The sequence below is a fragment of the Cnephaeus nilssonii genome (genome assembly GCF_951640355.1).
Source record: "Cnephaeus nilssonii genome assembly, chromosome: 4".
NCBI lineage: Eukaryota > Metazoa > Chordata > Mammalia > Chiroptera > Vespertilionidae > Cnephaeus > Cnephaeus nilssonii.
The window spans coordinates 36,460,324-36,738,461 of NC_137075.1; the positions used below are offsets into that span (position 1 = coordinate 36,460,324).

The following is a 278,138-nucleotide window of genomic DNA, read 5'->3' on the forward strand; positions in this document are numbered from 1 at the left end:
ACAAGAAAAATTAAACAAAAAAAAACAAAAAAACAAAAAAAAAAAGAAAAATTAAACAAAAGAATAAGAAATAGAGAAAGACAAATTAATGAAAAGAATTAAGTAGGCCCTGGCCAGTGTGGCTCAGTTGGTTGGAGCATCGTCCCCATACACTAGAAGGTGGTGGGTTCAATTCCCAGTCAGGGTACATACCCAGGTTGTGGGTTTGATCCCCAATCAGGGCATGTCTGGGAGGCAACCAATGTTTCTCACTCTCTAAATCAATAACGAAAAGAATTTTCTAAAGAATCAAGTAGAAGAGAAAGGGAAAAGAAAAAAGAATGATAATAAAAACCTTCCTCAAGTTCTGAGGCTAGAGACTAAAACATGCCCAAATGGAAAATAATGTAGAAAAGGGATTAAAAACCAGCTTCCATCTTTAGAGCTCCAAAGAGCCCTAGCCACACAGCCAGTGAAAGGCTTTAGAAGAACAAGTTAAACTCATGACAATAGGATCTGAGTTTTCCTTCTCAGTTTTCCTTCTCAGAGAGCCTTGTGGATAGAGAATGGCAAATCCTTAATGTGAAACCAAAGTTTCCCCCATTCTTTCCACTTCTTTTCTAATGAGACAGTTTCTAAAGAATATCCTTCCTTACTTCACCTTCCCACCTCTCAGCTGTTCCTGCTCTAGGTGCAAAGTGCTGCCATGTAATTGTCTGCTTCCATCTCCAACCCCAGACTCCGAGCTCATGAAGGGAAGAAAGTGTGTCTTTTTCTCTGTATTCCCAGAATTCTGGACAATGTTAGAAACATAACAGAAGCTGAAGAAGTGTTTTTGTTGAATAAAAAAAAAAAATGGATATACCAATAACCAGATATCAAGGTTCTCTGAATATTTCAGGAAGAATGGGGTACAATTAAATAAGTTAGATAGAATCTTTTACCTCAGCAATCACTTCAGATTTTTTTCTCCTCATTCATTAAAGCTGATTAAATAATCAGTAGAGGAGGGGAAACATGATTTCTTGCTTCTTTGGAAGACACTGCTTAAATTGCACACTTCTGTATGCTTGGTCCACCTATAAGTTGTCCTCCACAATCAGACCAAATACTATTACCAACTCTGGAGTGAGTGCTTACCACCAAACTAAGCTGAATTGGGAACTAAATCTAAACATTTCTCTGTATCCTAATGTTATTTCCACTACTGTGTGCCTACTGGATCAGGCCTGACTCTCCTACATCATGGTCCTTATCATTGAATGCTTGAGACCCTTTCTGTCCCTGTTAAAAGGTCAAAATTGATTGTGGTGATGGTTGCACAACATGGTGAATATACTGAAAACCATTGAATTGTATACTTTTAAAAGGTAAGTTGTGTGATATGTGAATTATATCTCAATAAATCTCCTATTTTTAAAAAAATGACCAAATTAGGCTCCCTGCAGAGTATCTTTCAATCTCTGCCCATTGACTCAGCCACTGTTCTCAACTCTTTCTCCTTGAGGTGCCCTCTTCTCCTATACCCAGTGGTGATTTCAAAATGTGAATTAATTACCAGAAAATACCTTTGTCCACAAAACACAACAATATGATTGAATCATATTGTTGTGTTTTGTTCTTGCCATCCTTCTCACTCACCTGTTTTTGAGCAGATCTGAACTAGCAGCATCTTCAGGAAAATCACAGTGGCATATGGACTTATTTGAAATTCCCCCATAGTAGAAAAGAGATAGCTAATTAGCAATACTGAGGGTAGTAAAAAGTGGTACCAAATAGAACAGGGAACACCAATATTGCTTCAATTTGTGCTGGAAATGGTCTCATAGACTGCAGCTGACTTTCCCAGAGCTACATAGGAGGAGGCAGTTAATGGGTCACCTAGGGGAAAGGATCCCTCATGAATAAATAAGATTTATGAGATTATTTTCCTACCTGAGGGCTTGAGGAAAATATGAAGCCCTGATATTTATAAAATATCTTTTCATTACTTTTTAATAATCATCTTTATTGTCCTATATACATACATATAAGATAGATGCAAACACACATAGCTAGATATTTATTTCCTAGATACATGCACTTGAGCAGGTGGGGGGGGGGGAACACAAATGTATTCTGGGGCTTAGCAAGAATTAAAGCTACCAAAATTATAAAGAAAACTTGTCCTTGAAGCTATCCTGAATTCATCTGTTAATCTAAATATTTTCATCAATATTCTTATCTCTAAATGTCTATTGCTTTGCCAAATATGTATTTATGAGTTTTATGAGTTGGGGTATATTTCCTGTTTCAGTTATGGTCTTTGCAGTGTATATTTAGTGCTCTTGAAAAAATATTTTTCTTTTACTGTTCATAGACCATTGATCAAAATGGCAGAGAAGTTCTGGCCAGTGTTTCTAAGTGGTTAGAACATCAGCCCTGTGCATGGAAGGGTCGTGGGTTCAATTCCCAGTCAAGGGCACATACCTGGGTTTCAAATCTATTCCCAGCCCCTGTTGGGGTTCATTTTAGAGACAACCAACTGATCTCTCTCTCTCTCTCTCTTCCTCCTTCCCTCCCTCCCTTCCACTCTCTCTAAATCAATGGAAAAAATATCCTTGAGTGAAGATTAATTTTTTTTAAAAAAAAGGAAAATAGATGGTAGAGAAAAGGATGAGAGGACCATGGAGTTCAAGTCAATTTCCAATAACACTAATTGAGATTATAACATACCAAGTTCTGAACATTTGTCAAGTTATCAATAACCAAAGGATACCACTTGCAATAATTTGCCTTGTTTTTTGTTTGTTTGTTTGTTTGTTTGTTTAATTTCTTTATTGGTTAAAGTATCACATATTTGTCCTCATCCCCCCATTCCCATCCCACACCCCTCCCCACACATGCCCCCACCCCCCTGTTGTCCTTAACTGCTGGTTAGGCTCATATGCTTGCACACAAGTCCTTTGGTTGATCTCTCCCCTTTACCCCCACCCTCCCCTACCCTCCCTCTGAGGCCCGACAGTCTGATCCATGCCTGCTTGTTTCTGGGTCTGTTCTTGTTCATCCATCTGTGTTGTTCATTATTTCCCCTAGATGAGTGAGATCATGTGCTATTAGAAATACACTTATAAGAACTGAAAATAAGACAAGCAATAATGGTTATGGTGACAGGCAAATGAATCAGTCTGTAGTGAGTTTCTTTCTGGGCCAACAGTTCTTTTGAGACCCAATTTCAATGTCCAACAGTTCCTTATGTATACATGTCAGCACTGACATTACAGTTCTGGATGGTGGACAAATGGTGGTAATGCAGGTCCGACTCTCTCTGGTTTGGTCCTGGGCAACCTGCAGTGATGCTCAGCTGCTAACTGCTAGTATCAGAAGGCCACGTCAGCGTCTTCCATCTCTGGACTGCTTCTCTTCTGTCTTCATGGCTGGAGTAGTCCTGTCGATTCCTCTCTGTTGCTGGAATCCACATGGTCTCAGAGTTATTTTCTGAAAATATACAAACATATTCTCGACCAAAAGTTAATAAAGGAATATTTTCTATAAATTTGACTTGGGATCCTTTTTCATTTTTTGCCCAAATGATTTTCCTCTGGCTTGTTTTGACACCTTGTGTGTTTTTCATGGGTGTCTTGCTTTTAGCCTTACAATTAATTTTCTAAAGTATTAATTTTCTAGATGTAATTTACTTACAGGATATTTTTCCTTACATGATATTCTTCTACTATCCCCTCCTTTTTTGATTTAAATGTTAGGGGGCTTTTGAAAATTTTATAATGTAGTCTTGATGGCTTTTAAATTTTAATTTTTTGCACTATAATATTACTGTTTTAGGTTCATTACATGGTGCACAATTTTATCATGAGATGAATTACCAATAAAAATTTTAGTTAACACTTTAGGAACACCTTTTTGTCCAGTACAATTAATTTTTCTAGCATATTCGCTTGTTTCAACTAGCCAATTTAAATTTGCCTGAAAACTTGACTACTATTTTACTGTCAAATTTATTACTCTAACAACAATCTTATTTTACCCTGTAAATATTAGTGGAAGGGATTATTTGCCTTCTTGAGTAGGTCCTGAGCATTCCTGGTGTTAGGCTGGATTTAGATATCGTAAACCCACTTCCCCACACCATGGGTACAAGACAACTCAAACAATTCTTGTTGGAGTGAGAGGGCTGCTGCTGTCAGCCAAGTCTCTGTCGGTGCCTTGTTTTTTAATTGGCTATTGATGTTGCTCAAATGTCCCCAACTCTGCGAGTAACTATTCTCAGAACTATTAGTAAAAGACTAATAATCTTAAACAAGTTTATTTTATCTAGACATATTTCTTTGGCTGCCACAATCAAACATGACTTAACTCAACATTGGTAAATGGATTTTCTTGCTTGGTTAACAAATAAACTACTTGAAAATTTACTTTGGTTGAAATCTCATTTTCATTAAAAATCCACTTTTATTTTGTCATAATGGGTATTTATTCATATATTAGTCAGAGTTAAACCAGGGGACAGGAACCAATTATTTAAAAAAAAAACAAAAAAAAAGAACCAGTTATAGCTAGATTAGATAGATAGATAGATAGATAGATAGATAGATAGATAGTGTATTTATTACAAGGAATTGGCTTATGTGATTTGTCATAGTATTTCTTTGCGGGGTTTTTATTGGTTACCACAAGGTTTTGCAATATACATTTTTAACTGATCAGTATCAAATAATTTTATACTACTTCACATATAGTATAAGAAATTTTCATTTCCTCTCTCCTGTCCTTTCTGCTATTGTCATACAATGTATTTCTACATTTGTTATTATCCCCATAATACACTGTTATTATTTTCTCTTTAAACAATCCTTTAAAGAAATTTAAAAATCAGGGGGGGGAAGTCATATATTTACATACATGTTTAACATTTCTATGGCTCTTCATTCCTTTATGTACATCTGAATTTTTACCCTGTACCATTTTCCTTTCACCTGAAGTGCTTTAACATTGCTTGTAATGTAGGTCTGCATTAGATCAAATATCCAAGTTTTTGTTGGTCTAAAAAAATATTTCACTTTGATTTTTGAAATATATTTTAACTGAATGAAGAATTCTAGATAACTGTTTGTTTGTTTGTTCTAAACTTTAACAATATTTCTCCATTGAATGATTGCAAAGCATAACCAAGGAAGAAGGAAAATAAATCAAGTATTTCTTGGTTGATTCAGTCCAATCTAGCACTATTATTTTATAAGAAATGTAGAAAACTGAAGTAACTTTTGGGTTGTTCTTAAATTACTTGGAGGAAAAGAGTTACTTTGTTCACTACTTTCTTTAAATAAATGACTGATTCTATTTCCTGAAACACTAAAGATTTCTCTATAACCTAAAATAATAAACATACCTCTTTTTTCCTTGTTTTAGAATTGTGTTCTACATAGTCCCCCTCAAAATATATTTCAGCCACAAAAAGAGATGAAAATCCCCCAAGCTTCAAAGTTTCCTGATGGTCATATAGACAGCTTTTCCTTTCAAAAAAGTAAGCCCCCTATACATTGAATTCAATTAGCTATACAAAATGTCTTTAAAATCATATCAAGAAAACATCTTCATATACTATATAATTAGCTCTCCATTTATGTAATACTTATTGTCTAATTTATGTTATAGAGAGAGAGAACAATTGATCAAAGTTATATTTAAATGTTTCTTGATTCACTCTTTAGCCTTTAACCCTTCCATTGAAGTAATTAAAGTATTTTAAACCTGTTTTATCTCTTCCATTATTGCATTGTTCTTCTCCACTTACTCTCTATATCATTTCTAAACCACATTTTAAAAAACAACTAATAAAAAAAACAAAAACAATGCACCAGTCTAAAAGCAAAAGCTAGGGCTGAATAAAATGGTTCCCCCTGATTCTTATAAGTAATGTACTATTAAGACATCAAAATTTCATACCAGCACTATTATGCTAACTCGTCATTTCCATATAAGAATAAGGAGAACCATTTTAATAGCAGTGCCCCTGGCTACTAGACTAATTCTTCCTGCTCAGGATGGTTTTTTCAAACGCCTAGTTCTTCATCTGGGTGTAGTTTTCTCTGTCTGAGAAGGTTGTATTGCCTTAGGAAGGCTCATGTGTTGTTAAGGGAAGAGAAGATTTCTTCTTGCTGGCCAGATCAACCTCAGAAACTGTGGGATTATGAATTCCATATCAGGTCATTCTAGCATCCCAGGCGCTGTGCTTGTCCTCTCCCTCCCTTCCATCCTAACAGTGTGGCTCTAAGGAAAGCTTCAACTTCAAGGCTGATGCTTTATGTGTGCCTGGCCCACGAATGTTGGATAATAAAAATTTTATTCCTTAACTGTTTCCTATTATTTAAAACTATTTTTAAATTATCCCCAAATAAGACTGTGAAAACTTAAGATAACTTGTATTGAACTACCATTTGTACCGGTTAATAATGCAGATTTTTTTTCAATAGATGGAGTTACACATATGTTGATATATATGCGATTTGATATGTATGCTATTTTGTTGTATTGACAACAAGCTTCAAAACTTCATATGTCAAATTTTCTGTGTTAGGTGTTAACATCATAGATATTTTTACGCTTAAAAATGTCAAATTTCGTGCCAAAAAAAGAGCATTTGCTGGAAGTTTTAATTCATTACTTTATTTTGAAGAAAAGTGCTGCTGAAAGTTATCGTATACTTTGGGAAGCTTATGGTGAACATTCTCCAACTCAAGATACTTGTGAACGCTGGTTTAAACACTTTAAAAGTGATGATTTCGATGTGAAAGACAAAGAACATCCAGGTCAACCGAAAAAGTTTGAAGACCAACAATTACAAGCATTATTGGATAAAGATGTGTGTCAAACTCAAAAACAACTTGCAAAAAGATTAAATGTTGCTCAGCAAACAATTTCCAACCATTTACAAGCAATGGGAAAGATTTTAAAGGAGAAAATGGGTGCCACATCAACTGAACAAGAGATAAATGGAAAACCGAAAAGTAATCAGTAAAATGTTGCTTCAAGGGCACGAAAATAAGTCTTTTTTGCATTAAATTGTGACTGGTGATGAAAAATGGATTTATTTTGAGAATCCCAAATGCACAAAATCATGGGTTGATCCAGGTCAACCATCAACATCGACTACAAGGCCAAATCACTTCAGAAAGAAGACAATGCTCTGCGTTTGGTGGGATCAGGAAGGTGTGGTGTATTACGAGTTTCTAAGACCAGGTGAAACCATTAATACTGATCGCTACTGACAACAAATAATCAATTTGAACCACTCTTTGATTGTGAAACTACCAGAATGTGCCAGAAGACACAGCAAAGTAATTTTGCTTCAAGATGACGCACCATCACACACTTCAAAACCAGTTAAAGACACGTTAAAAGATCTTGCCTGTGAAGTATTAACCTACCTGCCATATTCACCAGACCTTGCTCCTTCAGATTACCACTTGTTCTGATCTATGGCACATGCACTTTCTGAGCAGCACTTCAAAACATAGGAAGAAGTGGAAAATTGGTTCTCTGAATTGTTTGCCTCAAAACAAGAAAAATTCTATTGGGATGGTATCCACAAATTACCTGAAAGATGGGGGAAATGTGTAGTTGGTGGTGGACAATACTTTGAATGAAGCACTTTTGAAGTTTCTCTTGAAATTATGGTGTTATCTTTTATTACAAAATCCGCATTATAAACCGGTACACCTGGTAAGTAGAAGAGAAATATATCTGTCCCATTATCCCGGACAGATTTTTTTCCTTACTTATTAGATACTTGAATTGACAAAAAGGGAAATAAGGAGGAAAGACCAGTGTAACATAGGGTAAGGAGAATTGGTCTGAGAGTCCTAGCTCTGTCATCTGTACTCCTTGTAGCCCTGTGTAGGTCACTTCACCTATCTGGACCTTAGTTCTCCCATATTTTTAAAATTAATTTTAGAGAGAGAGGAAGGAAAAGGAAAAGAGAGAGAGAAACATTGATCAATTGTCTCCCATATGTGCTCCAACTGGGGACCAAACCTGAAACCTAGGTATGTGCCCTGACCAGGAACCAAACTGGAGACCCTTCAGTGCACGGATGATGCTCAACCAACTGAGCTGCACCAGCCAGGGCTCTCTCATATTTAAATTAAAAGGAAAGGATAGAAGATTGGACTAGATAATCATTGACAGTCCCTTCCAGGTTTAATATCTTATATTAAACATAAATATAATAAATGGTGTTGAAAAATTGGACAGATACATGCAAAAAAATGAAACTAGACCACCATACACAAAAATAAACTCAAAATGGATAAAGGACTTAAACTAAGATGGGAAACTATAAAAATCTTAAAAGAATCCATAGGCAGCAAAATATCAGACATATGTCATAGTAATATCTTTACAAATACAGCTCCTAGGGCCGTGGTCGGCAAACTGCGGCTCGCAAGCCACATGCGGCTCTTTGGCCCCTTGAGTGTGGTTCTTCCACAAAATACCACGGCCTGGGCGAGTCTATTTTGAAGAAGTGGCGTTAGAAGAAGTTTAAGTTTAAAAAATTTGGCTCTCAAAAGAAATTTCAATCGTTGTACTGTTGATATTTGGCTCTGTTGACTAATGAGTTTGCCGACCACTGTCCTAGGGCAATGGAAACTAAGGAGAAAATAAACAAATGGGACTACATCAAAATAAAAAGCCCACTGAATGGGAGAACTTATTTGCCAATGTTATAGCTGATAAGGGCCTAATCTCCAAAATTTATAGGGAACTCATACATCTTAAAAAAAGGAAGATAAACAATCCAATCAAAAAATGGGCAAAGGACTAAATAGACACTTTTTGAAAGTAGACATACAGAAGGCCAAGAGACATATGAAAACATGCTCAAAGTCACTAATTATCTGAGAGATGCAAATCAAAATGACAATGAGATACCATCTCACACCTGTCAGAATGACTATCATCAGCAAATCAACAAACGACAAGTGCTGGAGAGGATGCGGAGAAAAAGGAACCCTCTTGCACTGCTGGTGGGAATGCAAACTAGTACAACCACTGTGGAAAACAGTATGGAGTTTCCTCAAAAAATTTAAAATGGAGCTCCCATTTGACCCAGTAATCCCACTTCTATGAATATATCCCAAGAAACTAGAAACAACAATCAGAAAGGATATATGCACCCCTATGTTCATAGCAGCACAATTTACAATAGCTAAGATTTGGAAATGGCCTAAGTGCCCATCAGCAGATGAGTGGATTAGAAAACTTTGGTACATCTATACAATGGAATACTACACTGCTGTAAAAAAAAAAAAAAAAAGAAGGAACTCTTACCATTTGCAACAGCATGGATGGACCTAGAGAGCATTACGCTAAGCAAAATAAGCCAGTCGGAGAAAGATAAATATCACATGATCTCACTCATTTGTGGAATATAATGAACAACATAAACTGATGAACAGAAATAGAGCCAGAGGGGAAAAAAATATTTTAAAATGTAATAAAAGTAATCCTGTTATTTGCAGATTTTTACTATTTCCTACAACTTTTGTGATATTATACTATGTTAGTACAGTTTGGATAATATCATTATATTTTAAATCTTTTTTCTTGAAATATTAATGTTTATTACATGTAATCTATACATATATAAAGCTAAGCAATCATCCAACCTTCTGACCAGACACTATGACGTGCAATGACCACCGGGGGGCAGACACTCAATGCAGAAGCTGCCGAGCTGCGGTGACTGGGCAGTGGCAGTTCTCGGGTGACACACCCCAGAACCAGAGAGGAGGGAGCCCGATTCTGGGGTCCGTCACCCGAGAACCACCCTCTCACAATCCAGGACTCTTTGGGGGATGTCAGAGAGCCAGTTTCGGCCCGATCCCTGCAGGCCAGGCCAAGGGACCCCACCTGCCGGAGGGATCCCCACTCAGCCCACAGACGCCCTTCGAGCTGAGGCGCCCCTGGTGTGGCCAGCTGGGGAGGTACCTCGGGAAATTGGCTCCAGGGCATCTGGACCATTTCACCCAGTCTTGCCCCACCTGCCACCTTATAATTAATTTCCTTTCAATGTGCACAAATCTGTGCACCAGGACACTAGTATTATATTTAAAACCATTTTTCTTGAAATATTAATGTTTATTGCATGTAACATTATTATATTTAAAATCATTTTTCTTGAAAAAATAATAAAATTATTTTGCTGGAAAGTTTTTGTATTTATATCCTACAAAATATTATCTGAAGCAAGGTATTTCAAAGAGTCTGGCTATGCACTTGGATTGGAGGAGCAGAAATAAATACATGGCAAAATACAAAGCAATACATACTTCCAAAAATTATCCTGCCACACATCAAAAACCCAATTTAATGGCTTTTCTTATTTGAAAGACTTGGCTCTGAATAACTTTTGACTATTTCAAAAAATAAAACCTACTCTTAATCAATCCCTTTGACATCTTTTATGGACATTCAAAAGACTCTGCCGACCCTGCAATAGAACCAGCAGGATTCATTCTTAAATGACAAGTAGTAATGTTGACTTGGAACTATGAAAACACACTTTTTATTTTATAAGTGACTATCTTAGTTCGGGCTGCTATAACTAATTACCACGGACTGGGTTGCTTAAACAACAAACATTTCTCACGGTTCTGGTGGCTATACTGGTTAAGTCCAAGATTAAGCAGATGTGCCTGGTTCATAGATGGCCATCTTGCTGCATACTCATATGGGAAGAAGAACCAGAAAGCTCTTTTATAAGGGCACTAATCTTACTCAAGAGCAGGAGTCCTCAAACTTTTTAAGCAGGGGGCCAGTTCACTGTCCCTCAGACCGTTGGAGGGCCGGACTATAGTTTAAAAAAAACTATGAACAAATTCCTATGCACACTGCACATATCTTATTTTGAAGTAAAGAAACAAAACGGCAAAAACACCTGCATGTGGCCCGCGGGCCGTAGTTTGAGGACGCCTGCTCAAGAGGATTCCACCTTCATGACTTAACCACCTCCACGGTGTACCACCTCCTAATGCCATCACATCAACATATGAATGTGGGGGAACACAAAATATTCGGTCTATAACAGTGATAAATTAAAGCAAAAAATAATAGCTCATGTTTACTAGATACTTAGTAGAGGCTACTTCGATCAACTTATAACATTCTCACAACTTCATGAGATAAATCCCATAATTACCCCTATTTGCAGATGAGGAAGCTGAGTCACAACCAAGTTAAGCCATTTGTCCAAAGACACACGTCTGGTGAGTGTCTAGGTGCCAAGTCTGTCCCATCAGCCCCACCTAGTGGTGCCGCTCCAGTTCACAGTTTGGAACATAGCAGAGCCAAGATGGAAACCCAAATTGAACATCAGTGCCAGGCAATCGGGATGCTTTTTTTCTTCTTTATGTTAGACTGAGAATTTAACAAAGCAATAAAAAGAGATAGAATCTTTCTCCAAGCACATAAGCTCACTGTTTCACCAACTGCACCATTCTACCTCTCCTCTAAACCTTCCTCATGATGAGGTATAATCTACCTCTGTGGGGGAACTGCCTACCCACTGGCTTGGGTTCTACTCTCCAGAGCTGCACAGAGTTAGTCTGCTTTCACATGGAAGCCCCTCAGACCCTTAAATACAGTTTCACATCTCCCTTGAGTCTTGCTTTCATCATTTGGTTCTTTTAATTCCACCAAATTAGTGCCCACTGAGGCAATTGAGTTCAACAGTTTCCGTGCATGTGTCTGAGAAACCTCCACCTACTAGCGGGCACATTTGAACACTTTTCCTAAACTCTCTAGGCCTCAGATCTTTGCAAAGCAAAGATAATAATAATTTCTACATCACAGGACTGTTGTATTAATATAGATAACACATGTAAAGTGCTTAGCACCTGCCTGGAAATCATTAAGTGCTTAATAACTATTTCTTGTTTTTTATTATGACTGTTGCTCTTAACACCCCAAGTTCAGCATTGCAAATTGACCTAACAATATGACTTCTGGCGCCAGCATGAGGCAATGTCACAGGAAGCTTCCTAACCTAGATACTTTGCCTAATCATTGGATCTGTGTTATTTACAGGTTGTGTCTCCCAAAAACGTAGATATTGAAACCCTAATCCCAATGAGATGGTATTGGAGGTTATGGAGCCTTTGAAAGATAATCAGGTCATGAAAGTGGAGCCCTCATGAACAGAACTAGTGCCTTTATAAGAAGGGGCCAGCAGAAACCGGTTTGGCTCAGTGGATAGAGCATCGGCCTGCGGACTCAAGGGTCCCGGGTTTGATTCCGGTCAAGGGCATGTACCTTGGTTGTGGGCACATCCCCGGTAAGGGGGTGTGCAGGAGGCAGCTGATCGATGTTTCTCTCTCATCGATGTTTCTAACTCACTATCACTCTCTCTTCCTCTCTGTAAAAAATCAATAAAATATATTTAAAAAAAAAAAAAAAAGAAGGGGCCCGCGAGCTCTCTCACCCTCTTTCCACCACATGAGGATACAGGTCAGCAGACTGCAACCCAGAAGAGGGCGCTCCCCAGAATTCAAACCTGGTCTTGGACTTCCAGCTCCCAGAACCATGAGAAGTCAATTTCTGTTGTTTAAAAGGCACCTAGACTATGCTCCTTTGTTAGGTCAGCTTGAACAAAGACGATCTGGTTTCTAAATGGGACACTGCAAAATGGACTTGTTGCTTAGAACCGCTATGAAGGTTGATTTTGATAGAGTGTGCCTGCCACCTACTGTAATTCTTGTGAATTAGCAGCCAACAAGATTCTTTTACCGAAGGAAAACTTGGACTAAAACCTCACCGACACTGTTCTAAGAACTAAGGGAAGTGCTGCAAAAAATACTGCTAGGGTTTGATATGACCCCAAAATTACACCCCTTTTCTACCTTATGACAAATACATCAGGTGGCTGGAGGCCAAACACTACTTTTGTTATTGATAAAGCTGATGTTGTATAGAACATCAGAGCTACATAAATTTTCAGCGCTAAACCCCAAATTAGGCCAAACCAGTCAAGCAGTGCTGAATCACCACAGGCCTTCCCACGTGGAAGCCTGTCCTTACAAATTAGTGCCTGGAGAAATAGAGAAGAGCAAATGCTGCCTGGGAGCAGGAAGGAGAGAGAAATGTCCATTTTTGCCCTCTAAACTTCCCCATCAGGTATCATACAACACCCTCCACCCCATAGTATTGAGTGAATGTATGTCCATCCACAAGGAAGGAAATGTCAGGCAGGAAGGAAGAATAACCCTCCCACCTTTCATCCTACCACAATACTCCTAAAAAAGGTCAGGAATCCAGCCAGTGTGGCTCAGTGGTTGACCATCAACCTATGGACCAGAGGGTCATGGTTTGATTCCCAATCAGGGCACATGCCCAGGTTGCAGGCTCGATCCTCAATAGGGGGTGTGCAGGAGGCAGCCAATCAATGATTTTATCTCATCATTGAATTTTTTTCTCTCTCCCTTTTCCTTCCTGTCTGAAATCAATAAAAACATATTTTTTAAAATATCAGGAAATTAGTGCAGCCACTGTGGATAACAGTATGGAGTTTCCTCAAAAAACTGAAAATGGAACTCTCATTTGACCCAGTAATCCCACTCCTAGGAATATATCCGAAGAAATAGGAACACCAATAAGAAAGGATATATGCACCCCTATGTTCATAGCAGCACAATTTACAACAGCTAAGATCTGGAAACAGCCTAGGTGCCCATCAGCAGATGACTGGATCAGAAAACTATGGTACATCTACACAATGGAATACTATGCTGCCATAAAAAAGAAGGAATTCTTACCATTTGCAGCAACCTGGATGGAATTGGAGAACATTATGCTGAGTGAAATAAGCCAGTCAATGAAAAAAAAATACCACATGATCTCACTCATTTATGGATAATAAAGAACATTATAAACTGTTGAACAAAAAGATAGATACAGAGGCAGTAAAGCATCAAACAGTCTGTCAAATTACAGCAGGAAGGTTAGGGAGAGGTGGGGAAGATAAGAGATCAACCGAAGGACTTGTATGCATGCATATAAGCATAACCAATGGACGCAAAACACTGGGGGGTGAGGGCATGTATGGGAGTGCGGTGGGGGGGGGGGGGCAATGGTAAGATATGTACACATATAATACCTTAATAAAAATTTTTTGAAAAAAAAGAAAATAAAATATCAGGAAATTATAAATGGTTGCTAATGAATAACTTATACAAATAGTAGTAGCAACAGGGACGAAGAACTGAACAAACTTTTTTTTTTAATTTTTCATCTACTCAGACAACCAGTAGGTAATATAATGTTAGAGCTCTTTGTTGTTAGAATTAAATTAGCTAACACTTACAGGGTGTCCCCAAAAAATGTGTGCACACAATGTCTTCAGATTCTTGTCTTTTAATATATTGACCTCCTGGTGTTATATCGTAAATCAGCGACCTGGACAAAGACACTTTAATGAGCCAATTAGTTAGGAGTCATCTTTATTACTCCCAGGTTCAGAGCAGATTACCTCTGTCAAATTCTGAACCCCCAAAGGAGGAAGCATTCTCTTTTTATATATTTTTAGGTCCTTGTGTAAGTTATTTTTACAGAAAATTTGTAACCTTGAGTACATATCATATCTAACAAACACCTGTAACCTTGAGTATATATCATATTTATACAGACACCTGTAACCTTGAGTATATATCCTATTTATACAGATACCTGTAACCTTGAGTACATATCATATCTAACAAACACCTGTAACCTTGAGTATCATATCTATACAGGCACTTGGCATCAATATCAGCATATCAGTCAGATGGCTAGCTTGCAAGGTCAGACAGTTAAGTTTATCTTTTCTATTCAAGCAAAAACAAAGTTACTTTACAGTCTAAAAATAACAGAGTTGACCTACAGAATAAGAGACTGTCTAAGAATAACAGAGTAGTTCAAACAGCAGTTTTCCAAAGGAGGGATTACTATGCTTCATTGGTTCATAGGTCCATGCTCAACCACTGAGCCACACTGACCAGGCTGCAGATTCTACCTCATTTTGAAAATGAAATGTGTTTTAATAAATACTGCCTTTATAATTATTCAAAGTGCATATACATTCTTCTGGGACACCCTGTATAAAGCACTTAGCACACACCTGTTTCCACTCTTTGTGAAGAGAATCTTTTAAAGAGAAGAACAGACTGTATGTCTCCTCTCCACTCATAAACCTTCATTGGCTTCTGGCTCTGCTCAGAGTAAAACTAAAGGCTATAAAATGACTAAGAAAGCCCCAGGTGATCTGGCTTCTCAGGTCTTCCCCACATTTCCTATTATTCTCCCACACTCCACTGTTTGCCCATCCTCCAGCATGCCCGGCAGGCTCCCTTCTCAGAGCCTTTTGCACTCACTCTCCCCTCTGTTTGGAATGCTGTTCTCCCAGATGGCTTCATGTTCACACCCTCTCTCCTCACATGTCCCCATCTCAATGGATCTTATCTGATTAGAACTCCAATTACCACCAAACCAACCTGCTCAGCACTCATTATGCCCCATCTTTACTTCAATTTTCCCTTTAGCACTTAGCACCATCTGACCCTGTAGATATATTTGCTATGGGTTTTTTGTCTGTGTCTCCCATCACCACCCATGCGCGCGCGCGCACGCACACACACACACACACACACACACACACACACACACACACACCACACACAACTTTTGAATGAAGCTCCAGAATAACACAGATTGGTTTATTGTGTTCATGGCTGTATCCTGATACTCGAATACATAACAGAACCCACGCGCAATAAAAATTTGTGGGATGATTAACATAACAAATGAACAACTTACCCAGTTTTCTAAAAGTCTACGGATTGTTTGTAAATCACCTGGTGTGCTTTTGGGGAAATGCAGATTCTGAGGCCCACCACAGACCTGATTAAAATCTGTCAGGTTGAACCAGGACATTTTTATCTACCTGGAAGCGCACAAATGTTTGAGAACTACTGATCCAACCCAACCCAGTCATTTTACAGGAAGGGTATGATGGCCAAGGCTACAGAGCTAGTTTGTAGAAAACAGGGACTATATCTGCCATTCCATGATATTCCCAATGCAAATTGTCTTCATTTGTATCATCTAAAATAGTGTTACGTTCTCTGGAAGAACTTGAAAAATGACACTGGTCTTTGGGGTTCCCACAGAGACGTGAAGCAACAATAATTAAAATATTTATTTCAGACAAATAGTTGCAAAATGAAAAAATATAACCAAAAAGATATGAGCAAGTCTAAAGATATATACAATTTTCAGGAAAATATAAGTTTTCATAATGGAATTTTATTTTTTCTTTTGACCCACGTTTTCCACTACTACATTTCTCCCCTATACTAAAGTGTAAGAATTGATGTAAGTGATTTTAATTAAATGACCCTAGATGCTCTGTTCTAGAGCAGCAGTAACAAAAGAGACAAAGTCCCTGTGCTCATGGAGTGGACATCAGGGGAACAGCCCTTAAACAAAAAGATATGTGTGTTATCCAGAGAGTCATTAGTGCTGTAAAAGAAACATAAAACAAGTTACTGAGATGGAAGGCAACTGGAGCAGGACAGGAAGGGAGGAGGAGTGCTATTTTATACCAGGGGTTGAGGAAGGGCTGTTGGAGGCATTTACAGAGGCTGGGATGAAGGAAGGAATAAAGCCAAAGCAAGGTCAAGTGCCCTGAGTCAGAAGTAAGCTTGTTGTGGGTCTTAGGTCAGGTGCCCCAGCAGCAGACTGAGAGGAAGATCTGTTTGGGGTAATTTATTAAGAAAATTCTCCCCAAGTGTTGGAGAGGATGTGGAGACAAGGAAATATGGGTGCTGGTGAGAACATAATGTATAACCACCCTGGAAAACAGTATAGAGGTTCCTCAGAAAATTAAAAATAGAACTATGATATGATTCAGCAATTCCACTTCTGGGTATTTATGTGAAGGTAATACAATCACTACCTCAAAAAGATATCTGCACCCCATGTTTATAGCAGCATTATTTACCAAATCCAAGACATGGAAACCACCTAACTGTCCATCAACAGGTGAATGGATAAAGAAAATGTAGTAAGTATGTATACAGTAGACTATTATACAGCCATAAAAAAGAAAGAAATCTTGTCATTTGCACAGCATGAAGGATCTTGAGGGCATTTTGCTAAGTGAAATAAGTCAGAGAAAGACAAATCTATATGATCTCACTTATATGTGAAATCTAAAAAAATAATTGAACACAGAGATACAGAAAAACTGATTGGTGTTTGCCAGTCTTTTGGTGGGGGTGGGAAAATGTATAAGGTTGGTCAAAAGGTACACACTTCCAGTTATGAAATAAATAAGTCATGAGGATGTAATGTATAGCATGATAATAATATTGTATTGTGTATTTAAAAGTTGCTAAGAGGAATTCAACATGGTGGCCAGCAGGACAGGAGTGAGGGAGGGAGTATGAGTAAGGGATGCAGATGTGGTGTGTGTGTGTGTGTGTGTGTGTGTGTGTGTGTGTGTGTGTGTGTGAGGGACAGTTAGATCTCACAAGAGTCTCAGGGGCTGGTGGATCAGGCTCTCCTGAACAAGAAAAAGAGCCCCTGCTACCACCACAGGCACTCCCCAGGCGGATAAAGCTCTGGCAAGGAAACCAGCCATCTTGAAGGGGAGAGCAGCAATGACTAGGAGCACAGCCTCACCACCACCCAGAATAACCTTGGACACCACCCTGGACCCGTGCGGTGAGCCACTCGCCAGCGGGACCTCACAAGGCACTCCTGTTGCGGGAGCTAGGACCCCAAGGTGAGTCTCACACCAGTGGAACCTTGCGAGCGACCCCATGGCTGCAGCTCAGGGACTTCACAAGGAGTCGCATGCCCGAGGGACTATGCTCCTACCCCCGCAATCCCAAGCACCTGCAGCTGACACATGTGGGACCAGATCCATGGGGGAAGGGAGTACAACTCAGAACAGAGACAACCGAGGTGTGAAACTCAAGGCAGACCCAGCCTTTGGGCTAAGGAATCCCTGACTACTGGACTAATAATCGCTTCATCCTCTCAGACCTCGATCAGATTGCCCAGGGCCAGAAAGGGACAGTGACTCACATTCACCGGCACTAGAGCAGCTTCCAGGAGACCCAGAATAGATATACCAAGGGACCAGATTCAACAACAGCAGAGCAAAATCCAGTGAGCCCCAACCTCACTGGCAGCAAGTCGGAGGGGCGATCCTTGCTACGAACAGGACATCAACAATCAAAACCCGATTACAACAGGAGAGCCCAAATAATGTACACAAGGGGCACACCTAGAGCATCTACCACAGGTGAACAAAGATACTGCACCACTGGACCCCATAAGACACTTTCTACATTAGGCCAGCCCACAAAGACTAAGAGGCACAACAGTTCTATCTAGTACACAGAAGCACTACAAAGAGATAGCTAACATGGGGAGACAAAGAAGCAACCCCAAATGAGATAAATGAAGGAATCTCCAGAAAAAGAACTAAATGAAATGGAGTTTAAAGCAATGGGTATAAAGATGCTTAAGGAACTTAGTGCAAATTACAATAGTATTAAAAGGGAAATAGAGGCCATGAACAAGAACCAGACAGAAATGAAGAATAATATATCTGACATCAAGAAAACACTAGAAGGTATATAAGGAACTCATACAACTTAACAAAAGGAAGACAAACAATCCAATTAAAAATGGGTAAAGGACCGAAATAGACCCTTCTCCAAAATGGACATATAGATGGCCAAGCGACATGAAAAAATGCTCAAAATCACTGATCATCATAGAGATGCAAATTAAAACGACAATGAGGTATCACCTTAGACCTGTCAGAATGGCTACCATCAACAAATCAACACATGACAAGTGCTGGCGAGGATACAGAGAAAAAGGAACTCTAGTGGGAATACAGACTGGTGAAGCCATTATGAAAAACAGTATGGATTTTCCTCAAAAAATTAAATATGAAACTTCCATTTGACCCAGTAATCCCACTTCTAGGAATATATCCTAAGAAACCCAAAACACCAATCAGAAAGAATGTGTGCACCCCTATGTTCATAGCAGCACACTTTACGATAGCTAAGATCTGGAAACAGCCCAAGTGCCCATCAGTAGATGAGTGGATAGAAAATCTGTGGTACATTTATACCACGGAATATTATGCAGCAGTACAAAAGAAGAATCTCTTACCCTTTGAGACAGCATGGAGGGACCTGGAGAGCATTATGCTAAGCAAAGTAAGCCAGTCAGAGAAAGATAAGTATTACATGATCTCACTTATTTGTGGAATATAATGAACAACATAAACTGATGAACAAAAATATATCAAGAGACAAAGAAGCATCGAACAGACCATCAAACCTCAGAGGGAAAGCAGGGGAGGATGGGAGTGGGGAAGGTAAGAGATCAACCAAAAGACTTGTATACATGCATATAAGCATAACCAATGAACACAGACAATAGTGGGCTGAGAGCCTATGCTGGAAGACAGGAGTGGGCAGGGAGAGGTCAATGGGGGGGTAAAGAGACATATGTAATACTTTCAACAATAAAGAATTTTTTTAAAAGAAACAAAAAAATTTATATGGAATCATAAAAGACCCCGAATAGCTGCAGCAATCTTGAGAAAAAATAATGAAGTAGGAGGGATCACAATACTAGATATCACACTATACTACAAAGCCATTGTAGTTACAGCCAAATTATAACCAAAATAGCCTGGTACTGGCGCAAGAACAGGCATATAGACCAATGGATCAAAACAGAGACCCCAGAAATTGACCCACACCATTATGGTCAATTAATATTTGACAAAGGAGACAAGAACATACAATGGAAAAAGACAGTCTTTTCAACAAATGGTATTGGGAAAACTGGACAGACACAAAAAGATGAAACTAGACCACCAACTTACACCATACACAAGAATAAACTCAAAATGGATAAAAGACTTAAATGTAAGGCATGAAACCATAAAAATCTTAGAGGAGAACATAGGCAATAAAATCTCAGACATCTCATGTAGCAATATATTATGGATACAGCTCCTAGGGTCGTGGTCGGCAAACTGCGGCTGGCAAGCCACATGCGGTTCTTTGGCCCCTTGAGTGTGGCTCTTCCACAAAATACCACGGCCTGGGCGAGTCTATTTTGAAGAAGTGGCATTAGAAGAAGTTTAAGTTTTAAAAATTTGTCTCTCAAAAGAAATTTCAATCGTTGTACTGTTGATATTTGGCTCTGTTGACTAATGAGTTTGCCGACCACTGTCCTAGGGCAAAGAAAGCTAAGGAGAAAATAAACATATGGGACTACATCAAAATAAAAAGCTTTTGGACAGCAAAAGAAAACACCACCAAAATGAAAAGGTAACCCACTGTACGAGAGAACATATTTTCTAATGATACATCTGACAAGGGGTTTATATCCAATAGATATAAAGTACTCATACAACTCAACAAAAGGAAGACAAACAAACCAATAAAAAAAATGGGCAGATGACCTGAATAGACATTTCTTCACAGAGGACATACAAATGGACAAGAGGCATATGAAAACATGCTCGAAGTCACTAATCATCAGAGAAATGCAAATTAAAACCACAAGGAGACATCACCTCACACCTGTCAGAATGACTATCATCAAAAAATCAACAAACAAATGCTAGTGAGGGTGTGGAGAAAGGGAACACCAGTTCACTGCTGGTGGGAATGCAGACCGGTGCAGCCACTGATGCATCCGTGGAAAACAGTATGGAGTTTCCTCAAAAAATTAAAAATGGAACTTTTGTTTGACCCAGTGATCCCACTTCTGGGAATATATCCTAAAAACCCCAAAACTCCAATCAGAAAGACTACTACACCTCTATGTTCATAGCAGAATTATTTACAATACCTAAGATTTGGGAACAGCCCAAATGCCCATCAGTAGATGAGTGGATAAAAAAGCTGTGCAACATTTACACAATGAAATAGTATGCAGCTGTAAAAAAAGAGGGATCTCTTACCCTGTGGGACAGCATGGATGGACCTGGAAAATATTATGCTAAGTGAAATAAGCCAAACTGAGAAAGACTAATATCACGTGATCTCACTTATTTGTGGAATCTAATTAACAAAATGAATTGACCGACAAAATAAGACACAAAGCATGGAGGCATGGGACAGGCTGACATACCTCGATGTGGTGTTGGGCAGATGAAAAGAGATAAACCAAAGAACTTATATACTTACTAATGGCCCAGTGCACAAAATTCGTGCACAGGGGACAGGGGGGTGTCCCTCAGCCCAGCCTGCACCCTCTCCAATCTGGGACCCCTCGGGAGATGTCCAACTGCTGGTTTAGACCTGATCCCTAAACTGACAGTTGGACATCCCTCTCGCAATCCGGGACCCCTGGCTCCTAACTGCTCACCTGCCTGCCTGCCTGATCGCCCCTAACCACTCTGCCTGCAGGCCTGCTCGCCCCCAACTGCCCCCTCCCCCGCTGGCCTGATTGCCCCCAACTGCCTCTCCTACCGACCTGCTCGCGCCCAACTGACCCCCCTGCCGGCCTGTACACCCCCTACTGCCCCCCCCCCCCGCTGGCCTGATCACCCCCAACTGCCCTCCCCTCCTGGCCTGATCGCCCCTAACCACCTCTGCCTCAGCCCCGCCACCATGGCTTTGTCCAGAAGGATGTCTGGAAGGTCTCCCAGAAGGTCTCCAGTCTAATTAGCATATTACCCTTTTATTATTATAGACTAGAGGCCGCATGGATTCAGGCACCAGTAGGGTCCCTCGTCCTGGCCTGCAGGGATCAGGCCAAAACCAGCTCTCCAGCATCCCTGAGGGGTCCCGGATTGCGAGAGGGTGGTTCTCAGGTGACACACCCAGGAATCGGGCTTTCTCCTCTCTGGTTCCAGGTGCATCACACGAGAACTGCAGCTGCCAAGTCACTGCAGCTCAACAGCTCCTGCGTTGAGCACCTGCCCCCTGGTGGTCATTGCATATCATAGCTACCGGTTGGATGGTCAAACAGTTAAAAGGGCGCTTAGGCTTTTATATATATACTAGAAGCCCGGTGCACGAAATTCGTGCACAGCGGGGGGTTGTCCCTCAGCCCAGCCTGTACCCTCTCCAATCTGGGACTCCTGGAGGGATGTCCGACTGCCCATTTAGGCCCGATCCTGGTGGGATCGGGCCTAAACGGGCAGTCGGACATCCCTCTCACAATCCAGGACTGCTGGATCCCAACTGCTTGCCTGCCTGCCTTACTGATTGCCCCTAACCGCTTCTGCCTGCCAGCCTGATCACCCCCTAACCACTCTGCTGCCAGCCTGGTTGATGCTTTACTGCTCCCCTGCCAGCCTGTTTGCCCCCAACTTCCCTCCTCTGCCAGCCTGGTCACCCCTAACTGCCCTCTCCTGCAGGGTTGATCACCTCCAACTGCCCTCCCTTGCAAGCCTGGTCCCTCTCAACTGCCTTCCCTTGCAGGCCGGGTGCCTCCCAACTGCCCTCCCCTGCTGGCCATCTTGTAGTGGCCATCTTGTGTCCACATGGGGGCAGGATCTTTGACCACATGGGGGCAGCTATATTGTGTGTTGCAGTGATGATCAATCTGTATATTACTCTTTTATTAAATAGGATAGAGGCCTGGTGCACGGGTGGGGGCCAGCTGGTTTGCCCTGAAGGGTGTCACAGATAAGGGTGGGGGTTCCCTTGGGGTGTGGGGCGGCCTGAGCGAGGGGCCTGTGGTGGTTTGCAGGCCGGCCACCCCCCCTGGCAACCCAAGGGGAGGCCCTGGTATCTGGAATTTATTTTCCTTCTACAATTGAAACTTTGTAGCCTGGAGCGGAGCCAAGCCTGGGGCTCTGGCAGCCATTTCTGTGGCAGTTAATTCACCTTCTACAATTGAAACTTTGTAGCCTTAAGCGGGTGAGCCCGGCCAGGGTGTGCGGAAAGCTTTGCTTCCCCTGTTGCCGCTGGCAACCCTGGCCTGCTCTCTCAAGCTCCATTCTGCCGCCATTTGTTTGAATTTGTTTACCTTCTATAATTGAAACTTTGTAGCTTGAGTGGAGGCTTAGGCCTGCAATGGCTATGGAAAGCTTGGCTTCCTCTGTTACCTAGGAAACATTGTTCTCTGTGGCTGTAGCCATCTTGGATTGGGGTTAATTTGCATACTCACCCTGATTGGCTGGTGGGCGTGGCTTGGCTGGTGGGCGTGGCTTATGTAGCAGAGTGATGGTTAATTTGCATATTACCATTTTATTAGAGAGGATAGGCAGGCATAGCCCAGGGACACAGGCATAGGGTAGTGAAGACATGGGGGGCAGGAGCTAGGGGTACAAGGGGAAAGAGGGGGAAAGAGGGAGATATCTATAATACTATCAACAATAAAAGGTTTATTTTTTTTAAGTTGCTAAGAGAGTAGATCTTCAAAGTTCTCATCACAAGAAAAAACATTTGTAACTATGTGTGGTGATACATACTAAGTATACTCATTATGGTGATCATTTTGCAATATATACAAATATCAAATCATTATATTGTACTAGAGGCCCGGTGCACGAATTTGTGTACCAGTGGGGTCCTTTGGCCTGGCCTGGGGATCAGACCGAAATAGGCTCTCTGACATCCCCCCAAGGGGTCCTGGATTGTGAAAGGGTGCAGGCCAAGCCAAGGGACTCCATTGGTGCATGATCGGTGCCAGGGAGGGCCACGGGGGGTTGGCCAGCTGAGGAGGGACCACAGGAGGGTTCCAGGGCGTGTCTGGCCTGTCTTGCTCAGTCCTTATCTGCCAGATCCCAGCAGCAAGCGAACCTACCAGTCAGAGTGTCTGCCCCCTTATAGTCAGTGCACATCATAGCGAGTGGTTGAATGGCCTTAGCATATCATTAGCATATTACACTTTGATAGGTTGAATGGATGACCGGACACTTAGCATATTAGGCTTTTATTATATAGGATACCTGAAACCTATATAACGTTATGTCAATTATACCTCAATTTAAAAAATCACTATGTTGCCCTGGCTGGTGTTCTCAGTGGTTAGATCATCAGCCTGCTCACTGAAGGGTTGTGGCTTCAATTCCCAGTCAAGGTTTGATCCGTGACCCTAGTCAGGGCGCATGCAGGGTGCATCTCTCACATCAATGTTTCTCTCTCCCACTCCTTCCCTTCCACTCTCTTTAAAAAGTAATGGAAAAAATATCCTCGGGTGAGGAATTTTTTTTCTTTATTGATTTTTTTTTATTGATTACATATGTGTCCTTATCCCCCCATTACCCTCCACTCATGCCCCGACCCCCCTGGTGTCTGTGTCCATTGGTTAGGCTTCTATACATGCATACAAGTTCTTTGGTTGATCTCTCCTCCTTAACCCCACCTTCCCCTACCTTTCCTCTGAGGTTTGACAGTCTGATCAATACTTCTCTGTCTCTGGATCTGTTTTTGTTCTTCAGTTTATATTGTTCATTATATTCCACAAATGAGTGAGATCATGTGATATTTATCTTTCTCTGACTGGCTTATTTCGCTTAGCATAATGCTCTCCAGTTCCATCCATGCTGTTGCAAATGGCAAGAATTCCTTATTTTTTACAGCAGCGTACTATTCCATTATGTAGTTATACCACAGGTTTTTTTAATATATTTTATTGATTTTTTTACAGAGAGGAAGGGTGAGGGATAGAGAGTTAGAAACAGCAATGAGAGAGAAACATCAATCAGCTGTCTCCTGCACACTCCCTACTGGGTATGTGCCAACAACCAAGGTACATGCGCTTGACCGGAATCGAACCTGGGACCCTTGAGTCCGCAGGCCGACGCTCTATCCACTGAGCCAAACCGGTTAGGGCTGCACCACAGTTTTTTAATCCACTCATCTGCTAATGGGCACTTAGGCTGTTTCCAAATCTTAGCTATGGTAAATTGTGCTGCTATGAACATAGGGGTGCATATATTCTTTCTGATTGATGTTTCTAGTTTCTTGGGATATAGTCCTAGAAGTGGGATCACTGGATCAAATGGGAGTTCCATTTTTAGTTTTTTGAGGAAACTCCACACTGTTCTCCACAGTGGCTGCACCAGTCTGCATTCCCACCAGCAGTGCACGAGGGTTCCTTTTTCTCCGTATCCTCGCCAGCACTTGTCATTTGTTGATTTTTTGATGATAGCCATTCTGACAGCTATGAGATGGTACCTCATTGTCGTTTTGATTTGCATCTCTTGGATGATTAGTGACTTTGAGCATGTTTTCATATGTCTCTTAGCCTTCCTTACTCTTTCGAAAAGTATCTATTTAGGTCTGTTCCCATTTTTTTATTGGTTTGTTTATCTTCCTTTTGTTAAGTTGTATGAGTTCCCTGTAAATGTTGGAGATTAAGCCCTTATCGGAGATAACATTGGCAAATATGTTCTCCCATGCAGTGGGCTTTCTTGTTGTTTTGTTGATGGTTTCTTCTGCTGTACAGAAGCTTTTTATTTTGATGTAGTCTCATTTGTTTATTTTCTCTTTAGTTTCCATTGCCCTAGGTTTAGGAGCTGTATCGGTGAAGATATTGCTTCAGCATATGTCTGAGATTTTGCTGCCTGTGGATTCCTCTAGTATTTTTATGGTTTCCTGACTTACGTTTAAGTCCTCTATCCATTTTGAGTTTATTTCGGGTGAGGGTTTTTAAAAAATCATTATGTGGTACATCTAAAACTAGTACCACATTTCTCAATTAAAACATTAATTTTTTTTTAAGTATCTCATGGGAGCAATATTTCCTGAGTCCTTATATAAAAAATAATTTGCTCCCAAAAGAAACTAGTAAGGAAGTTGGGAAAGCAGGACATGGTGGGGAGAAAGCCAAGAAAGGACCTCATACAAAGTCCAGGCCTCGGCTGTATCCTGCAGGGGACCTCTGGAATGTAGATTATTGCTCAGAGTTTAGAATTTATCCCGACTGGAGTCAAGTTCATGCTTCTGCAGTGGCTAAGGACTGGGAGGGTTGGTGCAGGAGGAATGTAAACTCCAGGTCACTCCCTTCGTCTTCGCCTGAGCAAAGCAGCTTCAATACTGATTTTGTTTCCTTTGGCTAATAACCCAGAAGTTACATGAAATAAGCCAGACACAGAAAGCAAATATTATATTATCTCACTTATATGTGTAATCTTTAAAAGTTGAACTCAGAACTAGAGAATAAAACAGTGATTGCTAGAGGTTAGGGGCTAGAGGAGATGGGGAGATGCTGGTAAAAGGGTACAAACTTTCACTGATAAGATGAATAAGTTCTTGGGATAGAATGTACAGCATGGTGACTATAGTTAACAGTGCTGTATTGTATACTTGAAATTTGCTAAGAAAGTAAAAAGTGTTCTTACCAAAGGAAGAAAGAAAGAAAGAAAGAAAGAAAGAAAGAAAGAAAGAAAGAAAGAAAGAAAGAAGAAAAGCTAACTTTATGAGTTGGTGAATGGGTTGATTAACTTGATTGGGGTAATCTTTCCCAATGTATACGTATATAAAATCATTACACAAAAAAAATAAAATAAAATAATATCATTACATTGTACACCCTAAATACATAGGATTTTTATTTGCCAATTATATCTTAATAAGGCTTTGGGGGGGGGGAGCAGTTCTAGTAGCCCAAGGACTATCCTCCTCAGAGAGTTGCAGGTGCTGGCCATTAAGAAGCACAGAAATGTTTTACTACGAGAACCAATAGGATCTAGGCAGAGCATTGATAAGGTTCACTATAGTGGGTTCAGGAACTGAAAGTCTAGGAAGAGGAGAAATGGTTGGGAGAAAAAAAAGGGTGTGATAATAGTTTCCAGTATTCCAGAACACCATTCTATTTTTTTCCATTTGATAGACATTTATTGAGCACCTATGATGTGGCAAATACTATGCCAGCCCTGAGGATACAATGATGGACAACAGAGACACCATTACTGTGCCTTCTTGGCACCTATAGATAGTCTGAAAATAAATAGAAACACTAAATTATTTCAGGCACCAGAGGACCCAAAACAGGGGACAATTACCAGTTTAGGAGTCAGAGAAGGACCCCCATGAGGAAACAGTATCTAAGCCAGGAAGGAAGAATAGGATGTACTGAAGCATAGGCTGGGTTAGGGGGAAGGCAAGGAGGGAGAGTTTCAGAAGAAGGAACCTCATGATCAAAGGCCAGGCAGCATGAAAAGTGTGGTGAGTTCATGGAACTGAAGGAAATCTGACATGACTGAGGCAGAAAGAGTAAGTGGCAGGAGGTGAAGTTGAGGATGATGGGAGTGAGCAGATTAGCTAGTGATTCGAATTGAGAATGATATACTGCAATCCAAGGATAATAACAAGATTTGAATAGAACTTGGTAGCTAATTAGATGTGAATGTGGTGCTTGGTGATGCTGGGTTTACAATATATATTTCTAAGAAAAATTAAGAATGTAAGAACAAGTTTGGGAGAAAGCATTTTGCCACTTCATTCTGTTTTTAAATACTTGTATTTTTATTAATGTAAGAGCTGTATTTTGATATTTCAAAACCTCTGAAATCTGAGTGTTGTGTAAAAATCCCATTTTTGTTTCACATGTATATAAACCTTGTATTTTTATAGATAAGAGAATATGTACAAAATTGTAACAATGGGTCCGTCTAAGAAAGTAGGACTGCTGAAGGTTTTTGCTTCCTATTTCACATATATCTGTATTGCTTGAATGTTATGAGCATTTATTTTCTATATAATTATTAAAATGTTGCCCATAATAATACTAAAAAAGAGAGGAAAGAAAAATAAAGGAAGGCCCTCTTTACAGATAAATGTTACTAGAAAATATAGAAATTACTGAATTAAGAAATCATCCTTTTGTGCCCTGGCTCAGTTGGTTGGGCATCATCCAGTGCACCAAAAGGTTGCCGGTTCAATTCCTGGTCAGGGCACATGGCCAGTTGTGGGCTCCATCCCTAGTCTGGGGCATGCAGAAGGCAGCCGGTTGATGTATGGTTTTTTTTCCTCTCTCTCTCCCTCTCCTTGCATCTCTCTCAGAAAAAATCAATAAAATTTTTAAATATTTTTATATTTAAAAAACACAGGCTAGCCTGCCTAGGAGATTCAAGGTGCCACAGGCAATAGAGTCAACATCCAGGAGCAGAGCCACCTAACCAATCCACAGCTGACCACGGATGCATGAGGAAGTCCAGCTGAAGCCAGGAGAACCACCCTCTGAACTCAAGTGAAAATGCCAACCCTCTGAATCATGAGCTAAATATATCATTGTTTTAAGCAACTCAGATTTCAGATGGTTTGTTATGCAGTGTATTCCTGGATCATAGATGGACAGCTCGTTGTGTCCTCACAGGTTGGAAGGCGCAGGGGAGCTCTCCAGGGTCTCTTTTACTAGTATAACAGCACTAATCGAATTCATGAGGGCTCAACCCTCATTACCTAATCACCTCCCAAAAGCCCTACCTCCTACTACTATCACATTGTGAGGTAGGTTTCAACATGTGAGTTTTGGGAAGAATACAAACATAGTACCAGTCAACCTACAGAATTATGAGGTATTATTATCCAAGAATATGATTTTCATTTATTTGAGAGAGAAAAGGAAAAACATCAATATGAGAGAGAAACATCAATCGGTTGCCTCCTGTATGCACCCCAACTGGGGATTGAACCCCCAACGTGGGTATCAAACCCCCAACCTGGGTATTGAAACCATCACCTTTTCATGTATGGACAACGCTCCAAACAACTGAGCCATACCTGCCAGGGTTCATGTGGAATAATTCTTGTTTGAAGCCACTAAGTTTCAGGATGACATGTAACCCAGCAATAGATAACTGAAACACAGATGATTTTCTCAAAAACCCTATAAGGCAACTGTCATTATTATCCTCATCTTGTATATGAGAAAACTAATACTTACAGAGTTTAAATGACTCGTCCAAGTGTTACTGGACAGGGTCTGGGCCCTGCGCAGGTCTGCCTAGGGCCCGCTGGTTAGGTGTGGGTTCTTGACATAATGTAGGAAAAATTTCGTGAGTCCAGGTGATTTTGAGAGTATAATTATTAAAGCTGGGGACAGTGAAACAAAGGAAGGGCTTAAGGTAGAAGAAGCAACAGGAGGGAGAAAGTAGGAGAAAAAAGGGGGCCTTGGAGTTCAGGGAGTAACCCCAGGACAAGCTGCCACTGCCCATTGCTCCCCTGGTTGCAAATCTCATGGGGTTCCTTAGAGTTTAGGAGAAAAACAGCAGAGATACAAGGCATGGACATACTCTAGCAAAAGTGTGCCATGGACCCCTTGTCTTGAGGCTTTTTATCTTCCTTTGGCTGGCCAGAATCCTAGGGGAGGTCTCTGGGGAGGGTCTCAACAGAATATTCATTAGCTTTTCAGGTATGTCCTTCAATATGTTGACTCATCAAAATGTGTGTATAGAGGGGTCAGGGTTATTTCCTGGTAGTTTTATTTTTAAAGAATTATTTAAGAGACACTGTGACCGAGGTCAGTCTGCCCGGGACAGTCTGGAATGTGTAAACCATATTTTTCTAAATGTCCTTGTTAAGGGAAGATAAAACCTTGTTATTTATTAGCTGGCTGTAAATTGTTGAAATTGTTTGGCCTTGCACGGTCAGCGTGGCTCACTGGTTGAGCGTCAACCTATGAACCATGAAGTCAAAGTTGGATATCCGGTCAGGGCACATTCCTAGGTTGCAGATTCGATCCCCAGTGTGGGGCATACAGGAGGTAGCCGATCAATGATTCTCTCCCATCATTGATGTTTCTATCTCCCTCTCCCTCTCCCTTCCTCTTTGAAATTATATATATACTAGAGGCCTGGTGCACAAAACTCATGCACGGGGGGGGGGGGTGGCTGGGGGTCCCTCAGCCCAGCCTGCACCCTCTCCAATCTGGGATCCCTCTCACAATTCAGGACCGCTGGCTCCTAATCGCTCACCTGCCTGCCTGCCTGCCTGCCTGCCTCCTAACTGCTCTCCTGCTGGTTTGATCACTCCCTAGCTGCTCCCCCACTGGCCTGATCACCCTGTAACTTTCCTCCCCTGCCAGCCTGATCGCCCCTAACTGCTCTCCCCTGCTGGCCTGATTGCCTCTAACTGCCTCTGCCTCAGCCCTCGCCACTGTGGCTTTGTTTGGAAGAACGTCCAGAAGATGGCCCATCAAATTAGCATATTACCCTTTTATTAGTATACTAGAGGCCCGATACACAAAGATTCATGCAAGAACAGGCCTTCCTTCCCCTGGCTGCCGGCACCGGCTTCCCTCTGGCACCCGGGACCCGGGCCTTCGCTCTGGCCCTGCTGCCCTCCTGTAGCTCACTCCACCCCCGGCCCTCCCCCCAATAGCAGGTGTCCCGCCCCACCCCAGCTGCTCCGCACCTGCGCGTGTGCGCTGCCCAAAGGCCTGGAGCAGCCAGGGCAGGCAGGACGCCTGTGTTACGGCCCGGCCGCCGCCATCTTTGTCACATCAATTTACATATTCCCCCCTTATTGGCTGTGGGTGCCACCATCTTTGTTGCGGAGTGACGGTTAATTTGCATATTCCTCTTTATTAGATAAGTTGTTGTTGTTTTTTTAAAGAAACTGTTTGGCCTTATCTAATTATTTTGTCTCAGTTTTCCTTATTCCACTTGTCAAGGAATTTCCCTAGCTTCTTACTATCCTGCCTCACAAGGTCACAGTTCAGAAGTGTTAAAACCAGGAATTAAAATCCATATTGATCTGATACTAGAGTCTAACTGCTAAGTATTACATTACAGAGCTCCTGACTGAGGCTAATCTGTGCCCTAAAGTGTAAAATAAAGTATGAAATCCAGTTTAGAGTAAAAAAGATCTAGAGATAATGTATTCAGAACTTGAAGGAACAAACAGCTTCACTATAACATTTTTGTGACCTGGAGGCAGGGACTCCAAACACAGGGCTTCTATTCAGAAAATACTGTCATAAACAGCCTTATCAGTGTTCACTCCAGGCAATGCTAGAGCACCAGGGAACACAGAGACTTTCACACACACAAAAAACCACCCTCCCACAGAGAGGAAAGGGAGGAAAGATATTAATTAGGACCAAGCATGATCACTAACATGTGGACTCAGTTGGCTATCACGGTTCAGGAGAAAAAAAGTCTTTGAAGAAAGATTAAAAACCAATGACAGAAAAAATGTGCAACATCACTAGCCATTAGAGAAGTGCAAATTAAGATTAAAATGAGAGCTCTAGCTGGTTTGGCTCAGTGGATAGAGCGTCAGCCCACGGACTGAAGGGTCCCAGGTTCAATTCCAGTAAAAGGGCACATACCTCGGTAGCAGGCTCCATGCCTGGCCCCAGTCGGGACTTGTGTGGAAGGCTACCAATCAATGTGTCTCTCGCACATCCATATTTCTCTCCTGTCTCTCTCTCTAAAAATCAATGAAAAAAATATCCTTGGATAAGGATTAACAACAAAAAAGATTAAATTAAAAATTAAAGCTAAAATTAAAAATAGTGACAATGATTGAGTGTCCTCCCATATACCAAAAGGTTGCAGGTTCCTGGTCAGGGCACATACCTAGGTTTCAAGTTTGATTCTCAGGTCTGGGCATGTACAGGAGGATAACAATTGATGTTTCTCTCTCACTTCGGTGTTTCTCTCCCTCTTTCTCTCTCTCTCTCTCTCTATCTATCTCTCTCTCAACTCCTCCCATTTTCTCTCAATTAAACTCAATTTAAAAAAAAACACATCTGAGACTCTCACCTGGCCCAGTAGCTCAGCTGGTTAGAGCATCATCACAATACACCACAGTTGTGGGTTTGATCCCCAGTTAGGGCACATATACGAATCAACCAACAGGAGTCTAAGGGGGGGGGGGGGGAATTAGGGGACATCTATAGTACTGTCAAGTATTAAAAAAAATGAAAGAAAAAAAAGAATCAACTAATGAATGCATAAATAAGTGGAACAACAAATCGATGTTTCTCTCTCTTCTTTCCTCTCTCTCTAAAATCAATCAATAAAGTTTTTTAAAAGATCTGAGATTCTAAGCACCCGAAAACATTTATTAAACATAGATACATTCAGCACTGTGGTACACTCAGAACCACAGAGATGGAATCACCCCTTCTCCCTTGCTCACACATGCCTTTATGCAGTGAGCTCCCTTCCTAAAACTTTTTTTTTTCTCATTTCAAGCCTGTCTTGAATATGTTAAAGTTTGTGATTTTTTTCCCCCCAAGTTCATCTCTCTCCCAAGACATTCTTGGTGAACCCAGAATGAAGACATCCCGCGTGTGCTTTCTGTACTGAAGAGCAGTCCAACCTGTTAGCTCCTGAAAAAAGAATCTGGTGAAAAGAGGAAACCAGGAACTCCCTACCAAGGGTTGAGTCAGGGGCACAGCACAGTGCAGGAGGCTGACAGCATAGCTTGTGACCTCTGAAATGCAGAGTACGTGAGAGGCGTCAGTTAGCAACAGCCATAGACCCCCGTTATGAATTTGGGCCCAGTTAAACCACACTCTTTGGCAAATATATTTCTTCTCAGGGTTCACATCAATAAAGCTGTTTAAAAACAAACAAAAAAAAAACAAACAGGGTGGTGGAGAGAAACACAGAGGCCTCATGTGATATTGTAAATTTCCAGGGTTTGCCACCATCAGACAAGGTGGGGCTGGTGTTCTTGTGCAAGTCACTTGGAATTCTCAGATGTAGAAATAATATTGCTCTCCCAGGGTTTAAAAAATAGTGGAAACGTTGGTAAAGCATATGGCACTTGGCCAGGCATTCAATTTGGTGATGGGCAAGATGGAAGGGAAGTGGGCAGCCTGCAATCAACTTCAAGCTCTAGTGCATTTTGGATCTGTGACTTTAAGCAAGTTCCTTGCCTTCTCTGTGTCACTGTCTCAGTTGCAGGGGGGATTAAATGACACAATCTATGTAACTATCTTATGCCAGGTACATGAGGAAAGGAGCTATCAGTGGCATTTCTCGGAAAGAACAGAGGGTGGTAGACTGACCCCACTGCCAGGGGTGTCCAGAGCTGAGAGCTGGGGAGGCTGGGAGGCTTAGGAGCAGCAGCAAAACCAACATCCAGAAACTCCACCGAACACCAGAACAGGTCAGCCACCAACCACCATGTCACTGCTACCACCACAGCCACCTCCCAACCTGCCCCTGATTAGATAATTCTTGATGGATTGGTTTAAGATTCCATTTGGGGAGAACCAAAACTATAATTAAGTCTTGGTTTGGTGACAGGGATCATAGTGCAACTCTCTCCATTTTGAGCCTATTGTCTTGTTTTTAGGAGCACACACACAATTTAGCTATGCCTTTCAGGGATCTTCTATTATTAAAAAAATTAATAAATAAAAAATATATTAAAAAAAACAAAGCTAAATTAAATAAATTAGAAACAAACATGCACCCTTTGCAGAGTTCTTGAAATGTTTTCTTGTTGCTGTTATTTAACAATGTAGCTTTCCATTACTTTTTAAAAATATATATATATATATATTTTTTATTGATTTCAGAGAGGAAGGGAGAGGTAGAGATAGAAACATCAATGATGAGAATCATTTATCAGCTACCTCTTGCACGCCTCACACTGGGGATCGAGCCCACAACCCAGGCATATGCCCTGACGGGGAATCCAATGCTGACCTCTTGGTTCATAGGTGGACACTCAACCACTGGGCGGGGCAGTGAAGGCTGTTTTGAGCTGTTAATTGTATGGCAATTTATTACTCAACAGTGGAAAACTAATACAGTGGATTTTTGCACACAGGAAAATCTCTGACTCAAACTGGCTTAACAAGCAAGAAATTTTATTTTCTCATACAACAGGAAATCCAGAAGTACTTCAGACTTCAAATTGGTTTGATCAGAGGCTCCTTTTTGTCATCAAAGATCCAGACTCTTTGCATCTCACCACTTGGCTACCCTCAGGGTAATTGCAAAACGGCTCCAGCAGTCCTAGGTGTCACATTCAGAAACACCCTGAGGATATAGAGAGTGTTAATTTGTAAGGCATTCTCATGAAGAATGAGGCACCCAATGACCCCGCTGCCCATTGATCTGCCATTGTCCTGTTAACGGAAAAAAAACCATTGAAACATGTAAAGAATTTTAGTGAGTTTATTTGAGCCAAACTGTCGACATATGCCGGGAAGCAGAACCTCAATGAGTTGAGCTAATGCTCCGAAGAATGGCGGGTTACATCTGTATTTATACATTGCCATCAAAGGAGGGACATAGGTGGGCTACATGAAATTCATTGGTGACGGATTAAGGAGGTGGGATAAAGTCAAATGGTGGGAAACCCCTGGGATTGGACAAAAAGTAAAATGATGGACACATACTTAGGTGGGTACAGGAACAATTAACATGATAATGAAGGAATTTGAGGCATCTGTCCTGGCCCCCACCACATTTGGTTGTGCCCCAGGGGCTCCAGCAAAAAAAGGAAGTTACAAGTTACCCAGACATCTCACAGATATGTTATCTTAGAGGCAAAAAGGCAAATGGGCTCAGGAAAGATCTAAGTTGATCGCTGTCAGGGAAAATATCGGCCTAGGACATGACTGCCCACTATAACCTGTTTGTAGTTAAATATTTAATTTTCAGACCATCTTTTGTGGTTATTCTAGGTCTCTGAGTTTTCAAGACTGCCACACAGGCCTCCCCTGAGCTTGTCAGGTTAGCAGGTGGCTTCTTTCGTTCACAGTCCTCACCACCCTCAGGAAGTGGTGATTGACAGGGTTGCAGAAGAAACAAGGTGAACGGAAGGCTGCTTCTTTCCACACGCAGTGAAGGTTATTCCTTTTTGTCAAGGTATTATTATCTTTCTGATTGTGTTATTGGCTATGGGTCTCCAAGTTCACCCAATTCCCTGATCTCACTCACCATCACCTGACAAACAGCGGCTGACCCGTTTATGAGTTTTCTAGGATAGTTTGTAGTTTGGGGGTGGAGGGTATGTGTCCTCTTACACAGTGGAGAGAGGGAGACAGCAATAGAAAAGAGACACTAGAAGGAAAAACTGTTGCCTCTGGAGCCATCCCAGCTTTCCCGGGACCCCCTGGCCTCCTCCTCCTGGCTTGTGGGCTCCGGGGAAGCACGTGGGCCAGCGTCTTGAGGGTAGCTGGCTGCTCGCGGATGCCAGGAGCCCTCACACCAGAACAGGTGAGCATCTTGCGCTGCCAGGAAGTGCGTGCGGAGAGGGATGAGGATGAGGACGTGTGAGGCGCACCGCGGCCGCCGGAGGGCGAGAGCGCCTCCGGTCCTCGCCCGGCCCAGGAAGGGAAGGTGGTGGGCTTCCGAGGGGAAGCAGCGGCCGGGGGCGGGAGACCTGGACCCCGCCTCGCCCGGAGCTGCCGGCCTCCGCGCACAGCGCCCCCGCCCCCCCATCCCCACCCGCCGGAGGTCCCCACCCCAGCCTGCGCCCGCAGGGCGACCTCGACCCGCAAGCCCAGTCGGAGCGCGATCTCGGCTCCACGCCCACCTCGAAATCCCAAACCCGCTCGCAGCGGGAGGCCCGCGGGGAGGCGGCGGCCGGACAGTCGGAGAGGAAGGCCCGGAGAACCGGCCCCGCGGGCATCCGCAGGCGGGAGCCGCGCCCCAGCATCCGGCCTCCGCGGAACAATGGCCGGAGGGGCTGCGGGAGCCGCGGCGGGCGCGGGGGAGCCGGGGCGCTCGGGCGCTGGAAGCCCCGCCCCTCGGCCGGCGCCCTGACAACGCGGGCCGGGCCACGCCGCCCGCTCCCCGCCCCTCAGCGCCCCGCACCAGGCGGGGCCCGGGCCAGAGCGCTGCCGCCGCGCCGCTGCACCGCAGCTGCGAGATCTGCAGAGCGGGGCCGGGGGCCGCGGCCGGGCGCCCTCCCTCCCGCCTTCTGCCGCCGCTATGAGCCAGGGACGCCCGGGGGGCTGCGTCCCCCTCGAGCCCACCTCCGGACCCTCAACGCCCCCCAACCCGTTCGTGCACGAGTTACATCTCTCCCGCCTCCAGAGGATTAAGGTAAGGTGTGGGTGTGGGACGTCGGGAAGACGCTTGGGGGTTGGAAAAGAAAGCCCTTTGGAGACCTGGCAAAAATAGGGATGGGGATCCGGAAAGGACGGGGTGGAGAGGCTTGCGGGGCGGCAGTCGGGGGTGCGCACGTGGGGGTGGCGGGGGGATGAGCTAGGAGCCCTGGAGAGGACGCGGTCTTGAGCGACAGACACGCTCCAAGGTGTGGAAGAATTGGCTGGGTGAGGATGGAGGGCTGCAGGGGAGCAAGGGGTAGGGGAGATGGAGGGCGCGGGGAATGCGGATTACCTCCTGCGGAGGCCGAGGGGCTAGGAAGGAGTTGCAGGGCTACGGAAAGCCGGGGGTGGGGGCAGGGGCGTGCTGAGTGCATCTCCGAGGCTCTGAATTAGAGGAAACGGGTTTCTGGGCCGGGAGTCTGCGCCCTGGTGCCCTTCCAACGCCCCCTCTTCTCACTCCTCCCCCCACCCCCACCCCGTACTGCAGCACCTCCGGGGTAGGGAGGGCTGAGAACGGGGTTGGCTACAGGAAGTGCGGGGTCGCACCAGCCTAGCGGAACTGAGGAGTGGTGTGGGGAGTGTCCTAGGTTTCTGCTGCCATCGCCTCCCCTGAGGCGAGCTCCTGGGGCTCGTTTTGTTTACCTGCACTCTCCCTTGGGCAGCCCTTGGAGTCACCCTGCCTCCTGGCAACCCCTTATCCTTCGGAGTAGGGCCGAGCTCTTCTCTTCCCCACCCCACCCCCGTACTAGGGGAGTGCTGGTGGGCAGACTAGAGACTGGCCTGCGGCCTGAAGAGGGGATCTCTGTGCGTTCCATCCCTCTATCTCCCAGGCCCAACATGGAAAGAAACATCCTCTCCTGGTTTCTGTTGGACCTAGGAGCTATTTATGGAACGGGACGTGGGTGAGGAGGAACTATCTCCAGCCTACTGCACGTCAAGCACTGTGCTGGGTGTGTTCCCGTAGGTTATCATTAAAGACTCCCAACAGCCTCTCCAAGTTCTAGATGCATTCGATTTTCTAGGTGGGATGGAGACCAACTGAAGGGTAGGAAAAGGAGGCCCCTCGTCCCGTTAATCTTTTATTCACTTGTTCTCGTTGGTATCGTCATCCCACCTTGGATGCCAGCTCGGTCTCCTGTTTCTACACTCCTTATCTCCTGGTCCAGAGTGGGTAGTGGCTCTCTGCTCCTGGGTCTATCCGTTATGGGGAAAGGAAGCTTTGGGGGAGCATCTCCCAGGCCTGAAGTGGCATTCTCTCCCACCCTCTGCAGTTCTGCCTGCTAGGGGCACTGCTGGCCCCCATCCGAGTGCTTCTGGCCTTTATCGTCCTCTTTCTCCTCTGGCCCTTTGCCTGGCTGCAAGTAGCTGGTCTTTCTGAGGAGCAGCTGCAGGAGCCACTTACAGGATGGAGGAAGTAAGTGGGGGATTAGCTCCCGGACACCCTACTTTTCCTCACTAGTTTCCTGCTGTTTATTCTGCTCCCTCTTAGAGGAGAGCAGGAGGGAGGGTTCTGAAGCTCTGGTGCCCAGCCTGGCAAGGTGAGACGAGTCAGCCAGGCTCAGCCCTGGTACCCAGGACCTCATCACTAAGTGATGTGCCCTGCTGTGTCCCAGAGTAACTAGAGACTTGCACCCCTTGGCCAGAGTAATAGAGGGCAAAAGAAGGGCACCTGCTTTCCCAGGCGCCTACACCTGGGTGAGTGAGGGTCACACTCCCTGCCTCCACTGACGCCCCACCTTGCCCTGCAGGACTGTGTGCCACAACGGGGTGCTGGGCCTCAGCCGCCTGCTCTTTTTCCTCCTGGGCTTCCTCCGGATTCGTGTTCGGGGCCAGCGGGCCTCTCGCCTCCAAGCCCCTGTCCTTGTTGCCGCCCCCCACTCTACTTTCTTTGACCCCATTGTTCTTCTGCCCTGTGACCTGCCCAAGGTTGTGTCCCGAGCTGAGAACCTTTCTGTGCCGGTCATTGGAGGTGAGAGAGTTTAAGGGGTAAATGGGAGAGATGACAACTATGGGCAAAAAAAAAAAAAAAAAAAAAAGACAGGAATCAGATGGACATGCTCTGGAGAGAAGAACTGACCTCAAGGTTGCAGGGGAGAAGTTAGAAGAGATCGGCTGATGTGGGCAAATGAAATGCAAATTAGCACCATTTGTGAAGCCACATCTTAGACTCTGAGGGCTGGGGCTTAGAGAAGGTGTTGGAGGGAACTCTGGTCAGTTCCCTAAAAGGGCAACATACACTCAAAGGAGGATCCCCAGGACAAAGGGATAACTGAGAAGCATCTCCTACTGTTGAAGGCGGGGAGGTTGTGGGTGTTATTGTCCCCTGGTAGGAACCAAGTGACTCCTAGTATCCTCTCTGGACCTCAGCCCTTCTTCGCTTCAACCAAGCCATCCTCGTATCCCGCCACGATCCGGCTTCTCGGCGCAGAGTGGTAGAGGAAGTCCGAAGGCGGGCTACCTCAGGAGGCAAGTGGCCCCAGGTGGGTAAGGGTCTTAAGACTCTCTCCTCACCTTTAATGTGCTCCTATAGAGGCTTCTCTTTCCTCTCTCCTCTCCCTCAGCCTACCCCACCTCATTCTGGTGCCCCCTGGGTTTTTTCTCCAGGTACTATTCTTTCCTGAGGGCACCTGTTCCAACAAGAAGGCTTTGCTTAAATTCAAACCAGGTGAATAAAATGACAGTGGGTGGCAGGGCTATAGGCAAAAGGAGCCTCCGTTTTGAAGAGGGATTCTGGAATAACCCAAGAAGTGGAGGCGGGGGGGGGGGGGGGGGGGAGGAATGGGAGACAGGAAACCGCCTAGCTGACCCTGAAAAGTCTCCAGAAGTCAGAGAGAAAAATTATAAATGAAATGGAACAAAGCCAGATCTCATTTGAGAACTGTCCCAGACCCCTGTCCTCATGCCCTCTGGCTGCCTCTGTGGACTAACCTCTGCCTGGGGGGGTGGGGGTGGAAATGGGACTTAGGAGCTTTCATCGCAGGGGTCCCTGTGCAGCCCGTCCTCATCCGCTACCCCAACAGTCTGGTGAGTCTCGGTCTAAGAGAGGGGCATGAGGGAGCATGAATTCACCCTAATGGGTGAAAACTCTTAGTACCATGATGGGTTGTGCACGTGGCGGGGGGGTGGGGCCAGGGGGGGTCCCGGCCTCTGCTCAAAGAGGATTGGCCAGTTCCAAGGAAGAAAATAACGCCTTTCTCCCCTCACCTCTGTTTCTCCCATAGGACACCACCAGCTGGGCATGGAGGGGCCCTGGAGTGTGAGTTCTGGTGGTCCTGGGGTGAGGGTGGAGAGCAGGGTCTGTCAGAGAACTCCTGGCCCATCTTCCAATCTCCAGACAAGGCCAGTGGCCCTTCATTCTTGGCTGAGAGCATTCTAGGGAAGATGCGTGTTTCCCGCCGTTTTGTCCCGCTCTCCCAGTGTGATCTGAAAGTGCTTTGAGCTATCCCACCTCATCATCCGTGCTGTGGTTGAAGCTCCTTTTCACTTACTTCCCTGTTCCTAAGTGATTTTCTCCTTCACTCTTTCCTTCCTGAGAAACCACCACCATCAGGCTTGCCTCTTGCCCTTTTCCCAGTTACTCAAACCTCTTCTCGCCCGCAAGTTCTTCCTCTGGCACATCCCTGAAAAGCCTCTCACTTTCCCTCCCGCTTTTCTGGCCCTTCCCTGTCTCCCAGCACATTTGCATAGCTGACTTTATGGCTAGGAGTCCATTTTTATATCAGTGGGCAGACATTTCCCACTCCGCTGTTCCTGGTGGGAGGAGCGCGTAGTGAGAAATTAGTGAGCATCTGAAATCTCTCTCGTCTTAGACTCAAAGTCCTCTGGCTCACAGCCTCTCAGCCCTGCAGCATCGTAGATGTGGAGGTATGACCCCCATGGTGGGGTGGGAGAGTGGGCATCCACTGACCCCTGAAGCTTTTGGAAAAGAGATGGAGTGGTCACCTGGCTTTGCGATCCTGATGGGAAGTATGTGTGTTTCAGTTCCTCCCTGTGTACCATCCCAGCCCAGAGGAGAGCAGGGACCCCACCCGCTATGCCAACAATGTCCAGAGGGTTATGGCACAGTGAGTGTTCTACAAAGTATTTCCTGGAGCAGATATACAGGGCAAAGGGACCACAGGAGGGGGTGGAGGGCTGAGGTTTTGAGTCAAAAATGGGGGAAAGGGCTGAGACAGGGTGGATGAGGGTAAAAGGAGCCCAAGTCCTCTCCCTAGTCATTAGGTCACTCAGTAATGAACCCTCAAAAAATTCTTCTGCCTCATTCCCCCCCTCCCCTCCCCATTCCATCCCTCTTCATCCTATAGGGCCCTGGGCATTCCAGCCACCGAGTGCGAGTTTGTAGGGAGCTTGCCTGTGATTGTGGTGGGCCGGCTGAAGGTAGCATTTGAGCCACAGCTCTGGGAACTGGGAAAGGTTCTGCGAAAGGCTGGGTAAGTGACCTTGATGATGATGAATGGTCAGTGTCATGTATACTAGTAGACAGAAAAAGAGTAAGAAGAAATGGGAAGGAGGAAGGAAAGTCTTAAAAAAAAAAAAAGTGGCCCTGACCAGTTTGGCTCAGTGGATAGAGCCTCGGCCTGCGGACTGAAGGGTTCCAGGTTTGATTCCAGTCAAGGGCATATACCTTGGTTGCGGGCACATCCCCAGTAGGAGGTGTGCAGGAGGCAGTTGATCGATGTTTCTCTCTCATCGATGTGTCTAACTCTGTCCCTCTCCCTTCCTCTCTGTAAAAAATCAATAAAATATATTTTATTTTTTTTTTAAAGTGGTAAGATAGAAGAATTTTTTAAAAGATAATGGAGGAAAAAGAAAGGGGAAGATACGTAAAATTACCCGAGAAAAAAAAAAGTAAGAATGGCTCTCAAGGGACTTTGAGTCAGCGTTTATCTTAGAAAAACACCAGGTGTACCAACACTGGAAAACTCTTGGGGCTGGACCCAAGGTCCTGCTGGGTGGTGTGCCAGAAAGAAACTGAGTCAGCTCTCTGCCTTCAACAATTCCATTGCAGGCTGACCCCTGGCTATGTGGACACTGGGGCAGAGCCAGGCCGGAGTCGAATGATCAACCAGGATGAGTTTGCCAGGCAGCTCCAGCTCTCTGACCCTCAGACCGTGGCTGGTGCCTTTAGCTACTTCCAGAAGGTAAAGGAGCTGGGATGGATGAAGGGCGCAGAGCTCAGCATTTAAGGATGTCATCTGAGTGGCCACGTCAGTCGCATTAGATGGCCAATTCGGAGTCAGTGCTGGATGTTCTAACCGCTGTTGTCAGATGGCCAACTTCTGAGGTCCTCTGGGGAATTCATTTTTTTTATGGAGTATCCAGTGCATCGCAGAGCAATGTTTTAATCCTTGTGGGGTGGAACAATGCAGAAATTATTGGTCAGTGAGATCCATACATTCCCAAAGCCACTTTTAGAGATTGGCAAAGGCAAGGGATCATATGACCTTGAAAGTCACTGCATGAGGGTTTCAGAGAAGAGGCATGAAGGTTGGGTGGGAAGGTGACATGGAGGAGACAGCACTGGACAGGTTAGACGGTTAAGAGTTTGAAACCCAGGAGTATTTGCTATATTTGAGCAGATTTTTAAAAACATCCCACAGCTTCTCCGGAGAATTTCTGAATTTTCTTGGGAATTTTGACAAACCAGATTATTTCCTGGGACTTGACCAGGTTTTTCTGTTGAATTATAATAAGGTTGTCCCAGAAGATTCTTAATGTTTATGCACAACCACCAGTGGTCCCAAGGAGCTCTTTCTTTACCAAAGATGCAGACTGTGGCTCTCAGTGTCCTCTGAAGGGACAGAGTGTGACCAGGTGTGTTGGTATCTAAGATTGGACAGACTGTCCCTGGAAAGAGCCTCACCGCTTGGCCTGTGGCAGAACAGAACCAAAGCCCGAATGCCATGGCTCCCCCTAGAGTCGGCCGGCATCCTTCTTGGTCTTTTTGTAAGGAATTAGGCCAGTGGCCCCCTTTAAGTCTGTTGGACCAGTTCTCCCACACAGAATGAGTCAGGAGAGAATCAGTTTTTCCAGCTTGGGGGCCAGGAATGCCCTCAAAGATAAGTCAGAACTTAATGGTAATGTCAGCATTCCTGAGGGATTCCCCTCACATTCCTAGAAGATCCTTTGGTAGAGAGCTGTGTCACCAGGTGACTTGGGGTAGACCTTGAGCAAACCCATGGCCTGAGAGAACTATCAGGGATCCTGGAGAGTTTAGGACTCTGGGTTCTCAGGGAAGTGGACACAGGAGTCACCCCTGTGCCTGCTGAGAAGAGGGAGGATGCAGGGTTGGTCCCCCACGTCGCCCTCGTTTCTCTTTCACACTCCAGGATGCCAACGGTTTGGTGGACTTCCGAGACGTGGCCCTTGCATTGGCAGCTCTGGATAGGGGCACAGGCCTAGAGGAGCTGACTCGCCTGGCCTTTGAGGTACGGGGGGGGGGAGGGGAGTGGACATGGCAGCTGTGCTCACCCCACCCAGAAGCCTGTGTGGTATACTATTACCAGTAGCTTCTAGATAGCTGGTGCTTGGTATCCAGCCCTGTGCCACACTGTAAACCGCAGAGCTCCGGTGTCTGTATATTGAGGCTTAGCTGGGAACAGGAGGAGGACAGCAGCTGTGAGGTTAAATTCTCCTGCAGAAAGGACCCAGGGGGCAGGGAGGGCCTATATTTTGCATTCTTGGAAGAGGAGGAGCCTGTCAGGCAGACCTTCGGGAGAGTATGGGGTGATGGCATGAGGAGAGGGCTTGACCTGTGTCCCCTTCTCTCCCAGCTGTTTGCCGAGGAGCAAGCAGAGGGGCCCAGCCGCCTGCTGTGCAGAGACGGCTTCAGCACCATCCTGCACCTTTTGCTGGGGTCACCCCGCCCTGCTGCCGAGACTTTGCATGCCGAGCTGTGCCAGGCGGGACCCCACCAAGGCCTCTCCCTCTGTGAGTCACACTCTTCTCAGCCCATGTGGACATTCAGGGCGCCTTCAGCACTGGGCCGGAGGGAATGGGGCACCTTCAGCACTGGGCCGGAGGGAACGGGGCACCTTCAGCACTGGGCCGGGAGGGAATGGGGGCACCTTCAGCACTGGGCCAGAGGGAACGGGGCACCTTCAGCACTGGGCCGGAGGGAACGGGGCACCTTCAGCACTGGGCCAGAGGGAACGGGGGCACCTTCAGCACTGGGCCGGGAGGGAACGGGGCACCTTCAGCACTGGGCCGGAGGGAACAGGGCACCTTCAGCACTGGGCCGGAGGGAACGGGGCACCTTCAGCACTGGGCCGGAGGGAACGGGGGCACCTTCAGCACTGGGCCGGGAGGGAACGGGGGCACCTTCAGCACTGGGCCGGGAGGGAACAGGGCACCTTCAGCACTGGGCCGGGAGGGAACAGGGGCACCTTCAGCACTGGGCCGGAGGGAACAGGGGCACCTTCAGCACTGGGCCGGAGGGAACGGGGGCACCTTCAGCACTGGGCCGGGAGGGAACGGGGCACCTTCAGCACTGGGCCGGAGGGAACGGGGGCACCTTCAGCACTGGGCCGGGAGGGAACGGGGCACCTTCAGCACTGGGCCGGAGGGAACGGGGGCACCTTCAGCACTGGGCCGGGAGGGAACGGGGCACCTTCAGCATTGGGCCGGAGGGAACGGGGCACCTTCAGCACTGGGCCGGAGGGAACGGGGGCACCTTCAGCACTGGGCCAGAGGGAACGGGGCACCTTCAGCACTGGGCCGGGAGGGAACGGGGCACCTTCAGCACTGGGCCGGAGGGAACGGGGCACCTTCAGCACTGGGCCGGAGGGAACGGGGCACCTTCAGCATTGGACCGGAGGGAACGGGGCACCTTCAGCACTGGGCCGGAGGGAACGGGGGCACCTTCAGCACTGGGCCGGAGGGAACGGGGCACCTTCAGCACTGGGCCGGAGGGAACAGGGCACCTTCAGCACTGGGCCGGGAGGGAACAAGGGCTGGTGGCCAGTGCCAGGGAGCAGACATCTGAGAGGTGAGAATGGGAGGGATTGGCTAGAAGGCTGAAAGGACATAAACTTGGATTTGAGAAGTGAAGCAGAAATGAGAGTGACAAAACATACTGAGAAAAGAGCAGGGCACCCACATCCTCTCCTTCTTAGATAATTTTACTTTTCCCATCTCACCATTATCTATCCAGGTCAGTTCCAGGACTTCTCCCTCCGTGACCCACTCCACGGGAAGCTCTTCAGCACCTACCTGCGCCCTTCCCAGACACCGAATGCCTCATCCCCAGGCAGCTGCACTGCTCTGGCCAATGGGACTGTGCACTCACCCAAGCAGAAGGGCGACTGAGCCCCTCCACCTCCCCAGCTCGCATCTGGCCCACAGACTCTAGACAGCGCCAGGGGCCGACCCTGGGCCTCAAGCCCTCTCTGCTCCTGCTTGATTTTTTGTTATTGTTTGTTTGTTTTTTTAAGTTGATTTTCATTTTTTTGTTTGTTTGGGGTTTTTTGTAAGAAACTATTTTATATATAAATATAAATATATATCTATATCTATTTAAAAAATATGAAGCTCGGTCATATTGATGGTATCATTAGCTGGGAAGGAAAGGGATTAATAGCTGCCGGCTTGCCATCGGACAATCCCGAAGGTTCCCCAGGTTAGTCCTATTGGCCAGAGCTGGGTGAATCCTCACTTGCAATTGAACAAGGTGCTTTTCTGCACAGAAATCCTGCAATTCTCATGTCCTTTCCTCCTGTTGTCATGCCTGTGTATGCACATTTTAACAGGCTTACTCATGAACCGGTTTTCAGCCTATTCCCTCTTGTTCTGTCCTCATTAGAGATTAAAAAATAGCTAACCGCCATTCCATATTTAATAATCCTACTGAGATTGATGCCTCCTCTCTGTAGCTCAGACCAACCACACAAGAGGGATTTTCTGCCATGGGATTGAATTGAGGACACTTAAGTCCCTTCTGTCCAGCCTCTTTTCAAGGAAGAAGAAAATAAGGCCCTCCTATAGAGAGGTGCATTCTAGACACAGTTATGGGAAATTAGATTTTAAAACTTTATATATATATATATATATATATATATATATATATATATATATATATATAATGTTTTTATTGATTTCAGGGAGAGAGAGAGAAACATCAATGATGAAAGAGAATCATCAATTAGCTGCCTCTTGCACGCCCCCTACTGGTGATTCAGCCCATAACCCAGGCATGTGCCCTGACCAGGAATTGAACCATGACCTGGTTCATGGGTAGATGTTCAACCACTGAGCCACACCAGCAGCATCTTTCCATATAGACTTCTGTGGGGGGTTTTTGGTAATCTCTTTTTTTTAATCCTTACCTTTACCTGAGGATATTTTTTCCATTGATTTTTAGAGAGTAAAGGAGAGGAGGGTAGAGAGAAACATCAATGTGGGACACATCTATTGATTGCCACCTATGTGCGCCCTGACCACTGGGCCGGGGATGGAACCTGCAACCCAGGTACATGCCCTTGACTGGGAATTGAACACGAAACCCTTCGGTGTGTGAGCCGACATTCTAACCACTGAGCGCACCAGCCAGGGCTCCATGTAGACTTTTAAAGGGAAACAATGACAGGCTGTCCAGAGAAACCCTCCAAACACCCACATCCTGGCCTATGATGGGGAAGGATGAAGTCTCACAGGGACTTGTCAATGCTGGGCCTTATCAGAGAGCCTGAATAAGGCTAACGGCGGGAAAGGTCAATCTGTAGAATCCAGGGCCGTCCCACCTTTCTTTACAGCATCTTACCCCATCTGGGAGCCAAGAAGTGAATATAAATGAGCACATTGAGAGTACTTTCTAACAAAAACAAATCTTTATTCATTTTGTTCCCATACAACTCCTTCGAAGGTACTTCGCCCTCACCTCCCACCAGGGCACCTCCTCCAATCTAGCTGGTGTGACCTCCCTCCCCACACTAACCACTTTTTCAGAACTACAAAACAAAGGACTGAGAACAAGTCTCTGGTTTGTGTGCAACTGGGGTGAAATCTATTCAAGGGGCCCTGGCTTCAGGGACTGGCAGGAGGGATAGGAAGGTCCTGCTGCTCCCTACTGGCAACGGCGTCGTTTCTTCCTTCTGCCTGAGCCCAAACTGTCACGCCTTCTTTTACGAGGCTGCGAGGGTTTCTCCCCAGAGACCGCAAGTTCAGCTCCCAGGTACCTCTTTCCAGCAGGTACTGGACCTGCAACTAGAGCTCGCTTCCTAGACTTAGCAACAGGATATGGAGGCTGGCCAGGGCCTCTTGCCTCAGCAGAGAGGGAGCGGGATGCTCTCTGGAGCCCCTGACCTCCCGTGGAGGACAGGCCTGGGGCAGGGTGAGGACCAAGAGGAGGCCGCCTTGGCGACAGGCTTAGTTTAGAGGCCAAGAGGTAGGCAAAGTCAGAGAGTTCCTCATCTTCCTCCTCCTCCTCCTCTTCCTCCTCCTCCTCCTCCTCCAGTCCTTTGGCTCCACCTGCTGTACTGCATGCTCCTCTAACAGGAGAGGCTTCTTTCAGAACTGAGGCATCCCTGGCTCCCCATCGAGGGGAAGTTCTTGCAAGACCCCGGGAAGATGTTGGCTTGGGAGTCCCATGATTTCCTAGTAAGGGAGCAAGGTCTTTTGAATTCAACAAGTCAGTGTCCTCCCTGCCCTCTCCTTGGGGGTAATAACTAAAATGTAGTGGGCAGGTATCCTCACTGACCCCTAACGGGAGGCCACAGCCATCTCTAACATCTAGTATATGGCTGTCAACTGTGGTTTCCAGCAGAGAAATGGAACTGCCTCTGTTTCCTGCCTCTTGGCTGGCCTCAGGGAAGGTGGAGGCATCCTGGGTCCCCAGGATAATGACACTGCCTTGACAAGCAGGCAGGAGGGTTTCTTTGGAAACCAGTGTGGAGGCATCAATACTGCCTTCCAGCAAGGGGGAGCAATCTTGAGCCCACAGATCACTGGGATCCTGTATGGTCTCAGGACTCTGTTCTCTATTTTCTTTAGGCCTCAAGGCGAGGCTATAGTTCCTCTTTCCTAGGGCAGCTGTGGCCCCTGTGCCTCCATAGGGAATTGGACTGCTCCCCAGACCCCCAGGTGCTGTGGTTTCTCTTGGACCCAGTGCCTGGCAGCCTCCCTGGTGCTCAGGCACATATTCCCCATCATCCTGGAAGTTCTCTGCGACCTCGATTGGTAAGGGCAACTCTAAGCCTACTTCATCCATCTCACTGCTGAGCCAAAGTCCTGGACTGAAAGAGGCCCCCTCCTCGTCCTTGTCCTCAGCTGCTCTAGGGGAAGGGCTCTGGCCAAAACTCTGAAGCACAGGAGGACTTCTGTCACCTCCCCACATGACTCCGGAGCAGCCTTCCTGGGGCTCTGCTAGCAGCTCCTTCCCTTGATGCATCACTCCAACACCCCCTGTCTGCTGTCCTGTCTGCAGCCCCGGTTCTTGCAGAGGAGCCAACTCTGGCTCTGCGAGCACAGCATCCAAACTGGGAACTAATTCGAGCTGGGGATCTTCCTGCCAGCAAAGGGACAGAGCCTCGGAAGTCCCGTCAGCCACCAGGGAGTGCCCAGGGGACCCAGCACCTCCCACGAGGTCACCTTGCTGTGGGGATATTTGGTTTGTAACCTTTCCAGGTCCTCTTCTCTGTGTACCTAAGGACCCTCGAGTTCCCTGTGGAGATGCAAGTTCTATGGGCAAGTCCCAGCTGCTGGGAGAGGCCAGGGTGTTCCCATCCCTGCACATGCCCCTTGGGCCATCGAGGGCCCGTTCCTGCCCACTATGCACTTCTCTTGCTCGCTTTCCTGGAGAAGCAGATTTCCCAAGGCAAACCGTGCCCCCAGCCACCCGATGCCCAGGTGAAGGCCGAAGCCGCCCACCCCCATCTTCATCCTCATCAGAAACAGAAGCACTTGAGTCCAATTGAGCCCCAGTGCAACTTGGAGCTGCCTCTGCATCCTCTTCCTCCTCCAGGGCCAGGAGCCGCTTCTGAACCAGCTGGAAGGAGAATGGACACATAGCATGCTGCACATGGTTGTGGGAAGGGTGGCTGAGTGGATGGGCAGGGCAGAGGATGCAAGCAAGTGGCTTAAGTGACGGTATTAAAGACAGATACCATAGCTCTTTTCTGCCTTCTTGGGCCTTATTCCCACACTTCCCTTTTCCTGCATGTCCACAGTCCCTTACCTACTACTGTTCAGTACCCATAGCCCAATCCTGAAGCTGTTCATCTCCAGAAGTCATACCATCCAGGACAGTGCAGGGTTAGCTAACAACACGCGAGCTTCCTGTTCTGATACCCGCAACCCCTCAGGTTTGTTTACCTGGACAAGACTGAGTCCTTCTTCTTGCTCCAGCTCCTCCATTAAAGCCAAGGGGTCCCTCTGTTGTTCTGGGGACAGTAAATCTGCCAGAAATTGAGGGTGAATGACGGCCTCCACCTGGGCAACAGAAGGAAAAGGGATATGAGTCTGACAGGAGGTAACTTGTGAGCCAAGAGGCTCTAGAGAAGCTGTAAGTGCCCTCCCCACCCCAGGGTTGTTATCAGCCACGGCCACCAACCACCAGCTATACACATTCGCACGCGTGCATACATGCATATGCATTGCTCAGTACAGAACAGAGCCTAGGGCAGAACCCTAGATCTTCAGTTCCCTGGAATTCCCACCCCAGGATCTGCTAGAAGGCAGACATCCAGGCCCGGCCCCCACCTTGGAGACAAAGACCTCCTGAGAACACAGCTCATCGATGTAGCTCAGGAGATCTGGGTCTGGATACATCCTGTCCTCCTCCTGCTGCTGCTCATCCTCTTCCAGTCTTCCATCTGACTCCCCCGGGGCCAAGTGGCTCCCCACCAGCCCTTCCATGATGTCAGCATACTCTCTCACAGCTTCGGGTGGGATTTCCTTGGGTGCCTCAGGAACTGGAGGCCTCTGGGTTTTGCGCTGCCGCCGGCGGGGGGTCCGTGCCTTGGAGGCTGCCTTCTTGGGAATATACACTAAGGGGAGAGATGCAAAGGGGGAGTGGACAGTGGCACAGAGACTACAGCTTCTGCCTCCCACCCCCATGGGAGAGCACAAATGGCTCCAGGCTGGATAGGGCCACCCCGAAAAGTACCAGCCATGGGAAAAGATTGAGGAGCTGCAAGGTCTGAGAGAGAGCCACTGTATGAAGAATCTTGGAACCCCTGAAATTCCAAGAAGTCCCCTACTCCAGGCCCCATTTCTTAGGCAGATGAGGTATTATGGGCTGCACTTACAGCCTCGGTGAGAGAGTAGGTGGTTTACTTGGCCAAGATCAATACCTAGATCGGGACCCAGGGAACCTGAGAACCCAGTCTCCTATATTTGCCCTGTTGGGAACATCAAATGCCACCCCCTGGAGGAAAAGAGGCAGAAGCAAGGGCAATGCCTTCCCCAACCCATGCTTGCTTTCTGTATGCTTTCCTTTGAGCCCCTGGTGTAAGGCTTCTGTGAGAACTGGGCAGCCTTACCTGGCTGCTGGCAAACCTCGGGGGCCCGGAGCAGTGGAGGATCGACTTTCAGAGGGGCTGCAGGAGGCAAACCCTGGGGCCCATTCACCAGCTGTGTGTTCTTCGTCTGCATCTCCTCCTCCGCCTCAAACTCCATGAACCTGCAGAGCGGGAAGAAGGCCCAGGCAGTGCTAAGGCCAGACCCATCAGGAACCCGGACGCCCGGAGGCAGCTGCTCACAGGTGACCAAGTAACAGCTCTGAGGAAACCTCACAAGATCACGACATAGACCCTTCACCTACAGTCGTCACCTAGGAAGCTCGTTAAGAAAATGAACACTGTAGCCGAAACCGGTTTGGCTCAGTGGATAGAGCGTCGGCCTGCGGACTCAAGGGTCCCGGGTTCGATTCCAGTCAAGGCATGTACCTTGGTTGCGGGCACATCCCCAGTAGGGGGTGTGCAAGAGGCAGCTGATCGATGTTTCTGGCTCTCTATCCCTCTCTCTTCCTCTCTGTAAAAAATCAATAAAATATATTTTTAAAAAAATAAAAAAGAAAATGAACACTGTAGAGCAGGCGTCCTCAAACTACGGCCCGCGGGCCACATGTGGGTGTTTTTGCCGTTTTGTTTTTTTACCTCAAAATACGATATGTTCAGTGTGCATAGGAATTTGTTCATAGTTTTTTTTTAAACTATAGTCTGGTCCTCCAACGGTCTGAGGGACAGTGAGCTGGCCCCCTGTTTAAAAAGTTTGAGGACCCCTGCTGTAGAGCTTGTAAGCTTCTCCAGGACAGAGCCATGGCTTTCGCTTCTTTTTCATGCCTTATCTCACGCAGCATCACCAAGGGTATAGAGCAGCAATGAACACAGACGTGTTGCATTCAATCAGGCCGATGCCACAGCCTGGTGGGATCCCACAAGCGGGCCCCTCCTCAAGGCCTCGTCTGTCCCTGCCTACAACCATAAAAAATAGCTGAAACCCTGCAGGGCCTGGGGTTGCCATTCAAGGCAGTTCCCACCAGGAGACAGCGCTGAGATCCAGGAGTCCTAAGGCGGGGACTGGGAAGGGTAAATATAGGAGGTATGGGTCCAGAAGATTTGGGGGAGAAAGTGGGAACTAAGTATGGAGGAAAGGGATCATTTTCCTCAGAATTATTGAACCAATGATTAAATCATGAATAAATGGGGGAAGGTAGGATAAGACCACTCTTGGCATCCAGGACCCCGGCTGGCCCTGACCAGCCTCTTCAAGAACCAGCCCCTCCCTGTGATGACAGGGGTAACCAATTTCTGTGCCACGATTTCCAGAGGAGGGGTGGTCCTAAGGTCGGCATCAATAGGCACTTTGCTACCTGGCCAGTGAGATAGTAAGGAATCTGTCTAGTAGTGCTTACCTGCTCCTTGCTAGATCGCTTCAGCATGGAATTTTTACACTGACTGAGCTCCAATCGCATCCTCAGAGCTTCATTACCAAGGCCCTTATACAACTCAAGGTCTGGAAAAGGGAGAGCCTCCAAGAGGAGATGCGACAGAAAAACTCAAGAGTGAAGGTGGTGGAAGGAGCAACAAGGATCCAGGAGATCATATCCTAGTCCGCACCCCTCTTCCTAGCATCCCTTTTAATAATCACCCCCACACCCAGACTCCAGCCTCTCTTACCTGACCCTACCCTTCCAGCCACACAGCCCCCCATGAGGAGAAGGAGGGTTCCTCAGACTCACTTTTCTGCCATCTCATAAAAGATCATCCGGTCAAAGTTGCTGGTGCGATCCCACTCCTGCACGGCCCTTGGCAGTCCCTCTTCCAGGGTCATAGTGGGCTTCAGCCGGGCCAGGGAACGAAGCACGGGGCTAAAACCCCCCTTGGGTCAGTCACAGTTACAAGTGTTCCCGCCCCATCCACCTGTCCTGACACCGTCTTAATACACACACCCAACCCCTCATCAGATCTAATGTGCCCCCCACTCCCCGACAGGTCCCACTTGATTGGGCTTCCAAAACCTCCCCGCTCCCATCCATTCATTGGCCATCCTGGCCTTTCTTCCCGTTGAAATTTACAAATCTCACACAAAATCAAACATGATTCTTCTCTCCATCTTTTGAAATCAACCACCCTTAATTCTCACAGTGCTTTCCTTAACCAGACTTTCAGAAGAAAGGACTCATGTTATTAAATTAATACGTTTCATTGTAAGGTAGGCTTAACCCTGCCCAAAAGGCTCTTGCATTAAAAAAAAATAATAATAAGGCACTCACTAACTCAAATGAATCTAAGTGAAGGTGATGTGGTGTTTGTATTTGTTGGTTTTTACTAGTAAGTGTGTTTTTGCCTCTGGGATACCCCTCGCAGACTGTCAAATATCAATACTCTATAAGCTGTCTGTGATTCATTTTTGCTTCCCTGAAACAAGTCCTCAAGCATTACTGTGCCTAGGACCCCCTGGTGGAGCTTGTTATTAATTCCAGCACCCAGGAGTCCAGAACTGAGGGCATGTCACCAACTTCCCAGGTGACCATTGCAGAGGGTCTAGGCTGCACTTTGGGGGTGACCCTGCCTAGAGGCCTGGAGTATGGACAGCAGGATTAGTCCAGGGCCAAAAGCAGTACTCGCTCAAGAGTTCGAAATTCAGCCTGCCAGGCTCTAAGAGAGACTCAGAATTGTGTGAGGAGAGCAGGGAGTAGGTAAGATGATCTATACTTAATTATTTGGGAGAGCCTCTTGATTTAATCACTCTAGAGTCAAAGTGGAAAGGGAGATTCCTTTAAGAGTCAGCCACGGGAGGAACATCATGTACGTTTTTAAAATCCAGTAAAAGGCAGCATGTGTTACTGAGTGGTTTACACAAAACATTGAGTGTACTGTGCAGTGCAGAGAGGCAGCAGGTCTATGTAGGAAAAAGAAAAATTGCCCAGATGGCCAATGATGCTGTTTTATAAACCCAAGAGACAGCCTATGACGCTGGGCTCTTTGGCTAAGCATCCACTCATACTCTTAAGCAAAAGAGTTTGACCTTTTGTGAGTTCTTTTTCTCTTCTAGATTGCCTTTTTATAACAACAACAGCAGCTACCATTTAGTGAAGCATTCTCTGTGCCTGGCACTCTGCTAAGCACTTCACATACATTAACTCCTTTCACTTCTCAGCAACCCTCTGAGGTAGTAGGTATAATTACCCCCTTTTCTAAAGGAGAAAAATGAGGGCAAAGATACGAAGTGTTGAGCCCAGGATTGCAAATCTAGGGAGCGGTGGAACTTGGACCCTCAACCACTAAGCAAGCTCTACCACCTTCCCATTTCAACTTGAATTCTCCTGAACAAAATAGGGGTGGGGTGGGAGGACCCTCGAAGGGTCTTTGCCTGGCCCCTCCCTGTCCTCCCCTCCCACAGGAATGGGTCAGGGCCCAGCACTCCTCATCCTGGCAGGTCTGGATGGCTCAACTCAATGTCTAAAGGTATTAAAATAGGACCCGAGGACCCTGGCACTTGGTGTCAGAGACCTACGTTCCGATCACCTCTCCACACTTTATGACAGGAAACCTCGCTGAGCTTCAGTCTCCTCATCCCTAAGTGAGGATTACCATAAAAACGCTTGCCTGAACTCAGCGTTGTGAGCATCACTGGAGAGAAGGCACCTGAAGGCTGCTCTATTACTGTTATCATAACCATTGTGCTTTTTGTACTCTTAGCATCTCCATCGCCCTCATGACCTGCCTCAAGTATTCCTACATAGCCTAACCTCTTTTGTCCATCCCAAAGCCCTCCTTAGTGAAACGCTCTAGGTAAATTAATCCCAGGTCTCCCCACTTACATAAGAAAGCAAGAAAGAGCTTCTGCATCAGGACTCTGGGATAAGTGCTTCCGGGCCAAGGCTTTGTAGCGCTGCCAGCGTCGGAAGTTCTCATAAACACCCTTGGAGGTATAGGAGAGGTCAGCCAGTGATGGCTTGGATTGGGCCACTGCCAGACCTCCTTCTCCAGTTGCCCCATGTGGCCCTGGCCAAGCCTTTTCGGGGGGCACAATGGGAGCCAGTTGGGTGGCTGGTGCTGCAACCTGAGCCGGAAGGCCTGGGAGGCCCTCCTGGCTCACCCCAACAGCCTCGGTGGGCAGAAGGGTCTTCATGTTAGAGGCTATCACAAATTGAGGTGGAGGGCCTTCGGAGGCCCCACAGGGAGCACCCGAGGCAATCCAACTGTGGGCAGTCTGAGTAAGGATAAAGTTCTGAGCTTGAGAGGGCTCAGCTGCCCCCGCTTCTGTCTTGACTTTGACAATGACCTTGCCAGCTTCAGCCCCACTGTGGCCAGGGACCCCATCCCCGGTCACCAACAATGGGTTGGGGAAAGCAGAGAGCATCAGAGGGTTGCCTGGAGAGAAAGCTGAAGGCATGGGGGGCTGTGGAGGCAGCTCCCAGGGTGGCTGCTCTGGTGGGCCAGGAGCAGATGGGGGGATGGGAAGTGCAGTGAAAGGAGACAGGGCAGTGCCAGGTTTCATGGTCATATCTGGTCCAGGCAATGGAGATGCTGTTGAGACAAAGAAAAACAGGGAATGGAATAGGAGAAAAGCAGACCACAAAGACGGTTATCAGAGTTCTACTTTCGTCTTTGAGGAACCAGAGCTCTGATTCTCAGCAGGTGAGGAAGGGTGATGGAGGGGAAACTTGTGTAGTCTGCAAATGTCCCCCAAGTGATTGTGATGTCCCTTACTCCCCATTGAAAATTACTACACTAGAGAGGTTGCAATGGTCCTTGGCCCCAAGAGCTCATGCTCCAAAATTCTAGATCAAGCTCACATCCCACCCAGCATACAGGAACATCTCTTATGCCAACATATTCCAAAGCCATTCAAACCACCCGAACGCTGCTTTCAGCTGCTCTGTGGTCCTGGCCACCACTCACAGAAACACTGTTCCCAGGAGAGGGGGTGTGGAGTGAATGTTTGGTTCTCAGAAATTTTGTTATATAATAGCAGGAATGACTCGAGATAAGGACCAGGAAATGGGGTGGTGTGGGAAGGGAGTTTTCCAGAGCATGGAGTAGCTGCTGCACATGTTAAAATTTGGCAATGCAGACTATCTGTGGTTCTGCTTGGAGCTGCTATCAGAAATTTAGGGTCCACCAAGAACAAGGGACTGACACTGAAGTCTGAAAGAGGGCCTGCTAAGAAAGAGTTATGTGGGCTCTAAGAGACCAAGGATAAATACATGAAAACATTACTTAATGAATCAGGACGTGTGTCTCCTAGGACTTTTTATAATAATAATAGATCATCTGCCTAATTTCATGCCACTCTCCTCCCCTTTTATAAAGAATATTTACTGGCATGCCCTGGCTGGTTTGGCTTGATGGATGGAGCGTCAGCCTGCGGACCGAAGGGTCCCGGGTTCAATTCCGGCCAGGGGCACATGCCTGGGTTTCGGGCTTGGTCCCCCAGTGGGGGGCGTGCAGGAGGCAGCCGATCAATGATTTTCTCTCATCATTGATGCTTCTATCACTCTCTCCCTCTTCCTTCCTCTCTGGAATCAATAAAATATATTGAAAAAAAAAAAAGAATATTCACTGGCAAACGAACAACACTCAGCGTCTACTTCCTGACCATGAAGGAGACAGGGGATATGAGCAAACTCGTCATCTCAACCATAGAGCAGAGGGCCAGGGGTTTAGACACAATGAAATGGGTCTGCAGGCCTGAGTTCCACAAAAAGTAGAAAAATTAGAGCGTCTCAGGGAAGCCCCGGTTCTCGTCCTGGCCCTGGGGGAATCAAGGAAAACTGCTCCCTGACCTGAAACAGAAGCATCTGTGGGGCTGGAAGGAGCCCTGAGACTCTGAGCAGGGGTTATAGTACCTTCCAGTCTAGCTTTCAGGAGGGCATTTCTCTATTGACTTGGCAACAGATAACTCCACTGAATAGCTTTCTAGGGGGGCCTCCATCCCACTCCACCGCCCCCGCCCCCAACACATTGAGAATGACCCCAGCTCAATTCTCTCATGGCAAAATTCTAAATCAAGCGCCAATTACCTAAGGAAGACACAGGAACTTGGGTCTTCCCCTTGAACCATCTCTGTGCCACACATACACACATACCCCCTGTCCCTGCCACACCAACCCATGTTGAAGGGGTCCCTCTTCCAGAGTAGCAAGTTGCTAACTGCCATCCCTTCTCTAGACATCAGCACTCTCCTCCGAGCTGCTTTGACCTACCTCCCAAAAGGGCCTCTTCCTTCCCCAACCCCCTGTCTTAATGGCACCAACTCCTTCCCTAGCTTCCCCAAGTGTGATGCCTTTGGCGGGGTCTAGTGCTCTCACATACCTCTTGGTCAATCCAAGTGCTCATCCCCAGGTAAAGTGTCAAATTTAAATCTCCAAGGAAACACCCCCCCTCCCCCAACACGCACACCTGCACACTTACCTCCATCTGAAGTCATCCTCTCAGGTTTGGGCACTACCCCTGGCTGACTAGAAGAAGCCTCCAGAATGAGAAAGTCAGGTCCAGGCCCCAGAGAGTAACCTAGCTCCAGTAGATACACAGGGATCCAAGGAGGGAAGGGTAAAGATAAAATCAAAACAGAACCAGAATCTAGGATTCAAGGCATTCTATAGTGGGGGAAGGGAGAGAGGGATGTGGGGGAGGGGGAGGGAGATACTCCACAAGGGGCTCTGGTAAATTGGCAGTAACTAGGAATTCCCTCCGACCCAGAGTTTGGCAACACAATTGTGTGCCTCTTTAGGGCAAATTGTAACTTTTTCTCAGATTCCCAACGTTATATTTTACATCTGCATTCCCTATACAATTGTTCATCCATATATTTAGTTTTGTGCCCTTCAATCCCACCCAGTTCTGTAACTGACTTCCTATTAATAGCAGGTTGTGCCAGACCCTTGATTTAATTCAGTGTTGGCTATATTTTCTGAACCAACTCAGAATACATTCCATAGGGAATGGGATATCTGAAATTAGGATTGTCTGGAAAGATCCAGAGTGTTTGGCTGCTGTGTGCATATCATTTCCTTGGGAAGCTGTCATGCAGTTCCCAAACAATCCACTACCATCAGCTCTATAGTCCACAGAAGGCTCAACCTTAACCCTTGGCAAAAAAGCCACACAGTATTAAAAAAAACTGGCATTCAGCCTAAAATATCAAGACCAAAAAGTTCTTTTGTCTGTTAAATTATTTTTTTAAGTATTCTGTTAAGTAATTTTTTAAAAATATGTTTTTATTGATTTCAGAGGGAAAGCCGCGCGCGCGCGCGCGCGAGAGAGAGAGAGAGAGAGAGAGAGAGAGAGAGAGAGAGAGAGAGAGAATCATTGATTGGCTGTCTCCTGCACCCTTCCCCTCCCCCCACCACCACTGAGGAGGAAGCTAGCAATGCAACCGCGGCACGTGTCCTGACGAATCGAATTGGGACCTCCATAGGTGGACGCTCAACCACTGAGGCACGCTGGCTGGGCTGTTAAATAATTTTCAAAATGTTTTTCTTATTTAAATATTTTTGTTGACACTATTGCAGATGCCCCCATTTCTCCCCTCCCCCCTTTGCCCTTTGCCCACCTTCACCCCGTTCCCGCCCTCCCGTTCCTCCCCCCGCCCCCGCCTCTTCCCCCAGCCCCTGCCTCCCCCCCCCCCCCCCCCGCTCCCGCCCCCGCCTTGGTCCTCACCACACTATTTATTGTCTGTGTTCATGGGCTATGCACATATGTGTAGGGTTTTGTTTTGTTTTGTCATTATTGCTGACAGTATTATAGATGTCCCCTATTTTCAGGCCTCTTTCTCCTGCACCCAGCCCCTGCCCCACTCCAGGCCTTCACCATGCTATTGGTTCTAAAGTAAAAGTATGCAAAACAGCAATCTCCCTCCCACTCCTTTCTTCTGGAACCCCAAGTACTTTGTCTTAAAGGAAACCAATATTATGTTTATTGTGAACCCTTGCAGAGGTATTTTATGCACTACAAGTAAATGTGTCTGTATCATTACATTTATATTCTTTTTTTTTTTTTTTTACATGACAACGCAAGTCAGATATTTTAATGTAAAGCTTTTCAGGAACGCATATGTCAGGTGTTGAATTAAATTGATCATCATTGAAAGAATATTTTAGAAAAAAAAAGTTAAAACAGAAACAGGATGTTACATAGATTGCTGCTTCTTTTCCAAACACCTCTCAATATCATCAGGAACTTGAACAGCAGCAACCTTTGAAATTCATGTCCCAGGACCAAATACTTTGGAAACACTAACTTCAAACAGAAATTCATTACCCTGTGGTGGTATCACCCTTTCACACATGACTATATTCCTTTTTTAAAAAGAGCTTTCAGGTTTTTCTGGTTATAAAAGTAATATATATTCCAATGTTCTTGCGATTATAAATAATACTGCAACGATCATCTTTATAATGTTATCTGAGTTCCAATTTTCATTTCTTTAAGCTAGAGCCCTAAAAGAGAATTTCTACGTTCTTTAAAATATTCAAAATACCCCTAGGAAGTAGATCTTATTATGTTATTATTAGTTACTCACCACTATAAGAAAGAGCGCTGAATTCGTGGTAGAGACCTGAGTTTGAATCTTGGTTCGACCACTATAACATACTTCACCAGTTTCATAAAATAACTGCACGCTCTCTTTGCGGTACATTGAATACCCATCATGCACTCTTACCGCCAGTACTTTAAGATAGGGCCGGGGAACCGGATGTAAAAGAGGGGAGGAAAGAAATCTTTCTTTCTTCTCTAAGGTAAAGGGGCTCTGAATCCTGGGGCCATTTGTTTTTCCAGTCACTAGAAACCCCAATGCCCATGAAATGGGTGCGCATCTTGTGATAAAGACAGGATTCTATTCACTAATTTTCATCCTATATTCATCCTTTTCCCCCTGTTACGCCTAGCAATGTCTGGCACACAGTGGGCACATTTCACGTGTCTCAAAAAGCCTACAAGGTTGCAACTGAGCACCAATGGCTGCAAGGTTGCAACTTGGTTGCCACTGGGCCACGTCCTGCACTAGTGCGCCGCCTTCTGCCCAGCTGGAGAGAGGCGCGCAATTGACTACATTTCCCGGCATGCCTTGAGAGCTAGTTCCGGCTATGCCGGAAGAAAGTCGACGACCACGTGAGGCCCTCCGCAGAGAAGTGCAGACGGAGCTGGGACCTCCTGCTTCAGCGAGATCATGTTTCTCCAGTATTACCTCAATGAACAGGGCGACCGGGTCTATACCCTGAAGGTGAGAAGCGGGAACAGATGTCCGTGGGCTTGGCGAGAATTGTCGCGGGGAGGAGAGGTTGAGACTAGCCCCCGAGTTGCCTAGCTGGGTGAGGGGAACTAGAAAGTCCAGAAGCCCGGCATGGTGGAAGCTGGAGTGTGTGACTGCTTGTTGTGGCCGTCGCGCGTCCTGCCTTCCTGTTTACTCTTTTTCGCGGGTCCCTTTCCCTATCCCAGCCTCCGTGCCTCTTACGATGCCGGTGATGGAGTTTTCTCATCACTCCTGTACTGAGATTATGTCCTCTCTTTCTTCCTCGAGCAGAAGTTTGATCCTATCGGACAACAGACCTGCTCGGCCCATCCTGCTCGGTTCTCCCCAGACGACAAATACTCACGACACCGAGTCACCATCAAGAAACGTTTCAAGGTGCTGATGACCCAGCAACCGCGCCCTGTCCTGTGAAGGTCCCTAAAATTTCATGTCTGTCCTGCCACCGGCGACCCCTCTGAGACTTTTCCGAAACCAAGCTTTCCAGTCTGTGAGCCTTGAAGCCTTCTTACTGCCCTTGCTCTTTGGAATCGGTGTCATCGTTACCTTAGAATGATCATGCTTGTGTGAAGCAATCATGGTAGCATCCCGACCCCCCCCCCCCCCCACTTAAAGAAAACAAATTTGAGTCTGCTTTTCATATTTTGACTGCCACGTTATTAAAATGATTTGAAAGAGCTCTTATTTTCCATGTGTGGGGAAAAAAGGAGTGGTTTAAAAAATAAAAATAAAAACACGAGGGAGATGAGAGGGAAGAGTAACCCAGGGGTACACTTTGAAGAAAATCTTAAAAACTGCTGTCCCTGGAGTAGTGCTGTACTGTTAGTGATAGGAGGGTGTTGGGGAAGGGAAGGATGAGAAAGACTCACATAAATGTCGGCCTTCACTGAACAGTACCCCTGGGGTCATGTAACTAATTTCTTGCCCCTTGAAATGACGTTTTGACTCAAAATGGAAGAGTTGCTTGACAGGTAATAACTGTATTGTAGAGCAGTGGTCGGCAAACTGCGGCTCGAGAGCCACATGCGGCTCTTTGGCCCCTTGAGTTTTTAGCAAAGGCCAGCTTAGGAGTACCCTAATTAAGTTAATAACAATGTACCTACCTATATAGTTTAAGTTTAAAAAATTTGGCTCTCAAAAGAAATTTCAATCGTTGTACTGTTGATATTTGGCTCTGTTGACTAATGAGTTTGCCGACCACTGTTGTAGAAGGAAGGCAGTGAATTGGAAGTCAGGAAACCAGGATTTTCCCCGCTTTGTATAACTTTAAGATTAAAGTCACTTTATCTGTTTAGTCCCATTTTTCTCATCATTTCTAAGTTCTCTTCCAACTCTAAAATGATTTGGATCAGTGGTGGATCTTAATTTACCTACAGTGTTGTCTAACCGTTGTGAATATTTATGCATATTTACTGCCCCTCTGGTAATATTCCCAGGCTTTTAGTTCTCTTCAAGGAATTGCCCTCTTACAGTAGACACCTAATTTTATAGTCTCTGGCAGCTAGCTGCTATGTAGAACTACATAGATCTTAATTTAAAAGATGGCCTACAAGAGATTCAAGCAGAGATTTTGTTTCTCAAGCTACTGTTCAGGGTTAATAACAAAAATACTGGGAGATTTTTGAGTTTTGGAGCAGCTGTCATGGAGCAACCATGAAATTTTAATCCAATTACTTTATATTAAAGGGAAGATAAGGCAAAATATTGTGTATAAGGGCATTAAAAAAATGCTAGCTTGCTTTTTTGTCTCTCTTTGTCAAGTTAATCCTCTCATTTCCCAGTCTTCTCATTTGTGGCTTTTGACATTGGATTTGAATGTTTGCTTAATGCTACAGATTTTAAAATTGCTTTGTGGAGATTGTGTGCTAATTACACAGTATTTTTTTTATTGCATCAAAATTTTAGACTCCAGAAGCAGATGTAACTTAAATCAGTGCAAATTTAATTTATTTAAAATTGATCCTAAAATGGGTTAGATATGTTTCTCTTGAAATCTGAAGTCTGAGCATCCCAGCAGAAAAGTTCAGGATAATTGTTGACTGATGAGAAAAAAAAAAAATCTAAACTTGGATCAAAGTTAATGGAAGATATAATTTTCAAATCAATTATTTTAACTTATAGGAATAATGAAATGAAATACTTGTTTCCTGCTTAACATTTTTTTCTTAGTCTATTCACTTACAGGGTTCTTAGCTATAGATCTGACAGATTTTAAAGAGTTATCCGGTCCTATTAAGGAGATAATGATTGAAGAAATGTTTAAAATTATGCAAATGGCTAGGAAAAAGTTCTGCTATGGAAGTTTCTTAAGCACCTGTCAGTTAGTGAAATCTCCCATTTTTTTAATGTTGACTGTAATTCTATCTTTATAATTTACACCCCCCCTTTCCCCCCCCCCCCCAATCTATATTCTGTGTAGACAACTGAAAAGACTTTGACCTGGAAATATTTGGAATTGAAGTAGAATAGAAAGGCAAACTGGTTTGAATATACCAAGGACTTTTTCCTTAAGACATCTTCTAGGTATTAACATCTGAGATGTGCTCAGAAATATAAGAGCCTTAAGAGGTTTAGTATGTTGTTATTAGGCAGTGTTTACATATATAAGTGAGTGAAAATACTCTGGTATAAAACAAAATTTGATGTTGCAGAACTCCAGCATCCTCCTATATAATAAAGAGGTAATATGCAAATTAACCCTCATGTCATCACAAGATGGCTGCCTATGACCAGGCCAGCAGGGGGGTTAGTCAGGAACAACCAAACGACTGAAAAAGCAGGCTGCATGGGGCAACCAGGCCGGCAGGGGCCTTAGTGAGGGACGACCAAACGACTGAACAAACAGGCTGCGTGGGGTGACCAGGCTGGTGTGGGGGCCATGAGGGGTGACCAGGCTGGCTGGGGGGGCAGTTAGGGGCAACCAGACCAGTAGAGGGGGGCGGTTGGGGGCAACCAGGTCAGCAGGGAGAGCAGTAAGGGGTGACCAGGCCAGCAGGGAGGGGGCAATTGGGGGTGACCAGGCCAGCAGGGGGGGGGCATTTAGGGGTGACCGGGCAGGCAGGCAGGTGAGCGATTAGGAGCCAGCGGTCCAGGATTGTGAGAGGGATGTCTGACTGCTGGTTTAGGCCGAATCCCCAGTATTGGGCCTAAACCGGCAGTTGGACATCCCCCAAGGGGTCCTGGATGGGAGAGGGTGCAGACCGGGCTGAGGGGGACCCCCCACACACACACCCTGTGCACGAATTTCATGCAGCAGGCCTCTAGTTTCTTTATAAAGGGAAAGTCTCTGAGATTTGAATGAACAGCAGACCTGCCTGAGAAAAAAACTAATCCTTCAGGGAGGTCAATTTCTTGCTTCTTTAAGTTAAAATCAATAGGCACAAGCTTTATAAAAGCATCCAGCTTTGAGGAGATTTACATTTTAAATGGAAATTGTTTCTCATTTTGTTACCTGGATCTTTTTAGTTAGACTTTGGACTTCGTCATTTGATAAAGGAGAATTTCCTGGCTCAGGTCTTACAGTTCTGATCTATTGCTAAGGATGATGCTTAAACATTTCCACGTGTGTAGAGCAAGGGCACAGGCAAAGCCAGGGCCCAGATTATTAAATTTAAATGTCTTGATCAAAGCTACAAGAAATAACTTTCAAACAAAACATTGATGAGCCAAAATATATTGGACACCTCTATTCATGCATTAACTAAATAAGCTAAGAACAACATTCTGGTGGCAGGAGTAGGGAAACCCTGGGAATGGGATCAAGAGAAAGTATCTTGTTCAGGTCTCAAATAAAGATGTTTTCATTAATGGAATGTTCAGTATGACTAGAAAGTGAATATAGCATTTTTTCAACTTTATTGAGGTATAGTTGACAAACTACGTATTTAATATGTACAACATGAGTTAATAGCTGTACACATTGTGAAAGACAGCATAAAGTACAGGAAAAGGTGGGAATATGTAGCTGCATAAATTTGAGCATACAATGCAGTGATTTTCAACCTTTTTTAAAAAATATTTTTTTTATTGATTTCAGAGGAATGGAAAAGGAGAGAGATAGAAACATCAATGATGAGAGAGAATCATTGTTCGGCTGCCTCCTGCATGCCCGACACTGGAGATCAAACCCGAAAGCCAGGAATGTGCCCTGACTGGGAATCGAACTGTGACCTTCTGGTACATAGGTCGATGCTCAACCACTGAGGCACACCGGTTGGGCTCAACCTTTTTAATCTCATGGCACACATGTAAAATAATTACTAAAATTCTGTGGCACACCAAAAAAAAAATATTTTTTTTTGCCAATCTGACCAATAAAAAAGGGGGGGGGGGTAATTTTGATACATTGACACCTGATAGCTGTAATTTTTTTATTTGACAATCTAAGGGAAAAGAGGTCAGTGCCCCTGACTAAATAGTAAGGTATTGCAGGTTTTTAAAATTCTTGCAGCACGCCAGTTGAAAATCACTGACACAATGCTTTCGAATATACTTCTACATAAAAATTCCATTAAGGGAAGGGTCATACCTGCATATATGGTATTGGGAGGTTTGTGATTTAAAATAATTTAAAAAATCATGGCCCAAGCTGGTTTGGCTCAGTGAATAGAACATGGGCTCCAGTCAAGGACACTTGCCTCAGTTGCAGTCAGGGTTCTGTGGCCTCTGTGGAAGGCAACCAATCCATGTGTCTCTCACATCAATGATTCTCTCCCCTCCCTTACACGCTAAAAATCAATGGAAAAATGTCCTCGGGTTAGGAGTAACCAAAAAACCATGAATTTTCAGGGGCCCTCTAATTAAAGAGGGGGTGTTTGAAGTCCTGAGGACAAGGGGCAGGGCCTACTCCCTGAGATTCCTCCAGAGTGGGTAGGGGCAAGAAAGCAGGACTAAGAAGGAAGAGGACTTGTTTTCTGAAGTGCAGGTAGCTCAGGTCCAGACGTCCAATTACAATTCCCGTCGTGCCCAGGGCCTCCGACGTGGCCCCGCCCCTCAACCGGGTCCCGCTGTAACTCGGGCGAGCGAGCGCATGCGCGCACGCAGCACTGTCCCGGGGGGCCGCAGAGGCTGGGCGGGGCTCCCGGCACTTGCGGGGACGGTTCCACCCGGTGACCGCTCCCGGCTTCTCTTAGGACAGCTAACCTCGAATGAGGAACAAGCCGGGAGGGAAGGGAGGGCCTGCGGCGGCGCGAGCACAGCCCGCCGAACCGGGGGCCGGGAGCGGCGAGGTCACGTAACTGCTGTCCTGGCGTCCGGCCGGCCCTCCTTGCAGCCCGAGCCCTCCCGGGCGCGCGGCGGCTCCGAAACAGTTACCGGCTCGTAAACAACAGCTGCGCGCGCACCCCGCATCAGCTGGCGCCGGGATCCCACACCTGCGACCTCCGCGCGTCATCGCCGCCCCCTCCTGCACAGCCAGCCAGGACCAGCCTGCGAGGCTGTCTCCTCTTTTGCTAGGACTCGACCTGCGCCGGGGACCTGGTAGGGGAGAAAGCGGCTCCCAGCGAAGGGTTGGCTTGTCCTGTCTGTCCCACGCAGGGGGAAACCTAGCGAGCGGACCTTGGGCTCGATGGACTAGCGACGACTTGCCACGACCCTGAGCCGCAGTCCGAGGTGTCCGCTAGCCGCGCTTCCCAGATCCCAGGGACCTTTCTGCCAGAAGAGCGGGTGGGCCACCCCCGCAGACCTCTCAGAGGCAGGAATCCGCTCTGCCCCTGCATCCTCCTCCTCTGCTCACCCTTCTCTCCTCCTTCTCCGTCCTCGTGTGGGATATTTTTCCCGTTATGCATGCGCACCTCTCCCACCAGACACAACTGGATTATCGGCCTCAAAAACCTCGGGTGGCTCTACTACACACACCTCCTCCCAGCCAGACCTGTGGGGTATTCACCTGATATACAACAGGTGGCCGGTACCGTTTTGTTTTTTTTTTTTTCCAATCTCTCTGCTGTATTTGCATCGTAAGGGTAGGCCTGTGTGCACTTGGCTCAACTAAAACCGTGAGACATTTACCAGATAAAGAACGAACTACCTCGGCCGACACCTGGGGGTCGAAGGAAGAAAGGCTTCATTCACCTGCTTCTCTCAGATCATGGCACTGAGCCCGCAGCCCTGGATCAGGAGACATAGCTAGCTAGCTCTTCATTCTGAAGGAACGAAGTTACACGAGATTGACATCGTTTTGTCTTTTTTTGTTTTTTCCCCCCTGTTAAATATTTTTCAGCTACTGGTAGTGCACTTTCTAGTACAGTCTGCTTGAATTCTGAGTATAAAGATTCTTATCTGGGGCTCTGTGTGGTGTAAATCAAGGTAATTGGTGGTTTTTGAAGTTATCTTTTCTACTTTTGCGATCGAAAGCAGCTAGCGTTGGAAGAAGGATTTTGCGGGGATTTCCTTGGTGCCCTCTTAAAGGAAAGGAAAAAAAGAAAAATGCATCCTCCAGAAACCACCACCAAGATGGCTTCAGTTCGGTTCATGGTGACACCAACAAAGATTGATGATATTCCAGGTTTGTCAGACACCAGCCCAGACCTCAGCTCCAGATCCAGTTCCCGAGTAAGATTTAGCTCCCGGGAGAGTATGCCTGAAACGAGCCGTAGTGAGCCTATGAGTGAGATGTCTGGGGCCACCACTTCACTGGCAACTTTGGCCCTGGATCCAGCCAGTGACCGGACTTCTAACCCCCAGGATGTTACTGAGGGTAAGTAGAAACCCAGATGACAGGATTCTTCCTTTATTGGTTTATTTACCAAGGATGACTCTTCTGAGAGATCGTTTTTCTGTTATCATACAGTAATCAGGAACCTAGGTACCTCTTTTTGAGGTGCTGAGGAGCCCTTTGAAATAATGGGTAGCATAGTGGTTCTATTGCAGTAGCAGTTTGGCATGTGGAAGGTGTATGGCAAGAAGTAATGTATATTTTGACTTCCTCATTTTTGTCTCCTTAGCATTGAAATGGGTATCTTGGTTAAGGGTGAAGAGCAAAGAATTGAATAGTTTTTCAGCACAGAGAATCCTAAATTCTAGCTTTGGGGCTCTAACTTTTACAGTCTGCTTTTAAGGCCATTTACAAGGAGTAGTTATTGATCATATATTAATTATTGGTTTTTCTGCAATGACTTGAGATATTGTATCACAAAATTCTTTTTTTTTTATTATAATTTACAGAAACAGTAGTTCAAGTAGCTAAGCTTACTCAGCTGCGGCTGAGTAGACCTAGTGTGCTATCCGTTTGAAGAGAGAAATTCTGAAGAGGTTTGTAGGGGCTGATTCCAACTTAATGTTTTCACTTTGAACTTTAAAGGGAATGTATTGAGTATTGAACCTTTGTAGTCAGGAAGTAGCACACAAGCCACTTCTAACTTAGATTGACCACTGAAGACTTTTAGCTTCCTGAACCAATCAATTTGTGTTGGCTAGCTTGGACCTTTTCATTGGATTTAGTGAGAAGAGGTGATGAGGAGAGAAGTGAATTAAGAGATCATAACATTTTTTGAGAACTGCCGTACTGCTTCATATATTTAGTTTTATGTTCTTTATATATTTAGTTCTGTATTCTAACTGTAGATAAGTCTGTTAGTGGAAATTTCTAGTAAGAATCTTAGACTCTGAAAATGATATTCTACCCAAATTTGAAAACCATAGCTTCAACCACTGACTTTTGAGAGTGAGGCTGACTTACCGTTTTCTAGTGTCAGGAAATACTGTCCTTCTAACCCAAGGGGTGAGGAAACCAGAATAATTTTAGTTCCTTATTTCTGTTTGTATTTTTCAATGTCTGTAGAGAAGGTAGATTTGGTAGTTTATAGTCCTAGAATTCACTTATCTTCAACTAATCACTTATTTAATGGAGATATTACAGGTTGGTTTTTGGACTTAACTATTTTCAACTTGACAAACTTTACACTGTTTACACAGCATTTAAATTGCATTATAAAATAAAAAATAATTCCCTTTCTTCCAAATTAACTCTAAATTATAGTTGTTTACATACTGTATTGAGGTTGTAAAAATACCAGATAAAGGCTATATCGGTGTTAATTTTTTTTATTGCTGTAATTGTCATTAGGTAATTTATAGTTAAATGTTTTTAGATTTGTGGCTTATATGTTATGGAATTGCATTTGTATTTTGTTTTAAAAAGTTGGTTTGTTTCTGAAATGTGTTAGCTTTTGAGAACAGGATTCTTGTCCAGGCCATTACCTTACCTGTAAGCATTCTTTACAGTCCAGAGTGGTATCATTTTATACTATAAGAGGAAAACTTGGATTTCACCTATGTGTAGGTGAAATCTATGTTGTTTACGTGGATACAGAAGTTAAAGCTTGGCTCTATATATAGCATATTTCTTAATGTTTAAATATTCTCTGGTACCAGATGGAAGGGAAATTAACTGTCCAGCCATTGGATCACACATTCCCCCATATTCTGAAGAAACTAGTTTCCTACTTTCCCCATGACCTACTTTTTCTCTTTTTTTAAATTTTTATTCTTATGAAGACTATCATCCTTTGATATATTTTTCTCATTGTTAGAGGGAACTGGTTAGAAATATAATTATTTCACCTTTGGCTTTCTAATCCCTTGTTAGACATAGGTCTTCAAAGAATGTTGTTGTCAAGAAAATCAAGGACATATATAAACTACATTTGTCTCTGGGCTGGAGTTAGTATAGGAAAGCTACTTCCTTTTCTACAATTAACTCTATTTTTAATTAATTTCAGAGAGTAAGGGAGTGGGAGAGAGAGATAGAAACATCAATGATGAGAGGAAATCATTGATTGGCTGTCTCCTGCACGCCCCCTACTGGGAATCGAGCCCGAATTGTGCCTGCCCTTGTGGGAATCGAACCTGGGACCCTTCAGTCCACAGGCTGATGCTCTATCCACTGAGCAAAACCGGCTAGGGCCAATTAACTCTATTGTTAAGCTCATAGTGTATTTCAAAATTGTGTTTGCTATTTTAATATTTAGAATTCTGTTGTGTGTGTACATATATATATATACATATATATATATGTATATATATATACTTCCCTTTCCACACATCCTTCTATGGTTGTAATATTGTTATGATTCTCAATCCTTTCCCCACAATCCTCAGGCCTCCCATGTTTCTTACTGTAGAGAAGTTTGCCACGCTAACTAAGTTTGTTTTTTATTACATACCTTTTACTCACATTACATTGCACAACCAAGGCAGGGGTGATGCATGAAGTTTTAAATACTTAGATCTGTATTTTAATTTTTTCTACTGTTGGCCTTTTGCTATCAAAGTATTTATTGTTCTCTTTTCATTGTGTCAGGGTTCATTAGAAGTTATGGGACTGTCCAGCTGGTAAATAAAAGCAAGACTCTTAGCACTGTATTTGCTTATGCCTAAAGAATGTCTTAAAGATACAGAAGGAACTGTTGAGAATGGATATCTCAACAGACGCTAACAGACTAAAGGAATTTGAAAATAGAGTGGAGAGTGGGAATTTTTCTTTCAATTTAGAAGGACATGTACAATTTTTTATATTACTAGTGTATCACTTTTATAATAAAAATTTTAAAGAGGCATAGCATGTTAGGTAATCTCAGGTAATCAAGAATTGAATTTGGGTCAGACCTCATTTTAATGAATGAGGAAACTAAGGCTTACAGAAACAGTTATATTGTAGACCACAGAGTGGCAAAACCAAAGCTGACATGCAGGCCTTCTGGCTTCTATCCAGTGCTTTCCATTTATATCATTTTGCTTCTGCTAGGATGAACATTTTATTACATTTGCTTCATGAGTATTTGATTATCTTAATTGATGGTCAAAAGAATAATACCAAAAGAGAGCAAGGAACATATTTTTATATGCCTCATACAGACTGTAATACATTTCAACCTTTTATAATCAATAAAGGTTCTGATATGTGTGAGGCACTCTGGTAGGAATTATAGGAAATATTCAGGTAATATATTGTTTCTGCCTTTGGAGAGCTCATCCGTAGTGGTGAAAATAACGAGAACACTATCCATTCCTTCATCAAATATCTACTGAGCACTTATGGGTCAGGCCCTGTTCTGGGTATTTAAGGATACAGGACTGATAAAAAGAATTTAATAACTATTCTAAGTAAAACTATGATCTAATAGAGAAAGGAAACACATTTTCATATAAATTATAATGCTGTATGATAAATGCATCAATAGAAATACACATCAAAACACAAAAAATAGAAAAATACAGCAAATTTTAGAATAATACACAGTAAAAAAATACAGCAAAGGAAAGTGATGAACTGAGGTGAAATGGAGACCTAACAGACTGGAGGAATTAATGAGGTAAAGTGGTTGTGAAAGATGTGGAAGGATCAGACTGTGGTCAGACAGTTGAATGCTGGAGTTAATGGTTTCAGAGGAGGGGCAGTTCCAGTGTTAACAGGATATATTGTACAGCCTTGGAAGTAGGTTTCTGAAGTGGAGTAGACTTAAAAGCCAGTTGAGTCAAAGAGCTCCATGTATTCCAACTGAGACTGGCTGTTACCAAGTTTTTATGGAGCAGCATTAGGTGGTAGAGATGCAAAAATAATTAAGGTAAGTCCCTCCCTCAAGAGTCACCCTCTCTGAAACCTTTTTAGATTCATCCCTACACCCAGATAGAACTAATCTATTTCTTTAAGTCCCTATGTCCCTTATACTTATTATTACTATTATACTAGAGGCCCAGTGCACGAACTTGTGCATGGGAAGGGGAGTGGTCCCTCAGCCTGGCCTACACCCTCTCGCAATCCGGGACCCCTCAGGGGATGTAGCAGTGCGCCAAGCAGCAGGCAGTCAGGGAGGAGCCCAAGCTGGCGCTGCACCGCTCAGCCTGCTGCGCCTGCCGCCGGTGCTTAGTAGTGCTGCGTGGAGTCAGGAGAGGCTTCTGCTGCCGCAGCTGTGCTCACCAGCCGTGAGCCCGGCTTCTGGCTAAGCGGCACTCCCCCTGTGGGAGTGCACTGACCACCAGGGGGCAGCTCCTGCATTGAGCGCCTGCCCCCTGGTGGTCAGTGCACATCATAGCGACTGGTCGACCAGTCGTTCTGGTCATTCGGTCATAACGGTCGCTTAAGCTTTTATATATATAGATAACAGCACCTATTTCACTTAATTTTGTTTTGTTTACATGTTATCTTTCTCAATTAGGCTGACGGTTCTCTTAAGGACAGAGACAAAAGTTGTTTTGGTATCTTCAGCACCTAGAATAATGGTGATGCCACATAACTTGTACTCAATAAATATATACTAAGTTGAAGATATAGAGTTAAAAAACAGGGATGCATTTTACTGTTTTCTGTGGTGTATGTATATTTGAAAACATCCTATATAATAAAAGCGTAGGTGGCGTCACGCCCTCATGTGACATCGTCACAAGATGGCCACCACAAGATGGCCGCGCGCACAGTAGAGGCAGGGCCTGGCGGCCGCTCCACATGGTAAGGCCTGGAGGTCCCGCAGCTCTGCATGGTGCGGAGGAGGCTGGTCCCGTCATCTCCATTGCCTCGCACAGAGGAGGCAGGTCCTGGCAGAGGAGGTGGGTTGTGGCAGGGGAGGGCAGTTGGGGGCGATGAGGCTGTCAGGGGAGGGAAGTTGGGGGTGATCAGGCTGGTAGGGGAGCAGTTAGGCTTCAATCAGGCCGGCAGGGGAGCAGTTAGAGGGCAATCAGGCTGGCAGACAGAAGCGGTTAGGAGCCAGCAGTCCCGGATTGTGAGAGGGATGTCTGACTGCTGGTTGGGATCGGGCCTAAACCGGTAGTCAGACATCCCCCGAGGGGTCCCAGATTGGAGAGGGTGCAGGCCGGGTTGAGGAACAGCACCCCCCTACCCCTGCACAAATTTCGTGCACCGAGCCTCTAGTCTATAATAAAAACTTTAAAATTGTTGAGCTGCAATTAGGTGCTTTAATAGAAAAGGCTTTCTTTTATAGAAGTTTATCATAGAATGCTCTAGATCAGCGGTTCTCAACCTGTGGGTCATGACCCCTTTGGGGGTCGAACAACCCTTTCACAGGGGTTGCCTAAGACCATCGGAAAACACAGATATTTACATTACGATTCATAACAGTAGCAAAATTACAGTTATGAAGTAGAAACGAAAATGATTTTATGGTTGGGGGTCACCACAACATGAGGAACTGTATTAAAGGGTTGCGGCATTAGGAAGGTTGAGAACCACTGCTCTAGATATTTTGATTAAATGCCAGCGATTGGTAAAGTGGTGCTTCAACTTCTTCTCTTTTATCTTTAATGGTCTCTTCTTTGTCCTCACTAATTCGTCCCATCAAGGATTTCATTATTTTCCTCTCAGTGGCATGTTCTTAATTCCAGATTCTCATAAGCTTTGCTTTGATATTACCTACTGGAATAGAAAAGAAAGAAGATACGCTTGGGGACCTGGGGACCTCATAAAAGTCATACTTTCCCATTTTAAATAAGGCTGTTAGAAAAAGGGGAATGTTTCTCATACTGACTTTTAAGGCAATTTGTAATGACCTATGAGTATGACATGCTGTAAACTTTTGGATAGTGGACTCTGTTTGCCTAATAAATACTTGTGGACTAGCAAGACCCTTGTGCAAATTCTAAAAAGGCACCCCTTCCAAACTTCATTGGAGAAGGGCAAATTGGATTTCAGCCCACAGCCTCCAGCCCCCTTTCCTTTTGGCCTGACACAATCTGCACAGCTACACGTGGTGGCCTTGTTGACTCAGAATAATGTAAATTATATGTGTTTTAAGTTCTTGGTGATGTGTTTCTTAACAGTAGTTATGAAAGTTTGGAGAACTATATTGTAGGAATTATGAAATTATTTTATTTTTTGAATGGGTAAAACAAATGCAATATTTTAATGAAGTGTTATAAGTAAATGGAAAAACAAGGTATTTCCATTAAAACCCTAGGATTAGTGCTTTGCTCTATTTTTTAGAATCCCAGCAATTAAATATGAAGATATGAACACAGAACTTTAGAACATACAATACATACACACACAGCACTTTGCTTTAACTGTGGAAGTTCAGTTGTTGATTAATAAGGGAAATATTACAATACTTGCTCAGTTCTACAATGTTCATTTGTCATATTTTAAACACTTCTCATATTTAGATACATTTTACTTTTGAAGGATTTTAAACCACCATTAAATCATTGGAGGAATTTAGAGTTAACAAAATTTCATAATCAAGTCAATATTGTATGTAAGTTAATCTGAGAGACTATGCAAAACCTTTGGCTGTCTTAATTGAAAGAATGTAAGGGCTGAAGCTTTTTATTTTATTTTTTCCTTCTAAAATTGATTTTTTTTTTTTTTGCAGTTGAGAAGTACAGATATGGAAAACAAAAGCCTGTGTTAAGTTATAAGGAAATGACAAGTATGTTTATGTCTTAAGTCTAACTTTGGGTTGTTGTTTTTTCTTTTTAAAATTTTCTGTTATTTTAGCTCAGAGCTGGGTTTCAGTCTCCGGTTTCCTTGCTAAATTAATCAGTGTCAACTTCTGCTTTGCATTTTTATTACTGCATTGCTAAGCCTTATTACATTTTTCATGGCCTTGAGAAATTTGTGCAAGATACTCACTTGATAGCATTCATCTGTTTACAGTTGGAACCATTTGGTAGGTAGCTTTAATTTTTAGGAAAGTGGCACCTGAATTTCCTTCATTTTACCAGCTGAGTCTGCTTTTTCTTTGGGGTAAGGCTATTCATTTTTTATATTGCTAGTTTTAAAAAAGAAAACACTAATAGTTAAACATTCTTATATATACATGTACATTTTCATTTTGCAGATCTATGAGAAATTGAATTCAACTGAAATTTTTCTTTATCTTTATTCTATGTTGAGAGTATTAGCCCCTAGCTTTTAAAAAAATATCTAGAAATGATACTTCTTTTCAAAGTTGGTTAATCTACATCCTAAAATGCATGTAAAAATTATGTTTTGTTGATTTATTTTTTTCTCATTTAGCAGTGTGTTAGTTACAAAAATAATTTAATAATTAGCAGGAAATAGAAAGTGCTCTTTCCTATCAGATGAAGTTAATTCTTTACTTTCCTAAAAATCATCAGTTTTGATTTTTTTTCATTGAAAAAAAAAAAGTAAATTTTCTTCTGAGGTAAGATGGGATTTCTTATCCAGGAGAAAACTGAAGCTGATATGGTTAAATAAGGAAAATGTGTGTGATTCTGATACCATTGTTCTTGTCATTACACTTTCTCTACTATATTAACAATGGTTGGCTCTGTTGAAATATTAATTAAGCTTCGGTTGTATATTACAGAAGAGGAAGCATAAAAGAAATGCAATTTTTGTTTTGTGTACATTTTTGCAATTACTTTGGCATTGGGGGCATTAAAGGAAATAGTGGGGGGGGGGGCAGTAAATAAAATGGCGTTTCCCAAATAAAGTTCTATGTTCCTAAAAGAAAATCTATTCAAACAATGTGTATTTTACTGTTTGTGTGTTTTTTTTTAACACAAATGATGTGCAAATACCAGGGCAGTGTAGTAGTGCTGAATTACCTGAACAGTTATTGATTTAGTTACTTGCATTAGTCCATCTGTCCTAAAGTTAATGAATATTTGTATTTTGACCCAAGTACAAATCTATTTTAAAATGTTTTGTTGCAGGGGAGGGAGGAAGTAATAACTTATAAAGACACTTTTTCTATGAGATGAAAATTAACCAGGACATTTTGTTTTGAATTGCGTTTTCACTTCCTCTTTTGAAAATATGCCCTAAGTTTCGACAATATGTTGCTTAATATCTGTTTTTATTTTCTATACACTGTTTATAGTATTGACTAGAAGCTCATCTAGCAAGTATTTCACAATAAAAGAATGAAATGTCACATCAGAAATGAAATAACTGCCAGTGCTCTCTCTTTGGTTGGTGTTTCTTGGGTTCCATCATACCTGGACTATAATGACATTAGACTAATGAAAGAGATGGGCAGCCTTATATAGGAACTAACAATATTGTAAAAAAAATAAAATAAAATAAAAAGTAACAGTGGAAACTGAGAGCCCAGAGTACTCATATACTTTTGATAATGCCTTTTTCGTATTTGGGTCAGCAGCCAAAATGACTGACTTAGCTATCAAATTAAAGTAGCTATTCATCAACTATCCTACTGCATTCTTTTCTCTAGTAAAGACTCACAAGTTTAGGTCCCTGAAGAAGTAACTGGGTAAGGTGATAGTATGTTGTGCTCTGAAGGGTCTTTCTATGCTTATAATGTATTTGTATGTATAGTCCTGGTTTTATATTGCCTTTTAGTCTATTCCTTAATTGGATAACAAGATCTCGAGTTCCTTGTTGTCCTTTGGATTCCTCTTTCCTGGCACATAGTGGACACTCAAATATATTGAAGAATGCATGATTTCTTCAGCCTCAGCAAAGCTATTTTCCTGAAGTTTAGTTTGGAGAACTCTTTGTCTTCCTTCTCTACAATATTATGAATCCATCAGAAAATAATGTGTTTTTTTCTATGAACAGTATTATCTTGCAGTTGTTGGCCCCCAAATGCATTATACAATATTCATCATTGGTGTCATTTTATAAAAATCAGTTTTCATAGGCAGTCTTATGTAATTTTGAGATGTAGAGTGTTTATTTTTTTAAAAGGAAAATGTACTTCTTTTTTAAATGTGTTTTTTATTGGCTTTCTCTAAAGTCAATAGAAGGGAGAGGGAGAGAGAGAGAGAAGCATCAATGATGAGAATCACTGATCAGCTGCCTCTTGCACGCCCCCTACTGGGGATCGAGCCTGCAACCCCAGGCATGTGCCCTGATTGACCAGGAATTGAACTGTGACCTCCTGGTTCATGGGTCAACGCTCAACCACTGAGCCACATCGGTGGGGCAAGATGTAGAAGTTTTAAGTTCTTGCTATCAATGGTAGTTGATCCTCACCAAAATAATTATTTAATTCTTTCTATAATTGTCTACATAGTAAGGTAAATTTTAGAATTTGTGACCATTTTGATACTTTAAACTAATATTTACTGTTGCAGTATCTGTGGGAGAAGGTTTTGCTGAATTTTCAAAAAAGTAAATAAGGAAAACGTATTAACGTATTCTAAAGAATGAGAGCCAGTATACTTTTCAGGCTCCAATTATAGCTCTAAATTTAAATAATGAACTTCTCATTCTCTTTTCACTAAAATGTTTACAAGATTCTGTAACAGAGGGCTATTGAGAGTGTAGTATGCAGACAGTGCTGGCCCGTGAGCTGTTTATTACCTGTCTGTAAGGCATGAGCTCAGAAATGGAGAGTTTGTAAGGAACTTGTATAGTAGTTTGAAAGAATAATTTTATGTCTTTTGAACTTAATAAAAATTGAAACTTATGTTTTGTGTATTTTTATTTCATTTTCTAGTAATTTACACTTTATTTTTTAACAAAATTTTTAGCCCACAATGAAAATATTTCTTTACCAGAGATAATCTGCAAAACACTGTTCTCAAGAAATGGTTCATAGCCTTTCATATGTTTGCCTAACCCGAATGATACCACATTCAAGGGGATGTGAGGTAGTGTTTGCCTACCAATGGCCCTTTGAAGCATGAGTTATCTGAATGTGGTAGGGCAGTGACGTAGTCTTTCATGCAAGTCTGATATTTTTCTTAAGAATCTTTGCTCTAGCACATATTATCTCTTTCCTCTCTCCATATAACTTCATATTTGAAGTTAGATATTTTAAAGAAATTCAGATCTTTTACCTCTCAAACACATTTCTCTCAACAGGACGAATTATTAGATTGACTAGTGTCCTGGTGCATGGATTCATGCACATTGAAAGGAAATTAATTAGAAGAAATATTTTAATATCGCTATTCGTCCTTTCTTTATAATAGAAGTGTCAACCAAATTCACAATCTACAATGACAGATTGAAACACACATGTGCAATTGGCACCAGCGAGAGCTTTCTATGTATTGCTCATGCACGAGTCAACTTAGCCTTTTATAGATATAGAATAAACTTGCTTAATTAGACCTGCTTTCTGATTTAGCTAAACTTTTTCCAGCCCAGTGAAGCACCCCAACTTCTCTTTCAGGTAGTTGTCAGCAACACAGCAGTAAATATCATCATGAAGCAGGTTATTACTGTAGATCACACAGGGAGAACAAAGAGTAAAATATTTAACTGCAGCAGTGTTGGACTATATTCTGCGCAGTAAGAAAACATGAAGTCATTTTCAAATTCCACCATTTCTTACTTCTTTCAGTCAGGTCAAGTTTCTAAACTTTCTAAATCTCTATTTTCTGGCAAATGAAAAGAAAATAGGATTCTACCAAGTCTCCTATCTACCTACTGCAGGACTTCTGTGAGGATCAAATGAGATGAGTCACGTGAAAATGCTTCACAAACATTTGGTTAATCTGTGAAATGTTTGCACCTGGCTATAAAGCAAGTTGGGTTCCTGGGCTGAAGAAACTCCAAGGAGGCTAGTTGCTAGAGAGGAAGCCAGGCATTGCTGTGTGACATCATTACCCGGCACCCACAGCAACTGTTTTCCGGCTGGGCTGGGCTGGGCTGGGCTGTGGGCCGCATTTTGCGCCATGGGGTCTGATTTGATGGGATGTCATTCCGGGGTGGTGGCGGGGCCTGTGTCCCACTTGAGAGAAGCTGAGTTTTGGTTTGTCAGCGCCAGGTCTGTGGTGCTGTTTATTTTTAAATGGCCAGTATGAGTAATGACAGCTCCTGCATTGAGGGTCGGCCCCCTGGTGGTCAGTGCATGTCATAGATACTGGCCGGGCGGACACTTAGCCTTTTACACATATAGATGGTCAGTACGCGTCATAGCTGCCCGTGGGACAGACACTTAACCTTTTATATATATAGACTAGAGGCCTGGTGCACAAAATTCGTGCACGGGTACGGTTCCTAGGCCTGGCCTGCGATCAGGGCCATCTTCCCCAGCTGCCCACAGCTGGCCCCGCCCCCCTACCCCCAGTTCCCCATTCGCCCTCAGGTGATTGGTGCCTGATGGCCAGGGGAAGGGACAAAGAGGTGGTCAGTGTGCCTCATAGTGACTGGTCCAGCAGTCGTTCCGGTCGTTCTGCTGTTAGGGTCAATTTGCATATTACCCTTTTATTATATAGGATAGAGGCCTGGTGCACGGGTGGGGGCCAGCTGGCCTGCCCTGAAGGGGGCCCTGGATCAGGGTTGGGGGTCCTGGCTGGGGGGTGGGGCCGGCCTGGGCTTGGGGCCGCTGAGGGTTTGCAGGTGGCCACACCCCCAGCTTTGTCAGGAAGATGTCCGGTCTAATTAGCATATTACTCTTTTATTAGTATAGATTGTTATAAAGATTTATAGAATAAAGAGTATGAAAAATTTACAAACGAGGATAAAACATTAACCTTTGTGGCTTAGAGTTCTTCATAAATTTACCTTGAGCCAGAACATTATTTTGTGTAGTGAAAGGATTTTTTAAAATATATTAACCACCAGTATGTGCAAAGCCTTGTACTAGCTGCTGATGGGGAATAAGAATAGGGCACAAGTTGTGCTGTTAAAGGTTTAATTAAAATCTCATTTGTAAGATAAGTAAAAAAAAAAAAAGTGTAATATAGTTAGTTTCTACTTGTATTTATTTAGTTGTTAGCTAGTGGTTGCAACAATTCCATAAGAATACCACCCTACCCCTGGCCAGTTTGGATAGAGCGTCAGCCTGCGGACTGAAGGGTCCCGGGTTCGATTCCGGCCAAGGGCACATGTCTGGGTTGCAGGCTTGATCCCCAGTGTGGGGCGTGCAGGGGCAGCTGATCAGTGGTTCTCTCTCATCATTGATGTTTCTATCTCTCTCTTCCTCTCTCTTCCTCTCTGAAATCAATAAAAACATATTAAAAAAAAAAAAAGAATACCACCCTAAATATTTTGAAATAATATTAGAAGCAACTGCTTGGAAATAAATTCCACTTTCTTTACTACTTCTTATAAAAACATCATTTCTAATAAACCAAATACTGTAAGCACAAAACTATTAATATTAACTGGTTGCAATTTTAAAGGGTAAGTGTAGCTAGAGGTCAATAGTGGATAAAGCTCTCAGAATGGTGTCTTCAAACTATAGGAGCTTAGGAGAGATTCATAAGATTTGAATTTGTTTCTATATCAAATCCATTATTCTTTGCTCAGCACTCCCATTAAACTTGTGTGTGTGTGTGCATGTACACACGCACACTTAAGGTATTTGCATAAGACTGTCATATGAGGTGTGTGAGAGATGGAGAAAGAAGTCTGTGAAAAGGTGTGGACAGATAAGATAAATTAAATCTACATTGTGTGTGCTCATGAAATCTAGTCTGTTCTATTTTATTTTATTTATTTTTTTTATACAACAGGATTGGTCTATACATCCTTTTCTTTTTAATATATTTTATTGATTTTTTACAGAGAGGAAGAGAGAGGGATAGAGAGTTAGAAACATCGATGAGAGAGAAACATTGATCAGCTGCCTCCTGCATACCCCCTACTGGGGATGTGCCCGCAACCAAGGTACATGCCCTTGACCGGAATCGAACCTGGGACCCTTGAGTCCGCAGGCCGACGCTCTATCCACTGAGCCAAACCGGTTTCGGCTAGTCTGTTCTATTTTATATGTCTCCAGCTTTTTACTAGCATGCTGGTACCTTTGATCAAACTTTAATTGCATTTTTTATTTTAAAAAAATGTAACTGAACATGTTACTAAAAATCTCAACATCATATCTACAAGATGTTCTCAAGAATGAACAGAATGACATTTGGTAAAATTCCTGCATTCAAAATATATGTGGCTTTTTAATTCTAGGGATTTGGGTTACTGCTCACTTATTATAGTTTTCTTGCACCACAGATCTATTTTTAGCATGAATTACTAGATTCTTTTTTAGAATCATTTCAGCAATGAGATTGCGTGGTTGTAGATTATTTGTATATCTTTTGTACAATACATTTCCCAGAGGAAATACATGATTTGCTCTAAAATTTATTGACTTTTCATAATATAGTATAATAATGTATTATAATCTGATAGAAAATCCTTATTTGAAAATAAATTTCCATTGACTTTCCATTAATTGTTTTGATCTTTTCACTAAATCTAACTTGTCTTTGTTTATTTAATAGATGGGTTGAATAAAACAAAAGTGCTGGTTATCATAAGTTGTTAGCTGTGATTAAAAATAAGTAGTGTAGCATAGTAAATTGTACTGAAAATATTACCCAAATAGACCCATTCTGCTAAAAAAAAAAATGAGCTTTTATTTTTTAAAGCAGACATAGTCACAAAAAAGTGTTTTACTGAAAATAATTAGTTAAATAAGTATAATGTGTATAATATTTGGCCTAATGTGTAATGGAGTAATCCTATCCTATATTATAAAAGCCTAATATGCTAAGTATCCAGTCATCCGTTCAACCAATCAAAGTATAATATGCTAATGATATGCTAAGGCCACTCAACCACTTGCTATGACGTGCACTGACCACCAGGGGGAAGACACGCTGACCGGTAGGTTAGTTTGCTGCTGGGTCCGGCTGATTGGGACTGAGCAAGACAGGCCAGACATGCCCTGGAGCTCTCCCAGGGTCCCTCCCCAGCTGGCCAACCTCCTGTGTCCCTCCCTGGCCCCAATTGTGCACCAGTGGGGTCCCTCGGCCTGGCCTGTGCCCTCTCACAATCCGGGACCACTTGGGGGATGTTGGAGAGCCTGTTTTGGCCCGATCCCATAGGCTAGGCCGAGGGACCCCACTGGTTCACAAATTAGTGCACTGGGCCTCTAGTCCTATATAATAAAAGGCTAATATGCAAATAGACCGAAGGGTGGAACAACCAAACAACTAGTTGCTATGACATGTGCTGACCACCAGGGTGTGCACGTGGAACATAGCGGGCATTGGGCGCAGCGGGATGGTAGAGCAGGTGAGTGGGCGTGCCAGACCAAGGCAGGGTGCTGGTTGCTGTCATTGGGGCGAGCCTCTGGTGGTTACTGAAAATTCTTTGCTCCCATGCACCACGGTCCCACCCGGTGCTCACACCTGCTACTGGCGCTGGCCCCGCTCACACCTGCAGCCATCAGCAGAGCCGCTGCTCGCACCCACTGGCTCAAAGGATGGGCTGAGACCCACCCCGGTGCCCACTGCAGCCTCCCGGCCCACCGGCCCCTATGTTATTATAAAGGCCTTTTACCCTAGCCTGGCTTATATCATACTACTTTAAAAAAATACCATACATTTTTTTAAAGTAAATATTACAAACCTGTTTGATGACTCTAATTTCTAACAACATTCAATACTCTAAAATCAGAGTACTGTAAAAGCATTTATGTAACTGCCTAAACCTTACATGAAATAGAATTTGAGCCATAAGTGATGTGCTTTTATATTTAGATGCTAAGATTTTTTAGATTTTAGTTGACAGATACTTGGGTTGTTTCCTGTTGGGCCATTATGAATAAAACTGCTGTAAACATATTTGTTCAAAAATTTTTAAATGAACATATGCTTTTATTTCTCTTGGGTAAATAAATACCTAGAAGAGAAATTGCTGGGTCATAGGGTACATGTATGTCTAAATTTATTGAAAACTGCCAGACCTTTTTCCAAAGTGGTTGTACCATTTTACATTGCCACCAACACTTGCTCTACATCCTTGCAGCAGTTTCAATTGTGATTTTAATGTGCATCTCCCTAATGGCCAATAATGTTGGGCACTTCTTCAAGTGTTTATTAGCCATTTGTGTAACTTCTTTTATGACTTGAATGTTTAAATACTTTACCCATTTTGTGTTGAGTTGTTTTATTACTGAGTTGTAAGGCATTTCTGTATGTTCTAGATACAAGTCCTTTGTATATTTCCTCCCAGTCTGTGACTTATCTATTCATTTACATAATTGTGTCAGTTCATTGTATCTTTTTCAACATTTTATTATGAAAGCTTTCAAATATACAGAAAGTTTAAAGACTTTCATAGTAAACTAGAAGCCCAGTGCACGAAATTCGTGCACTCGGGGTGGGGGGGATCCCTCACCCCGGCCTTTGCCCTCTCACAGTCTGGGAGCTCTTGGGGGACATCCTTAGTGCTGCTGCGGAGGCGGGAGAGGCTCCCGCCACCACTGCTGTGCTCGCCAGCCGTGAGCCTGGCTTCTGGCTGAACAGCGCTCCCCCTGTGGGAGTGCACTGACCACCATGGGGCAGCTCCTGCATAATCCTATATAATAAAAGGCTAATATGCAAATCGACCAAACAGCGGAACAACTGGTTGCTATGACACACACTGACCACCAGGGGGCAGCTCCTGCATTGAGTGTCTGTCCCCTGGTGATCAGTGTGTGTCATAGCAACCAGTTGTTCCACTATTCGGTTAATTTGCATATTAGCCTTTTATTATATAGGATAACCCCACATCCACCACTCAGCATCTTTCATTAACATTTTATACTTGTCCTATCACATGCCTTTCCATCTTCTTATTTGTGCAATCAAGGTAAATTGCAGGCATCAATTAACTTTTCCCAAATACTTCAAAATGCATATTTGTTTACAGATCTTTTTCTTTTAAGGCAAACTTTATACAGTGAAATACGCACATTTTAAGTGAACATTGGCTGAGTTTTGACAAATTTATACACCTGTGGAACTCTAAACTCTATCAAAATGTATAATATTATCATCACTTGGAAAGTTCTCTCAGGCCCCATCCCAGTTAATCACCTTCATCTCGCCATAGGCAACCATTATCCTGGTGTTTTTTTTGTACCATAGATTAATTTTGCCTGTTCTAAAACCTCATCAGTGGACTCTAATATTATGTTCTCTCTTGTTTAAGCCTTCTTTCACATAGAATAATGTTTTTCAGTTTCATCCATATTGTTGCTGATTTGTTCCTTTTTAGAGCTGAATAGTAATTCTTTGTATGAATATATCATAGTTACTTGACCCATTCTCCTGTGGAGTACACCTGGTTGTTTCCAGGTTTTGGCTATTAGTAATAAACTGCTATGGACATCCTTGTACAAGTCCTTTTATAGGAATATGTTTTCATTTTTGGGGTGAATACCTAGAAGTGAAATTGATGGGTTATAGGGGAAAGTTCCAGACCCTTTCCAAAGTAGGTGAACCAGTAACCATGTGTGAAAATTTCTTTTGTTCACATTCTCGCCAAATTTGGTATTGTCAGTCTTATCAATGTTAACCATTGTGGTGGTGGAGGTATAGTGATATCTCATTGTGGTAGTTTAATGTACCTAAAACAGCTATTTCTTACATCCCACCCTCTCTATCTAACCACTCCTCAGACATAGCACTTTACCACTTTCTTACCCACAGTTTTTCTGTACTATAACTTTGTCTTCAATTTCTTTATGTCCCTGCACTTTTACTTATAGCCCACTGTAAGAGAGAACTATTTCAAAATTGCTGACAACTATGGTACCAAAGCATCAAGTTAATAAACAAATTACTCCTGTCATAGATTAACAGGAATTTGTTACCTTCCTACTAGTTTAGTTTAGGGAACTTTTTAGAGGGGAGAGAAGACAGGATAAAATTGTACAAGGTTTAGATGCACAATCTGTACACAGATTTATAAACACAAGTCATTTTTTTCTGTCCATCAACTATGGAAGATTAGCCATAACTCAACTCTTTTTAAAAACATATATGTTTTATTGATTTTAGAGAGTTAGGGAGAGGGAGAAAGAAATAGAAACATCAATGATGAGAGAGAGTCATTGATCAGCTGCCTCCTGCATACCCCCAAGGAGATGGAGCCCACTACCTAGGCATGTGCTCTTATTGGAATCAAACTGTTACCTCCTGGTTCATAGGTTGACGCTCAACCTCAGCCACACCAACCAGACTAATTCAACTGTTTATAAGATAAATATGAAAGGCAAGATCCTACTGGAAATATCCAGTGGCACTGAAATATTCAAGAATGTGGAATCCAGAATATAATATTGAAAAGTCTTTGATAATTTGGTAGTGTTTTAGGTTCCTTTGAATCAATTAGTAGAATAGCTACCTGAGTTGTAAGTATGGAAAAATCACCAAAATCACCCAGGGTATACTATACTACCACACCTGACTTAGTTTCTTTCAATGATAAAAGTAGTTACAAAAACTCAACAGGTCAAACTTTTCTCTTTCCCATATACTGTACGGAAGTAATTCTCAACCTTGGCTGCACCTGAGAACCACGGGGAGTCTGTTGCCCAGGCTCTACTTGAGAGCAATTAAATCAGAATATCTAGGATGAGACCCAGGCATCAGTGTTTTTTCTTTAAGTCTTCCCAGGTGATTCCAGTGTGCAGCCAAGATTACTAACCAGTGCTACACAAGAATTCATCAAATGAAATTTAGGTAATATATGATTTTGTGTGTCTCCCCCCCCCCCCCCCCCCCCCCATGAAACATCTTCTATGCTGCCTACCTACAAAGGTATTAGAAGTTTTTAAGCTGGGCTTCACCACTTACAAGCTCTGTGACTTTGGGCAAGTTCTTTAGCCTGATGATTAAATGAGATCATAATGAAAACTTCCTAGTGCAATGAAGAGCTTAGAGTAGGTCTTTAACAACTATTGATTCCCTTCACTTTTAGAAGTGGTGCATATTTGAATGAATGTGGGTGAGCACACAGGAGGCTGCAGTGCATGAATTCTGCCCACTCTCCAGCTTTTGGCAGCTCTCGGAAAGGAAAGCTGCCTAAATAGTTCTTGGGATTCTTGAGTTTAATAACCATAAGCAAAGGGTGGAGTGCTAAGTGAAAGATAAATGCTGTGGAAGGCGTGTCTTCCAGTGTTCCACTCCCTCGAAGGTTGTTGATCACGTGAGGTGAAAGTACTTCCCTGTTCCCAGCGTCAGTCTCCCTTAGGCAGTGTCTGAGTCTGAAAGGGACACAGCTAGGAAGGGGTGGGCGGAGTAGACTGGAAGGAAGTTTAAATACAGAAAAAGCACAGGATTTCAATAACAATGCCACACTTTACCGTGACTAAGGTAGAGGACACTGAGGAGGAGGCAGCAGCTTCAGTCCCCCCAGAGGGGGAGACCAGCTTAGCAGAAATAAAAGCCCGGACTCAGCATTCAGATGAACCAGGTAAGTAAGTACTCAACTTGGGAGCTTTGGGAACTTTCAGGGTTTTTCGTGAGAGAAACGGTAACAAATATTCCAAAGACCTCCTGCAGATGGAGGAAAAATATTGTGGTTAAAGTGTTTTTCAATCAACTGTTTCACTCCCTTGTATATCTGATAACCTCTTTTCTCACATTCTGGTTTGTTTTCCCCCACAATGAGTTCTGTGTTCATTACCTACAGGTGAAATTGAATCGGTGGCAATGTATGAAAGGAGTTTTCAAGCAAAAAGAAAGGCACAATAAAAGTCAATTTATGAGCAATTTAGAATTCACCTTTTTCTCAGACAGTTTAAATTATATCTGGAAAAGTACATAAAGAGGGAGCATGGTTGGGTAGTTTTGTACAATGGACTTTGCACTTGTGACTTCTCAAGTTATTTAGCATTTTGCCTCAATTTACCAGTTAAACAGTAACTTAATAGTGAATGGCCTAAGAATTCTTTGATGAAAGAACAAAAGAACATTATGGTGACTAGCATAGTATTGGGTTTAATAAATTTGATGAATGTGATTATCCCTGTTATTTTCTTTTAACAGTAACAGTTACACTTCCTGAGGGAATTGTGGTTTTGAATTTTTCAACGTGCAATTAAAAGCTTGGTTAATATTATAGTATTAAATATAGTTGTAGTTTGAAGCCCTATTTTTTAAGTCTGTAAATCTTATAAATTGTCAAAAACTTCTCTAGTGTGTTAAGGAAGGCTAAGGAAATAATTTCTCAAAATTCCTTTTGATTTTAACTTTTCTCTACAGCAGCAACACATCATAATTCCTTGCTATAAACAGCTGTTGACTCTCCTGTCTTTTCAAGCCTTCATGAATTTTTAAGAATCTTTAAAGATAAGGACTATCAAAAACAAATTTCCTTTTATTTTTTTCTGTCTAGTGAGAGAATTTACTAGGGAAGATAAGAAAGAAAGTTTTATGGAAACGCTTTGTCTGCCTGGTTATTTTCATTTTGCTGAATTGTCAGGGTGATAAGTTGAAAGTTTAACCTACTTTGAACTTGAATTTGATTTCCCACAACTTTAACCCAAATAAGAAGTTAGGTTCTCCTTCAGAATTGTGTGTTTGAAGCTACACTTTCTTAGTTGTTTATGCTTGCTGTCCTTAAATTTTAATCTTTTTAGGCTTTTGTCTTTGCTATTCATTAATTTCACAAAATGCAGACAAGTGAAGTCTATCTGTATCTTATTTCACCTCTCATTGTTTTTTGGCTTCTCTTCACCACCTCTGTTTTACTCTTTCATCTTTACTGGTGCCAAAGTGTTTGAGGAAACTTGCTGTATTCATATTAGAACAGTGTTGAAGTCATTTAATCTATTGTCAGTCACCTAGAAAAGCCATAAACATTTTTTTAATAGCAACCAACCCTTTAATAAGTGACATTGCTAGGCTTAATTTATTTTCTTCCATGGTAATTGTTTTGGACGAGGAAGAGGTGACAGGTATAATCTAACTTGAATTTAATAGGTTTTTTTTTATTGGCGTTTTCCATGACAGCCCAGAAAGTGTCCACTTGAATGAACTATTGTTTGGTAAGTGAACAACTGATGGGAATACATTACCTAAATTGTATTTATCTTTATTACTAAATTAAATTAGTAATTTAATTATTAAATTATTATTAATAATTTATTATTAAATTAGAGGGGAAGAAGGGGAAATATATATGGGAATAACCTAAAAGTTTTGTTGTTTTTTACTTAGGACAGTGGTTCCAATTCCTCATGTTGTGGTGACCCCCAACCATAAAATTATTTTTGTTGCTACTTCATAACTATAATTTTGCTACTGTTATGAATCGTAATGTAAATATCTGTGTTTTCCGATGGTCTTAGGCTCTACAGCAGCAGTTCTCTACAGCAGGGTTGCCTAAGACCATCGGAAAACACAGATATTTACATTACGATTCATAACAGTAGCAAAATTACAGTTATGAAGTAAAAACGAAAATAATTTTATGGTTGGGGGTCACCACAACATGAGGAACTGTATGAAAGCGTCGAGGCATTAGAAAGGTTGAGAACCACTGACTTAGGAGTAGGATATTCTCTTATTAAATAAATAAATAAATATATATATATATTTTTTAATTGATTTCAGAGAGGAAGGAAGAGGGAGAGAGATAGAAATATCAATGATGAGTTTGATCGACTGCTTCCTGCACACCACTACTCCAGAAACACCATCTATCCTCAAGAATATCCCACTATTGAACCCACAACCCTTCAGTGTGCAGGTCAACGCTCTATCCACTGAGCCAAGCCGGCTAGGGCAGGAGTAGGATGTTCTTGAGGATAGATGGTGTTTCTGGAGTAGTTGCCTGAAATACAATTTGTTCGTCTGAGTTAAAATATCCTAAATTGATTGTGGCTTTTGCAAGCACTTCTAATATGAGCTATTTATGTAACCAATTGTTTTGTTTTTCATTGAGTGTTTTTCTTTTTCTAAAAAATATATTTTTATTGATTTCAGAGAAGAAAGAGAGAGAGAAACATCAGTGATCAGCCTGGCCCATGTGGCTCAATGGTTGAGTGGTCGCCCAGGAACTAAGAGGTCACCGGTTCAATTCTGGGTCAGGGAATGTGCCCAGTTTGCAGGCTCGATCCCCAGAGGGTGCATGCATGAGGCAGCTGAGATCCCCAGTGGGGGTGCATGCAGGAGGCAATTGAACCACGACCTCCTGGCTCAACTACTGAGTCACGCTGGGTGGACAAGTGTTTTTTGCTATGTATAATGAAAAATATGGAGAGAAAAAATATATAGTGTCATATAAATTGAACATATTTAAAAACCAGATCATTCTTTAAATAAAGTTTAAAATGTTTTTTAAAAGATGACATTTACTTGAACTAGACAGGTAATTTGAGATAAAAAATAAATATAACTAATTTTAGCACTGGCCGGTTTGGCTCAGTGGATAGAGCATTGGCCTGTGGACTGAAGGGTCCTGGGTTTGAGTCCAGTTAAAGGCACATGCCGGGGTTGCGGGCTCGATCCCCAGTGGGAGGGTGTGCAGAAGGCAGCTGATCAATGATTCTCTCTCATCATTGATTTTTCTATCTCTCCCTTCCTCTCTGAAATCAATTTTAAAATAATAAAAAGAAAAAAGAAAATTATTTATGAAAATAACATACTTAGAGAAACAATTTTAAAAAGAAATATATTAATCCCTGCCATTCTAGTTGCCAGAATGCTAATCTGTTAGAACCCTGCTTAAGTTTGGTTTTGAAGGGAAAGGCAGAGACTCAAACATTTATGACTGTTTTTCTTCTCCCCAGTCCAGTTTCTGTGCCCCATCCTATGTTTTCTCCGCAACTTGTCTACAGAAATAGCACATATCACCTATTTACTTCTCTCTTCCCACAATAGACTGACTATAGATTCCTTGAGGGTAGAGACTTGGTGGGATCATTTTTGTATCTCCAGGTGAATTGGACATAACAGGCAGTTTGCTCACCAAACACATTTAGTGCAAATATCATGCTAGGTGTTGTACTTTTTTCCTAAGGCTACAAATGCATAGGAAGTGTAAGTTCTGCACTAAAGGCAGCAGAATGGCTTTAGAGCCAGAGATCTGGCTTTGAATTCCAGTCCTACTAATTATTACTAATTAGGAGTAGTGATAATTTGTATTATTATATGAATGACTTTGGGCAGTTTATTTAACTTCTCCAAGGCTTACTTTACTCATTGATAAAACAAAAGGAATAACAGTACGTATTTCACAGGGTGGTTAAGAATTACGTGGGAAAATGAATATAAAGCACTGAACGTACGTGACACACAGCACTCAAAAATAAGAGCAACCTTTGCCCTGGCTCAGTTGGTTAGGTGTCTTCCCCTGCACCAAAGGGTTGTCAGTTGGATTCCTGGTCCCGGTACACGTCCAGGTTTCAGGCTTGATCCCCAGTGGGTGGCGTGCAGGAGACAGCCTATATGTTATTCTGTCACATCAACGTTTCTCTTTCTCCTCTTCCTTCCTCTCTCTAAAAAATCAATAAAATCTTGGAGGGGGACGGAAATAAGAGCAACCTCTTACTTATTAGTACATTGTAGTTAGTGGTTTAATTAGAACAAAAAGAAACTGCTTTGGATAACAGATGGTGAAGAGAATAATGATATGTGGAGAGGACCCTGGACAGGTATCTCAGAGGATGGGACACAACTGATTCTTGAAGGGAGGTCTAGAGAAGGAGATTACAACAATAGGAGCACTTAAGAAGGTATGACAGGAAGGTGGAAAGCATGTAGGAAACAAAAGTTTAAGGTAGTTAACACACTGAGCATGGGTAAAGATAGCTAAGAGAAGTGTTACCAACTTCATCCTCTCCCTACTCTGTGAGAATACTAGGTGTTATTGCCATTTTAGAGATAAACTGAGGCTATTGACAGTCATTTGTCACGGGCTACATGATGAGGAGTGGCAGAGCCAGCAGTCAGACTTCTAAGTTGTTTTTTCAACACCACTAAGGAGCACGTCTGCTGTATGTTCCAGTAGCTAAGTTTCCATCTGTTGCACCTTCAAGGAATTTTAATAGCAATTTTAAATGAATTTAATCAAAAGCTTTTCAACATCTACTGAGATTCTCAGTTTTCTTTCTTTTATCTATTAACATTGAATTACATTAATAGGGTTCCTGATGTTGAACCACTTTTATATCCCTAAAATTGAATTTACTTTGTCATAATGCATTATAATTTTTAATTTTTTCTTTTTAAAAAATTTTTATTGAATTTATTGGGGTGACATTGGTTCATAATATTATATAGGTTTCAGGTGCACAATTCTATAATACATCATCTGTATATTGTATTGTGTGTCGGCCACCCCAAGTCAAGCCTCCTTTCATCACCATTTTTTCCTCCCCCCTGCTCCCTCCCCTCCACTCTTATCTGTCTGTCCCCACCCCTTTTTCCCTCTAGTAATCACCATACTGTTTGTCTGTGAGGGTTTTTTGTTGTTCTTTTTTTGTGCTTAATCTTAACCTTCACCTTTTCACCCATCCCTCACCCTCCTTCCCCTCTGACAGCTGTCAGTCTGTTCTCTATATCTATGAGTCTGTTTCTATTTTGTTTGTCAGTTTATTTTGTTCATTAGATTCCACATATAAGTGAAATCAGATAGTACTTGACTTTCTCTGACTGGCTTATTTCACTCAAACTTCTAAGTTTTATGTGCTTCTCATCACATCATGATGCCAAGTCCTAGCTTTTTAAGAATAACAGAAAGTGTTCTGGCCAGGTAGCTCAGTTGGTTGGAGTGTTGTCTCATGCACCAACAAGATTGCGGGTCCAATTACTGGTCAGGACACATATCTACGTTGTGGGTTCAATTCTCAGTCAGGGCGCTTATGGGAGGCAACCAATCAATGTTTCTCTCTCCCTGCCTCTCTCTAAAAGCAATTTTAAAAAACATATCCTCAGGTAAGGATTAAAAGCAAAAAAAGAATAACAAAGTTATTTAGTATGTTAATGTGCATGGGCCACAGGACTTTGATGTGAGCATTATCAAATCTGTGATTTTTTAAAATAGGAACAATACAACAGAGTCTTACTGTTTATTGCTTTTACTGAACCAGGCATAAATGTTACACGCATTCATTTATTTAAATGTTTATTGAATTTAAGTACTTCTGTGAAATAATTGTTCGAAATCTCCCTCACTCTTCAGATCTATGATTTAGGCAGATTTTTGACTGTAGGACTTGCCTTCACTTGACACAGATATCAGATTGGAATAGTTCCACTTACTTTGAAATAGGATTCTAAAGAAATTTTCTGAAATTGACCTATAATGGAAAAAAAAAGGAACCTGTATTGGTATTGAACGGCATCTCCAAACATTAACTCTCAAGTAATCCAAATAGTATTAGAGAGATTTTGTATTAAATGCTAGACTGTTAACTAAACATTAGTTTGCTTCTTACTCATGAAAGCGTATGTTCTAGAGAAGGTGATAAGACTACTGTCTTTTTTTTTTAAATTCTTTATTGTTTAAAGTATTACATAAGTCTCCTTTTACCCCATTGACCTCTCCCTGGCCGCCCCCACCGCCCAGCACATGCCCTCACCCCCCCTACTGTCTGTGTCCATTGGTTATGCTCATATGCGTGTATACAAGTCCTTTGGTTGATCTCTTAACCCCGCACCCCACCCCTCCCGCCTTCTCTCATAGGTTGGACAGTCTGTTCGATGCTTCTATGACTCTGGTTCTGTTTTTTGTTCATCAGTTTATGTTGTTCATTATATTCTACAAATGAGTGAGATCATGTGATATTTATCAAGACTACTATCTTTTATTGACTAACATTAAAGTAGATTGAAATAGATAACCACAGAACTTCTTTGTATTGATTTAAAAAAATCTTTTCTAGCCGAAACCGATTTGGCTCAATGGATAGAACGTCGGCCTATGGACTGAAGGGTCCCAGGTTCGATTCCGGTCAAGGGCATGTACCTTGGTTGTGGGCACATCCCCAGTAGGGGGTGTGCAAGAGGCAGCTGATCTATGTTTCTCTCTCATCGATGTTTCTAACTCTCTATCCCTCTCTCTTCCTCTCTGTAAAAAATCAATAAAATATATATTAAAAAAATAAAAAAGTCTTTTCTAGTATGGCTGGTGTGGCTCAGTAATTGAGTGTTGACCTACGAACCAGGAGGTCACAGTTGGATTCCAGGTCAGGGCATATACCCGGATTGTGAGCTAGATCCCCAGTGTGAGCATGTAGGAGACAGCCAATCAATGATTCTCTCTCATCACTGATGTTTCTCTCTCCCTTCCTCTCTGAAATCAATAAAAAATATCTATATATATAATTTTCTTTTTTTTTATTGTTTAAAATATTACATATAGTAGTACATATATCTCGGGGTTTTTTTCCCCATTGACCTTCCCCCAGCCTCCCCTACCCCCTTCGCATGCCCTCATCCCCCCCCGCCCCCGCCCCCAGTGTCTTGTGTCCATTTTTGTGCTTATATGCATGCATACAAGTCCTTCGGTTGATCTCTTTCCCCTCCTCCCCAACACTCCCCAGCCTTCCCGCTGTAATTTGACAGTCTGTTCGGTGCTTTACTGCCTCTGTATCTACCTTTTTGTTCATCAGGTTATAATGTTCTTTATTTTCCATAAATGAGTGAGATCATGTGGTATTTTTCTTTCATTGCCTGGCTTATTTCACTTATCATAATGCTCTCCTGGTCCATCCATGCTGCTGCAAATGGTAAGAATTACTTCTTTTTTATAGCAGCGTAGTATTCCATTGTGTAGATGTACCATAGTTTTCTAATCCACTCACCTGCTGATGGGCATTTAGGCTGTTTCCAAATCTTAGCTATTGTAAATTGTGCTGCTATGAACATAGGGGTGCATATATCCTTTCTGATTGGTGTTTCTAGTTTCTTGGGATATATTCCTAGAAGTGGGATCACTGGGTCAAATGGGAGTTCCATTTTTAACTTTTTGAGGAAACTCCACACTGTTCTCCACAGTGGCTGCACCAGTCTGCATTCCCACCAGCAGTGCAGGAGGGTTCCCTTTTCTCCGCATCCTCGCCAGCACTTGTCATTTGTTGATTTGTTGATGATAGCCATTCTGACAGGTGTGAGATGGTACCTCATTGTCGTTTTGATTTGCATCTCTTAGATAATTAGTGACTTTGAGCATGTTTTCATATGTCTCTTGGCCATCCTTCTGTCTTCTTTGAGTGTTGACCTATGAACCAGGAGGTCACAGTTCGATTCCAGGTCAGGGCATATGCCCGGGTTGTGAGCTAGATCCCCAGTGTGAGCATATAGGAGACAGCCAATCAATGATTCTCTCTCATCACTGATGTTTCTATCTCTCTCTCCCTTCCTCTCTGAAATCAATATAAAAATATATTTTTAAAAAATTTGTAATGAAGATTTAAAAGCTTTTTATTTTTTTGGTCCTTTTAACTATTCACCTGGGTTTTTACCAACCAAACTAACAGAAATTTGAATCTGCATGTTTTAAAATCTCAGAATCAGAATTAATCTTTAAAGTTGTCTTGATGAGGCCCTGGCCCGTGTGGCTCAATGGATAGGGCATCAGCCTGTGCACCGAAGGGTCAAGGGTTTGATTCCCTGCTCAGTTGGGTGCCTGCATGAGACAACCAATCTGTGTCTCTCTCACATCAATGTCTCTCTCTCTTCCTCTCCTTTTCCTTTTTCCTCCCCTTCCCTTCTACACACTCTCTAAAAATCAATGGAAAAATTTCCTTGAGTGAGGATTACCAAAAAAAATGTTGGCTGGATGAGGAATGTTTTCCTGCCCCCGCCCCCCTCAATATTCTATCATTGTCTGAAAGCCTAACATCACTGGGAAATATTTTCATTTCTTTTTTCCTCGTATCAAAGACGTTAATACTAGAATACAAATTTGAGTATGATTCCTTTCAGTTCTTTACATCTTAAAAACTTTGTTTAGTTTGTTAACCCTTTGTCATATTATGTTCTGACAATCTTAAACGCTTTCATTCCCTATTTCAATACTTTCATCACCAGGTTTTTAGAATCTCTTGATCCCCAACATTTCCTTGCTTAGTGTACCAACCCTCTGTGTTCTATCTGCTACTTTTTCCCACAGGAGATATGCCAGATTGGAACTGATTTTTTCCTGTAAATATAAAATTTCTCCAAAATGTATATACATGCATATTGCCTAACATTTTTTATCCTATACTCAAAGAAACATCTAGTTTAGGATTATAAACACACTAGTGGCCTGGTGCACAAAATTTGTGCACATTAAAAGGGAATTAGAGGAAATATTTTAATATTGCTATTTGCCCTTTCTCTATAATAGAAGTATCAGAGGTGAAAGAAAATTAGTAAAATGTATATGAAAATCTCCCTCCTGTCAGAGTCTGAGGCGCACCACGGGACCTAGAGTCAAGTCCCCACCCACCACCCGCATGCACTTCAAAAATGCAGGAGACCCAGACCCGGCTGCCCCACCCCTGTCAAGCCCCGCCGGGGGTGGGGGTGGGGGTGGGCCGCAGCCTGAGGTCCCCTGGCCCGGCACTGGGGTGGGGGCAGGGGGACATGGCCTGAGGTTCCCCATCAAGCCCTGCCAGGTCGGGGAGTGCAGCATGAGGTCCCCCATCAAGCCCTGCTGGGCGAGGGGTGCGGCCTGAGGTTCCCTGTCAAGCCCTGTGGGGCGGGGGTGGGGGGTGGGGGGGGAGGGGGGGCGCAGCCTGAGGTCCCTCGCTTCAGCCAGACACCATGCAGCCTCAGGTCCCTGCTGTTCGGTCGTGTCCCAGCTAATTTGCATATTTCTCTATTATATAGATAAATATTGTGTAATTTCAGCATATTGTACATTCAGAAAGTTTTCAAATTTTAGACTGAATTTAGACAAATGGCATAGATTACAAAATTGAATATAAGCTGATAATCTTTAAAGAATTTAGTATTGCCGGAACCGGTTTGGCTCAGTGGATAGAGCGTCAGCGGACTGAAGGGTCCCGGGTTCGATTCCGGTCAAGGGCATGTACCTTGGTTGCGGGCACATCCCCAGTGGGGGGTGTGCAGGAGGCAGCTGATCGATGTTTCTCTCTCATCGATGTTTCTAGCTCTCTATCCCTCTCTCTTCCTCTCTGTAAAAAATCAATAAAATATATTTTAAAAAAAAAAGAATTTAGTATTTTTTTCATTTTGCCAAGTTGAAAGAGGAAACAATCTTACTAAAACTGTCATCAACATTATAGTAATAATTGTCAAGTACCCACTATATGTCAGGCATTTTACCAATGTTGGTTTATTTATTTATTTTTTAATTTTTATTGATTTCAGAGAGGAAGGGAGAGGGAGAGAGAGATAGACACATCAGTGATGAGAGAGAATCATTGATCAGCTGCCTCTTGCTTGCCCCACACTGGGGATTGAGCCCGCAACCCAGGCATGTGCCCTTGACCAGAATCAAACCTGGAACCCGTCAGTCTTCAGGCCGTCGCTCTATCCATTGAGCCAAACCAGCTGGGGCCCAGTGTTGGTTTATTTAATCCTCACAACAACCTGGACAGGTAACCATTATCACCATTTTATTTATTTATTTTTTTAAATACAATTTTATTCATTTCAGAGAGGAAGGAAAGAGAGAAACATCAATGATGAGAGATAACAATTGATCGGCTGCCTCCTGCACACCCCTTCACTGGGGATCGAGCCTGCAACCCGGGCATGTGCCCTGACCGGGAATCAAACTATGACCTCCTGGTTCATAGATCAACAGTCAATCACTGAGCCACACCGGCTGGGCCATTTTCACCATTTTAGAAATGAGGAAAGTGAAGTGCCCCAAAATTAGGTTAAGTGGTAGCTGTGGAATTTGAACTAAGTTCTCTGTGACTTGAAAGCCTTTTTTCTTTTCATCGCCCCACACTGTCCATTTACTTACTTACTTATTTATTTATTTATTTTTCTGAACTAGGCTGTTCTATTTTCTCAGTAGTTACTGATTCTTTTTAGGTTCTATTTTCTTTGTGGATTTCTCAAAATTAATTGAAAGTTACTTGCTGTTTCTACCTTTTCATGTGTTGGATTGCTTTTATACTTGGTGTAAACTATTTCCAAATGTAGATATTGAATTTTAATATAACAAAAATAAATATACATCTGAAAGTATGAAAAAATAGTTTATTTTAGTGCACTAGAAAAAATTGCTAATATTTCAAGTACCATTCTTAGAGTGAAGCTAGGTAATAACACAAGTCTATTTAGAGAAAAATACTAATATAAGTAGAACATAGACATGCTATAAAGATTGAATACGGTGCATAAATAACATAAATTATTTTGATCAATTCCAAATACTTATATAGTGAATTAGGCCTCATTTTCTTTCCTGTGTGTTCTTCTCACTATAACATATAATGGTTTTGTGACGAGATTTCAGTGGTTGTATTAGAAATGGTGAACCTATAGTAAGAGTACTTTTCAAAAGCTGTCTTAATCTTTCCCCCACCACATTGCTTTTGATCATATATTTTTCTTCATTTGAACTCTCTTCTCTTCTGCTTTCTTTTTGTCTATCATAAAAAGTTACACAAACCCACATCACCTTAAGACCAGGTTCATACTCATTTCCTCCAAGATGACTTGCCTGATTCTCTACCCCACCTTTGATTATTCCATCAATCAGTAAGTATCCATCAGAATTCAAACATACTTTGCAGTATCCCCTGAATTTGCAATGGCTTTGTAATTATATTTGTATCTGAGGTGAGCGATAGTGCTTTAATAGTATTTTTAAAATTACATATGTGTGTGTGCGTATTTAATATTTTTATCCTCACCTGAGGATATGTTTACTGATTTGAGAGAGAGAGGGAAAAAAAACAGAGAAACATCAATCAGTTGCCTCCCATACATGCCCCAATGGGATCAAACCCCAACCTAGGTATGTACTCTGACTGGGAATCAAACCCGAAACCTTATGGTATATGGTATGATGCTCCAAACAATTGAGCCACTTCAGCCAGGGCTATATATATATATTTTTTTATTATGGAAAATTTCAAACACAAAAGTTCAGTGACTTTCTGTTGGTATTCTTTATTTTTAATTGTTCTCTATATTTAGGGATATCAGCCTTTTGTGATGTAAGTTGCAAATATTTTTCCAAGTCAGTATTTCTTTTTAAGTGTTATTGGGGTATAATTTGCATAAAACAAACCACACATTTATTTATTTAATATATATTTTATTGATTTTTACAGAGAGGAAGCGAGAGGGATAGAGAGTTAGAAACATCGATGAGAGAGAAACATCAATCAGCTGCCTCCTGCACACCTCCCACTGGGGATGTGCCCGCAACCAAGGTACATGCCCTTGACCGGAATCGAACCCGGGACCTTTCAGTCTGCAGGCCGACGCTCTATCCACTGAGCCAAACTGGTTAGGGCTAAACCACACATATTTAATGTGCACAGTTTGATGAGTTCTGAAATGTGCACACTCCTCTGAAACAATGATCAGAATCAAGATGATAAACATTTCTATCATCTCCAGATGTTTCCTTGTGCCTGTTATGAACACTCACCTAATTCCCTGGTCCCCAAGCAATCACTAATCTGCTTTCTGTCACTATACATTAGTTTGTATTCCCCAGAATTTTATGTGAGTGAAATCATACTCTCTTTTGTCTGTCTGCTTTTATACAGCATAATTATTTTGACATTTATCCATCTAGTCTATATCCTTTAAATTCTACTTACATTAAGGTCTTTATTATTTCTCAGAATTTAATATTTAGGGCAGTAGTTGATAATGTTACAAACCACAGATATTTGTACCTCACAGAGGCTTTTAAAAATTTTTTGCCAAGATTTGAATGTTTTTTGGATTAGTCTGTAAACAGGACTTACTTTTCAGAGGGGGTTCTGGGAAGGAAGGTGAAATCTCACTATTTCTCTGTTCCTGACTCCAGCCTCTGTCTGCCTCTCTTGAGCCAAATGACCCCTTGATCCAATGAATAGTTAAGTACAAGGGAAACCTGGGCATGTGGGCGCCCTGTTGGGGAGCTGGCCCAGGTCATATTCCTCAGAGAGAACAAGTTGGACAAGAGAAGAGGCTGGGCAAGAGCCTGGGGATGAGGATAAGAGTGGCAGGTATAGGAAAGAGCTTGGCTTGGTAGAAAGCCATGGACTTCTGGGGGGAAGGAGAAAGGGAAAAAGCAAGGGAACTCACTATCCCTGAGGCTAGGAGATGTAAGGAGACCTGAGGCTTCCTCCTGGGTCTCGGCAGGGCTGGCAGCTTGCCTGCTGCACTGCCCGCCTAGGGGGTAAACACTGCGTGCCTTTCTCTTCCTTGGAGACTGTTCCCACTGTGGTCCTTCAATAACGAAACCTAAGCCCCTCTGAGGTAGCAAAGAAAACAACCTATCCAGGGAAGCCAGGCAACCAGAAAGAGAAAAATAACTTAGAATAAACAATGTATTGGACCAGCTAAATAGAAATGCTGGAGAAGACAGTAGCTTTAATATGAAAAGAATAAATAATAGGAGCATTTCAGGAGGTTCAAGTATAAAAGAAGACTTTATTGAGCAAAAATATGATTTCCTAGCTAAATAAGTATTGCTTCATGACTCTCAATCCATGCGCACACACCTTTTTTTACTATCTCCAGTGAAATGTAAGTACTCTAAGAGCAGGAACTTTTGTCCCTTGTATACATTGCTGATCTTTTATCAACATCCAATGTCTACAACACTGTCTTGCACATAGTAAGCAACCAGTACATAATTATTTAATAAGAAATGAATGAAAGAGTGTGATTATGTATTGGCCTGGAAGATCAAGTGGAAGAAATATCAAAGCACAGAGGCAAATATACAAAGAGATTAAAAATTAAAAAAAAAAGATAAGAGCCCCTCTGGTGTGGCTAAGTGGTTGAGCATTGACCCAAGAACCAGGAGGTCACAGTTAGATTCCCAATCAATGATTCCGATCATTGATTTTTATTTTCTTTTTTTTTTTAAATCCTCACCTGAGGATATTTCTCCATTGATTTTCTTTGGAGAGAGTGGAAGAGAGAGGGAAAGACAGAGAGAAATATCAATGTGAGAGAAACACATTGATTGCTTGCCTCCTGCACGGGCCTCAACCAGGGCCTGGGCCAGGGAGGAGCCTGCAACTGAGGTTGATCAGAATCAAACCCAGGACCCTTCAGTCTGCTGGCCAATGCTCTGTCCACTGAGCTAAACCAGCTAGGGCTCATTGATGTTTCTATTTCTCTATCCTTCTCCCTTTCTCTCTGAAATCAATAAAAATATACTTAAAAATCTATAAAAAAAAAAGATAAGAGACTTGGAGGATAGATTCAGGACACCTAACGTAGCTAATGTAATTTCCTGAGTTAAAGACTTCATCGCATAGAATAAAGTTTCAGGGAAGATCAGTGATAGAAAACATACACCTAGAGTTATCCTAGTAAAATATTTGAGCTCCAAGGATTCATCTTAGAAGCTTCTAGATAGAATTTATTATCCTATAAAGTATCAGACTGGCATCAGAATTGTAATCTACAACACTGGAAATTAGGAGACAGTGGAAGAGTATCCACAGATTACCAAGAGAAAAAATAATCCAAGTCCATATTCCCATTGAAGACACCATCCCCCTACAAGTGGGAAATACATTACAAATATACAAAAATACAAATATTTCTTCTGAGAATATTTAAGAAAGGTTTTTAATGAAATAAGTGAGCCAGAACAGAGATCATAAGATGGAAGGGAAAGAAATAGTGGAAAATGACAGACTCTCTGGGTATGTGTTATGTAAATGCTAAGTAAGGACTCTAACCAAAATGGACATACTTTAGGGAACAATTTAATAATATTTATGATGTAAAAGTCCTAAATAAGTCAATGGAAAAAAACCTCAAAAGTGTGGGAGGAAAAAGGTAAAAGCTTTCCAAATGGAGATGAGGAGAGGAAAAAGTGCCAATAGGCACATATAAAGCTGCTCAAAATTATTCGCCATTAGGGAAATGCACATCAAAACCACAACGAGGTATCACCTCGCATCCTCTAGGAAGGCTTTAATAAAAAAGATTGACAATAACAAGTGTTGATGAGGATATGGAAAAACTGAAACCCTTACACACTTCTGGTAGGAACAAAATGTTACAACCACTTTGGAATACAGTTTGGCAGTTCCTCAAAAAGTGAAACATAGAGCTACCCTATGACCAGCAATTCTACTCCTAGATACATACACAAATGAAATGAGAATAAACGTCCACGCAAAAACTTGTACAGGAATATTCATGGCAGCATTATTTATAATAGCCAGAAAAAGATAGAAACAACCAAAATGTCCACCAACTGATGACTTAATAAAACGTGGCATATTTGTATAATGAATATTATTTGCCAATAAAAATGTATGAAGTACTGATAACATGCTACAATGTGGATGAAGCTTGAAATAATAATCTACAGAAAATAGATTAGGGGTTACAAAATGTCCACCAACTGATGACTTAATAAAACGTGGCATATTTGTATAATGGAATATTATCTATACTAATAAAAGGGTAATATTCTAATTAGACCAGATAGACCCGACATCTTCCGGTTGTCCGGTCCTCCTTCCAGACAAAGCCCCGGTGGCGGAGGCAGAGGCTGTTAGGAGCAATCAGGCCAGCAGGGGAAGGCTGTTTGGGACGATCAGGCTGGCAGGGAAGGGCGGTTAGGGGCGATCAGGCAAGCAGACAGGTGAGCGGTTAGGAGCCAGCAATCCCAGATTGTGAAGGGATGTCATCCCCTGAGGGATCCCGGATTGGAGAGGGTGCAGGCCAGGCTGAGGAACACCCCTGCTTCTACTCCTCCCTCCGTGCATGAATTTCGTGCACCGGACCTCTAGTTTGCCAATAAAAATATATGAAGTACTGATAACATGCTACAATGTGGATGAAGCTTGAAATAATAATCTACAGAAAATAGATTAGGGGTTACTTTGGATTGGCAAGGTGACAGTGAGATGGAGCTTGACTGCTAAAGGGTACAGGGAGTCTTTTAGAGGGGGACCAAATTATAAAATTAGATTGTGCTGAGAGTTATATAACAATGTGAATATATTAAGAAACATTGAATTGAATACTAAACAGGTAAATTATCAAAGCATTGTATATGTGCATGTGTATATACACATACATACACACCAAAAACAATATTTTAAAAATTTTCAACATATATATACCATAGTTTTTACTTTTTTTGTGTGTGTGTGTGTGAAAATTTAGAAAGATGTTAATTTTAACTTGCATTGAGCAGTTAACCTTTAACCATGACATGAAATCAATACCAGCTTTTAAAATATCACAAATGTGCCCTAGCCAGTTTGGCTCAGTGGATAGGGCATCAGCCTGCAGACCAAAGGGTTCTGGGTTCGATTCCAAAGGGCACATACCTAGGTTGCAGGCTTCTCCCCAGCCCGGGCCCTGGTCGGGGCTCATGCAGGAGACAACCAGTCGATGTGTTTCTCACTTCTATGTTTCTCTCTGTCTTTCCCTCTCTCTTCTACTCTCCCTAAAAAATCAATGGAAAAATATCCTCGGGTGAGGATTAACAATAAATAAATAAATAAATAAATAAATAAATAAATAAGTAATATATCACATATGCTTATCATTTCATCTTAGCCCCCATAATGCAAGGCTTTAGCTCTCCTTAGTTCCTTAGCTCTTTAACTTCATTGAATTTAGGTGTTTGGGTCAATTCCTTGTTAAGGAGGTAGTCTATATGGTCAGGCCTTATTCTTCCAAAACCATCTTAAAATGAAGGAAGCATGAAATATGTTTGCTAAAATGCATGAAGAATAATTTCAATCACTTACAAGCCAAAGAAGAACATAAGGTATCAACAATATTCTTGAAAGTTTGCAATAATTCCCAAATCCTTTCTTCTGTTTTTTCTTGGTGAGATTTTTCTGTTTTTTCTCTTAACTGTGTAAGTACTGCCCTCTCCTAGCATTTGTACTTTTCTTGGTTAATCAGTTTGTGGATTTGGCCCAAGAAACTGTCTTTATGTTTATGTTATGCTGTGGGCTTTATTAAATCTGCATTCTGCTATTATGCTTGCTGTGTTCAAAACCGTCTTCATCACAGATAAGTTTTTCAACTTCCAGTGAATACTCCCATATATCTAGGAAGAGTTTTAACAAAACTTAATCATTCAAATAAGTTCAGAACATACTTAACATCACATTCATTTTCTTTATGCAAATCTGAAGCCCAAACAAAACAAACAAACAAACAAAAAGTGTCCTTATAGCCCTGACTGGTTTGGCTCAGTGGATAGAGCGTTGGCCTGAGGACTAAAGGGTCCCAGGTTTGATTCCCATCAGGTTCATCCTATCTAATAAAAGAGTGATATGCAAATTAACCATCACTCAACTACACGCAAAAGCCACGCCCACCAGCCAATCGGGAGTGCATATGCAAATTAACCCAACCAAGATGGCTACGGTCACGGAGCCAGCAGCAGGATTGGGTTTCCCCAGTGATGGAGGAAGCCAAGCTTTCCTCACACCCTGGCCAGCCCAGGCCTCCACTCAAGGCTACAAAGTTTCAATTATAGAAGATAAATCCAGATACCAGGGCCTCCACTTGGGTCGCTGGGGGGCGTGGCCAGCCTGCAAACCACCACAGGCCCCTCTCCCAGGCCGCTCCACGCCCCAAGGGAACCCCACCCTGATCCGGGACACCCTTCAGGGCAAACCAGCTGGCCCCCACCCATGCACCAGGCCTCTATCATATCTAATAAAAGAGTAGTATGCAAATTGACCATCACTCTAACACACATGATGGCTGCCCCCATGTGGACACAAGATGGCCGCCACAAGATGGCCAGCAGGGGAGGGCAGTTGGGACCAGGCCTGCAAGGGAGGGCAGTTGTGGGCAATCAAGCCTGCAGGGGAGGGCAGTTAGGGGTGACCAGGGCAGCAGAGGAGGGAAGTTGGGGGTGACCGGGCCTGCAGGGAAGGGAAGTTGGGGGGTACCCAGGCCTGCAGGGGAGAGCAGTTGGGGAGGACCAGGCCTGTAGGGGAGGGAAGTTAGGGGTGACTAGGCCTGCAGGGGCGGGCAGTTAGGGGCAAACAGGCTGGCAGGGGAGTGGTTAGGGGGTGATCAGGCTGGCAGGCAGAAGCAGTTAGGGACAATCAGGAAGGCAGGCAGGTGAGCAGTTGGGAGCCAGCAGTCCTGGATTGTGAGAGGGATCCGAGATTGGAGAGGGTGCAGGCTTGGCTGAGGGACACACACACCCCCCATGCACGAATTTTGTGCAACGGGCCTCTAGTTTAAAATAAAAAAATGTGTCCTTCTAAGAATATTTCTCATGCTTGGTACATCCTACTAAACAGCACTGGTTTCCTCCAGGGCCTCTATTAATCTAATGCTTATACTTAGCATATGCACCAGAATTTGAAGGATATTGTATACATATGTTCCCACCATGCTTATTTTAGACACCCAGTATTAATGGCAGATCTACCTATACCTCATAGTGTCTCTTACCTCCTTTTTCTATCTGGAGCCCAATATTTTCCCCTAGTACTATCAGTTCCACCTCTTCCAACATTGGACTGTCCCCCCTCTCTGCACTAGAGTGGGCCCCTGCTGCAAGAGATGGCCTTCAGTGGCCTGTATATGACTCATATAACTCTGGTCCTGGTTCTTGGTTTATTCAAGCTTCAGCTACATGCCTGCTGGCTGCTGCTGTCTTTCCAGCTTTTTGTTAAACTGAGCCAGATGGATCAGAGGGGAGATTGCTAAATGAATTCTCTTCAGTTTCTTCACGACTTTGTATATAGTATTCTCTGTGTTTTCACCACTTCCACCTTCATGAACTTTCTCATCCTTATAGAGTCTAGATTGTTGGGGGGAAATCGGCATGACAGCATTGCAGTCAGTTCTTTCAATGATTTTTTCCCCCTTTGATTCTTTCTATGGTTGCATTTTCTTCTGTTTGCTAGTATTTCTAGGGCTTCGTCTCAACTCCTCTCTTTTTATATTGACTTTTAGGAAAGGTTATCCTTTTATCTTCAACTCTTAAGGTGTTTTTTGTTTGTTTGTTTTTTGTTAATCCTCACCTGAGGATATTTTTTCCATTGCTTTACAGAGAGTGGGAGGGGAGGGAGAGAGGGAGAAAAAGAGAGAGACACATCCATTGGTTGCCTCCCGCACGTGCCCCAACAGGGAGTGGGGAGCGAACCCACAACCCAGTTACATGCCCTTGACCAGGAATCAAACCCTTGACCCTTCCGTGCATAGGCCAGTGCTCTAACCACTGAACAACACCAGTCAGAGCTCAACTATTGCATTTAGATGATGACTTTGAAATCATTATTTCCAGCATTAACATTTTGTAAAAGGCGAAAGATTTATGCAATCTGAAGAGAAACCAGAATATCCAGCATTAACATTTTGTTGAAATTAGTCCTGATTTTCTGTCTCTGGATCTTTTTCTTTGAAATCACTTCACATCAGTCAATTATTTAACAAACAAATATTCAACATTTTATAGTGTATACAAAGCTCTATGTTACAAAAAATTGTTATTGTCACAGCAACATTAAATAAAGTTCTTGTCCTCACGGCACTTAACAATCCCAGATTGACTCACCTGGCCTTCTCTCATTCTCTTTTTAAAAAATTGTTTACTTTCCTCCTTTCATTCTTAATCTTGGCAGTTGTGTTGCTGGTGGTGGGGAGAAGGGCATATGTCGCAGCTATGAAAATTAGTGCCACAATTTTCCAACCTCAGCTGTGCTGTTAACACTATTCAGAATTTTTTTCTACGTGATTCTAGTTAGCCTCTTTTATCTAAGTTTCTCACAAAACTTTCAAAATGCTCGTTAAGGTCCCCCTCTTCCATTCCCTTGCAGGTAGCACAACTGAACTTCTACTTCACAGAAAAAACTGTATTTCCAAAATGCCTCTTCCAAAATTCTTACCAACACCTGTATTCACACTTATCCTTTACCCTCATACCTTCTTATTCAAATTTCATTTGAGCAGCTGTGCTATAGAGCCTTTCTTGCCTCCCCTCTCCTGTGTTTTCTACTACTTTACTGATTCCTTTACCTCAATATATTAAAATACTCAATGTTCTGTCTCCTCCTGTCTCTCCCTCTCTTTTCCTCTGTCTTTAACCAATTGTGTTCATTTAGTCTCCCAAATATTTCTCAAATCTGTCCTCTCCATCCTCATTGCTGCTCCATTAATTTATGTTAGTCCTTTGTCACTTCTTGTCTAGTCTCCTAAAGCCACCCATTACAAGAACTACCATATGACATTTTCTCAAATATAAATGTCATCCTTTTATTCTCCCATTTAAAACCCTGTAATGTTTTCCCATTGCCCACTGAATCAAGTCTGTACTGCTTAGTAGATCATACATGTTCCTTCCTGATGTAGAACATCTCAACTTAACAGCCTCCTTGTCTATCAGTATTTTATACATACTGCACTCCAGATATAAGAAATGTTCTTGAAAGTCTATTTCCACATATTTGTTCCATCTTCCTGGAATGTTCTTTCCTGCACTTACCAAGCAAACACTCTTCTTTTAAGACTGAGCTCAAACATCACTTCTTCCTTAATGGCTTTTCCATTACATTTTCCAGGGAAAGTAATGTAATGTATATACTTCCATATCTATTTGTCTATATCTCTAATATAGTACTAGAAGCACCCTGATGTAATCCTATCTAATAAAGAGGGAATATGCTAATTGACTGCCATGCCCTCAAAGATGGCAGTGCCCACAGCCACAAGATGGCGGCACCCAGTCCCCTTAGCCCCACCGGGGCGGCAAGCACCGCCCCCAGGCGGGTCCAGCCACTCCATGCGCCTGCCTCTGGAGTCCCCCAGTCCCCTCAGCCCCTCAGCCCCCCAGCCGCCCAGAGCCGGCCCAAGGTGCAGGCAAGCCTTGGATGTTGGCTGCCCAGTCGAAGCCTGAGGCACAGGCAAGCCTCGGATGGCGGCTGCCCAGCCACCCAGGGCCGCTCAAGGCTCAGGTGACCAGGGCCAGCCAAGACTTGTGCTGCTGGCAGGGGCAGCATCAGAGGTGTGATGGGGGTGTCGCCTAACCCCTGATCACCGGGTTGCCTCCCACCCCTGAGGGCTCCCAGACTGTGAGAGGGGGCAGGCAGGCCGGGCTGAGGGACCCCCCTCCAGTTGAGTTAATAACAACAACTACCTATTGCTACTATTTTAGACACCATGCTAGAGATGCTTGTTAGCATGTGGGTAAATTACAGTGGTCTCATAATGCATAAGCCTGTCTGTCTCTAATAAATCTGGCATTCATTTCACTTTGTATATTGCACTCACATATCCTTACCTGAAATACTGCTCTCATTTGTAGACTTCTACTTAGAATTTCAAAACAGGGGTTTTGAGTTCTACATGATTTTTAAAGTTTTTTAAAAAGTTCTACTTAAAGCTCACACTGCCTTGACCCATATTGTTCTGCTCCTTCTTGGGCCTTGCAGCACTAAAGGCTATACCACAGGTTATTGGCTCTACCACCCGGGCAAAGCAGTTTGGCTTTCTCAGAGCTAGTTTCTTTGGAAATGGGAGTGATCCTTCCTCACAGGGTCGCTGTGAAGATTTGGTATGATGAAAGGAGGAAATTGCCCCTCAATTAAGTCATTCAGAGACTACCTTTATAATCTTCCCAGTTTTATGTATCATCTTTGCATTCATTTAATATTTTTTCGTAAATTGAGTCACTGATCTTATGGGGCTTTTTATAAAGGAAACTTGCACTAAATGAAATGCCAGCATACTTGCTATAAATAGAGTATAAACTAAAAATAAATGTGATGCAAACGATATTAATCTAGTTAGATACTATTGCCATGCAGAGGCTCTGAGCCTGTTTAAAAAAAAAGAGAGAGAGCATCAAGTTTTGAAGAAATGTTCAAGATATTCCAGAACAGACATAAAATTATAATATTTGATAAAGTCCTTTGACTCTGCATTAACAGAGTTAATGGCAGGTGTGTAGAGAGATGGTGAAGGTGGAATCATATCCTAACCATCTAAACTCAAGAGTTAGAACCTACCAAGACATTTAGAACAAAATGAGTTTAATAAACTTTTTAAGGTAAAAATTACAACAAATATTTATGAATACGTGTATTCTTCTAGAAGTAATCAAAAGTATAAAAATAACAGAAATAAAATAGTCTGGTTACTAAACTTTTTCAAATATCAAAAACAGAATCATATTTGCTGTTCTGTGTGGATGACCTTTATCTCTTCATAATTTCTCTAACCCTTCAGCCCTGACTCTGTATTCGCTTTCATAATCACTTGAGTTTCCCTTACCCTTCTCATGTCCTGTGGGAAGCAGGGCGCAGTGTCTGACTCGGGTATATTTGTGTGATATTTTTATGGCTAGAGGCCTCACTTCAAGTTTCTGGTCAGATGTCACATTATCTAATAGACCTTTTTATTTATTTATTTTTTAAATACTATATTTTTATTGATTTCAGAGAAGAAGGGAGAGGGAGAGATAGAGTTAGAAACGTCAGTGATGTGAGAGAATCATTGATCGGCTGCCTCCTGCATGCCCCACACTGGGGATCGAGCCCACGACCCGGGCATCTGCCCTTGACTGGAATCGAACCCGGACCCCTTCAGTCCACAGGCCAATGCTCTATCCACTGAGCCAAACCGGTGAGGGCTGAGAGATGTTTTTAAACTCGGTTTCAAAACCAGCACAGAGACCACCCTCCACTAATTCTCTCATCTCTTCCTCTGCTTTTTTGTTTGTTTATTATCACTCTTCACATATAATGTAGTTCGTTGTTTGTTTATTGTTTGTGTCTTCTCCACAAACATGTAAGCTCTTTGATGGTAGTGCTTTTGTTATTTTAGAATAGTGTTTCACATGTGGAAGATACTAAATAATATTGAATAAATGAAGGAAAAGAACTACAAATTTTAAAGTAACATGGACATTAAGTTTGCAGATTAACTCATGAGCTCTCCTTCCAGAAGATATCACCCTCACAACTTTTACCATCTTCACTACATTCATTATCATACCATCCCAAGATTCCTGCAGTAGACTCCTAATTAGTTCCCTGCTTCTATTCTTGCATCCTCCACAGTTCATTCTCCAGCCAGCAGCTCCATCTTTTATTTTGTTTTTATTTTTTGAATTTAAATCATTTTTATTTTTCAATTACAGTTGACATACAGTAATATATGTCTTCTAGTCCTTTTCTTTTTTAATATTTCAAGAAAAACGATCTTAAATATGTTACATGCAATAAACATTAATATCTCAAGAAAAACGATTTTAAATATAATAATGTTATATGCAATAAACACCAATTATTCAAGAAAAACTATCTCAAATGAAATAGTGTTACATGCAATAAACATTAATATTTCAAGGATAAAAGGATTTTAAGTATAATAATATTACCAAAACTATACTAACATAGTACGATATCACAAAAGTTGCAGGAAATATTAAGAATCTGCAGATAACTGGATTACTTCTATTACATTCTAAAATATTTTCCCCCCTCTGGCTCTAAAAGAAAAGGAAATAAAAAAATTATATTCTTTGTATGTTAAAAACTCAAGTATCTTTCAATTTTCCTTTATGGGGTAAGACTAGAAAATAAGTTTTATTAACTTTTTCCGTCTTGCTTTACATTTCCATCTCACTGTTTAATTTTACTTTACCTAAAATTGCCTGATGTTTTTCACCCATCTATTTATTTAAACACAATCACATGTAAATTTTTCCAGGTCTACCTAGTTTAATTGCAATAAGTTCAAAATCTGTATGAAGAGGATAGGCTTTTCAGATTTTACCTCATTTCAACTTATTTCCCTCTTAGGTTTCTCACTAAAATGAGGGTCAACCCATATAGAGAGGCAGAAGCTAATAAGTGTGAATGTTGAAGTAATTGTCTTTGATTCAATCTTTAATCATCTTTGCCTAAATCAGAGTCAGATGTTTTCTTATGATGGTTGATGCTTCTTTGGTATTTTAAAAGTCAGAGTCCAGAAAATTAGAAATATGTTAAACTGGTGATTGGGGTATTTGGTATCCTGAAATACTTTTATAGTATATCTAGATAATATAGACAGCAGCATAATAAGCTCATCGTCCTGATGTATATGCATGTGATCATGTCTACATTTCCTAAACAATTAGACAACAGTCTTTATTCACTATTTTTTAAAAATAAATTTTTATTGTTCAGATTATTACAATTGTTCCTCTTTTTTCCCCCCATAGCTCCCCTCCATCCAGTTCCCACCCCACCCTCTGCCCTTACCCCCCGCCCCCACTGTCCTCATCCATAGGTGTATGATTTTTGTCCAGTCTCTTCCCGTAACCCCCACACCCCTTTCTCCTTGAGAATTGTCAGTGCACTCCCTTTCTATGCCCCTGATTCTATTATATTCACCAGTTTATTCTGTTCATCAGATTTTCTTATTCACTTGATTTTTAAATTCACTTGTTGATAGGTATGTATTTGTTATTCATAATTTTTATCTTTACCTTTTTCTTCTTCTTCCTCCTTTTAAAGAATACCTTTCAGCATTTCATATAATACTGGTTTGGCGGTGATGAACTCCTTTAGTTTTTTCTTATCTGTGAAGCTCTTTGATAGCTTTGCTGGGTAGAGTAATCTTGGTTGTAGGTTCTTGCTATTCATCACTTTGAATATTTCTTGCCATTCCCGTCTGGCCTGCATAGTTTCTGTTGAGAAATCAGCTGACAATCATATGGGTGCTCCCTTGTAGGTAACTAACTGTTTTTCTCTTGCTGCTTTTAATATTCTCTCTTTGTCTTTTGCTCTTGGCATTTTAATTATGATGTGTCTTGGTGTGGTCCTCTTTGGATTCCTTTTGTTTGGGGTTCTCTGCGCTTCCTGGACTTGTAAGTCTATTTCTTTCACCAGGTGGGGAGAGTTTTCTGTCATTATTTCTTCAAATAGGTTTTCAATATCTTTCTCTCTCTCTTCTTCTGGCACCCCCATAATTTGAATGTTGGTACGCTTGAAGTTGTCCCAGAGGCTCCTTACACTATCTTCACATTTTTGGATTCTTTTTGCTTTTTGCTTTTCCGATGGGTGTTTTTTGCTTCTTTGTATTTCAAATCTTTGACTTGATTCTTGCGATCCTCTAGTCTGTTGTTGGATCTCTGTATATTATTTTTTATTTTAGTCAGTGTATGCTTAATTTCTAGTTGGTTCATTCACTATTGATTGTTATTTAATGAAGTTACTGATTTTATCTTGAATGAAGACAAACACACTTTTATTTATTTATTAAAAAATATTTTTATTGATTTCAGAGAGGAAGGAGAGGGAGAGGGAAGAGAGATAGAAATACCAATGATGATAAAGAATCATTGATCGGCTGCCTCCTGCATGCCCCCTACTGGGGATCAAGACCACAACCTGGGCATATGCCCTGACCTGGAATTGAAGCATGACCTCCTGGTTCATAAGTTTACTCTCAACCACTGAACAACACCAGCTGGGCCACACTGAGTTTTAGATGCATAATATAGTAGACTTTATTTGCTTCATTTTCTCTACCAAGAATGGTAGATGAAGTGATTATCAAAGGAAATTCTGGGGGAAAAAGACTATTGCTGTGGGCAAACTAGGGAAAATAATAAAGCTTTTCAGCAAAACTATTTACAGAGGCAGTTTTGCAAGTGAGTACCACCCACAATCATTTTTCTCTCTGTTTTCCAAGGCACATGGCAAGAAACTGAATAAAATCTTCATTCTTTTTTTTTTTTTAAGTGTTCAAGGGCTTTGGATTTATTTTATTTTTTTTAATCTAAATAAATCTTTATTGTTCAGATTATTACAATTGTTTCTCCTTTTTTCCCCCTTATCTCCCCATCACCCGGTTCCCTCCCCCCCATTGTCCTTATCCATAGGTGTATGATTTTTGTCCAGTCTCTTCCCATACGCCCCACCCAGACACCCCTTTCCCCCTGAGAATTATCAATCCATTCCCATTCTATGCCTCTGATTCTATTATGTTCACCAGTTTATTCTGTTCCTCAGATTTTTAATTCACTTGATTTTTAGAATCACTTGTTGATAGATATGTATTTGTTGTTCATAATTTTTATCTTTACTTTTTTCTTCTTTTTCCTCTTTTTAAAGAATACCTTTCAGCATTTCATATAATACTGGTTTGGTGGTGATGAACTCCTTTAGCTTTTTCTTATCTGTGAAGCTCTTTATCTGCCCTTCAATTCTGAATGATAACTTTGCTGGGTAGAGTAGTCTTGGTTGTAGGTTCTTGCTATTCATCACTTTGAATATTTCTTGCCACTCCCTTCTGGCCTGCATAGTTTCTGTTGAGAAATCAGCTGACAGTCGTATGGGTGCTCCCTTGTAGGTAACTAACTGTTTTTCTCTTGCTGCTTGTAAGATTCTCTCTTTGTCTTTTGCCCTTGGCATTTTAATTATGATGTGTCTTGGTGTGGTCCTCTTTGGATTCCTCTTGTTTGGGGTTCTGTGTGCTTCCTGAACTTGTAAGTCTATTTCTTTCACCAGGTGGGGGAAGTTTTCTGTCATTATTTCTTCAAATAGGTTTTCAGTATCTTGCTCTCTCTCTTCTGGCACCCCAAAAATTCGGATATTGGTACGCTTAAAGCCATCCCGGAGGCTCCTTATGCTATCCTCACACTTTTGGATTCTTCTTTCTTTCCGCCTCTCTGGTTGGGTGTTTTTTTCTTCCGAATATTCCAGATCTTTGGTTTGACTCTTTGGGTGCGGTGGTCTACTCTGTATATTCTTTATTTCAGACAGTGTATGCATAATTTCTGACTGGTCCTTTTCCATTTTTTTGGTATTCTCATTTAGGTCCTTGAAGGTCTCTTCAAGTTTCTCAGCGGTTTTTAGAAGATTCTTGAGTAACCTTATAAATATGGTTCTGAACACTGTGTCGTCCATTAGTTTGCTTTCATCTATCTCTCCTACTTGTAACATACTTTGATGTCTCCATATTTTGGCTGCCTCCCTGTGTTGATGGAGTGGCTTGTGTGGTCAGTGACCTATAGGGGCCGGTAGCTCAGCTTCTCAAATCACCCTAGGTGGTCGCTCTTGGTACTCCCCTTTGTGGGCTGAGTGGAAAGTCTTGGTGTAGTAAAAAGCCCTGATTGCTGTTGGTACACTGGGAGGAATTGACCTCCGGTCCTATTGGTTGTGAGGGCCTGCTGTGTCTGTAACGGAAGAATTGCTGTGCTGGAGACACAGTAGGGCTTTGGTGCTCACTGAGTCTGCCTCTTGAATGTGTTCCTTATGAGAGTGGTTGAAATCGGGTGTCGTCACACCAACAGAAAAGTCACTCTCACTCTCCGACCGATGGCCGAGAGTCCCGAAGGCGTCTGGGTTCCCCGCGTGTCCCCAGAAACTGGAGTTCAGAGTGGTTGGGATTGTTGGTATCACTGGCGGGAGTTGATCTCCAAGCCAGTTGGCTGTGAGGATCAGCAGTGTCTCCGCTGGGAGAGCTTCTGTGTCAAAATCTTCATTCTTTACCACTTACCCAAGATAAATATATTGAGCAAGCACCTGTTTGTAAAATGACTATACCATTACTGTTTAGAGGAAATATTTTCAGTTTATTTTTGTGATTGCATTTGTGAAAAGGTTTATGTGTCTATTTTTTATATGAACTACTGTTTGACTGGTAGAATGTCACAGGCTTTTGAGTACTAACTGGTTATATTATGACTCAGAAGTAGCTTAATTTATTAAGACCATTGAAGAGTAGAAACAGTTATATTATTGGCAAATTGTTCCTATTATAGGAAGTAATTTGGTTAAAATACTTTCATTTTGGTAATATTAGGGACAACTCCCAGTCTTAGGCAAACTTGGGTGTGCCTTCACCAGTGACATAGGCAGGAAGAAATGTTAAATGGGAGAGTTCAGATATAGGACAATAGAAAGATGCCCAGAGCAATGTTATGTTGATTGCACTACACAATTTGGATTGCATACTCAGAAACGCCCTTCAGCATAAACCATTTACCAATTATGATTTTTACAGGCATGCCTAGATTTGCCCTTGTTTCAGCTTTTACATATATTAATGAAGCATTTACAGCTCTTAAGGGTTAATCTTCAGCTTACCAAATAAGTAAAGACCCCCCCCCCATTACTTTAATTATAATTGAAAGATAAAAATCTAAGTTGGATTTACAGGAAATGATACAGGGTATTCAAAGGAAAAGTAGCAGCTTGACTAGAGAATGCACACACATCATTTATGCCCAGCTCAGAAGGCAAGGCAGTATATCATACAGTACAGAAGAAAAGAATTTTTTTAAAAAGAAAAATCACTTTATATTCTAACCTCTAAAATCCTCTGACCTCTAAAATCATACATATTCTTCCTGAAAGTTCTGGGATGTTTTTCAATTTTTTATTCATAGATACATTTCTGGCAATTCCTAATAAATTGTTTTAGGCTATTGTTCTTTGTTTTAGAACAAGAAAGTTGGAATTGGAGGGTATTGAGAAGCATGAACATAGATTCTCAAGACATCAACACTATTTCTGTAATCTTTCTCTTTTGGCAGAGGTGGGATGTGTCTTTGGCCGCTTATTAACCCAGGCATTTGTCTTCTCCACTATAAATACTAAAATCTGAGGTTCTCAATTTGTTCTGTTCTAGAACACCTGAGAAAAAAAGACATTCCTGTTAATTAAGTGGGAATCAGAATCTTGAGAAGGAATCTTGGTATGGTTTTAAAGAGAAAAATAGAAGTTGCTGATAACTCCTCTCCAAATTATCCTTTAGAATCACTAGAGTAGATCTAGATGATGATCAAAGTTCTTCTGGTTCTAAAATTCTATGTTTCTTTCTCTAATCTTTCCATACTATTTATACACCTGCTTCTCTATAATGATGGGGCCCAAATTTTCCCCTACGAGAGAGAGAGAAGGGACATGGAGAGGATGAGGGAGACCTACCATTATATGTTAACTTACTATGGATCTGTTATTTCTACTGTGTCTTAATGTGCAAGAACAACTATTTTTAAAAAATAGATTTTTTTATAGATTTTTAGAGAGGAAGGGGGAGGGAGAGAGATAAACATCAATGATGAGAGCGAATCATTGATTGGCTGCCTCCTGCACACCCCACACTGGAGATCAAGCCCACAACCCCGGCATGTGCCCTGAATGGGAATCAAACCCTGACCAGTGCTCAACCACTGAGCCATGCCAGCGGGCTCATATAATTTTTTTATCTTTATTTTTTTATTGAAATCTAATCGACATACAACAATATTTTAGTTCAGGAGTATAACAATGATTTTATATTTGTATGTACTGTAAAATGTTCACCACATACGTCTAGTTAACATTTGTCACCATATGTAGTTGCAGACTTTTTTTTTCTTGTGATGAGATAAATTCCATTTCATTTTGGTATCTGATTTTTTAAATGTATTGTTGAATTAATTTTGCCAAAATTTTCTTTAGGATCATTGCATCTATGTTCATCAGGGATATTAGCCTTTAATTTTTCTTGTTGTGTCTTGACTAGTTTTGGTATCAGAGTAATACTAGTCTTGTAAAATAAGTTTGGAAGACTGCTTCCCTTTTTTGAAAGAGTTTGAGAAAAATTGGTATTAATTCTTTGAATGTTTAGTAGAATTTGCTAATGAACCATATTATTTATTTAGCTAGGAAGTAAGATGAGTTCAAATTAAAACTGGGAATTCACCTGCTAATATGTTGCAAAAAATATGTTAGAATAGAAAAATTTGGAATTTCTGTTTTTCAAAACTAAATTAAGAAGGAAAGTCTTCTAAAAAATATATGGCAATATATGCAGCTACTATAAATATGATAGGAAAATATCTGATATTTATTGTTGACAAATTATAGGTACTTTGATGTAATTTGTTGCCTATATTTGGAGAAAATACTAAACTTCAATTAGAGGTTAGTGGAAATAAAGATGTAATTTTTTCCCCATTGTTGTTCACAGGCTACCCCCTACCTTTTCTCCTTCCAAAAATTTTATTCCCTAGACACATTTGAGAAAGCCAGATGTAATCCTGTGTATTACAAGAGACTTAATCTTTGAGGAAAATGGAGCTGTGTCTTTTCCATATTTAGCCCTTAATGTTTTTCAAGCTTTTAAAATACTTAAGTGGTTAGTTGTTAAATGGTGATTCTCAATATCTCTTGCTTTAAGAACTTGGCTTATAGCCATTAATTTTATGATAGGTTGCTGAAGAAATAGATATTTATAAAAGCCAGTTTTGTCATTTTACCTTAAAGTTAAATCAGACCGTATCTGCTAATAGTTATACGTGCTGTACTTATGTCTTGACTTTGAGTTGTTATGGATGTGTGCCATATGTTCTGTTGTCATTAAGGAGAAAATGTAACTCATGTTGTTGGCCCTGAATCATCCTTCTGCTTTATAAAACGAGTATTGCTTTGTCGAGTTTGTGTTGTTGTTGTTGTTGTTTTGTAAAACTAGTAACCCTGCGCATGAATCTGTGCGCCAGTAGCTCTCTGCAGGGCCTAGCCACTCCACGCCCGCTGCCCAGAGGCCCATCTGCGGCTGGGCGCAGAACACTCACGCTGCCCACTCTCAGCATCCACCCCCCTCAGGACTGGGGGACTCGAGCAGGGCTGAGAGGACTGGGCGCCGCCTCTTGTGGCTATGGGTGCTGCCATCTTTGTGACGGAGTGATGGTTAATTTGCATTTTAATTACCCTTTTATTAGATAGGCTTTTTCAATCCTCACCTGAGGACACGCTTAGAGAGAGGAAGGGGTGGGGAGAGAGAAACATCCGTCAGTTGCCTGGGGATCAAACCTGTAACTCACATATGTGCCCTGACTGGGAATCGAACCATAACCCTTCAGTGTCCCGTACAGCATCCAACCAAATGAGCCACTCCAGCTGGGCATGTGTAAGTTTATTTTTTAATATGTTTTTATTGATTTCAGAGAGAGAAAGGGCGAGGGAGAGATAGAAACATCAATGATGAGAGAGAATCATTGATCAACTGTCTCCTGCATGGCACCTACTAGGGATCGAACCCACAACCCAGGCATGTGCCCTGATTGGGAATCAAACTGTGACCTCCTGTTCATGGGTTGATGCTCAACCACTGAGCCATACCAGCCAGGCTGTTATTAGTGTGTGTGTTTTTTAAATTTACTTTTTATTTTAGTAAATATATATGAAACAAAGTGTCATTTTAACCATTTAAATGCTGGGATGCTTAATTCATTGGCATTAATTACAATTCACAGTGTTGTACAACCACTACCACTATTTCTAAAATTTCTCATCACCACAAACAGAAATTCTGTACTCATTAAGCAATAACATCCCATTTCTCCATTCCCCTCTTCCCTGGTAACCTCTAATCTACTTTGTCTATATATAAACTTGCCTTTTCCAGATATTTCATACAAATAGAATAGTATAGTATTTGTCCTTCTGCATCCAGCTTATTTCCCTTAGCATAATATTTTCAGGGTTCATCATGTTGTAGTATGTATCCGAACTTCATTTTTATGTCTGAAAATATTCCGTTGTCAGTATATACCGTGTTTTGTTTATCCATCTTTTGAAGGACTCTTGGGTTGTTCCCACCTTTTGGCTATTGTGAATAATGCTCTTATAAACATTGACACACAAGTATCTGTTTGAGTTCCTGTTTTTATTTCTTTTGGATGTATACCTAAAAGTGGAATTGCTGGGTCATGTGGTAATTCTGTTGTTCAACTTTTCAAGGAAGTAATGCAATTATTTTTCATAATAGCTTATTATATTTTTGTTATCCTTTCATTAATGTTTCTTAAGCACTTAAAAATTGTTTTGCTTATTTTCTTGCTTAACTTTTGTTGCTGATTTTTAAGAAATTATTTTGGTCATTCATTTTTTTCTTTTCTTTTCAATTGTTTGTTTTTCAGAGCCGAGTCAGAACTCCATCACAGGGGAACACAGCCAGCTGTTAGGTATAGTATTACTGTGGGGATTGACTCTCTAAAGTTACCCTTTTCCTGTTTATACTAACAGACATACTCCCTTCCCTAATTCTATTTTCTGTCTCCTCCTTTTCTACTTTTCACTCCTCAACTTTTTTTCCTGCTGTTTCTAGTTCCAACTTGGTAAGTTTTAGGTAACTACTTTTGCAATTGATTGCTAAGACTCAGATTATTTAGTCTGTACTAAAAGTAATTTTAATACAGATATCAGATTATGCTGTACTAGAGGCCCAATGCACAAAATTCGTGCACTGGCGGGGAGGGAGTCCCTCAGCCTGGTCTGTGCCCTCTCGCAGTCCGGGACCCCTCGCTCCTTACTGCCTGCCTGCTTGCTGCTCTTTACCACTCAGCTCACTGCTCCTTAGTGCTACCAGCCGTGAGCCCGGCTTCTGGCTAAGCGGCACTCCCCCTGTGGGAGCGCACTGACCACCAGGGGGCAGCTCCTGCATTGAGCGTCTTGCCCCCTTGTGTCAGTGCACATCATAGCGACCGGTCGTTCTGCTGTTCGGTCTATTTGCATATTAACCTTTTATATTACAGGATATCTGAAACTAATGTAATGTTCCTTGTCAATTATACCTCAATAAAAGTAATTTTAACTTAGTCTATGGTGTTAAAAAATCTGTAAGAATTGGACTTATCTTGCTCCCCCAAGATACTTGCTGTGACACTTTCTAGGGAATTCTTCAGAAATTTTAATTTTTATATTGTATATGACTATCTTTTTTTACTTTTTCTGTCAATGAAATTATATTATACAGGCTGTTCTGTGACTTCCTTTTGTTCACTTAGCATTTTATCTTGGACATCTCATACCAGTACATCTGCCTCATTTCTTTGTGGCAGAATAGTATTCTATTGTATTCCTATGCTATAATTTTACTCATCCAGTTCCCTATTCTTGAGCATTTGTTATTTCCAACTGTTTTACTATTACAAATTATGTTGCCATGAACATCTTGTACATGTATCCTTGCATTCCTTTTGTTGATATATTTGTAGAATAAATTCCTAACAGATGAATTCCTTACTCAAAGGGTATGTACACTTTCAAAAAGATACATCAACTTACTTAAACTCCCACCAATAAAGAGAATGGAGGCATACTCAGCTCCCTGTCATCAAAAGTGTAGGTATTATCGCCCTAGCTGGTTTGGCTCAGTGGATAGAGCGTCAACCTGTGGACTGAAGGGTCCCAGGTTCGATTCCGGTCAAGGGCACATGCCCGGGTTGCGGGCTCGATCCCCAGTGGGGGATGTGCAGGAGGCAGTCGATCGATGATTCTCATTATTGATGTTTCTCTCTCTCCCCCTCTCCCTCTCCCTTCTTCTCTGAAATCAATATATATATGTATATATATATATATATATATATATTTTTAAAAGTAGGTATTATCAACCACAAAATTTTTTTCTTAACCTAATCAGTGAAAATGGCATCTCTAGTTTGTATTTGTGCTTCTTTAATTATGAGTAAGTACTTTTAAGTATATTAACAGCCATTTTTTTTGTGTGTATATCTTTTGGTATGAGGCTTTTTTTTTTAATCCTTCACCTGAGGATATATTTTTATTGAGTTTTAGAGAGATGAAGGGAGAGAGACAGAGATAGAGACATTGATGTGAGAGAGAATCCATTAATTGCTTCTCAGACTGGGCCCTGACTAGGGATGGAACCCACAGTCTAGGTATGTGCCCTGACTGGGAATCAAATCCACGACCTTTTGGTGTATGGGATAGTGCTCCCACCAACTGAGACACCCAGCCAGGGCAGTTTGAGGTTTATTTGGATTTGTATGTTGCTGAACTTTTAGCTGTTTGAATATGTGCAAAGCAGCTGTGAAAAATGTAAGCTATCAAAATGTTTGAAGTAGGGAAAGTACTTGTTTGCTTATTAAAGTTTCAGAGTATTAGCTAAAAGAAACTGAAATACTTCTTGTCTTCTCTTTCAAGGTTAAGGACATAAGTTCCTGGTCTTCTCATTCCTTTGAATGAGTTTATGTGCTGGAACAGTACATGGCACCCTTGGCACTAATTAGATATTTGTTAAGTAATGATTTGACTTAAACATAGCTAGAAATCTGATCACCAAGGTTATAGCCTCGTGATATTGGTGCTGTCACCATTCCTTTTCTTATATTAGTTTATTTAAACTGTTCCAAATTAATCTTCTCTATAGAGTAATTTTATATATGGATCAGGAATGGTTAAGATTTCATCGAAAGATTTTGTCATATCATGAAAAGTATATTTCCCCCTAAATGATGAAATTGTTCCTGTTTCTGATACACGACTGGCAGGTGGAGAAGTTTGAGAGTAGTTCATCATCTGACCAGGAACAGGTGGGAGTGGAGGTAGGGGAGGACTTAGCTAATGAAATGTGCAGGAGGGGGCTTGGCACTGTTCCAGAGTTACTAAACTGGATTTTGTTTCCACTTAGGCACTTACAGTAAAAGATAGCAGACTAATTGTATGGGGGGAAAAATAGTATGTGGTTGCAAAGGAAAGGTTTTCTTAATCAGTATTAGCCAAAAACCCTAATAATGTTTCAGAGAGACTTCTCCAGACATTTGACAACCCACAATTGGATTCAGTTTTAAACAAACCTGGGAATTTATCCAGAGTCTTCTGGCCAGATTCTCAAGTAAGTTCATCCTGCTTGCTATCCCGGGTTCTCTCTCCCAGGTTCATTAGGTCAGATTGTATTTCCTTTTTTCTCATGCTCTGCCTAACTACCATCTTCTGTTTCCCATCGGTATCTTTGTCTTAGCTACAGCCTCAAAATCCTTAAAAAGACTGGTTTATTAAAAAATACATATTGTTTGCAAAAAAAATGAAACATGACTTTTTGTTATATTTTCCAATTATCTTATAGTACTCAGAAAAGGCATTGGTAGCTTGAATTGAAATCTTACCAGCTCTCTATAAAAACTTATTTAGGATAATTTGACCTAGTAGGTGAAAAACTTCATTTCCCTTGCCTGTCCGCTGAATGAAATTTATCATAGCATTTTCCAGGCCTTCTAAATGTTTTTTCTGTCAACAGGGTGCAGTTCTTTTAAGGTACCTACTGTTCCCAGTGACTCATCAGAGCTCTTGCAAAACTCAGGGTCAGGCTGAGGAGATACATGAAAGGGTGAAACTGCTGTTGTGATAGACAATCAAGCTGTATGCTTATGATTTATGATCTCTGTCTCTCTCACTGTGTGTGTGTGTGTGTGTGTGTGTGTGTGTGTGTGTGTGTGTAATTTTCAATTTAAAAAATTTTAGAAAGCAAGCAAGCAAGCAAATGAGCAGTGGGCCTTAGCACTCCTAAACGTTTTACCAAACATTCCAGGAAAAAATAATTCCACTCTTCTACCGTTTCTCTCAAGGAATAGAAAAACAAGTAAACACTCCTAACTCAGTTTGAGGCATGCCTTACCTTGATACCAAAACTTAACAGTGACAATATGAGAAGAGTATAGTCCAGTTTTACTTATGAACACAGATATAAATATTCTAAACAAATTATTTGCATCTGAATCAAGCAATATATTTAAAAATTGTCCCTGTTGACCAGGTTGAGTTTCTAGTAGAAGACATGGTTGGTTTATTATTAAAAATCAATATGTTAACAGTATATTAACAGATTAGAGGAGAAATATCTTAATAGATACAGAAAAAACATTTGATTTGAAACATGTTTCCAATATTTAGATTTATGAGTGCATAATGATACTTAAAAAACCTTATTGATTTCCAGTGGAATATCTTAGTGAACCAATCATTATTCTGAGATTGGTCAATAAAGGGTAAACGTGAAGTATTTCCTTGCCTTTATACCAGTGGATAACCAAATAGGATATTAGAAGGAATGTCTTTTTATAAAAGTATTTCAGCCTGGCCAGAGTGGCTCAGTTGGTTGAGTATCATCCCGTGCACTGAAAGGTTGCTGGTTTGATTCACAGTCAGGGGGCACATACCTGGGTTGTGGGTTCAGTCCCCTGTTGGGGCAGGTATGGAAGATCTCTCTTTCTTGCTCTCTCTCCTCTCTCCCTTCCCCCCTCTCTCTCCCTTCCTCTATCTAAGCATGTTCTCGGGTAAGGATTTTCTTAAAAAGTATTTCAGCTAATAAAGAATAATATATTCAAAACATCACCATTTTTAACTCCTCATAAATTTATGGATCTAGGCATTAATCATCAATAGTTACTAATATCTCAAAAAGAAAGACAACTAGATAACATGCACTACTAATAGAAGACCAAAATACCACTCTGAAGTTTTTCTCCCTCTCTCCACCTAAAAATACTAAATGTGGTTAAGCCTCTATACCCAACTACTAATTTATAGGAAATGCCCCCCAAAAATGTTAAACATCATCACATGGATGCCATAATCAAAATTCAGACATTACAAACTACTAAACAAAGGACATAGTTTCTTCAACAAATAAATTGCAAAAAAAAAAAGAGAAAGAAAGCTAAGAAAAGGCTTAAGAGAGATAGTAATCAATCATACTGTGTGCCTCTTATTTGGCTACTGATTTGAACAAACACTAAAATAAAAAACATAATAAAGGGTTAATATCCAGAATTTATGAAGAATTTATACAACTTAACACCAAAAAAACAATCCATTAAAAAATGGACAAAGGACCTGAATAGACACTTCTCCAAAGAGGACATACAGATGGCCAATAGACATATGAAAAGATGCTCAGTGTCACTAAAGCATCAGAAATACAAATTAAAACCACAGTGAGATATCACCTTACACCTGTCAGAATGGCTAACATCAGTAAATGAACAACAAATGTTGGTGAGGATATGCAGACAAGACAACCCTTGTGCAGTATTGGTGGGATTGCAAATTGGTGCGACCACTATGGAAAACAGTATGGAGGGTCCTCAAAAAATTAAAAATGGAACTGCCTTATGACCCAGCAATTCCATTTCTGGGAATACATTTTGAAAAAATCCAAAACCCTAATTCGAAAGGATATATGTGCCCCTATGTTCATTGCAACATTATTTAAAACAGCCAAAGTTGGAAGCAACCAAAGTGCCCATCAGTAGTTAAGTGGATAAAAAAACTGTGGTACATACACTGAGTGGCCAGATTATTATGATCTCTGAACACATAATAATCTAGCCACTCAGTGTATATCCTATATAATAAAAGGCTAATATGCAAATTGTCCCCTTGACCAGGAGTTTGACCTGCAGGCAGGCCGGCCAACTGCCCATGTCCCCTCCCCCTGGCCAGGCTGGCTGGACCCAGGCTGCACGAATTCATGCACTGGGCCTCTAATATATAATATACTAGAGGTCCGGTGCACAAAATTCATGCGGGGGGGGGGGGTGTCCCTCAGCCCAGCCTGCACCTTCTCCAATCTGGGACCCCTTGAGGGGAGAGCAGTTGGATCCGACTGCCCGTTTAGGCCCGATCCAACTGCTCTCCCCTGCAGGCCTGGGTCCCCCCTAACTGCTCTTCCCTGCAGGCCCAGTCACCCCCAACTTTCCTCCTCTGGTGGCCTGGTCACCCCTAACTGCCCACCCCTGCTTGCCTGATTGCCTACAACTGCCCTCTCTTGCAGGCCTGGTCCCTCCCAACTGCCCACCCCTGCTGGCCATCTTGTGGTGGCCATCTTGTGTCCACATGGGGGCAGGATCCTTGACCACATTGGGGCAGCCATCTTGTGTGTTGGAGTGATGGTTAATCTGCATATTACTCTTTTATTAGATAGGATAGAGGCCTGGTACAGGGGTGGGGGCCAGTTGGTTTGCCCTGAAGGGCGTCCCGGATCAGGTGGGGGTTCCCTTGGGGTATGGGGTGGCCTGGGCGAGGGGCCTGTGGTGGTTTGCAGGCTGGCCATGCCCCCCGGTGACCCAAGCAGAGGCCCTGGTATCTGGGATTTATTTATCTTCTACAACTGAAACTTTGTAGCCTGGAGTGAAGCCAAGCCTCCTGCTTGTTCCGTGGTGGCAGCCATTTATGTTGGGATTTCTTTTCTTTTCTTTTTTTTAAAAATATATTTTATTGATTTTTTCACAGAGAGGAAGGGAGAGGGATAGAGAGCTAGAAACATCGATGAGAGAGAAACATTGACCAGCTGCCTCCTGCACACCCCCCACCGGGGATGTGCCCACAACCAATATACATGCCCTTGACCAGAATCGAACCTGGGACCCTTCAGTCCGCAGACCGACGCTCTATCCACTGAGCCAAACCGGTTTCGGCTATTTTCTATAATTGAAACTTCGTAGCCTTAAGCAGAGGCCAAGCCAGACCAGGGTGTGCAGAAAGCTTGGCTTCCTCCATCGCCGGGGCAACCCTAGACTCCTGCTCTCTCCAGCTCCATGGCTGCTGCCATTTCTGTTGGGATTTATCTTCTATAATTGAAACTTTGTAGCCTGGAGTGGAGGCCTTGGCCGGCCAGGGTATGCAGAAAGCTTGGCTTCCTCCATCGCTGGGGAAACTCAAGCCTCCCTCCTGCTCTCTCAGTGGCCACAGCCATCTTGGTTGGGGTTAATTTGCATATTCACTCCTGATTGGCTTGTGGGAGTGGCTTGTGGGTGTGGTTTGTGGGTGTAGCAGAGTGGTGGTGAATTTGCATATTACTCTTATTAGATAGGATACACACACACACACACACACACACACACACACTCTGAGAGGCCAGATTATTATGTGTTCAGAGATCATAATAATCTGGCCACTCCGTGTATATTTACAATAGAATATTTCTCGGCCATAAAAATGAATGAAATCTAACCATCTGTGATAATATGGATGGACCTAGAGGGTATTATACTGAGTGAAATAAATCAGAGAAAGACAAATACCATATGATTTCACTTATTGTGGAATCTAAAAAATAAAGTAAATGAATAAATAGAACAGAAATAGACATATAGATACATAGAACAAACTGAGGGTTGCCAGATGGGAGAGTGGTTGGGAGGCTGGGTGAAAAAGGTATAGGGATTAACTAGTTACAAAACAGTCATGGGGATATAAAGTACAGCATAGGGAATATCTATCTATATATATAAAAGGCTAAGTGTCCATCTGACTTGTAGCTATGTTGTGCACTGACCACCAGGGGGCAGATGCTCAACGCAGGAGCTGCCATGACATGTCCTGGCCATTTAAAAAGAAACTGCAGACCTGGAGCCGACAAACCAACACTTGGCTTTCCCCAAGTGGGACACAGGCCCCGCCACCACCCCGGAGCGACACCCCACCAAATTGCAGCCAACGCTGCCAAGACCCCATGGCACAAAATGTGGTCCACAGCCTAGCCCAGCCCGGAAACGGTCACTGTGGGCGCCGGGTAATAACATCACATAGCAATGCCCTGCTCTCCCTAGTGATTAGCCTCCTTGGAGTTTCTTAAGCCCAGGAACCCAACTTGCTTTATAGCCAGGTGCAAACATTTTACATTTTAACCAAATGTTTGTGAAGCGTTTTCACATACCTCATTTTATTTGATCCTCACAGAAGTCCTGGAGTAGGTAGACAGGAGACTCGATAGAATCCTCTTTTCTTTTCATTAGCTGGAAAACAGAGATTTAGAAAGTTTAGAAACCTGACTGAAAAGAAGTAAGAAATGGTGGAACTTGAAAATGACTTCAGGTTTTCTCACTGCCCAGAATATAGGCAAACACTGCTACAGTTAAATATTTTACCCTTTGTTCTTCCTGCATGATCTACAATAATAATCTGCTTCATGTTAATACTTACTGCTGTGTTGCTGACAATTACCTGAAAGAGAAGTTGGGGTGTTTCACTGGGCTGGAAAAGTTTAGCTAAATCAGAAAGCAGGTCTAATTAAGCAAGTTTATCTATATATATAAAGCTCTTGCTGGTGCCAATCACACATGTGTGTTTCGATCTGTCATTGTAGATTGTGAATATTATAGGGAAAGGGCAAATAGTGATAATAAAATATTCAATGTGCACAAATCCGTGCACCGAGACACTAATAGTCAATAATCCTGTATAATAAAAGGCTAATTGCAAATTATCCCTGGGGAGTTCGACCGACCCAGAGTTCAACTGCTCGCTATGATGTGCACTGACCACCAGGGGGCGGCATGGAATGAAGGAACGAAGGAAGGCCCCAGCCAGCATCTGGGGGTAGGAAGGCCCCGATTAGCCCTGATCGCCAGCCAGGCCTAGGGACCCTACCTGTGCACTAATTTCATGCACCGGGCCTCTAGTATGGTAATAACTATGTATGGTGCCAGGTGGATATTGGAAATATCAGGGGAACACTTTGAAAGTATACGATTGTCTAATCACTATACTGTCCACCTGAAACTAATACAAAACAATATTGACTATAAACTGGAATTGAAAAATAAAATTTTAAATAATCAAAAACATAATTTATAACATTTGAGACAATCTTTCATGTTCATATAGTCACATAATTCAAGCCTAAACCTGTGCCAAGGGAAATTAAGTACATTTACTGTTCTCCTGCCTACCTCAGACCAGCAAAAGGCTATTTAACAAGATCAGGCAGATAAAGAAAGAATCTGAGATTCACTTTAAGGCCAAACTGTAGTATAAATAGTAACTGACAAAAGCAACATTATAGAAGTAATAGCACCATAAAACTAAAGTTTTTTATAAAGAGCAGGACATTCTATTTGGAAAAAAAATGTATACCATAAAAAATGGAAATCTGAAATCTTCAGTAGAACCAATGGCATTCCTGTCAGTTTTCATTTAAATCAGCGGTCGCCAACCTTTCCGGTCCATGAGGTCTGAAAGGTTGGCGACCGCTGGTTTAAGGAAACCTTTGGACCAGCGGTCGCCAACCGGTGGTCTGCGGACTGCTGGTGGTCCTTGAGGTCTGAAAGGTTGGTGACCGCTGATTTAAATTGTACAAAGAAACACCCAGCAGTGAGTTACACAGTGTTATCAGCATTATTTGACTAGTAAAATGAGAAAAAAGAAGCATAATAGTGATTCTATGGGCTGTTTAATTCAAGCACAACTGAGGCCAGTCTCAGTAGGTATCCTCCAGAGGAATCTTAGAATTGTGGATAATCCTAAAACAGCCTCCCCATATGGATTTGGTTCTTCGTTTTTGCAGAGTAAGGTTATTTGCTGTTCAGACTTTAGAACTCTCATTCCATTTGAAATTTCCTGGGGTCACACTAGCTACCCAGACTTCTGAAGCCTGTACATCTATCTGGAGCAGCATTTCTTACCAAGAATTTTTCAGTGCCTTTCATTATAACCACTCCTGATTTTATGCCTTTCAATTAACCACTTTTAGCAAGAGCTTTGTTTCTTGCCTAATTGATCAGGAGCTCTATGGGACCCTTGCATTCTACAACGCCACTACAAGTAGACCTTTGGTGGGATAATCTTGAAGGCATTGTGGGTCTCATAAATGCAGACAAAGTCTCTAGGGACATTCTTCCATCCCAAAAAAATTAAGCAAGCAAGCAAGTGGGAGTTTGTCCAGAAACAGTGAGGATCAGAATGTCTGAAAGTTAAGTTGGTTATACTTGAAATTTGAGACTAGAATGGCTCCAAACGTAGATGTGCCAGGACTGTAGCAAGGGGAGCCAGAGCTGCTAGGAGGTGGCTTGGACCAGCAGGCAGCGGGATGGGCAGGAATGTTCTGAGGCCAGATTTTTATAGCAACATTATTGTAAGCCTATTGAACAGCAGGGAAATAGGATGCTGAAGCTTGGACTCCTGTTCCTGTAACCCTCAAGAGGGTTGAAGTAGTCCTGAGTCTTGGATACAAAATTATTAAATGGCAAATCAATGAAGGGTGCAATAAGGAAGATGAGCATACTCAGGAATGAAGGACTGAAGAGGAAAGGAAAAGAAATGGACTTCTAAAGAGAAAATATATAGTTATTGATATATAACAAATGAAGGGTAGATTAGAAATAAACAGTAGATTAGAAACAACTGAAGAATGTTTATGAGCAAAAAGAAAATCACACTTAGATACATCTTTTTTTTTTCACACTTAGATATATCTTAATGAAAACTGCACAGCACCTAGGAAAGATCTTGAAAGCTGCCACAGAGAAAAGACACTATCAAAAAACAACAGAATGACAGAAGTATTCTCAATAGCAAAACATAACAAATAATGTTTTAAAGTGTTAACAAAATTATCCTGGAATTATGCTTAGCAAGACACTCAGGAAGCAAGACAGAATACAGGCAATTACAGGTAAATAAAATCTGAGGACATTTTTTACCACAAGACTTGCTCTAAACTAGTGGTTTTCAACTAGGAACAATTTTGCCTCTGATTTAACTAGTTACAAAACAGTTAACACCAGGACACTAGTAGTCAATAATCCTACATAATAAAAGGCTAATTGAAAATTGTCCCTGGGAATATTTAGAGACATTTTATTTTTGCTACTGAGATTATGTAACTTTTAACATCTACCTACTAGAGGCCAGGGATGCTCTTAAACACCTTACACTGTACTAGACAGTTCCCCCACGACAAATAATTATTTGGTTCAAAATTTCATGGTGCTGAGTTGGAGGAACCCTCCTGTAAAGGAATTCTAAAGAGTGTACCTCAAGTAAAAGGAAATGATCCCAGAGGACTAGTGTTCTGAAATGCAACACAGAATATTGAACAAATGAAATGGTAAACATGGCCCTTGACCCAAGTCAATATTTTCTCTATGAAATAATGTGTCTTATTTGTGGAGTAAAAAAAAAAAAAAATTAGACTACTGGAAATATTGGACAATCTATATATATAAAAACCTAAGTAACTGTTACAACTGGATGACCAGCCGGTAGCTATGATACACACTGACCACCAGGGGACAGATGCTCAACGCAGGAGCAGAAACCACAGGCATGGAAACATGGAACAGACTGATGAATCTCAGAGAGAAGGGGGCAAGGGGAGGGTGGGGAGAGATTTACCAAATATCTTATATGCATACTAGAGGCCCAGTGTCCATGCACCAGTGGGGTCCCTTGGCCTGGCCTGCAGGGATTGGGCCGAAACTGGCTCCCAACATCCCCTGAGGAGTCCCAGATTGCCAGAGAACACAGGCCAGGCCGATGGACCCCACCATTGTACAACTTCATGCATTGGGCCTCTAGTAACTCTATATCTATACATATAAGAAGCCAGCTACTGTAACGGCCATAACAACCTAACGACCAGTCACTATAATGCCCACTATGGCCAGCAAACTGGTCCGATCAAGGGGTGGGGCTGGTTGGCCAACCACCAATGGCCGCTGGCCCACTATCGGCACCACCCACCCCATTTGGGGGCGGGGCCAGCTGGCCCACTGCCCACAGCCCCTCTCCATAGCCTCCCCCAATTGGCCCCCCAATCCCAATTGGGGGGGGGGGGGTCCAGCCAGCCAGCCAGTCACCCATGGCTCCTCCCCCAGCTGGCCCAGCCAACCTCCTGCCATCTCCTCCTTCTGACAGGTCCAGCCCAGGGCCACCCCAATTGGGCCAGGCCGGCTGGCTGGACCCCACCCATGCATGAATTCGTGCACTGGGCCTCTAGTACTATTATGTGAGTCCAAAGGAGAGAGTTTGAACTGAAGCATTTGAAAGTCTTTATTGTTTGGGAAGATGACAAGCTATTGTTTAATTTACTTAACAGTTTTTAAAGTAAAATATGTGGTAAAATTTCAAGAGTAATTATTAAAAGAATAGAAATAGAGTATGAAAACTCCAAGATAGGATAGAGGAAAAAATGGATTAAGGAAAAACAAACCAAAAAATCCAGAGGAAGAAAATGAGAATGGATCACAGGGAAAGAAGGACAAACAGAAATAAAAACATGGTAGAATCCAGTCCAAATATATCAGTCTCTGAAATTGATGGACTAAAGTTGACAATTATTAAAAAGACAGATTGTCAGATTTTTAAAAATACAACTATTTGCTGTGGACAAGAGATCTGCCTAAAGCAGAAAAGGGCATTTAACCCAAAGACAGGTAGTATAGTTATTATCTTTTTTTTTTTTCTATTATCTTTATTCTGCTGTCTTTCTAGCTTCTTGAAATAGGTACTTAGCTAATACAATTTTTGTTCTTCTTACTACTTTTGCTGGATCCTACCGGTTTCAATAGGTAGTGTTTTCATTGTCACTCAGTTTTAAAGTATTTTAATCTTTGACCCTTGAATTTTTTAGCAGTATTTTTAAATTTCTAAATTTGCAAAGATTTTAAAATTTATGCTTTTATAATTAAATTCTTATTGAACTGTTTTTACTGATCAAGATCATGGACTACATTATACCTGTTTGAAATTTATGCAGTCTTTAAGATCTAGTACATAGCTTGTAATAAATTTTCCATGTATGTTTAATAAAATTGATATTCTCTAATTTTGTATGTAGAACTCCTAATGTCCATTAGATGAACTCTATTATTCAGAACTCTTTACCCTTGCTTATTTTGTTTGCTTTATTTATTATTGAGAGAAATATGTTAAAAATCTCCGTGTGTGATGATAGATTTGTCAATTTCTTGCTATAGTTCAATCCATTTTGCCTCAAATACTTGAAGCATGGATGAATGGGTGGGTGGGTGGGTGGGTGGGTGGGTGGGTGGATGGATAGAGTAGGCAGCTTTTTTTATTGGTATCCAATGCTCCTTTCTTCCTGGTATTCATGACCTTTTATAATCCTTTGCACTTCGAGTGAAGACTGGACTTAATGACTCCTTCTAATAAATAGAATATGGCAAAAGCAATGTTACTTTTGTAATGAGATTACAAAAAGGCTGGGACATCAGTCTTGCACTCTCTCTGGCTCTCTTTGGTGGCTTGCTTTGAGGGAATCTAGATGCCATGTTGTAAGCTGTCCTTTAGAAAGGCCCACATGGCAAGGAACGGAAAGAGGCTTTTGTCCAAAAAGCCTGAAAAGAACTGAATCCTGCCAACAATGATGTGAGTAAGGTTGGAAATGGATCTTCCCAAGGCCTTCAAATGAGACCACAGTCCTAGAAGACCCTTGATTGGTGCCTTATGGGAGACTGAAGCAGAGGGCCCAGCTAAGCCATCCCCATATTTCTAGCTCTTATAAACTGAGATAAATTGTGTTGTTTAAGCCACTAAGTTCGGGAGTAATTTGTTACATGAAAAGAGATAACTATAAACAATAGATGCCCTAGTTAGTTTGGCTCAGTGGATAGAGCATCAACCTGTGGACTGATGGGTTGCAGGTTCAATTCTGATCAAGGGCACCCACCTTGGTTGCAGGCTCGATCCCTGGCCCTAGTCAGGACTCGTGCAGGAGGCATCTAATCGATGTGTCTCTCTCACATAGATGTTTCTCTCTGTCTCTCCCTCTCCCTTCCACTCTCTCTAAAAATCAATGGAAAAAGTATACTCTTGTGAGGATTAACAAAAAATAAATAAAAATAAAATTACTAAGACAAGTTTGTTTTATGTTTAAAAGGCATCAACATGCCCTTACTGGTTTGGCTTAGTGCAGTGGTTCTCAACCTTCCTAATGCCGCAACCCTTTAATACAGTTCCTCATGTTGTGGTGACCCCCAACCATAAAATTATTTTCGTTGCTACTTCATAACTGTAATTTTGCTACTGTTATGAATCGTAAGGGCGGCTTACTCTTAGAGGTGCTTGCAGCGATTACCAAGGGACACTGAGACCCAGGGGCATCCTAGGGCAGGGCTGACAGGAAACCAAGGCTGTCTGCTCAGCCCTGAGATTCCACCCCATCCAAGCTGAGCACAGAGGCTTTTGCAGTTTTGCAAGTCTGGTCCCATAAGGCTGTCTCCATCACAGAAGTTCTCCCGGCATAGACACAGCTGAGCCTCACAGCCAATTGGCCTGGAGGTCAATTCCTCCCAGTGATACCAACAACAATCAAGACTTAACTACAACAAGGCTGTACACACAGTCCACAAAGGGGTGCACCAAGAGTGTCCACCTCAGGTAACTGGGGAGGCCGAGCCACTGGGCCCTATAGGACACCTAGCACACAAAGCTACCCTACCAACTCAGGGAAGCAGCAAAAATGCGGAGACAAAGAAACAGATCACAAACGAAAGAAATGGAGGAAAGCAAACGACTGGATATAGAGTTCAAAACTGCGGTTATAAGGTTTTTCAAGAATTTCCTAGAAAAAGCTGATAAATTTAGCAAGACCCTCAAGGATATGAAAAAGGACCAACTAGAAATTAAACATACACTGACTGAAATAAAAAATATTATACAGAGACCCAACAGCAAACTAGAGGAACGCAAGAATCAAGTCAAAGATTTGAAATACAAAGAAGCAAAAAAACACTCAGCTGGAAAAGCAAAAAGAAAAAAGAATCCAAAAATTTGAAGATAGTGTAAGAAGCCTCTGGGACAACTTTAAGTGTACCAACATCAGAATAAGAAGAGAGAGAGCAAGATACTGAAAACCTATTTGAAGAAATAATGACAGAAAACTTCCCCCACCTGGTGAAAGAAATAGACTTACAAGTCCAGAAAGCGCAGAGAACCCCAAACAAGAGGAATCCAAAGAGGACCACACCAAGACACATCATAATTAAAATGCCAAGGGCAAAAGACAAAGAGAGGGTATTAAAAGCAGCAAGAGAAAAACAGTTAATTACCTACAAGGGAGCACCCATATGATTGTCAGCTGATTTCTCAACAGAAACTATGCAGGCCAGAAGGGAGTGGCAAGAAATATTCAAAGTGATGAATAACAAGAACCTACAACCAAGACTACTCTACCCAGCAAAGTTATCATTCAGAATTGAAGGGCAGATAAAGAGCTTCACAGATAAGAAAAAGCTAAAGGAGTTCATTACCACCACACCAGTATTATATGAAATGCTGAAAGGTATTCTTTAAGAAGAGGAAGAAGAAGAAAAAGGTAAAGATAAAAATTATGAACAACAAATACATATCTATCAACAAGTGGATCTAAAAATCAAATGAATTAAAAATCTGATGAACAGAATAATCTGGTGAATATAATAGAATCAGGGGCATAGAAAGGGAGTGTACTGAAAATTCTCAGGGGGAAAAGGGTTTGGGGGTGCGGGAAGAGACTGGACAAATATCGTATACCTATGGATGAGGACAGTGCAGGGAAGGTAAGGGCAGAGGGTGGGGTGGGAACTGGGTGCCACGTTCTGAATTTGATGATTGCGTATTTGGGGTGATATTTAACATGTTCCTCTGTTTTCTGTGAACTGGCAGTTAGATATAATGGCTTGATTAAATTTAACATCCATCCATCCTTTTTTAAAAAATTCTTTATTGATTAAAGTATTACATATGTCTCCTTTTTTCCCCATTGACCTCTCCTCAACTGTTCCCACCCCCCAGCACATGCCCTCACCCCACTACGGTCTGTGTCCATGGGTTATGCTTACATGCATGCATACAAGTCCTTTGGTTGATTCCCCCTCCCCCCACTTTTCCTCTGAGGTTTGAAAGTCTGATCGATGCTTCTCTGTCTCTGGATCTGTTTTTGTTCATCAGTTTATGTTGTTCATTATATTCCACAAATGAGTGAGATCATGTGATACTTATCTTTCTCCGACTGGCTTATTTCGCTTAGCATATTGTTCTCCAGATCCATCCATGCTGTTGTAAGTGGTAAGAGTTCCTTTTTTTTTACAGCAGCATAGTATTCCATTGTGTAGATGTACCACAGCTTTTTAATACACTCATCTATTGATGGGCACTTAGGCTGTTTCCAAATCTTAGCTATGGTAAATTGTGCTGCTATGAACATAGGGGTGCATATATCCTTTCTGATGGCTGTTTCTGATTTCTTGGGATATATTCCTAGAAGTGGGATTACTGGGTCAAATGGGAGTTCCATTTTTAGTTTTTTGAGGAATCTCCATACTGTTTTCCATTCTTTTTTATTGAGGATACAACTTAGGTTGCACAGTATACTTTTGATTGTGTTACATTAGGAGATTGTGTTATTCCACTTTTAGTGATGTTAAGATTGATCAGTACGTTCCAGATCACCCTGATCCACCCATGATAAAGTTCTGCCTCAGTCTTTTACCTAATGGTTTTAGCAGCCATTGATGGTTATTGCCTAGATCCATTTCATTAGGCATTGAAAATTGGTGATTTTATTTTCTAATTATATTATTCCATCTGCATTTATTAGCTAGAACATTTCTATAATGAAGAAATTTTCTTTAGTTACCCTTAAATATAGTTGTTATAGGAAAGGCAGGACAATTGCTTGATTCTTGCTGTTTATTTTTTAGAATTACGTGTTGTTTTTAGCAACTCTGTAAAAGTGATTAGATTTTTAAACTATTTTGTATTAGTATTAGGTATACAGCATAGTGGGTAGACATTTATATAATACAAGAGGCCCAGTGCATGAAATTCGTGCAAGGAGGGTTCCTCAGCCCGGCCTGCACCCTCTCCAATCTGGGACTCCTCAGGGATGCCCAACTGGGATCAGGCCTAAACTGGCAGTCAGACATTCCTCTCGCAATCCGGGACGACTGGCTCCTAACCACTTGCCTGCCTGCCTACCTGATCGCCCCTAACTGCCCTCCCCTGCCTGCCTGATCGCCCCTAACTGTCTCTGCCTGCCTGATCACCCCTAACTGCCTCTGCCTCGGCCCCCACCATCATGGCTTTGTCTGGAAGGAAGTTGGATGTCTGGAAGATGGCCGGTTGACCTGGTCTAATTAGAATATTACTCTTTTATTATTATAGATAGATTATATAGGATAGGATTGCTTAAATTGGGGAGGGAAGCCTTTTTCAGCAGGAGGAGATGCTCTTGGCAGATAAAAACACATAATCCCTATATCTGGACTGATAGCCAACCATATGCACTATACTGCCAAACTGGTCATTAAAAAATTGAACCACTTTCTTACACCTTATACCAAACAGCTATTGCCCTTAAAACCCCTCCTCAGCCCCCACCTTAGGTTCTGCCTTCGCAGTTCACCCAGATTTGGTTCTGATTAGTCGGTTTCTATGCCAGTCAGCGTCAAAAGCCTCTCCTCCTAGGCAGCCATTGGCTCCTCGCAATTCACCCAGATTTGGTTCTTATTGGTTGGTTTCTATGCCAGTCAGTATCTCTAGGTCTATCTCCGGGCCTGATCATAGAGGCGGGGCTGATCAGCAGCCACCCCAGGTTGCTGGCCAGTGGGCTGAACTGCTGACCTCTGGGAAAGAGAGAGAGGCTTGGCTGCTGGTGAGGCAGGGAGAGAGAAGCAGGGTCTGATCACCCTGCTTCTCTCTGGGCCTCGCCAGCAGCTGCTGCTGCTGCTGATCAGCCCCACCCCCGAGAGGTTAGCAGTTCAGCCCACTTGCCTGCTGTGCGTGCAGCCTGGCTTTCAGTTGAGTCTCTGGTTGTTGTGGATGTTATGACCCTGGCTCTTTATATATATGGATATGAAGTAATCCCCTAATAAATTTAGTACCCACTTGGCACCGTACATAATTATTACAATATCATTGACTATATTCCCTATGCTATACTCCACATCCCTGTGACTATTTTGTAATTACCAATTTGTACTCTTTTTTTTTTTAATTTGTACTTCTTAATCCCTTCACCTTTTTCACTCAGTCCTCCAACCCTTATCCCCTATACAACCATCAATCTGTTCTGTGTCTTTGAGTCTATTTCAGTTTTCTTCATTCATTTATTTTGTTATTTAGGTTCTACATATAAGTAAAATAATATGGTGTGTGGTTAGATTTTAAAATATGCTGGGTATTTCACATATTTGCATTTTAATCCATTGCATTATTTATTTTTAGTAGCCATATTATTCCATTTTGGCCAGTGGGAACTTCCTTCAGGTTGGCTCTTCTGTCCTTTGGTGTGACCCAGTTATTTTGATAGCTTGTTGCCTATTTCCCAAGCTCCCCTTATATATAATTAAGGTTATAGGACTTGAAATTAATTTATTTAATTTTTATATTGGCATCTCTTTTCTCATTTAAAATCTTGGCTCTTAATGACATTTACATATTTTTAAAATTTTATTTCTTTCTCTTCTACCAATTGTAATTATATAACTTACACAATAAAGAATCAAAGTTAAGGAAGTGCTCAAACAACCCAAACACTGCTGTCTTAGGAAACCCAGTCTCTCTTTTTTTTCTTCATAGCTGGTTTACCAAATTCTATGGGGTGTCTCTTTGAACATAAAATATGTGGCAAGTGTTTGTACAAAAATAATACTTGGTTAGATGACCTAATGTCATTTAACAAAAGGTTGGACAGCAGTGGAGACAGGGAGCTTTTACTGCCGTTTTCACAGCAACAGGGTGGGAAGTAGCCTATGTCTAGCACAGTATTGAGCAGGCACTCAATAAATATTCAATTTCTTTTTCCATTTTAGATTTGGGTGACTTTAAGAGACTCTACTAGGGCCGAAGCCGGTTTGGCTCAGTGAATAGAGCGTCAGCCTGCGGACTGAAAGGTCCCAGGTTCGATTCTGGTCGGGGGCATGTACCTTGGTTGCGGTCACATCCCCAGTAGGGGGTGTGCGGGAGGCAGCTGATCGATGTTTCTAACTCTCTATCCCTCTCCCTTCCTCTCTGTAAAAAATCAATAAAATATATTTAATAAATAAATAAATAAATAAATAAATAAATAAAAGAGACTCTACTAGGCTATAGTCCTAAAAAAATATTTCCAGAGGTCTTCATATTGTTAAGAAAAGGAATGACCCTTGTTTACTTCTTAGAGATTTGTTCTTGCTCTTGTTAGAGAGGGAGCCACATTCTCCAAGCAATGCTGATTGAGTCTACCTTCTCAGATTTAAATTTGAATATGAAAATTGGTTCTATATTAATACAGAGACAACATACAGTTCTTTGGTGCTGGTGCTTCTTCAAAACCAATGAGAAACTAACTTGGTTTACTTTTTCCCCAGATGATGGCCATAAGAAAGCTCGAAATGCTTATCTCAATAATTCCAATTATGAAGAAGGAGATGAATATTTTGATAAAAACTTGGCACTCTTTGAGGTAATATTTGGGAGAAAACTAGGACAGATTTTAGGAACTGAGATTTCAAGATAGCTGTTTTCTACCCCATTCAGTTTTAAAACAGCACAGGCTGGATAACTTAATAGCTAATTGTTAAAATACAATACTTACAGCTTGTCACTGTGGTTGACTTAATGGGTAGCCATTAATTAAATCAAATTCCTATGAAAGAGAAAAGGAATGTTGCCATCACAGGCATATGGAGAATGTTGCTGTCAAATTCAGCTGGGATTTAGATGTTTACATTGGAATTATATTCTAAGTATAAAATAGTGTATATTTCAGCTCTGCATTTGGGAAGACTATCATTTACCCTCAGACTACTAACCAAAACCAGTGTAGGAAGCAGGCTGCTAGAGTCAGAAGACCCATGTGTCTTATCTAAGAGCATGGACTTTGCAGTTGAGGTGTTGAAAGGAATCTATTTTATTCCTGCATTTCTGTCCACTCACTGCCTTTTTTTTGGCTTTAAACACTTCTCGGTGTGCCTGTGTTTTAAGTGATATTTTCTCTCAGCTTCCTTCAAGAAAAGGTCTGAGGTGAATATTTAGTTCACTCACAAAAGTTTTCTATTGACCTGCCTATTCTTGGTGCTATACATAATAGCCATAAGTTAATATAATGTTAGTAGCCTAAAGAAAGAGAGTAATCTGGTTAAAGATCTTATTATCAATGTTTTTTTTTACAAAGTTACAACTGTGTGTAGGGGCCAGCATGATTTTGTTTTTACTGAAAAGTTAAACTATTAGAAAGACTCACGAAGTTTTTCATTTAAGAATTTTGTAAGGGTTCATGTAGGCCTGATTGAGTGTGATATTTTAGTTTTGGGGGAAATAAAATCTCATTGCTAAATCGTCTTTAAATATTTACCTGTGAAATATTTTCTCACTCTGCAGTTTTCTGGTAGGGCGGTCCTTTTGATGCTTAATTCCAGTGTGTTCTTCATCACTCATTTCTTCCATACTTCTGGTTTTATAGGAAGAAATGGACACCAGACCAAAGGTGTCTTCTCTCCTCAACCGCATGGCTAACTACACGAACCTGACTCAAGGAGCAAAGGAACATGAAGAGGCAGAGAACATCACTGAAGGGAAAAAGAAGCCCACCAAGGTGAGGCCTTGGAAAACAAGGATAAATAAAGAGCGCCTCATATAGCCAAGGCATCAGTTTCTGCTCTAGAACAGCTATTTATTGAATGCCTGGTATTTGCCAACACTGTCCTGGGCACTAGGTTCATAGCACAAAAAGAACTCACGATATCTCATTGTCACAGTCCTTAAGATGTTTTAACTATGATGATAAATGTTCTAAGGAAAATATAAGCAGGGTAAAGAGATCGAGGCTGTTGGCCAGCAAGAAAGCCAGAGCAGAGAGCATTACTGTTTCAGAGAGGCTAAGATGATATTTGAGCAGGGCCCTAACTAGTGTGAGGACTGAGCCATGAAGACCAAATACTAGTCTTTTTTATCAAAATGAAAACACAGAATAATATTACAAGTTAGTTTTTTGGTTGTTCAAAGGTAAAAGGACACTTTGATCTTTATTTTACCAACTACAATGAAGGATTTATACCAAATTTTGAAGATCAAGCCATTAGTCCATTTTTAAATGAAAAGAGAAAGTTAACAGCTTTGAACAACAGAACTTTTTTAAGTTGTTGGGGGGCACTTAAAGTTTATTTGTGGTCAAATGCCTATGTAAACACATGTGGGGACCTTTGGAAGATAAAAATGTATAGCTCTAGGAATAATAAAAGGTATGGTGATAGACATTTGTAAGTTGGAGATTTTGTATGTGCCTCTTTTAGGGTATTTATTAAACTTATCTCTGCTTTGAGATGAATGTGGTAGTTTAGGGAACTAGTTTTCATATAAAGTAAAAAGATGAAGTAAAAAGTAAAAAGATGACTATGTAATTTTTTCTTTTGTCAACATTTTTCTTTTCAGACCCCCCAAATGGGTACCTTCATGGGTGTCTACCTCCCATGTCTACAAAATATTTTTGGAGTGATCCTGTTTCTACGCCTTACATGGGTGGTAGGCACAGCTGGAGTTCTTCAGGCCTTTGCAATTGTCCTTATTTGCTGCTGCTGTGTAAGTCCAGACTTGGAACCTTGCGACTGCTCAAGAGTATATGCATTTGACCTCTTTGGGAATAAAACAAAGAATACTAGGGAAAGACTCATTTCAACAAGAGAGATTATTTTGATATGAAAATCAAAAGGGTTTTCAGTTATTTAGTCTCAATTATTCACTGCTTATATCTATAACAAGATGTACTAGAAATTATAATGGAAGTCTTCTACAGGAAGTAGAAGATACAGCCTACAAAGGATTCAGAATACAAACCACTTGAGCTTGATAGCACCAATGTTGTTACAGAAAATGTGTTAGAAAATGGGGTGTACTACTCCAATAGAGTGTTGAGAAACAAAACTGATTATTGTTTCAGAGTGAGGAGTGTTTGTTTTGTTTTGAAGTGCCATTCATTTTCTCTTCCCCAGAAATTCAGTTGTTTTTTCCAGGTCTCCTCGCCACCATACTGAGAACACTTTTTTCCCCTCACCCAAGGATATGCTTTTTATTGATTTTTTTTTTTTTTTTTTTTAGAGGAAGGGAGAGAGTAATATCATGTGGGTGAGAAACATCGATTGGTTGCTTCCCGTGACGCTCCCTGACTGGGGATTGAGCCTGGAAACTAGGTATGTGTTTCAGGACCACACTGAGAACATTTTAATCTTCCTTTAATCTAAACTCTTTTATCTATGTTTCCCAACCACAACTGTCAATTTTATTATAAGTAGATAGATTTTTTCAAATTATTATTTTATTGCCTGACCAGTGTTGCTCAGTGGTTAAGTGTTGACCTATGAACCAGGAGATCACGGTTCAGTTCCCGGTTAGGGTACTTGCCCGGATTGCAGGCTCAATCCCCAGTGAGGGGTATGCATCATCATTGATGTTTCTATCTCTCTCTCCCTTTCTCTTCCTCTTTGAAATCAATACAAAAAAATATTTTTAAAAATTATTATTTTATTGCCCTGGCCAGGTAGCTCAGTTGGTTGGAGCATTGTCCTGTATACTAAAAGATTGTGGGTTCAATTTGGTCAGGGCACATACCTAGGTTGCAGGTTCAATCCCCGTTTGAGTGCGTACTAGGAAGCAAATGATCAAATATTTCTCTCACATCAGTGTTTCTCTCTCTCTCTCTTTATCTTTCTCTGTCTTCCTTCCTCTCTCTCAAATCAATAAATTATCCTCTGGTGAGGATAAAAAACAATTATTACTTTATTATTTAACTAGCAACTGACCTCTTTTATTACTATCACCATTATACCCTCCACATGCTTCATGCTCAGCAGAGTGCTCTACAGAGCAGGGCACTGTGTAGCCCTGCCTACTCCTTCCCCTCTACCCATCACCTGTAATCTGTATCATTAACAAGTTAAAATTAATGGCACCATCATTTTTTTTTTCAGTTTCTTAGTCTTGAAACTTCAGTGCCATGTTTGGTTCCCTGATTGCCTCTCACACCCAATTAGCTACCCAGACTAATCATGTCTTCCTCTGAAATCTCTTATATTCAACCCTTCCCTTATATTTCCACTTCTACCACTGTAGTCCTTAGCTCTCACAGAATTACTGTAATAGCCTACTAACAGGTCACTTTTCCTCCACCTACTCCCTCTCTACAGTCCATGCTATACTCTGCTACCAGGTAATGTTTTTACAATACAGTCCTTGCCAGGCCAGGGTGGCTCAGTTGTTGAGCATCTACCCATGAACTAGGAAGTCATGGTTAGATTCCAGGTCAGGGTACATGCCTGGGTTGTGGGCTTGATCCCCAGTAGGGGGCATGCAGGAAGCAGCCAATCAATGATTCTCTCTCATCAATGTTTCTATCTCCCTCTCCCTTCCTCTCTCTGAAATCAATAAAAACATATAAAAATTTTAAAATACAGTTCTTATGAGCTCAGAAGTCTTCAGTAGTTCTCTTCCTTATTGAATATTGTTCTTGTTATTGTAGCCAGCCTTCACTCAGTTTCAATTTTTTTTTTCCCAACTTGTTTAGGAGATCTAGGGGGAGATCAGTGGTTCTCAATAGCAGCTACCCTACTGATTACAATGTAGGGGCATCTATATATATAAAAGGCTAATATGTAAAGTGTCCCCTTGGGAGTTTGACCAGGAGACTGGGAGTTCGATCGCTTGCTATGACGTGCACTGACCACTAGGGGGCAGCGCAGAATGGAGGAAGGCCCCGATTGGCCCTGATCGCCAGCCAGGCTTAGGGACTCTCCCCGTGCACGTGCATGGATTTTGTGCACTGGGCCTCTAGTTTTAACAGAATACTCCAGGTAATAGTGTGCCTTGTAGAATGAGTTGAGCCACATCACCTCATTTTCATGCCATTGGGTATGACAGGTAACTCCCTCCATAAAAGGAGGTAGAGGTAAGTTCTCTGAGGTCCACAGATGGGAAATAGTACAGAAGGTTCTCTTTTATACAGTAACAATCTTCTCCCTTCTTTTTCTTTACAGACAATATTGACTGCTATCTCCATGAGTGCCATTGCGACTAACGGAGTGGTGCCAGGTCAGTAGGCTGAGCGCAGATGCCAGGGATTGTCAGTGGTTACTGTGTATTTATGATGTGAAGGCCAGAAGTGTAAACTTTCGAGGAATAGAATCCTGTTATAATCTGTTGGCCATAGACACTAATACTCTTTGAGTTTAGAATATCTTCTTTAAAAATTTATTGATGTTCTAGTCTAGAATTTTTCATTTTTGTTGCATCCTTAGCTTCCTTTAGTTAGAATATATTTTATTGGGCTAACTCATGCCTGCAGTAAATATTCATATTTTTCTAATACCTACAAATTGTTCTGCTTCCCATGGAGCATTAGATGTGCAGTATATCCTACCATAAAGATTCCATATTTTACTCCTCCCCACTAGCAAATCTACTTTTTACCACATTCAGCATTTTCAAAAGCCTCAAATATTTATCCTTCATGCATATTTTTAATTCTTCTTACTTATGATTGTTCACATACCTCTTACTAATGTATTTTCTTTATCTTGATCACCATGTTCTTTGTGTGTTAGCTGGGGGCTCATACTTTATGATTTCCCGGGCACTGGGCCCCGAGTTTGGTGGAGCTGTTGGCCTCTGCTTCTATCTTGGTACCACATTTGCAGCAGCTATGTATATCCTTGGTGCCATTGAAATTTTTCTGGTGAGTAATCACTTAATTGTGTTCTACAGTATAGATAATAATACAGATTTGGATTTACGTTGTTCTTTGATGTCAAAGCTTCTGTGAGATCAGCTATAAGTGATTGATTGTAATCAGCTAATTTCATTTTATTTCATTTTGCTTTATTGCTTCTTGCTGTATTGCACTTCGCACTTGGCCTCCAAGTGTGGATATGAGCAAAAAGGTTGAGGGAATCTTTTGTCTGCCTATTCCTTCCCCTCTACCCAGTCACCCCCACCCCATCACCTCAACCAAGAAGTTAGTCTATAAGGAAGATATGTGTCAATGGGGAAAAAGTAAAATGAAGTTGTGTTTTTTAAAATATTTTTATCCTGATGAAATAAAATGTGTTTCATTTCTTTCTTTATTTACTGGGATATATTTTTTATTATTTAAATTAATGATAGCAGAAGTAGTCCTCAAGGTAATCATTATAATTATTTTATACTAGAGGCCTGGTGCGTGAAAATTCATGCACTGGAGTGGGGGGGTCCCTCAGCCTGGCCTGCCCCCTCTCACAGTCTGGGATCCCTCAGGGGCAGGAGGTGACCTGGCAATCACGGGAAGGTGATGCCCTAATCACACCTCTGCTGCTGCCACTGCCGGCAGCACAAGCCTCGGTCGGCCCTGGTTACCTGAGCCTCGGGCGGCCCTGGGCAGCTGGGTAGCCAACATCCGAGGCTTGCCTGTCCCTCGGGCTGGCCCTGGGTGGCTGGGGGGCTGAGGGGACTGGGGGACTCGGGAGGCAGGCTCGCGAAGCAGCCGGACCCCTCTGGGGGTGCGCCCAGCCATGCCATGTGCCTGCTGCCCTGGCAGCGGGGCTGAGGGGACTAGGCGCTGCCATCTTGTGGCTGTGGGCACTGCCATCTTTGAGGGTGTAGCAGTCAATTAGCATATTCCCTCTTTATTAGATAGGATAATAATATGTTATTAATGTATTACTTTTTTTTTCCATTTGGAAATACAGGTATTCAGAATAGCATGTAGACTTAAAAAAATCAGTGATATCCCATTTCTGTAGGTGTTCTAGATCCAAATAGAAATTTGGCTAAGTCTCCAGCCATTGTCTGTCTCAGCTTTGCTTTCCTTTGTGAAACCAAATCAAACTGCAACATCCTTTTACTTGCCTACTTTGAAATTACCTACTTTTTTTACCATTATTGCTTAACAGGTATACATTGTCCCCCGGGCTGCCATCTTCCGTAGCGATGATGTACTCAAGGAATCAGCAGCCATGCTAAATAACATGCGTGTCTATGGCACAGCCTTCTTAGTGCTCATGGTATTGGTGGTCTTCATCGGCGTGCGCTACGTGAACAAGTTCGCCTCACTTTTTTTGGCCTGTGTCATTGTGTCCATCTTGGCCATCTACGCGGGAGCCATCAAGTCGTCTTTTGCCCCTCCACACTTCCCGTACGTTTCTATCTCTCCGATTAACCATGATTGTTGGGTAGTCATTGACAGTATCTAGTGATGTGATCATTTCAAGTCAATTTTACAGCCTCTGAAATTTCCCTTTGGGATAAGCCCGGTTAGCATCTAGGTAGGAGGCCTCCCAGCAAACTGCCTAGTTTGTTCATGTGGATACTCTTCCCTATGTCCCAAGCATAGAACTGGCAGCTATAGCCATCATTTGGCTATAGATAATTAGGTTTTTTCAAAACCCTCTAATAATGGTTGTGCATATTGGAACCATTCATGAAGGGCTTTTCAAACAGTATAGTTATTGCCAGCAACCTTTATAAAGTATCAAAATGTTGGATTCCTTTTATTAATGAAAAAATAAAGAGTCAAAGGAAACCTAAACTCCTAACTAAATATTTGTAATTCATTAAATTTTTAATTCTGTTAATGCCATAATGGACTTCCTAGTCAGAAAATAAAGAGAAATAAATGTCATTATTTGTATTTATATCTATGTGTATTACTTATATTATATACAATAAGTAGTTCAGGTACTTAAACTACATATATATATATATATATATATATATATATATATATATATATATATTGATTTCAGAGAAGAAGTGAGAAGGAGAGAGAGATAGAAACAATGATGAGAGAGAATCATTGATAGGCTGCCTCCTGCATGCCCCCCACTGGGGATTGAGCCCACAACCCAGGCATGTGCCCTTGACTGGAATCAAACCCAGGACCCTTCAGTCCGCAGGCTGATGTTCTATCCACTGAGCCAAACTAGCTAGGGCTTAAAGTATATTTTTGAAGCAGTAATGGATTTGTACAAATATGGGACTCACAGGCTCACCAGTTTTCCATTTGACTAGTGGCATAGGGACTAACCAGCACTGAGTGTTATTTGAAATCTTGTTACAGATATTGTCTTTGAAAAGTTATCTGGGGATTAAATTCATCAGTCCTATGTTGATTTAACCTGATTACATAAAAGTAGATTTTTCAAGATGAAAACTTAGGTTCATAGATATTAAATTAAATAACTTGCCCCAAAGTTAATTAATAGCAGAGCAAGAACATAAACCCTGTGATTTTCTTCCAGCCCAGTATTTCCTCTAAGCTCACTGATGTCCGCAATAGGTTCCATCATACTTTTTTAACCTGCTCATCTGACAATGGAGCAGCTAAAGATCAATTTTAGAGTCATAAAAATACTAAAGCTACATTCTGGCTATATCTTAACTTGGGAAATTCCATTTTGCCTCTAGTTTTCCTTTGATGCTTCTCCTCTTTTTTGGTGGATAAAAGATCATGATGTGTGGTTGTTGTTGTTTTTAATGACAGTCTTTTTTTAATATGTTTTTATTGATTTCAGAGAGTACGGGAGAGGGAGAGATAGAAACATCAATGATGAGAGAGAATCATCAATCAGCTGCCTCCTGCATGCCCCCTACTGGAGTTTGAGTAACATGGGCATGTGCCCTGACCCGCAATAAAACCATGATCTCCTGGTGCATAGGTCGATGCTCAACCACTGAGTAACACTGGAAGGGCTGTGGTATTTTCTTTAAAATATTCCAGCAAAACAAGATAAAAAACCTAGAGGAATGGATGAAACAAGACTGGAAAATGTTGAGAGTTGTTGAAGCTGACAGTGTAATGGGTACATGATTCATTGTATATGCATGCTGCTATTTTGCAGATTTTAAAAGTTGCTTTGTTCCACCTAGTGGTGGTGGCTCAGTGGTTGAGTGTTGACCTATGAACCAGGAGGTCATGGTTCAATTCCTGGACAGGGCACATGCCCGGTTTGCGGGCTCAATCCCCAATCGTACAGGGGGCAGCTGATCAATGATTCTCTCAACGTTGATGTTTCTATCTATCTCTTCCTCTCCCATCCTCTCTAAAATCAATAAAAATGTGTTATTGTTGTTTTTTTAAATTGCTTTGTTCCTCCTTTTTAAAGGTATTTTAACTGTGGGTATATTATTCCTTTGTTTGTATTTATATCTCTGGGTTAGAGAAAATAAAATAAAATCAGCAATGAATATTTGTGTTATCCTTAAATACCCTCACTCCCACTGGGTCCAGGCTTATGTTCAAAAACAGTTTTCTCTTAGGTCACAGAGGGATGTGCTTTTTCGTTCTAGCCAAGCTGTCTTCCTTCAAAAAGTAGCCAGAGGTTTGACCTTTAGCAAAACATTCTCAAGGGATTTGTTATGAACATAATGCTTTTTTCTAGGCCAAAAATAAAGTTAGGGGAATTTTTTTAAAAAAAAAAACAAAAGGACTCTAGGATTCTTTTAGACCTAGAAGTTGGTTAATAGCCTAGAAATTGTGGGAGGTGAGTCAGCACAGTGTATTCAGACAGTCTTTCTATTTTAATTCTGTCACTGCCACCTACCATCTGTGTTACCTCATGCAGACTACTTTATCTCCGCAGACTTCAGTTCCTGCATCCACAAAATGGAAATAATGCATATTGTGTGAGATTGCTATAAGGATTAAATTGGCAGAAGATGTACGTCACCGTTTACAGAGCGAGTCAATAAATACTCTCTTTCCCATCCATGACAGTGTAGCTCTCAGAGATGACATTTTCCTTTTACCAACCTATTTATTATTTACTGACCCACTTCTAACCTATTTTCTTTTTAAAAATTCTTCCTTTGCTTCATTTTTCTCCCTCTTGGTTTTTACTTAGGGTCTGCATGCTGGGTAACCGCACCCTTTCATCAAGACACTTCGACACTTGCTCTAAGACCAAGGAGATGAACAACATGACGGTACCGTCAAAGTTGTGGGGCTTCTTCTGCAACTCCAGTCAGTTTTTCAATGCCACCTGTGACGAGTACTTTATTCACAACAACGTCACGTCAATCCAGGGCATTCCCGGATTGGCTAGTGGTGTCATTAAAGGTAGGTTGGGAGGTTTTTGGACACGTTTTTTTCTTTTTCTCTGAGGAAAATGGGCTCTGCCTTCTTATGCTCTTCTATAGTCCACCAAGACTCACTGCCAGTGTCACCCCCCTCTTTAAGCTCAGCATTCAACCCTAATTCAACACCTCTCTGCTTTTATATTAGTGGATTTATTCTTTCTCAGGGCTCCCTTGCAGTGTTGTCCGCAAAACATTACCACCTTTTGAGAGCAGAGCTGAGCAAATCACTTTTTAACCTAGAATAAGATAATAAAATATCCTTTGTGTTATTGTAAACTTGCTAATGTTCTCCTGACATGACAGCTAGAATGTAACTATTTTCATGACACCACATTCACATGTGTATTTTTCTAACTCAGCTAAATTTCTGAAATTCTTTCCTTAAGTGACTTGTATTTTAAATGTTTGGTCCACAGATTCCTTTGCATGTAAGTAAGTTTTACCTAAGAAACAGCATTGATATCCACTAATTAAAAAAAAAAAAGACTTTACAAGGCATTTAGCTTTAATCTGCTTAAGTTTTACTAATTTGTATTAGTAAATTTAACTGGACTTGTATATACCGAAGTATTTTGTCAAATTATATTTGAACCAGATGAGAAAGGGCATTCATTTTTTATGTGTGCTTTATTGTATAGTATGCATGTGTGTGTGTGTGTGTGTGTGTGTGTATGCTCATGTAGAAGCAAACATACCTTTAAAAACTATATAAATGAGGAATCTGATTTAGAGGGTTACTTGGGTAGAAGATTATATAATCATCTTCTTTCCTAACTTTTTCCCCACTGCTGCTGCTTATATCCCTCCTTTTTCCCCACTGTAGAGAATCTTTGGAGTAATTATCTACCAAAGGGTGAGATCATTGAAAAGCCCTCTGCCAAATCTTCTGATGTCTTAGGCAACTTAAACCATGAGTATGTCCTCGTTGACATCACCACCTCCTTTACTCTTCTGGTGGGGATCTTCTTTCCCTCTGTCACAGGTAAGCATCTGGGCTGTTTTCTATTTTAGAAGCTATCAGATACAAGGAATGGTTTTTTTCTCAGGAGACAGAATTATATTCTCAGGGCTCCTCGCTTTCTTTCTAGTACCTGTATGACTATCAAAGTGTCCCGGAACTCAGTAAGTTAACTTATTCTTTTTTCCTTTTCTAAAGGTATCATGGCTGGATCAAACAGATCTGGAGATCTAAAAGATGCTCAGAAGTCTATTCCCATTGGCACTATCCTCGCCATCCTGACCACCTCCTTTGTCTGTATCCTTTTCATGGATCCAATCTATCTTAGTCATAGGAACATCCAGAGGTACTAGAGTGATCAGTGTTTTTATCTTGGTAATAAAGATAACTGCTTTCTATAACATAACTTCTCACTAGATAACCTACCCATCTTGTCTACTTTCTATCTCATCTTAGCGGGTGAATATCATTTTCCTTGACTCTCAATATCATAGATTTAAGCAATGTTGTCCTTTTTGGTGCATGCATCGAAGGCGTTGTTCTCAGAGACAAGTAAGTAGTTGATTTCTTCGTAATAATTATGTGTCTGTCTTCTATTTTGTCTGATCATCCCATATAGCCCCAAGACTCAAAACTCAAAACCCAATCTGAGGTATCTGTTATGGCTAACAATTAGGAAATACATGTGCAGTATATTCACAAAAAGGTTAGTGAATAATAAGGGCCAATATGTTGATATAAATGTGAGATGCAATGACTATAGCTCTTCAATGAAGTAGTAAATTTGTCTGAATAATAAGGACTTTCCTGTACATTAAGAGCTGTTGGGCCCAGCCGGTGTCACTCAGTGATTGAGCATAGACCTACGAACCAGGAGGTCACGGTTCGATTCCTAGTCAGGGCATATGCCCAGGTTTCAGGCTTGACCCCCAGTAGGGGGTGTGCAGGAGGCAGCCCATCAATGATTCTCTCTCATCATTGATGTTTCTATCCCTCCTTCTCCCTTCCTCTAAAATCAATAGGGAAAAAAATGTTTTTTAAAGAGCTGTTGGAAAACAGGACCAAAAATAAAGGCAGGCAAATGAAAAATAAACTTTCAGGTGTCTCTAGCATCTCCTCTGTGAGACAGAAGTATGTATGTTTGTTATTCCAAATAAAAGCTTGAAACTTGCTTTCTTCATTTCCTTCATGAAGGCTGTTATGTGTTTTTCCTTTCCTCTATGAGTATAAAATACGTTTTTGCAAGAAATTCCTAGAATATGTTTTCCTGAAACCTGCTATATCTCTTCCCATTTCCCTGTTTTGGGGAGTTAATAGCCTCCCCATTCACCCCTTTCACAGAAACCTAGGTGTCATCCTAGACTTTTTTCCATCAATTCCTTCATCCAGTTGGTTTCTAAGCCCTATAAATTCCACCTTTCACTTTAATAGATCTTATTTTCCCCACTATTCTTTATTCCCATCACTTTGTACAGGCCCTCAGGATTTCTTTTAATAATCACCCTTTCAGTTTTACTGCCTTCTACTAATCCTTCTTCCATGCTGCCACCAGAATAATTTTTCTAAAACACAAAATTTGATCATACAGATTGCTTCAGAGCCCGTCAGCACCCCTAAAAACCCATTACCTTGATCTGGCCCTGTCTACCTTTTTCTAATCTTATCTCTTAAAGAGCCATTACATCATAAATTTCCTGTTTTATAACATAAAGTTAAATGTCCCTTGTTTCAGATCTCCATCCATCCACACATTTATGTGGTTTCCTTTACTTGGAATGACTTGTTCCCACCTGCCAGACTTATATTCATTCTCTCCTATGAAGCTTTCCCAGAGATGCACCCCAACAGAGAAAACCACTCCTCCCATGGTTTGACCACTATATTGAACATGGTGTGTTACTGCACTTACCACATTGCAGCTACCTGCTTTCCTATCACTCTCCCCTACTAGGTTGAGTTCTTTGAGAACAGGAACCCTAACACAGGCATACCTAATTTTATTGCACTTTGCTTAATTGCACTTCACAAATACTGAGGTTTTTACAATTTGAAGGTTTATGACAACCGTGTATCAAGAAAGTCTATCAGCGCCATTTTTCCATAATAGCATTTGTTCACTTTGTGTCTGTCTCTTGCTAATTCTCAGAGTATTTCAAACTTTTTCATTATATTTGTTATGGTGATCTATGGCGGCACAAACCATGCCCTTATAAAAAGGCAAACGTAATTGATAAATGTTCTGTGTGTTCTGGCTGCTCCACTGACTGGCAGTTCCCCCACTCTCTCCCTCTCCTCAGGCCTCCCTGTTCCCTGAGACACAACAATAATGAAATCAGGCCAAATAGTACCTCTACAATGGCATCTAAGTTTTCAAGTGAAGGGAAGAGTCGCACCTCTCTCGCTTTAAATCGGAAGCTAGGAATGATTAAGTTTATTAGTGAGGAAGGCATGTCAAAAGTCGAGATGGGCCAAAGCTAGGCCTCTTGCACCAGACAGTCTAAAGTTATTTCCAGGTCCAGTTTCCCACTCTCATTTCTCTCTCAGGTTCGGCGATGCTGTGAAAGGTAATCTGGTGGTAGGTATCTTATCGTGGCCATCCCCGTGGGTGATCGTTATTGGCTCCTTCTTCTCGACATGTGGGGCTGGACTTCAGAGCCTCACCGGGGCCCCGCGGCTGCTCCAGGCTATCGCCAAGGATAACATCATACCCTTTCTGAGGGTGAGTGACCCTTTCTTTTGCCCTCTTCCGTTTTCCTCAGGTCTTAGAGAAGCAGAATGGTCTTTATAGGCTTAGAAATTACTAGATCATGTAATATGAAGACATGTGGGTTTTTAGTATAGGACTCTCCAAATCTGTAGTATGAGTTTATATGTGAGTTGAGTGAAGGTGTTTAAGAGGTAGTACAGGTATAACGTTGTTATCTTTTGGATATCTACAACTGTAGCATTGACTCAAGCACTCCCCACACTCCTGTGTCTGATGCTTCCCTTCTCTGTACAGGTTTTTGGTCACAGCAAAGCCAATGGGGAACCTACCTGGGCTTTACTTCTGACTGCTGCCATTGCAGAGCTGGGAATCCTTATCGCTTCTCTGGATCTTGTGGCCCCAATTCTTTCCATGTAAGATCCAGTTATTGTCTTTATTTATTCTTGCTTATGTAATGTACCACACATGTTGACTTCCATCAGGCATGTAACAGCAGTGATAACAACAGAGTGAGCCAAGTACAGGTGTAACTTCACCTAAATAATAAATATTCCTGGGAAGTTTCATGTATGGCTGATTGTCATGGTTTCTGCCCCCCTGTGTAGCTTCACATGTTCTTTGCCGTCATGTCTGATCATTATTAATTGGTGTAGCATTTACTACTACTGTTAGCTTTCATTCTTTCATCTGTAACTTATTGATGACTTACTACCTACATGGCACTGGGTACCTCCTGGGAAAACAAAGATGCAGGAACTGGTGTTAGATGAAGGAAGCAGTGATCCCTGTGATGGATACTGTGGTAAAGGTGCACACTGAGGGCTATAAGGGCTCTTAAGTGAGACATCTAAGTGGACTGATTCTCAGGGAAGGTATTCTAGATGAAGTGACACATGTATCTTAAAGGAGGACTGGTTGTTTTCTTTTTTTGTTTGTTTAATATATATATATATATATATATATATATATATATATATATATATATATTATATTTTTTTTTATTGGTTTCAGAGAGGAAGGGAGAGGGATAGAGAGTTAGAAACATCGATGAGAGAGAAACATCAATCAGCTGCCTCCTGCACACCCCCTACTGGGGATGTGCCCGCAACCAAGGTACATGCCCTTGACCGGAATCGAACCTGGGACCCTTCAGTCCGCAGGCCAACGCTCTATCCACTGAGCTTATTTAACCAATTTAGGAAAGAAGCAATGAGAGCCTGAACTAAGGGGATAGTGATAGAGATTTTTAAATATGTAGAATCCATAGGACTTGGTAAGTGAATTTGGAAGAAGGATGAGTAACGGAAAACACTGGGTGAGGAGTGGTTGTATTGTCACTGGGAGCGAACATAGGAGAGTGAGCAGGTTTGTAGGGAGAAGTTTTGTTTCTCTGCTTCCTAGTCTTAATCAAAGGCTAGTGGGTTAGAACAAAGCCTTCAATGCAGCAAAAGTCCCAGTTATTAAAATAGCTCTTGAGGAATCACTTTACAATAACAGTCACTCCTCTTACTCTTTTATTCTGCCAGGTTTTTTCTCATGTGTTACCTCTTTGTGAACTTGGCATGTGCTTTGCAAACATTACTTCGAACACCCAACTGGAGACCCCGGTTCCGCTACTACCACTGGTAAGTCTGCTTTTTTTCCTTCTTTTTCCCCCCACATTCAGAGATAGCCCATCGTTGAACTTAGAAAACTAGGAGATTCTGGGAACTTGATATAATTTTTTTCTTGGCCAGCTATTTCAATTTTCTGTGCTTACCTAAATTCCCAACCTACAACCATGTTTTTCATAAATGCCTTTAAAGCAATTGATAACACACACTTGAGAATAAAGATCAGAACTATGAAAGAAATATTTTCATCCTGCTACATTCTTCAGGTTAAAACACATTTCCCTTTGCATGTCTCTTTTTCCCACTTCCCTCTTAGCTGAGCACTAGACTTCATTGCTTTCTATCTGCACTCTCGTATTCTCATCAGTTTCATTCTCAAACTCTCTTAGGACTATTTCAGTTAGTAGTTAAAAGTGTGAGCTTTGGAGTCCGATGACCTAAGTTGAAATGTCAGCTCTATTTCCTAGCTTTGTAACCTTCAACAAAGCACATAACCACAAAAATCTCATTTTACTCATTTGTAAAATGGGGCTAATAGTATTACCTGTCCCATAGAGTTGCTTTAAGATATTCTAAAGTGCTTAGCACAGTGCTTAGCCACACGATAAAGCTCTCAGTGAAATGTTCTCCTCACTCCTAAAGGAGCTGCCATGTTTTTTGCTACCACCCCCATCTCTCTCCTCTCATAGCTAAAAGTGCTGTAATAGATCCTGTATGTACCTGTTGCTACATTCCTCTTTGCTAACTTTCTTCTTGATCCCTCTCTGCTTCACTTACCAGTAGCGGGCATTGATGTGACCTTTATCTGACAAAAATTTAGATCTTCACTGATCCTTATACCTCCAATCTTGTTTCTAGCTTTAACTCTAGTTAAAAGTTAATTATGAACTTTTTTGTGTTACTGTTTTGCTTTTATTGTTTTTCTTTTTCTCTTACCACCCTATATTTTCCTTAGATCCAGATTAACAATTCTCCTATTTATTCTTTGAAACAAATTATAGAGCCAGTTTATTACACAGAAGAATTTTAGGGAATATAATTGTCTAAGTCATTTTAATTGCATTTTACCCAAATTCTGTCTGCAGTTGATAGAGTGTTTTTTTGTTTATTTTTGTTTTTCTGTGTGTATTTTTATTTTTAATAAAAATAATATCTCATCACAGTTTAGAAAGGACCTCTAGCCCTGGCCGATGTTGCACAGTGGTTAGAATGTTCGCCTGCACACCGAAGGGTCTTGGGTTCAATTCCCAGTCAAGGGCACATACCTGAGTTGCAAGTTTGATCCCAGCCCTAGTCAGGGCACGTGTGGGAGGCAACTAATCAATTGTCTATCACCTCGATGTTTCTCTTTCTCTTCCTGTCTCTCTCCCTTCTTCCTTCACTCCCTCTCTTCCACTCTCTAAAAATCAATGAAAAAATATATCCTCGGGTGAGGATTAACAAAACAAAACACACAAAAAACTATCTCTAGCACAGGCTTCTTTTGTAGCTACTGAAAAGAATACTTTTTTATTTGTATTTTTGTTTTTAATTTTCTAGGACCCTCTCTTTTATGGGAATGAGTATCTGTCTGGCTCTGATGTTCATTTCTTCCTGGTATTATGCCATCGTAGCTATTGTAATAGCTGGTATGATCTATAAGTACATTGAGTACCAAGGGTGAGTGTGGATTTGACTGCTAAAAGTATCAAAACTGGCTAGTTTGATTAGAGCCAACCCAAAGAAATTTACATTAGGATCCAGATAACTTCATCTATTTATAGCTAAATTTTGTACCCCTGGTGATTCTCTTAACCATCCTTTAGTCACAACTTTTAATTGCAAGGAGAACCTGTTGAGAAAGTATGAATGGATGGATAAAAAAAATAACTAAAAGGACATATCCAAATAATAATAAGTATTAACAAAGTATAACACAAATATAAATACCCCATTAGTCAAGTCATTTCTCTGAAATGAAAAAGAAGTTAGTCCTGAATAACTTTGTAACAACTAAGACTTGACTAACAACTACTAAAAATTAGCAATAAATAACACCGATTCAGAAGATTAGATTGAGTTTTATTTTCTCCTATTATTTTCAAAATAAACGTTGGGTCTGTATTAAACTTCCTAATTCAAATTGGTGTTGAATAGTTACTCAGAAGGACAAGTGAGTGACCCTTCCAGCTTTCATTCTTAGCTGTGGTGCAGTGCACTCTGTTGGTAAACAGTAATGGTGATCTGCTTACATTGAGTTTATGTTCGTAAGAAGCATTATTACATCATTAATAGGAGTTTTAATCTTCTACCTGTGCATATGTTACTTTTAGATTCAGAAGAAAATACTTTATTTTTTGAAATTGTACTTGCTATGGTTTAAATCTGTTCCTGCTCTTTTCTCCTCTTCCTCCCAGAGCTGAGAAAGAATGGGGTGATGGTATCCGTGGGCTATCCCTCAGTGCAGCCCGGTTTGCTTTGCTTCGGCTGGAGGAAGGACCTCCTCACACTAAAAATTGGAGGTAAAGAAGGGATGGGGGGAGGGCAAAATGTGTAAAAGGGTAAAATATATGGTAATGGATAGAAACCAGACTTTTGGTGGTGAGCACACAATAGTGTATACAGATATTAAATTATAGTGTTTTTCACCTGCAATTTATATAATGTTAATAACCAGTTACCTCAGTGTGAATGCCGCACTAGAGTTCGGCTAGAGTTCAGGATCTGGAAAAGGGGCCGCACACAAACGAATACACTAGACAAGAAACATGAATTTAGAAGGCATAGGAGGCCAGGCGGAAAACTCTTCTCTAGTGGAAAGGCTTCACTGGGGCCCATGCCCTGTTAGCTTTTATTCAATTTTAGAATACACATCTTGCCCTTAGTTAGGTAGGCAGTCCAGTAGCAGACAGACTATCTTAAAGTCAGTAAATATTAGTGAAGATTTACTTTGAGACTATTAGGTCAGGAAATTGCTTGAGCCAACATTGTCTCGACAGAACAATCGGTGCATAGCTTTTAGCCCTTGCTAAAGCTTAAGGTCCATCAGCCTTCCAAGTCTCCTGTTGTACTTTCATGATAGTGTAGACAATGGATAGCTTCCAGCACCTCAATAAAAAAAAGTTTTTAAAAATATAAATAAAAGACAAAAAAAAATAAAGGAAATCAAAAGAGCTTTAGTGGTCTTGGGCACATAGTTATACACAGAAATATGTGTGTCATTAATTACAGGATAAGGAAATTATGTGACTCAAGGAATTGGTGTAATGGACCTGTTTTAAACTGTCCCAAATCCTTGATTTCTGTATTCTTTTTTTCTTGTGATTTGTGATCTCAATTTCTACCATTTTTATTCTTCCTTGAAGATTGATCAATTTGAGATAATACTGGAAGGATTCAAAATAACTCTACACTCTTATCATTTCTTCTATTCTCCTCCTTCTTTCAATAACATGTTTTATACAGATGCCCTGAATTAAGAAGTAGAACTGTCATTCTGTTCCCCTGACCCAAAGTGTTTTCTTGCCCTCATCCCATCCTCCTTGGATTTCTTTGCAGGCCTCAGTTGCTCGTATTACTGAAACTAGATGAAGATTTACACGTCAAGCACCCTCGCCTCCTCACCTTTGCTTCACAGCTTAAAGCAGGAAAGGGCCTCACTATTGTGGGCTCTGTCATTGTGGGGAACTTTCTGGAGAACTATGGTGAAGCTTTAGCTGCTGAACAGGTAAAAGCCAAGGTTTATTGACACTGTGGAATTGTGTTTACAGTTTTGTGATGTTAAGTAGTAAGACCAAGTTATTCCCTTTCCTGAGTCATCTAGGAAATTTCCCTCTGAATGCTGGCTTTTGAACAATCCTATTCTATCAGATAATAAGGTAAGCCAGAAGATAGTAATGTATTCTTTCTTCCTATTTAAAGCATTTCTAAACTATAAGATTATCAAGACTAAGCACTATTTCCAGAAGACTCCAGACATTGACTCAGCCCTGTGAAAAGTCATGTAAATAAATAAATCTTTTCTTCAAAATATGGAGCTGATTTTTTTCAAGCTTGTGACAAGGAGCAGTGAGCAACTTTTCTTTCTCTTACTAATCTACATGGTATCATGAGCTAGATTTCTTAGCTACTTCTAATTTGCTTAATTAAAATTCTCCCTGAAGAAGAAAAGAGTTTTCACTCTAATATTTCTTATAAGTGATAGAACCAACCCTTTGTTTGGAGAAATTTTCAGTTACATTTCAAAAATTTTACTGGATTCTATTTTATTTTGGAATGCTTTGAACAAAAAGAAACAAACAAAAAAACACACAAAAAAAACTAGAAATGCTGGAAAAAATATTAGTCCAGAATGATGGTAAAAATAAATAAAAAGCACAGGATTGGAAATCAAGAGACCTTGTATAATATCCTAGCTACATTACTAACTTAATCTGTTCCTTTAGGAATTCATATCCATTTTCCACATCATTATTTCCTTCACCTTTCCACCAAGAGGGTAGAGTAAGAGTAAATGAAATATCTCCAAATTGGCTTGAATAAAAGAATGGTAAAGCAAATACAGATGTCATCAGTAATCACCATTAAAATATCAAAAAGAATATGGAAATAGGAGAGACAAAAAAGAAAATCCTAAAGCAAAACTGAATTATTAGAGCCTGACCAGCGTGGCTCAGTGGTTGAGGTCATGGTTCGATTCCTGGTCAAGGCACATGCCCAGGTTATGGCCTCGATCCCCAGTGTGGGGTGTGCAGGAGGCAGCTGATCAGTGATTCTCTCTCATCATTGATGTTTCTATCTCTTCCTCTCCCTTCATCTCTGAAATCAATATAAATATATTAAACAAAAAAACCCCAAACTGAGTAATCAGATTAAATTTCTAGTAATATGAGTCAGGGCATGCCTGACTGAGAAAGGGAGTGTTATCAGGGAAATTGAGATATCCCTTTCCCTACTGAGTGCTTGGGGGTGGAGTCCTTACGATATCTCGAGAAAAAGAATTTTCTGAGACTCACACAGGAGGATGAGGGGTTTTTATTTGCATGGAATTACATCCCTGGGTTTCCAGTGTCCCGTTTCCCTTAATCTAGTCCTGGAAGAAGTGTAGCTAGGGACTCAGTAGAGCTAAAAGCAAAGCCAGTGTCCAGAATTTCTGTTCCATGTAGCAGCAAGGTCCAGTTCAGCATCAGGCTAGTTGCAGTCTATTAGTCCATTGTGTGTGTCGGTGAATGTATGGGAGCCAAGAGAGTGAGCCCCCTACAACAAGGGTCCCAAGAGAAACCAAGAGCACAAGAGTACAAGAAAACGAATTCCTTTGTTCAGGGAATTAAGTATCCCAGATTTTGCACCTTTGCAGTGCCATGCCTATTCTGGCCAGTGATTTGTTCCCAGGTATGACTGACAGACAACTACCTCCCCTAGACCCCCCAACTTTACTGGATATGTGTTACCTCCCTCCCCCCCGTTCAGTCCCTTCCCCCAGCATCTATAGGGAATAGACCAGTGGCTCCCTGGGAAGTGTAAAGCTTTAGCTTCCTAGTGAAGCTGCCCAAATGACATGTCTGTGTCTATAATATTTGGCCTTCCCTTTGTTCCTTTCCTGTTATTAATAACTAGAGGCCCGTTGCAAGAAGATTCCTGCAAGAACAGGGCTTCTGGCGGGCTTCCCTCCCACCCCCCCGCGCTTTCCCTCCTGCCGCCGTCTTGTGCTTTCCCTTCCCTCCGACTGCCGCTGCCTTGTGCCTTCCTTCCCGCCAGCACCGCTGCCCTGCACTCCCCCCCCACGCACTTTCCCTCCCGCCGCCACCGCCGCCTCGTTTTCTGCCCCTCTTCTATGCTGTCTTTAGTCTTCACTCCCCGTCTGTGTATGCAAATTAACCGTCATGTTTGTTGGGTTAATTTGCATACTCTCTCTGATTGGCTGGTGGGCGTAACGGAGTGATGGTTAATTTGCATGTTTCTCTTTTATTAGTGTAGACTAGGTTAATTATATAGGTATCCTTCCTCCCTGAGAAAAAGGAACCTCTTTGTAGTCTTACAAAGGAGAAATGGACGAAGGTCTCTATCTTCTTATAATTGCTTCATGCTCTCAGTGGGGTGTAGACCTGCCTGTTCCAAGGCTCAGAGGTTCTCCCTGTCTGACAGAGGAAGAAGGGAGCAAAAGGGAATGGAATCTTCATGTAGGGAAGGGAGCTTTTGCAAATTCCAGGTCAGTCTGGTGTCCCTGAGGGTGACACAGTGATGTCCAGGAGGATGACACATTGGACAAGCTGGCATTCTGGTTGTATTCTAGAAATAACAAACTTGACAAGAAGATTAAAAGGCATAATCAAAAGTGAAGAGACTTATAGTAACTAAAGGTCTAGTGAGTGGTAAAAACTCATGTGATAAGGAGAAAGAGTAACGTACAGCATCCCCAGTTAGGCTGGAAGAGTGGCTTCCCTGGAGGCAGGTGTGTCGCACCTGTCTGAAGCTCTTTTGTCCACTCAAGTTAAGCTAAGGGAAATATTCTAGGATTTCCCCCATGAGACACTGGGACCTTTTCTGTTTGCACTATTTGGGCAGAAAAGGGAAAACAGTTTCAAGCAAAGCTGTTAGACTGTCCATACTTCATTGATTCAATCATAAATCCAGACTGTTGAGTCTCATTTTTAGGATAAGGTGATGCAGATGGCTTCTACTGTGAGGCCTATATTGTGTGAGCAAGCAATCAGGTAAATTAGGATATAGACATACATTCTGTGAAAACAGAAGGAAACAAAACACAGAGGTTAATGTTCATAGCAAATCATAAACTAGTTGAGAAGCCTTCCAGATAAAAGGCTTTTGGTGGAATGGAGTTACACAGTGACAGTCTGATAGTTTGTCTGCAAATAGAACATCCCTGGTGATGTCATCAGGTGCTGAGGCCTGTATGGCATACATAGACACAGCCTTAAAAACAAAATTTTGAAGACAGTTAACTGCATTGGAGTCTACTATCTATAATTGAACATGATGATTTTCATTAAAACATAATTTTTCTCCCTAAGATTACTCTCATTTTCAGACAGGCTGTATCAAGGCTGATTATTTGCATAAACAAGAACAGCAATTCATCAAATCAATCACAGGCTTTTTCAAATTTGTTTTGCTGGAATTTTCACAAGGAATCTTTAGATTGACCCTTTTTTTTTTTAAATATATTTTATTGATTTTTTACAGAGAGGAAGGGAGAGGGATAGAGAGCTAGAAACATCGATGAGAGAGAAACATCGATCAGCCGCCTCCTGCACACCCCCCACCGGGGATGTGCCCGCAACCAAGATACATGCCCTTGACCGGAATCGAACCTGGGACCCTTCAGTCCGCAGGCCAACGCTCTATCCACTGAGCCAAACCGGTTTCGGCTAGATTGACCCTTAGTGAGCAGTCGTCCCCTCAGAGTGGAGAGGCCAAGCTGTAGTTGCCATCAAGCTTTGCCTGAAATATCTGTAGGTTTGGATCAAGTCCTCAAGTCCCTGAGCTGCCCAAAGGTGTCTTGAGCTTCTTTTCTTGTCATCTTTCAGGAAAGCAACCTTCATTCCTTCCCTGGAAACACTGCCATGAACCACATGACCAAGTAAGGTATTAGGCCATTTCTGCAAGTGGCCTTTGATTGGCTTCAATCAGCTTTGAGAGTCATTAAAGCATTCTGGTAACATTTAGAATCCAGGCATGTCTCTCTCAGACATGGCATTCCAGTTAAAGTCTGATTAATAAGACCACATAATTTGGAGCTAGACTTATTGGATTTATGCAAAGAAATGTATTGCCATGAACCACTCATTAAGAATTGCCAAATTCTGCCCTGGCCGGTTTGGCTCAGTGGATAGAGCGTCGGCCTGCGGACTGAAGGGTCCCAGGTTTGATTCTGGTCAAGGGCACATGCCCAGGTTGTGGGCTCAATCCCCAGTCGGGGACATGCAGGAGGCAGCTGATCAATGATTCTCTCTCATCATTGATGTTTCTATCTCTCTCTCCCTCTCCCTTCCTCTCTGAAATCAATAAAAATATATTAAAGAAAAAAAAAAAGAATTGCCAAATTCTGGCACTGGCCTATGTTTCTAAGTGGTTAGAGCATTGGCCTACGCACCAAAGGATCTCAGGTTCAGTTCCGGTCAAGGGCATGTTCCTATGTTGCGGGTTCGAACGCCCCAAGTCAGGGCTCATTTGAGAGGTAACCAATCAGTGTGTCTCTCTCACATTGATTTTTTTTTCTCTCCCCTACCCTTCCTTCTACTCTCTCTGAAAAGCAATGGAAAAAATATCCTCGGATGAGGATTAACAAACAAACAAACAAACAAACAAACAAAAAAGAATTGCCAAATTCTGGAGGGATAAGGTAGGGAGAAAAAGCAAACACATTTCATACCTTTTAGAAACATAGTCTTCTTCACTGGCAAATTCACTGATACTTTAAGAGACATACTTCCTTGGAGACAGGTATACAGCAAAACTCACTGATTTAGCAACTTGTAGGTGAACTGAATTTGATTGATTGACTCAGATAGCTTAGGCTTAGATAAGATTTATTTCTCAGACTCTGCATTCCAACAGATGGTTCAAATAAGAATCCTTGGAGACCAAGTATTAGTATTTCAGAGGCAGAGAATCTTCTTTGACAAACCCAGAATAAAATTTCATGCCAGAGTAGTACTGTACTTGAGAAATAGAGACTATATTACCGTTTACTTCAGGGAAGAAAAAATGAAACAGTCTTTCATCCCCTTTTATTCTCTTAAAAGGAGGAGATTCAATAGCTGAGGGAGGCATGAGGAGGGGCATGACATTTTAGTCACCATGGGGTCCCCTGGCAGTCCAACCTAAGCCGACTGGGGGGAACTGACATTTGCTCACAGTCCAAAGTCCCTTTCCATGCCTGAGATAGAGACCCTTCCCAAAACAGTAATATAATTGTCCAGGTATGGGGCCTCTAACTCTACAGGGAAGATTCTGAAAAAGTCCAGCTCTTTTAACTTGCAATCTGTTGGCTAGCAATCTGTTGCTGTCTCGTGTTTCTAACAGCCTCAGTCCTTTAAGAGGCTTGGCAGCATAAGGCAGTTTCCCTTAAGTCTGGCTGGATAGAATTTAATACACCAGACACTCCCCGCGCCCCCTCCCCCCTCCCTGGCACACTGTCACGAGATTCGGGGTGCTCACCCTAATTCTGCAGGCTTATTCCCAGATAGTGTTGAGTCACCGTTGAGTCACCTGCACGCACACACGCACACTGTCCCAGTGAAGGAGAAAAGGCAGGGAGATGAAGAAGGAAACCAAGCTGTGCCCACAGCAGCTGGTCACTGTGGCTGGGAGTCCCTTCCTCCTGCACGCCACTGCAGGGGTTGGGGTGAAGCAGTTGGGTGCTTTGGGGAACTCAAATGGTGCAGGGGCTAGGAGGTAGAACTTGGAATCCCCAGCAGTAATCTCAGCCAGCATCTGACACTGGGCTCCCCTTATGCCTTGTGCCTGCGAAATTCAGAGGGGAAATAGGCAGTGGCCCCTTAAGCCCCAGGCTAGGGGCGAGGGTTTTTCTGGCCCCAGAGTAAATTTTAAAGTAGCTCATTTTATTTTTTCCTGGCACCCATCTGCATATTGCCCCTGGGTGTTCCCAGTCCTCAGTCTGAGTCCTGTAGGGTGGGAACAGAGGAGACAAAACTGAGAGAATGCGGAGAGGTGGAGAGAGAGAAGGCCTGCAAACTTGGAGAACGTGGGCACTAGGAATTAACTTTGTGGCAACACAGGATTGCTGGCCACTCCCAGGGCTTAAAGAAGCTGGGGTTTGTTGTTGTTGTTGTTGTTTAGCTAGGAGCTGCCCTTGAGCCCCAGTTTCTCCACAGGCCCTGGGGCTCAGTAGGGAGCATAGCTCTATACCTGCAAAGGCATTTCCCGTGGCTGTCCTTTCCCAGGCCACTGTCTGACTCCGTGTGCCTGGGCTGCTAAAGAGTGCTTGGTGCACCTGAACCAGCAGCACCAGAGGCAGTGGAGGGCTGAGAGAAGGAAATGCACCAACACTAGAGAGAGGGAGTGAAATGGGTGATAAAACCCCCATCTTAGGGAGGGGAGGTTTCATCTCACCCCAGTCCAGTTCAGGTTTTCGTCCTTCCCCGTGCTGGCCAGATGCAGGCCCGAATAGCTACAGGCACTGTCAGATTCTATTTCTTCTGCTTGCTATTTCACCCTGCGAGTGCTGGTTTGGAGGCCACGAGGAGTGGGAAGGAAGAGAGATGCTTTCCATACTTGAATCCTCTTATTGAGTCCCATCTGGGTCACCATTCTGTTATCAGGGAAGTTGAGGTATTCCTTTCCCAACTGGGGGTGGCATCCTTAAAATATCTCAAGAAAAAGAATTTTCTGAGACTCTCACTGGAGGATGAGTGATTTTTATTTGCATGGAATTACATCCCTGGGTTTCCAGTGTCCCATTTCCCTTAATCTAGTCCTGGAAGAAGTGTAGCTGGGGACTCAGTAGAGCTAAAAGCAAAGCCAGTGTCCAGAGTTCCATGTTGCAGCAAGGTCCAGTTCAGCATCAGGCTAGTTACAGTCTATTAGTCCATTGTGTGTGCGGGCGAATGTGTGGGAGCCCCCACAAGAGTCCCAAGAGCCAAGAACACAGGAGTACAGGAGAGCAAGTTCCTTTGTTCAAGGAATGAAGTAGCCCATATTTTGCACCCTTGCAGTGGCCACACCTGTTCTGGCTAGTAATCTGTTCTCAGGTGTGGCTGATACACATGTTCCTTCTCTAGTTACCCCTAACTTTACTGGGTATGCCTCTACCTCCCCCCTTGCCAGTCTCTTCCTCCTTGATCTGTGCGGAATAGACTGATGGCTCCCTGGGGAGTGGTAAAGCTTTAGCTTCATGGTGAAGCTGTCCAAATGACATGTCTGTAATATTTGGCCTTCCTTTTGCTCCTTTCCTGTTATTAATAACTAGGTTAATAATAACAGTATCAGAAGGAGATCTGTTCACACTCATTCCGGTCAGTTAGGAAAGAATATTGACTATTCATTTTGTGAATATCCCTATTCTTAATATTTTAGGTATGTTTCAAAGAAAAAAACAATAGAAGGAAAGCCAGAGGACCTACATCAGGGGTCCTCAAACTTTTTAAACAGGGGGCCAGTTCACTGTTCCTCAGACCGTTGGAGGGCGGACTATAGTTTAAAAAAAACTATGAACAAATTCCTATGCACACTGCACATATCTTATTTTGAAGTAAAAAAACAAAACGGCAAAAACACCCGCATGTGGCCTGCGGGCCGTAGTTTGAGGACACCTGACCTATATAGACAACCACCTATATATACAGGGTGTCCCAAGAAAATGTATACATACTTAAATGGCTGATAGCTCAATTTTGAAAATGAAATGTATTTTAATAAACACTGCCTTTATAATTATTTAAACTGTGTGTATACATTTTGGGGGGACACCCTATATATAGTAAGCACTTAGAAAGTGAAAAAAGCCGAGACCGGTTTGGCTCAGTGGATAGAGCGTCTGCCTGCGGACTCAAGGGTCCCAGGTTCGATTCCGGTCAAGGGCATGTACCTTGGTTGCGGGCACATCCCCAGTAGGGGATGTGCAAGAGGCAGCTGATCGATGTTTCTCTCTCATCGATGTTTCTAACTCTCTGTCCCTCTCTCTTCCTCTCTGTAAAAAATCAATAAAATATATTAAAAAAAAAAAAAAAAAGAAAGTGAAAAAAGACAGCCCTGGCCAGGTGTCTCAGTTGGTTGGGGCACCGTCCCTTACACCAAGATGTTACAGGTTCAATTCCTGGTCAGGACATATACATAGGTAGCAGGTTCAATCCTGGTCAAAGCATGTGCAGCAGGTCTCTCTCGCTCTCGCTCTCCCTTTCTTCCTCCCTCCCTCTTCCCTTCCTCTCTCTCTGAAGTCAATGAACATATCCTCTGCTGGGGATTAAAAAAAGTGAAAAAGACAAAGGGTCATGAAATTTCATTAGGATAATGTTAACTTTTTGGACTTTTCTATAGGAGATATGGTCTTAGGCAGAGTTTGGAAAGAGGAATAGAATTAGAGACGGAGTTAAAAATTAAAAGGTCCAGGATGAAGCAATTCAGTGTTGAAGTTCTGTCTCTCTTGCAGACCATAAAGCACCTAATGGAGGCAGAGAAGGTGAAAGGATTCTGCCAGCTGGTGGTGGCTGCCAAGCTGAAAGAGGGCATTTCCCACCTCATCCAGTCGTGTGGCCTTGGAGGCATGAAGCACAATACAGTGGTGATGGGATGGCCTAATAGCTGGCGCCAGAGTGAAGATTCTCGATCTTGGAAGACTTTTATTGGTACAAAACACTTCTTATACTATACCTGTGTTCGGCAAACTGCGGCTCGCGAGCCACATGCGGCTCTTTGGCCCCTTGAGTGTGGCTCTTCCACAAAATACCACAGCCTGGGCGAGTCTATTTTGAAGAAGTGGCGTTAGAAGTTTAAGTTTAAAAAATTTGGCTCTCAAAAGAAATTTCAATCATTGTACTGTTGATATTTGGCTCTGTTGACTAATGAGTTTGCCGACCACTGTACTATACCAAGGGCCCAAATAGGGCAGTTAGTTAAATCCCTGTTTCCCTAACCCCAGCCCCTAGCTTCGTTAGTAGACGCTATGCCATTGCTGAAACATGCTCTTATAAGGACACCTAAATAACTACTGGTAATGATAACCTTATTCTACTCATCACCTTCTAGCTTTACATTATGTTCATGAATTATGTATCTCTGTCAAGTCTTATGTTAGCAATTATCTCTGAAATTGACATATTTGTGAGTCCCATATTGACATTCTCAGTGCTGGCCAGATGCAGGAATTGGAAGGGTTGCCCTCAGCTTCAAAATCTCCCAAAATCACATATCCCCCCTTAGAAATGTAGTAAATAGAATATATTTGGTAATGTACATCATAGTATTCAATCTAATTCTGTTAGCTTTTTAGTCTTTTCACAGTGGTTTTCATATTTGTGGTATACCTACTATGTAAATAGGACACCTTGCTCAAAGAAATGTAAAGGAACATTATCCTTGCTTTCATTATCCTTGTGGTGGGAAGCAGGGCAACCCTAAGGTTCTTCCCTGCTTGTCCTGATTCTCTTTTCTCTCCCTAGGCACAGTTCGAGTGACAACTGCTGCCCATCTGGCCCTGCTAGTGGCAAAAAACATCTCGTTCTTTCCCAGCAACGTGGAGCAATTTTCTGAGGGCAACATTGACGTGTGGTGGATTGTGCATGATGGGGGGATGCTCATGTTGTTACCATTCCTACTTAAACAGTACAAGGTATTTTAGACATCTTTTTAAAAAGTCTTCCTCCCTTAACTTCTGTCCCATTTATTAGATAAGATCTTCCTCTTCGAATATATAGTGTTAGGGCTTAGAATCAGAAGAGTTGGGGATTATTCTTGGCTCTCCAGTTTCAACCTTATGAGAAATATTTTCTTTGTAGTTAATATTTACCTATCTCTAAATGAAATCCCGTAAATTGATAGTTGTATGTGATTTCTTGGAAAAAAACACTAACAAGTAAACATTTTTTTTTTCTTTCGTATTTTTATTTTATTTTATTGATTTCAGAGAGGAAGGGAGAGGGAGAGAGAAAGAGAAGCATCAGTGATGAGAGGGAATCATTGATCGGCTGTTTCCTGCATGCTTCCCCACTAGGGATCAAGCCCGAAACCCAGGCATGTGCCCTGGCCAGGAATCATGTGCCCTGGCCAGGAATCATGTGCCCTGACCTCCTGGTTCATAGGTCGACACTCATTCACTGAGTCACACTGGCCTGGCTAAACACATTCTTAAAAAAAAAAAAGTCTTGCTGAAACCGGTTTGGCTCAGTGGATAGAGCGTCAGCCTGCGGACTGAGGGGTCCTGGGTTCGATTCCGGTCAAGAGCATGTACCTTGGTTGCGGGCACATCCCCAGTGGGGGGTGTGCAGGAGGCAGCTGATCAATGTTTCTCTCTCATCGATGTTTCTGGCTTTCTATCCCTCTCCCTTCCTCTCTGTAAAAAATCAATAAAATATATTTTTTTAAAAAGTCTTTCGAATTTGGAAAAGCAAGGGTAAACGTGCATGTTTGTCAATTAAACTGAAATTTAAAATAATATAGTCTATAAGCATGGTGTCAATATGCTCTCTGAATAAAGCACCCTCTTAATGTATCACACACCATCTTTTCCTTTTTTGCCAGGTGTTTTCTTGTTATGAAATTAAGAACTGCTTAAAATAGTCCTGACCAGGTGGCTCAGTTGGTTGGAGCATTGTCCCATACACCAAAAGGTTGTGGGTTTTATTCCCAGTCAGGACACATATTCCTAGGTTGTGGGTTCAATTCCCAGTGGGACGCATTCTGGAGGCAACTGATCAATGTTTCTCTCATATCGATGTTTCTCTCTCCCCCTTCCTCTTTCTCTCTAAAAATCAATAAAAACATATCCTCGGGTTAGGATTAAAAAAAAAGACCTGCTTAAAATAGTATTTAATGTGTTTCTTGTCAAACTTTTGCCCTAGTACAATAATATTGCAAGTAGGAAGCTAAGAATCAATACCCTGATACTCTAGCAAGATGTTCTAGGCAACAGTGCCTTGTGGTGTAAGAAATAAGTCACTTTTGCCTTTTTACATAACATTTTCCATGTGCGTACGGCCCTTTCTCAGGTGTGGCGAAAATGCAGCATACGGATCTTCACAGTAGCCCAGCTAGAGGACAACAGTATTCAGATGAAGAAGGACCTGGCCACCTTCCTGTATCACCTGCGCATTGAGGCAGAGGTGGAAGTGGTGGAGATGGTGAGAAAGCTGAGTGTGAGACCAAAGAAACCACCTTCACCCACCCCTCTCCTGTCTTCCTAGTACCTTTTCTGGTTGGGAATTCTTTAGCTGCAAATATGGATTAATCCTTTAGTTCCAAAACAACCCTAATATATTGATCTAAATAAGTAGAATGTGTATGTGAAGTGTTTGGTGGTTTTTAATTTTTTTGTTTTCTTTTTTGTTACATAGCCCTGATATTTCTGTCAGATTCCTGTCTGCTTAATATAATTTCATTAAGTTTTCATTCATGTATTCATGCTAAAATCACAGTTTAAAAAAAACACACCTAGCAGTATTAAAAAAGAGACTAGAGTTGTGTTTTGTGTTTTAAGGAAACATGTAACGGTTAGATTATGGACAGGATTCTCAGGGCTTCTGGATTTGATCTATAATCCACAATGTCATGTTTATGTGGCTTAAACAAAGTAGGAGTGAAACTTTGGTCGACATTGTGATACTTTGGTTTAATTTTGTGAGTGAAGATGAAAATGTGTGGTTCATCCTGCTTTCTCCTTTGTTTCTTGCCCACTCTGATATATGTGGCAGCACGACAGTGACATATCAGCTTACACCTATGAACGTACTCTGATGATGGAGCAAAGGTCCCAGATGCTCCGGCACATGCGACTCTCCAAAACGGAGAGGGACAGAGAGGTGAGACCTTGGTGCATTAATCTGACCCTGGCCTATGAAATCTGTCACTGAAAGGAATGATAGCGTATTGTTTTTATGAGATGACAAATTCTTTTCTTCTCACTTTATCAGTTATCCCACTATAGTCACATTATTGTTTCAAAATAATTGAAAGATGAAGCATGAGGGAAAATTGGGTATAGAGTCAGAGGTATTAGAAGTAATGTTGCAAATATAGCACCTTCCGCAGGCACAGTTGGTGAAAGACCGGAATTCAATGCTACGACTGACCAGCATTGGCTCTGATGAGGATGAAGAGACAGAAACCTATCAGGAGAAGGTGCACATGACTTGGACAAAAGACAAGTACATGGCATCCCGGGGGCAAAGGGCCAAGTCAATGGAAGGATTCCAGGACCTGCTTAACATGCGTCCGTAAGTTGTCCAGCTCACAAGCTTATCACATAACAGTATCCTAATCAGGGCCACAGATGCGCTTTTGCCAGGATACACAAGATGGAATCTGTTCATCTTACCCCAAATGCAGCCATCTCTCTGTTGTTTGCCTGTTCATACCAGCTACCAATTAACACTGTACACAAGGTAACCATCCTTCTTCTTTATACCGTGTTCCTGGTATAAACAAGCAAACATAGAATGAGAAAACCCAAGGTGTTAATATTATAAGGAAGTCATTTTGTTCATTACATCATTCATACTCAAAGCAAAAAAGCTCTATATCTCAAGTTTAAGGTTGTTGATGATATGCCTCGTTTTCTGTTTGCCTTAACCACCTCTCTGTCTCCCCACCTTCTTCCCCTTTCCCTCTGCAGGGACCAGTCCAATGTGAGGCGGATGCATACAGCAGTGAAGCTCAATGAGGTCATAGTTAACAAGTCCCATGAAGCAAAGTTGGTTTTGTTGAATATGCCAGGGCCACCCCGAAATCCTGAGGGTGATGAAAACTGTATCCTTTCCTGGAGTGGAACTACCAGTAGGGAAAATATTAGTTTGCTTTTATTTTTATATTTTTATTGATTTCAGAGAGGAAGGAGATAGAAACATCAATGATCAGAATCATTGATTGGCTGCTTCCTGCTTGCCCACCACTGGGGACAGAGCCCGGAAACCCAAGCATATGCCCTGACTGGAAATCAAACCATGACCTCCTGAGCCACACTGGCCAGGCTTAGCTTGCTTTTTAGATGTGACTACTTGGCCAGAGTGACTGTTCCTGCCAAAATTTTCCTCTTGAAGATGGAGACTTTTAAAAGTCTTATTAGACAAGGAATCTTACAAAGCAGTGAGATTAATCTTCTTTTAAGGAGTTAGGGTTATAATATGTTCTCTCTGAACCCTAAAGAGACTTTTTTTAGGTGCTATATTTGCAACATTACTTCTAATATTGTGTATGGAACCCTTTCTGACAATCCCAGAGACAGAATACCATATCCTTTCTCCTTTTCAAGCCTCTTTTTTTTGGGTGCCATTAGGGGAGAAGCAGCTGAAGTGGACCCTCCTCTGAGGGGGAAAAAGAGATAAAGGAAAAAAACAGGAATTTTTTGAGACGGCTTCAGCACTGCAATGGTGACGCCTGGCCCATTCCCACCAGTAGCATTAAGGAAGAGATTTTTTTAAAAGGAAAAAAGAGCTGGCAGAAAGATTCTACTTGGGTAACTTCACTGAGAAAATGTGTGTTCTCTCTAGAAATCTTAACGAGCTGCCCTGTTGTGGCTTTTCCTTTTTTGGCTTATTTTGCTACATAATATATTACACATTACTTGTGTGTTTTTCCTATTTTTAAAAAATATTTAGAAAAAAAAATCTAACAAGTGGAAAAGTCTTGTATTATATATGCAAAGGGATTAGATCCTTTTATTAATTCACAGGGTGAAATTGAATTACAAAGTAGTCTTCCAATTCTGAGTATGCAATAATTAACACAAGCATGTTGATTTTTTTAGCTTTCTAATCAGATAAACTCTGATTATCATGGTACAGGTTGTAAAGTGTGCTCTTCTTCTGCCTTTGTCTCCTTGACAAATTCTGAAGACATGGAGTTCCTAGAAGTGCTCACCGAGGGACTAGAGCGAGTCCTCCTTGTCCGAGGTGGTGGCAGTGAAGTGATCACCATTTATTCGTAATTTCCTCCTGAATGACTGCTTGGCTTTGTTTCCTAAAAGGCTTCTATCCTCCATGAGTGCCAGCTCTTTACTACCAGTCCTACCAACTAGAGGCCTGTGTCCTATACACATCATCTGAATGAATGCTTGACAAGCTGAGCCTCAAGTACTTGTGCAAAAATGTAACAACAGTTCTGCTCTTTGCTCCCATATGATCTGCCCCCCTTATAGAAGCAAATATTCCCTCAACATTAGGAAAATGATAATTACTAAAGCCATGGCTATACCAGTTGAAGGCAAGTTACAATTAACAAGCTAACCAATAAAATGAATTGTCAGAAGGCATACCAGAAATGCAACTGAAGACAAAAAGCAAGTACATCCAGCATTAAAGATGAGTCTCAGAAGTCATGGTTCAACAGAGAAAAAAAGTCGTCATTCTAAGGAATTCATGGCCAAGTGTATGAGGACCTAATATCCCGGTGAAGATAACCTATGGCAAGCCAAGATGAAAACCTTTTTTAGCTAATTTTCTTGAGTGTATCCACTGCTCTGCAGGGTACTGATATACAAAATCTGAAATATGGCTGCAGCTTCTACTTCGTCCTCCAAAACAAGATTTCCCCAAAAAAGTAGTGTATGTACACATACTGGGTTGTTGAATATTTCAGCTGCTTGTTTTCAGACCCCACTCTGTGATTAAGATTGTAACGTAGGCAGTGTTAACATGGAAAGTTTTAAACAGTAGAGTAAAAATTATTTCTTTCAGGTTCTTTTCAAATGGCCAAATTAAGGAAATTCTAAGATAGCTATTAAGATTTACTGAAATATAATCTGGTTACCTATGTGACATGGGCAAACATACAAGCTATTTTCTCAGAAATACAGATAATGATGTACACTGACCAATAGGTTCACCTTTCCTTCTCTTTTATGTCCTCTGGGTTAGCAGACACAGGTCAGAAATCATAGGAACAAACACTAGGAAGCTTGGCTAAAATTCTTTCCTAAAAGGTTTCTATCTTTTCAAGGGGAAATCCAGCAATGGAATTCGAAGTTCTAGAGCCGTATTCCTACAATAGTGCCAAAGTTACTGAGATGCTGCTCCTCGCTTACCTAGTTCACTAAGGTGGCATACATTGGCATTGGCCTAGTCAAGTAACTTCTTTCACTAAGAAACCTGTGGACTCATTTCTAAAGCCATAGAGAAGACCTGAGGCACTCAACCAAATGCCAAGTATGCGCATTTCCTTTCCATTTTAATTCTTCATTCTGACTGCAGAAACGTGGCTCTAAACTAGGAGACTGTCCAAGCCAGTGGTCTTCTGCCGTTTCAGTTTTGCTTTAGAAGCTTTACGTATGTTATGGAAATACGTATGCAAGCTTAGCTTATTGGTAATTTACTGATCACAAAAACACGTTTTTCAAGCATAACAAAATTATTCTGTCTGACTAAATGGTAATTTCAAATATATGAGGATAGGTTATTTAGAAAAACTGTCTGCCTATACTTGTGGCTTTAGAATTTCACTTTATTGATCAATAGTGGCACTTTTTTGATTACCCATTAGGATATGGAGCAAGCTGACCTAGGTACCAGCAGACTATTCATTTGACCTTTACAGGGAAAACCCTTCAGTATGACTTAAAAAAAATTGAGTCATTTCAATGTATTCCTTTTTCTTTTCTTTCAACCTTCAGGCCCAGTGATGGTAGCAAAGCAGACAGAATTTTTGTCTTTTATTCTGCTCCTTCCTGCAGAGGGTAGAAGCATTTACTGCTTCCACTGCAACACTCCATTGTTTAGTTGAGTCCAGCAGTAGGACAGGTTCCCAAGACTCAAAATATTGAAGATCTATGATCTAAAAGTCTGCCGGTCCAGGAATTCCTCTACATTTACACACACCTTCTGGCCAAAGTGATATTTATATATATTTCCATATAGAAAAAATATGGGCAGAAGTTAAGGTTAGTTTTAAAAGCATTTTGTGGTTAGAACTCTATAAGAATCTTTTAAAGGGATAAGGGAATTCATGGCTATTAATATAGCCACCACTTCAGCCCCTAAATACAAAATCATTGTTACGTGGGAAAATGGTTATTAGGCCAGATTTAAACTCATCTCTATCTAGAGCATTTCATGTCTCTGTGTTGCTTATGTTGTTTGTCTACAAAGTATCTTCTCTTTAATCACTGCAAATCAAGCAATACCGAAAACTTAACGAGAATGCACCTTAGGGGAAGGGGTTTTGTTTCAAGAAGGAAGAGAAAGAAAAGACCTCCTCCTGCCTTTTGAATAAGATCCAACTTTTAAGTCTTAGCTATGACTTTACCAGGGCAGGTTATGATAACATACATTTTCCAATTGCTGGCCCTCTGCCTTCTATAGCTTTCTTAAAAGCTGAAGTTTGAACTGCAGCATCTGCTTGACAGGTACCTGGTTCCTCTTGGCAGGGGAAAGATGCCTACTTTGTAACTTCCATTGCCTCAGATTCCTGTGGCCCCAACGATTCCTCCAATCCTCATTCCCCCTAAATGTATTAAAAATCCATTGTGGATATTAAAGTAGCAATTTACTGTAAGCATATTTATGTCTTTTTTTGGTCTGGTTTATTTTTCTTTTCATCATGTATAATCAGGATCCAGCATTAGTTTCTTACACCTTCCACAAGTGTCTCCAACAGAAGTTTTATGTCCCAGCTTATGTTAAATAGAAGTGAAATATTAAGGAAAACAGATTTAATAGAAACCTATATAATTTTTTAAAGCATTGTTCTTGACCATTTAATTTATTGAAAGGAGATGCTGCTGTGGTTCTTGGTTTAGCAGCAACTATTCTTTTGTTTACATAGTTATGGTTTTATTTGTTGTTTTGCTCTATACTGAAAACATAAATAAAGTTTTCTACATTATTTTCAGTCAAGGGTTGTGGCACAGTTTCTTTGTGTTTGTAGTGATATATACATTATCTTTCTAGGATGTCTGGAAAAAAGGGTGCTTTCGGTTCTTTTCAGCACGAGTGATGTTAGGGGTGAATATGCTGAGGAGTCGTCACTGGGGGTAAAGAAGGTTGTAAATAAGATCCAAATACATAATCACCAGGTGCTTCTTTCTCAGGTTCACAAAAGCAGTCCACCACCACTGAACTCCATCCTCTGAAACAAGAAAGAATAGGTGAGTGGGAATGAGCGCTGAAATAACTTCCTGAATCAAGTACTTAATACTTTAATCACAAGTTATTTTATCCTTAAAAAATAACTTCCAGACTCCTAATGGATCTTATTTCTTAAGAAATGAGCTCTAGCCCTGGCTGGCATTGCTCAGTGATTAGAGTATGAGCCCCACACACCGAAGGGTTTAATTCCCGGTCAAGGGCACGTACCTAGGTTGCAAGTTCAATCCCTGGCCCAGGTCGGGGCACATGCAGGAGGCAACCTATCAATGTGTCTCTCTCACATCAATGTTTTTCTCTCTCTGTGTCTCTCTCTCTTTCTCCCCCCCGCCCCCCATCCATCCTCCCTTTCATTCTCTCTTGGGTGAGGATTAAAAAGGAAATGCACTCTACCAATTTTAATCCCCTACATCAAATGGATCAGCTATTTACTGTCCGTTACAACTGGCCCCAAAGTTAACTTTTCTTCTGCCTTACCTCAGGAGGTTCAATGAAGGCTAACCAGTCTGATGCATGTGTAGGCAACAGTCCCATGGACTGGCACTTATAAACAGCCAATGCCAAACCCATGAGATTTCCAATGAGATACACCAAACCCTGAAGGAACTTCTGGCTTGAACTTTCTAGCATCTTGAAAGCTGTTGGGATAACAAAGTGCCAAAACAAACTTTTTTAAAATTATGAATCAGGCACATTAATTAAGATATAAATAATACACACCAGCCCACAGTGAAATAGCAAATAGAACTATTAAGGTGAACAAAATCCATGATAAGCTCTGTTTTCCCTCCATGTCACCACCACTACCATCACTGTCCTGCACACCCTCTCTGCTACTAGCCAAAAGCCATGCAAAGATTTCCAATATGGGTTTTGCCTAAGAATTTACCTTTAAATCTTAAAACTTTTGTAAGGGTTATTAGTTTAAGAATACTTACTGGCTGAAATGGCCATAAGTGCCTGAATGGGTCGCCAAGCCATCATACACACCATCATAGTAGGAAAGATGGAGATAGTGTTGCCTGCCATGTACATGATGAAGAGGTTCATGGGAATCTGTTTGAGGGGACCCAAGGCAATGTCCCAACAGCGCTAAAACAAAGACACAATTTTAACCTCTGAGCACTACCCTCAGTCCCACATTTATTGTATCACTGATGTTAAAGTCAATGAACACAATTTTCAATTTTGTGCATCTGACTGAGCTGACACCTCAATTTCACCACCTCTGGCCGCCACCACATCACCATAGGAAGCCTGCTCTTCCACTAAAGATAAGGCATCCTCATTATGTGTCATGTTTTTCCCTATAGGTTTTTCAGTAACTCAAAGAACTCAAGTTATACAAAGCATGTTCTTTGATTACCATGCACTCAACCTAGAATTCAATAACAAATAGATAACCAAAAATCCATTGAGTTGAAATTAACAAATGTACTCTAAATAATTCATGAATCAAAGAAATTATAATGGAAAATATAAATATTTTTTAACTGATCAAAATACATTTTAACACCTGTGGAACATAGCTAGAACTCTGAGAAATTTATAGCTTTAAATACAGATTAGAACACTAAAAATAAAGTAAGCATCTATTTCAATAAGTTAGAAAAAGAACAAATGAAAAGGAAGAAAATGAGAGTAGTAATTAGTGAGATTGACGTTAAATCAAGCCAACGGTTGTTTTTTTAAAAAATGAATAACATCATACTGGTGAGCCTGATGAAGAAAAAAGGATGGAAGATAAATATTCAACATCAGGAATGAAAAAGGGACATCTCTATAGGTTTTGCAGATATTACAGTGATCATACTATGAATTTTAGGAAACGGTACAATTCCTAAAGAAAAAAAAAATACAATTTACCTAAATGGTATAAGAAATTGTAAATACAAATAATCCCATAACTGTTTTAAGAAACTGAATCTGTAACTAAGCCCGTCAGATGGTTTTCCTTGGCAAATTTCAAACATTATAGGAAAAAATAAAGCCAATCTTATACAAACTTAGAGAATAAAAATGAACACTCTACAACTCATTACATAGTACCTCATAAATACCAAAACCTGACAAGGACATTATGAGAAAAGTTTATAGACCACTATCAGTCATGAACATAAATGCAAAAATCCTAAGCAAAATATTAACAAAGCAAATCTAGCTATATAAAAATAATATACCACTATCCACTTGTATTTACTCACATTAAAAGAATAAATGCCCATACTTGTAAATAAAGTTTCCCAATGTGTCATTTACATAGATCATTTGTAAGCTTAAATATCAAATCATCCATACAACAGAACTAAAGAAGTATTCTATGATAATCTACCTTTAAAATCATGCCATGTTAATATTTTTACTATCATGTATTATGTTACAATTTGATACCAAGATGAAAAATGATATTTATCAAGAAAAAAATTGAGAATAGCCGTCATTTTCATGTTGTGAAAATCACTGGAATTTCATGAAACAAAGATCACTTAGTATTGAATAGCAAGGCTGAGAGGAAAGAAAGTACAGGCACTGTTCTAGGCACTTGGGAGACAAAAACCTGGAGCTTACAACAATGAAAAGATAGGTAGTAAAATAAGTAAACTGTATCATGTATATGAATGACACGGAGACATGTAAAGTGGGAAACAGGATAGGGAGTGCCATGAGGGTAGGCTTCATTGAGATAAGAGAGCAAGCCACAAAGGTGCTGGGGGAAGAGTATTCCAGGAGAGGGAAAACAAGTACAAAAATCCTTGGATGGGAGCTTGCCTGGCATATTTAAGGAGCAGCAAGGAGGCTAATCTGACTAGACGGCAGTGAACAGAGGGGAAAGTGGTAGCCCTGGACCGGTGGCTCGGTTGGAGAGTTGTCCCATATACCAAAGGGTTTTGGGTTCGATCCCAGGTTGGGACACCTATGGGAGGCAGTCCATCAATGTTTTTCTCTCCCATTGATGTTCCTGTTTTTTTCTCTCTCTCTCCCTCATTCTCTCTCTCTAAAAATCAATAAAAACATGTCCTTGGTTGAGGATTAAAAAATAAAATTAGCTTTGGCCAGTGTGGCTCAGTTGGTTGGATGTCATCTGGTGCACTGAAAGGTTGCCAGTTCCATCCCGGTCAGGGCACATGCCTGGGTTTCAGGCTTGATTCCCAGTAGGAGGCGTACAGGAGGCAGCCTATTGATGTTTCCCTCTCACATCGATGTTTCTCTCCCTCTTCCTTACTCTCTCTAAAAATTAATTTAAAAATAATAAATAAAATAAATAAAGGGGAATGTGATAGGAGATGTTACAAGGGGCTTAGTCAATGTAGAGTTAGGTAGAACTTTACAGAGACTTTTGCTTTTACAATAAGTGAAATGAGTTACAGAAGAGTTTTAACAGGAATGATCTGACTCATGTTTTAAAAGGATCATTGTACTGGATGCTGTGCTGGGAATAGACTACAGGGGTAAGTAGTGAAACCAATTAGAAATCTGTGGCAGAGAGGGGCACAAGGACTCTTTTGGAGATGAAGAAAATGTTCTTTCAAGATAGTCGTGGTTTCAAGTGGTATACCACTATTAAAGCTCATCAGATTGTACTCCTTAAAAATCAGTGGTTCTCGACAGGGGGCAATTTACCTCCCTGGAGACATTTGGTAATGGTGGAGACATTCTGGTTGTCCCAACTGGGGAAGGGCACTTTTAGCATCTAATAGGCAGAGGCCAGGGATTCTGTTAAACATCCTACAATGCACATACCGCTCCCACAATAATGAAGACATCTGGGTGAAGGATGGTAGTGGCTATGATCAGGATGATAGGTGAAAGTAATAAGCAGTAGTAAGATTTTGAATCTATTTTGAAGATAAAGCCAACAATATCCTGACAGGTTATGTGGTGTAAGGAAATTAGGGTACAAAAGGATGACTTCAACTGAAAGGCATTGCCACCAATAAATAATTTTCAACCTACTTTCGTATGCCTGAGGTTCTAAATGTCTTTTCTTTCTCCAATTCTTAAGCACTTTTGGGGCTGATATGTAAACTACTGTTAACACTAATCTCAAGCAGTTGAGCTACCAAAATATTCAGGATAAGGCCCATTTACAGTAAGATATTCATGTGCTGCCTGGGAGAGAAGAGTGGGTGGGTAGGTCAGGACTAGCCCAAAAACTATGGTGACATCTATACCTCTGTACCTTCTCCACCAGGATCCGGTCCGTCTCTTGCACGCTGGTGTCCGGCACTTGCTTGTCCAAGTAACCAACTGGGTACAGCGAGTCTCCTTGACCACCGCCCCGGTCACTTCGGCCCCTAAAGAAGCAAATCAAGAAACAGGCTGCTCAACCACCAGGCATGGCTCAGTGGTTGAGCGCCGAACCTATGAACCAGAAGGTCAGGGTTGGATTCTGGTCAGGGCCCAGGCCCAGGTGGTGGGCTTGATCCCCAGTAGGGGGCCTGCAGGAGGCAGCCAATCAATGATTCTCTCATTGATGTTTCTTTCTCTCTATCCCTCTCCCTTCCTCTCTAAAATCAATAAAAATATTTAAAAAGAAAAAAGAACGAAACTAAAGCTGCGGACTCCCACATTTCCTGTTCTACTACTCATAGGAGTTAAGATCTTCAGGTGCACCTACCCAGATTACGTCAATCCCTCCTGTAGGTTCGTCAGATCCCTGCCTACTGGGAAGACTGAACTATGCATCCTTTGGGCACAAAAACCTCCACGGCTTCTCCGCCGGCTGCCCAGGAGTCGTCTTGGTGCCACCCATCCAGTCCAGGTCCCATGCCTCGGGGGCAGTTCTGGGGGCAAGGCCCTTCGCCCAGGCTCCTCACCTGCTGCCTCCTCCAGGCCCGCTCAGCTCAATGGCCCACTTGAAGCGCCGGCCTCGGTTGGCCACCAGGCTCCCCTGGGCCGTCATGGCAAAGGACGCCTACTAACGCCGCGAACTTGTTCTGTCCGAGGCGGCCCACGGAGCCTCAGGACCCCCAGCGTCCGCGACGTCTGGTCCCGGTCCGCAAGCCCACTTCCGGCGCGTGAGTATAACGTCACTTCCGGGGGCGGGGCGCAGAGGTGGAAGCAGCAAGCATAGCAGGTGAGAAAAGCTGCCAGAATTTAACTCTTCCTAAAGCGACTCCGGGCGCCCCTCCTTTTTGAAGAGGCCTGTTGTGGGTTGGCTGACCCCGAGGCGCACTTTCCGGGGCAGAGGGGAGGTCCGTACGGACTCTGCTTTAGGAGTTGAAGCCAAGAAAAGGTTTTCAGTTCCTCCGCTCTCCCGGAAAGGACGAGATTCTGAGCTCGCTTTAAATCCCGGTTTCACCGCGGATTGTGTGACCTTGAGTTATTTAGTAGCTTCCGAATACTGGATGTCCACTGTGTTCCTGGGACTTGGTGTTGATTATTTCACGTAAGTCTCACAGGAACCCTGGGAGGTAGAGAGTGGTATCCCCGTTCTGCACCAAAGCTAGGAGCCAGTGGGCGTGGGAAGGCTCGCGGGCTCGAGATTCAGATGGCCTCCTTTGGGATCCTGGCTTCATTACTTACTTTTGTGACCTTGGGCAAGTAAAATTGTTTATATTGCAAACCTCTTCGTATGTAAAAGTTGAATGATGTACCTATTTTCAAAGTTTGTTGTGAGGTTAAGTGGTGTGCTCGGCACATGCCCATGATGTGCTTTTTAATGTCATTAAATAATCTACAACATTATTTGTACTGAGTGGGTTTTGTGTTCAGTTGTACACCTATAGCATAATTTAACCTATTATTGGATACTTAAGTTGTTTTCTGTTTTATTTTTCCCTTTTATAACCCATGTTGCTGTGAACATCCTTGCACATCTTTCCTTATTTCCTTAAATTATTAGAACTACAATTGGTAGATCAGAGTCTGCACATTTTAAAGGAATTTTCATTTAAAACGCCCGCTTTTAAAAAATTACATTAATTTATATACCAGCCCTAGCTGGTTTGATTCAGTGGATAGAGCGTGGGCCTGTGGACTGAAGGGTCCGGGTTTGATTCCGGTCAAGGGCACATGCCCCGGTTGTGGGTTCGGGTTGTGGGCTCGATCCCCAGTGGGGGCGTTCAGGAGGCAGATGATCGATGATTCTCATCATTGATGTTTCTATCTATCGCTCCCTCTCTCTTCCTCTCTGAAATCAATAAAATAATATATTGTTTTTAAAAAATAAAGTAACTAATATAAAACTGAGTATACTATAATTACATTGTGTAAAATAAAGAGTAAAAATTAGAAGGGAGGGAGTACATAAAAATGTTATATATTGTATTCTGGTAATAATTTTGTGCAATATTGTCTGATTTTCAAGCTATTCTTGTCTTATTCTTTTTTAAAAAAATATTTTTTTTATTGATTTCAGAGAGGAAGGGAGAGGGAGAGTCAGGTAGACATGTCAATGATGAGAACCATTGATCAGCTGCCTCCTGCACGCCCCCTACTGGGGATCGAGCCCACAACCCCGGCATGTGCCCTTGACCGGAATCAAACCTGGGACCCTTCAGTCCAAAGGCCCACACTCTATTCACTGAGCCAAACCAGCTAGGGCTCTTGTCTTATTTAGTACCGTAAATTAATGAACACTTTAAAACATTGTTAGTCACTTGAATCATATATTCCTTCCCTTTTAAAGTACTCCCCTACATGTCCTAACCAGTTTGGCCAAGTGGATAGCGCATTGGCCCCGGGGACTGAAGGGTTCTGGGTTTGATTCCAGCCAGGGCATGTACCTTGGTTGTGGGCTCCATCCCCAGCAGGGGGCATGCAGAATGCAGCTGATCAACTCTCGTCGATGTTTCTAACTCTGTATCCCTCACTCTTCCTCTCTGTAAAATCAATAAAAATAAATTTTAAAATAATAATGAAGTTCTCTCCTACAGCCCAAGCCGTTCCTCCTCTTTCCCCCCTAGATGCGTTTTCTTTGCCTTTTTTCCTCCTAAGCTCTGTAATTTGTTTCCTGAGTCCGTGCAGCCCAGCTGGCCCACTTCTACCTCTATGACATTCTTAATTTTCACTTGTAATTTGAAAATAAATAAAAGTAAAGTACTCCCCTATTTCTTTAAAACAAGTTTAACTATAACCTGAATCAAAGTTGCTTTGGCCTCAGTAGAGTATTCCAGATCTTTTATTCCTTTATCCTGGGAGTCCTCATAGTGTTATTTGCTAAAACATATTCCAAAGAACATGAAGATATTAGGACTGAGCTGAGGAAGAATTCCAAGGTTAAATAAAGCACATTATATTTTGCATATACACCTCAGAGATTCTCAGTTCTATTAGTATAACGTTAAAATCACAAGAAATTATTCCATAAGAATCTCCTTTAATTTTGTTTCCCAATCTACTTAAATAAGAGCCCACTCCTTATTACATCTGTTAATGCCCAATGGAATCAATGTTTGTAAAACACAGTGGGGACAATGCTGTATACTACAATTCAGGAGAAAGATGAAGGCACTCTCTATAAAACATTGCTTGCTTTTTTTAAGATTATAAGAATACTAGAGGCCCAGTGCACGAAATTCGTGCACTGGAGGTGGGAGTTCCTCAGCCCAGCCTGTGCCCTCTCGCAGTCCGGGAGCCCTCAGGGGATGTCCGACTGACAGCTTGCTCCCCGTGGGGAGTGGGCCTAAGCCAACAGTCAGACATCCATAGCGCTGCTGCAGAAGCGGGAGAGGCTCCCGCCACCACTGCTGTGCTTACCAGCTATGAGCCTGGTTTCTGGCTAAGCAGCACTACCCCTGTGGGAGCGCACTGACCACCAGGGGGAAGCTCCTGTATTGAACGTCTGCCCCCTGGTGGTCAGTGTGTGTCATAGTAACCAGTCATTCTATTAGCCTTTTATTATATAGGATCATTAGGAAGAATCCTTTATGGAAATGGAGTTTTAACTTGGAATTAAACTTTTGGGGATTCCAGTTTTTGTACAAATTTTGTTTTGCAAGAAAAATGAAAAACCTAGATTCTAATCCTGACTCCAAATGAACTAACTACCTGAGTCACGTTGAATTTGGAACTTTCTTGGCCTTAATTTCTTCATCTATAAAATGAGGGACTTATACTAATTAACTTCTAAGGCTACCTTCCAGTTCTAAAATGTATAATTTTTGCACATTTTGCATGTTATTTCATATACATAGAAAAAAGACTCAAGTGATATTAACACATAAAGGAGTAATGGGATTTCAGAGCACTTTTTAAAATTGTACTTTCCCATACTTTTCCTAGTTTTCTGCATTGTGGATTTAGAAAAATATAAATGTTTTTTAAATATTATGTGTGGTGATGAATGTTAACTAAATTCATTGTGGTAAATATATAGAGTATATAGGGTATATTTGCATACAATTGAGAGTATGGGAAACAGTTTATTCTTATATTATTATTTCTTAATTATTGTATTATTTTCCATATGAGCAATTGTAAACCTACTTTTGCCCCAACCTGTATACATATATCAAATCATTACGTTGTACTCCTAAAACTAATTCAGTGTTACATGTAAATTTATATCTTGGTTAAAAATTTAAGAAAGAGAAAAATATCATTTTAATGAGGTAACATTGGTTAATAACATAAGTTTCAGGTGTACAAATTATAATTCAATATCTGTATATATTATAGTACTAGAGGATCGGTGCATGAATTCATGCATGGTTGGGGTCCGGCCAGCCTGCCCCAATTGGGGCTGATTGGGCCCGGCTGGCCATGAGGAGGGTCCGGAGGCAGTTGGAACTCCCAGTCAAACTCCTGGTTGAGAGGACAATTTGCATATTAGGCTTTTATTATATAGGATACTCACCACCCAATGTCTAGTTTCTATCTGTCACCATACATTTGACACCCTTTACCCATTTCACCCTCTCTTCACCCAGTTATAACATGACATGATTTTAAACCTAGAAGCTTAATGGTTCTCTGTCCTGGAGTCACCAGAGTCTCACTTTGGGACCTCTTAAAAATACTGATGCCTGATGCAAATCAAAACAACACTGAGGTACCATCTCACACCTGTCAGAATGGCTATCATCAACAAATCAACAAATGACAAGTGCTGGCGAGGATGCGGAGAAAAAGGAACCCTCCTTCACTGCTGGTGGGAATGCAGACGGTGCAGCCACTGTGGAGAACAGTATGGAGTTTCCTCAAAAAACTAAAAATGGAACTCCCATTTGACCCAGTAAATACCCACTTCTAGGAATATACCCCAAGAAAACAGAAACACCAATCAGAGAGGATATATGCACCCCTATGTTCATAGCAGCACAATCTATAATAGCTAAGATTTGGAAACAGCCTAAATGCCATCAGCAGATGAGTGGATTAGAAAACTGTGGTACATCTATACAGTGGAATACTACGCTGCTATAAAAAAGAAGGAATTCTTACCATTTGCAACAGCATGGATGGAACTGGATACCATTATGCTAAGTGAAATAAGCCAGTCAGTGAAAGATAAATACCACATGATCTCACTCATTTGTGGAATATAATGAACAATATAAACTGATGAACAAAAATAGATAGAGGCAAAGAAGCATTGAACAGACTGTCAAACTACAGTGGGAAGGTGGGGGAGTAAGAGATCAACCAAAGGACTTGTATGTATGCATATAAGCACAACCAACAGACACAAGACACTGGAGGGTGGCGGGGGAGGGTGTGCGCAAGTGTCGGGGGGGAGGGGAGGCTGGGGGTAGGTCAATGGGGGTGGGGGAAGGAGATATGTACTATTTGTAATACCTTAAACAATAAAATAAAATAAAGTAAAATAGTGATGCCTGGGCCACACCTCCAGTGATTCTAATCCATTTGCTTAAGGTGGAACATGGGCATCAAGTTTTTTATAGTTCTCCTGGTGATCTCCTCAAGGACAAAGAAGCACTGACTAGAGCATTTTGTTGCTTTAAAATAACAAGGTTTGAATTTACACAAAGTAATTTAAGCAAATAACCAGTTTTTGAGAGCCTCCTGTATGCCTCCCACCGGACTAAACTTGAATTAGAAAATAATGGGAATACTGAAATTGTAAAAATATATGTTAAACTTTGTTTGCTTTGTGCCTTTGAGCAAATACGATTTTAATTATAGAAACTGAGAGAAGGTACACCATGATTCCATAGGTTATACCAGTTGTCTTGTTTGACTTTTATAATTTGTGCCACCTACACATTTTTTGTAATTGTGTTTGTATCTCATCTTTCCACCATCACCTCTTTAGGAGTCTGAGAAGCTGACTAGTTTTAATACTTCATGCGATTCTCTTCAGAACAGTTGCCTTTGGATTGAAACTTGACCAAGTATATTTTCTTTTCAAACAACCATATTTAGAAGACTAGATCTCTCTAAAGGGGAAAAAAAGAGCTTTTATAGATATGTTTTAAGTCTATGCCCTTTAACAATGTCTATGATAATTCTATTCGGCTATCCTCACTGGTCCAACCAGTTCCCCAGTGTGCCCTAAAAGCTTTTAAGCCTTTTGACAGCTTCAGTAAAATGGGCTTCCATTGCAAATCCAAGTTATTTGTGTTTACTATCATTATTGCCTTCTGAAAAAGACTGCCCTACTCTGTTTTATTCATGATGCAATTTATTTCATGTCAGTAATGGGGTCTTAACAGGAGGAAATTTTTGTCCATTTTGTCTGTTTGCATGTTCAAACCTCATTACTGAAAAAAATTTATTATAAGATCCCACCTTGCTAGTTATTGCTAGGTTTCTGAATCATTTCTGGGTGGATTACATTTTTTTCAAATTCTGGTTCATGACTCGGCAGTGTCACGTCACCCTATCAGCAGTGGCATGAACCAGTAAGGTGCTGGCAGATGTTGGTTAACAAAAGCGTTCTTCCTTAGCAATTAACTTTTTTTTTTTTTTCCATTTCAGGAGGACTGTTGTGTAATTCACATTTTAACAAGTTCCCATTATAGCACTTCCCTCCAACGCTTGCTTACGAAGCTGGGAGGATTGCCATTCCCACAGATCCCATTAAAGGATAAGAATGAACCATAGCATGAGTCATAATGATGTGTTACTGATGGCCTAACATGTTTCTTCAAGCTTGGTTACTCTGGATTCATTCTGGTAATTAATTTCAGCTATCTTGAAAGTGGTCTAAACTGTCTCTACATCAAGTATCTGAATGACCAATTTAGGTCCTTTGTGGCATTGTTTACTATGTGCTAATTTTTAAAAGCCTTAATTGATTGGTTCAGATATAAAGCATTGTTTTATAGCCTGGATTTGTTTGTTTGTTTATTTTTTGGAAGGAGGATTTTAATGGACTTAATGTTTGTGTCCTCCCAAAATTTATGTCAAAGCCCTAACCCCAACTGTATTAGTATTTGGAGATGGGGCCTTTGGGAAGTACTTAGGGTTACACAAGGTCATGAAGGTAGGACTCTCATAATAGGATTTGTGTTCTTATAAGAAGCGACACACAAAAAAAAGTATATTATTGCCTAACCACTATTCTGTACACCTGTAACTAACATATAATAATATTGAATATAAACTGTAATTGAAAAATAAAATTTAAAAGTCACTAAAAAATAAAAAGAAATAAGAAGAGACACAAGGGCTTGCTCTCTCACTTAGCCAGTGAGGACGCACAATGAGAAGGTGGCTGTCTTCAAGCCAGGAAGAGAGCTGTCACCAAGGACTGAAGCAGCCAGAACCTTGATCTTGGACTTCCCAGCCTCCAGAACTATAAGAAAATAAATTTCTGTTGTTTAACCCTACCAGACCTGAGGCCCTGAACCTAACTGTCCCCTATACCTGGGCTCCTGAGCATTAAAGAGAAAAAATCAACATGATATAGAATAATGTTAGTTACATGCAAACAAGTGGTTAGAATAAGATGGAACTTGGAGACATTGTAGAAAATAGGTACTAGGCAAAGTACAGAAAATTAGGTAAAGCAGTATAGCGGCAGATTCGGAAATTACCGAAAAATCGGTACAGTGGTCTGGTAGCCTTAAGCCCCTGAGTCTGTGGTATTTTGTTATGGCAGCCTGAGCAGACAAATACAAGGATGAAGTTGGATTCAGAAGAATTGAAGGAGAACATTAGTACCTTTTGGTACTTGAAAAGTCTACGGAGTATACATGGCATGGATGTATGATAATTTAGTTAACTAGTTCACCATTGATGGACATTTAGGTTGTTCCCATTTGTCTCTACTATAAAAAAAAAGTTACTGTGAAAATCCCTGAGTAGATTGTCAACACAGTTCTGTAGGAGAGTCATACAATTAGAATTGCTTACCACCGAGGTTATACAGTTACAATGTCCATAGGTTCAAACAGGCCCTCCGAAATGTGCTAATTTACATTTTTAAGGGTTTGTGGACTAAATATTTTCTTGTAAGTCGAATAGTGTCAGTCAAAAATTCACATCCACCCAGAACCATGTGATCATGTTTGGAAATCAGGTCTTTGCAGATGTAATTAGTTAAATGAGGTGGATTATGGTAGGTCCTAAATCCAATGACTGGTAGGTATCCTTATAAGAAGAGGAAAGGATGAATACACACAGGGAAGATGTCCATGTGACAATGGATGCAGAGATTGGAGGGATGCAGCTATAAGCCAACAACTACCAGAGCTAGGAATCGGCAAAAGGATTCTTCCCTAGAGCCTGCAGAGGGAGAGCATGGTCCTACCAACACCTAAATATAGTCTCTCACTTCTCCTACAGAAGTGAGAGACTATATTTCTATTGTTTTAAGCCACCCAGTTTCTGGCACTTTGTTACAGCATCCCTAGTAAAATAGTACAGGTTTCTAAGAGAGGTTCCATACAAATGAATTAAGCTAACCAGGGTTAGCTCAAGTGGGAAATAACAATAAAAGCTGCCAAATCAAATCCTAAACTTTCAAAAATTTGCACAAAAAGTTTAATTTCCTAATAATTGCTATGATTATTTCCTCTAATAAAGTGATTTTTTTTTTAAATCCTCACCTGAGGATATGCTTATTGGGTTTTTTTTTTAAGAAAGAGGGAAAGGGAGAGAGAGAGAGAAACGTCGATGTGAGAGAGAACATTGTTTGGTCACCTTCCATACATGCCCTGACTGGGCATCCAACTTGCAATCTAGGTATGTGCCCTGACCAGGAATCGAACCCGCAACCTTTTGGCATTCAGACGACACTCCAACCAACTGAGCCACACTGGCCAGGGCTAATAAAGTGATTTCCTTTTTAAAAAAGTAGTTTAATTACAAAAGAAGGACATTTATTGTATAAAATTGAAAATACAAATAAGTAAAAAAGAAGATAATCAACAAATCCTGCCATGCAAAAAAATTTTTTTTCCATAGACATTTTTATTTCGATTCTTCTAGATGTTTTTGATTTATATTTATACTTACTTAGCATACTGTTTTATAACACTATTTCATGAAGATACATATTTTTATTTTTTAGAAAGGCAAAAGGTATGGTAAATTTTTATTTCAGTTTTTCTTTAAATGTCTCTTACAGCTCTGCCAGATGTTCAGTCTCTGTTGCTTTTATCCAGCCCTGGCTATGATCAGGAGGCTCCACCCCCACCCAGCCTGCAGCTGGAGCTATATCTCTTTCTCAAGACCCCTACTAGTCCGGCTACTCTTTTTAGATAAGAGTAATTGTTTAGAATATTTGTGTTCTCCTTTTTAAAATATTCAGAATTCAAGTAAGCTTGAGCAGCACTATATAAATCTTTCTTTTAGATACTCACAATTAATGTTAGTATTTAAAGGGTCTGAGAAGTGCTACAGTAAAGAAGTATTTGTTAATCTAGCAGTTACCAAACTTCTGTGGCCAAGGAGGCCTTTTCTTTTTCTCTTTTTTTCAACCTGTCAACATCTTGTAGAACCAGTGTTCTGAAGAATACAGCTAATTTTGGGTAAGAACTCAAGCCAGTTTAGGTTCAGACTCAATGTTGTTATTGCAAGAGTGGTTTTGCCTTGAAGTGATTCTAATCAATAATCTTCCTACTGCTCCCATCTCTTGAGGCTGGGGACCTGCTGTGTACCTTTAAGTTCCCTTCCCAAGGACATTATCCTGCTTTTGATAATTGTTGCTCTGCCCATTTCATTCTCTTCCTGTCTGCCCCCTGCCCTTGAACTCCTCTTCACTCCCTGTTTGTTAAGAGGCCGAAGTAGTATTGAACCTCCTAAGCAACTGCATGATTAGACTTACTGTGTATGGTCATACCTTTCAGATATTCAGTACTGATTTCCTGGCTATTAGTATCACAGAGAGTCTGTCTCCCCAGCATTGGCCCCCACTCCGGGAGCTGGTCCTAAATTTTCTAGCTCAGAATAATATCTTCCGAGGCAGCAGCCAATCATATTGTGTTCTCTATCTTGAGGGGAAAAAAGCACTGAACAGATAAAGTTAGGGGTGGGGGATGTTTTGCAGAGAGAGACACAATCACTGTGCTAGGTACTGGTGTAGTGTCTTATATAGGTTATCTTATTTTCTAACAACACCTGAGAAAAGAGTGTTATTATCCCCATTGTGCAGTTAAGTAAAAATGGTGTAGAAAGGGCCCAAAGGCAGTGATTTGGGCTCCCAATGGAGGTGAACCTTGCTCCAAAGCTAGTTTTCTTTCCCTTCTAGCTTGCTGCCCTGTACCATCTTCCACTTGGTGAGTGTACCCTAACTATAGGTAATCTACTTGGGGATTCAGATTTGAAAATTATAAATACCAAATATTTACACCTGCTTCTCAGCTGTATCAAAAACAAATTGTCATAACAGGAGGATTCCTTACCATCCAACACTACCTACCACTCCTACCTTCCACCTGCCAAAAAAACCCCAAGTAAAACTGCTGCCTCTGTTGAAAAAGATAAAGTATGTATTTATATATGGAAATCTGTCCATGATGTAGTATTTGTGAAATGGGAATAAGACTAAGTTATATGGCATGTATACTGCCAGCCCATTTTATATGTATATTTGTACATATATGTTTACGAATACAGTACATAGAAAGATTCATCCACTTGTTAATAAGAGAACTCTGGAACAATGTAGGGGTGGTTGGGAGGAGATTTTTATCTTGTATTTACATGTTTCTTTACTGCTTTATTTTTGTTTTACAACCAGCAAGTATTTTTTTTTTATAATTATAAAGAGCCCGGCCGTGTGCCCCTGGATCCGAGTGAGGCTGGGTCCCGGGTCCGGGTGAGGCCGCGCGCACCTGGGTCCGGGTGAGGCCACGCACCCCTGGGTCCGGGAGAGGCCACGCGCCCCTGGGTCCGGGTGAAGCTGGATCCCGGGTCCGAGTGAGGCCGTGTGCCCCTGGATCCTGGTGAGGCCGCGCGCCCCTGGGTCCGGGTGAGGCTACGCGCCCCTGGGTCCAGGTAAAGCTGGATCCTGGGTCTGGGTGAGGCCGTGCGCCCCTGGATCCGGGTGAGGCCACGTGACCCTGGGTCTGGGAGAGGCCACGCGCCCCTGGGTCCGGGTGAGGCCACGCGCCCCTGGGTCCAGGTGAAGCTGGATCCCGGGTCCGGGTGAGGCCGTGTGCCCCTGGGTCCAGGTAAAGCTGTATCCTGGGTCTGGGTGAGGCCGTGCGCCCCTGGATCCGGGTGAGGCCACGTGACCCTGGGTCTGGGAGAGGCCACGCGCCCCTGGGTCCGGGTGAGGCCACGCGCCCCTGGGTCCAGGTGAAGCTGGATCCCGGGTCCGGGTGAGGCCGTGTGCCCCTGGATCCGGGTGAGGCTGGGTCCCGGGTCCGGGTGAGGCCGTGTGCCCCTGCATCCGGGTGAGGCTGGGTCCCGGGTCTGGTTGAGGCCGCGCGCACCTGGGTCCGGGTGAGGCCACGCGCCCCTGGGTCCGGGTGAGGCCACGCGCCCCTGGGTCCGGGTGAGGCCACGCGCCCCTGGGTCCGGGTGAGGCCACGCGCCCCTGAGTCCGGGTGAAGCCGTGCCCCTGGGTCCGGCCGAGACCAAACCAGAGGGAGTCGGACCTGCATTACCACCATTTGTCCACCATCCAGAGCTGAAAAGTCAGTGCCGACATGTACACATAAGGAACTGGTGGACATTGATATTGGGTCTCAAAAGAACTGTTGGTCCAGAAAGAAACTCACTACAGACTGATTCATTTGCCTGTCAGCATAACTATTATTGCTCGTCTCACATTCAGTTCTTATAAGTATATTTCTAGTGACACATGATCTCGCTCATCTAGGGGAAATGATGAACAACATAGACTGATGAACAAGAACAGAACCAGAAACAAGGAGGCATCGATCAGACTATCGGGCCTCAGAGGGAGGGTAGGGGAGGGTGGGGGGAAGGGGGAGAGATCAACCAAAGGACTGTGTGCATGCATACGAGCCTAACCAATGGTTAAGGTCAACAGGGGGTTGGGGCATCCATGGGGAGGGGTGTGGGATGGGAATGGGGAGATGAGGACAAATATGTGACACCTTAATCAATAAAGAAATTTAAAAAAATAATAAAAAAATAAAATAACAAAGAATATTTAAAAATAAAAAAAATAAATAAAAAGAGCCCGGCAGGTATGGCTCAGTGGTTGAACATGGACCTATGGACCAGGAGGTCACGGTTCTATTTCTGGTTAGGGCACATGCCGGGGTTGTGGGCTTGATCCCCAGTTGGGGCGTGCAGGAGGTAGCCAATCAATGATTCTCTCTCATCATTGATGTTTCTCTCTCTCCCTCTCCCTTTATCTCTGAAATCAATAAAAATATATTTAAAATATAATTTAAAAGATAAATACATATTTACACATTAGGGAAAAAAACACCCTAATGCTTCTGCCACCAAGGAGGTCATTAGTATTGTGGTGGTATTTAAAAAATCATGAATCTTATAAACTAGCAGTGAGATTTGCTCATTTTCGTTGCTTTTGCCTTATCTGAAATGCTCCCTACTTCCTTTCACAGTCAGCACAGGAAGGTGGGGAAGGGAGGAGCAGAAAAAAAAGGAATCAACTTCTCACTTTGCCAAAATCAACCACCTGGAATTTTCCAAAGGCTCAAATGCTGAGCAGCGGATGTAGTTACTCATGGGATGGATGAGATATTGCTGTCTATAGGTGTGAGAGAGAAACATCAGTGGGCTGCCTCCAGCACACCCCCTACTAGGGATCAAGCCTGCAAACCAGGCTTGTGCCCTGACTGGGAATGAAAACTCAGTACATGGGATGATGCTCAACTAACTGAGCCACACCAGCCAGGGCCATTTATTTTTTAAGTTTCAACTGCCATTTTTTAAAAATTCTTTATCGTTTAAAGTATTACACGAGTCTCCTTTTTCCCCCCATTGACCACTCCCCCGCCACTCCCACTCCCCCCAGCACATGCCCTCACCCACCTACTGTCTGTGTCCATTGGTTATACTCATATGCATGCATACAAGTCCTTTTGTTGATCTCTTACCCCCTCACCCTCCACCTTCCCTCATAGGTTGTACAGTCTGTTCGATGCTTCTGTGTCTCTGGTTCTATTTTTGTTCATCAGTTTATGTTGTTCATTATATCCCACATATGAGTGAGATCATGTGATATTTATCTTTCTCTGACTGGCTTATTTCGCTTAGCATAATGCTCTCTAGTTCCACCCATGCTTCAACTGCCATTTTTATTATGTGCATTTCTACAGACTGGCATGGATTGACCTACATAATATGATACTTAGTATATCTCACTTTTGTTCTTAAATATACATTTGCATAGTACAATATCTCAGAAAATATATTTTCAAGTAGAAACGGTGCTTATCCATGAGTAATAGACCTTCAAGGGTTTCTAATGATTTTTTTTTTCTTTCTCAAATACCTTTATTTGATCATTTGAGATCTTTAAAACCTGCCAGGTGACTGCCTACCTTTTCAATCTTCACTCCTGCTACTCTCCAGAGCTCTTTTCATTCCAATAAAATCAGGATAGACAGTGGTCCTGGTGTTACCAGAAAGGGACGGGGTCTGGAGCCGGCGGCCTATAGTGTGAGTTCTTGACTTCGTTCAGGAAAGATTTTGAAATACGAGTCCAGGTGATTTTGAGAGTATGGTTATTCCAGCTGGGGACAGTGAAACAAGGAAGGGCCTAGGATAGAAGAAGCAACAGAAGAGAGACTAGGAGGGGCTACTTTGCCTCTCTAGAAACATTATGGGAAAGAAGTGAGCCAACCTGGGGCTCCTATCAGCTCACTAAAGAGAGAAAAGGGGGCCTTGGAGACAGGTTCAGGGGGTTAGCCCGGGACAAGCTGCTGCTGCCCATTGCTCCCTGGTCGTAAGTCTCATGGTGGGGGGGGCATCCCTTAGAGCTTAATAGATGCACCCTGTGGGGGACGAAGAGGAAGGGAAAGGGGTGGGCATGCTCCAAGAAGGAGAACAGCACTTGGTCCTTTGTCTTGAGGATTTTAAAGGCTAGAGGTTTAGGGGAGGTCTTAGGGGAAGATTCAGTAGAATGTTCATCAGCTTTGCCAGGTGTGCCCTTTCTGGGTCATGGTCTCCACTGATTGGTCAGTGCCAGGGTCATTCACTTGCCTGGTTTGGATGCTTTTCTGGGCCTGGAGCTGAAATACAACTGAGGCCTAGATGTTATCTCCAGAGAGGAAAGGTCTAGGGGTCTAAACCACAAGGCAAGTGATACGCCGGGGGAGGAAAGACCACCCTGGGGGCGAGGTCAGGGCCAGTTTTGCCCACTGCTAGGCAGCCCGGGCTTTCCACCCTAGTGACCTGTATCTGGCTGTAAATTGCTCGGCCAGTTTGTTCAGCTATCTGTCTCTGTTCCCCCAGTCCACTTGCCAAGGAATTTTCCTAGCTTTTTACTATCCTGCCTCACTTACTTTGTACTTCCCCCCACTGTCTGGAACACCCTGCCTGTCGAAATCCTGTCTAGCATGTCAGGCCTGGCTCCCACGTTCCTCCACAATCCCTCCCCTAACTCTCCAAGAAATGTGTGTATGACTTTGCACGAGACTTCTTTTCTCATGGGAGTGTTTATGGTTAGGGTTACTCCATACACTGTCCCTGAATGACGTCCATACCCTTAAGAGAAAGGGTGAGAAGCAGAAAGGCTAACTCCGCTGCCCTTCAGGCAGATGGAAGGAATGTTTAAGGCAGTGAGAAGGAAGGAATGAGGGGATGGCCCGGGGTTAGATCCCTCAGAGACTGGCCACTGTGAAGGCTAGCGGTAAACCCACTTTCTGTGCACAAGAACTGGTACAGGGATAATAAAAATACGTTTGATCTGCACTTTTTTGTCCACCAAAAAATTAAAAACTTGACCCTTGATGGTTTGCTCAGTGGTTAGAGCATCAGCCCATGGACTGAGGAGTCAAGGGTTCAATTCCAGTCAAGGGCATGTACCTCGTCTGCAGGCTCTATCCCCGGCCCTGGGTGGAGCACATGCAGGAGACAATCAATTGATGTGTCTCTCTCACATCAATGTTTCTCTCTGTCTCTCCCCTTCCCTTCCACTCTCTCTAGAAATCAATTGGGAGGGGTGGGAGAGGAATTCTCCTGGGTAAGGATTAACAACAACAACAAAAATTTAAAAACTTGCCCCTGGCTGGGTGGCTCAGTTGGTTGGAGTGTCATCCCATGAACCAAAAAGTTGCTGATTCGATTCATAGTCAAGGTACATACTAGGGTGTGGGTTTGATCCTCAGTTGGGGGGCATACAGGAGGCAACTGATCAATGTTTCTTTCACATTGATGCTTTCTCTCTCTCTCTCTCTCTCTCTCTCGCTCTCTCTCCCTTCCTCTCTCTCTAAAATCCATTTAAAAAATATCTTCAGGCAACAATTTAAAAATATAAATAGCCCTAGCTGGTTTTGCTCAGTGGATAGAGCGTTGCCTGTGGACTGAAGGGTCCTGGGTTCCATTCCAGTCAAGGGCACATGCCCAGGTTGTGGGCTCCATCTCCAGTAGGGGGCGTGCAGGAGGCAGCCAATCAGTGATTTTCTCTCATAGTTGATGTTTCTATCTCTCTCTCCCTCTCCCTTCCTCTCTGAAATCAAGAAAACTATTAAAAATAAAAATAAATAAATAACTTGACTGAGCTCCAAGGGAAAATAATTTCAACTTTATTAATTTAGAAGTGTCAATGAAGAAAATTGACCTGCATTTTCATCATTAAAATAGTATATACTTCAAAAGTAGCAATATAAGGCCATTTTTAACCCTTTGCACTCGCTTGCTTTTTTCTCGATTCCTGCTACCGATGCTAACCGTGTCGAGTCACACTCGACATCCGAGTGCAAAAGGTTAAAAATTTCACCTTAAATTATGCTGACACTTGGCAGTCACCTGAGCTCTATGGGCCAAGGCCGCTCATCCACTGGTATAACCCTCCAAACCTGAGTCTGGAGATGAACCTGCCTGAGACACCGTGCTCAGGCCCTCAGACCACCGGAGTCTTATTATATAGTGGAGATGCTTCTATGTTAACACAGCAGATTCCCAAGTCCCCGTTATTTGTCTTACCACATCATGCAGCATCCCTTGAGGGTAAGTACTGTCTCACACCTTTTTCACCTTCTGGTGAGGGCCCAGTACAAAGCCTCTTATATAGTGGGTCATCAAGAAATTCCTGTTTATGATAATGGTGATGAAGAAATAGCTTGAGAGAAAGTGACTTCACCCATGTGTACTGAATTTTATTTTCTTTACAACTGCACACCTACTTAGTGGAATGTTCTAAGTTGCAGATACCTAGAACCCAGGGCTCCTGCTTTCTTCACTCACCCTGCTGGGCTCTCTCGAGTCCCATTTGTTAACAGGTGTGGCCCCACACATAGGCATGTTCCTGCTTGTGCTTGGTATAATCTGAGAGTAGTTCAAAGGCATTGCTTATGCAAAACATATCCTAAAAATATTTCTCCCACGGACCTAAATTCGTGTCTGAAAATTTCACCATTGCTTAATTTTTTACAGTAAGAGCCCTGTTACTAGGGAGGAAAAATACATTGTTATTCTCAGGGCCAGAGAGGAGTAGAACAGAGTGAAGCAGAGTGTGCATCCAGAACAAACTGGAGCAGGACAGCGTGGACTCGACCATATTGGAAAGAAGCACTGCTGTCTAACCAGAGAAGCAAGTCACCCTAGGGAGACCTAGACACAGGCCACTTTGCCCCAGGGACACATCATAGCCATGCTCTTCCACAGCTGTGCTGTCTCATAATTGAGCTGTAACACTACTGAGTGGCCGCCATGCTGTAACATAATTAAGCTGTTTGCACTGAATAAAGTTTGGTTGACAGACCTTAACAGAAACCTTATCAAAGAAGATGTTCAGATGGCAAATAAGCATATGAAAAGATGCTCCACATCGTATGTCATCAGGGAAATGTAAAGGAAAACAATAGGATACTACAGATCTGTCAGAATGGCCCAAATCCAGAACACTGACAGTATCAAATGCTGGTGAAGATATGGAGGAATAAGAACTTTCATACATTGCTGATGGGAATGCAAAATGGCACAGCCACTTTGGAAGACAGCTTATTGATGTGGTTCAAACAACTCTCATATTAATATTAAGGTGCTTTGGCAGTTTCTTACAAAACTTAATGTACTCTTTTTTTAAAAAATATTTTTTATTGATTTTTTTACAGAGAGGAAGGGAGAGGGATGGAGAGTTAGAAACATCGATGAGAGAGAAACATTGATCAGCTGCCTCCTGCACACCCCCCACTGGGGATGTGCCCGCAACCAAGGTACATGCCCTTGACCGGAATCGAACCTGGGACCCTTCAGTCTTCAGGCCGACGCTCTATCCTCTGAGCCAAACAGGTTAGGGCAAAAACTTAACGTACTCTTACCGTAGGATCCAGCATCATGTTCCTTGGTATTTGACAAAAGGAGTTGAAAACTTATGTCCACACAAAAATTTGCATATGGATGTTTGAGGCAGCTTTATTCATAATTGCCAAAGCTTGGAAACAAACAACCACTTACATTTATTATAAGATATCTCTTTCTTAGGTGAAATTGTCAGTGAGATTCTATGGCAATGGTTTAAAGAGCTTTGAAAACAGTATAGGTATCCTTGCAACCCCCTTCCCCCCCAAAACAAAACTTCTTACCTCTTTGCCTATCATCTACATTTAATAGATAAGGTGATATTTTTAAAAGTGGTAAATGTATGAATATATGATTTATTTTACATAGAGTGATTTAACAGGGAGCTGACTTTGTTTTTATTTTCCTTCATTTAATAGCCATTTCCCAACTGTGTACATTGTAGCTGTCACTATATAAGAATACAAAGGTTTAAGTTAGTTAAAAAAATACATTGTTATTTTCACCTAATGACATCCCAGCTCTGATTAGTTTATCTGCCAGACTACCCATTGCTCTGAACCCCATAGTATTTAGAATATACCCTTTTATCACTGCATTCACCATAGTGTATTGGAATGATCTCTTTCCCTGTTTTCCCAAGCCACTGTGAGATTCTCCAGGCTATCTCAAGCACCTGGTACAATGTCAGTGTGGCACATAGTAGACCCTCAAAAATATTGTTGTGCCAAACATAACCAACCTGTTTCTTAGGCAAGCCCTGGAGAGTTCTGTAAGGAGTGCCTAAAAAAGGTAAATCAAAGCATGTAGTCTTGCAGTGAGGATATTTTCCATCAGATGCATTACTTGAGCCCTGGCCGGGTGGCTTAGTTAATTTGAGTGTTGTCCCATTCACCAAAAGGTTGATGGTTCTATTCCTTGTCAGGGCACATACCTAGGTTTCAGGTTCGATCCTTGGTCTGGGAGCATGCCATGAGGTAACCAATCGATGTTTCTCTCTCACATCAATGTTGTGTTTTGTGTTTTTTTTATCTCTCTCTCTCTCTAAAAGGAAAATAAAATAAAACATATCCTGAGGTGAGGATTAAAATAAATGCACTACTTGATTGGCTTCTGCAAGGGGTGAGAGGCCCATCAAAGACTACTTGCTCCTGTCACATTTTGGTTAACCTTGACCAGTGGCTTATTGTTGAAGATGGGTAGACTCTGCCTCCACTAAGATAAAGAGAATTACCCCCAGTAATTAAAAGCATGTCAGGGACAGACCCAAATTTAACCTCATACTTGAGTGTACCCCATTCCAAAGAGTCTAAGCCTGCTTCCTGGGGACAGGGTCTGCATCATGCATATTTGTTGTGTTCTTATGAGTCTAACATAGAGTCTGACACATATTAGGAACAAAAATATAATAGCTAACAATTATATAGTGCTTACCATGTGCCAGATACATTCTTCTAAGCATATTATATGTATTAACTCATTTAATCCTCACAATAGTGAGGCAGCTATTACTATTACCCCCATTTTACAGATGAGGAAACCAAAACACACAGGAATTTATATGGCTGACCCAACGTCACATAGCTCCAGAGTCCATGCATTTAAATCCTTTGTCCAGTGCATTTAAATGGAAGTGACTAGATCTCTCCCTGTACCATATTTTTATAGCAAATGGTTTGAACCACCTAGGGTACAGTCTCCTCCCCTCCCCCCGCTAGATGGTCATTAGCACAAGGTCATTCTTTGACTTTTATCATCCTCAGTTTCCAGCGCAGTATTACCGCGAAGTAGCAAGACCAGTGTGCGTATCTGTGACCACCAGGGGGCACTGTGGCCACACGCCCTCTTCCCCCTCCCTCCGGCGCTACCCGAGAGGGGCGGGGCCAGCGTTGGGCGGAGCCTGAGGGACGCCCAAGGGGAGCAATCCCGGCGGGCCCCGCGCGCGGCCGCGTTTGAATGGCCCTGAGTGGGGCTCGGCCCGGGAGCCCGGGGACTCTCTAGGCTTCCGGGCGCAGTTGGTCAGCGCCGGGGCTCGACTGAGGCGCCGCGGGACGATGAGGCGCCGGTAAGTGACGGCCGGGCCGTGCGTGCCCCCGCCCGCAGCTGCCCGGCCGGGGCCGGACTCCTTCTGGGGCCTGGCCGCGCCCTGGGCCCACCTGCAGGCCCCGCGGGGCCTCGGCGCGGCCGGTGGCGGGGCTGCCCGGGTCGGGGTCGGGGCGCGAGGCCGCGGTCTCCGGGGCGAACCCCCTGCCCGGCCGCAGCGGGGAAGGTCGGGGCTGCGGCCCCGGGGGCGCGAGGGGTGCGGGCGGGGCGGGGTGAGGCGCGGACGGGACCTGCTGTCACTGTTTATCTTCGGGTGGAGCCGACATCTGCGGCCCGGGGAGCGGGGAGGACGGAACGCGCGAGGCGACCCGTCGGAGGGCAGCTTTCCCCAGCCGCCTGGGCCCGGCCGCGATTTCCTGGTGTTCTGACGGCTTCTCGGTGCCCCGACTGATAAGCTTTTGTTTGGCAGGACAAAAACTGGACATAACTGCATAAGAAATGCTGATTACAACCTTAAAAGACCTCATTGTGTTTTCTGGAAAGTTGGTCAGTAGCTACCTAAGCCTTTTTCTTTGCTCCCAAATGGACTTACATATGGAGATAACAAAGAGTTGATTTGTTTTCTTGTGGCTTGTCAAGTTCCTTGAAGACAGAGTTGTCCATGTCAGTTTCCTTGCAGATTAAAAAATAAGTTACTGTAACAGAAATTCTGTAATCATCACCAGCTTAGCACCAGCACGCATTCTGAGAAACTAGTCCACGTAATAACTTAAACTTGTAAATAGCTTATCCTGCTTTTTTTGTAAAACCAGCTCCAGACTGGAATCAGAACCTTAGACATTGAGGCTTTTTACTAACTAGGCTAATAACTAATGGTGTAATAGTAACAATGGTTACTATTTGTGTTGTGCTTTCTGTATGCAAGCACTGTTTTGAGAGCTTCGATGCGGGACGGATACTGTTGTCCCCATTTGACAAGGAGGAAACTGAGGCACAGAGAACTAAAGTGACATGTACAAGGACACACAGCTAATAATTGCTGGGGCCCACGCAGGCTGGCTTCCAGCCTGTGACTATGCTGCTCTATCTAGTCTGTTGCCTTCTTTGTATGTGGCTTTTTTTTTTTTTTTTTTTTTTAGTTCACAAAGCGCTTTCATTTCATTTACTTCTCTCGGCTTGGATATAATATAGATGTGTGCAAAGTGTATTTGTGTCGATGCATACCCAAACACTATAAAATCGAGTTGTCTGCTCTTGTTGACCATACTTAAGTTTTGTACACTGAGTAAAAAATCCAATCCATTGGGTATTTTAAGATAAATGGAGTTCATAAAGTTCATGTTTGTACTATAATTAATAGTTTTAAATCCTTTGTATCATTTCCTGAAAGTGTAGAGAACAGTTCAAAACCTATGTGTTCCCAAAAATTTTAAAGGGAAGGAAAAAAAGCCCAACACTAGGTGTTCCTGAAAATATACCATTAAATATTAATGTTTTCATTCTGAAAACGTTTTGAAGGTTACTGAGCATTTCGAATGATTACACTTAACCAACTGCTCCATTAGGTTCAAAAGCAAATTATTCAATAAGAAAACAGCAGCTTACACTATTAACAGCAGTGCTTTTAAATTCATTCACCAGTTGTCCAGCTTTTGATTGCCTCTATGCCCAGCACAGTGTTAGCACAATAGCTATACCGCAGAAATGTGCCTGAGTAACCTCTCTAAAATTCTGAGGGAGGTTACTCTAATTTGGGGTATGAGATTAACAAACAAACAAACATATATGTGTATATGTAATGCTCTATATTAGTGGGCGTATGCTGAACTGAACTGAGCAAATCAGTAAAGCTTCTGCAAAGAACTGACAATTGAAGGATGGATACAGGCCACTGAATAGAAAAGTATGAATGGGAATTTTAGTGAGGAAACTGTTCAAAGGCTTGGAATTGAGAATGAAAAGGATTCTTCTAGGAAGTTCCTTCTGAGAAAAATAAGATGTGGGCAAGACTGAGGAATGTTTTTTAAGACATATATCAAGAAGTTTAGGCTTGAGAGAGATACATGTGTGTGTGTGTGTGTGTGTGTGTGTGTGTGTGTGTGTGTGTGTGTGTTTGTGTGTATGTATATGAGCAGATAGATATATGATTTTGGAAGTTTTATAACTTTTCTTTTTTAAAATATATTTTTATTGATTTCAGAGAGGAAGGGAGAGGGAGAGAGAGATAGAAACATCAATGATGAGGGATAATCATTGATTGGCTGTCTCCTGCATGCCCCACACAGGGGATCAAGCTGGAAACCCTGGTATAACAAGGGAATCAAACCATGACCTACTGGTTTTAGATCAATGATCAACCATTGATCCATGGAAGTTTTATAACTTTTAAATGTATGACTCTCAACTGGGGGCAATCGGCCTCCTCCCCGCACACACATTTGGGAGATGCCACTGGCATCCAGTGGATAGAGGCCGGGAATGCTACTAAACATGCTGCAATAGGATAGCCCCTTCATAAGAAATAATTACCCCTAGCATCAGTGGCCCTGAGACTGAGAATCACTGTTTTAAGTTGATTGTTCATATGGCCCGCTCTGTTTTCATATGCTGTAGATAAGTATGAATGATGAGTTTTAGGAGCATGTGTACAAGCAATAGTAAGTTGGGGAGAAGTGGGCTCAGAGACCTCAAGAGAAAGAAGGCTGTTGTTAGAGTCCTGGGGAAGGGAAAGACTGGAGGCAATAGGATAAGAGCAATGAGAATAGACAAGGAGTGGCAAAATGAGACAATTTTTAAAAAAAGGATTTTTTTCTAAGTTTGAAAATAATGCATATTTATGGTAAAAAAAATTTAGGAAATGTGGATAGAGAAAGTGTGAAAAAACAACACAGTTATAAACTCCCTCAAACAGGAAGAACAACTGTTAACATTTTCATGTAGAGTGGTTCCTTTCAAATCTTTTTTTATGCTGATAACTATCTTCTCTTTTATAAAACTAGGATTATACATTTTTCTCCCTATGGCGGTTGGATGTTTTGTTTTGACTCAGCATATCATGAATATTTCTCATTTTTCATTTGAAAAATGTTCTTTGTAATAGTCAGTCTTTGTTTTTTGTATGTATTCTTTTGAAATTGGGAATTTTGCTTTATATTCACAGGAGACATTTGAAGGAAGAAATATTAGAATATGATGACTGATTAACTATAGAAAAAAATTAGGGTAAAAGTCTACAGTATCTCCAAGGTTTTAAATCTGGGAAACTAAAAGAATAGTGGAGCTACTGAAATAAATATACACGATTATAATGCTTTTCGTTTTAGGTATGTAAACTGCCATTCACAGAGACACATAATAACATTTTAATGAGGACCCTTGATGCCTATCACCTCACATTCTTCCTAAAACTCCTATAGTAGTTAATCTTCCTTTAATTTTCTTTCCTTTTAATTTTCTTTTTTTTTTCACTTTTTTTTTTTCCAGTTCTTTCTTCGCAAATCTTCCCCTTTCCCCTTATTGGAAAGGTTTTTAGAAATACATTTTCTGTTAATATCCTAAATAAGGCTCAAGTTTATATTGAATTTTACTTTGAGGATTAAAGGACTAGTTTGGGAGGTTTTTTTTAATGTATAGATTGCTACAGTTTATAAGCAAGAGGTGAGTATAATTCTTTGGGGGAAGAGAAATTATCTTTAAAAATGCTTGCCAAGGCCCGTTTGGTGTGGCTCAGTGGTTGAGTTTCGACCTATGAACCAGGACTTCATGGTTGGATTCTTGGTCAGGGGCACATGCCTGGGTTGCCACTGGATCCCCAGTAGGGGGTGTGCAGGAGGCAGCCAATCGATGATTCTTTTTTTAATATAATATTTTTATTGATTTCAGAGAGGAAGGGAGCGGGAGAGAGAGATAGAAACATCAATGATGAGAGGGAACCATTGACTGGCCGCCTCCTGCACACCCCTTACTGGGGATCAAGCCCGCAACCCAGGTATATGCCTCTGATCAGAATCGAACCCGGGACCCTTCAGTCCGAAGGCCAACGCTCTATCCACAGAGCCAAACCGGCTAGGGCTCGATGATTCTTATCATTGATGTTTCTATCTCCCTCTCCCTTCCTCTCTGAAATCAATTAAAAAATACATATATTTTTAAATGCTTGCCCAGTGATGGGATGCCTCATAATATCACACCAGTCAGTATTACATTGCTACTTTATCAATCATTATACTTATTCAGTTAACTAGAGGCCCAATGCATGAAATTCGTGCAAGAGTAGGCCTTCCTTCCCCCAGCCACTGGCACTGGCTTCCCTCTGGCATCCAATGAACCAGGCTTCCCTACAGCCTATGGCAGGCACCCAGGACCCAGGCTTCCCTCACAGCCCCGGCTTCGTCTGGAAGGACGTCCGATCTAATTAGCATATTATGCTTTTATTATTATAGATTAAGAACCATTGTTCTTAAGGACTCTAGCATAATATTTTGTTGATTTTTTTAATTCTCAAAGGGCAATCTGCCCTTATATCAAGGTCTTAGGGTATCCTTCACATTCTGATCAGGTACTACAAAAATTAATCACAAGTGTTAATAGATTGGTAATAGATTTGACCCAAATCATGAAGATAGAGTGTTAAAATTAGTGTAATAGTATATTAACCTATGTTTTTGAGAGTCATATATCTTATTGGTATATCCGTTCATACATAGAATCTATCTTGAAAGCTTCAGAAATATCTTTAGTAGTTAAACAAGGGGTCAAAAAGGATCCTTAAAGGTGACATTGTTTTGTATATACATATATTTTCATTTATGAGTTTAATAAGACAATTAGAAAAGTTTAGAGTATTTTTCCTCCCTGTGATTATTTCCAAAAACACAGTGGAATGTTCTAAGAGGGAGAGTAAGGGATATTTACCAAAATTTGCTAATAAGATAATCATCTACTTGGCTTAAGAAACTCCAAGTGTTCCCAAAGATTCAGATGTTTAAATAGCCATTTAAGAAGAAATGTATAGTATACTATTAGTAAATGTATAGTATACTATTAGTAAATGTATAGAATACTATTAGTAGTATTCGTTGAAAGTAAAAGTCTAAAAGGGAAACATCTCCCTCTTACCTAATCCCCCAGTCACACATAGCTTCTCTCTAGAAGTGATATTTGTCCCTGGTTTCTTGTATATCCTTCCAAAGATAATCAGTGAATATATAAACAGTCACTCATGTACACATTTTGTTTTTACCTAAGTGGTAGCATACTGTTCTGCACTTGCTCTCCACCCCCTCTTCCAGTATAAAGTCATTGAAAAAATTAAATTTATTGGTCCAAAATCACGATAAAGATGATGATAAACAACCACCTAGCTCTCAGAATTTAGCTAACTTCATGTTCCCATTTTTAATCCCAATTCCTTAATGTAGTCTGCTCACTGGACCTAGTTATTAAAACTGAGGAAGAGGTGGTGGGAATGGTAATTCCCCTTTGGCATCAATTTTATACTTTTTATTTCAGAGTGACTTACTTGGTTATAAGAAAGTTGGAATTCAGTTTGGTCTAATTGATTGTAATGATGTGTTATCATGTTGTACCTACTGAATTTCCAAAAATCTGTGTTTTCATGCTTGACCTGCCTTCCTGAATTTGACATTGTTTCTCAGACCAGCCTTCCATGGGAAACTGAATTAAGAGAAGGTGGTGTGATGAATCATCATTCAGCCAATACAAACACTGTCAGGGTTTATTTCAGGTACTAGGGTTTTGACTTGTTCTGAACATGGAATCAGATTAAGGGGAATTATTTTTATATTTTGAATATTTAATGATTATCGGGCTCTGATGACTTGGTAAATTCATTTCCTATAATAAACCTAGCAAGTGTAGGAGACATTCCAAGTAACTTGATGGGGTTCCCTTTCCCTGGACAGTGCATGAATAAGTACTGCTTGTATTTGTTTCTGTCCTCTTTTTCTTCTCAGTGTTGTTCACTTTCTTTCCCCAGTCCTGCCCTCTCTGACACATTCTTTCAAAATGTTAACTTTAATTAGATTAGAACCTTAGAAGGGATTAAAAGGCTCCAAACAAAACTAAACACTCAATAGAATGTATCATTATTCTAGCAGTCTAATAGTGTCTCATATAGCTTATAAAAGCACAGTTAACATTCTCTTTGTCACTTTTAGAGTGCAAGTGTTTGCTGCCTTTGTACAAACTCCCCTCCTTGTAAAATATACCTAAGAAAGAGATGTCACACTTAGGGAATCATGTGATCTTTTGAATCTGGCTTCACATTATTAATCCCAATTGGGATTTTGTTTTTGTTTGTTTGTTTTGAAGTCTTATGATAAGTTATACCAGCTCTATACTGGGGAACATAATTGTTCAGCCCAACATTTGTTTTGAACACTTATAATAGTTATGAAAATTAATTGTACACATTGGTTAAAATTTAGTGGAACACCTACTGAGAATCACTAGGCAAGTCCTGCTGTACTAGAAGCTATTACTCTGTAAAATGATTCTATGAATATCTTTGCTTTAAACCATGCTCTTCAACTTCATAGCTTAACTCAAAGAGCAATTTTTCTTCCTAAGCTCTTTAGATAAGTCATCAGGGATATTGGCATGCTTAACATATTGTATTACAATTGCTTGTTTTTGTTTTTTTTCCCATTGTAAACCTTGTGGAGATGATGAGAATTTTATTACAAGAAAGGGAAGTTTAAGGGTACAAGCAGAAATGAGGCAGGAAATTACCCGTTGCTATAATGTAGTTATATTATAATAACAAAAATTCAGGTCACTGAATTTTATAATTTTTACAATTATTTTGTTTGTTTGTTTTTACATAAGAATTTGTGTGTTTTGAGGCTTAAGAAACTGTGTCCTATTAGTGTATTGTTTTCTTATGTTAAAAAAGAAACTTAATCCTTTTATTTAAAATATAATTTTTTTACTGTAGAAAGTTGAAACAGAAAAGTAAATGATTCAACTGCTAATATTACTTTTTAGAAAGAACTTGTATCCTTTGTTTTTTTCCTCTCATGCTACATGTGCACATAACAGAAGAAACAACAAATTTGGAAACTGGTAGTAAAATTTGCTGACATCACAAATCATGTTTTAATGAACCAAAGGCACTTGCTTCATTAGTGATGTTTATGTATAACTTAATAATACCTAACATATACATAGTGATTAACCCAGACATTGTGGTAAGATTATTTTACTTAATCCTCACAACACTACTCTGAAAATAGGAACTTAGGTAACTTGACTAAGATCACATAGCTAGCAAATGGTTAAAGCAGGACTCAGACCCAGGAACTCTGACTCTAGGACTGTGTTTCCCATCACAACATACCACCTAGAGCTTTCAGTTTAATCATATAAGAAAAGTACAACTTCATGTTAAATCTTTCAACAGCAAACTAAAACATGATATTTATTGTATGTCAAATTTTCAAAGGTAAAAAATTGATAATAAGGAATCTTCTGTTATTAAGGACTAGAGGCCCGGTGCACGAAATTTGTGCATGGGGGCGGGGGGCTCTTCAGCCCAGCCTGCACCCTCTCGCAATCTGGGACCCCCTGGGGGATGTCCAACTGCCAGTCCCTGTGGGATTGGGCCTAAACTGGCAGTCGGACATCCCTCTCACAATCCAGGACTACTGGCTCCTAACCACTCACCTGCCTGCCTGCCTCATTGCCCCTAACCACTCTGCCTGCCTGCCTCATAGCTCCTAACCACTTGCTTGCCTGATTACCCCTAACCACTCGCCTGCCTGATCACCCCTGACCACTCTGCCTGCCTGCCTAATCGCCCCTAACCGCTCACCTGCCTGCCTGATCGCCCCTAACTGCTCACTTGCCTGCCTGATTGCCCCTGACCACTCACCTGCCTGCCTCATCGCCCCTAACCGCCTCTGCCTGCCTGGCTCATCGCCCATAACCACTCACCTGCCTGCCTGATCACCCCTAACCACTCCCCTGCCTGCCTGATTACCCCTAATCACTCTGCCTGCCTGCCTGATTGCCTCTAACCACTCATCTGCCTGCCTGCCTGCCTGATCACCCCTAACCTACTCTGCCTCGGCCCCTGCCACCGCAGCTTTGTCTGGAAGGACATCCGGAATGACATCCAGAAGGTTGTTCAGCTGTCTGGTCTAATTAGCACATTATACTTTTATTATTATAGATTATTATAGACTAGAGGCCCGGTGCACAAAATTCGTGCACGGGGGTCCCTCAGCCCAACCTGCACCCTCTACAATCCAGGAGCTCTCAGAGGATATCCTACTGATGGCTTAGGCCCACTCCCCATGGTTCTCTGCTCTCTGCGTGGCCTGGAGGGTTCCCTGCAGCCATGGAGATGAAGCCCCCATGCCCTGCTGTGGCTCTCTGCCTGCTGCCGCCATGTGCCATGTGAAGGAAGCCCCAATGCCCTGCAGTATGCTCTGTCTGCCCGGCCTGGGGGCTTCCCAGACATGGACACACTAAGGAAGCCCCCATGCCCTGTTGTCCAGGCTCTGTCTGCAGGGCCTGGGGGTGTTCCCACCGCCACTGCCCACTAGGGAAGCCCCCAAGCCCTGCTGTCTGGGCTCTGTCTGCCACGTCTGGGGACTTCCCTGACACTGCCCCACTAAGGAAGCCGCCATGCCTGGCTTTGCAGGGCCTGGCGGCTTCCTGGCTGCCGAGATCAGGAAGCCGCCATGCCCTGCACTGCTGGCACTGGAGTCTTCCCGCCTCAGCGACCATCAGGAAGACGCCATGCCCTGCTCCTCTGCCGTCTCCGTGTGCAGGGCCTGGAGTCTTCCCGATTGCCACGGCGACAGGCCCTGCTCCTCTGCCTGCTCCGTGTGCGCAGGGCCTGGCGTCTTCCCGATCGCCACGGCGACCATCGGGAAGACGCCAGGCCCTGCCCTCCGCCATCTCTGTGTGCAGGGCCTGGCGGCTTCCCGCTACAGCAGCACTAAGGAAGCAATCATGCCCTGCTCTCAGTTCTCTGTTTGCTGGTGGGACAGGCCAGACACTCCAGCAGCGGGGCTGAGGGGACTGGGCGCCGCCATCTTGTGGGTATGGGGGCCGCCATTTTTGTCACGGAGTGATGCCTAATTTGCATATTACTCTATTATTAGATAGGATGTTGATAGTGGTCATTCTCTATTTCTGTTGCAAGGACTCTGGATGTGGAGGGCAGCTGTCCATCTCTGCCACATTTGCCAAGCTTATATTGTTACCAATATAGTAAATATAACAATTTGTTTTTTTTAGATGTTTTATTTATTTTTTATTTTTTTTTAAAAAATAAATCTTTATTGTTCAGATTATTACAGATGTTCCTCTTTTTTCCCCCCATAGCTCCCCTCCACCCGATCCCACCCACCCCATGCCCTTACCCCCCGCCACTGTCCTCATCCATAGGTGTAAGATTTTTGTCCAATCTCTTCCCGCCCCCCTCATACTCCCTTCCCCCCAAGAATTGTCAGTCCACTCCCTTTCTATGCTGATTCTTTTTTTTTAATATATATATTTTATTGATTTTTTTACAGAGAGGAAGAGAGAGGGATAGAGAGTTAGAAACATCGATGAGAGAGAAACATTGATCAGCTGCCTCTTGCACACCCCCTACTGGGGATGTGCCCGCAACCAAGGTACATGCCCTTGACCGGAATCGAACCTGGGACCCTTGAGTCCGCAGGCCGATGCTCTATCCACTGAGCCAAACCGGTTTCGGCTATGCTGATTCTATTATATTCACCAGTTTATTCTGTTCATCAGATTTTTTATTCACTTGATTTTTAGATTCACTTGTTGATAAATATGTATTTGTTGTCACTTTGTTGTTCATAATTTTTATCTTTACATTTTTATTTTTCTTCCTCTTCTTAAAGAATACCCTTCAGCATTTCATATAATACTGGTTTTGTGGTGATGAACTCCTTTAGCTTTTTCTTGTCTGTGAAGCTCTTTATCTGACCTTCAATTCTAAATGATAGCTTTGCTGGGTAGAATAATCTTGGTTGTAGGTTCTTGATGTTGATCACTTTTGAATATTTCTTGCCATTCCCTTCTGGCCTGCATAGTTTCTGTTGAGAAATCAGCTGACAGTCATATGGTTACTCCCTTGTAGGTAACTAACTGTTTTTCTCTTGCTGCTTTCAAGATTCTCTCTTTGTCTTTTGCCCTTGGCATTTTAATTATGATGTGTCTTGGTGTGGTCCTCTTTGGATTCCTCTTGTTTGGGGTTCTCTGCGCTTCCTGGACTTGTAAGTCTATTTCTTTCACCAGGTAGGGAAAGTTTTCTGTCATTATTTCTTCTAATAGGTTTTCAATATTTTGCGCTCTCTCTTCTTTTGGCACCCCCATAATTCGGATGTTGGTATGCTTGAAGTTGTCCCAGAGGCTCCTTACACTAGGTGCATATTTTTGGATTCTTTTTTCTTTTTGTTTTTCTGGTTGAGTGTTTTTTGCTTCCTCGTATTTCAAATCTTTGGTTTGATTCTTGGGGTCCTTTGCTCTACTGTTGAATTTCTGTATATTATTCTTTATTTCTGACAGTGTATGCTTAATTTCTGACTGGTCCTTTTCCATTTTTTTGGCATTCTCATTAAGATCCTTAAAGGTCTCACTAAGTTCCACGGAGGTTTCTAGAAGATTCTTGAGTAACCTTATAACTGTGGTTTTGAACTCTATATCCAGGAGTTTGCTTTCCTCCATTTCTTTCATTTGTGACCTGTTTCTTTGTCGCCACATTTTGGCTGCTTCCCTGTGTTTGGAGTGGCTTTGTATGGTAGGTGACCTATAGGGCCCAGTGGTTCAGCCTCCCAATCACCTGAGGTGGACACTCTTGGTGCACCCCTTTGTGGGCTGAGTGCACAGTCTTGTAGTTAAGCCTTGATTGCTGTTGGTACACTGGGAGGAATTGACCTCCAGGCCAATTGGCTGTGAGGACCTGCTGTTTCTATAATGGAAGAACTGCTGTGCTGGAGACACCCTTATGGGGCAGAACTTGCTTCAGTGGGGCTTTGGTGCTCACTGAGTCTGCCTCTTGAGTGTGTCACTTATGTATGTGAGGAGTTGAAATCTGGTGTCATCTCACACTGACCACTAGGTACAGTGGCTCCTGGATCTCTAAGGAGGTGCAGGTCAGCTACTGTCTGAGGCCACCCAACAGGAGCTACAGCAAGATCTGAATATTTCTCCTCTTTGCTTGAGGTTTGGAAGTTTTGGAGCTGACCCTTCTGCAGTTTGTTAGGTTAAGCTGCGATAGGGCAGGCCAATCATATGCAAAAGCCACTGCGCACAGTTTGGGTGGGTTTGTAAATTAGTTGGGGTGGGGTCTCAGGGAATCATAGGGCGTGGCAAACAGCGATGGCTGCCAGTCAGCCCTCTCTGCGTCTCCGTGTTTCCACACCCCAGCGTAGTAAACAATGATTCCTGCATGCACCTCAGCAACAGAGCCACGCTCATTTTTCAACCCGATGGCAGACAGTCCCGCTTCTCCCTGTAGGAGTCCGGGTCCCCAGAGTCTTGCCGGAAACTGGAGTTCAAAGCAGTCAGGAGCTTGTGTCTCCCTTCAGATTGAAAAAAAACAGTGCACCCAGTCCCCAGCCCGATTCGCGCGCCTCTGTACCTCTGCTTTTCTGTGCCTGGTACGTCCTACCTGGTCTCAATGTTCTTTTCTCTTTCCTTCTAGTTATAGAACTTCTACTCACCAGCTTTCCCGTGGTTCTGGGTGATAGTCGTTTTGTCTTTTAGTTGTAGTTTTGTGTGGTTGTGAGAGGCAGCACATACAGGTGTATACCTTATGCTGCCTGTTTTTTTTTCTCTAAATATAACAATTTAAAATAGGAGCTTAAAAGCATCCTATCTAATAAAAGAGAAACATGCAAATTGACTGTACCTCTGCTATGCCCACAAGCCACGCCCACCAGCCAATCAGGAGCAGGTATGCAAATTAACCCAACCAAGATGGCGGCAGCCACGGAGCTGGAGCGAGCAGGAGGCTTGGGTTGCCCCCGGCGATGGAGGAAGCCAAACTTTCTGCCAGCCCTGGCCTCTGCTCAAGGCTACAAAGTTTCAATTATAGAAGATAAACAAATCCCCAATACCTGCTTCCAGCCGGCCCTGGCCTCCGCTCAAGGAGGCGCTAAAAAAAAAAAAAAAAGCAAAAAAGGAGGGGCTGGGAGCTTGGGTCACCAGGGGCCATGGCCAGCCTGCAAACAGCCATCAGCCCCTCACCCAGGCTGGCCAGGCACCCCAGCTGGGACCCCCACCCTGAAGGGGGCAAGCAGGCCAGCAGGGGGGGGGCAGTTGGAGGTGAGCAGGCCAGTAGGGGAGGCAGTTTGGGGCGAGCACACTGGCACCGGGGGCAGTTGGGGGTGATCAGGCTGGCGGGGGGGGGCATTTGGGGGTTAGCAGGCCAGTGGTGGGGGGCAGTTGGAGGCAAGCAGGCCAGCAGGCAGAGTGGTTAGGGGCAATCAGGCAGGCAGACATTCAGGTGAGCGGTTAGGAGGCAGCAGTCCTGGATTGTGAGAGGGATGTCCAAATGCCGCTTTAGGCCTGATCCCTGTAAACTGGCAGTAGGACATCCTTTGAGGGGTTCCAGATTGGAGAGGGTGCAGGCCGGGCTGAGGAACATCCCCCCTCACCCCCGTGCACAAATTTTGTGTCCCGGGCCACTAGTTGTCTTTATAAAAACTAAAACTGTAATGCCTTGGATAGACTGGATGAAGGCAAGTGACTCAAAAACTTCCTATCAAATTTGGTATAGGTTAGAAAGCTAAAGATAAATGAAGTAAAACTATAACCATTTAAGGATTTTGCATTTATAATGCTTTGTGAGTACCATTAAGTTCTTGAGCCATTTAAAGAAACTTGGAGTAGAAATCATAGATGATGCATATGCTATTTTATTGATTTTTTACAGAGAGGAAGGGAGAAGGAAAGGGATAGAGTTAGAACCATCGATGAGAGAGAAATATCAATTAGCTGCCTCCTGCACACTCCCTACTGGGGATGTGCCTGCAACCAAGGTACATGCCCTTGACTGGAATCGAACCTGGGACCCTTCAGTCCGCAGGCCGATGCTCTATCCACTGAGCTAAACCGGTTAGGGCTATAAATACATTTTTTAAAAGAAATAAAATGTAGCCGAAACCGGTTTGGCTCAGTGGATAGAGCTCAACCACTGAGCCATGCCAGCCGGGCAGTGCATGACTATTTATAACAGCTTTATTGGTAATAGCCCAAACTGGAAACAAATTGTGGTATATCCACACAATAGGATACTGGTTTTGCGGTAAAAAATGAGTGGACTATTAATACATGTAATGCATGGATGAGTCTCAAAATAAGTATGTTGAGTGAAGGAAACTGTTACCCTCTTTACCCCCAAAAAGAGTATATACTACTTGATCCTGTGTTTATATAAAGTTCTAGAAAATGCTAACTATTCTATAGTGACAGAAAGTAGATCAAATGGTTGGGGAAGGATTACAAAAGGGCACAGGAAATTTTTTAAGATGATAGATGAATTCACTATCTTGATTATGGTAATGGTTTAATGGGTGTATATGTATGGGTGTATACATAAGTATACTTCAGATATGTACAATTTGTTATATGTAGTTAAATTTTAGAGATGTAAACAATTAACTCCTGCCCTGACCAGTTTCGCTTAGTGGATAGAGCGTCAGCCTGCGGACTAAAAGGTCCCAGGTTCGATTCCAGTCAAGGGCATGTACCTTGGTTGCGGACACATCCCAGTAGGAGGTGTGCAGGAGGCAGCTGATTGATGTTTCTCTCTCATCGATGTTTCTAACTCTCTATCCCTCTCCCTTCCTCTCTGTAAAAAAATCAATAAAGTATATTTAAAAACAAAACAAACAAATCAGTTAACTCTTTAAATCACATATCCAGCCAATATTTAAACCTCCTTGATTTTAAACAGGTTTTAAAAAACTAGGATCTAAGCAGTGTCCACTCATTGCATTCAGTTGATACAGCTTCTTTTATTGATTTTCTTTTCCTTTTTTTTTTTTTTTTCTTTGAGCGAGAGAGAAAGGGAAGGGAGAGAGAGAGAAACATTGATGTGAGAACAAAATATGGATTGGCTGCTTCCTGCATCCCCCCTACGGGGGATGAGCCTGCAACCTGGACATGTACCCTGACTGGGTATCAAACTGGCAATCTTTTGGTGCCCAACCAACTGAGCCATACCAGCCAGGGCAATACAGTCTCTTTTAATATATTTCTCTCTCTTTCTCTCTCTCTCCAAAGTATTTGTTGAGGAAACTGAGTTTTGTGTCCCAAAGACTTTCTGTTTTTCTATATTTATCCCCATGGTAGTGTTTATTAGTTTCCTCTTTTTGTGTTCTGTATCTTGTAGATGGTAATAGGTAGGTGAGAGTTGATTATGTTCAGGGTAGATTTTTTCACAAGAATAGTTAATAGTCTTGTTTTATAGTGTTAACTGTGTATCACATCAAGGGCATATAATGTCTGGTTGTTTCCTTTTTTGTGATGCTAAAATTGATCTGTGGTTTAGATGTTGTCAAATTGATCTATCCATTATGAAATTTCCCATCAGCTTCTATATCTTTTTTTTTTTTTTTTGCTTTTATTTATGGTCAAATTGAATAATCATTTCTGGGGAAACAAAAGTATGGAAATAAGGAAAGCTCTAGATACTGATATTTTGAGTATATATGGGCTTTGCCATGGTTGCTTAAATAGAGAGCTTTGCTTCATTTCACTTGTACAATTTCCTGTTTGTCTTCAGGACTCAAATCTAGTGTGACCTGAGATATTTTCCTGGATGCTTTGGTGCCTCTCAAATTAGATGCATTGCTGCTGCTTTTTCAGCAACTTATACTGTCTATTCTTCTTTTATAGCACATAATTGTTTTGTATTTATTGAGTTTCTTGTCATCCTTCCCCACTAGGCCATAAGCTTCTTGAGAAATAAGACATGCACTTCTTTGTTTTTCTCATTTATTTTTTATTAAATTTATTGGCATAATATTGGTTAATAACATTATATAAATTTCAAGTGCACAACTTTATAATACGACATCTGTATACTCTTATTTTGTGCTCACTACCTAAAGCCTAATCTCCTTCCATCACCAAATATTTGATCCACTTTAATCTCTTCATCCTTCCCCACCCCCTTTCTCCTCTGTTAACCCCTAATCTGTTGTCTTTATGAGTTTTTCTGTTTGTTTTGTTTAAGATATGTACTTCTTATTCATCTCTTGACATATGATAGGTGCTCAGTAAATGTACGTTGAATTGAATACATATGCTTTCTTTCCTTTAATCATTTAAAAATGAACCTTAAAATACTAGGACTTTGTAATGATCTTCATTTGCTCACTGGAAGATATATATATATATATATATATATATATATATATATATATATATATATATATATATAGTGTTTGTATATATTTAAGTTAACTAAGAGTTGTTGAATTGCTTTAGGTTGTGTATATAAAAGTATAAAATCAGGCCCTTCCCATGAGAAGTTTTGCAGTCTAGTTGGCAAGAGGAAACACACCTGGGTCAGTTAGTGCCAGATGTCTTACATGTAGGCCTTCAATTACTTATTAATTGTTAAAGACCTAAGCTATGTGATAATAACTAAGTTCCATTAAAAGGTGGTGAAGGAAGAGATCAGTGAAGATAGGAATCAAGAAATGCTTGAGAGAGGAAGATTTGAACTCAGTGGTTATAGTCAGAGGCTGTGATGAACTAGAAAGTAGGGAAAGGGACTTCTCAGGGGGAAGAAACAATTTGTTTCCATAAAAATCAAGTATTAGGACAGGCAGAAAGTTTTATAGCAAAAGTTCAGAAAATGTTATAAAGACCTAATGTTATAAAATATCCTTTCTGTGTTCAAGGATGCTTATAGTGAGTTTAGGAGTCCCTACCATTTCCCGTGTCTTTTTGTGAAAGCTTTAATGTGGTTAGTTTAAGGTTTTGCCATCTTCTCAAAAACTGACTCCCTTGATCTCTTGAGTTGGATAAATAAACTGGTGTGGGGAGAGGGGGGTAAATAAGTTAACTACTACCAAATGATTAAAACTTGAGATAATATTTTGAGTGATCAATGTGATTTCAAAGTAATGGGCAAATTCTGGGGAGAGAAAGAGCACTAATGTTGAAACTTCACAGAGAGATCAAGTGAGTCAGTTTATGAGAAGATGGCAAAAATGTAAACTAACCACATTGAAGCTTTCACACACACACACACACACACACACACACACACACACGAAAAAGTAGAGATTCCTGAACTCACTTTACCTTTTGCAACAGCATTGATGGACCTGAGAGTGCTATGCTAAGTGAAATAAGCCAGTCAGAGAAAGACAAATACTATATGATCTCACATGTGGAATCTAATGAACAAAATAAACTAACAGATAAAATAGAAACAGACTCATAGGTACGGAGAATAGATTGACAGCTATCAGAAGGGAGGAGAGTTGGGGGGTTGGGTGAAAAAAAGGTGAAGGGATTAAAAAGAAAACACCTAATAGACAACAGTATGATGATTACCAGAGAGAAAGGGGTTGGGGGAAGAAGAGGCGGACGGGTGGATACATGGTGACAGAAAGATACTTGACTTTGGATGGTGAACACACAGTACAATATACAGATGTACAATAGAATTATACATCTGAAACCTATATAATTTCATAACTTGTTACCCTAATAAATTTAATAAAAAATAGAGAAAAAATTTATTGTCAGCAAGGTTTTTTATTCGTTTGGAGTGAGACAGGGTAAAAACACATACATCTCTACTTTATAGTTGAGGAAAATGAGGCTCAGCTACTTCCAAGGTCACATAGCTAGTTAAATGGGAAAGGTAAAAATTTGAACATGGGTCTGTTTGACCTAATCTTTTAGCTATACCAGCCTTTAAGGTCAGATGAGTCTTTAATTTTTCACCCAAATAGTGAGTTGTGATAGCTACTGCATAGTGAGCACAAAGCTTTCAGAGAGCTGGGAGAGACATGGGCAACCTAAAGGCCTTTGCAAATTAAGCTTTTAAGGCCCACTGGTATTCACGTGAGAGGACTCACTCCACTTTATTGCACAGAGAGGGCACTGAGGGCATCTACCATCCTCAGGGTCAGACTTAGCCCACATGATTGAATAGAACAAAGAGAAAGCCAGAGGGGCTGGCTTTAGTAATCACCAGTCAAAACATAAATATTCCAGATGCTTTGAGGAACATTTCTGGAACTTCCAGGCCTGAAGTTTCTTCGAAAAAAAAGGAATGGATATGGCTCAGTGGAGCCATATTCTGTCATGTGCGTAGCTGAGTGTCCAAGGAGCCTGGTGAAAAACCATGAATGACATGTGCTCTGCACTCCAGTTTTTTAAAGTCAGGCTATTGATATACATTTACATGAGTTTTAATGTACATACAGTTGTGTGATCACTTTCACAGTCAAGATTCAGAACCTGTTTCTCACCACAAAAGGTTGCCTTTTATCCCTTTGTAGTCAATTTCTACCTTCCTCCCAGACTCTGACAACAATTGATATTTTTCTTTCCCTATAATTTTGCCTTTTCTATAATATCATAAAAATGAAGTTGTAGCCCAGCCCTTATAGCTCAGTGGTTGAGCATCGACCTATGAACCAGCAGGTCACAGTTCTATTCCAGTCAGAACACATGCCCAGGTTGCAGGCTTGATCCCCAGTAGGGGTTATGTAGGAGGCAGCCAAGCAATGATTCTCTCTCATCATTGATGTTTCTTTGGATGTCTCTGTCTCCCTCTCCCTTCCTCTCTGAAATCAATTAAAAATTTTTTTTTTAAATGAAGTTGTATAGTACTTAGCCTTTAGGGTCTGGCTTCCCTCATCCTATCTAATAAAAGAGTAATATGCAAATTGATCGTCACTCCAAGACATAAGATGGCTGCCCCCATGTGGTCAAAGATGGCCGCCACAAGATGGCTGGCAGGGGAGGGCAGTTGGGGGCAATCGGGCCTGCAGGGGAGCAGTTAGGCATCGATCAGGCTGGCAGGAGAGTGGTTAGGGGGTGATCAGGCTGGCAGGCAGAAGCGGTTAGGGGCAATCAGCCAGGCAGGCAGGCAAGCGGTTGGGAGCCAGCAGTCCTGGATTGTGAGAGAGATGTCCGACTGCCTGTTTAAATGGGCAGTTGGACATCCTTCGAGGGGTCCCAGATTGGAGAGGGTGCAGGCTGGGCTGAGGGATACCCTCCCCCCGTGCATGAATTTCGTGCACCGGGCCTCTAGTTTCATATAAATATTGAGTGATAATATCAGTAATAACTTACATGTAATCTCATTTTGATCTTCATAACCATATTTCTATTTCACATTTGAGATAACAGATTCAGGATAGAATAAATGACCTGCCAAAGTAACGAGCTAGGACATTATAAACCTGCATCACCTGTCTACACATTCACCCTTAATCTCTCATCTTAATGGAGAGGTAGGCAGTATAGTATATTGGTTGAAAGTAGAGGCAATAATGACAGAATGCCTGGGTTTCAGTCCTGACTAAACTTTATTGCTGCTTGACCTTGGGCAAATTATGTAACCTTTCTGCGCCTCAGTTTCGTCACCTATAGAAAGGGCATGATATGCTCATAATATGATAATGACTATGGCAAACATATAGTAAGTTTTTTTTATAAAGGCTAGCTATTATTTTTAATATTATTGTTATTTGATTAATACCAATGCAATGGAATTTTCCTGCCTTAACAAAAACTTCCTGACCTCCTCATATTAAGAAAAAAAAAATAGTGGAGGATGTTTTGCTCTTTTTTCCCCCATCTAATTTAAAAAATTACTAATTTCTCTTGGTAAGGTACTTGATTGTGAAGGTTTTCTACATTTAGATAAATAGTTTAGTCTTGGTGTAGTAAATCAATTCCACAAACTATGTTCCTTGGAACAACTGCATCTTTTTATGTATGTTTGGCAGAATTTTAAAAAAAAGGATGGTGGCTAAGTTTGGGACCCAGAGTTAAATAAAATTATGCAGCCTTCTCAGAGACTTTTATTTTAAACTAGAGGCCCAGTGCAAAAAAATTGTGCACTCGGGGGGGGGGGGGTGTCCCTCAGCCTGGCCTGCGCCCTCTCGCAGTCTGAGAGCCCTCAGGGAATGTCTGACTGATGGCTTAGGCCTGCTCTCTGCAGTCAGTCGGACATTCTTAGCGCTGCTGCGGAGGCTGGAGAGGCTCCCACCACCGCTGCACTCAGCACTCCCCCTGTGGGAGCGCACTGACCACCAGGGGGCAGCTCCTGCATTGAGCATTTGCCCCCTGGTGGTCAGTGCACGTCATAGCAACCGGTTCTTCAACCGTTCAGTCGATTTGCATGTTAGCCTTTTATTATATAGGATATATTTATTGATTTCAGAGAGGAAGAGAGGAGAGAGATAGAAACATCAATGATGAGAGATGTTTCTGCACATCTCCTGTACACCCCACACTGGGGATAGAGCCCAAAACCATTTTCCTGAATTGGAATCAAACCATGACCTCCTGCTTCATAGGTTGATACTCAACCACTGAGCCACACCAGCTGGGCCACAGAGCCTTTTTAATATATTGAATTAATTTTCAAGAAGTAGTTTAGCCCTAGCTGGGTAGCTTAGTTGGTTGGGGCATTGTCTTGATATGCCAAGGGTGTGGGTTCCATCCCCAATCAGGGTATATATACAAGAATCAACCAATGAATGCATAAATGAGTGGAAATAATAATAATAATATAAGAAGTAGTTTAACATGCAGCCTATTCAAATTTATTTGAACAGAGTAAAACATCCATTAAAATCTCTCTGAATACTTTAAACATAGTTTGGAAAATTCAGTAGGAAACTATTGGAGATTTGAGGATTTTGCCATGAACACTATAGGCAGTGATAGTAAAGGATGATCTATAGGGGCCAGGAACAGAATGTTATCAGGAAAAATCAGATAATTCTTACAGTAATTTAGGTTTGAAGTGATGAGACTGGATATCTGACAGTGGAAAAGGGAAGGTCAGAATGGATCCAGGAAATATTCTGCAGGAAGATTGAAGAAGATTTAGTGATTGTTGGAAAGAAGGAGAGAGGAGTCAAATTAACTACCAGGTTTCTAGTCTGAGAGAAGATTGATGCCAGTAATTTAAAATGTAGCTAGGAAAGGCAGCTAGTTGGTTTGATATTGGAAGAGGTTGAAAAGATTAGTTTTTAGTTGGTTTGATATTGGAAGAGGTTGAAAAGATTAGTTTTAGATGTGTTGACTTGGACCCAGCAATGGCAGGTCAGGAAGCTGAATACATAGAAGTTAGTGAAGAGACTAAGTCTAGAGAAATAGCTGAAACCATGAAAGAATATTTTTCCAATTTTAGTTTAGAAAGAAAAGAGTCATTGAAGATAAAGGAACCAAAAGGGAGTAAGGGAACAAGGAGAGTTAAGATAGTGCTGTGTCATGTGAACAGAACAATGGCATTGACATGATAAAAATGCTAAATGGTAGATGAAGAATGAGCAGTCTTTAGAGTTGGCTTGGCTGACCTTGATAAGCATTATCATTGTTTAAAGGCTTCCTTATAGCTTTAAGTGACCTTGAAGATGCAATTTTTTCAGAGGAGAGGGCAAAATAAAAGTGAGGTCGTAAAGGGTTAAAAAGAAACTGGAAACTAAAAAGCTCTCATTGTAGAAATTTGGCAGGGAAGAGAAGTGGAGAAAGAGTATAGGCGTTGATAGAGGAAACCTGAGCATGGTTGAAAGCAGGAGAGGAATCAGTTCAAAGGGAGAAATCGAAGATAGAGAGTATATGTGGGAGCTGACTCCCAGATGAGGTGAGAAGGCAAGAATTGAGAAAATTAGATGGAGTGCCCTAATTTTGGAAAAGTTAAAATAGATTCTTCTTATAAAATGTTACCCTTGTGTGTTGGCATTTACAATGTTTTCACTTTTTTACTATAAGGGAGTTGAATAATTAAGCTACTTTTTTTTATAAGATAGTGACTTCATTATGTTAAAAATATTTCTTCAGATTATAAAAATAATTCATGTTCATTGTAGAAAATAGAGAAACCTGTAAGTGAAGAAAAAAAATCACCTGTAATTTCATCAGCAATATATAACTTGTTAATGGTTTTATAGAGCCCTTTTGAATTGATTGACTTTATATATTTTTTAAAACCAGGATTATACTATATATTCAGTTTTCTGTTCTCTTTTGTTTGTTTATTTTAATCCTCACCAGAGGATATTTTTCCTTTTTTTTTTTTTTTTTTTTTAGAGAGTGTGGAAAAGAGAGAGAGAGATTGATTGGTTGCATGCGTCCCAACCAGGGCCAGGACTGAGCCTGCAACCAAGGTACATGCCCTTGACCAGAATCAAACCAGGGACCCTTCAGTTTTAGGACTGAAGCTCTATCCACTGAGCCACTTCTTATATTATTATTATTATTTCCACTCATTTATGCATTCATTGGTTGATTCTTGTATATATACCCTGACTGGGGATGGAACCCACACCCTTGGCATATCAAGACGATGCCCCAACCAACTAAGCTACCCAGCTAGGGCTAAACTACTTCTTGAAAATTAATTCAATATATTAAAAAGGCTCTGTGGCCCGGCTGGTGTGGCTCAGTGGTTGAGTATCAACCTATGAAGCAGGAGGTCATGGTTTGATTCCAAATTGGCTAGGGTTCTGTCCTGCTTTTTAAGATGCTATTATTTTGGAACCTTCTTCCACTTCACAAAATAGTCCTTGTAAGTAGTGTGTTTAATATTCCATTGTAAGCATTGATCCCATTTGGATCAACCATGGCATTCTCAATTCTCAATTCTCTTTTTAATCTCCTTATTTTACCTGACCCAAATTATTAAACACTAGTGTCCCGGTGCACGGATTAATGCACATTGAAAGGAAATTAATTAGAAGAAATATTTTAATATTGCTATTTGCCCTTTCTCTATAATAGAAGTGTTAACCAAATTCATGATGGACAATGACAGATCAAAACTCACACCTGTGATTGGCACCAGTGAGAGCTTTATATGTATTGATCATGCGTGAGTCAACTTAGCCTTTTATAGATATAGAATAAACTTGCTTAATTAGACCTGCTTTCTGATTTAGCTAAACTTTTTGTAGCCCAGTGAAGCACCCTAACTTCTCTTTCAGGTAATTGTCAGCAACACAGCAATAAATATCAACACGAAGCAAATTATTATTGTAGATCACGCAGGGAGAACAAAGGGTAAAATATTTCACTGCAGCAGTGTTTGACTATATTCTGCACAGTGAGAAAACCTGAAGTCATTTTCAAGGTCCACCATTTCTTTTTTTTTTTTCCTGCAATGACAAATTTATTACAAAAATAATGAGGAGAAGTACATTATATAATGGAAACAAGGTGTGAAATCAAAACCATACTCGGGGGGTAAATATATAGTTTTAGATGTGTCGATTATAAAACAAAGAAAAAAGTAAATCACATTAAAATGAAGAGGTTAAAGAGCCCCCATATAAACATTACTGAGCATTGTGTCCACCATTTCTTACTTCTTTTCAGTCATGTCAAGTTTTTAAACTTTCTAAATCTCCATTTTCTGGCTAATGAAAAGAAAATAGGATTCTACTGAATCTCTTATCTACCTACTGCAGGACTTCTGTGAGGATCAAATGAGGTGAGGCACGGGGAAACGCTTCACAGACATTTAGTTAAATTGTAAAATGTTTGCACCTGGCTATAAAGTAAGTCAGGTTCTTGGGCTGAAGAAACTCCAAGGAGGCTAGTAACTAGGGAGAGGAAGCCGGGTGTTGCTACGTGACATCATTACCCAGTGCCCACAGTGACCATTTCTGAGCTGGGCTGGGCTTGGATGTGGGCTGCATTTTGCGCCATGGGGTCTCGGCAGCATTGGCTGCGATTTGATGGGGTGTCACTCTGGGGTGGTGGCGGGGCCTGTGTCCCACTTGGGGGAAGCCGAGTGTTGCTTTGTCGGAGCTAGGTCCGCAGTGCCATTTCTATGTAAATGGCCAGTGCACGTCATGGCAGCTCCTGTGTTGAGCATATGCCCCCTGGTGGTCAGTGCACGTCATAGCGACAGTTGGACAGTTGGAGGGACACTTAGCAAATTAGCCTTATATATATATAGAATATATATAAATAAGTGCTACAGATGACCAGAGGAGTTATTGAGAGCCTGAGTTGAATTTAGGAGGAAGGAATCAGTATCCCCAGGCTCTAAAGATTGTCTCAGAAAATCTAATCTTTTTTAACCTTTTGCACTCGGATGTTGAGTGTGACTCAACATGGTTAGCATTAGAATAAAGGAATCGAGAAAAAAGCAAGCGAGTGCAAAGGGTTAAAAATAGATTTTTATTGATTTCAGAGAGGAAGGGAGAGGGAGAGAGTGATAGAAACATCAGTGATAAGAGAGAATCATTGATTGGCTACCTCCTGCACGCCTCCTACTGGGGATCAAGCCCTCAACCTGGGCATGTGCCCTTGACCGGAATTGAACCCGGGACCCTTCAATACACAGGTCAACGCTCTATCCACTGAGCCAAACCGTCTAGGGCAGAAAATCTAATCTTTACCTTCTGTTCCTTTCCCCTTCATTGAAGTTCTTGAAGAAAAAAGTCCAAGTTCATTCTTCCCTTTCATTTTTTTTGTGTGGTAGCTGCCTCATAGAGAAACCAATGATTTGTCTTTAAGCTCTATAAATTCCCTTTGGGAGTTTATAGGGAGAAATAAAGGTTATCCTTATAGGGAGGGGGAGGAAAGGATGGGAGGTAGTTTATAGTTTATGTTCATCTGTCCCTCCTTTGTCATTTCCTCAGAAAAAAGGTACTCTTGTCTTATTTGGCTATTCAGAAATGAAAAGTGTTGACTGTACTCTAGTTGGTAATGAATTGGATTCAATTAATGAAAACAAAGATGTGGTAGAATGACATGGATTCATTCTGTGCCTTTCTAACTGGCTGACTGTTGTTGGGCAACTTACTTGATCTCTGGATTAAAAAAAAATTAGGCTGAAGCTTTAAATTCTAAAACCTCTTTATGTATTTTATTATTATAAGACTAGAGGCCTGATGCACGAAAATTGTGCAAGAGTAGGCCTTCCTTCCCCCAGTTGCCGGCACCAGCTTCCCTCCGGCACCCAGGACCTGGGCTTCCCTTGCAGAGGGAGGCCCTGCCCACCCACCACTGCCCACCCGTTGGTGGCCTGGGCCTCCCTCTTTGGGGTGATCGTGGAGCCCTCCAATTGATCGCCCCTCCAGCTGGTGGCCTAGGTCTCCCTCTGCAGTGATGGCTGGGCTCCCGACCAATCGCATCGCACCCACCTTGGCTGGCCTGGTGCCAGTGGGTGTCTTAGTGTAGTCCTGGATGGTCGTTCGGATGGCCATTCTGCTGTTTGCCATTCGGTCAATTTGCATATTATGTTTTTATTATTTAGGATAGTGGTTATAAATTTTTAACCTCAAGACTCTTGGCAAGAATACCATACACACCCTTTGTAATATTGAGCATGACTTTGGTGGTGGTGATTGGAGGAGAATCACTGATACCAGAAATATTAGTTATTATAATTCTTTGTATACAATCATGCTTTGTTTTTCAAGAAGAGGAATGAAATTGCCTAGTGAAGTCTCAGGCTTAAATACAATATAAATAATTGAAATGCTATAGTATATTAATATAAAAAGAAAGTTTAACTTAATTTGATCTTGAGCTGTAAGTTATTAGAGACAAAAGTCCAGACATGTTTCATTCCTGTGTGATGAGCTTTTCTCATTGGGAGTAGGTATAGAGTATCTGAACACTTAGAGCTATTTAATCTCTTGATTTGGCAGCCATTATAGTAAATTATATGAATATATCTGTTTTCATCTTTCTGGTATGAAATGACTACTATATTAAGGCAGTTCATCCCTCCAGCTTCTTTTGCATGCCACTGTTTTTCTACCTTCTCAAGAGAATACCCATAGCAATTACTTTATTGTCTTTACTTAAGAAAATACACACTATGCCGAAACCGGTTTGGCTCAGTGGATAGGGCGTCGGCCTGCGGACTGAAAGGTCCCAGGTTCGATTCCGGTCAAGGGCATGTACATTGGTTGCGGGCACATCCCCGGTAGGGGGTGTGCAGGAGGCAGCTGGTCGATGTTTCTCTCTCATCGGTGTTTCTAGCTCTCTATCCCTCTCCCTTCCTCTCTGTAAAAAATAAATAAAATATATTTAAAAATTAAAAAAAGAAAAGAAAATACACACTATATTAAGTGTTCAGAATAGTTAAGTTAGTATTTTGTGCTCTTCTTGATACCTCCTTTATCTCTCAAGGCCTTGTTTCCTTTTATTCTTTTTTCATTAAAAGATTATTCTTTCTATTTTCTATAATCAATGTCTTCACCCACTCTTGATCTCATTCTGATTATTCCCTTTTTGTATATTATCAAATGGCACCTCAGAAATACCTAGAAGCCTCAATAATTGCTTTAAACTATCTGAGTAGCACTGTCAAATGTTCTTGGGAAAAAAAGAGAATCCTTTATTATTGCCCAAGAAAGGTACTACCAAATTTATAAGGCATAAAGCAAAATGGAATTTGTAATATAAAAATCCTTTGTAAAAAGACTACCACTATAATGTTGATAATTTTCTTCACCTTTTTAAGCTTTATTGAAATACTAGAGGTCCAGTGCATGAAATTCATGCACGGGGGGGGGGGGGGGAGGTTTCCCTCAGCCCGGCCTGCACCCTCTCATAATCCGGAACCCCTTGGGGGATAGCCCTCTCGCAATCTGGGACCCCTCGGGGGATGTCCGACTGCCGGTTTAGGCCCGATTCCACAGGGATCCCTGTGGCATCGAGCCTAAACTGGCAGTCGGACATTCCTCTTGCAATCCGGGACCACTGGCTCCTGACCACTTGCCTGCCTGCCTGCCAGATCGCCCCTACCTGCCTCTGCCTACTTGCCTGATTGCCCCTAACCACTCGCCTGCCTGCCTGATCACCCCTAACTGCTCGCCTGCCTGCCTAATCACCCCTAACCACTCTGCCTGCCTGCCTGATTGCCCCTAACTACTCTGCCTGCCTGGCTCATTGCCCCTAACCACTCCACTGCCTGCCTGATCACCCCTAACCACTCTGTATGCCTGCCTGATTGCCCCTAACTGCTCACCTGCCTGCCTGATCACCCCTAACTACTTTGCCTGCCTGCCTGATTGCCCCTAACTGCTCGCCTGCCTGCCTGATCAACCTTAACTGCTCGTATGCCTGCCTGATTGTCCCTAATCGCCTCTGCCTCGGCCCCCACCTGCTGCTGCGGTTGCCTCTGCCTTGGCCCCCGCCACTGCGGCTTTGTCCGGAAGGTCGTCCGGAAGGACATCTGGAATGACGTCCGGAAGGTTGTTCGGCTGTCCGGTCTAATTAGCATATTACATTTTTATTATTATAGATAGCTTACATATCATAACATTCACCTGATTTAAATATACAGTTTACTGATTATATATAGAATTGTGCAATCACCAACCCATTCAAAGTTTAGAACATTATCATCACCTCCCAAAGAAAACTGTGTTCACTTGCAGTTATTCTCACTCCCACCCCTGCCCTAGACAACCAATACTCTACTTTCTGTATCTATAGATTTTACTTTTATGGACATTTCATATAAATGGAACCATATAATATGTGGTCTTTGTGTTTGGCTCTTTTCACTTAGCACGATGTTCATATATATGTAGCATGTATCAGTACTTCATGCCTTTTTGTTGATGAGTAGTATTCCAAGTGGGTATAACTTATATTGTTTACCCATTTACTAATTGATAGACATTTGGGTCTATCCCATTTTGGGCTGTTCTGAATAATGTTGTTATGAACATTTGTATACAAGTGTTCTGTGAACATAAACTTTCATTTCACATGAATAAGTATGTAGGAGTACTTATCTCCACATCTTTCTCAACACTTCTTATCTGTTGTTTTTATTATAGCCATTCTAGTGGTTGTGAAGTAATATCTCATTGTGGTTTTGACTTGCAATTTTCTAATGATGTAAAGTCCTTCACTCTTTAAAAAAAGGCAACATTGTATGGTCTTTAAAAAAAACTGTTTTAGCCTATGAAGAAATGAATATTTTTCTATATAAAAGGGAGATAGACTATCAATAAATGTTATTTTCTAAATGCAAAATATTTAAATTCTATACATTTTAAAAATGTGTGTGTGTGTGTGTGTGTGTGTGTGTGTAATCAGGGTTAATTTATGGATAAAGGATTCTGGAAGTTTATACTAGAAAAGGTTGAATTAAATACAGAAGGTAAAAGCTGTTTCAACTAATTACCATTTTTACATAGTATAGAATGGACTTATTCATTCAACATGTGCCTATAGAGCACTTTGTATGTGCCAGGTGGTGTTGTAGGCCCAGGGAATGTAAAAATGAAAACAAGCAAGATCCTATCTTTCAAGGAGTTTATATTCTAGTAGAGAAAACATGCTAAACAGACATATACTGTATATCTAGTAGTAGCAAGTATTATCAAGAAAAATGGTAGGGAAGGGTAAGGAGATAGGGAAGTGAAGTTAGGTACTGTGGGTCAGGGAAAGTCACTAAGGAAGCAAACCATCCTAATATATAAAAACCCAGGGTCCGTAACATCCAAAATGACCAAAGGCTCGACCGACCAGAGTCAGTGCTGGGTTGCCATGGAGACCCACCACTGACTGCCACCGCTGCGGGCACCCCAACCCAGCACTGACTGCCGAAGGGGCTGCAGATCAGGCCCAAAGAGAGGCCTGGAGAGAAAAGCAGGGTCTGATCTGAGCCTCCATGGCAGCTGTTGATCAGCACTTGCCTCTCTTTTTCGCTCTGGGCCTGGCCAGCAGCCACGCCTCTCTCTCGGGCCTCCGCTGGGGCTGCTGATCAGGCCCTCTGACCAGGCCCGTTGATAGGCCCAGAGATGCTGACTGGCATAGAAACTGACCAATCAGAACCAAATCTGGGTGAATGTGAGGAGCCAATGGCTGCCTAGGAGGCGGAGCTTTTGACGCTGACTGGCATAGAAACTGACCAATCAGAACCTAATCTGGGTGAACTGAGAAGGCAGAACCTAAGGTGGGGGCTGAGGAGGGGTTTTAAGGGCAACAGCTGTTTGGTGTAAGGTGTAAGAAAGCGGTTCAATTTTTTAATGACCGGTTTGGCAGTATAGTGCATATGGCTGGCTATCAGTCCAGATATAGGGATTATGTATTCTCTCTGCCAAGAGCATCTCCTCCTGATGAAAAAGGCTCCCCTGCCCCATTTAAGCAATCCTATCCTATATAATCTATCTATACTACTAAAAGGGTAATATGCTAATTAGACCAGGTCGACAGGCCATCTTCCAGATGTCCAGCTTCCTTCCTGACAAAGCCATGGTGGTGGGGGCCAAGGCAGAGGCTGTTAGGGGCGATCAAGCTGGCAGGGGAGGGCAGTTGGGGGCAAGATCAGGCCGGGAGGGGAGGGCAGTTGGGGGCAAGATCAGGCCGGCAGGGGAGGGCCAGGGGAGGGCCGGCAGGGGAGGGCAGTTGGGGGTGAGATCAGGCGAGCAGGGGAGGGCAGTTGGGGGCAACCAGGCCGGGAGGGGAGGGCAGTTGGGGGTGAGATCAGGCCGGCAGGGAAGGGCAGTTGGGGGCAACCAGGCTGGCAGGGGAGGGCAGTTAGGGGCAATCTGGCAGGCAGGCAAGTGAGCAGTTAGGAGCCAGCGGTCCCAGATTGTGAGAGGGATGTCCAATTGGAGAGGCAGCCCTGGTTACCTGAGCCTCGGGCGGCCCCAAGGCTTGCCTGCGCCTCGGGCCGGCCCTGGGCATCTGGTGTGCTGAGGGGACTGGGGGACTCCAGAGGCAGGCACGTGGAGCGGTCGGACCCGCCTGGGGGCAGGCTCGGCTGTGCTGCGCACCTGCTGCCCCAGCGGGGCTGAGGGGACTGGGAGCTGCCATCTTGTGGCTGTGGGTGGTGCCATCTTTGAGGGTGTGGCAGTCAATTAGCATATTTCCTCCTTATTGGCTGTTGGCTCCACCATCTTTGTGAAGGCATGATGGTCAATTAGCACATTCCCTCTTTATTAGATAGGATGTGCTTTCCTCTGGGATTGAGCTTTTGCCTTCTTTTCTGAAGTCTATAAGCCTGGCTGCAGGCCTCTGTGAGGCAAGTGGTAGAATAAAGGTTAGAGGTCTTAGTATTTACTATGTAAACTTTCACTTGATCCTCTTCCCCACCCCCGTTTATAATATGCTCCTTTCGCCCTCATTCATGACTGGTGTTACCCATCCCAAAGATTGTGTTTTAAATTTTCCATACTATAAAACTAGTCTTTTACTGGAATGGGGAAGGGGATGTAGGGATGGATCTAGGTGTCTTGAATGGATATTCATGTTACTTGTTCTTAAGTCCACCTTTATCCTCACTTATTGAGGTCCTCAGTATTGCCAATTATTGAACCTTTTGGGGATTCTCCTTTTCACCTTTCCTCACTGTTGATTTAGGATTTGGCTTTCTCAGATCTGCCAAGTCATTTATCATTTCTGCTTTGCCATTTCCAAAATGTTGTTGCCATCATTTCCTCTTCTTTGTCCTAATGGGTTTTATGTGTTTAAAAACTTTTTTCTGCCCTAACTGGTTTAGCTCAGTGGATAGAGCATCAGCCTGTGGACTGAAAGGTCCCAGGTTCGATCCCAGTCAAGGGCATGTACCTTGGTTGCGGGCACATCCCCAGTGTGGGGTGTGCAAGAGGCAGCTGATAGATGTTTCTCTCTCATCGATGTTTCTAACTCTCTATCCCTCTCCCTTCCTCTCTGTAAAAAATCAATAAAATATATATTTTAAAAAAAACAAAACTTTTTTTCTGTCATTGTAATGGGGTCTCAGATAAGGGTGGAAGTGTTTCGTCTCCTATTTTTAAATGTCTCTCTTCCCTTAAAAAAAAAAAAAAAAAAGCCTTGACCAGTGTTGTTCAGTTGGTTGGAGCATACCAAAAAGTTGCTGGTTCAATTCCCGGTCAGGGCATATACCTAAGCTGCAGGTTCTATCCTGGATCTCTGGATCTCTCTCTCTCTCTCTCTCTCTCTCTCTCTCTCTCTCTCTCTCTCTCTCTCAAGTCAATAAGCATATCCTTAGGTGAGGATTAACAAAACAAAACAAAAAAGCTTAGCTCATGAACAAACCCTTTATGATCTAGATTCTGCCTATCTCTTCCAGCCTCATTTCTCAGCATGCTGTAATCCACCCCCAGCCTAAGCTCCAGTCACATGCATCTGCTTAAGATAATGCCAGACAAACCATGTTGCTTCATGCCTTTCAATTCTGCACATGCTGTTTGTTCTTTAAGACTTTCCTCAGTGAAGTTTTGCTCACTCATATGGATGCCCCTCAGTCAGTGCTTATTATATTAATGTAGTTATTTATTTACTTTTTTAAAAGTCTCATCTGAGAGGTTTCTTAACCTGGAGTACATTGGATTATTTTTTTCAAAGGTAGAAAAAAGCTTTGGAGAGCTAGCTACAAGAATGAAAGAAAAATGTAAGGGTTAGGCATAAACAAGTCAGATATATATAGTTTGATTTTGGTTCCTCTGTCTGCTGCTTGGGGTGGTATATGTGATTTGGTTCAAAAATTTTAGGCTTCTGTAGATTTGAATGCCATAATTACTACTATACACATAGATTTGATTTCATGACCTGTAAGTTTAAATTTAATATATGGCTAGTGAGATGGAAAATGGGGAGATTGACATTTTGTGTTGGGCCAAAATACATGCCATGTTATTATTACTGGTGACGTCTAAAAAGAATGAGAACAGAAAGACCCTTAATTTCATGAAATGCCCTGCTCTGTATTTAAGGTTTTTAAGAGTGTGTATGTTAGAACTGTGTTCTCTGCTTTACTCATAAGCCGTTTTTACATAGCGAGCTGTTTTCGTATTTTTGTATGTGTATTAAGGAAATGGTTAAGCTCTTTTGCTTTTTGTATTTTCCATTTATTCTTTTTATTTTGTTGTCTAGGTATTTAAGAGATTATGGCATCTGAAACCCACAATGTTAAAAAACGGAACTTTTATAATAATATTGAGAATCATTCCATTGATCGTCCTAGAAAAAGGATCTCTAATTTCACTAATAAGAACATGAAGGAGGTAAGTCCACAGTTTCTAGGTAACAGGTAAGACAGTATTTTAGTCTGTTCAGGCTAGGAATACCATGACAGAATACTATAGACTGGGTGGCTTTAAACAACAGAAATTTATTTCTTACAGCTCTAGAGGCTGGGAAGTTCAAGATCAAGGCCCAGACAGATTTGGTGTCTGGTGAGGGCCTACAGATGACTGTCTTTTCACTGTGTCTTAGCATGGTGAAAGGGGTGAGAGCTCTCTGGGGTCTCTTTTATAAAAGCAGTAATCTCATTCATGACCCAGTCACCTTTCAAAAGCCCAGCCTCCTAATAGGATTTCAACAGGAATTTTGAGGAGACCCAGGTTTTTTTCATTTCATCACAGACAATTTAAACTATTAGGTGTATGGGTAATCTGGTTAAATTATTTAAAAAACAAGAGATACCAATTCTGTTTAACTTGCCAGAATTAAGTAGAATTAATGAAATATTGAAAACTTTATATTATATTCTGAAAGCTCTAAAATTTTTTTAGCCCGTATACTGTTCTGATAGGATATAATTTTGATATTTTAATTTAATATTAAAGAATATTTTTAATTTTTTAAATTTATTTATTTATTTTTATTGTCTAATATTTTACGTATGTCTCCTTTTTCTCCAATTGACCACCCCCCCCAACCTCCCCCCGCAGCCATTCCCACCCTGGGCAAGCCCCCACTGCCCCGTGTCTGTGTCCATTGGTTATGCTAATATGCATGCATTCAAGCCCTTTAGTTGCTCTCTAACCCCCTCTCCCTACCATTTGTCTCTAGATGTATTTTTGTTTATCAATATATGTTGATCATTATATCCCACATATGCGTGAGATCATGTGATATTTATCTTTCTCCTATTGGCTTATTTCGCTTAGCATAATGCTTTCCAGTTCCATCCATGTTGTTGCAAATGGTAAAAGTTCCTTCTTTTTTATAGCAGCACAGTATTCCATTGTGTAGATGTATCACAGTTTTCTAATCCACTCATCTGATGATGGGCACTTAAGCTGTTTCCAAATCTTAGCTATGGTAAATTGTGCTGCTATGAACATCGGGGTGCATATATCCTTTCTGATTGGTGTTTCCGGTTTCTTGGGATATAGTCCTCGAAGTGGGATTACTGGGTCAAATGGGAGTTCCATTTTTAACTTTTTGAGGAAACTCCATACTGTTCTCCACAGTGGCTGCACCAGTCTGTATTCCCACCAGTAGTGCAGGAAGGTTCCTTTTTCTCCGCATCCTATCCAGCACTTGTCGTGTTGATTTGTTGATGATAACCATTCTGACAGGTGTGAGATGGTATCTCATTGTTGTTTTGATTTGCATCACTCGGATGATTAGTGACTTTGAGCATGTTTTCATATGTCTCTGGGCCTTCTGTATGTCCTCTTTCGAAAAGTGTCTATTTAGATCCTTTGACCATTTTTTTTATTGGATCGTTTATCTTCCTTTTGTTAAGTTGTATGAGTTCTCTGTAAATTTGGGAGGTAAACCCTTATCTAAAATATCATTGGCAAATATGTTCTCCCATGCAGTGAGCTTTCTTGTTGTTTTGTTAATGGTTTCTTTTGCTGTGTAGAAGCTTTTTATTTTATTTTTTCTTTAATTGCTCACTAATTATTTTTTGTATGTATTTTAAGGAAAGATATGCCAGGAAACAGTTATAAATGTGTGTATTTAACACCAGGGTATAAATGTATATTTAACCATCACTGCTTCCTTTTTCCTTACTGTCAATAATTTGGTTGCAGTCTCAGGACTGCTTACCTTTTTTTTTTTTTTAATAAATCTTTATTGTTCAGATTATTACAGTTGTTCCTCTTTTTTCCCCCCATAGCTCCCCTCCACCCGGTTCCTACCCCACCCTCTGTCCTTACCCCTCCCCCCTCACTGTCCTCATCCATAGGTGTACGATTTTTGTCCAGTCTCTTCCTGCACCCCCCACAGCCCTTTCCCCCACCCCGAGAATTGTCAGTCCACTCCCTTTCTATGCCCCTGATTCTATTATATTCACCAGTTTATTCTGTTCATCAGATTTTTTATTCACTTGATTTTTATATCACTTGTTGATAGATATGTATTTGTTGTTCATAATTTTTATCTTTAATTTTTTCTTATTCTTCCTCTTCTTAAAGAATACCTTTCAGCATTTCATATAATACTGGTTAGGCGGTGATGAACTCCTTTAGCTTTTTCTTATCTGTGAAGCTCTTTATCTGACCTTCAATTCTGAATGACAGCTTTGTTGGGTAGAGTAATCTTAGTTGTAGGTTCTTGCTATTCATCACTTTGAATATTTCTTGCCACTCCCTTCTGGCCTGCATAGTTTCTGTTGAGAAATCAGCTGACGATCGTGTGGGTGCTCCCTTGTAGGTAACTAACTGTTTTTCTCTTGCTGCTTTTAATATTCTCTCTTTGTCTTTTGCTCTTGGCATTTTAATTATGATGTGTCTTGGTGTGGTCCTCTTTGGATTCCTTTTGTTTGGAGTTCTCTGTGCTTCCTAGACTTGTAAGTCTATTTCTTTCACCAGGTGGGGGAAGTTTTCTGTCATTGTTTCTTCAAATAGGTTTTCAGTATCTTGCTCTCTCTCTTCTTCTGGCACCCCCATAATTCTGATGTTGGTACGCTTGAGGTTGTCCCAGAGGCTCCTTACACTATCTTGAAATTTTTGGATTCTTTTTTCTTTTTTCTTTTCCGGTTGAGTGTTTTTTGCTTCTTTGTATTTCAAATCTTTGACTTGATTCTTGCATTCCTCTAGTCTGCTGTTGGATCTCTGTATATTATTTTTTATTTCAGTCAGTGTATGTTTAATTTCTAGTTGGTCCTTTTTCATATCCTCGAGGGTCTCACTAAATATATCGGCCTTTTCTAGAAAATTCTTGAAAAACCTTATAACCGTGGTTTTGAACTCTATATCCAGTAGTTTGCTTTCCTCCATTTCTTTCATTTGTGACCTGTTTGTCTCCACATTTTGGTTGCTTCCCTGAGTTGATAGAGTGGCTTTGTGTGCTAGGTGTTCTATAGAGCCCAGTGGCTCAGCCTCCCCAGTTACCTGAGGTGGAAACTCTTGGTGCACCCCTTTGTGGGCTGTGTGCACAGTCTTGTTGTAGTTAAGCCTTGATTGTTGTTGGTATCACTGGGAGAAATTGACCTGCAAGCCAATTGGCTGTGAGGTACAGCTATGTCTACGGTGGGAGAACTTCTGTGCTGGAGACACCCTTATGAGGCAAGACTTGCTTCAGTGGGGCTTTGGTTCTCACTGAGTCTGTCCCCTGAGTGTGTCCCTTATGGATCTGAGGAGTTGTAATCTGGATGGTCCTACTCTGACCCCTGGGTACACTGGCTCTTGGATCTCCAAGGAGGTGCTAATTTAGTCTCTGTCTGAGGCCACCCAGCAGGAGCTGTGGAGAGATCTGCAGATTCCTCTTCTTTGTTTGGATTTTGGAGGTGCCCATTTGAGGCCCAGCTGTGAAGCAATGCAAGATGCTGTGGGGCCTTGGGCCTTCTTTTGGATATTCTGGGTCCGTGGTCGGCAAACTGCAGCTCGCAAGCCACATGCGGCTCTTTGGCCCCTTGAGTGTGGCTCTTCCACAAAATACCATGGCCTGGGCGAGTCTATTTTAAAGAAGTGGCGTTAGAAGAAGTTTAAGTTTAAAAAATTTGGCTCTCAAAAGAAATTTCAATCATTGTACTGTTGATATTTGGCTCTGTTGACTAATGAGTTTGCCGACCACTGTTCTGGGTCTCTCTGACTCAGCTGCAGTTTATTAGGTAAGTTTAGATTTCAAAGGACCAGGCCATTTATATGCAAAAGCCTTTGCGCACAGCTTGGATGGGGCGGAGTCTCAGGGCAGAGCAAACAGCAATGGCTTCCCATCAGCCCTGCCCTAAGAGGCCCCCGGGTCTCAGTGTCCTTTGGTAATTGCTGCAGGCACCTCTGAGAGAAAGCCGCCCTCGAGTTCCACCTGCTGCCAGACAGTCCAGTTTCTCCCCGTATGAGTCTGGGTCCACAGAGTCTTGCCCGGAACTGGACTTCAGAGCAGTTGGGAACATGTGTCTCCTCCCTGATTGAAAAAGCCAGCTGCGTACTCAGTTGCCAGCCCTCTCTGCGCGTGCCTCTGTACCTCTGCACTTTACTTCTGCAGCTCCTCTGAGTCTCAGTGTGCTTTTCTCTTTCCTTCTGGTAGAACTTCCACTTAGCCAGCCTTCCTGTGGTTCTGGATGATGTCCGTTTTGCCTTTTAGTTGTAGTTGTGAAGTTGTTGTGCGAGCAGCAAGTTCAGGTGTTTACCTATGCCGCCAACTTGGTTTCTCTACAGAAGCTTTTTATTTTGATGTAGTCCCATTTGTTTATTTTCTCCTTAGTCTCCATTGCCCTAGGAGTTGTGTCTGTAAAGATATTTCTACGACAGATGACTGCTATTTTGCTGCCTATGGAGTCTTGTAGGATTTTTATGGTTTCCCATCTTACATTCAAGTCCTTTAGCCATTTTGAGTTTGTTTTTGTGTATGGTGTAAGTTGGTGATCTAGTTTTATTTTTTTTGCATGTATCTGTCCAAATTTCCCAGCACCATTTATTAAAGAGACTGTTTTGACTCCATTGTATGCTCTTGCCTTCTTTGTCAAATATTAATTGAGCATAATGGCTTGGGATGATTTCTGGGTTAAAGAGGAATCTTAAAAGTGCTTTTTGTTCACCATTGTAAGGCATATCAGCACTGATATAATTTCTCTTAAACCACATTAAAATTCAACTTATTAAGTACCCTGTAAATATAATATGTGACTAGTGGCATAGAAAATAGGGAAATAGATATACCAAAAACATCTTTATACAATGTTGTTGTAACTAATGATTAAGATAAAGCAACTTTAATCTGAAAAACTTAACTGTTGAATCTCAGATTTGTTAATATCAATCACAAAGTTTACATATTTTTATTTAAAAACTTAAATGTGCTACAACTATCTATTTTAATTTTTCAGGTTAAGAAATCTCCAAAACAGTTGGCTGCTTACATAAATAGGTAAGAGCATCTTTAAAGTTTGTGGGAAACAGCAAATGTTGAAAGCTGGATAAGAGTAAAAATGGGGGAAAAATAAGTATTCTCTTTTATTATAATAATTATCTTATTCTCAAACATTTCCTTTTTGCTAGTCATTGTGCTAAACACATCAATATATTTTTTAAATATTTTATTTATTTTTTACAGAGAGGAAGGGAGAGGGACAGAGAGCTAGAAACATCGATGAGAGAGAAACATCGACCAGCTGCCTCCTGCACACCCCCTACTGGGGATGTGCCCGCAACCAAGGTACATGCCCTTGACCGGAATCGAACCTGGGACCCTTCAGTCCGCAGACCGACGCTCTATCCACTGAGCCAAACCGGTCTCAGCTCAATATTATCTCTAATAGTTACCACAGTCCTACTGGGTAGGTTTCATTCCCCCCTAACAATTGATGAGGAAACCTAAAGATCAGAGAAGTTAAGTGATTTGTTCAGGGTTATGCACCAAGAAAGTGGTAAAAATGGCATTCATTCTCAGATTTGCCGAACTTTCTACTAAACCACTGTTTCTCAAAGTGTGATCTGAGGACCCTGGGGGTTCCTGAAGCCCATTCAGGGAGTTTTGGGGGTTACTTTAGTCATATCAATACTAAGACATTATTCATCTTTTTCATTTTTATTCTCTTACAAGTGAATAGTAGAGTTTTCCAGAAACTACACTTGATATCACAATAGATTCAATGGAGAAGGAAATAATGAGAATCCAGCTGTCTTCTGTTAAATAAGATATTAGAGATTTTGTAAAGATATAGAACAATGCCATTCTTCTTACTGTGTGTGTGTTTGTGTGTGCGCGCGCGCGTGTGTAATTTTATAAAAATATTCTTTGTGAGCCCTGCCGACGTGGCTCAGTTGGTTGGGCATCGTTCTATGCACCAAAAAGGTTGCTGGTTCGATTCCCAATCAGGGCACATGCCTGGATCCCCAGTCGAAGGGATTGATGTTTCACTTTCACATCAGTCTTTCTCTTTCTCTTTCTGTCTCCCTTCCTCTCTCTCTAAAAATTAATAAAAATATTCTTTAAAAATCTGTGTTAATCAGTAACAAGTCTATTATTTTTTTAAAAATATATTTCTTTATTGATTTCAGAGAGAAAAGGAGAGGGAGAGAGAGATAGAAACATCAATGATGAGAGAGAATCATTGATCAGCTGCCTCCTGCATGCCCCCTACTGGGGATCGAGCCCACAACCCAGGCATGTGCCCTTGGCTGGAATCGAACCTGGGACCCTTCAGTTCGCAGGCTGATGCTATTCACTGAGCCAAACCAGCTAGGGCAAATCTATTATTTTTAAATGAATTAACACATTTTCTCAGTTTTACTTCCTAATACAGTAAGTATCAAATATTTCCCACATAAAACAATTATTTTGAGACCTCAAGATTTTTTAAAAATTTTTAATTAAATTTATTGAGGTGAATTGATTAATAAACTTATATAGGTTGGTTTCAAGTGTTCAATTCTAATACATTATCTGTATATTGCTTTGTGTGCTCACTACCCAAAGTCTATTCTTTTGTCACCGACTCCCTTTATCTTTTACTACCTTCCCACCCCCCTTTTCCTCTGGTAACCACTATACTGTTATCTATGACTATAGTTTTGTTTGTTTGTTCATTTGTTGTTTTCAGTTTTATATCCCACATATGTATGAATTCATATGGTTCTTGACTTTTTCCATATGACTTACTTTACATAGCATGATATTCCCAAAATCCATCCATGTTGTCAGGAATGGCGGTATTTCGTCTTTTCTTGTGGCTGAGTAGTATTCCATTGTATAAATGTACAACAGCTTCTTTATCAAATCATCTATCGAAGGACATTTCCGTTGTTTCCTTATCTTCGCCACCGTGAATAATGCTGCACTGAACATGGGAGTACATATATCTTTTAAAATAAATTAAGTTTTTGTGTAGATACCCAGAAGAGGGGTTGCTGGGTCCTAGGATAACTCTATTCTTAGCTTTTTTGGGAACGTCCATATTGTTTTCCATAGTAGCTGCACCAGTTTACATTCCCACTACAGTGAATAAGGGTATTTTTCTCATCAACCTCTCCAACACTTGTTATTACTTGTCTTGTTAATAGCCATCCTAACAGGTGTGAGGTGCTATCTCATTGTAGTTTTGATTTGCATTTTCCTAATAGCTAGTGAAATTGAACATCTTCTCATATATCTGTTGGCCATTTCTACGTCTTGGGAGAAGTGTCTGTTCAGGAGACTTCAAGAATTTTTAAGAGTGCAAAGCATCCTGAGGCCAAAACTTTTGAAAACCACTATACTAAACCATGAGATGTGTTCTTTTGTGGTTTCTTATTAAAATAAAATTAAGTATACTTCAACTTAATAAAAATAAACTTTAAAATATTCAAATATGTATAATTATTTGTCACTTTGTTAGAAAAAGTTTAGGTGATTAGAAATTGTTATAATTTTCTTACTTCAAAAATGGCCTGTAATATTTCATTTTAAAAGCATCTGCCCTAACCGGTTTGGCTCAGTGGATAGAGCGTCGGCCTGTGGACTCAAGGGTCCCAGGTTCAATTCCGGTCAAGGGCATGTACCTTGGTTGCAGGCACATCCCCAGTAGGGGGTGTGCAGGAGGCAGCTGATTGATGTTTCTCATCGATGTTTCTAACTCTCTATCCCTCTCCCTTCCTCTCTGTAAAAAATCAATAAAATATATTTTTAAAAATTAAAAGCATCTAGCTGAAACCGGTTTGGCTCAGTGGATAGAGCGTCAGCCTGCGGACCGAAAGGTCCCAGGTTCAATTCCGGTCAAGGGCATGTACCTTGGTTGTGGGCACATCCCCAGTAGGGGGTGTGCAGGAGGCAGCTGATCGATGTTTCTCTCTCATCGATGTTTCTAACTCTCTATCCCTCTCTCTTCCTTTCTGTAAAAAAATCAATAAAATATATTTTTTTAAAAATTAAAAGCATCTAGTTATGCCTCTTTATTTTCATTTGGTATAAAGTATCGTCCTGTTCATTGCTTTTCAGATGGTTTGTAATTTCCCTCTTTAAAATTTAAGATTTTTTAAAATTCTGTTTACTTCTAATTTTACTGGATTGTAATCACAAAATGTGGCCTATTAAATTTTTTTGTTTAAAAACTTTTAAAGGTTTTAATGTGGATATTTTTTCATTTTTACAGAACAGTTGGACACGCTGTTAAAAGCCCAGATAAACTACGTAAGGTGATCTATCACAGAAAGAAAGTTCATTATCCTTTTACAAATTCTTGTTTTAAAAAGAAACAGTCCCCTAGAAGTGGGGGCTGTGACATGGCAAATAAAGAAAATGAACTGGCTTGTGCAGGCCACCTGCCTGAAAAATTACACCATGATAGTCGAACATATTTGCTTAACTCCAGTGATTCTGGTTCTTCACAGACAGAAAGCGCATCATCAAAGTACAGTGGGTTTTTTTCTGAGGTAAGTTAAGTGTATAAACTTAACTTTTGTTCTTTCTATACGATTGTTTTTTTATTTGCCATAGTCTGCTATTTGAATAATTGCCACACATTGAATTCAGATTTATTTGAATGATTGTAACTCCTGACACAGTTTTCTTGATTAACCAAATTTGACTCAGTAGTTTATTCCATTTCTCTTAAATTAGTGATATCTGAGGTGACTTCAAATGATTGACAAGCTGGTGTAAATACCCAGAATGACAGGTTGGACAGTAGAGATTTAAAGGAATGTAAAAGAAATCCCTCCCCATCCCCCTCTCCATCCCCCTCCCCCTCCCCCTCTCCCTCCCCCTCTCCCTCTCCCTCTTCCTCTCCCTCCTTCTCTGAAATCATTAAAAATATATTTTTTAAAAAAGTGGACCACCAAAACCAGTTATCCAAACACATTTTGTTGGGCTCTCAAAATTACCTAGTAGATGTTTTATTTTGGCAAACCTACTAAGGTAGGCTGTTCTTCTGGCTCTGGCAAAATTAGTTATTTGAATAGGCTCAAGGGAATTTTTAGGGGGTGATAAAAACATTCTAAAAATGGATTGTTATGATGGTGGCACAACTCTGTAAATTGGTTATAATAATTGAATCACATACTTTTAATGGATTAGTTTTATGGTCTGTAACTTATATCTCAAGAAAGTCATTTATTATAAGAATCATTTGAAAAAATGGTTTGATAAAATTTATAAACACACATGAATTTATAATAATTATTACTTGTTTATTGTATATGTTGTAGAACATAAACCCAAAGGAAAAAATGATCCATAATCTCAACATTTGGAAATAAAAGTATTAAATTTTATTTATTATTTTTTAAATAAATTTTTATTGATTTCAGAGAGGAAATGAGAGAGAGAGAGAGAGAGAGAAAGAAAGAAACATCAATGATGAGAGAGAATCATTGATGGGATGCCTCCTGCACACCCCATACAGGGGATTGAGCCCCTAGCCTGGGCATGTGCCCTAACTGGGAATCAAACTGTGAACTCCTGGTTGGTAGCTCGATGCTCAACCGCTGAGCCATGCCAATTGGGCTTTATTTATTTACTAGAGGCCCGGTGCATGAAAATTCATGCACTGGAGGGGGTGTCCCTCAGCCTGGCCTGCCCCCTCTCACAGTCCATGAGCCCTCAGGGGCGGGAGGCAACCTGGCGATCAGGGGAAGGCAACGCCCCATCACAACTCTGCTGCTGCCACTGCCGGCAGCGCGCAAGCCTCGGCTGGCCCTGGTTACCTGAGCCTTGCGCCAGCCCTGGGCGGCTGGGCAGCCACCATCTGAGGCTTGCCTGTGCCTTGGGCCGGCCCTGGGCAGCTGGGGGGCTGCCGGTACTGGGGGACTCTGGAGGCAGGCGCACAGAGAGGCTGGACCCGCCTGGGGGCGGGGGCGGGCCTGGCCCTGCTGCGTGCCTGCCACCTCAGCGGGGCTGAGGGGACTGGGCACCGCCATCTTGTGGCTGTGAGCGCCGCCATCTTTGAGGGTGGGGCAGTCAATTAGCATATTCCCTCCTTATTGGCTGTGGGCACCACCATCTTTGCGATGGCATGAGGGTCAATTAGCGTATTCTTTATTAGATAGGATTTTTAACAAAGCAAAAACATTTTTTTTCATTCTAAGAAGGATTTTAACAGAAACAGTATACCTGAATGACATGTATATGTGAATTTAAATTTAAGAACAATAATAATAATAGTTATAACATAATAACATAATAGTTATTAGTCTGTAACATAGTATGGGAAGGGAGAGTTTATATATTATTTTCCTCCTGTGTTTTATCAATTTCAGAGGTTTCAGTTGTACTTAGATATTAATGGAAGCTTTCATCTGTCTAAACTTTGTAAAAGAAGATGAGCCCTGCTCCCATGAATTGAGTAAATGATGAGTTCTGTTCCTACAGCTGTTTAAATTCTTGTTGAGCCTAAGAGGCACACTTGCCTCACTAAAGCAAGAATGTCAAAGAGATACACAGTCTTTTTTTTATTCTTCAATTATAGTTTATATTCAGTATTTTTAATGTATCTTTTCATACTGTACACATATTTTATAATTTGATGTTTAATAAATTTAGACATTTTTCCATGTGATTCACAGTTCTATAATTTTTTAATAGATACACAGCATTACATTGAATATACCTTAATTTCTTTACTATGATTTGGTAAACTTAGTATTGTTTCTCTCTGGCATAACAGCTTTAAAAGCATTTTCTGTGTCATATAAGCAGAAAAAGTTTTTTTTAACTAAAATGGCCATAAGTGGTATAGTTAAATGAAGATGAGCATCATATTTAGGATTATAATTACAAGTAAAGAAGAAATAAAGAAAGGTAGAAAATACATTATTATTAAACTAAAACCATAATGAAGTGATGCAAAAAAAAAAAAAAGATTCTTTTTGCCAGTGAAAATGTTCTCAGAAAATTTGATACTGAAATAATAGAAAGTGAGCAATGATAGGAGAATGAAGAAAGTGTGTATAGTATATGTAAGAAAAGAGGAAGGAAGGAAAATTTGGCTTAATATTGAATTATCATGGAGCCTAGAGAATAGGATGGTAACTAAACTTTAGTGTTAAAGAGAATCACTGTCGCCCTGGCCGGTTTGGCTCAGTGGATAGAGCATCAGCCTGTGGACTGAAGGGTCCCAGGTTCGAATCCCGTCAAGGGCATGTACCTTGGTTGCAGGCACATCCCCAGTAGGGGACGTGCAGGAAGCAGCTGATCGATGTTTCTAACTCTCTATCCCTCTCCCTTCCTCTCTGTGAAAAATCAATAAAATATATATTTAAAAAAAGAGAGAGAGAATCACTGTCATAATAATTCATTCACAAATATTTATTGAAGGTTCTCTACTGTGTAATGCATTCTGTAGGCTTTAAGGAGATAGATTGGTGGGTAAAAAGTAGACACTGCTCCTACTTTCATGTAGTTTTAGAAGTGAGGTGGCCAACACTAGTCAGATAATCACAGAAACTACATACCTTGAAGGAAAGGAACATGTAACTATATAACCTAAAAATCTGGCCTTGATTGAGATCTAGGTTGATTCCTCAGTTGAGTTGAAAGAATAAACATTGAGTGCAGATGCCTTTAAAAAAGTTTAAGTTGTGTATTTGAATTAGTGCCATGGTGTAAGACATTTTTTCAAGGCCCTCTTTTTACTTTGCTCTCTGATTTTTTTATTATTATTATTGTTAATCCTCATCCAAGGATGTTTTCCCCTTTTTTTTGGAGAGAGGGAAAGACAGAGAGAAACATTGATGTGAGAGAAACACATCGATTGGTTGCCTCCTGCACTCGCCTCTACCAGGGCCAGGCCTGGGAGGAGCCTGCAACCCAGGTATGCGCCCTTGATGGGAATTGAACCCCGGACCCTTTTGTCCACAGGCCTAGGCTCTGTCCACTGAGCCAAACTGACTAGGGCTGCTCTCTTATTTTGATTATTTTTCAAAAATCTTCCTTATACTCATACTTAACTAATACATTTATTGATTTATCTATAAAATAACCCTTTTTCCTGATTGGCTAGTGCTTGATCTAAAAATCTAAAAGTAATACCATATTATTTTGTCAAAGTTCAAATACACATAACCTTGATCTAATTGTTCCAGTTCTAAAATTGATCCTACAGAAGTATCTGTGCAAGTGCACATATTTACATGTATAAGAATGTTCATTGTTGCATAGTTTAATAGGGAAAAATCAGAATCAATCTAAATAAACATAAAGACTAGAGAATATGTAATTGCTTTTCAAAAATGAGTTTGATCTATGCTTTGACATTTAAAAAATCCTCATAATGTATAGTCAAAAAGTAAGGTTTTCAAAAATACACATAATATTTTCATTTTATAAATGCCTAATTTGTCTGTCTAGAAATGGTTTTGAAAAGATGCATAACAATCTGGTAACTGATTACCTCTGGGCAGTGATATAAGATGTTTTGTGTGCAGGTAGAGTAGCTACTTTTAATCTTATGCAGTTCTGCATTATTTAAATTTTTAATAACAGGAATATATTATTTTATTATATAGAAAACATGAATAAATGAATCAATTTAAATGCTTGTCACATAACTGAATTTTTTTGGTTCCCTTCTCATAATCTATTCAATAGATAATGACTAGGCTATCTTTACCTTTCCCTTTAATCCATATTATAAATTGAATCCTTTAATAGGTGACCTAAAAACAATTTATTTTATAAATTATTGATATTTAAAAGAAAAATGGTAGCAAGTAAGGAAAAGTACAGGTAAAAAATAAATAGGTTCTAAGTGTATTCAGATCCTTTGTTTACAATGTTCAACTGTAATATATATATATATATATATATATATATATATATATATATATATATATATATATCTCCTATCTGATAAAAGAGTAATGTGCAAATTAACCATCACTCTGCTATACCCACAAGCCATGCCCACCAGCCAATCAGGAGCGAGCATGCAAATTAACCCAACCAAAATGGCTGTGACCACGGAGAGAGCAGGAGGCTTGGGTTTCCCCAGCAATGGAGGAAGCCAAGCTTTCCGCACACCCTGGCCTTCCCAGGCCTCCACTCAAGGCTACAAAGTTTCAATTATAGAAGATAAATAAATCCCAACAAAAATGGCCGTGGCCACAGAGCTGGAGAGAGCAGGAGGCTTGAGTTGCCCCCGGTGATGGAGGAAGCCAAGCTTCTGCAGCCCTGGCCTGCCTTGGCCTCCGCTCGAGGCTACAAAGTTTCAATTATAGAAGATAAATAAATCCCAACAAAAATGGCTGTGGCCACGGAGCAAGCAGGAGGCTTGGCTCTGCTCAAGGCTACAAAGTTTCAATTATAGAAGATAAATAAATCCCAGATACCAGGGCCTCCGCTTGGGTTGCCGGGGGGCGTGGCCGGCCTGCAAACCACCACAGGCCCCTTGCCCAGGCCACCCCATGCCCCGAGGGAACCCGCACCCTGATCTGGGACACCCTTCAGATCAAACCAGCTGGTCCCCACCTGTGCACCAGGCCTCTATCCTATCTAATAAAAGAGTAATATGCAAATTGACCATCACTCCAATACACATGATGGCTGCCCCTATGTGGTCAAAGATCCTTCCCCCATGTGGACACAAGATGGCTGCCACAAGATGGCCAGCAGGGGAGGGCAGTTGGGAGGGACCAGGCCTGCAAGGGAGGGCAGTTGTGGGCGATCAGGCCAGCAGGGGAGGGCAGTTGGGAGGGACCAGGCCTGCAAGGGAGGGCAGTTGGGGGCGATCAAGCCTGCAGGGGAGGGCAGTTAGGGGTGACCAGGCCAGCAGAGGAGGGAAATTGGGTGCGACTGGGCCTGCAGGGAAGGGCAGTTGTGGAGCACCCAGGCCTGCAGGGGAGAGCAGTTGGGGACCAGGCCTGCAGGGGAGGGCAGTTAGGGGCAAACAGGCTGGCTGGGGAGCAGTTAGGCATCAATCAGGCTGGTAGGGGAGTGCTTAGGGGGTGATCAGGCTGGCAGGCAGAAGTGGTTAGGGGCAATCAGGAAGGCAGGCAGGCAAGCAATTGGGAGCCAGCAGTCCTGGATTGTGAGAGGGATGTCCGACTGCCCGTTTAGGCCCGATCCCTTGAGGGATCCCAGATTGGAAAGGGTGCAGGCTGGGCTGAGGGACATTTTATGCACCGGGCCTCTAGTATATATATATATTTTTGTTGTTGTTGTTTGTTTGTTTGTTTATATGTTTTGTAAATGGAGTCACCTTTGTATAATTTTTTTATTTTTAATTTTTATTGAATTTATTGATGTGACTTTGGTTAATAAAATTATATAGGTTTCAGGTGTACAACCCTATAATACATTATCTGTATATTGTATTGTGTGCCTACCACCTCAAGTCAAATCTCCTTCCATCACTGTTTATCCCCCATTACCTTCTTCTATCTGCCCCCACCCTCCTTTCCCTCTGGTGATCACCACCTTTGTATAATTTTAAAATATGTCTACCAGAATAATTTAATTAAAAAAAATTATTTCATATCATGTTTCAGTGTGCTTTTTAACAAATTAGATTATTACCTTTCAGGTTTCTCAGGATCATGAAACAATGGCACAAGTTTTGTTCAGCAGGAATTTGAGATTGAATGTAGCTTTAACTTTCTGGAAAAAGAGAAGTATAAGTGAACTTGTAGCTTATTTGGTGAGGTAAGTGTGACCTTTTTGTTCAATAAAAAGTAATTTCTAGTATGCTATTTAGAAGTGCCTCTTCTTTTTTGTTATTACTGGCTAAACTATGTTTAGCTTCAATAGAAACAATATAGTTTAAATTACATTCAACACCAGTTAAGAGTAACCAAAATAAAGGAAACCATCAGTTTTATCAGACCGAATAAAGCTGTTACCTTCTCTTAAGATTCTTTTTTTTTTTTAAATATATTTTTATTGATTTCACTAATGAAGGGAGAGGGAGAGTTAGAAACATCAATGCTGAGAGAGAATCATTGATTGGTTGCCTTCTGCACGCCCCTTACTGGGGAATTGAGCCTGCAACCCAGGCATGTGCCCTGTACCAGAATCGAACCCGGAACCCTTCAGTCCGCAGGCCGATGTTCTATCCACTGAGCCAAACCAGCTAGGGCTTCTTTAAGCTTCTTATCCATTATACTAAGAGATACCAATATTGGAAAACTAAACCTTTAAGAATCCCCTTTGAGTGAAAATTTTAAATATTACTTTCTCAAATGGTAGTGAGGCCTTCCTTTGCCACCTTATTTAAAAATACACATTTCTTTACTCCCTATCTTTTCTGTTTTATTTTTCTCTGTAGCATTTACCACCATTTGCATGTTCTATATATTTTACTTATTTATATGTTTTCTAGACGCCTGGTGCACAAAAATCATGCACTTGGGTGGGGGGTTCCCTCAGCCCAGCCTATGCCCTCTCACATTCTGGGAGCCCTCGGGGGATATCCGACTGCTTCGGAGGCAGGAGAGGCTCCTGCTACTGCCTCTGTGCTCGCCAGCTGTGAGCCTGGCTTCTGGCTGAGCAGCGCTCCCCCTGTGGGAGCACACTGACCACCAGGGGTCAGCTTCTGTGTTGAGCGTCTGCCCCCTGGTGATCAGTGCGTGTCATAGCAACCGGTCGTTCTACCATTTGGTCGATTTGCATATTAGCCTTTTATTATATAGGATTGTCTGTCCCTGCATTGTCCCACCCACCTCCAACTCCCCCCCCCCTCTCTTTCTCTCCCTCTCTCCCCCTCTCCCCCTCTCCCCCTTCCTCTCTCTCTCTCTCTCTCTTACACACACACACATACACACTAGAATGCAAGTCCTATCTCTTTGTTTGCTGATGTACCCCCAACATCTGGCTAATCATACACACTTGGATTATTTGTTGAATGAGTGAATTTCTCAAAGGCAGTGTGAGGGTCATCCTATATAATAAAACCCTAAGCCGGCAGTTGGAGACCTCCCGAGGGGTCCCGGACTGCAGGAGGGCACAGGCTTGGCTGAGGGACACCCCCCCCTCCAGTGAATTGGGCCTCTAGTATGAAAATAATTGAAGAAATTATCTAAGTAATGCTATTTTTGTACCCATAGGATAGAAGACCTTGGAGTGGTGGTGGATTGTCTTCCTGTGCTTACCAATAGGTAAAAAAAAATATTTTTCAGAAAATAAATTAGTTTAAAAAAACAAATTATGACCTATTCATATTTTTATGACTTGTATTTATTTTAGTTTACAGGAAGAAAAACAATACATCTCACTTGGCTGCTGTGTAGACTTGTTGCCTCTTGTAAAGTCACTACTTAAAAGCAAATTTGAAGAGTAAGTGCTAATCTGAATCTCAAGTCATTTTTCTTTTCAACATTCTGTGCCCTGTGAGTGCATTAGTAGTAGATTGAGCTCCTTAAAACATACATGGTTTCTCTTTTTAACTTGCTTATAGTCCAGTTAGGAAAAGAATATGAAGTGACTAAAGACAATTACAGAAACATCTATAAACAAGTTATATAAAATACAGTTTTGTGAAATAAATGTTTAGAAGAGGGAAAGGTCAATGTAATATTTGCGTTGGGTTATTTTTGAGTAGTGGAAGTATTATTTTATGTAAAGGCTTCTTAGATGAAAATACTTGAATTTTGTAACAAAATGTCATTTCAGATATATAATAGTTGGTTTAAACTGGCTTCAAGCAGTTATAAAAAGGTGGTGGTCAGAACTATCGTCCAAAACAGAAATTATAAATGATGGGTGAGTATACCTTTAAAGATAACCTTATGCTTCTAAATTTTATTTTATTTTATTTTTTTCCCCAGAAAAGCAGTTGGATTTAACTAGATGATAATTTTATTGTTTGATCATCAGTATATAATATTCTCTTTATTTTCAGGGAAATATTAAATTGGGATACACTGTTCATATGTGAAAATTACACATAGAAGTTGAATTTCAGAGCCCAGTAACCTCTTCTTTTAGCAGAACCCTACTCCTCATTTTAGAAGGAAAAAGCACAGCAGTGATTTAACCATTGTAATGAGTAAGAGAGAGAAAAAGAGACAGTCCTTAGTGGAATAAGTAATGAGGCACAGGAATGGAGGTATCCTGCAGAGTCCTTTAGCTACCTAGACACTAACCTTAGAATCCAATTCTAAGAACTATATTATAATCATCATAATTTGAGTATTGCAATTAGATTTAGTTTCTGTGATTGGCATATACTATTTTAAAGAGTTGCCTGACTTCAGTAGTATAATATTCTCTAATGAATACTTGAAAATTTTAAAATTATTTTCATTAAATGCATTTACTACCAAAGTTCATGTCATATTTGCATTTTCTTTTTTCCTCCTAGAAATATTCATATTTTAAAACAACAATTAAGCAGATTGTGGGAACAAGAAAACCATCTTACTTTGGTTCCAGGATATACTGGTAATATAGCTAAGGTAATCTATATTTAAGCTTAAAAATTTAAGGTTAAAAATTAATATTTAAGCTTAATTAAAATTTAGAAGTAATATGGAAGTATGCAGTTATAAATTAATTCTTTCAAATCTTGAGACAAAGTAATTCAGTACTATTCAGTAAGATCTACAGTCAGTTTCATATTTGCAAATGCTTATGGTCTTCTGGATATGAATGTGACTTTGACAGGGAGCACAAAATTACCCATTGAATGTGTTTGAAATATAGCCACAGAAATAATGTGTTGGAGGTTGTTTAATGACCTAGTTCCAGTCAAAGAAAAATATTTGAAAAAGTTAAAAATTCAGGTAAGGAAGGCATCTGAAGATTAAGTGAGGAATACAATTAAATGTTTTGGGGGTGTTATATTTTACTTGACTATTGCTAATATGCTCTTTAGGAAAGTATACTGTTCAAATCACAATATGAATTTGATATTGGTCTTTATTGATATATTTGTCTCTTAAAGGAAAAGGTACATTAGATTTTAATATTTAAACTACAGAAAAGATTGGTATATAAAACACATGTAATTGCAGAAAAAAGTCATTGTTAAATGTTTCCACCTTTTTACTGAGCATATTGCTATCATAAATGGGCATTAGTCAGAAATATATATTTTTTTAATTTAAAAAAAATATAATATACTAAATAAGAGGATTTATGTTATAGACTTAATTGTAAAAATTTTCTTGGATACTTTTCAAGGACAAAAGCAAAATGATGTACCAAGCATGTGTTTTACCACTGTGTATAATTTAACTTTGTAGAATTTTTAATGATTAAAATATTATAAACAGAAATCAGTTTTCCAGAAGTATTTTTCTGTTGTTCTTTTGATAATGGTGGGGTCGGGGGAGAGACAATGAAGCATAAAAGCTGAAAGAAATTGGAATGCTTTAGAGCATACCTGATATATCACATTATTCTGAAGGGGTCTTATATTCTTGGTAACAGAACTGAAAAATTAGTATTTTCTTAGAAATTTGCTTTTGATTGTAATTTTTTATAAAGAATGAAGCTTTATTATGAACATGAGATTAAGATAAAGACAATATGGAGTGATTAAAAGTTCTATGAAGTTCCTTAAGCTATGATAAAAGACCTCTTTTATAAGATTAAACACTCAATTATAATTTTCTTGAAGGTAGAAATCAGAAAGATAGCCTATCATCAAACTGAAAGAATTGTTGTTAATGATTTAATGATTTTGCCTAGTTATAAAGACAGAAGTGCTTGATCACAAGAACCAAACCATTTACTCAGCACTTAGCAAACACTTATTGAGCCCTTGTTGTGTGCCAGGCCCTGTGCTAAACAAATGCAGATTAACAAGTTGAGTACACCGCATCATTTACATCAGTTACAAAGGGAAACTGAGGCAAATCAAGTAACAAAAGGGAGAAGAAAGGGGTTGTGTATCTATGTATTTAATGTACTACCTAATGAAATATTTTTGTTTTATTTTCTAAGGATGTAGATGCTTATTTATTACAGTTGCATTGAAAGACTTCATCTACTAAAGAGCATTTGGTTATTCAAAACATCCCTGGACTATATGATTTCCAAACAAGTCTCATTGGAGAACTGTGAACTGTGGAAGAAATCAAAACCTTTTTCTTTTAAAGCCACGTATGAAACCAATAACAAAACCCTAACAATCTACTTCACATTGAAGTGGAAAAATATCCGAAAGGAGCAGCTTCAACTTTAATAAGGTGAAAGTGCACTATGAAGATTGTTCACCTTTGCTGCATTTGGGATTTATATGGTTGCTTGGCAAGAACTACTGGATCTTAATGCAATCCTTCATAAGAATATACTTTATACTATGTGAAAAAATAAGACAAAACTTATAACTAGGAAAAGCAAAGACCAATCATCATTACTTTTTTTTTAAGATTGTGTTTTATAAGAAAACACTCAAATGTGTGCAGCTATTTTCTTATGTTGAAAGACTTTGAAAGTTTTAAACATCATAGCAAATAATCAATACTAAAAGTTTTTTTGTCCACACTGAGATACTGTGTAAACAAAATGCCTTAATTATTAATAAGCCAATGTATATGATACCAAGATCTGTTTTAAAAAAAAAAGTAAAACCAACCATGCTTCTGGCATGAAAGTTATGGAATTAAATCAGGGGTTTCCATTCATGTGGAATGTTGTTAAAACTTATTCCACACCACCTTTAAAACTTGAGAATATTTTTAATATCTCTAAAAATTTTTTGCCGAAATTGTCATGTCATGTATGTATGTGTTATTACTATATAAAAGAAAGAGGTGAATATGTATTTGTATGTGTGCTTAGCTGGAAATGTTCATAGAGTTGGCTAATTTATATTCACTTTCTATTGTATATAGATTTCTAATATTTTCAGTTCTGTATCATTTAAGCTTCATTTGAGTAAATTTACTAAATATTCCCATTTTTTGCTTTTTAAAAATCTTGTTTTGTATGAATTCTAATTGTTTTTCACTACATTATGATTTAAAGAATTACATACAATGCTTTAGCAATGTTTACAGTTAGTGCTGACCTTATATTTTGAATTCCAATACTTTATATTACTACCTCCTCCAATGGTTGGTATGAAATGCCAGCAGACTGTATGAGGTCTTTGTTTTTCCTTAATACCATTTTTTGGTGTCAAGGACCCCACTTGTGGAATGTCTTCACAGCTGTATATTTTAGCCTGTCTTGAGAGTGATTGGGCTTTAAATACCACTATTGTTTCCTACATCATCTCATCTTTAATGAGCCCAAGATGCATCTGAGCAAAGATTCTTAGTATCAAATTTCTGTGCAGTAATCCTTCAAGCACTTGAATGTAAGTCTTTAGCATTTACCCAATTAGTGACTACTGATGTGAATCCTAAACAAGCATCTTTATTGGTTTAAAAATATTAAAAATGTTCTCTTTTACTGAGTTCTCCTTTTGTTTAGCTATATTCCATATAGCTATGTATTCTTCACAGTAGTAATTGGCTATTTTCTTAAGTCTTTAGGATAATTTTAGTGCACTGCACTTCTGTGATTTAAGAGTTGAGTTATTTAAGAACTCATTTTTCAGGAGGTGGGAATTTGAATCGGAAATCTGAATCATCTCTGTGAAACCTTAAGATGATGAAATATAACCTTTCTTTGCTCCTATTCCTTTAGTTATCACTTTTATCTAATAGTTTGAACTAGTTAACTCAGAGCATGGTGCTACTGAGGCTAAGGACAGGAGCTTTACTAGTACAGGTTCATTCATTTTACACACATATACAGAACTATTCATAGTTACAGACTGTACCTTTTCTTAGGTATCTGTCTCACAGATTCAGCTTTTGGTCACAAGGAAGATGGTGTGTATACTTAGCATAAACCCTTCACCTCAAATAGAAAGCTATCTCAAATAATTGGTATATGTAATACTGTAGACTTTGAATCTAATATTTAAAACAGTATAATATTAAAAATAATATAATATCTAAAATACTGTGTTATAATTTTCTCTGATAAGATTATTGACAAAACAATATCTTCTAAAATTAAACTTCAATAAATCAAACTTCAGTAAAAATTAAGTACAAATGAAACATATTAAGAAAATGCACTTCCTCGTTCACACTGAGTTCTTGTGCTTAACTTTGGGTTTGTTGAAGGAGAGTTGATACTCCATTTTATTTACTTGGAGCTATATAAAGCAGCAGTCTTTAGCTCACAAAGATTATTCAATGGCACACATTCCTAATTCTTGGTCTTTGCAATTGGCCTTAATACCTACCTCTCACTGACTGAGTTATGATTAGTATTAGTTGATTTTAAGATTGTTGATAAAAGATGTTAGGTAAGTAAATATTATTGAACACTTCTGTTGCTATTAAGCTCTTAGCATGCTATTTAACCAGAACAGTGTTGATATCCAGAAAGAGCCAAAGAAAGTGTTTACAAAATATTTTGGCTGTTGTATTGGCCTGGATTAGGACAATTGCTGTCTGTCATCACTCAGTTGTGGCTGTTCTGCTAAGCAGTATACAGAACTGAGGGACTGCCCACGGTTTCTATGCCTTACTGCCTCTTCTACCTTTTAGGTGTTCTGTACTGAACTTTGCTAACTTTGCAAGTCTAAGGACAGTTTATTGAAGTGATAGAGGGTTATAATCAAGTAATTTGTTTCTACTAGAAATAAAGTGAATGGTTTTTGTAATAAGTGATCATGATCAGAAAAATGGTTAAAAGTTAGAAAGCAAGCATTATCAGATGGTTTTAAAAATTAATCTTTTGACAGTAATTTTAAAGGTAATTGACAGATTATTACATGAGTCCTGAGATGTGAGGATTTGGATATCTGTATCTACTTTGGGGAATCATTAATGTCAGCACTAAAGTCTAAAGGCTACTGAGGAATTAAATCCTTATCCATCCCCCTAAACATATTTGGTACATGTCATATCCTAACCTTAAAAATTGTTGTGTGTGTGTGTGTGTATTCAAGGCTATATTTCTGGCCTTTTTTTTTTTTTAATATATTTTATTGATTTTTTTTTACAGAGAGGAAGGGAGAGGGAGAGAGAGTTAGAAACATCGATGAGAGAGAAACATCTATCAGCTGCCTCCTGCACTCCTCCTACTGGGGATGTGCTCGCAACCAAGGTACATGCCCTTGACCGGAATCGAACCTGGGACCCTCGAGTCCGAAGGCTGATGCTCTATCCACTGAGCCAAACCAGTTAGGGCTGGCCTTGAAATAGTAATTTTCTCAAACTTGGAGCATTTCTACATTTGGCAAGTTATTAATATAATTAATATTAATGGTAACTAATTTGAGTAAAGATTATTACCTATTAAATACTGATAATAGAAATCATGTAAATGTTTATTTAGTTACTTAAATGAGTCAAGGAATCTGAAAAAAAACACACACCGTAATTTAAGTTAATATTTTGTTACTCATTCCCAGTATCTCTTCCTATTTAAGAACAAGATGGTAATGTCAGTTGCCTTTATTGATTTAAAGGGGAAAAATAGAATCACAAGCAGCTGACTCACTGGAGTGGTCCATTTGGATGCACTACTTCTTATCCTTCAATATAGACTATTATTTTCTGGATTACTTCAGGTGAAAAAAGTATTGCTGGACATTTGTTGGTAGGTATTTACTTCTATGTTATTCTTTTTCCCCTCAATTTCCAGTTCTTCTAGCTGTGAAAATTGTCATAAAGCAACACACAATTCCCCCCTCCTTTTTTATTCTGTAACAGGAATATAGAATAAAAAGTTCCTCCCTAAACACTGTATGCTTCTAATTTGTAGTGTAGCTTGATTGATTCAATAACAGCACCGACTATAACAATAAAAATAAGTACTGCATATAATATACTCAGTATACTGAGTATACTTTTGTGTTTTTTTTTAATTTATTTATTTATTTTAATTTTAGAGAGTGGAACAGGGGGGAGAGAGAGAGAGAGAGAGAGGTTGTCTCCCACACTTGGCCCAACAGGGAATCAAACCAACACCACCTTTTGGTGTACGGGATGATGTTCCAACCAACTGAACCACACTGGCCAGGGCCTGAGTACATTTTCCAATGCTGTACTTATTTCAAGTATTGTAGGCATTATTTTCTCAGGGTTAGATTATTGATTAATAGTATCTGCTAAAATCAAACTTAAGTACAAAACATAATACAGTTAACCCTTGAACAACCCTGGCTCTCCCACCCCCTGCAGTCAGAAATTCACATATGACTTTTGATGCCCCCAAAATTTAACTACTAGTAGCATTCTGTTGACCAAAGGCCAACATAAACAGTTGCTTAACACATATTTTGTGTTATATGTATTATATGCTATTTTTTTTTCAATTTAAATATATCTTATTTTTATGTTCCTGGCATCTTCATTCTCCCTTCATCATATCACTTCCACACAAAAGCATCTCGGTGATTTCATAGTAAAAATAGCTGATTTTTCCAAAGCTCTAAGAGAAGTTAGCAATGTACACATAAAACACTTTCAGAAATTATTTAAATTCATTAGTCACAATTGTTCTCTCTTTTATTGACATAAAACAGCTAAAGATGGGCTTTCCAGAGAACTCCAGTGAAGGCTTTACCAGGGGAAAAATAGTAGAACACACACCACGAAACCAGAAGAAAAGTTCACACCAGGTCAGTGATTTACAGCTCCTAGGTTAATGAACTGATAAGACTTGGGATGAGGAAGAATAACAGTAGTAAGAATGCATTGTTGGCAGACTTGAGTAGGGGAAAGGGGATGTTGACCGAGGAAGGAGAGCTGGTGCTAAGTATGACAGCTGGCAGGTGGGTCATCAAAGGCCCATTTACACCATCAATACCTATGGGTCATCCTCACCACTGCACAGAAGATGTCTTTTTGAGTATTAAATTGGCATCCTCTAAAGTATCTCTCCCCTTTGGGAAGAAAATGTCCTGGTATTCACCACCTCCAACCTCCCTCATTCCTCAGAATGCTGCTGTTTATACTTGAGACATTCTTCAAAATCATTTTAGTTGGTTGTGCATTTTACAATCTGCACAGGGAAACTGAGGCACAGTTGGTGACTTTTCTACAAAGTGTTCCAGCCTAACACCATATTTCTATACAAAGCCTTGTTGAGAGTATTACAGATGTCCCCCCTTTTACCCTCATTACCTCCCTCCACTCATTTCTCACCCAGCCCTAGGCTTTCACCACACTATTATCTGTCCATAGGTAATGCATATATGCATATAAGATCTTTGGTGGATCTCTTCCTTCTGAGATTCGTTAGTGTGTTTTATGCTTCTATGCCTCTGGTTCTATTTTATTCACCAGTTTATTTTGTTCATTAGATTTCTTGTTCGTTTATTTTTATTTTTAGATTCAATTATTGATATGTATTTGTTGTCATTTTATTGTTCATTTTGATCTCTTCCCCTCTTCCTCCTCCTCCTCTTCCGTCTTCCTCCTCCTCCTCCTCTTCCTCTTTTTCTTAAAGAATATCCTTCAACAGTAGTTTTATGGTGATGAACTCCTTTAGCTTTTTCTTGTTTGTGAAACTCATCTGACCCTCAATTCTAAAGGAGAGCTTTGCTGGGTAGAGTATTCTTGGTTGTAGGTTCTTGCTATTCATAACTGAATATTTCTTACCATTCGCTTCTGACCTGCAAAGTTTTTGTTGAGAAATCAGCTGACAGTTTTATGGGCACTCTCTTGTAGGTAACTAACTGCTTTTAAGATTCTGTTTGTCTTTAACCCTTGGCATTTTAGTTATGTCTTGGTGTGGGCCTCTTTGGGTTCCTCTTGTTTGGGACTCTTTGCGCTTCCTGGACTTGTAAGTCTATTTCTTTCATCAGGAAGGGAAAGTTTTCTGTTATTATTTCTTTAAACAGTTTTTAATATCTTGCTCTCTCTGTTCTCCTTCTGGCACCCCCATAAGGTGAATGTTGGTATGCTTGAAGTTATCCCAGAGGCTCCTTACACTCTCCCATAGTTTTGGATTCTTTTTCTTTCTGCTGTTCTGATTGCGTATTTTTTGCTTCCTTATATTCCAAATTGTTGATTTGACTCTCGGAATCCTCTACTCTACTGTTGAATCCCTGTAAATTATTCTTTATTTCAATTAGTGTATGCTCAATTTCTGACTGGTCTTTTTTCATGTCTGATATTCTCATTAAGATTCTTGAAAGTCTCATGAAGATTCTTGAGTAATCTTATAACCATGGTTTTGAACTCTGTATCCAGTAGTTTGCTTGCTTCCATTTCTTTCATTTGTGACATGTTTCTTTGTCTTCACATTTTGGCTGCTTCCCTGTGTTTATTTCTATGTATTAGGTAGAGCTGCTATGTCTCCTGGAATTGGTAGAGTGGCCTTGTGTAGTAGGTGTCCTGTAGGACCCAGTGGCTCAGCCTCCCCAATCACCTTTGTGGGCTGTATGCACTGTCTTCTTGTAGTTGAGCCTTGATTGCTATTGAAGTCACTGGGAAGAATTACCCACAGGCCTATAAGGACCAGCTGCGATTACAGCGATAGAGCTGCTGTGCAGGAGACACCCTATGGAGCAGGACTTGCTTCAGTGAGGCTTTGGTGCTCACTGAGTCTGCCTCTTGAGTATGTCGCTTGTGGATGTGTAGAACTGTAATCTGCTGTGGTCTGAGGCAGTTCACTGGGTGTACTAGCTCTAGGGCCTCAGGGAGGTGCAAAGTCAGCCACTGACTGGGGCCACCCGACAGGAGCTACAGAGGGAACTGCAGATGGCTGCTATTTGCTATTTGTATTGGGCTTGGAGGTGCCCAGGTGAAGCCCAGATGTGAAGCAAGGCAGGCTGGTGCTAGTGCTGGGTCTTGGATCTTTTAACCCTTTGCACTCGCTTGCTTTTTTCTCAATTCCTTTATTCTAATGCTAACCGTGTCGAGTCACACTCGACATCCGAGTGCAAAAGGTTAATGATAGTTTTGGGGCACTCTGTCACCAGCTGCAGCTTGTTTGAGAGATTTTAGCGAAGTCTGAAGCCTGAGCCAGGACAGGCCATTCATATAGAAAAGCTGCTGCAAACAGCTTGGATGGGGCTGCAAATGGTATGGGGCAGGGTGTCAGGGAATCCCCAGGGTAGAGCAAACTGTGCTCCAGGCTGATGGAGACTCAGATATGACTACCAGTCAGCCCTGTGACAGGGGAGGTCCCAGCACAGGAACAGTGACCCCTGCAGCACTCTTGTCTGGGAGAAAGCTACTCCTGAGTTCCTGTCCCGATGCCAGACAATCCAATTCCTCCCTGTATGTGTCTGGGTCCCCCAAAGCCAACCGGGTGGTGGAAGATCAAGTAAGTTCATGCACTGGCCCTTTAAAATGAACATCTGGATCAATCTCCAGGTCACTCAGTCACAATCCCCGCTGGTTTTTACAGCCTGTAGTTTTGAAGACTTCTCTTCCCAGTTCTGAAACCCTGGGCTGGGGCTCTGGAGGTCTGGTGTGGGGCTAGGACTCCTTGCTCCTTACAGGCAGCCTCCACAGAGACTATTCTCCTTCCAATTAAAAAAAAAACCAGTTCATGTGGGTATCAGACCAGCCATTCCTTGCCTCCGCCCCTCCTACTACCAGTCTTAGTGTGCTTTCTTCTTTACTTGTCTAGTTGTAGGACTTCCATTCAGCCAGCTTTCAGGCGGTTCTGAATGATGGCTCTGTACAGTATTTTAGTTGTAATTTTGATGTGGTTGTGGGAGGCAGCGAATATAGGCATTTACCTATGTCGCCAGCTTGGTTCTCTTTGTACATATACTATATTCTTAAATAAAGTGAACTGGAGAAAAGAAAATGTTATTAAAATCATAAGAGAGAAAATACATTTACAGTATTAAAAAATATGCATATAAGTGGACCTGCACAGTTCAAACCCATGTTGTTCAAGGGTCAGTACCACAGTCTTTTCTTTTATAGCCTGTAATTAATCATCAAACAAAAGGGCAGTTACTGTACACCAGGAGTTCTATGAATAGGCAGCCCCATAGTTGCCAGTATTTTTCACAGCAAAGCTAGTTAGATAGTATTGCTTTGATACACAAATGATAATTTTCTGAATTATGAAGTTTTCAGAGATGCCAAGAGCCTGAATAAGGATTTAGCCCCTAAATACACTTGATTCTTGTGTTTTACAATATTCTGGATTTTTTTTTTTTAATGTCTTAGACCCAGGCAAGTTTGTTGTGACTCTGAATTTATACCAAAACTAAGAAGAGTTGATCCAAAGTATTTTCTAGGATAAGAAAGAGTTATTGTGGATGTCCCAGAATTGCCAGGTTTACTTGTTTCTAGAGTTATTTTATTGGATTTATCAACCAAACTTTCATCATGGAGCCTGGACTAGGATTAGACCTCACCTTACAGGAGTTAGGAGCTAAGTTAGCATCCATTTACTTTCCTACTTTCATTTAAAAAGAAAGCAAGAAGGAAGAAAGAATAATAACTGCAGCTTAGCCTCAACAACAGCAGGAGGAATGAAGGTTGATACCTTTCTTTTAGGCAGGTTCTAAAGCTTACAAAATGTTTAGAAGAGGCTTATCAGTTTTCTTTAGCATCCAGATTCCTTTTCTGCTATTTAGAATAGATGATAAGAAATCATCAAAGGGGTGAAACCAACTCACTTTTTAATCTCTTCTTTGAAGGTGCCTCTGTCTGTCCCTTAGACATTGGTGTTCTTCAAGATTCTGTCTTATGGTCTTTCTCATTCTACCATTCCCTGAAAAATTTTCTTATTTTCATGGCTTCCTTTACCATCAACATTAATTCTTTTCATTTTGGGAGTAGAAGAAAGGCTATTTTGGGGTTCAAGTAGACATGGATATTTTTACAGGTTGAGAAAATACTGAACTGTATGTTTATCATTCTCAAAAACATGTCTTGCCCTAAACCTAACTTAGCTCATAAATTATTCATTGCCTACTGGAAACATCCATTGGGATATCTTGTAGATATATTAAATGCAGTATATCCAGAATTGACCTCATTCTCTACCTCTACTTCCCTCCACCTACCCTACCCAGCCCCCACCCCCATACAGAGGGACAAAAAGTCTGTTGTTCTTGCTATATCTTGGGATTCCATTCTCATTGAATAGCCCTAACATCAGCATTTATCAAGCCACAAACCTGTGAATCATCTTTGAATCATCTCCAACTCACTGAAATCCTGTTGGAGCACCCCCCTAAATTTTACCTTTCTATATCTCTCCACCTTCCCTGCCATTATCGTAGTCTACATTATTACAGCAACCTCCTGACTCTGGCACTGGTCCTTCATTCCTACAGCTCATTCTCCATACATGCTGCCCTGGAGTAGTCTGTAAAGCACAAGTCTTACGGTGTCACTCCTGAGGCCTCTTAGGACAGAGTCTGAACAGTGGGATTTACAATCTTTTGACAACATTTCCGCTCCTCCCAGTGCTCCAGCTAGAATAAACTTGTTTCAGTTTCCAGAAAGCATTACACTTTCTCTGCAAATGCTTCCTTTGTCTGAACACTATTGACCCCCAAGTTCACACAGTTACTCCTTTCTTAGCCTTGAAGTCTCAGCCTAACACAGTTCCTCTGGTAAGCCCTCTCTGGAGCCTCTTCAGCTGTAAGAGGTCTCTGGCCACAACTCTTGTCTCAACCTTGTTCTCTTAACACTACTTATCAGTGTTTTGTAATGCTTATTATCTATCTTCCCAGCTAGATTAATAGTTTCATGAGATCAGAAACTCGTGTCACATCCCCAGTACCTAACATAAAGCCTGACAATTAGTAGGTATTTGAAGACTTGGGGTGGGGCAGGAGCCTGGGGGAGAGGAGCAAAGAAGGGAAATGGGGGACATCTGTAATACTCTTAACAATAAAAATAATTTTTTAAAAAATGCAAGGGTGTAGCATCTTTGGGAATACATTGTATGAGGAAGTAATTTAGTAATCCAAAGCTATTTCTAATAGCATAGCAGCTAAAAATGAGTGGTTCTAAAATAAATATATCCTGTTTTATTCTCTCACTTTTTTTGTTATAGATTAGTTTTAAATGCTTATGCTATAACAAAACAAAACTTCAGCTAACATATGTTTGATTCTTAAAGGTTGTTATATTTGTTTTTCTATTGTATTGTTTCTACATTCCACACAAAATCCATGCAAATGAGGACCATATATACAGTGCAAAATTAAGATATTTTCTGATAATGTATAAAATACATGTTGTTTTTTTCTTGGAATTAAGGTTATCCCTTTATGTTTATGTTTCTTTTCTGCTTTCATCTTAGAATGATTGAGAATCATATGTAATAATATGTTTCTTTTTTAAATTACTATTATTCTTTCATACCTATTTATGAAAGTATAATAATGAAAAGAAGAAAATTAAATAACCATACTATCATCCACCTAGAGGAACAATTATGTCTCTCCTTCTAGATTTTCTCTTATGTGTATGGGTTTTTAATACAAATGAATTTCATGTATTTAGTGTAGTTTCCTACTTTCCATACACTGGAAAAGCTTTTTGTTTAATCAAATACACAAAAGGGTTTTTTCCGTGGGAAAAACACAAACAAAAAACATTTTCTACAAAGTCTATTTATTGAGGTGCTTCTAACTGTATACATTTCTCGTCTGCCTAAATAATTTTTTTTTAGTTTCTGCATGCTTAGTAATCTACCCCTGGCCCTGGGTGGGGGTAGCTCAGTTGGTTAGAGCATCGTCCTAATACACCAAGGTTGTGGGTTTGATCCCCACATATAAGAAGCAACCAATGAATGGATAAATAAGTGGAACAATTAATCGATGTTTCTCTTTCTCTCCCTTCCTCTCTCTCTCTAAAATCAATGAATTAAAAAACTTTTAAAAAGTAATCTGCATTCTGTCCTGGGGGAAATTTAATGCTAGAAATGGAGAAAAACATTAATAGTAATATCAACAGAGGTAGGTAAAGCTAATATATGTGACTATTACCCTTTGCCTAGAATCAACCCACTATTCTGTGCTGTAATCAACCATAAAGATTATTATATCTTTACTAGGGGCCCAGTGCACGAATTCGAGCACCTTGAAAGAAACTGTGGGCCGTGAGGCTGCAGTGAGCACGGGTGGGTCATGGCCCATCCTACGCGCCCCTGCCCGGCCCCTCCCACCACAGCCCCCGATCCCCTGTCTGTCAGCAGCCCTGCTCCCACCGCTGCTGCTCCCATGCGCTGACGGCGCCAGCCCCGCTCGCACCCTCTGACTCGGAGTGATTGGGGCCGGTGCCAGCAGAGGGTGGGAGCAGGTGCGAGCGAGGCTGGCGCTATCAGCGGGTGCAAGCGGCGGCTGCTTCTCCAATCACCCCTCAGGAGCAGGGGGAGGTGGAGAAGCCCTCAGAAGTGATCAGGGCCGAGAACCGCAGCTCGCACCTACTGATGGTGCCGAGCAATCGGGGCCAGCACCGGGCACCGGCAGGGAGTGCGAGCAGCAGCTCTGGCGCCAGCAGTGGGTGCAAGTGGGACCGGTGCCAGCAGCAGGTGCGAATGCTGGGCGGGACCGTGGCGCGCAGGAGCAAAGAATTTTCAGTAACCACCAGAGGCTCGCCCTGATGACAGTGACCGGCGCCCTGCCTTGGTCTGGTGCCCCCGCTCACCTGCTCCACCATCCCACCGTGGCCAATGCCTGCCATGTTCTGCACTCTGTCACCTGCTGCCGACGCTTTCCATGTTCCGTGCACCTCCTGGTGGTCAGCACACGTCATAGCGACTGGTTGTTCGGTTGTTTTGCGGTTCAGTCTATTTGCATATTAGGGTTTTATATAGAGAGATAGATATGGAGTAAAAAGAGGGTGATTTTCTTACAAATGGGCACACTAGTGAATGATCATTCTCCTATAGTGTATTAGTGTTTTTACAGTAGTAACTAGGCAGAATTCCACAGTCTTCGTCAACTCTTAAGATCATACTTTATATTGGCTTGCTTTCACAAATACCATTAAAATGTTAGTTTTAAAGAACAAACTTTATTCTTCACATAGTTATTGGTGATTTAATCTGGTATAGTTTTGTTTTGATTCACACTTATTAAACCAATTAACAGCAAAACAGATCAATAGAAAAATGTTAGTACCCTTCTAATTACTTTAAATATTCAAATATTTTATGAAAGATGACTATATAGCAATTGAAACAAAATAAATCTGTTAGGCTTTTAAGAATGTCCGATAGCCCTTACCGGTTTGGCTCAGTGGATAGAGCATTGGCCTGCGGACTGAAGGGTCCCAGGTTTGATTCCGGTCAAGGGCATGTACCTTGGGTTGCGGGCACATCCCCAGTAGAAGATGTGCAGGAGGCAGCTGATCGATGTATCTCTCCCATCGATGTTTCTGACTCTCTATCCCTCTCCCTTCCTCTCTGTAAAAAATCAATAAAATATTTAAAAACAAAAAAAAACCAAAGATTTATTCACTGAATAATTTAAAAAAAAAAAAAAAAAAGAATGTCCGATAATATTGATTTGGGGCCATTTAATTGTTGTCTTAGTCTAATTAATCAATCATTTCTTACTTGGCCTTACCCAGGAAGGTGGCCTGAGAGCGAATGGAGTGTGGACTGTGAATGGGTATGGGGTTTCATTTTGGGGTGATGAAAATATTTTGGGATTTTTAGTGGTAATGGTTGTACAATTTTGTTATCATACTAAAAGCCACTGAATTATATACTTTGTTTTTATTTTTTTTTAATATATTTTTATTGATTTCAGATAGGAAGGGAGAGAGAGAAAGAGATAGAAACATCAATGATGAGAGAGAATCATTGATTGGCTGCCTCCTGCATGACCCCTACTGGGGGGTTGAGCCCACAACAGGAGCATGTGCCCTTGACCAGAATCGAACCCAGGACACTTCAGTCTACAGGCTGATGCTCTATCCACTGAGCCAAACCAGCTAGGTCTGAATTAGATACTTTAAACGCCACTGAATTGTATGTAAAAAAAAATTCATATACTGAATTTTATGGTATATGAATGATATAGCAAAAACAAATAGTTGAAATCTTAAAAAATCATTTCTGCTTTGTCAGAATCCATATGTTTAGTTTAATGTGTAATAATTTCATTCTACAAATCTTCAAAATATGAAATAGCTAAAGTTTGCTTTAAAGTTTCTGGTGATAACTAGAAATTATGCTTTGGTACATTATCTAAACTAGTTATTTTCTGTAAATGTCATTAAATATAGATATAAGTTTGGAATTAAATAATGATAGCTAAAGTGATTTTAATAATTGACATGTGCTTGGTGTAATCTTCAGGAGAATAGCTAAAGTTTTAGATTAGTATTACACCATACATTTTCTTAAGCTTTTCTTGGACAAATCATATAATTTTGTAATTAGGACTAAATGAAAATAGCCTGGCCTGTTGTTGTTTTTATCTTTATTAGGTTAGTGGAACCTAATAATTCTTTGAAACTATGACCTGATATTGGGGGGGGGGGGGGGGGGCGGACCTCAGTATACATTTTGTGTTTAAATGACATAAAAATTAGGGCTTTTCTTTTAAATGTTAATTCAGCTGCCAACTAAGGAACTGCATTTGAAATCAAATACTTTAATTAAAAGATATTTATAAAATGTCCACAGCGTCCAGGAGCTGCTTGTAGCAGCTGGCACACCCACATTTGTCATATCACATGTGGTATGAGTTTCATGTCTGCTACTTTTATCTCTTGATCCATCTTTTCTTCCAAGAAAAAAGCCACAGCTGACTATATAGAAGAAAAAGCTTCCTCAAGTACAATCTGGTAATATTTATTAGCAGTGATCTGAGTAAATTGTAACATTGATAATTTAGAAATATACATATATAACCACTATAAGCCAAATGTTTAAGATAGCAAAGAAACATTTGGTTCAACATTCAACAGTTAAGTTGTTAACAAGTGTTTAAATCTATTTGAAGAAAGAGCTTCAAAATTAATGTTGAATCTATGGGTATTTTTTTTCTTCTTTAACTTAGACTAATTAAAATTTATTTTCTCATTCTGATTATACAGCTCTCTAAACATCATATATCAATTAAGTTTTCCAAAACATTTATTAGAAAATTAAGAAGTTGGTTTTATGTCCCAATGACTGCTAACAGGTATGATTGTGGCTATGTCTAAAGTTCTCTATTTACTTCATGTCATTGTTTCTGGTAATGAGCTGGTTGAGGCAGTGAGACTGTATGTAATAAACAGATTACTTGCTATATGCTTGTTGATGTTAAGCACTATGTAGGTACAGTCACTGTCTTCAAAGAGCTGTTCCTTTTTTAAATTCAGATTCCCTTTATTTTTTTAATTTATTTTTCATTTCAGTTGACATTCAATATTATATAAGTTTCAGGTGTACAATATAGTGATTAGACATTTAACCTTATGAAGTGATCACCCCATAAGTCTAATACCAATCTGATACCTTACATAGATATTAGTGTTATTGACTATATTCCTTATGCTGTACTTAATATCCCTGTGACTATTTTAATAACTGGCAATTTGTACTTCTTAATCCCTTTTACCTTTTTCAACCATCCCGCCAAAGCCCTCTCATCTAGCAACAATCAATTTGTTCTCTGTATCTATGAGTTTATATTTTGTTTTTTAGATAAGAAAAATCATGTGGTATTTATTTTTCTTTGTCTGACTTATTCACTTAGCATAATATCCTCTAGGCCCATCCATGTTGTCACCACAGCAAGATTTCTTTCTTTCTTTTGGCTGATTAATACTCCATTGTATATATGTATCACATTTTCTGTATCCATTTGTCTATCAACGGACACTTAGATTGATATCTTGGCCATCCTATATAATAAAAGGCTCATATGCAAATTGTCCCCTTGTTCGACTGACCAGGAGTTTGACCGCTCGCTATGACATGCGCTGACCACCAGGAGGTGGCGTAGAACAAAGGAAGGCCCCAGCCGCAGCCGGGGGAAGGAAGGCCCTGATCAGCCCTGATTGCCAGTCAGGCCTAGGGACCCTACCCATGCACAAATTTCATGCACCAGGCCTCCAGTTGTAAATAATGCTGCAGTGAACATAGGGATGCATATATCTTCTTGAATTAGTGTTTTAGATTTCCTCAAATATGTAGAAGTGGAATTGCTGGGTCTTATGATAGTTCTGTTTTTTTAAAAATATGCTTTTATTGATTTTAGAGAAGGGAGATAGAGAAAGAGAGAAACATCAATTGGCTGCCTCCTGTATACCCTCTACTAGAGATCAACCCTGCAACCTGGACATGTGCCCTGACCAGGAATAGAACCTCTTGCTTGGTACATGGATGACATTCAACCAACTGAGCCACACCAGCCAGGGCATTATAGTTCTATTTTTAATTTTTTGAGGAACCTCCATTCTGTTTTCCATAATGGCTACAACAATTTACTCAAAGAGTTGTTCTAAAATTCTAAACGTACTGCAATTCTAAAACTGTACTACGGAAAAGACTTTGAAATCTTTAGTTTTTATGTACACTTTTAGGAAGAACCAGATCTTAGCCATTTTATACTCAAATGCATATTTGAGTATATTGTTAACATTTTTTTCTTTATATAGTACATGTTACTTTTTACTACATGCCTGGCTGCAGAAGAGTAAAGCTATTTACTCAGGTGTTTATAGGTCCCTCAGACCCTTTATAATAAAAACTCAAGTAGTAATTAAGATTAATAGAGAGTTTTGTATACCATGGCCATCCCTGTTTATTTTTAAATTAGATATATGATATTCAAACTTACATATTGGTTCATTATTCACACTTAAGTCTTTTGAGAATAGTGGCATCAAGTGGATTAAGGTACAACTCAAGGACATTTTGTGTCCTTTCCTGCATATTATGACTTGTTTAATGGGAAGCTGCTTGGAAGTTATCCTTATAAGAACTTGATCCAAAAGAATTCTGATCACACCCTTTCCAGATCATCTTAAATGTATCTCAGTTTTTAAAGCTTTATTGAGGTGTAATTGATATACAAAAGCTGCACCTATTTAATGGACCTATTTGATGGGTTTGAACATATACAGAGATGTGTACCTGTGATACCATTATCATAATCAAAGTATTGAACATTGTATCATTTTGTGTGTGTGTTAATTAAGAACACTTAACTATGATATCTATCGTCTTATGAAAAGTTTAAGTGCACAGTACAGCATTATCCACAATAGCTAAGGAAACAACCCACATATTCATCAACAGACAAATGGATGAAGAAAATATGTTATATATATATACAATGGAATATTATTCAGCTTTAAAAAGGAAGAAAATCCTACTATTTGTGACATTATTCTAAGTGAAATAAGTCAGCCTCAGAAGGACAAATACTACATGATCCCACTTATATGAGGTATTTAAAGTTATAAACTTACAAAGCAGAAAACAGAATGGTGGTTGCCAAGGCATGGCGGGGGAGGGGGAAATTGAGGGTTGCTCAGTGGGTATGAAGTTACAGTTATACAAAATGAATGTGCTCTGGAGATCTGCTGTATAACATAGTGCCTGTAGTTAACATTAATGACTATCTTATTTAGCCATTAATGGCTTTGGAAACTGAGGTGAATGCTCCATCAAAGAAATGGATGTAATTCAGATTTTTGCTAAAAAGGGTTATTTTTTTCACTTTCCTTTATTTATGATACTTTTTTTGTTTGCTTTTTTTCAACATGCCATGTACAGCTAGTGTAGGTAGTTAGTTATTGATAAAGGAAGGGACAGGTAGAATCAGACATTAAGTCTGATTAACTAGGAAACTAGCATTTACAGACCCTCCCAAGGGATAGCTGCATCCTCCACCAAATGGATGCTAATCCCCAAGCAGGCAAGAAGAACTGAGAACTGGCTTTCCAATATCCTCAAGGGACAACCGCCTGTTAGCTGGGATTATGGCACGCATGCGTGTGTGTGTGTGTGTGTGTGTGTGTGTGTGTGTGTGTGTGTGTGTATAAAACAATAGGGGAAATTTTTTTTGCTGAGCACATGGGTGGTGAGAGCCAAGATGGCACAGAGGAAGGTAAGCACTTGTACAGTAGAAATCAGATGTTAAGACAAAACTTTTGGGCATGTGCAATAGGAGCAAAAATGGCAACATAAAGGGGAGGAGTCTAGCCTGGGAAAATCAGGGAAAGGATCAGATAGGATAAGAACATGGGACCCTAAAAGATTCAAGAAAGGGATTGATTAGAGGGAGGGCCCAGCACAAGCCCACAAAGAATTAAGAAGATTGGTTAGTTTGAAAGAAAGCTTATCCTTTTCCAAACCCAAGGAGATGTAATCAAAGCTTAAAAAAGGCTCATTTACGCCCTAACCGGTTTGGCTCGGTGGATAGAGCATTGGCCTGCAGACTGAGGGGTCCCAGGTTCGATTCCAGTCAAGGGCATGTACATTGGCTGCGGGCACATCCCCAGTGGGGGGTGTGCAGGAGGCAGCTGATCGATGTTTCTCTCTCATCGATGTTTCTAGCTCTCTATCCCTCTCCCTTCCTCTCTGTAAAAAAAAAATCAATAAAATATATTAAAAAAAAAAAAAAGAGGCTCATTTATTCGTGCTCTTCGCCCCTTCCCCCATAGCAGCTGTGTGGGCTGAAGTGTAGCACCTGGCAGTAGTACAACTGGGAATAAATACTATCTAGACTACTAGAGCTCATGGTGATGGTTTTACAGTTCTGGATCCTTACCTTCCTGGTGGGCACTTCTGCTTAATAGGCCCAGATTTCTTCCACAGCAGAGGTAGTTGAGCCACCTGGTCATGGATAGGACATTGGGCACCTGGGGGCAGTCCTTTGTTTCTACTCCAATAAACCTTGCCACTATTGCTCACATCCTCCTATGTGTGAGTCCCTGAAATGCTTTTTTTAAATTTAATAAATCTTTATTGTTCAGATTATTACAATTGTTCCTCTTTTTTTCACCCCATAGCTCCCCTCCACCCAGTTCCCACCCCACCCTCTGTCCTTACCTCCCCTCCACTGTCCTCATCCATAGGTGTACGCTTTTTGTCCAGTTTCTTCCCGCACCTCCCACACCCCTTTCCCCCCGAAAATTGCCAGTCCACTCCCTTTCTATGCCTCTGATTCTATTATATTCACCAGTTTACTCTGTTCATCAGATTTTTATTCACTTGATTTTTAGATTCACTTGTTGATAGACATGTATTTATTGTTCATAATTTTTATCTTTACCTTTTTCTTCTTCTTCTTCCTCTTCTTAAAGAATACCTTTCAGCATTTCATATAATACTGATTTGGTGGTGATGAACTCCTTTAGCTTTTTCTTATCTGTGAAGCTCTTTATCTGACCTTCAATTCCGAATGTCAGCTTGGCTGGATAGAGTACTCTTGGTTGTAGGTTCTTGCTATTCATCACTTTTAATATTTCTTGCCACTCCCTTCTGGCCTGCATAGTTTCTGTTGAGAAATCAGCTGACAGTCGTATGGGCGCTCCCTTGTAGGTAATTAACTGTTTTTCTCTTGCTGCTTTTAATATTCTCTCTTTGTCTTTTGGTCTTGGCTTTTTAATTATGATGTGTCTTGGTGTGGTCCTCTTTGGATTCCTTTTGTTTGGGGTTCTGTGCGCTTCCTGGACTTGTAAGTCTATTTCTTTCACAAGGTGGAGGAAGTTTTCTGTCATTATTTCTTCAAATAGGTTTTCAGTATCTTGCTGTCTCTCTTCTTCTGGAACCCCCATAATTCTGATGTTGGTATGCTTGAGGTTGTCCCAGAGGCTCCTTACACTATCTTCCAATTTTTGGATTCTTTTTTCTTTTTGCTTTTCTGGCTGAGTGTTTTTTGCTTCTTTGAATTTCAAATCTTTGACTTGATTCTTGCGGTCCTCTAGTCTGCTGTTAGGTCTCTGTATAATATTTTTTATTTCAGTCAGTGTATGTTTAATTTCTAGTTGGTCCTTTTTCATATCCTCGAGTGTCTCGCTAAATTTATTGGCCTTTTCTAGGAAATTCTTGAAAAACCTTATGACTGTGGTTTTGAACTCTATATCCAGTCATTTGTTTTCCTCTATTTCTTTCATTTGTGATCTGTTTCTTTGTCTCTGCATTTTCGCTGCTTCCCTGAGTTGGGAGAGTAGCTTTGTGTGGTAGGTGTCCTCTAGGGCACAGTGGCTCAGCCTCCCCAGTTACCTGAGGTGGACACTCTTGGTGCATCCCTTTGTGGACTGTGTGCTCAGCCTTGTTGTAGTTAAGTCTTGATTGTTGTTGGTATCACTGGGAGGAATTGACCTCCAGGCCAATTGGCTGTGAGGATCAGCTGTGTCTACGCTGGGAGAACTTCTGTGCTGGAGACACTCTTATGAGACAAGACTTGCAAAATTGCAAAAGCCTCTGTGCTCAGCTTGGATGAGGCGGAGTCTCAGGGCAGAGCAGACAGCCTTGGTTTCCTGTCAGCCCTGCCCTATGAGGCCCCTGGGTCTCAGTGTCCCTCAGTAATCACTGCAAGCACCTCTGAGAGAAAGCTGCCCTTGAGTTTTGCCCGCTGCCAGACAGTCCAGTTTCTCCCCGAATGAGTCAGGGTTCCCAGAAACTTGCCCGGAACTGGAGTTCAGCGCAGTCAGGAGCTTTTGTCTCCCTTCCGCTTTATAAAGCCCAGCCGCGTACTCAGCCTCCCGTGCATTCAGTAGTCAGTCCTCTCTGCGCACGCACGCGCGCCTCCAGACCTCTGCCTTCCACAGCTCCCGAGTCTCAGTGTGCTTTCTCTTTCCCTGACAGTCCAGATTCCCCCCAAATGAGTCTGGTTTCCCAGCGTCTCGCCTGGGACTGGAGTTCAGTGCAGTCGGGAGCTTCCTTCTCCCTCCCGCTTTAGAAAGCCATCCATGCACTCAGCCGCCTGTGCACACAGCCGCCTGTCCTCTCTGTATGCAAGTCTCTGTACCTCAGCCTTTTGCAGCTCCTCTGAGTCTCAATGTGCTTTTCTCTTTTCTTCTAGTTGTAGAATTTCCACTCAGCCAGCTTTCCTGTGGTTCTGGATGGTGTCTGTTTTGTCTTTTAGTTGTAGTTTTGATATTGTTATGCGAGGCAGCAGTTTAGGTGTTACCTATGCCGCCATCTTGGTTTCTCCTGAAATACTTTTCTCTGACCCTTCGGAAGAATCCTATTTCACTGGCAGCACATCTTTGTTTATATTTAAAATCCTATATAATAGAAGTCTAATATGCAAATGGATCAAATGGCAGAACGACAGGCGGAATGACTAATCACTGACCACCAGAGGGCAGATGCTCAATGCAGGAACTGCCCCCAGCCTGCACGTTCTAGGACAGCCAAGGTGGATGCCAGAGGGGGGCCCCAAATCACCCTGCCAGTTTACCCACAGAGGGAGACGCCCCACTGGTTGCCTCCAAGATGCCATTGGGAGCCCCCTGATCACCCCACCGGTCGCCCCGCAGAGGGAGGCAACCGGCGGCTACGGCAGGGGAGGGGGGGGACCGGCGAGCAGGCAGCTCCAGGCCAGCCAAGGCAGGTGCCAGTGGGGGCCCCCCCATCACCCTGCCAGTCTCCCCACAGGTTGGCCCTGATCGCCGATCAGGTCTAGGGACCCTACTAATGCACGAATTTCGTGCAGCAGGCCTCTAGTTTAGATTATAAATCTGCTATACTACACATGCCCTCAGTGCTTGTGATGCCGACGGGCACCAGGGAAGGCCAAGGCAGACCTTGATCCGATATCGATACTAGGGCCTCACTTCTTGTCACCCCATAAGAAAGGATTCAAGATGGAAAAATTTAGGAAAGCACAGAAGATTTATTAAAGTGAAAGTATGCACTCAAGAAGTGAGAGAGGGTGACCTCAGAGAATGAGACTTTCCTGATGGGGACTGGGAGGAAGGTCTTTATTAAATATAGGCAAGGACAGGGGATAGGGTGGTCCTTGGCTTTTGACACTGGTAAGGTGACTGCTGATACAGCTTATCCTCATCCCTTCTCTCCAAATAGCAATTTCTTTTTTTATTTTCCTAGAACTGTCATGGCGATTCTGGAGGTGGAGTGGTCCTAAAACTGCAATGCAAATTTATTATAAAGATATTATAATGGGCCTGTTGATCACTTTTAGGTCAATAGGGCTGTCTAATCTGGTTGAGACCAGTTTTTGTTTGTCTCAACTACAGGAAATTGGAGAAGGAGAAAGGAGGGGTATGCAGAGGGTAGGAGAACAGGTGATTAGTAAAAGTCACATCTGCAATGTTCCAGCCAGAACAGAAAAGGGGAAAAGTATCCCCCTCCTTTGTTCCCTATTATAGCTTTCCTGCCTCACTTATGTCCTTCATCATACTGAGTAATGGCTGCTTGGTAAATTCTAAGTATCCGTTTTTCACTTTTTCTTTCATGAGTTGCTACAGCAACATTCTTTCTAAATTGCTATTTTTGGCTCTTCATAAAAAGTCACATTTTAATTATAAATGGTATGCAAAAGTAAAGCTGTAGATCTCCTTTGGACTTCTGATACCATCATCCTATATAATAAAACCCTAATATGCAAATTGACCCAACAGTGGAATGACCGGTTGCTATGATGTGCACTGACCACCAGCTCAACGCAGGAGCTGCCCTCGAGAGAGAGGCAACCGGCAGTGGCAATTTGGGGGTGGGGCAGGCCGGCAGGCGGCGCCAGGCCGCCAGCCAAGCTGGGTGCCAGCGTGCCGCCCCTCCCTCCCCCCCGATCACCCTGCCTGCCTGTCACCCCACAGATGGCCCTGATCACCAGCCAGGCCGAGGGACCCTACCCTATGTATTGGAAACAGTCTCTTAGATTTAAAAATTAAAACCTGGCAAGGCTACTCTAACACTAAAAAAAACCAGGATGATGAAGTGATGACATGCATAGACTCTGGCTTGCACATTTTGTGGTCAGCCCTGATTCTTACACTTATAACTATGTGACAAAGCCAATTACTTAACTTCTCTCTGCTTCAGTTTTTCCACTCATAAGATGGGGAAAATGGTACTACTGCCTCAGAAGGATCATGTTATGTACTACTGTTTATAATCAGGGCAAAAAAATGTAGCTGCCCATACAACAGCAAGATGCCTTTCACCTGTATGAAAAGTATGGTCACTGGTGCATGCAGCATCCCGGATTGTGAGAGGGATGTCTAACTGTCAGTTTAGGCCCGACATCCCCCGAGGGGTCTCAGATTGTAAGAGGACACAGGCTGGGCTGAGGGACTGCCCCCTGCCCCACCCACCCCCACAGGAATTTTGTGCACCAGGCCTCTAGTCTTTTATAAAAAAAAAAGTATATATTATGTGAAATCATAGACTTTAAATATACCTATCCCTCGCCTTCTCCCTGAGATACCATTTTAGCTCAAGTCTCACTGCCTGGGGAAATTGGCATTATACAGTGGTTATGCAATGCCTGCAGATTGTGTTCCTAATGTACAAGATAAAGCCATATGCCAAAAGCACTCCCTTTGTAGGGGTGTGGTTAGCCTAGGATAAATGCATTCTGTGAACTCTCTCAAATGAAATTGCTGAACTTTCCATTCCAAAGTTGCTTAAATTCTTGGGAATTTGAGTTTTCCCTTTTTTTTTTGTTTTAATTAATTAAATTTTTTTATCATTTTTTTATTTTTCAATTACAATTGACATACAATATTAAATTAGTTTCAGGTTTACACCCCAGTGACTAGATATTATAAAATTTGCTAAGTAATCATTTCAAAAAATCTCATACCCATCTGACACCATGCCTATAGTTGTTAAAATATTTCGTAAGCTGTACTTTTCATCCCCACAACGCTACTATAACTACTAATTTGTACTGCTAAATCCATTCACCTTTTTCATCCATTCCCCCAACCCCTCTCCCATCAGGCAACCATCAAAATGTTCCCTTTATCTATGAGACTGTTTCTTTTCTACTTGTTCATTTGTTTATTGACATTTTATTGTTCATGTTTTTAATCTGTTTTCTTCTTCTTTTTCTTAAAAGAAGACCCATTAACATTTCATGTAATACTGGTTTGATGGTGATGAACTTCTTTAGATATTTCTTATCTGTGAAGCTCTTTATCTGACCTTCAATTCTAAATGATAGCTTTGCTGAATAGAGTAAAGTTGGTTGTAGGTCCTTGCTTTTCATCACTTTGAATATTTCTTGCCACTCCCTTCTGACCTGCAAAGTTTCTGTTGAGAAATCAGCTGATAGTCATATGGGTGCTCCCTTTAAGGAAACTAACTGCTTTTCACTTGCTGCTTTTAAGATTTTCTCTTTGTCTTTAAACTTTGGCATTTTAGTTTTGATGTGTCTTGGTGTGGGCCTCTTTGGGTTCCTCTTATTCAGGACTTTCTGCGCTTCCTGGACTTTTATGTCTAGTTCTTTCATCGGGGAAGGGAAGTTTCCTGTCATTTTTTCAAATAGGTTTTCAATTTCTTGCTCCCTCTCATCTCCTCTGGCACCTCCATGATGTGAATGTTGGTACGCTTGAAGTTGTCCTGGAGGCTCCTTACACTATCTCCATGTTTTTGGATTATTTTTTCTTTTTGCCGTTCTGATTGGGTGTTTTTGCTTCCTCATATTCCAGATCACTGATTTGATTCCCAGTGTCCTCTACTCTACCATTGATTCCCTGTAAATTAGTCTTCATTTCAGTTAGTGAATCCTTCATTTATGACTGGTTCTTTTTTATGGTTCCTAAGTCCTTTTTCATGCTGTTGAAGTTCTCATTAAGTTCCTTGAAGTTTTCAGTAAGTTCCTTGAGAATCCTTATGACCATTGTCTTGAACTCTGCATCTGGTAGTTTACTTGCTTCCATTTCATTTAGATTTTTTTTCTGGAGATTTCTTCTGTTCTTTCATTTGTGACATGTTTCTTTGACTCTGCATTTTGACTGCTCCCCTGTGTTTGTTTCTATGTATTATGTAGAACTGCCATATCTCCTTGAGTTGATAGAGTGGCCTTGTGTAGTAAGTGTCCTGTAGGGCCCAGTAGCACAGCCTCCCTGGTCACCTGAGCTGGGCGCTTCCAGGTGTACTCATTTGTGGTCTGTGTGAACTATCCTGTTGTAGTTGAGTCTTGATTGCTATTGGTGTCACTGTGAAGGATTGATTCCCCAGGCCAACAGGCTGTGAGGACCAGTTGCAACTACAGCAAAAGAGCTGCTATGCAGGTGTTGACCCTATGGAACAGAACTTACTTCAGTGGGACTTTGGTGCTCACTGAGTGTGCCCCTTGAGTGTGTCATTCTTGGAGGTAGTTGGGTTGTAATCTAGCATGGCCTGAAGCTGTCTTTTGGGTACACAAGTTCTGGGGCCTTCTGGAAGATGCAAAGTCAGCCACTGCCTATGCCCTGCCTGGGCCCACCTGGAATGAGCTACTGAGCGATCTGCAGATGGCTGCTACTTGGAGGTGCCCAGGAGAGGCTAAGCTGTGAACCAAGGTGGGCTGCTGCTAGGGCCAAGCCTGGGGCCACTTAGCGAGAGGTACAGAGCACAATGAGGCCAGCTGCTGCTTGTTTGAGAGACTTCAAGAAAGTCCAAAGCATGAACCAAGAGAGGCCAGGTGTATGGAAGAGCCACTGGAAATGGCTCATGCCCCAGTGTGAGGCAGGCAGGAGGCAGCCGATCAATGATTCTCTCTCATCATTGATGTTTCTCTCTCTCTCTCTCCCTCCCTTTCTCTCAGAAATCAATAAAACTATATTTAAATGAAAACTTCAGAGAATTGAGGCTCAGAGAGATTTTCAGGTGAACTGGGTTTCATTTATGTAGATTAAGATAAATGAGTCTGACTTCAGCTTAATACCCCCAAATAATAATTAACTCTGATTTGTGGTGTCGTCTATATACTATACAACTTCTGCTTTGACACCACAGAGGAAGAATATCTTGATAGAACTATGCTAACTTTGGCTTAGAAAGACAGATTTAGACAATATTTTATGTTAACTGAAATCTTTTTTATATTTCTGAAACTTGGTGGAGAAGCTGAGCTAAATCTGCAATGCTTAATAAGCTTAGCTCCTTCACTCTAGTCTGACCTGCCCATTTTTTGTTTACTTAAGATATTAAAGACCTCAATAAATATACAATAGCCAGTTGATTATAAGCTTTGACTATCTGTATTTATAGAAACATTACAACACTTTATTTGGAAGAGCACCTGGTACATGCATTCATTACCTTCTGAGAGGATTTGCTGAGTCACTTGATTCTGTTTGTGATACTTCAGGACATTTAGAGAACTTAAACATTATTCCTATGAAGAACCTCAAAGCTATAATTGTGTTCCACAAGCACATTTTTTTACTGCTACATTCAAATCTTAATTTCCATTCATGAACTCTTCTAACATTTTATACCTATTTACCCAAGACAAGTCAGATTTATGAGAATCAGGTAATCTCTCCCCTTTATTTTTCTCCCAAGAGCTGTTAGTATTTTATTGCAGTTTTATATTAATAACCATCCTAATTATTTTTAAACTTTTAATTTAATTTTTTCTATCACCTTTTATACCCTCTATGCCCTTTTCCAGCTCCACCCATCCCTCACCACCCCCGCACATTTTTCTAATCATTTGACCTGTTGATATTGTACATTTGTTATTGCAGATCAAAGATAATGCTAAAGAACACAAGTATTTCACCCTTTTTAGAAGCATAAAAGCCCTTGCTGTAATGGAAGGCCCTCAGAATAAATAAAGAGTTTCTGGAAATTATAATAGCTAACACTGACTGCTGAGTGCCAGGCAGTGAGTGTTCTGAGTACTTTACATGTACTCACTCATGTTGTCCTCACAAAAACCATTTGGTACTGTAATTGTCCTTATGAGGAAATGGGAGTACAGAGAATTTAACTGACTTCTCCAAGGCTACCACCCAGCTCCTAAGTGGCAAAGTAGGCAATCTGACTCTAGAGTCTGTGCTCCTAACCATTAAGCTATAGTCCTCTCCCAGAATAGTAAGAGAAAGAAGGTGGGTGGGCATGAGGGCAATCTAAGCAAAATTCTACCTTTGAAAATGGCATTTAATTAAATAGGTATTACTATCATCCTTGGCAGTTATGTGAATTTTGTAATTCTTCAAAGAATCTATTTTATTCTCCCAGGATATGTGTGTAATGTTTTTCCTTTTGCATTATACATATTAAATCTTACATGGATATTTTGATTCGTTTCTATGAAATTTCAATTGTTCTTCATAGCAATCACTTCTCTATAATATATCTAAAATATATCTTATATGTTTATATCTGTTATTAAAAAATATTAACAGTGTATCTTTGCTACTACAGCACCAAACAGATCTTCCCCATAGTGCTGTGCCTTCCCAGCTATAGTAGAGCAAGGAAAGAAAAACTTCTGTTTAAAATTAATTTTTCTAAATATAGCAAGAAATCGAAGATGTTTCTTCTATTTTTCCTTAACTGTGAACATTTTAGAAGATATCAAAATCTCTTTTGCATCAAAATTGACAAGATCAAGTCTAATCTGTTGCTAAATTATAATCCACCAAAACCCTAATGGAGATAAGCAAAACTAAGAAAATTGATGCTAAAATAACTCTAATTAGCCTGTGCCTTAAGTTAAAGCAAGAAAAGGAAACAATTATGCTGCTATTATATCTAAAGGAGTTTTTTTAAATTATAGTTTAATCTGTGAAAGGTATTCATTATTTGTATATGTGAAAGGTATTCATTATTCAATATATATATATAACCATAGGGCAAAAATCTCTAGGAAGAGTAATATGCCCAGGTCAGTGTGACTCAGTTGGTTGAGCATCATCCCATGTACTGAGAGGTCACAGGTTCTATTCCCAGTCAGGGCACATGCCCAGGTTTTGGGTTGGATCCCCAGTAGGGAGTGTACAGGAGGCAGCCGATCGATGTTTCTCATTGATGTTTCTCTCCTTCTCCCTTTCTCTCTCTCTCTCTCTAAACCAATCCTACATAATAAAATGGTAATATGTAAATTACCATCACTCCGCTACGCCCACGATTGGGCCAGCAGGAGGCGCAGGGGGCGGGACTCAGGGTGGCCGGGGTAGCTGATTGGGCCAGAAGGACGCTGAGCTCGCGGCGCCTCTGGCGCCACGAGCTCAGCGTCTGTACCATGGCTGCCGGAGGCTTTCGGAAGGCCTGGGGCGCCTGCGGACAGCCAGCCGGACAGGTCCCGCGATCAAAGGCCAAAGCGGGGGACCTGGCCGCCTGTCTGCTCCGGCGCAAGGCCTTTCGAAAGCCTCCGCAGCGCCGGAGGCTTTCGGAAGGCCTGGGGCGCCTGCAGACAGCCAGCCGGACAGGTCCCCCGCGATCAAAGGCCAAAGCGGGGGACCTGGCCGCCTGTCTGCTCCGGCGCAAGGCCTTTCGAAAGCCTCCGCAGCGCCGGAGGCTTTCGGAAGGCCTGGGGCGCCGGCGGACAGCCAGCCGGACAGGTCCCCCGCGATCAAAGGCCAAAGCGGGGGACCTGGCCGCCTGTCTGCTCCGGCGCAAGGCCTTTCGAAAGCCTCCGCAGCGCCGGAGGCTTTCGGAAGGCCTGGGGCGCCGGCGGACAGCCAGCCGGACAGGTCCCCCGCGATCAAAGGCCAAAGCGGGGGACCTGGCCGCCTGTCTGCTCCGGCGCAAGGCCTTTCGAAAGCCTCCGCAGCGCCGGAGGCTTTCGGAAGGCCTGGGGCGCCTGCGGACAGCCAGCCGGACAGGTCCCCCGCGATCAAAGGCCAAAGCGGGGGACCTGGCCGCCTGTCTGCTCCGGCGCAAGGCCTTTCGAAAGCCTCCGCAGCGCCGGAGGCTTTCGGAAGGCCTGGGGCGCCTGCGGACAGCCAGCCGGACAGGTCCCCCGCGATCAAAGGCCAAAGCGGGGGACCTGGCCGCCTGTCTGCTCCGGCGCAAGGCCTTTCGAAAGCCTCCGCAGCGCCGGAGGCTTTCGGAAGGCCTGGGGCACCGGCGGACAGCCCGCTGGTGCACCAGGTGCATGATTAAATCATGCACTGGGCCTCTAGTAAGAACATATAAAAATGTAACTAGGACACCCTATAGTAAGAGTCACAAAATAAGACTTCTAATCTGAAGGTAAAGTTAAAATGATGTTGGATTCCTTTCTAATCTTAATTTCTTGAATTAGAAGGCTTGCATTCTGCCTACCTCACCCTTACTCCCCACCATAATATCCTTAAAATGAACAGGAGGATAATAGCATTTTCCTGGGAAGTCTATTGCCAGGGATACAGGTTTCATGAGTGAGAGTCAGTTTCACAAAAGGCTGCCTCCTTTGATCCTGGGAAGTTTAAGGATGGGGAATAAATGGTTACATTTTCTGCCTCTTTCCCCAAAAGTGAGTTTGGAGACAAAATTCTTAAGTTAAACCATCCTTTTCAGGCTTCAAATTCTTGTCCTCCCCTCTTTCTCTTGAACACTGTTTACTGGTGTTCTGGGTGTTAGAAATATAAAGATCAGCCCTAACTGATTTGGCTCAGTGGATAGAGTGTCGGCCTGCCGACTGAAGGGTCCAAGGTTCAATTCCGGTCAAGGGCATATACCTTGGTTTCGGGCACATCCCCAGTAGGGGGTGTGCAGGAGGCAACTGATCAATGTTTCTAACTCTCTATCCCTCTCCCTTCCTCTCTGTAAAAAATCAATAAAATATATTTTTAAAAAAAGAAAGAAAGAAATATAAAGATCAGTCAGACTTGGCTCTGCCCTCAAGCAGTTTCCAATTTCAGCAGAGTGTGTTAGGCTCAGTAGTGGAGGGAAATATAGGACTTTGTGGGGCTCACAGAGTAAGAAGATCTAACTAGACTGTGGGAAAGGAGGCCATAAAGAAAAGATTCACAGAAGTAACCCAAGTTGAAGGCAGGTGAATAGGAGTTAGCTAGTTGAGGAATGGCAATCCAGGCAAAGTAACCAGTGTGTCTGAAGGCATTGTGGATGAAGCAAAAGGCACACTGTGGAAGTGACAGTAGATTTATATGAGGGGCCAGATAATAAAAGATTTTGTGAGTTTTGAGAATAATATTCCAAGTCCTTAAATTTGAGTCAATCTATATATATAAAAGCCTACTATGCAAATTGTCCCCTCGGGCCTTTGACCGGGAGACTGGGAGTTTGATCACTTGCTGTGATTGCGCTGACCACCAGGGGGTGGCGCAGAATGAAGGAAGGCCCTGGCCATCAGCCAGCAGTCGGGGAAGGAAGGCCCAAGCCAGCAGCCAGAAGGCCCCGATCGGCCCTGATTGCCAGCCAGGCCTAGGAACCCTACCCATGCATGAATGTGCCTCTAATATTTAATAATTCAAAGCAATTAAATTGCATTCAAATTTATTTGTTAGACAACTTATTCTGTCAATAGTGTGGAAAAAGACTTGCATGGGGCTCAATGGAAGGAAAATGCTCTGTTAGAAGGCTACGAGATGACCCAGGCCAGGAGGGAAGTCATCTTGAAATAAAGCAGAGGCAATGGAATAAAGAATAAGATAAGAAGGAGATTAAAGTGGACATTGTAGGAATAAGTGAAGTTGGTGTTTCAGTTGTCCATTGTCCTAAATTTAATTGGCATACCAACAAGGTTGCAGAATATATGATCAATATAGAAAAACCTATATTTCTATACAGTAGCAATGAGAAAATTGAAAACGAAATTAAGAAAACTTCCATTTACAGTAGCACCAAAAAGAATAAAGTACTTAGAAATAAATTTAACAAAAAGTAGTTTTATACTCTGAAGACTATAAAACATTGTTGAAAGAAATTAAAGAAAACCTAGATAAAGGGAAACATCTCGTGTTAATGGTTTGGAACATATTGTTAAGATAGCAGTATTTATGAAATTGACCTACATAGTCAATGCAATCACTATCAAAATCCCAGCTGACTTTGCAGACATGGATAAGCTGACCCTAAAATACATATGGAAATGCAAAGGTATTAGAAGAGCCAAAAAATCTTAAAAATGAAGAACAAAATTGGAGGACTCACACTTTGTGACTTCAAAATTTGCTATAAAACTACAGTAATCTGGACAAGTAGTACTGGCTTATGAATAGATGTATAGATCAATGGAATGAAATTGAGGTTCTTGGGGGGAAAAACCCTTAGATTTATGACCCATTGATTTTCCACAAAAACAAATGGGAAGAGGATAATTTTTTCAAGAAATGATCTTTATCCACATGCAAAAGAATGAATCTGGACTGCTCACATCACCCACAAAAATTAAAATGAACCAGACTTAAATATAAGAGCAAAAACTGTAAAACCTAGAAGAAAACATAGGTATAATTGGATTAGTCAATATTTTGTTCCATATGACACCAAAGGCACAAACAACAAAAGAAAACATCAGACAAATTGGACTTTATCAAAATAAAAAACTTTTGTGCTTCAAGGGATACCATCAAAAAAGTGAAAAGACAACCCACTGAATGGGAGAAAATTTTTGTAAATCATATATCTGATAAGAAAGGTATCTAGAGTACATTTTAAAAACTATTATAACTCAATAATTAAAAGTCCCAATTAAAATATGGGCAAAGAATCTAAAATAGACAGTTCTACAAAGAAGATATACAGGACAGATAAGCACATAAAAAGTTGTTGAACATCATTAGTCGTCAGGGAAATGCAAATCTAATTCACAATGAACTATCACTTCAAACTCACCATGATGAAAAAAGACAGATAATTACAAGTGTTGGCAAGGATGTGGAGAAATTAGAACACTCTTATAATACAGGTGGGAATATAAAGTGGTGCAACCACTTTGGAACAGTCTGATAGTTCCGCAACAGTGGAACAGAGTTACCATATGATCTTGAATTCTGCTCCTAGGTACCCAAGAGAAATGAAAACATATGTCCTTAAAAATCTTGTACATGAATGCCGGTAGAAGCATAATTCATAATTTTAGGGGCAGAAATAGAATATTGGGGACCAGCTAGAATTGTGAGAAATGTAAATCATGCTCTGTTAACCATAAAAGTTTTATTCTGATTAAAGAAGACACATTCTAACCTGGCTGGGAGCTTACCTGGAAATGCAGCCCATCCTCCCCATTGAGAGCTGCCTATTATCATGGGAAGATTAACAACTTTGTTGCAGAAACCAGAATCGCCAGCCCTTTGAAGACCCCCAGCCCTTTGCATATCACTAGCCCTTTGAAAATCCCTAGCCTATATTACCTGTTAACTGCCATTTAGCATACCATTTTACCTGCTTTCCCATGTAATCTTTGTCCTTCCACCCAATATAAACAGCTGGTTTATGGAAAGAAGGAGAGCAGATTTTTGTGGATGACCTGCTGCTCTCCCATACTGCCGGCAGTATTGGAATAAATGCTCATATATGATTCAACCCTGTCTCTGCTTAATTGGCTCAAGTAGTGACAGACAGCACGAACCCATTGATTGTCTGGTTACAATAATAGCCCAAAAGTGCCTTATGGACAATGTTTGTTTCCCCTTCCAATTCATACGTTGAAATCATAACCCCCAAAAGTGATGGTATTAGGAGTTGGGGGGCCTTTGCGAGGTGATTAAGTCATAAGGGTGGAGTCATCATGGATATAATTAATGACTTAATAAAAGAGACCCTAGAGAACTCTCTTGCTCCTTCTGATATGTGAGGATCTAGCAGTGATGGGCAACCTTTTGAGCTTGGTGTGTCAAACTTCGCCAAAAAACTGAGCATAACTCGGGTAGTGTGTCACTTTGAGGAAAAAACAAACTCCAAGACTCTAGTAGCACATGTTTCATCCTCAGGAGCAGCAAATGTTTCATCCTCAGCATGCGGCCGTGTGTCATCAGAAATGGCTATGCGTGTCAGTGCTGACACGCGTGTCATAGGTTCGCCATCACTGGGATATAGTAAGACAGCCTTCTCTGACCCAGAAAGCAGACGGGCACCAGATAGCAAATCTGCCAGGATCTGAAACTGTGAGATACAAATATTTGTTTAAACCACCTACCTATTCTATGGGATTTTTCTTGTACTGGCCTGAATGGCCTAAGACAAAGGATAAACAACCCAATGTCCATCAACTGATAAATGGATAAACAGTGGTATTGTAAATGCAGTATATACATACAATGAGACATCATTTGAAAATACAAAGGAATGAAGTATTGATATATGCTGCAACATGGATGAAACTTGAAAACATGCTAAATGAGTGAAGCCAGTTACAAATGACCACATTGTATGATCCCATTTATATGAAATGTCCAGAACAAGAAAATCAAAGGAGACAGAAAATATATTATTGGTTGCCTGGGGGTGAGGTTGGAAGGTTGGGAAGTGGCAGTAAGGGGAATAAGAAGGATAACCTAAATTTGATTATGGTGATGATCACATAACTCTACGAATATACTAAAAGCCATTGAATTTTACACTTTAAGTGGATGAATAGCTCAATGAAGCTGTTAAAAAAAGACTTAGTGAAGTTAAAAAAAAAAAAACACCTAGTGAAGTAAAATAACAACTGTTTTATTACGCTCACAATTTTGGGAGTCAGGAATGTGGGCAGGGAACACAGCAGGAACAGTTCCTAGCTACTCCCCATGACTGGATCCTAAGCTGGAGTGACTTGACTGGCTAGAATTGTCTGGTATGGCTCAACTCAGGTCATAGGCATTGGTATGCTGGAACCAGCTTGGAAACTGGGAAAGCCAACTGTGCACAGCCCAACTCCACCATCAGTGGCATGACCTGATAGCTGTAATTGGTCATGGTGGGAGTATTTACACCACACAAATGGGAAATGCTACAAATCAAGATTTCCCGATTGGAGTGTTAAAGCAAAGTACAAAGAAAAAAACCCACACTGATTTCAGAAGCCTCTCTAAAAAATGCCTGTAGTTGTTTTGTTCTTTGTTATTTTTCTTCGTTTTCAACTAAGATCTTAACAGAAGGAACAAGCTATTAGCATGAAGGAGGTGTTAATAAGATGGCAGAAGGAAAATTAAGACTAGAACATCCTCATGCCAAAATCAGGCAGGCCTCTACCAGCCTTGTTTTCCATGTGACTATCACCATGTGACATGTTCTTTCAGAAAAATAAATGACAGTAGCACTTTTGGCTAACAGATTGTTATGCATGTAAACACAGAGATTTAAAACCATACCTTCAGCCCTGACCTGTTTGGCTCAGTGGATAGAGCGTTGGCCTGCGGACTCAAGGGTCCCAGGTTCGATTCCGGTCAAGGGCATGTACCTTGGTTGTGGGCACATCCCCAGTAGGGGGTGTGCAGGAGGCAGCTGATTGATGTTTCTCTCTCATCAATGTTTCTCTCTATCCCTCTCCCTTCCTCTCTGTAAAAAAAAATCAATAAAATATATTTAAAAACAAAACAAAAAAGATACCTTATTGAAAGAGACCCTGTAATCGGTGCCTGCTGTGTGCTGGCCTTTGTGGGCTCTGTACTAGTAAGCAGGTGCACACATGGAAAAAGGAAGTGAAGTAAGTGGCAGAAAGCATGTGGAGGGAGGAGTGTGGTTGTGTGTGCTGTTGTTTTGTTTGTTTTCCTGTTTGGTGGGTGTAGTTGGATACTGTTTGATTATTTTAGATTGAAGGAATCTGGGAAAGAAGTTCTTTGTACTCAAATAGCAACTTCAGATAGTACAGATCAGCGATTTCCATCCCCTTTCATCTCATGACTCACATAAACTAATCATACTAAAATTCTGTGGCTTACCAAAAAATATATATTTTTTGCTAATCTGACAAAAAAAAAAAAAAAGGTATAATTTTGATTCAGTCACACCAGATGGCTATTGTTGTGTTGGCTGTTGTCATTTTATTATTTGACAATTGAAGGGAAAAGAGGTCAGTGTCCCTGACTAAACAGCCAGGTATTGCATGTTTTAAAAATCCTTGTGGGAGGCATGGATAATTGGAGCAGACTGACAAATCTCAGAGGGCAGGATGGTGAGGAAGATGGGAAGGGATCAACCAAAGAATATTTTAAAAAGAAATTCTTGCAGCATACTGGTTGAAAATTGCTAGTATAGATCAAATAGCAATTGTTTTCCAGACAGATACTTTATAAGATTACTGTGGACAGAATTTCTTTGTCTTCTAATTGGAATAGTTTTATTACTGATATAGACTAAATTGCTGTGTTCTTCTTATTTTACAGTTGGTTGGGATTAGATAGGCTTTAG

At 41.5% G+C, this 278,138-nt stretch overlaps 6 protein-coding genes across 13 annotated transcripts; 4 read left to right on the forward strand and 2 right to left on the reverse strand.

Annotated features, from left to right (window-relative positions):
• Positions 1-35,252: 35,252 nt before the first annotated feature.
• Positions 35,253-44,470, forward strand: LPCAT4 (lysophosphatidylcholine acyltransferase 4). 3 transcript variants are annotated; one of them, XM_079769792.1, is made up of 15 exons: positions 35,253-35,983; positions 36,819-36,938; positions 37,260-37,402; positions 37,737-37,957; positions 38,356-38,468; positions 38,593-38,653; positions 38,954-39,012; positions 39,210-39,244; positions 39,798-39,852; positions 39,970-40,052; positions 40,293-40,418; positions 40,997-41,129; positions 42,318-42,416; positions 42,762-42,918; positions 44,141-44,470. In XM_079769792.1, exons 1-15 carry the CDS (start codon positions 35,870-35,872, stop codon positions 44,293-44,295), a joined length of 1,674 nt encoding a protein of 557 aa, XP_079625918.1. In that variant the 5' UTR covers positions 35,253-35,869; the 3' UTR covers positions 44,296-44,470. The 3 variants fall into 3 exon arrangements, with proteins under 3 accessions (XP_079625918.1, XP_079625919.1, XP_079625920.1); XM_079769793.1 differs by having other exon boundaries at positions 38,969-39,012; XM_079769794.1 differs by lacking the exon at positions 36,819-36,938.
• Positions 44,471-46,048: 1,578 nt separating this feature from the next.
• Positions 46,049-58,071, reverse strand: NUTM1 (NUT midline carcinoma family member 1; the record flags this gene model as incomplete). The annotated part of the gene is given in 9 exon segments (XM_079767746.1): positions 46,049-47,968; positions 48,295-48,411; positions 48,682-48,968; positions 49,464-49,603; positions 51,164-51,292; positions 53,249-53,957; positions 55,845-55,947; positions 55,949-56,029; positions 58,027-58,071. Coding segments are annotated over 9 exon segments (3,531 nt in total).
• A 446-nt stretch (positions 58,072-58,517) lies between these two features.
• On the forward strand, positions 58,518-59,362 carry NOP10 (NOP10 ribonucleoprotein). Its single transcript, XM_079769717.1, has 2 exons — positions 58,518-58,656; positions 58,957-59,362. The coding sequence occupies exons 1-2, from the start codon at positions 58,603-58,605 to the stop codon at positions 59,095-59,097; spliced, it is 195 nt and encodes a 64-aa protein (XP_079625843.1). The 5' UTR covers positions 58,518-58,602; the 3' UTR covers positions 59,098-59,362.
• Positions 59,363-63,756: 4,394 nt separating this feature from the next.
• Positions 63,757-166,913, forward strand: SLC12A6 (solute carrier family 12 member 6). 4 transcript variants are annotated; one of them, XM_079768274.1, is made up of 25 exons: positions 63,757-65,380; positions 115,307-115,351; positions 134,261-134,355; positions 135,355-135,486; positions 136,323-136,469; positions 138,917-138,971; positions 139,484-139,614; positions 140,807-141,048; positions 143,756-143,970; positions 144,814-144,972; positions 145,147-145,245; positions 145,443-145,500; positions 147,493-147,667; positions 147,950-148,068; positions 149,182-149,280; positions 150,808-150,927; positions 151,665-151,769; positions 152,806-152,974; positions 161,378-161,573; positions 162,387-162,556; positions 163,932-164,063; positions 164,634-164,741; positions 164,959-165,155; positions 165,554-165,687; positions 166,773-166,913. In XM_079768274.1, exons 1-25 carry the CDS (start codon positions 65,110-65,112, stop codon positions 166,862-166,864), a joined length of 3,465 nt encoding a protein of 1,154 aa, XP_079624400.1. In that variant the 5' UTR covers positions 63,757-65,109; the 3' UTR covers positions 166,865-166,913. The 4 variants fall into 4 exon arrangements, with proteins under 4 accessions (XP_079624400.1, XP_079624401.1, XP_079624402.1 ...); XM_079768275.1 differs by having other exon boundaries at positions 164,971-165,155; XM_079768276.1 differs by lacking the exon at positions 63,757-65,380 and adding an exon at positions 83,311-83,770.
• A 2,946-nt stretch (positions 166,914-169,859) lies between these two features.
• EMC4 (ER membrane protein complex subunit 4) lies at positions 169,860-175,034 on the reverse strand (the record flags this gene model as incomplete). Of its 3 annotated transcripts, XM_079768319.1 has the most annotated exons (5): positions 174,833-175,034; positions 174,196-174,310; positions 170,954-171,107; positions 170,493-170,653; positions 169,860-169,998 (listed from the first exon to the last, which is right to left on the reverse strand). In XM_079768319.1, exons 1-5 carry the CDS (start codon positions 174,916-174,918, stop codon positions 169,963-169,965), a joined length of 552 nt encoding a protein of 183 aa, XP_079624445.1. In that variant the 5' UTR covers positions 174,919-175,034. The 3 variants fall into 3 exon arrangements, with proteins under 3 accessions (XP_079624445.1, XP_079624446.1, XP_079624447.1); XM_079768320.1 differs by lacking the exon at positions 174,833-175,034 and having other exon boundaries at positions 174,188-174,310; XM_079768321.1 differs by lacking the exon at positions 170,493-170,653 and having other exon boundaries at positions 169,895-169,998.
• Positions 175,035-193,703: 18,669 nt separating this feature from the next.
• KATNBL1 (katanin regulatory subunit B1 like 1) lies at positions 193,704-244,221 on the forward strand. Its single transcript, XM_079767612.1, has 10 exons — positions 193,704-193,845; positions 224,889-225,019; positions 230,020-230,060; positions 233,263-233,542; positions 239,629-239,747; positions 241,148-241,198; positions 241,287-241,376; positions 241,713-241,802; positions 242,404-242,497; positions 243,990-244,221. The coding sequence occupies exons 2-10, from the start codon at positions 224,903-224,905 to the stop codon at positions 244,020-244,022; spliced, it is 915 nt and encodes a 304-aa protein (XP_079623738.1). The 5' UTR covers positions 193,704-193,845; positions 224,889-224,902; the 3' UTR covers positions 244,023-244,221.
• The last annotated feature ends 33,917 nt before the right edge of the window (positions 244,222-278,138 follow it).

Bases quoted from the DNA above. Each gene is read 5' to 3' on its own strand.
- LPCAT4 (XM_079769792.1), top strand. From the start codon at position 35,870: ATGAGCCAGGGACGCCCGGGGGGCTGCGTCCCCCTCGAGCCCACCTCC. The intron at 37,958-38,355 runs GTGAGAGAGTTT...TCTGGACCTCAG, and splicing joins TTCTGTGCCGGTCATTGGAG to CCCTTCTTCGCTTCAACCAA. The intron at 38,654-38,953 runs GTGAATAAAATG...AATGGGACTTAG, and splicing joins TTTGCTTAAATTCAAACCAG to GAGCTTTCATCGCAGGGGTC.
- KATNBL1 (XM_079767612.1), top strand. From the start codon at position 224,903: ATGGCATCTGAAACCCACAATGTTAAAAAACGGAACTTTTATAATAAT. The intron at 225,020-230,019 runs GTAAGTCCACAG...TTAATTTTTCAG, and splicing joins CTAATAAGAACATGAAGGAG to GTTAAGAAATCTCCAAAACA. The intron at 230,061-233,262 runs GTAAGAGCATCT...TCATTTTTACAG, and splicing joins TTGGCTGCTTACATAAATAG to AACAGTTGGACACGCTGTTA.
- SLC12A6 (XM_079768274.1), top strand. From the start codon at position 65,110: ATGCATCCTCCAGAAACCACCACCAAGATGGCTTCAGTTCGGTTCATG. The intron at 115,352-134,260 runs GTATAGTATTAC...CTTTTTCCCCAG, and splicing joins GGAACACAGCCAGCTGTTAG to ATGATGGCCATAAGAAAGCT. The intron at 141,049-143,755 runs GTACGTTTCTAT...GTTTTTACTTAG, and splicing joins TTTGCCCCTCCACACTTCCC to GGTCTGCATGCTGGGTAACC.
- NOP10 (XM_079769717.1), top strand. From the start codon at position 58,603: ATGTTTCTCCAGTATTACCTCAATGAACAGGGCGACCGGGTCTATACC. The intron at 58,657-58,956 runs GTGAGAAGCGGG...TTCCTCGAGCAG, and splicing joins ACCGGGTCTATACCCTGAAG to AAGTTTGATCCTATCGGACA.